We start from the raw sequence: 285,029 nt of genomic DNA, 5'->3' as shown, positions 1-285,029 counted from the left end.
AGATCTTCATCAGCACAACAGAGCCTGGGGCCTTGATTGTAGTGCCAGTTAAAAAAATAAGAAGTCTGAAGGCAAAATTGAAATATCTACTGTTTATCCATTAATAATAGCTATGCACGATTTCCGATCATTTGCGCATGTATATAATATGAGAATGCAGCCACGGTGTACGCAGCAGGTCAAAACATAGACATACTCAGATTCCAACTGCAGTGTAAACATAAGTGGCAGTCCTTGTTTTTCCTTTACCATTGACAACCGGAGGATGTTACCAAACACATATTTCACAGCTAAGGTACTTGTTATCAGTATTTTTACAACATGAGATACAGAAAACACCAAACAGGACATGAGTAAAGCAGTCAAGCAGTCCTGTGGCGCTCTTAAACCTCTCTGCTTGGGTTTCTAGCTTTTGACTTCCTTATTGTAGCACAGTGTCGTCAGAGCAAGGTCAAGGTCAAAGTCAAGGTCACACCTCAGCAGGGTGTGCCGATGGCTAAGGTTGATGAGTTGTTCCTGGCTTTGTCATAGAGGATGGAGGGGGATATTTGCGAGGCAGCGGCCTTGGGTTTGCCCCCCGCGGTGCAGCAGGTGGAGGACGGGGAGGACGAGGAGGTGGAGGCGGTGGTGGAGGAGCCCTCGTCCGACAGGCACTCCTCGCAGCAGCAACAGCAGCAGTCCATGAACGACTGGCCCAGGGACTTGCAGAGGCAGAGCAGGAGCACGGGCGTGACCGAGGACCGGAAGAAGAGGAAGAACTGGTTGACGAGGGCCAGCAGGGCTTGGGTGGGGGGCGACACCTGGACGGAGGTGTAGGCCAGGGCGATGTTGCAGACGTTCTCCGGCAGCGTGCAGACGGCGTAGACCGCGGCCAGCGCCACCATGGTGCAGTTGAGCTGCCGGCCGCGCCTCTCCTCGTGCTTCTTCTGCTGAAGCTTCTTGGGCGAGGAACAGGCGGAGGAGGACGAGGAGGAAGTTGATGATGAAGATGATGATGGAAGTGGGCGGGGCTCCAGGCCGGCGCCATCGCCGCCGACGCGGCGGGTGACCAGCTGGCAGGAGAGGGTGAAGAGCAGCGGCAGGCAGAAGTAGCAGCCGAAGTACCACCACATGCGGGCGTCGTGGTAGGTGTGCACCAGCGAGTAGATGGACTCGGGCAGGCTGGCGGACGGCCTCATGGAGCAGGACTCCACCACCACGCCCCCGGGCCCCCCGCCCGCGTCCTGGCTGAGCTGCCACAGCAGCAGCTCCGGCACGGCCAGGATCATGGAGCCGATCCACACCACCGCCAGCTTGGCCAGGATGGACTGGCACTGCTCCACCTGCTGGGTCCTGGGTTCGAGGCTGGTGGCCGCGTGGAAGCGGTCGATGCCCAGGGCACACAGGCTGAACGTGGTCACCCCCAGGGACGTCACCTGGATCATTTTTTTTTTTGGAGGGTTTGGGGGAAGAGAGTTACCCCACCTAGTGTCACATTCCCTTGAACACTGCAATCCCACAACACCGTTACAAGACATTGCTGGGCAAAAGCCTGGTTTTTGCATTTACTTGCTATGGTTCTTTCCATATCTTTGAAAGGAAAAAATGTTCTTCACACTGTGACTTAATCCAGTAGTTTCTTAATGCCATTGTGTGTCATTAAAAAACCACTGAATTAAGACTCAGTGAGCAGACCGTTTATTCTTTTCATCGATTTCTCTGTTGAGGTTCTAGCACTCGTGAAAACAAAGAACTTTTCCTTTGTTTGAGTTGAGCATGTTTTTCTGCCATTTTTCCATATCTTTCCACATCTCTCAATAATGCTGTTAATGCTTGTGTTACTATAATGTCATTAATGTATTTCCTAGCTTTAGTCATTGTACTGTAATTTATAGGCGAAATGAATTCTGGGACCTGATTTAGCCTCCAACCCCGAATTTTGAGCACAGAGCTCCTTTTTGAAAACAGAAGAGTGCAGTTGGTCACAAAGATACATGCCTCTAGGTGAAACAGTCCAAATGCATCTTTTACTGAACCAAAAATCAGATAAGCACCCTGTCTTTTGCATCCTTCTTCTGAGGCAGAGTGCTTCCGTCGTGATTACACTACTTGAAATTATTCCAGATGTTCATATATATATATTCTAATTCAGACTTCTCGTATTTCATCTGGGTTTACAACCGGACTTTTTTTTTTTTTTTTTTTTTGCATAAGCTCAGTAAGTACACACAATGTTCTCAATCTCAAATATTCTCTACACATGTCCACACCACAACTTCGTTGATATCCTCACCCTAGTTCCCCAATATGCCTACACGGAGTAAGAAAACTCACAGGCCAAGGCGAGCTTGATCAGTCAGCACTAAGCACTAAATTAAACTCGCCCAAAACTCATACTGGACAACGTACCACTATTAGAGGTTACAGTGCACTGATTATTAAATATCCAAATGATAAGTAGGCCCAGTGGTAATATATACATTTACTTGACCATGCAGAGCCAATCCGTCGATGCAGCAGGGTTAATTATAAAATTCTTGCCATAATCATTTCATTATAAATAATTTCAAAAGATTTTGATGGATACCGATTAATGGGAAACCATGGCACGACTCGTATGTTTAGCGCACTCCTCGTGCGCAAAGAAGCCCGGAAGCCATAATAGGTTAATTAGAACTCACCTCCAGGAAGGGAACGATCCGGCACGAAACATCCCCCAGAAGCCTTTTCTTGGTTATTTCGTTAAAGACGACCACGGGCAAACAGAAGAAAAGCACCAAGAAGTCCCAGAATGCAAGACCGGCCAGGATAGAGTTCCACGCGCTTTTCATGTAGTAGTTATGCCACACGATGCACATGACAGCCAGATTGCCGGTGATGCCCACGGCGAACACTATCAGGGACAGAAGCATCACAGCATAGGCGCTATAGGAGCCGTCCGTGACAGGGTACAGGGGGTTGTAGATGCCAGGTGCACCCTTCTCCGCTGATCTGTTGTTCCCTGCGCCGTCCACCCTAAGAAAAACATTAGTAGTACCACTGCCTCTGTCCAGCAAAAAGGTCGAGTTCGAGCGCTGGACAGATTTTGGTGTTGTGATGTAATCATTTGAGTCGTAAGGCCCGTGGTGCCTGTGGCCATGGTGATCACGTTGTTTGGTGCTGCCATCGCTTGCACCCCGCGGTACTCTCTTGTGTCTCCAGTCTTTGGACCCATCATCACTTTGGATTAAATTAACCTCCGCACTGAGCCCATGCATCTCCTTTAATGTGGCGCGGTCAAAAATCCTGGGTGTCGTTTCGGCAGATCTGATTTGCACATCCTGTGGCCCGTTTAATTGAAAGACGTTTTTTGGCTCCGAAGCACCTAAAAGCAGCATAAAAGTAAATAAAGAAATCATTTTCAGTGTGATAATCTAGATTTATTTTTAAGTAAATTATGCTGATCCAGTCACTATTCGATCGGTTTAAATGAAGATGTTAATCGCCTTAGAAGTGTTACCAACAGGACGGGTAAAAAAAAGAAAGATGGGAAAAACTCGATTCGCTTGCGTGAAATTAATGCCCAAGTTTTGCGCGTCCCTAAAAGCTCCAGATCTTCCCCCATTGGCTGGTAAATCAGGGCGTCACGTCAGTCAGAACGCCGTTAAATGAGTGAAGCATGGCTTGTCCTTCTAAAGAAAAAGGGGTCTGATGTTGGATTTCTGATAACTTCATCCCAGACGTATTTTGCCATCTGCTGGTCAATTAAATAACAAGCCTTCACAAACTTTTTATTGTCGGCACAAAAGTATGATCGTGGTCTTGTTTAGTATTTTTGATTTGCCATCAGCGTGTTAATGACAAATCAAATATATTAAGGAATTATTGTTGAATTATTTAGCACCATGTTGACAGTAAATCTTTAGAAAGATATAATATTTGGTCAGGTTCACTCAATGCCTTGAATAATTTTTTTATAGACCATATTTACGCACACGCATACAGTAGATCAAATACCACAAAACCACGACAACAAATGCTTGGTGCTGTATTGATAATAGCAATTCATATTCCTGGGAATCGAGTGGTTTCACGCTGCTTTATGGATTTTTAGAGTGGCAATTGCTGTCTTGCTGCGAGTCACTCCTGCCATCCCAAGCCTCAGCTGACACGTGAACATGGATGAAACTGAATGGCCTGGTCTGTACACGTTTGGCAGCGGCACTGGCCTGTGTCCTTGACAGTGCCAATTCTAACTATTTCCACCAACAATAGGTCTTCAGGCTCTATTATATTAAGCCACCATGTGGAAACTCAACAAATAGCCGTTGTTCACTGCATCTTAGAATATCCTGAGCACACTCATACCTATGGGCAATTTAGAGTCTCCGATTAGCCTAATTGCCTGTCTTTGGACTGTGGGAGGAAACCGGAGTACCTGGAGGCCCCAAGCCGAGATTCGAACGTACGACCTTTTTGCTGTGAGGCGACGGTGCTACCCACTGCACCACCGATCCACCCAGCATGAGTAAATGACATATTGGGTCTGCTCAAAAAAAGGCAAAACTAGCCTACCTATACAGCAGGTTTGTTTTATTATTTTTTATATATATGTCATGGTCTTGTGATAGATTGGTGGCCTGTCCAGGGTGTATTCCTGCCTCTCGTCCAGTGCATGCTGGGATAGGCTCCAGCACCCCCGCGACCCTGCCCAGGATAAGTAGGTATAGATAATGGATGGATGGATGGATGTCATGGTCTTGTCATTTCATTTTTGGGTTTGGCCTATGTCTCTGTTCATAAAAAATGCTGTAATTTCTACATGGTGAAACCAAAATATATTTTTAAAATACTCTTAAATAAAAGCTGAGAATGCACTTTAACCACATGCAAATTGTTTGATTGCAAATCTAAAATTGTGGAGTACAGAGCCAAATCGATAAAAAAATATATGTCTTTGTCCGAAAAGTTATGCCAATCACTATAGATTATGAGCCAAAAACTGCTCTCTGTGCTCCTGCTTGTTTTCATTGGTGTAAAATGCTGTGACACTATGAGGACAACCTGGTGCGAAACAACGTTCATTATATGACTTCAGACATGTTGAGTAATTTCCTGTTTATATTCCGGGTAAGTCCACATTCTAAATATAGCTTGAGTGTAAGTCTGTGTGTGTGGGGGTGTGTGTGTGTGTGTGTGCGGGGGATGGGGCGGGGAGCCGGAATGCTTCGGACATATTGGACTTTCCAAATACTTTCCAAAGCGTGTTACTTGCAATGTCACAGTGGTTTCCATTTTTGAAGAGGCAGAGACGCACAATGTCCCCATAACAGCGAGTATTTTAGGCCCTTCTTTTGTAAATTAATTTTAAGGTGCTGCTGGGTGTCTTTAAAGTTGGGATGAGCATCCTGGGGACCGAAAGCTTGTTGTTTGATACTCGGTGAGCGATGTGTAGTCATTCAACATGAAAGTTACTCTGCTGCCATTACGAGGAAGTGTCAGGCGAGGACATTTTACGGTCTGTTGAGCAGCTGGTCTGAATAATGCCCTAGTTTTCAGCATACAGACACGCCCCCAAGATCAGGTAGCAGATCCTACATTACTGATTGTGGCTGGCTGGCAGCCCTGTATTAATTTTCTGCAGTGTGTTTGACTGACCAGGAGGTTTTAGTTGCTGCCTGGTAGCAAACACTTTGGAGGAGACGGCATACCTGTCTGTCTTCAAATTGGATGGATAGAAATAAATGCATAATGTTAAATGTTTATTTTTACCCTGTGGTAATTTATCCCGTTGCTTCACAATGGAATAATGCTTTCAGAATGCCCATCATAAATATGTTCAAAAACCAAAAAGCAAGAAATGAAATGAGTTATTTAAATAGTGTTCATCATCTCGCCCATACGGTCAGCCTTTCAAATTCCACTTTTGTTCGTGGTCCTTACAAATGATTAATTGTGTGGAAAAAATACAAATAAATTTAAAAATGCAAGAGAAATTCGCCTGAGCCCATGGGGTGTTTCATGAAGCCGGATTACAGAGTTAGCTGTGAGTGAGTGAACCCTCGAACCCTCCCAAATCGGGACCATGAACTGAAGTAAAAAGTGCTGTTCCGAGTTTTACTCAGAGTAGTTATCCAGCTAAGTCCGTGATCATGATTGTGAAACACCCGTCTACACTGCAGTCTTCAGATTCAGATATGCAACATCCATGCAGTGCACTGTTCTGTCAGTTTCAAGCACTGACCACAAGAGGGCAACAAAGGGCAATAATGTCCAGTCTGTAACATTGGTTCATCATCAGAACAAAATTAGCTCCAAGCCTATTGGTGAAACCCAAACACGTGTGTGTACTGTACATAAAACAACCTCTCATAATTATCACCATTTACACTGATGTTTTGTGAGGGCAGCTATCAAAAGGGCCACTGGCAAGTGTATCATACACAGCTACTGTTTCACTGGGAGCAGGGTGTGTGTGTGGGCTCTCCTGTACATTTTCCCTTACTCAAAAACCTTCTCTATTAAATCAGCTCAGCTACTGAAAAATATAAAAAAAGGCTTGATGTAGAGCAGGGGTTTACGACTTTTTCTGCCTATTTTCAATTCATTAAAACCACAAGCAATTCAGACCTGAGAAATGAGCTGAGGTGAATGAAATGCTTTCAGCAATCAATTACATGCTCAGTAAGACCAAAAACCAGCACACCCTGTGGCTCTCCAGGATTAGGGCTGCAGACCCCTGTGGTAGAGGATCAACTCCAAGGTTAAATACATTCCATTTCAGTTATTTTAGTGCAAAAATATTCAAAATTATTCCACAATTCGATTTAATCCATTTTGCAATGTGAAATACCAAGGGAAGGGGAGTTCTTCCCGCCATATTTAAAACAGTGCCCCCTGCAGGATAAAAAGTTAGGATGGAGTAACTCAGTCTTTCTAATCTGTTTCTTTTTTATTATAAAAGTTGCATCCAGCGATGAAAAGCCGCAGCTTAATTAAATGATTGCATGAAGCGTAAAAACCTGACCCACAGGGAATGTGGACAGACCCACTTTGACGTGATTCGGTGCATGGAACAGGGCACTCTTTTCTTATCAGATTCCTGACATCATTGTCACGCTCGTCCAAATCTAGAACTAGCCCAACCTGATCCACTTAATCTCCTTGGACCTCTCATGCTCTCACACAGTGGCATGATCTCTGCCTAGTGTTGCATGAATAAAAAACAATGAAAACGACCTGAAAACAATAAATTAATAAAAAATTCACTGGACTGAAATCATCCACAGAGACATAAGCACCAGAAATCTAATTTGATTTCATTGCTGGTTATGCATGCTAGCATTTCAGACATATAGCTGCAGTACATCCTTTTAGCAAGTGGTCATCCAAACAAATGTGCCTAGATAACTCAGAAGTACCATCATTACAACAAGCAATGTACTATAGATCAGGCAAGTCTTTGCCATCTATTTTAATGTCACCTTAGTATGCAACCAAACACTGCTGTCATGTTGTTTCTTTATGTTCCTTTTTTATTTATTTTTATTTTAATTCCCACGGCGTCCCACTGTCATTGTGAAAGTGCCTTTCTGTTGGCATGCTAAACACTATCTTTTCTGTTTTTAGCAGTGCTGACTTGGACACCACGTAAGTCTAACACACTCAATCACCCACGCTGCTTCCGATGACATGTGATCCACAGATAGTGTACTCTGGTGTGTCGGTGTTATCTTTGTTTAATCAATGGCACCTTTATTCTGTTTGTTCATAAAAATAGCCCCATAGCATTTCAGTAATCCGTATAAAGATTCTGATGCACCATTGACATGTTACAAAAACACATTCCTCATTGATTATGAAGAAGAATTTGATCACATATACTTCAACTTCTCTGCTTCGACTGGTTTAATTATTTAACTGTTCCTACTCAACTTTAGTCCTTGGAGGCTGAAACCACAAGCTATTTGACCGTTTTGTAAACCATCAATGCTCTCAGGGTAAGGAGGTGACAAGGGTTCAGACTAGATCAGTTGAAATTACACCAGGCATCTTGCCAGAACTGTGACCTGCATTTCGCCCTGTGTGCCATTCTACAGGCAGCAGTTTGCGGGAAAGATATTTTACGGTCATTTGAGAAGCAATGCTGCATCATGCTCACGCTCCATGGTCACAGCCCTGTTGGCAAGCAAGCCTGTTTTAAGCCGGTTTTACCAGAAACATTTTTTTATTTTTATTTTTTTACCATAAACAGACTGGACGAGAAAAGATTATCACGTCGTTCTTCCAGAGCCCTAAAGCCACTATGGGCTAATGAAATGATTATCATCTCTCCTGTCAGGCCGAACCGGATCGCTAACATTTGCCGTAAACATCTGGACGCTTCATTCTCTGAATATCTAAGACTTGCTAGCAGAAGTTACTGGAGTGGTTTACCAGAATAACCCGAAGGAACCCATTGTTTTGGAGGGGGAAGGGGGGGGGGGGTGCAAAGTGGTGCGCCTCCTCTGCCGTCTTTACCTGCAAAAATTCATGCCTACCGCCTGGAACAGGATATCGGGCCCTGTTGTCAGGCTCTGCGTGGAAAATGGACGCATTATACAGGAATATACTAAACATGAAAATCATCAGAGCCTGCTTTTTTATTTTTTTTATTTTTTAAAACTCTGCAATGCAGAAATTTCAATAACGTTTTTTTATGGAGCACCCAGAGCTCCAAGGGCAGCTGTACTCAGCTGTTATATTAAGCAGCCTACATAGAGCACCCTCAAGACCACAGGGAGGGAAGGATGTACCGTAGAAGGGGCAGCATGAACCAGCACCCCCACTTGCCGTCTTCCTCTTTAAAAATAGTTGTATAGTTGTAAATAGAGTAATTTATCTGCTGCATTGCTTGTAGGACAACAATGAACTACTTATCGAGCCCTTATGTGAGCTGTCATATTGAAACTAGCGTTTTTCTGAAGGTTTTTAACCAGTTACAGTTAGTTAAGATTACAGATCGGATAAACCGTCAGTGTCATGCTCCACTCAATGACAAGCAGTGAAAGAATGGAGTTTCAAGCATAGTTTGGTATAAGTGATGCAATACAAACAGTTTTTTTATTCTTTTCATTTTTAAATATTTACAGATAGGCAACCAGGCCTGTGAATGGCAACCTCACAATCCAAATGTAAATATTGCACTTTCACATTTGCCTGACAGCCACTAGTGCATCGCATTTGGTTGTCTCAAGAACATGCACGCAAATGCCTTATTCAACAGCGGACTGTATATATATGAGCAGCTTTTTGCAGTGGTACCTAGCTTATTTGAAGCCTTATACTTGTCATTCCCTTCAACCCATAAAGTAATTTCCACCACACAGTAAGACATTCAATGCAAAATGATCTCTGACAAGTGTACATTTTGCTTTGATAGGCTATATGTCATCTTTATTAGACTCATTTAACTCTTCACACTTAACGCTGACTTTACATTGCACATTTGTACTGTGAACCCCCTTGAGTTCCACCAAATTAAATATTGTGACACTTCAAGACCACTTATTAGTAAGCCCACATGTCCCGTCTTTGGTGTCTTCTTACTCACAAATACACAGCTGACCCAGACTGTTACTGTCAAAGTGCTATTTAAATGAGAAGTAAATGCTCAAGTGTACTTAAGATGGGGACACAAATAAAATGCAAAAGTTTCCTGGATAATGTCTCAAATGAAACCGCCCCCCCCCCCCCCCCCCAAAAAAAAACACCTTATCATCAGCTTCCAAAACTCAATTTTAATCCACTTGTATATACAATAGTTGTAGTGGCGATAAAATCTAGGTCAATAGGCGGTATTTTGCTTTGTAAAGCAACCCAGTGATCACACAGTTACAGGCAAGGCAAATATGCATTCAAAAGGAATCCACTTCCTATAAGAGGTAGCGGGGTTTTCACCAGATTACCTTTTTATGGAAAACATTTCCTCTTATGCTTTTGTGTCACTGCGACTCCAACCTGGTCTTGGTGAAAATAATGGCACAACTTTACATTCCACTACAGTCATTTAAAATGATTTACAGACAGTTTATTATATTCATCTACATTTTATGACCTCGTTATATTATGCTATTCATGTTTTCTAAGAATGTCACTCTTATCCAGAGTGCAATGCATCACATCCATTTATTTACCCGGACATGTGCCTGGGCAACTAATGTCAAACTGCTTGCCCTGTGGTAAGTAACTAAGCAGTGCACAGACAGCAGTTCTGTAAACATGCGAACTTCACATTCACCAACTATTGTCCACTTGCCCCCGAAACATCAAGTTCATTTTTTTTTTTTAAACTCTGAAACAAACTGCTTGCATTTTAAAGATGCCTTTATCCATCCGATCTGTTTACTACATTTCAATGTAAACACAAGCACTCCCAAAAATTATGGCAGCTCTGCGGAATCATAAAAGCATTGACGCTTTCTTCACATTGTTGAGAGATGAGCTCAGAACAACAAAGGAAGTGGCAGATACTGCCATTGTTCTTTCCTTGCGCATGTTTGGCTTTCCGGTGCACAGGTATTGGAAGTGTTTACTGGCAGTCTTTTGAATCTGACGTTAATTAATTGTACATGCGCCACACCTTTAACTGTATAAGCTCTAGCCCCGAAACTGCTGTGGCATCTTACGCGCGATATTGATCTCACGTAGCGCATGTTTACACCATGTCTCATCTGCGTTCGGCCACCACATTCTCATCCTTTGCTGAGTTTCATGGTCTAATTTTGCAATTACCCTTGAAATCAACAGTGCCAGCTTAAAACACTGTACAGATATGTATGAAGCATTAATAGCGATTTTAATTAAGTGTTAATAGCCACATTAAACTCTTCAATTTTAATCCAACATGAACGATATTGGAAAATGTGATATTGAGAAGGATCTTTGAATGGAAATTCCAGGTTACAGCAAATACCGTGACTCGTATACTCCCTGCCCATCTGGCCACCCGCTGTTTTGTTAGATATTGTGGTTTATTAACCGGACTTTTCTAAATATACTGTATTCATTTATTGATAATGTATTAAGTCTGTACAATTATATGAGAGAGTGAGAGTGAGAGAGAGAAAAAAATCCATCCATCCATTACAGTATCTATACCCACTTATCCTGGGCAGGGTCGCGCAGGGTGCTGGAGCCTATCCCAGCATTCATTGGGCGAGAGGCAGCAACACACTCTGGACAGGCTGCTAATCTGTGGCAGACCTTTCTGGAAAAAAAACTGTACAATAAATGGCTTTCACTTTAACCTGGCATTCCTCTTTGACTGTTACTGCTGCACACCCAGCAGTTTTAAGGTCCCAACATAAACATAGAGCTCAGGATATCTGAACCCCAATTTCATATGCAGGCCACACATGCCAGAGGCACATCCGCGTCTACAAAGATGGACAGCAATCCGTATAGATCACACTGCTGGCGGATTATTTGCAGTCTCCTTCTATGTAAAACTGTTAGCACAGAGGAAAGGATAAAACATTATTTTTGAATCAGAAAACCAAGATTTCATTAAAATAATCCCGTTCCAGTAGCACTGGCTAAGACTACACAGGTTCCGTTGCCACCCAGATGCTTCCGCTGTTTGACGTATCTGAGGGCATTCTTACAGTTGCACGGACGTTAGGCTTCAGTGGACTATCCCAAGCCTGGAAGACCTTGTCCATGACAAACCTTTGCAGAAAGTGATTTTGTGATTTTGGAGAAAAGGAAGAATTAGAATCATGCACATGTACGTCTAGATATATCTAGAATCTCGCTAATGACCTCTACGGGTCAGTCCGTAGGAAATTTGGATGCACTTCTATCACTTACACTTGTATGTTTAAGCTGCTTTGTTCAGTTGCCACAGAAAGGAAGATACACCCCAGTTTAAGCAGGTTAGACAAAAAATGGCTCTCTGACAAAAGCACTGATCATTTGTTTAAAAATCTAAATGATAGCAGTTCAGAGGCTAGATACACTAGGCTTTTACTTATTTATTTATCTATTTATCATAAGCATGGGTACATTTGTCAGGAAAATCTTGTCTGTTGACTCATTGAATATTTTGACAAGCAGTGGACTTGGCATCCTGTCCAAAATAATTGCCAATAGAACTTTGTAGGAATGTCTATAACACACACCCAGCTTCCCAGTAGAGGAATCAAATTTGTTTTGAGAACAATGGCCATATGCTTGACCTAATTTATGAAGAAGAACTAGTTTCACTGGCATGCCCGGCTTTTTAATAAATAGGTTAATCCGTGGTTCAGCCATAGCACCAGTCAGTCATTCGACAGGTCTTTCATAGCATAATAGGTGCCCTGTGAGTAATTTCATAGCATTAGCTAGTGGTCTAGTTCTTTTAACGAAGGTCTTTTTTTTAAGCTAGGAAATAAGGCTGATAATAATGTAATACTGTGGTGATCTTATTTCAAGGACCAAGGGTCAGAATTAGCATTTGGCACATTATTCAGAGACAAGGCTATTCGATGCAAATGTAGATACGCCGTCTTCGCAGTTAGCAATTCAATGTATAGTAATGTCATATTAAATGAATTTTAAGATTTTACTGCGTCACACCTTTGGAACCTAATACTGTCGTCAAACAGGTCTGAGCTGTGGCTTCCCGGATAAGATGGACTTTGGCTGCCAAGCCTTTTCCCAGACGTCTGGCCTTGCTTTATGGCCACTTGTGTCCCCCCAGCACTGCATGAGCTGCCTCGCTTCTTTCAAACGTGACTGTCCTGGATCTCTCCGCAGCTCTTGAAACAATTGACCAATCAGATCCTCCAGTTTACCGTGGCTAAGCTCGGAAGCACATGCAAGTTTGCATTGATGCCTACGGATAATATTCAGCCCTGTCAAACACTATGGAGCACATCTGAAGGTTAGATTACGTACTTGAAAGGTTAGATTACGTACTTAATGTTTGCACGTGCAGTACCTCTGGTACTGGTTCGGAAGAAGGCACTTAAGACAGACAATATGGTGACCATATTTGTTATGCATTCCAACTAGTGTGAATAATTCTGGAAGGGTTCAGTAAATATCAATGTATGTAATTATCGATGTGTAATTACACAGACACATGCTGAGCATTGTTAGAGGGGGTGCCCTTCCTCCAGGTGCTGAAAGGTTTCAAAATATCAATTTTGAAGATGTCAAGGAGCCAATCTGTAAAGCTCATAAAGGGCACATTACATATATTACATTACAGGCATTTAGCAGACGCTCTTATCCAGAGTGACTTACACAACTTTTACATAGCATTTTACATTGTATCCATTTATACAGCTGGATATATACTGAAGCAATTCCGGTTAAGTACCTTGCTCAAGGGTACAACGACAGTGTCCTACCCAGGAATCAAACCGGTGACCTTTCGGTTACAAGCACAGTTCCTTACCCACTGTGCTGCACTGCCGCAATAAAGCAATCTAGATATGTTTTGTATGGGGCTGCTGGGTGACTTGCCCTGTTAAGGCACAGTTCTAGTACATGGATGGGTCCCATAATCTGATAATCAATCTGAATTTTGCCATTGTGGACTGCGAGGTGGCTGCCCTACACATTTGGCTCTAGTGTCCCCCAGAGATGTGTGGGTTAAATTCAGCTGGAATCATTACTCACCTGCATCCACTGCTAGTCGGTCGGAGGACCACAGGTCTGCATGTGGAACTGCACCAGGTGAAGTGTCTTCCTCCGACTCATGTAGCCCGATAGCCTGACTCGTGAACTATGGTGCGATAAGCTGTGGCTTCCCTGACCCCCCCCCCCCCCCCCCCAGCTCTGCAAGAGCTGCCTCCCTTCCTGACCTCAACCCCATCCAACACCTTTTGGATCATTTGGAAAGCCAACTGCGAGCCAGGCCTAGTCAACAAATCAGTGCCCGACCTCACTAATGCTTTTCTGGCTGAATGGAAGCAAAGCCCTGCAGCAATGCTCCAACGTCTAGTACAAAGCCTTCCTAGAACAGTGGAGGTTGTTTTAGCAGCAAATGGTGGACCAACTTAATGCCCATAATTTTGGATGAGATGTTGAATGTCTGGTGTCCACATACTTTTGACCATGTAGTGTACATTTAGTTTTGATGTTGGTCATTATTTTTTATAATAATAATAATAATTGTATTATATAAATATATTTTTAATGTGCATCTACTTGGTGTGTCTAAACTACTAATTGCAACCGTAATTGAGTGTTTTGGGAGTGACGTAGTTTTCCAAGGTTCTCCAGCCTGACCCTGGAGGTTTGCATGGTCCATTGGTTTTTGTTTTCACATTAAAATCAGCAACCAGTTCAGACCCAAGAAACCAGGTGAGGTGAGGTTAACTGTATAGCGTACTGCTTTAGTTGATAAATGAGCTGCTCAGTAACAATAAATAAATAAATAAATAACCACAAAAAAAAAAACTGCTGACCCTGCAACCCTTCGAGACCAGGGCTGAGAACACCCTGCATTGTATTTTCTTTAGTATGGCTTTGGGATCCGCTCTGGATCCTTTACCTCGGGCTTGCTGAGGCCAATGCACGGCAGTTTTGCAGTAAGAAAATACACTAAACAAGCGACTCTTCTCCTCATCTTGTGCGCATTTGGGGAAGAATCTGCTGGACTTTGCTCAGATTTGCATACATTTCATGGAAGGGACTTCCCCATTGTATTCCCCAGTTCTCAGGAAGGCCGGAGTGGGTGTTTCGTGCAGACAAAAATGTCTATTGAACAAACAGCACAGCAGCCGCTTCACACATATTTACTGGGTCAGATACACTATGACTCAGCGCTTTTAGAAAAATAGAACTTCATTTGTTCAATTAAGGGTATCATGAAGCATTTTCGTATTTATACTGGGTTTTTTAAATATTTTTTTCCAACATTACTGAAACCTATTTGTAAAACAGTGTTTTTGGTATGTATTACAACCATATGTGCAACAAAATAACAAAGATGAGAGAGGCTTTTTTGTTTTTAAAGTAACATTGTATGTCTTTTACCTTCTGGTAAGGTTTTACATGCAACTGAGCAGGGATGGACCTTCACAAAAACCACTAGTCAAATTTGTCTAGAATTACTAATGTTAAACATTTTTTCCCCAAGCTGTCCACTATCTAATCTAAACAGCAACATCTGATTCAGAGCGGGATTACCATTTTACTTCCTTGAGCCTTGTCTTTAATCTTGTATGGTTGGAAGAATGCACCACAATTCTGGTCACACATCCTAGTTATCCTGTCCTGGGTGATGCTGGTGTATTAATGACTTCTAATCCACATATTTGTTGCACCATGGTTTGCGATGATCACATTTGTTGCATCGTGGTTTGAAATTGTTGTAAAAAAAAAAGTGTTGTGCTTGATGCCCTGCGATAGACTGGCGACCTGTCCAGAGTGTGTTCCTGCCTCTCGCCCAATGCACACTGGGGTGGGCTCCAGCACCACCTGCCACCCTAATCAGGAATAAGCGGGTATAGATGATGGATGGATGCATGTTGTGCTTCGAGCATTAGGTGACTGTCTTTTGGCAAATTACACCCATCTTAGCCATACGTGTAGTATTAAGCTCAGATCTAAGACCAATACAAATAGCTTGACCTTTCTGACAATGGAAGTCCTTTCAGTGATGATTGTTCCACACCTTCAAGGAAAACTGTTTGAGGATCATCTCAGCAAGTACTTTTGAAAGAGCAGGACATGATATAATAACATGCTGGCTGCATGGCAAAAAATGATAAAACTATCAAAACAAATGCTTTTCATTCCAGAAAATCTGTGTGCATTTGTGTCAAAATCGACACATTATGTTTCATTTGTCAACTGCCATGGCCATTGGAGACAAACATCTGGTAGGGAGTTAGTTATGTTCTTTTAACTTTTAGACATTTGTGAGGGAGTATTTGGATGTACTGGACATGTTTTCTTTCTTTTAAATCCATGGAATCCATTTTGTATTTCGTGTTATTAGGTTACAGATATCCAGATTGCTGTTTACAGCAGCCGGGCTATTAGTCCACTCCCATCCTTGTTTAGTCGCAAGTCCACAGACACTGTTTACAGTGTACAGTAAATGTGAAACCAGCTTTCAGCGTCAGCTCATATGTAACTGATTAACGGGAAACAACAACAAGGGACTAATTATTTTAGCCACTTCCAACTGAATCCTGTTGTTTTTTTTTAATACATTTTTTAGGTTTCAGCTTTATTGGACAGGGCAGTGTAGATTGACAGGATGAATGGGGAGCAAGAGACATACGACAAGGGTCGCGCAGTCGGATTTGAACCACTGAAATCGCAGCTCACTTTGAGTATGTGGCCAGTGCTCTACAGGCTGCGCCATGAGCCGTCTTGTTGTTAAGCAGTAAAATGCTATACCTGCCAGTGCTGTGAGAGTGTTAACACTGAATGGGCATTAGAGCTAACACAAGAGCCTGCTCACTTTTCAATTCAAAAACAATGCAAAAGGCATTTTGTGAATCATGTCGTGTGTATTTTCCAAAAGTACATCCTTGGTCACCTAAAAACCGAAATAAAATTCTTGATGATTTCTTTATATGCACAAAATGTGAATTTCTATGTCTGTTTATTGGTGATTGTGATGTTAATACTGTGTCTATTATCACATTATCAAATTTTGTTCTTCATTTAAAATGATCTGGGGAACAGGCGTGGAACAAATTACACAGGGAAGGATAGACCTCATATTATTTGCGGGATTCACAAAATGACAAAATGTGAGAGAGAACATCTCCAAATTCCTCTCCTCAATGAAGACAAGAAAAATTCCTGTCATTGTACCAACATTTGTAATAATTAATAAGTATTACATACTTTAAACTCACCTTTTGGAAGTAATGGCATGTGGCCTCATTGTGTATTGATTAAATGATACATTTAATGCCAGGAATTATTGATTGTTAATTTTGTGTACATGCAATGTCTAATTTTATCAACAGAATGAAAATTCAAACTAATTTGAATGGCTACTTTGAATTTCAGTGTTGGATTACAGTATGCTTATAGTGTAGCATGGGTTGGCAACAAATATTTTAATGAAAAAATAAATAAATACAAGCGGATATTAAGCACAGAATCTCAAGAGACCCACGGACTGACTGGTTCCCGGCCACTGGTTTAAAAGCTCAGGTGTCCCGGGCGTTCAGTAACTGACAACAATGGAACCTTTAAATTATGCGGGGAATAAAGTCGCCCACTATAAACAGCGAGCGAATGTTTCAATGACAAGGTTTTGAATGGAAGGCGACGAACCCCTTTGTCAGACGCTTTGAGCTGAAATTTTGCGCCAAATATTTTCCTGAGGCATTCTCTCACTCCCGTAACTCTACTCTCACGAGCAGCGGTGGGAAACTGAAAGGGGAGACCCATTCATAAAAAAACAGGCTTAATCAACGCAGCTGTGGTCAATGGAGGCCCCGACAATACCGTCACACCGGTAACCGGATCGGGCCAAACGTGGGGATCGCCACAGGTTTCGGTGGAAGGGAGTCTTGACTTGAAGGTTACTGTGGGAATTGTTATGCAGGTCGGTTGGGGGGCGGAAGGGGTCGGAGGGAGGTGTTGGAGAAGAATGGGAAGCGCACGAGAGGGCGGCGGATTTGGCGTGTCAGGTCCATGCCACAGCGTGGTCATTGGGATCAATCCCAAGCCATGGACCGCTGAGGCAGGAACTTTCCATCCTTTACCAAAAAAAAAAGAAAAAAGACAGGTACCAGTGTAGCATAGTGGGTAAGGAACTATGGTCATTAGTAACCAAAATATCATAGGTTCGATTCCTTGGTAGGACACTGCCATTGTACCCTTGAGCAAGGTACTTAACCTGCTTTGCTTCAGTATATGTCCAGCTGTATAAATGGATGCTAATGTACATGCTACGTAAAAACGTTTTGTAAGTCGCTCAGGGTAAGAGCGTCTACTAAATGCCTGTAATGGAATGTAACACCGTAGAGAGATAACAAGAGATTGTTATCTCAGAATTTCTAGGGATATCAGTGCCATTGCATAAAGGACAATGATCCCTCTTTCTTAGTTTAGAGATCAGTTTATACATGCAGTTGGTGAAAGTAACAGATTTATCCATAATCGAGGCCCTACCTGTAGGGTTTGCCCAGAAAAAAAGCTGCGTCATTGTACATGTTGGAGTTTGAATACCCTGTAAGCATTTACAACTGATTATTGTAAAATGTAATAATGCAATAACTTCAGCAGGGACAGCAATAAGAGACAACAATTTAACCAGTCCTCATCCAAGTAAGAACCTTAAAAAAATGTTAGTGGCTTATGGGGGGGCGGGGGGGGGGGGGGGGGGTAGATGTAGCAAAGGGGTGGGGGAGGGGGGGTTAGCGAGTGGCTGGGGGGAAGAGGAGGGAGTGTTGGGTAGCTGTGTTGTCTTACATAACGTCCTCCAGTTACAGACTTTTGTTTTGCAAGTCAAAATGAAACCACATCTCATTTTATGCGGCAAAGAAATGGGTCTTTGTTTTCTGTGGCAGACCCGGTGTGACCAGCCTGTCCTCCTCTGGAAAAAAAAGAACTTGCTGGTCTGGTCTGGTCACTGCACCCATCACCGGTCTTAGCAACACATTCTCTAGGTTTAAATAAACAAATGTTGTACATTTCATAATGTTAATGGAAATATTACAAAATTACCCTGTTGTAACCAGGAATAGGAATGGTGGTGTTTTGGACAAACTTTTCTATGATATGTCTTCTGAAAATAAGTTGTTGTTGTTGTTATAAATAAATGTTTAATTGGGACTGCCTCAACCAATTCCACAAAATAGTCCGCATGATGGCTTCATACTTCATAGATTAAAGCAGAATCGTGTAGCGGCATATTTTCCAATCGTTGTTTCCTTGAGCCCGTATGGTTCCATCGAATGGAGTATGGATCCTGTATGATTCTCTTTGAAATAATTTTTTTGATGAGACTACCAGCTCTGCGGTCAGAAACCACTACCTCAAGTCCAGTAAATTTAAGAGAAGCCGCAGAACTATGGTGCTGTGTTTCCCTGCTTGCATGGATTGACGGGAGGGCTTCCAAAACAGAGCCATACCACCAAACATAACTGTATTGCCTTTTAAGATTGTCAATCTCAGTTAATAAAGATTCAAACTTCGATGACAGTGGTCATGACAGAAGTGATTTTCAGTAATCCAATTTTTATTAATGTGCCATTCAAGATAATGCTGCTTTTGGTGTTTCCTTTGTGAGTCACTCAACTAGATTACTTGGTAATTCTTTATAAAGAGCATTATTAATAAACTGTATTATGGCATCAGCTACATAGTCTTTTTGTCACAATTGATCCACATTTGTCTACATTTTCACAATAATGTTTGGATTAGACTCTGTAAAAATCTGCTAGTTTTTTAATCTCCAGTATAGTCAAATTATGTTTGTTGGGAGCAGCTTTGTGTTTATAATCAGATTATCAATATCTCTCCTACTATCTTAATAAAGGTAGCTGGAGTGGCATTAGAACCACCAGGTGGGACAAAAGTGAATCTTTTCTGTTCATGAGTAGTCTGGACAGAGGTACAAAAATAATGCCTAAAAAAACTTATAGCAGTCTGCTGTTGGTTTGAAGGCAATCACTCTATTGGTGGGACCATAATTCAGTTCAATCCCCTGTTTAATACTCCCTTAGTGTTGTGTGAGATTATAATCTGAACTGTTTATTACTACCCATTTCTACTGTAGAGATTAGTAGAGATACATTTTTGTGATTTTGCTCCTGTACTATATATTTTGATGTCATTATAATAATGTTTTTTTAACAAATGTTTTTTTTTTAAAAATGCATTGTGGAGTGCAACTGTTTAACACACTTGTTGCTTATTAACTGTGTAAATTAACCTGATGAAGCTTTGGTGAAGACTCATTGCTTGTGGTAAGCATATATTTTATGTGGAATGCTGACTGCGAATTGGAATGATGGGGAAATATTAACTACAATACTAAATACTAACTACAGGAATTATTATACCCCCTACCACACGTCACACACCACACGTCACACACCACACACACACACACACACACACACACACACACGCACACACACCTCACCTGTCCTCCGTAACGCCCCACCCATGCTACAAGAGCCACGATATGTGGCGCCTGAGCTTGAACAAAGCTTGTATTATCCTTAGAGTGCTTGTAAGCGCCTGATGCGACAATTCCCTTCATATTTTGTCTCATTTCCCAGGCGAGCGTCTGGTGTCGGATTTCATTTTGCATTGTGTGCCCTGTTTGCAGTTTGCGGTTTCTGTGAATCTTGCATAATCAAATATAATGTTGTGCGCAGCAGCATTCCGGTATGTGACTGGGTAACAGTTTTAATCCTTTCTGTTGACCATGAAGGCCTCCCTTTATTTTCTTCTTCAGAATATGAAGACAAGTGAGCAACAGCGCTATACTTTCCACTGTACTTTTTGAAGACAAACTGCTGTTGCTGTAATTACATTACTATCCCTCGTGCTTTGGAACGAGGAAGACATATAGGCGGCAGGGTAGTACAATAGGTAAGGAGTTGGTCTTGTAACCTAAAGGTCATAAGTTCAATTTCCTGGTAGGACACTGCCGTTGTACCCTTGAGCAACGTACCTAGTACCTAAGGCTTCAGTGTACACCCAGCTGTATAAATAGATGCAATGTAAACGCTATGTAGTAGGTTGTGTAAGTCACTCTGGATAAGAGCGTCTGCTAAATGCCAGTAATGTAATGTATGTTTAGAGCACTAGAGCCCCATGCGCACAGTTCTCTCTGTATTATGCTTTCACACCCAAAAGGAGAAGTCAATTCCGACAGGCTTTCGGGCCAAAAAAAAAAAAACCCAAAGACCCTCCCGTCCGTCGCAACTCAGAGCTCGTTGCCAGACGTCTGTTTATACTTGCCATTGTCCTGAACCCATTTATTTATTATTTCTTCGGAAGTTGAGCAATCGCTCAAGAGGAAGACTCGTGCCCGGTGTGTGACACGAGTGATGACACTGTAAAAAATGGGATCGTTGCTGCGCAGAATAAGGTCATGCCACACGTTCCAGTTTCATTGTGTCTGCGCGGTATGACTGTGGGGTTTGTTTGGGCGGACAAATTATCCACCGCCATGCTGAGATCCTGCTCTCCTTTTCAGCAGTGTAGCTGGAATCCAGCCAGCTGGCTGACCAGGAGCACTGCGATAGCTTCTTTTTCCCAAAGCGCCACATTCAACGCTGGCATCTGCCCAAGGCATGGCGTCGGCCTACTTTTCAACAGCCGTCCAAGGCTGTGTGGTTTTCCTGAAGGAAACAAGCTCCATTATTACTCCCGTCTACCCCTGGTTGTTTTTTTTATTTAATTATCAGCAGTGGTGACAGGCTAGTTCTCACTTTCAGGCTAATCCTCCCCCCACTTTACTGTATCATTGTGCGGTTATAGCTAGTGGGCTCAACCACCACAGGGCCCTTTAAAGCAGGCCGGCATCAACAGTGCTACTGGGCTAAGCTAACACAGGTCAGTGCTGCAAAAACAGAAGATCGAAACACCAGGAAACCGAACTGAGACAGTAAGGATCACTACCGGGAGAAAAGCGCATCGGTTTCAGAAACAGAGAATCCACAGAATGTCTTTCCTGTATGCAGAAGTTATCGTGATGCGTACACGCAATACGGGAAGATGAGGTTACTGCGGTGAAGTAACGTGTTATGAAAATTCTGTGCACACCTGTCTGCCCAGAGCTGCTGCAGAACAACTAAAAAACCTGGGAGAATGCAGCTAGGCTTGATATGAACCCCCCGCCATCACCCAAAATGCTGGAGATGTGTGTAAAATATGCGGAATTTCATTGCAAAGACACTTGAGATGCAATTTCATCTGTTCCAATATTCCAGTTCAAAAATTTCAATTCCCTACCCCCCCCCCCCCCCACCACCACCACACCCACCACCTCCCAAATCAGGGGGAAAAAAACAGATCAAGCTATGGTTGCATCTCCTTTGGCAACACAAACACTAACGGGTCATTATGTATTAGATTGGTGTAGATGAATGGGGGTGTGGCAAGTTCCATTTTGATATTGTCATGGCAGGTGCAAGGTAGGGCAATTGTTCAACACGTTATATTTCCCGCAGCTTCAGGTGTGGCCCGGGTGCGACTGCACAATGGATAATCAGAGCTTTTCTCTTATTAAACATTCAAATGTCCAGATTTGCATCAGGTGAAATACATGAAACTAGAACTGGGATTTTCGTAAATACACCCTTGTTACGTCCCTCATGCCAGTACAGTCATGTTGTTTTTAGATTGGGAAACTGGCAACTTTTGTGATGATGTGGACTGCATGGAATTACCAGCAAGCTTGTGTTGGTGACTTGGTCCAGTCGACAGCTGTGCCCAGTATCTAATACTAGAGGCTATAGTCAGAATGACATCATCTGCCAGCAGTAAACATTTTAACTGAAACTGCATTTCTCATGCACAGCAATAATGCGCGCACACACACACACACACACATATATATATACAGTATACTATAGCTACCGTAGCTACTGTAAATTTGTATCTGATTGTGTTACTTTGTTGTCTTTGATGCTACAGTGCAAATTCCCCCCCAGGGATCATTAAAGTACACTACTACTACTACTATTTATTACATTATTGGTTTTTATTACATAAACAATGTGAAATGGATTACTTGGGAGTTATTACACTATTGGTAGTTTATTACATTATTAGTTGCTACAGGGCTATAAAAAGCTAAGATATTGTTAGAGGGTGAATTATTTCCACATGATTTTAAAAACTTTCGACAGGTCAGAGCTGTTTTGGCGGCACGAGGGGTACATACATACCTACATACATTACACAATATTAGGCAGGTGGTTTTAATGTTGTGGCTGATCGGTGTGTATATATACATATGTATATATATATGTATATATATATATATATATATATATATATATATATATAGTGAGCTCCATAATGTTTGGGACAAAGACAAATTGATTTGGCTCTGTACTGTCCAACCTTAGATTATTAATCAAACAATTCACATGTGGTCAGATTCTCAACTTCTCAGCTTTCGTTAAAGGCCATTTTATGCATTATGATTAGAAAATGTAGAAAATGTACACGACCTCCCCATTGCCAAATTAAGTCTTTGTCCCGAACATTACAGAGGTCACTGTAATATACAGTATATAATATTATTTTTTTATTAATGTAATTTCTAGTTTTCAATAACAATTGTGATACTGCGTGGGCTGTATGACAAATAAGTGCATGAATTTAGGCTCCAGTGCTCCTTATGTGAGTACGGGTGACTTGAAAATCACAGGGGCAGTTCCCAACTGGGGAATAAGAAGAGAAAAAGATTCTTTGTCTAAGTCCAGTTTTTTTATTCCAAAAGGCCAGTTTTTTTTTTTTTTTTTTTTTTTTTTTTTGGAAGTCCCAAGGTTTGTTTTTCATTAATTTAAAGTGTTCATTATGCATGATGCATCGCTGGTTGATTATGTCAGCAGCATGATTGGTCTCCAGAAGATCAATACCAAATCATCATGCAGTGGACAGCATAAGAACTTCATTGCTCTCCGGATAGAAAAATCTCAACTGAATCAAGTCAGCTTAATATCATAGTATTTGGTTACTTTGGCTCTTTCTGTGTCATACAGTTGCCAAAAAGTTTTGGTTGCTGGGTCTTTAAAAAATATTGTTTCAATTTAAAGAAGTTCAGTTGCAGGAGTACTTTGCGCCTCAGAGTTCCGCGCCTTCTGTCGACCCATCCTGAGGACTTTACTCACCAGTCAACAAACATATTTATCAGTGAACCTGAATTTTCTCAATCCTGGAACTGACTCACACAATGAAACGTGTTTATTACTGTTTGGAATACCGCCTCCGATTGCTTTACTGCATTTCTGGAAACAAGGCCTCATCATGCAGAGAATATCACTGGAGGTTGATCCCTGGCAGCCTTATTGCTCCTGTATCAGTAGACAGATGACCCACTATGACCGTAAAAGTTGGTTGTTTTCGGCTCTCGTTGGCTAGTTGTTGTTTTTTTCTGTAGATGTGCTCTACTGAACTACAGATTTAGTGCACTGCAGCATATGGAGTGTAAGTGAAGATTGGGCACACTCACTGTCATGTCAAATTAATACTGCTCCAGGGTGCAGGTGTTGTTCCTGTGGTAGAATCCTCAAAAAAAGTGAGCACTATGAGTCAGATTTCTCAGTATGATACAGATATGTCCTGCTCAATGCTTAGCTCTTCACAGATCTCCTAGCATTTAGATTTCTGGCTGGCCATAAATCAAACAAACACACAAAGGAAGCCTTGCCAAAGATACAAAGCTTGTGTTTGCCCTGTTGATGCAATATACTGTAGGTGTGGGCAATTTCAGGATCACAATCCGTGTTCCTCGGAATGGCTATTTTTGGGCCGTATCATGTGAACACGATTGAGAAACCTTTTTAAAAAGAGTATTGTATGGAGGTCACCATCTTGTTTTATTTTTGTTCAGCATGTGAGGATGAAATCAGGTGTTATCGGAATGGCAGCTTGGCACCACTGCCTCTCATTCATCATGCTTTTGTTTCCAAAGGGAGGGTTGTTAAGCAATTAAGGCTCGGATGCTGGTAAGCCACATCGTCTGTACACAAAAACACAATAAGCATCCAGCCGCGAGCCGGTTCCAGCTAAAATAATGTCTGATAAGAGCCTGTGTATGCTGTGCTGATGACGTCAGTCAGCGTGTTTTTAAACTTGTTTATTGCGATGAGATAAGCACTCCCCAAAAAGATAAAGGGTTGTTTTATTTCTCACCAAAGGTTGGTATGGCAGAGTAACACAGGCTTGGTTATATGTGTGAGCACTAACCTGCTTGTTGACATAGGCGACTGCGTGGCATAGGTCGTTTAGGACACTGGATTGGGTGGCTGCAGGTTCAAATATGAGGACCAGCTCTGGCTGTGTGCACTCTTCAGCAATGTTCTCAAGGGGCTTCAGCAAATCTTGCAAAATAAGGTTGTGGTACAAGCCGCCCTAGACAAGTGTTCTGCAGCACTGCCAAGCAAATGTTGCAATGTCACTGCGCATATGCTATAAAATACTGGTTGTTGTAAAAGTATTGACAGTATTTCCTCTCCATTAATTATTTTATAAATTTATGTTACTAAGACGCTTGTCCTGTTGCCATGCAAAAATAGGCACTGCAATTAGGCATTGAAATATGTTTTTCATTTTCCCTTTATCTGTCACAGTAGCTACTAGCATTTGTAGTTCAAGTTTAGATGACGACACATACTAACTATAATGTTTTTAATAGCATAAGCTATTAAGTCTGGGTTCCAGATGAGCGCCATTTTGTTTGCTTAGTACCTTATTTCAAACTGAGTCCTTCCTCTAAGTTTCATTTTGTAGTGCTACTTAGAAAAGAGAATGGCAATGAGGTCATAACATTTGCATATAGTCATAGCACTATGAAGTACTGATTGGGCTCTATTGAATGAAAGTTATTAAATCAACAATAGGTGGTGTCTAAGCAAAAAATTATTAAACACAGGAGGTGCAGTCTCAAACTAATTATGTGAAGAATGAACACGCAAACATTATTTCAATTTTGAAATTGAATTAATGGTTTTGAATTAAATGTTTGGGTGTGTACTGACACAATTTCATTTTTAAAAATGTGAAAAGTGTTAACAGTGATGAGAATACACACGAGAATTAAAGTGAGGTTTACGAGCAGAGAACAAAAAATGCAAACACTGACGTGAAGTGACATAATGGGATGTTGGTATCGTGACATAGAGTCTACAAGTGTCTGGAATTCTTTAGAAGAAATACAACACCACTCTTCAACAAGAAATGAACTCATGGTTTGTGTAAAGAAGTGGAATTGGCTTCCTCTTGTGTCACTCCACAACATTCTAATAACGTTTGACTGGTGACTAAGAAAGCCATTACATAAGAAAAATTGAATTGCTCCCCAAGCCAATGGGCTTCTACTGGGTCTGTGAATCGGGGCAATGTCATTTTGAAGGAGCCCCCTCTCTGCAGAAAATAGCTGCTTTAAAGGGATGGTTCACTTTCTGAACTTTAAAAAATATTGTTTCAGATTTAGTGTATGTTTCAGTTGGCTGAGGATATTTTGATACTTGATTTCTGACGACCTGCAGGCTTTATAATTGGCAGTACAAGGGCAGGTTTTTGTGGTCTAAAACTAGAAAATACACTTCAAGTTACTCCAAAGCAGCGTGTCCCCAAAAATGAAAAAAAAAAATAGAAAAAACAACAGAAAGTCAACTCGTAACATGGGGGGAGGATGATCACTCCACACAGTCAGCCAATGCTTAACATTGGGCATGTCTTCTAAAGCGCAGACAAACTAGATATCCCCGATTGTGCCCATTGCGAAACCACCAGAACTGTTCACTATTGGAACCACTGAACTGCGGCTGGAACACTCCCGCTTCCCTTTCTTGTTTGCTGCCTGTGTGTAGGTTGGTTTGAATAATTAGTCTTTATTCTGTAAGCCCTGGTGATTTATAGCAGTTTGTATTCAACATGTGCACTGAGACTGAGGCTGTACTCCGGTTCGCTGTCGCAGACCGAGTCTGTTGCCGGGGAGTTTTGTACAACTGCCAACAGTTCATCCCAAGGATCTGCTGTTTCTGTAAATATTAATATAGGTTGGGTAAAGTGGAGCAGGGCTTTCAGCACGGTAGATGAATTAGTGCTTTAATAAAAAAACGGGCCATAACTGATAAAGTGGTTATATTGCAGGGGAGCTGTGTCAATGTAGGTTTACTGGAAACTTTGGCTTCTTGAGATAAGGCTGCACGTGAAGCAGAATTACACGTTTTTAAATGAGCGGTTGAATGAGCCGATGAAATTTCCAAGTGTCCCGCATGCAAAACATTTTTTTGGTAAAATAGTTGGGCAAGAGTAATGCTTCTTGCTAATGCAGAAGTTCCAGCCCAGCCCTCATGGGGGTGACCTCCTGCACTACAGTTTAACTCTCCATGCTTTCACTTTCACCCTTGGACTGCCAGTCATACCAAAGTGTACATATTAAATAAAATAGTTTATTGAGAAAAAAAACATTGATTTTCTCTTTGTGGTGAAATCTGTGAAGAAGGGTGGGGTGTTGGGGGAGCGGAGCACACTATAAATATGCCCCTCGTAGCATTTTTGCTTTACGTCACTGCACGGAGCTTACCGTCAACCATTAATGATCTACAGGTCTGCCACCGAGCTTAATGTGCATATTTGCAACATTGTGTGTGTGTGTGTGTGTGTGTGCATGGGAGAGAGAGAGAGAGAGAGATCAAGAATCTTGATTTTTATGTCCCATTTATTTGAATATCACACAAAGTATACTTGCAGAAATAAATAAGCAGTAACCTTAATTTACTGAGAGAGAGAGAGAGAGAGGGAGAGGGAGAGGGAGATGGAGAGAGAGAGAGGGGGAGGGAGAGAGAGAGAGGGAGAGAGTGTGAGAGAGAGAGAGAGAGAGGGAGAGAGAGAGAGAGAGGGAGAGAGAGAGAGAGAGAGAGAGAGAGATAGATAGATAGATAGATAGATAGATAGAAAGAGAGAAAGTGAGAGGCTTTCGGCTTGATAAACTGAAACCATTATTTCAATACAACAACCCTGCCCCTCACCCTCCTCATCTCCTCTCTGAGTTTTTTTAATCTGTGTTGTCAAGGTGAGATCATATCAATCAAAAATCTGGCCCCTCCCACAGATCCTGGATTTACTGGCAGCCTGGTTTTGAGTTTCCAGTAAGTTACGTGCAGCGTTCATTCTGGCTGCCCGCCAATTACACCTGTTAAACAGGTATGTTGTGCTGGGTCCAAAAAGGTTAAAGTATAATACTCTTTATTTGGCTCATGGTGTTTGTGTGTGTGTGTGTGTGTGTGAGAAAGAGAGAGCGAGAGAGAGAGACAGAGAGATGTTTCTGTGAACACATTTTACCTGTTGTAAAAAAAAAAGAGATTTTAAATCTCAGCGAGACTGTGAGTCAAAAATGGCGATTAAATGAAATGATGTGGAAAACAGGTTCTGCATGCGCAGCAGGCAAACCACCTCATATAAGAAAACTGCAACCGCTTCCCATCACTCCCTTCCCACGCAACGTCATTTCATAATCCCGACACGGGCAGTCGCGTGCATGTCCTTAACATTCATGCTTATAAATTATCCTATATACATTTTTTTTATTATTATGAATATCTTTTTTAGTATCTTTTTTGACCCATTGTGTCACACACAAGTTATTTACATTCATGCTTTAACACTGGAGATTAACCAATGGCAATTGTACACTTTATCCCACTCCGATTAAAGAATGTAAATGTCCTAAATTCTTAAGCATAGCGGCAGGTAAGCTTCTGTTACCAGCTAACTGGAAAGCCGTTTTTTTTGTTGTCAGACTGGTCTCTCCAGCCTTTCCCACTCAATCAAATTCCAGGTCTCAAAGGCGAGAGAAAGTAATAGAAAACTATTTGAATAGCACACACACAGGCACATTGACAGTTTGACCCTCAAGCAAGAGACCTGACCTAAATCATTTCTGCGAGCGTTCACCTGCGCAGATAAACTGCGCTGCAGGCTCAGCACATGGCACCGTTAAACTTTGCGCTCCGTGGAAAAAAAAACGTGACAAAGAAAAATGATGAAATATAGTCGACTGATTTGATAAGAATGCAAAGTATTCATCTAATTCACGTGAAAACACTACCTAATCTGAGAAAAGGGAATTCTGTTAGGGAACCACATAGGCTTTCTGATAGACAGACCATAAGGCTGAAGAGCACTAATGTGGATCAGTGTAGTTTTAAAAATCTTTCCTCGGTGAGCAAAAGCCAGAATCTAGACATCTTGAGGGGTGGAAATCTAGGTTGATGTTTTGACATAAACAGACTAGACTAACACCAATGCAGCTCAGGTTTAACCCAGATGTAGCCTGGCTTCAGCCTAGTCAGCTAGAAAGCTTTCACTTTTCCATCAAATGTAACAAAGTTTTCACCTGAACACCTAGATGGCATTTCAACGACTCAAAAAGGTGTGACTTATCACCACGATATCTTTGAATGTTCCCTTTCTCTTCCAGTTTCTTCTCTTTATTTGATACAATATTTTTCCTTTGGTACTGTATATTTCTAAAAAAAAAATTTAATTAAAAAAAAAACCTTATTTCTTCCTCCTGTACAGACGTTGTTCACTGCTTTATTCTTAATGAATGAATGAAATCTCCCTCTTCACATCACACAATATTTATTACAAAGGAAATGTGTGCCCTCTGTAAATGAGGTGCTGGTTGCAATTAAAATGAAAATGAAACAAAAATAACTGGGATAAAAGTATTTCATACTTGGTGGTTTCAGCCCAGTTTCCAGATACGAGTACAAACGAGTAAGAAAATATTGACATTTGTGGGTCTGAGGCCTAGAAGATCTACGTCGCTCAGCAAACTAACATAAATAAATACATGTAGATGCCAAAGCCGCTGAAGTGCTGTGGCCTTCTCCTGTTTGGCAATGGACAACAGTTGAGTAAATAAGTGTCCATCTTTAGTCTGTGGAACGTGCTGAATTGTCTCTTTTATATAGCGTGCAAAACATCCACCTGTCAGTCGTCCCAGGAAACTTTGTTTTACCTGGTTGATCTGAGCACAGTTTGTGTGTTTTGCGCTCTCTACTTCAGTTCATTGCTCTGGATTAGAGCACCAGCTGTGATGTGTAATGTAATAAAATGTAATGTCATAGTAGGGCCCTTTCACATTCACCATTAGCATTCAAATGGCCTTTCATTCTTATTCACTCTGAGAGAACGTTATCCTCGGGACATGTATGAACGCAGGCTGAACTGGAAGTAGTGAACCTGAAGCCCTATCATGGAGAGGTGCATTTGCATGCATGTTTTGTTAACAAATTCAGAGCAGGATTCAATGCAGATGAGGTATATTTTGTGCTTGCTTCAACTCTCTGTTAGAAGCTCTGTCAATTGGTATTTTTTTCGGTACATAAACAAAACATTTTCTTTCTCAAATAATCTTTATTAAAAACATATCTGAACAGTACAAAACAATATGGCACACATATACATAAAGATATCTTTAAAAATACAACTTTGAGGTTTAATTCTGGCATAACAAAATATTGAATAAAAAAAAATCAACAGACCAGCTGAATAATATAGTTTCAAATCATTTAAAACACAGTCCATTGATTCAAAGCATCGAACATGTCCTTCTTTTTAGTTACAGAATATTCTTATTTATCATTTATGTAGGTTTTCTCATTGAGATTAAAATCTCTTTTAAAAGAGAGACCTTGTATATTAAAAAATACACACACACACAATGCTGAATTGATCTACTTCATATCATCAAATAATTGATTGGTAGTATTAGTACATTTGACCAGTCGTGTCCTGTAAAATGTAAAAATAGAAAATGGAGTGGGTTCCACCATCTTGACAAACGTTGGTATCGCCATGTCATAGTGGTACTGTACCAGTGTGAGCCATTTGCTTTCACTGGATGTATTTTCTGCATGGGAAAGCTGATCTTTTTCCACTTCAAACACCTGACTTTCACTTCAAATCACCTGGAACCTGAGCTACTGGCATCACTGCGTACTGATATTGAAAAAATATGTGCAGACAATTTCTGTAAATCTCCGGAGTGAACAAGGACATGCCAGCATGCCTTTTTGGGCTCAGGAAGTCCTACCAGCAAGTACTAGACTTGGCAGATAAGAGTTTCACCCACACGGAGTATTGAAAAGAAATAATAATAATAATGAAACTTCATTATTGGTTCATACAACCTACTTTAGCCAAAATGGCTTACTTGTTGCTGCAAACACCACCCACCGGTGTGAGGGAATATACGCAGTCGAGTCTGAGTATCTTTGGCCCTTTTGGCTGGAGTTATTCCATCTGTAGGCCCATTTCTGAGTCCATATCTGTGCAGGAATCCTTCTCCTTATTCCACTCCTTCCTTCCTTCCACTTCACATCGCAACGCCCGCCTCTCCCAACTTCCAGCCGCTTGAGTTCTTCCCAAACTTATACACCAGCCGTCGGCCGTCCACCCGCTCCAAGATCTCCCTTTTGTAGTAGTACCTGCGGGATGGAAAAAAAAAAAACGAATTAGTGCTACTCGTCAAGCCTTTTAGAGTCTACGTTACTTGTTCAATTAATAGGTTGTCGTGACGATGCCACCCGACTGTAAGTCTCTGTTTCAGGCACACGGCAGCTCACCTCATGGCACGGCTGAGCTTCTCGTAGGTCATGCTGCTGTTCTTCTTCTTCTGCCCCCACAGCTGGGCCACGGCCTCTGACTTGAGGAATTTAAAGACGCCCTCCCGGCGGTCCTCCCATCTCATCAGACCGTTGTTCTGGTCCGGGTGGATCAGGATGTCCCGGATGAACTCCCACAGGTGTGCGCCTCTTGGGGCTGTAGGGGGGGGGGGGATAAAACGTCAACTCATGGCCAGACCCAGAAAAGGATAGGTTGGTTTTGGTGTGTGTCTCTGCTATCTCTGGTTTTGACTCAGATATACATAGTTCCACATATGATCGTATTTGGAGCAGAGTAACATATATTGCGTATTGTCGTGAGGGAAACGTGTCGAGCTTTTAAGAAGCTGAACAGGAGAGGGCAGCAGGTCCTAGTGAAGGACTGCAGTGCTATTTTGCTGCTACAGATGACATTTAGTTCTTCGGCAGATGTCATGCCGTACAAATGGAAAATGACTCAAGTATGCCGCCCCCGGGTAGAGGAGGCTTACCAGGCCAAAAGTGCAGGTGACCTTTGCGGTGCCGCGGCAGAACTTACCGTGCTTGTTTTTCTTGGCCTCGATGAAGAATTCGGAGCCCCGGCTGAGTTTCCTGGGCCTCCCCCTGCTCCTCTTGCAGGGCTTCAGGTCTTCTTCTTCCATCTTGAGCTCCTCTGTGAAAAGACGCAGCAAACAACAGGACATGACACCTCTGGATCCGGCTCGGGGCGGGGGGGGCAGTCTCAGACCTCAATAAAACCCTTTCGATTGCACCTGCCCGCCACTATCTCTGTGGGTTACGAAACCTCAGTGCGGGAATTGTGGAACCATAAAATGTCACTTTTTCAGGGAGGGGTTTTTTGGGAAAACGAGCGTGAGGTGAAGGTTTATCTTAAGTCGACGCTAACCGGGGAGTTTATTCTCGTAGTAGTCACTGGGGCTTGGTTTTTTTTGAAGGTGTGCGCACAGACGTCGGACTTTGGGTGGTAAAGTAAGGGGTTCCTAATGCATACGTGCCGGATGGAGCTAAGGCTTGAGCCGCTCTTAAGAAGCAAGCTGCACTTTGTCCAGTTCACTGCGCTGAGAAAACACAAAAAGGTGAGGTGACAGCACTCACTTGCACTGAGAGGAAATTGCAGATCTGAGAGTTCTGGGTCTGAGTCGCTTCCTCCATATTCGGGGGAACTGGGATTCAGGAAGCTCAACGTTCCTGCGGGGACAAGAATGAAGACATGAGTCTCACATGAGGTTCGAATTTCAAATTTCATTTATGGACCAAGATCTCCTCATCTTGGTGCGTACAAGACTGGGAGCTCCCTGCTGCTGTGCCGGGCCACATTTAGGGCTTCCTTTTTGACACAGTCTTGAAGTTGTACTCACTTGAGCGCGCGCTGTCCAGGCTGTCGGGCGAGGTGGACCCGGATTCATAGCCGTTATCGCTGGAGGGTGTCAAAGCGCCAACCATGTCCCCACCGACACCGGGGTCACTCTTTTGCTCCTCTATTAAAAAAATACGACAAGGCCCAGAATAAGAAAACACATCCCTGACAACTCTGATGAACACAGTGATTGTTCACAGCTTGTAAACAGTGCCACCCTTTTGTCTTTTTGCGACAGCGATAGTGTTCTTTCTTGCATCGTGACTTGTTTTCTCATCGCTCTTGCAATGTCGCCCTCCGGGTTTTACAGCCGTGGGCTAATTTATTTTTTTATTTTTTTGCGACCTGTTGTAAAAGCTGCTGTGCTTACGGGTACGGCAATAAGCCTCTCAGACACAGATAAGTGGAACTGAAGCATCTGAACGAAGTGTGTGTATCTGTACAGTGTGTGTAATAATATTGGGCCCCACCACCCAGATAACCATATGCTGTAATATTTTTTGAGGAGCACTGTCAGTCAGTGCACTTGGAATCTTCCTAGCTCTCTGACCCCCCAACCCCACGCCCCCACACCCCCACACCCCCCCCCCCCCAGCCCGTTACGGTGCCGCTGACTTTACCTCCATGCACAATGACTGTGCTCAGGAGTTTGAAGTCATCCCCTCCAGGCATGTTCAGAAATTCTGGAAAGTCATCAAGTAGGATGTTGAGCAAGTCGTATGTCGTGTTCAGGTCTTCCATGCCTGCAATCACCACACAGTCATTAGAAAAATGCAACGAAGCTGACAGCGTTTGTGATCTCAATCACCACTAAAAAAAAATGTAATTACAAAGGTCCAGTTGTAAGGCGGCAGTGGCACTGTTGGCTTTGTCTGGGTTTTAATTGATGCCTTTAAACCAGATTCTTAGAATCACCACACATGCATATTCAACCTGACCAAAGCATTTTATTTCACACAATACTGGGAAAGCATTTCTCTCCATTGTGGCTCAAGTTACGACATTTAAACACTGAGTGCAACCTTAAACCTTTAATTAACTGGGAGTAATGCTCCTGCCCTTGGGCGTCTTTTGTTCTAAGATAATCTTTACATAATTCACTAACTTTCCCTTGGTCTATTTATTTACTCCTTCATTTGCAAATCTGGCAGCTCTTTTAAGATGGCCCACTGGAATAAGGGCTGGAGTGTAAATGGCATCAAATTTTTGTTATTTTCCTCTGCCTTTTTACCCCTTTTTTTCCTGTGCTCTTCCCCCCAATGCTGAATTCTAAAAAAAAGGCCAATTTTATTTTTGACAAGCTATCGAAGGATGAGCCCATACAGGGCAATGAAGACTCAGTCCACCGTTTTTTGTGTGTTTCCTAAGGACTATCTACCAACAGACAGCACCGGTGGATCAAAAGACATCAGCCCACACCCTGGCTCTTTGTCTCACCGTATTTGGCCTTCAGCTCCTGGAGGCTCTGGTACAGCCTCTCTCCCAGGGGTCCGAACATGGACAGCAGTGTTTCGCGGGAGAGCTGGCACAGAATGGGGCCGTCCATCGAGCAACTGGACATGGTCAGCGTGCTGGCGTCAAACTTGCTCTCTTCGACGTGGTAGCTGATCCACTCCAGAACGTTCTGTTTGGTCCAGAACTGGGGGGCCGACTGGTACCATTTAAGGGGCCCTAAAAAAAAGATAGATCTGAATATCAGTAATGCACACAACTGTATTTTTTTCTTTCTTCTACAAGCATGTATGGATGTTAAAATAACGGGTTCACTAAGGGCAACTTGTGTATATTTGTGGAACTACATTTATTTATCTCAGTCCTAGTGGAAGTGCCACTTCATAGTTCAACATGGTATCTAAGGCATGATCAGATCCCCTGGCTGCCCTGTCAAAAGTTCACCAACAACGACTGCAGAGGCAAACAACAATTGATGGGCACCATTACACCGACTGTGGGTCTAGGCATTGATCCAGCGCGGAGAACAATGATGCAAGCCAGTCCCCTCCCACGGCTTGTTTGCTCAGGCATGTTGAAGTCAGGGCCTGCGGTTTATGGTTTCGGTGAAATGGAATGCGTGGCCGCACGCTTATCTCCTCTCGTGGTCAGAGGCTGTTAACCTAGTTGCAGGGCTGACACCCGGTCGGGTCTCGTCACGCCAGCGCCTTATCGGATAGGCGAGTTAAACATAGTTCGAAGGCTTTATTTTAAAAACGACAAAAAAAAAATCGCCCGCGTTCCCGGTCGTGATGGAGATGAGGGCGGTTAGATAATTTTCCGACCAGGTTAATGATTACAAAACAGACAAGATCGTTACAAAGATCAGCTGGCCACCTGAATTTTTCTGATTACATTACATTTATTATTATCTTACATGTGTGTGTGTTAGAAAACAACCGCACAGATTTGGACATTGGATAGCAAGCAGTAAACCGTCTAAAGTAGTTAACATGGTGACTGAACCTACTTGTAGTCACACCATAAGTATGCTTGCTGATTGTGTCGTGCAAATGAGTTGGGGAGTGTGAATATTGCACGGTATATTCAACGCAGCAATCTGAAGAAAATTTTGATTTTGTGAGTTCTCTTACCCAGGAAATCAGTAGCAAATTGTAAGTTGGCCATCTGTGGATCCCTCATGACTGGAAGAGCCGTGGCTGGTGGAGCCAGTGGATGCTCCATTGCACCAATCTGGTACATCGTCCAGTTGGCATCAGTCAGAATGCTGCTGAGATCATTGGATGCCGACATCAGATCTGTTTGTCAAAATACGAAACGTACGTGAGTCTTTAAAAATGTGAAATACATTTTATTCCAAGATATAGAACATATATCGTATAATGATGATGAAATTTGGGTGGTGGAACTGTTCTTGCAACTGTTGCCTGTTTTTTTTTTTTTTTTTGCGTTATTCTCAAAAAACAGTGAAACCTGCTGTCATGTTAATAAAGTACACATTTTGCATACACTACAATTGCTTTCATTGTATTTCATTGCACATTGCAAAATGTATTAGTAGTATAGTATATTCTACTTTTACACATCAACAATATATTTTACACTCACTTCCATCCAAAATGGTCCTTCTGAATGTTTTAATTTAAAGTCATTTAAAAAAATCTTATGTAACTATTCTATTTCAAAAGCCAAATGGTGAGTTTTCAATTTGTCTGTGTATTATTGTCGATATTTAGTACACAGATTTCTGCATGATTACATATACTGAGACAGACCTTAGACAACCAATGAGTGCAAAAAGTTAACAGTTCTGCTTACCTGTTTGGGCAGGCCAGTAGAGAATGGAACAGCAAAAACAAACAAACAAACAAAAAACCAATTCTAACAAAAATTAATCCACTTTGTGAAGTTTGATTCCAGAGATGTTTCTGATTCTGCTGACAGTTACTCTGCTGTAAACGTTTGAACCGAGGCTGTGAGGTGCACTTGTTGCTAGCTCTACCTGTGAGCTCTACCTGTCATATATATATTAGTCTCCGGGTGGTGGTGGGCGGGCCCAGGTGAACGTGCTCCGCGGCAAGAGGAGAAATTCCACAGAAGCACTTGGCATGAAACACGCCCCTTTTTATGGAAAGCTGAAAAAAGGAGAGAAGAAAAAAAAACAATGGTAACAACACAAACCCCTCCCCCCCCCCCCACCACCACCTATGAAAATATCTTTCCATTATGCATCCTAGGTGCCCCTGAGCTGTGTATCTGAATACACAAGGGCTCCTCTGGCAACTCTGCTACTTTGCAAACACCGACTGCTGTTAATCATTACACCAGGCTACCCTTGAATTGTCAACAGGTTCTTTGGCTGGCATATAGATTCTAGATGCAGAAACCTGCCCGAACGTTAGCGCTCAACAATCTCACGCCATTGTTTTCGCTCAGAAACGGTGAGCTCATCTGTGCCAATATTTACCTCGCACCAAATGGGGTGTTTTAACATTTTTGCCTGGTGTACGTCCACACACTTTGATATGTGGGGAAAAGAGGACCGGCTTAGCTAAGAGCTAAAACTGAACTGAGGGATGTTTACTCACTGCTGCTGTCAATCAGTGCAAGTCATACACTCAAGACTGGATGAAGAGAAAGATTTTCCAAAAAAAAAAATGTACACAGAAGTCAAGATCCAGAGAAATGAATGAGTGCATATGATAGATGTCCAACCTTCTCAGGGAAATCCTTACTGGGGGTGGGGGGGTTCCCTTATTCACCCCAATTTGGAATACTCCCATGGCAAATGTATTCAGTTCAATACCCATCAGTTCAATACACATACTAACAGTCACATATCCTAAAATGTGCTTTTTACATTTTACAACCCACCAAATGAGATGCCTAAATTCCTGTGCTTGCTATCACCCTCTATAAAAAAACAAGTGAGCTTCTCTGAGCTGTGATGTGTTGGAGATGAAATCTGACGTTTTCACAGAGGCAGTGATCTGGCTTTTTGACGCACCCGCCAATTCTGTTATATTTTCAGAACATTTTTCAGGCAAAGACCCTTGTTAACAAAGAGTGTGCACTGTGTGTCTGTAACTTATACAGTTCCTTTCTTTTCCAATGTTCCTATGCAGCCGTATTAACATTTTATAAGCTACCGGACCTTTGTATGCCAGAAGCATTGTTGTGCTTGCGTGGCAAGCTCACTGCTCACACCTTGTGGCTAAAGAGAGCACAGGAAAGACAGTCGTGGCAAGGGATCACTTCTGAGGAACAGTAAAATGAAATCTACTCTTATTGTTTATACTGCTCTTAAATTAAGCCATTATCATTTATTGCCAGTATTTGTATTGCACTTGAGCTTATTCATCATGACAACATGATTGAACTGACGTCACACATCCTTGTTTTGCTTAAGATAGTTATATCTATATAGCACCCATTTTCCTCTCCTAAACTGGGTTACTTTGAAATAATTGGCCCCAAGTTATTAAACCAAGATATTTTATAATCATGTTATTGTGGTTATTTACTCTCTTGAAGATTGGACGAAATGGAATAACATTATTGGTCCTCAAGGATCTTACAATGCATTACAATGTGTAAACAACTGGTAATCCAACTTCCTCTTGTAAAAAAAAAGACTGATAACTACAAATATTAATGTGTCAGTTATAAATCACACGATGCAATGCTTAAAGACTGCATCTTTGATGTAGTAAATAAAATATAGCGGTTTAAAAACAATAAGCTAGCCAATCATATCAAATAATAATGATTTCCAGGTTAGTCCTTATTATGGCACATGCCTTGATTCAGTCACCCCTAAACCTTTTTGTCATAAATGCCAGAGGAATACTGATAAACTGACACTTTCCTCCAATTGTGAGTGGAAGTGAGAGATAAAATGTTAAGGACTAAACACCTTATAGCTATTTTCCCATAATTTAATTTTTCCACTTTGCCATAAAAACCCCCCCACAACAAATCAATCACTGTCAATCATAGAGCAATTATTGCCTTGTCATTGCACACCCCTGAAGAACATGTTTGTCAGTATTTTTAAACAATGTTTTTTTTATTTCGTCCCTCTCAAATCTGTGTCGTTGTGCCATTCTAACCCAGATATGTAACGCTGCTTTTGTAGCGCAGTTCAGCCTGTAGTTCTGTTGTATTCACCACCGAACCGGTGGCTAAATTATTCCCCTGTGGGCCGCACTCTACATCAGCAGGACCTCTGTGTTATTGTGCCAATGCCCGAACAAATTCAGATATTCATCTCAGATAAATAAACTGCGTGTCAGCGATTGCCTATTAAATGTGTGATGACTGAAAAGTTTGAAACATAATGGCTCGCATCACTCATAATCATTCCCCATTTAAAGTTATTATTTATTAGTGCGCAACAAAAGTTGTGATAGTTAAGACCTGTCGAATGCTTCACGTACACAAACTTTCCTGTGTGTCAGCCTTCCTTTTTTCGTCCGGTGGAGTTTTGCGTGGGAGTGTATTCTTTTTCCATTTCCAGGATTTCAACACTGGTGGAAAAAAAAGACCTTTGTGTATGCAATGTGTGCTCTGAGACAGCTCCAGAAAAGGCGTCTTTATCAGCTGTCATTTTACGAACTTTTTTTTTTCAGCTTTCTCAAAAACGCGCTGCGTTACGTGGACTCGTCAGCGTCATGCGATGGCACAACACCGCGCTCCTCCTTGCGCAGTGTAAACACTCATTTCCTGAAAGTCCCGCCCCCCCGTTCCCCCCCTCATCCCCCATCACTCATACCCAAAACACAGCCCTGAACAGAAGGTGACCCTTTTGTGTCTCTGTGCCTTCAGGACCTGTTTTACAGAGGCCTATCCAGAGTTTCACAACCCCGGCTCCCCCCCCGCCCCGCCTACACCTTTCCACTGTTGCGTGGGCAGGCGAATGGAAAGCGGAGAGGCGCGGAATGTGGACGGGCAGGTTCCAGACGAGTCATGCTGCTCTCGTCCCCCTCAGCACACAAAAATGACACCTCTTTGCCTCTGCTGTTCCCCTGTACCCCTCTTCATCCTCCTCATCCTCCTCCTCCTCCTTAGCTTCATCTTCCTGGGTTTCCCCCCCCCCCTCTGGGCTGCTGATATGGCCATCTTTCAACGCCGGGGTCATAAACGCATGTGGTAAAGTGATTATGTTACATTACAGTAAAAGGGGTAGGGCTGCATGACAGGATGCACTTCCTGTACGGCTTCTTTGGGCTGTCAGATATATGATTACAGTCAAGGAGGTGAAAATCAAGTAGGTCCAGTTGATATGCAGAAAACATCTGACACTCCCACCGGCTGAGTGGAAGAATAATTTATTAAAGACTTCCAGTGAAGTGACTATGTCATATGTATCTCCGTAAACACACGAAGTAGGTCAATCACGTGACAATCACGCGTCTAAGGGTGGCAAATCCTTAGATATGACAGGTGTGACTAATCAAAAAAGGGTGACAAATGTATTGGAAACAGTGAGTGGCAATGCATGTCAGGCATCCATGTTTTTGTTGAAGAAGTCTGTCTTAATAGACTAAGAATGGAATATTGTAAGGCTGAACAAGGATTCCACGTGCAGCATTTCATATATTTTGTGGAACTCTGTTTTTCCCCTTTATTTTTTTCTTTCAGCATAAAAAGGCGTAAGGTCATTTAGACTAAACTGGAAAGAAGATTATTCAAATCCCCTTATTTCTTTTCTCCAGTATCCAAAGGACTGCCTTTGATAAGTGATGGGCGAAATGATGTGCCATAGGCCATATGATTGGTAGAGTACTGGGATCACTCAAATGACACAATGATAGGTTTAAGTCAAAGGAAATAAAAAGCAGCTCCATCCATTTTGGTTCAATCACTATTTTTAGCACTCCACAGCCAACATCAACATCAAAGGGCAACCTTACAGATAGATAAATAGAAGGTAAATATACTGTACACAATATTTGTCTCAATTCCCAAAGAGAAAAAGGGTTCTCAGAAAAGCTGCTTTGTGACAACGCCTTTTGTAAAAATCTTTTTTTTTAAAGTGCTATACAAATAGAATTGATTTGACTGAATGTCTGATGTCTTTTACTGCTAATGATTAATAGGCTGCAAAAATGGCTTCCATTGTTTCTGGTGGTGTCTTTGTCAAGGCTGGATTCCCCTGTCCTGGGCAAAGTGGTCAGTTCAGATGGCCACACCCAAAATAATAAATCGCGCGCACGAACCCTAAGCCAGGTCCGAATGCTGATTGGCTAAATCAAGGCTGTTGACTTGACTGCATTGGTCACACACACACACACACGCACACACACACACACACACACACAGACAAGGTTTATGGCTCAGATCCTGGAACCGGTCTCCCACTGAGAGTGTCCAATATCTGTTAAAAATTAAGCGGCGGTTTCAGCGGTATCTCAATCCCGCCAAGGGGGCCACGCGAGTTAACCATTTACCGATGTGTGACCGAGGGACTACCCTTATTAGTCTGTGCCGGCGTCTGGGCCCTGGGCAGCGGCAGAGGTCACGGCAGTAATACGGGGGACTGTGGAGAAAACAGATCGGGGGGGGGGGGGTTTCCCGCGTTCGTGGCTCCGAGGTCGTCCCGACTCTCGAATTCCTCCGGCCCAGCTAGTTGAGCTTCGGCCGGTGATGTAATGTGACCGAGCCTGAACCGCGACAGTTGAGGTCACAGCGGATTCGGGACCACCTTTAGTCGGGTCTTCTGTGTCACTCTTTTGAACTTTGTTAGTTGACTTATTACCTGTTTTGTGACGGAAAACAGAATAGAATGGAATAGAATCACTTAATTTTTCCCAGGGGGGAACTTGAGGTTTTTTTTTTTTTTTAAAAAGAACAGTATCGAAGAGACAGTATCAATGTTCATTTTGACAAAAAAATATTTACACTTGACTAAAACTGAAACCGAAAGATTAAAGTCATTTATCATTTCTGATTTTAAAGCCATGTGCAGCCGTTGAATAAGACCGTATACAATAGCCAGTATCATGGCATGACCATTATTAGCTGTAATTGCAATAAAAATTCCTAATACAATATGGTTTCTGTGTACTGTTATGTAATTATATATTAATACATAACATCAACATTTTCAAAGCTCTTAGTAGCATAAATATAACGTCCTTATGAGATAATGGAAATTCTTTCTCTGCTGTGTTGGTGTACTTCATGAGTTGCACTGCTGGTTTCAGCTTTTGTTCACTTGAATCATTAAACCATCATTATGAAAGCTGGAGCCATCCCCTGCCCCCTTCTTTCCCATTTTAGATTGACTAATTTCTCCTCCGTTACCACTAAACCATTCACACCCACACAGAAAAGGCCCGTTTGCAATATTGGGAAAGGTGCAGGTATGCCCCTTAGGGTAGAACTCCTGTTTCTCTTGTTCAAAACTGCAGCAGTAATTCACCGGCAACAGCCCACCTGTATTTCCACAAGCAAATGACTTTCCGCAAACAAATGGCGTTACTGCCTCCTTGTGGACAGTGAACCCTGAACATGGGAAAGGTCATGCCAGTCACCTATTTGGGCTAATAAAATGGTCAAATAAGTGAAGCAAGAGTAATCAGACTGCTCTGAAGGAAGTACCTTGCCATACACTAAATAGCTGCCAAGACAAAGAATGATACTGAACTCGGTAAAGATAAAATGTTTATAATTTAAATTCAGCCCAGCTCTTACTCACCGATAAAAACAGTGCCAGTCAAAACTAGCTCAAGCCAGTAAACCAAATAAAGCCGTTAATTTTACATGAATGGTAACTTCGTATAATTAAAACTTTTGCCAATATACGTTTTCATTTCAAGCTTCTCAAAAGCCTTCTGTACTTCATGCGGCTGAATTTTAGGACGGTACAGCTGGTGCCCTGACACTTACACGTTGCTATGAGAACATTTCAATCCCATGAGCCCCACACAGCAACGTTACAGTAAAAACACTTACAAGATCCAGCAGGAGATTAACTGGAATTAGAACAGCCAGAGTGACAGGCTCAAACGTATGCAACATGATCCAAGTCACACACTCTCACGCTCTCATACACTTAAACACACAGCCTGCCAATATCGCTGTGCATATACAGCATCAACCTTACGGCCTGTTCAGGTCATCAGGACAGTATACCATCAACCATGTGTGGAATTAACCTTTGTGTCAGTGACAGTGGTTGAACCTTTGTGTCCCACAGTGGCAGTGACAAGTGGCAAAGGAAGTCTTGACCTGCTTTTGCTCAAAAGGAGGCCCTCACACAGTATCACTTATCAATCAACTGTTTCCCCTCCCCTTGCCTTTCTCCCGGTTCTTTTAATAGCCCGGTCTGGAGCGAGTGCAGCAGCTGCCATTGGTCAGTGACACATGCTTGCTGTCCCTGCTCTCTCAGTCCGTGCCCCGCCCCCCCCCCCCCGTGTCCTGTCCGCCCTTCTATCTCCGGCGTCCCGTCTCGGCTCGATCCCCCCCCCCCCACCCGCGCCTGCCCGCCTGCCCGCCACCCGCCACCCTCCTCCCACCCCCCGCCCCCCCCCCCCACCGACAGACAGACGCAGGCAGCTTCCCAGGCCAGTCATGGCAGACAGGAAGGACAGCAAGGGCCCGGGCCGAGCACCGCTGAGGAAGAAGGAGAAGAAGGCGGAAGCCAAACCAGAGAAGGTTCCGGAGAAAGAGAAGGTTCCGGAGAAAGAGAAGGGAAAGGAGAAAGAGAAAGGAAAGGAGAAAGAGAAGGCGGAGGAGCAGCAGCAGCAGCAGCAGCAGCAGCAGCAGCCGGTGCAGCAGCCGGTGCAGGCGGAGGGGGCGAAGCCGGGGGACAAGCCGGGGGAGAATGGGGCGACCCCGGAGGGGGCAGCAGCCACTGGCGATGATGGAGAGTTCCAGTTCCAGCCCATTGAGCTGCCTCCCTGGGAGATCATTGAGGGGTAGGTGTACGCTCTCTCTCACGAAATATCCCACCCACACAAAATAACTTTAGAAGCGGAAGACAGTGCGAAGAGGTAGTAATATCGGCAGTTCTATATTAATAGAGGTACTGGTAATATTAGTGGTCATAGTGCTAGTGGTAGTTGTAGTAATGGTGGCATTATAGTGAGAGAGACATTAGAGAGCCAGAAAGATGGAATCATGGCCAATGGCTACCTTTGTCATGAGTCATGAGCTCCTCGATTTATAAGTACTTTGTCTACCACTGGGGCTCAACAGAAAAACATAGGAGAGAATTTGTGAAAGAATTATTAAGAATTGTGGCAGTACTTGCAGCAATAGTAGTGAAGTTTAAAAATAGATGAGCTATAGAGGTGTTTGTTTGCTTGACTGTAGTAGTTACGGGATAGAAGGTAGTAGCCTAAGATGTAACATGTATGGCACCACCACTGTAGGTTTATTGTCTTGGTAACTGTGTGCAGCGGACTAACTATTTGTTGTAAAATTATTTTTTAAAAACACTGCTAATTATAACTGTATGACTGTCGTTTTAATAATTATAACAGTCGTGCCAAACTGTAAATAGTTCATTTATAGCATGACAGCTGATTGGACAAAGAAAAATGGCAGTTAGTTGCAGCTAGCATCATGCTGAAGCTGCTGGTCTTGCTTTATTTCCCAAAGCTGCCATTTGCATGTACGCGCAGGCTTTTCGGACATTTTGGTCGGTCGGTCGGGGCAGTTAGGGTTTAAAAGCCAATAGGGCTTTGTGTCCAAGATTATTACTTGTATTTTTTTTCATCAAAGGGATCGTGTCTAATTAATTTATATAATTTAATTTCTTGATAATGTTTAGCATCTACTCACATTATCCAGTTATAAGATTATTTACGCTTGGAAGCTAAATGTACAGGTGAAATGGTAAACTTCAGTGTCTTACGAAAGGTTTTGGATTGTCTTTCTTATAATGTGCAACCCGTTTGTCTCCATATCAAAAGCCGCGTTTCCACCGCAGGAACTATACCCCGGAACTAGGAACCTTTTGAGGAACTCAGTGCGTTTCCACCGCAGGAACTAGGGTCTAAATTTAGTTCTGGGGGCTTTGTTTTACCCCCCAAAACGTTCCTGCTCGGGGGGTAGTACTTTCCGAAAGTACAGGAACCTTTTGGGTGGAGCTTGCAGCGCTGAACATTTCTGATTGGTCGAGTACTCGTAGCATTTGTGTTGTATTTATTTTCCGCCATTACCCGCCATGTTTGAAAATATGCAGCGGCAAACCAATTTATTTTCATAATAACTTCAAATCAAACTTGTATGTTATGCGGCGCAGTAGCCTACTTTTGGTTATAGCCTGTCAACGTCTTGGAATTATAACGTGTGCTCTTCTGTTCTTTTCTTGCTTTAGTATTCGTTTTATACAATGCTAAGCATTCGTGCTGGGACAGCATATTACGTAGGCTACCAAAACATTCAAACGGATTAATTCGGTTGCTGAATATTTTCTTCCGGATTTTCTTTGTTAGCCCGTTGTAATTGACTCAAAACGTTTGATACAGTTATGTGAGGTATGCGGTAGTTCTGCATAATTAACATTGGTGATACAGTACAAGCAAACTGGAAATCACCTTCCGCACTTTTTATTCGGGTAAAATAACAGGTTAATTCTAGTAATCTTCCCTTTAGCTTTTTCAGACTGCCGTAATTTTACTCAATTTTACTGCCATTTTTCAATTCCACGAAAAGACCAGGAAGACTATGGACTCATTTATGGTGCATGGTTCGCATCTGGAGGGCACACTTCGCTGCTCGGCTAACAGTAACTTCGAAGGAAAGCAAACGGTGGCTGTACCACTACTAATTTACATTTTCACGCAAGTCCGAGTTTTCGTTCTATTCTTGTCATTTTGCGATTAGCCTATATGGAATTGACGACGAGAAAGTAATAAAACAGCAAATTGTTTACAACGTGTGCATGTTTTCTGCTGTTAATGAATGTGTTTGAGAGGATATATGAAAATCAATAAATACAAAAGTAACCATATATAGTCATTGTTGGTAACCCGTTGGAATAAACCCCTCCGGGCTGTCCCGGTTATTAGAAAATAATGTAGGCTACTTCGGTGGTAGTATGGGATTACAGAAGAAATCATATGACAGATGGACCGACGACAACGTCAGTGGGCTAATTTGCCTAATCTTCGCGGTACTTTAGACCCCGGTGGAAACGCAGACAACCATTGGCTGAAGGAACCTTTTAGTTCCTGGTAAAGTAGTTCCTGGGACTGAAAGTTCCGGGTAATTTTGGTGGAAACGCGGCTAAAGAGGATTGTCAATCTAAATAAAAGTGTATGTCTTGCCATCATTTTTTTTCTTTTGTTGCACACCTTGCTCTGGTGCTATTGTATTGATCGCTGTGCATGAACCATTTTCATTCTCAAAAGGATGTGCCTTTGAGAATTTATTAGTTTTTTAAACAAAGGGCAAAACCTCCTTTATATTATATTTATCCAGACATTGAGCATTGCATTCTCTGTATGCTGTGTGAGCTCTGGAAGCATTGGATCCAAAGAGGAGACAAACATGACAAAAAATGAATAAACATCTTACTTAATAAACAAGAACTTGAATTTTATGCTGAATTGGAATGATAGATCTAGAGGTGAACTCTTTCATTTCAGAGAATAATTTTGTTGTTTGGATGTTCAATCAATACGTATTTGCAGCTCTGTTTTCATTGTAAATTATAAATCAAATTAAGGTTTGTGTGAAATTTATTTTATGACATTGAAAATTGAAATGATTGCTTTATTTGCTTAGATATATAATATTTAATTGTGTTTCATTTAAAATGGTTTCCTATATGTTACTATATTTTCCAATGAACACATAAGGTCCATATGTGTTTTTAATGATCCAGTTAAATGGCCTTCTCCATAATAAAGACATTTTATCAAGCCCTGCAAAATTCAAGACTCAGTATTGTTTTCTTGTTCGGGGTCAGCAGGTAGTTGCTATGTTTGTATGTTGGTGGTTTTTTTAAATCAAGTGGACGTAGGGGTCTGACCCCTTCCCCCAACCCCTGCCCCCTCCCCCTTCCCTGACATGTGTGTTTATTGTTCTTCAGATTGGGTATTTCTGTATGATAGCAAACATAGGCCATCCTGTCCTTTGGTCCTTTGATCAAAGTAATTGGTTAATTTCTTATCATTGTGTAGAATCAAAAGAGCCTAATTTAATCATCCTGGATTGGACGGTCAGTATTCCGACGGCAGAGCAGAGCACAGACAGACTGTCTCTGTCGAGAGTGGTTGATCACAGAGGCAATCCCAGAATTCCCTGAACATTCCGCCGGGAGTATTAAGGGAACGATACAATGCCCGCTGACAGCTAAATCGCAACAACGGCCAAAAAAGAAATTGGGTCGTGAAGTCAGGGTCCTAATAATAAAGATTTGACATACCAGGCAGGGCTGGATAGCAGGCCATATTTAGCCCAGAGTTGCAGTGCTGGTCATTCCCCCGCCCCCCCACTCCCCATCCCCCATCATAATGTCAAAGTGTCAGATCCAAAAACAGTGCACCCCCAACAGAGATGGATTTTTATCTCCAGGCTGAGTGCTATTTTTTGGAGTGCTATCTTTGAACATGGCATCTCGATTGTAATGCTTAAACTTTTTTTTATCACTGCAAGCTTTTATTTTGAAGCTGTTGTCACAACACATTGGAATAAGGTTGTGATGACCCTTTGTTTTGATTCACCATGGTTTCCTGTGTTAGTGTTGTGGGGCTGGATATCAAGTCACTGAAGTCAGAGACTTGATATCCAGCATCATAATGCCTGAGAGGGCATTGGGGATTGAATCAGAACCTAATTCAATATGCATAAAAAACATTCTGACTGTCTTCACAAAGGCTTAAATCCACAGCTGAAATTGAACTTTGTGAGAATGTTGTTGCTATAGCATTGACGTTGGCTGCTTTTCAAAGTTGTAGAGGCATAAAAAAAATAGTATATTAAATAGGTTTGTTTAATCCTCATGTCCTAAATTTTCTTGATTTAGAGGTGATTTGTTATCTATTTATTATTTGTGGATACATAGCATGTATGAAAGGGGCACTTTTTTTTTATAAGTATGTGGGTACAGTATAAAAATAATGTGCATTTTCAAGCGGTCGGGAAAAAATTATTAATTTTTTCCCATATTGATTCAAATTGAATTGTTCAGGGTTTTTTTATTACATCCAAGAAGCAGTCACTGTCAAGTGGCATGTGACTATCTGACTGCAAATGGCTCTACACAAAAAGATCAATCAATCAATCAATCAAACTTTATTTATAAAGTACATTTCCAACAGCGGGTGCAACTCAATGTGCTGTACATGAAAAGACAAAAAAAACAGGGTGATTGAAGGATATAAAAAAACATTTAAGACCTTTAAAATCACGATAAAAAAAATAATTTTTTTAAATCAAATGACTAACTGACTTGTTAGTTGATTTAGTTGGCCTGACATCTGTTCCCTTTGTTTTTTCAGAGAACGGATAGACCCCTTCTCCTTCAAGTTCCAGTTTAAGAACGTGGAGTATTCCTCGGGCCGAAACAAGACCTTCCTGTGCTTCCTGGTGGACTCGCAGGCGCCCGAGGGCGAGGTCAGGCGGGGCTACCTGGAGGACGAGCACTCGGGCACGCACGCCGAGGAGGCCTTCTTCCACCTGGTGCTGCCGGAGTACGACCCGGCGCAGCGATACACGGTCACCTGGTACGTCTCGTCCAGCCCCTGCCCGGCCTGCGCCGCCAAGCTGGCGGAGGTCCTGCGGGCGCGCCAGACCCTGCGCCTCACCATCTTCTCCGCCCGCATCTTCATGTGGGAGGAGCCCGAGGCGCAGGCGGGCCTGAAGGCGCTGGCCGCCGCCGGCTGCAAGCTGCGCATGATGAAGCCCACGGACTTTACCTACACCTGGGAAACCTTCGTGGACCACGAGGATCAGAAGTTTGAACCCTGGGAGGACTGCAAGGATAACTACGACTACTACCAGGAGAAGCTAGCCGACATGCTGCAGTAACAGTGAGTGACGTCACGGAGACCCAACCCCTCCCCCTCTTCCACCCTTGCCACATCAGCCACCTCCCAAACACAATAAAACTGTTGTGTTAAATATGTATAGGCTATTGGTAGGTTAATCAGTGTTCAATCAACTCTTACAGAGTACATATGGTCCCTATTGGACTCATATGTACTGTGTTAGAGTTGAATTAACTCTGAGTAACACCAGATATTTTACTGTGCATAATGTTCTGGATTTAAACAAGTGTGGTGAACATCAGAGTGCAGTATAGTTAAGCTGCACTATGCAATCTACCAATAGCCCATACACATATTGAAATATGCATAATGATTTTTATGCCTTCACGGCGGCACAGCCGTGGCAGGAGGCATTATGTTTTCGGGTTGTCCGTCCGTCCATCCGTCCGTCCCAATTCTTGTGAACGCGATATCTCAGGAACGCCTTGAGGGAATTTCTTCAAATTTGGCACAAACGTCCACTTGGACTCAGGGATGAACTGATTAGAGTTTAGTGGTCAAAGGTCAAGGTCACTATGACCGCACAAAACATGTTTTTGGCCATAACTCAAGAATTCATATGCTAATTATGAATTTGTTTCACACAAATGTCTACTACGATAAAATGATGAAGTGATGACATTTTATATCCAAAATGGCTACTGGTTGGTGGAGGCATACAACCGTGTTCTAGTTTTAAACATACGCTGATGTTTACATTACCCCTTTTTCTTCACCACACTTTAAAAATCAGCACAAAATCAGCTCTGCGTCACTGAGCACGCTGTTCATTGCTAGCCGCATGCTAAGACCGTGCCTAATTATATGAATGAGAGAGTCCGGACAATAAGCCTCATCTATCATCAGGATCAGATATATAAGGTTTCCTCTCGAGGAGCGACTGTCTGCTTTAGGGACTCAAGGAGCTGAAGGAGCCTGAAAGAGCAGCAGCAGGTGGCAGAGTGAGCAGCGTTACAGTCTCCCTGTGCCTCTGACTTGTAGTCTTGTAATAGGAAATGGCATTGGGGGAACTTGCCCTTGAGCTAATTAAGCCATACGAGACTTCAGCCTTATGGCTTTCGAGTGTGATTCACGCTTAAAGGGAAATGACACTGGTAACTAATGTGAGGGAAATGAATATGCATTATCAATTTTTTCAATTTTGATGGAGAGTGATATATAAATGCTTAAAGCAGGATGCTGTCAGAATGTAATATATTTCCTCATTCAGGAAATTAATGAATAATTTTGGCAGTACCCACATTATCACATCTGACAGTTCTTATAATGTGTTACAGGATAATTGAGGCCTTGGTGTTTTATGACAGGAGAATATGAGAATGTCCTGGGGAGCTCTGTTTCCTGAAGGGTCAACCTGAACATCTCAAGCAATTAGTGGAAACAAAATCTACCCATGGGGATATTCTCTGCTATTAGTGGTGTCCTCATTAGTGCCCTCTAAACACATTCATGAAATGCATGGGTTTTTTTTTTTTGAGGGGGGGGGGCTTACTGTGATGGCAAGGGAATATGGTGAAAGCAATAATGGAAAAATGCTGAGTTTCACTTGGGCATACTGCCCCCAGAATCACTCTTATGAATATAGTATAGGTGTTCTTCAGAGGTGCAAAATCCAGCTCCAGGACGTAAAAGTACTCCCCATGATTTTGTTGCTCTAATCACCTGGATTTGCTAATTAGCACAACTCATCTGTCAGGATGCAGAAGTAATTAGTGAAATCAGTTCATGGAGAAAGACATGGCAGGACTTTTACTTTCTTTACCCCTGGATTTCCACCGTGACACCCCTACCCCCCCCCCCCAACCCCCCTTTGCTCCTCCCTCATTTCTGTCTCTCGTCTTCCTTTCTTCATCAGGGCCTGCTGCTGGATGAAAGCGCACATACAAGCTCCTGCTTCCGGGCATTCTGCATCTGCTTTAAGACCTGAGTATATGTGTCCTTCCTGGCCCTACAAAAAGTCTCCCTCTTTCACCCTGCTATAGAAACAAAGCCTTTCGCCTTATAAAAAAAACCCACTATATTGGATGCTATGGAGCTACACTCTATTCCCTTCTCTCAAAGGCATAATTTAAAGTCCCTACAAGGGGCTGTTTTTAACCCCAGAGCTGGGCCCGAAAATTTATCTCCAAGCTGCCCTTCAGCACTCAGGGGACCCTCTGTCAAAACAATCTGAGATGTTACCATGACACCTGGTCCAAAAACTAATGCTGCGCTCACATTAAGAAATGTCCATCAACTGTTTCACCAGCTTTTCTCAAGCATGTATTCCCTTTGCTTAAGCACCAGTGCTATCCTTTTCAACACCAATCAAAAAAAAATAGTTCTGTAAATTAATTATTGGAGGACAAATCTTATCTAATCTCATGACATTGTTGTTGTTTTTTATATCTTAAAAAAAAGCCTTACCGTCTTGAAATTCATACCGAGTATGCCCTTAGGTTTAAAAATGATATTCAGATATTTAGGTTTTAGATTTTTTATATTTTGATATATTCATTAATTAAAGAATCAAACATTTTATTAGAGGAAAAAAAATCCCATTTGGTACAGTTTAAAACATGTTGGGGATGAACTGTCATGTTGTATGGGACATAATTTCAAATAATTTTCATGAAACACATCTATGTTTGTTTTCATGCAACTTTAGTATTCTGAAGAAGGTTCTCCTGAAAATGTTCGTACTGAGTATTTAGTCTACTGTTAGTGATGACTGCAGTTAGCTTTTCTTGCAGTTTATCTTTTGTTTACAACATGTTTTATTGTGCAATTAAAGTCATAATGCACTAAAGTAAACCAAGAAGCTGAGATGTTCATGTTATTCTACAAACCTGTTCTATAAATGTATACAAATATTTAATTAATAATTTTAGACATAAAGTGCAAGCAAAGATTAAAATCATGCTAATAGCAGCTTTAAAAAACTTGTACTGAATCATTTGTTAATGAAATATTGTACATTAAAAGTGTCAAATGACACAACTGTTAGGGATAGCTCCTTAGGATTGTGCCTAGGATTTCGTGGTGTAGGTTACTGGCAATAGCAATTTAATAAATGCTTTCCCAAATATAAACGAAAATGAATATGTGGACTCCACAGATTTGTTCTTGTTACATATTTATTTTATCCCAATGGCTTTTGTTCAGGTCAGTGAACTTGTATAGTGGCTGCTACCAACTCATTAGAGACATCATTAAAGTGTAATAACAATTGAGAGATACCTGTAGGGACCTTCACCTTTCTCTGAAGGTTCTGTTTGCTTTCTCTCGCTCTCTTTCTCTCTTTTTTGTTTTTGTGTGTCAACATACTCTTAGGAACTCACTTACTTATATGTTGTCTCAATAGCACTCTTTCATTCATTCATTAATTCATTCATTCATTCACCAAATGGATGGATGTTCTTCCTTTCCATTTATTGCAATAGTCAATTATGTGTTTCTTGGCTGGCATGTAACATTCAAAATAATATTTCCCATAGAGATTATGGGGAAAGGAGGAAACATTCCACAAGGGTAAATTATTTTACAATAATAAAATGAAAAGAGGATTTTTATTTGGTTTCAGATTCCACAACAACCCACATATGCATCCAGACTTTATTTGCATCCCAGGTAAGACTTTCAGCAGCCAATGAGAAAGCAGAGTGGCAAGAAAAGACTATAACCCACCTCAAAATAACCTCACAAAATGAAATGCTGCAGAGAAATGTACTTCATAATCATTTCATAAGAATTATACTCTTCAGTGACAATAAACTAAAACAATAAATAAAGATTTTTAGATTGCTGAACAGATGCCATTAATAATTATTATGCCTGCTGTGGGGTTCTAAAACAATTATATAAACAGCGTGATTTAATAAGTACTCAAAAGTAACTGTAATAAGTACTCAAAAATGTCAAAAGGCTATAACATTAAGCCATATATTACATATCTCAATATATTCACTAGCCTTTACTGCACATTGCACAGAAAGGTGGTGCAGTACACAGTTACATATCTTATTCGAAGTATAGGCTACTCTTAACTTTCATCAAATTGATTTGACTAAATTGAACTCAATATAATTTCAGTTCTCTCACCTGACATGAAGAAAGAAGACAGCACAACGTGAGACATCGAAATTTGTTCGAAGAGAAATGTAATTATGCATTAACTATGCAGACACCTGGCACACATGTTCATCAAGCCAAAAAAAAAAAAAAATTACTGAAGCAGATTGAGACTGATGATCAATTTATAGGTAAGGTCTCATCCAACTCCATCCAAGTTCACAAACCACCACTTACTTCAGGGGTATGTTAAACCCAACAATTAAGTTATACTTAATAAGTTATTCGAAATCCCCATTACAAGAAGGACGGGATGAGAGACAAAGCATTTTAATTTCAGGGGAGTGAGAACCAATACAGCACATGCTCTGCTGTACAGTTCTGATCGACGAGGAGGCGGCGACGTTTCTCCCCCGGGGCTATTTCTCGCTCGCGGGGAGGCCGGTGAGGTGGGGTTTGCGGACAGAGCACCACAGCACTTGCAGCAGGCTTCCCAGGGTGCTGCTTTTGGCCCCCCTCTCCAGCTGGGACAGGACCTCCTGTGTGGCCTGGGCCCTGCAGTCCGTGGGGGGGTCAGAATCCAGCTCGGGGGTCCTGGCCTGGGCTGTGTGCAGTCCTTCCATGGTGTTGGACAGCCACATGAGTCTCTTCAGGCTCTGCATGGCCCGACCGCGGTCGTGCATCAGCTGGTGTTCTGTCACGGCCCGCCTGCCCAATAGAAACAGGGGAAAAGTTTACATTGGAGTCGTGTACAATTACACACTGAACTCTAGTTATTGGGTTGCGGCAGACATCTGCATGCAATTTTATATATTAGTCCACTAGAGGGCGCCATACGGTCAATATTAATGAGTCGATTTCTGAGAGCCATGTTTACTGTCTTAGCAGTTACTCTCTGTTCTTGTCAGATGCATTCCTTAATATTCAGATTATCTATGAGTTGTGTCATTTTTTTTTTTTTACACAGGAAAAGAAAAAAATCAGAATTACATCTCTGAGTGTGCCTTACGATTCATGCCTATGCCACTGTGCCTCCTGCACCCAAGGACATATAGTTCCATTTGCATCAAAAACAGTGCATTAAGGGCATGTGTCCAGTAAATATACATGCATATAACACTCGGTTCCCCAGGGCAGGTAAAACCAGGTGCCAGACAAGTAAAACTGCCCGAATAGGCAACTGAAGTGACGATTCAGGGCTAAATTCCAATTTAGTTAATCAAATCACGGTTGAGCTCTGATAAGCTAGCACAGATGCCGAGTTTTTGTGAACAAAAACAGGGTTGTAAGGCAGGGGTCTAACTGAGGCCACTGACTAATTACAGAATCTAAACATTTGGCGAGTCAGAAACAATAGTTAACATCACTTAGCATTCATCTGCTCTGTCCCGTTATTATGGGACAACAATAATTGAAACAGTGCCTTAATTACAGAATTAGAACATGCTGTAAATAATGGCCCTGGTTTATCTAGAAGATGATATCAAGGCAAGTCAGAATACCCTTTTACAACAAAGGGGCAGCGAGCTGACGGTCACAGGTAGAACACCGGCGCTGTAAGAAAGATACAGGCATATTTCTGTAAAGGAATCCCCTCATTTGTCTGTATGTTTCTCTGAGTTGAGGGGAAAGATCATCCACCAGATGTTGAAATGGCACCCTGGAGCCAGTGTTTTTTCAGTCTAGGGTGAGGGATTTGGAGGCAGGTACAACAGCTTGTCGATGTTTAGAGATACTTGCCTCCGTGTGGTCCTGTACTTGATGGATTTCCTAGCTTTACTACAGAGATTGTCTTTTTTGTGGTTTTCATTTCTTAGAAATTTATCTTGTGTTCTCTAATCTTTGTTGTCTGTCATTTGTTTTATATTGTCTGTCTGTAACCATGTTGTATATGCCGCTGCCTGTTTTGGCAATCAGGTTTTTCCTGGTTATATAAAGGTTAAGGTAATAATAAAACATAATAAATCATAAATAGTTATTTCAAGTACTTCTTTAATTTTAATTACTACTTTCAAGTATGTCTTTAATATGCAGGGAAGGGGTGCGCTTACCTCTCATTCTCCTGACACCAGGCAAACGAAAATATAATGATGACCATAACAGCCATGGACTGGAGGTGTTTTTGTGACACAAGCATCGTCTGTGACTTGAAAGACAAAAACAAAGAGTCCTGTAACAATCCACTCACTTTATTGCCAGTTTTCTTTTTTTGTTTTTATTTCCACGTTCAAGCACATCCAAACAGGACTGCTGTGCGTAGGTAATGTTAAGAATGACGTTCTTTGCACTGTGGTTTGGTTTCAACATATGGTGAAGGTGAAATGGTTCCATTCGAAGTTTCATTTGACTACTATTCAGAAATTGACAAATTGCTAAATCTGTCATGTAGCCAAACTTTATCATATAATGCAATTGTTTCACATGCATTATAGTTATAAAAGATTGGTATATGAAAGTAGTTAAAACATTTGTGCCGGGATTCCATCGACATTCATCATTGACCATTACTCAGAATTACGCTAATGCATGTGTCCATCTTTGTTCAAGCCTCCTTTGAAGCTGCAAGTGTGCTCTCACATAAAAGCAACATATCTCACTTCAACAAGGAAATACTCTACAGTCCTCTCCAGCAGGGTTCGAATTACGGGGAGGATTGGGGGGGTCTGACCCCCCTAATTAAGACTTAGACCCCCCCCCCCCCCCCCAAAAAAGAGGTAAAAACAACAGGTTGGGTGGGTCGAAGCATTTATATATTCTTCTTACCTGTAATTGTAAATAATACAATATATTTCCCATCAGTGGCGTCACTAGGGTTGATGTCTAGCAATGCCACTGGTGGGAAATATATTGTAATATTTACGATTACAGGTAAGAAGGATATATAAATGTTTCGACCCCCCGACCTGTTGTTTTTACCTCTTTTGGGGGGGTCCAAGTCTTAATTGGGGGGGTCAGACCCCCCCAATCCCCCCCGTGATTCGAACCCTGCTCTCCAGTCTGTGTCATAGTTCGCAAGGCTCAAAACACTCTATAAAACCCCTCACTGACAAGCAGATCTGTTTATTTAAAAAGCATTATGAAAGATCAAACAGATTAAATGTTTCTATGCAAAATTTTTTTTTTTTTGTAACGAATAAACTCACCTTAATTGGGGACCTTCTGCAATATCATCAGATAAGTCTACTCACACTGTCCTCCTTCGGCCTGGGGTGAACAAGTAGTTGTGCTATCCCACTGCTGCTGTACGCTGAAGTGAATTCATGTTCAGTGACCAGCTGCTTTATATACCCAACCATACGATTGCACCAGCTTTTCAAACTCGAATAGGCCGTTTAGTCCAACTCAAACAAAAAAAAGGCATTGTCATTCACGGATACTTTTTTTTATCAGGCAAACTGGATTCTTCGTCAACGGAAGGCGTTAATGTTCAGTTATTTCACATCGATGCTAATTTGACCGCAAGGTCAGTAAAGCTCCCAATTTAGTTTGAAATTAATAGAGTATGCCTCATCCAAATTCTGTAGGCCTTTATTATTATTGTCTAAGAATTGTGCGTCATTCAAACATTGTCATTACGTGTCGTGCAAAGAATTAGCTGAGTCGGATTTGAGTAATAATAGCCAATTAACTTATTCAGCACAGTCTTCCAGCATCCCCAGATTGTTGTTTCATTGTTGAATTTATCTTCTAGCTTACAACCATTACAATACATCAAAAGAGTTCATGTCCACATATTTTACATTTTCTTGACAGCCATGTTAGGGGAACAGAGCATGCCATTATATGATATTCAACGAAAAATGAAATGAAAAACAAAAACCCCATGATCAACATAGAGACATTTTCACCCATTCAGAACATTAGAAACAGCTTCATTTTACATGTGGGGTATCTTAACCAAGCAAGCATTCAAACTACAAAGAAAACACACCTATTGCTACTGATTAAGCAGCTATATGTATGTACAGTATGTATGTGCGTATGTACAATATGTATATGAATAGACACACACAGATACACATATTGCCCAGTTTTACCTAGTTAAAATACTTTTCTCAGAGAGCTGCTATTGGGCATCATGACTTGATCTTTCTTATAATTACTCTGCATTGGTTCGACATGTTTCCCTGGTCCTAGGGAACATCCCTTAGAAACTGCGAGCAGGCTGTTATCTTGACAACACCTTTATGAACAGACTCCCTCAGTTAGGAATGTTGGCAGCCTTTCTGAGGACAAAAGCTTTGCTTTTCTTCAGTTGTTCTCCACTGACGCAGGATTCCGCTGCACCATATTGGCCAATGGGTAGCAACCAGCTGTCCGGTTTTCCCCCTGACTTCTCCAGGACACCAAACAGCAAACCAAGAAGGGCTCATTGTGGAGTAGCCCCTTGGTTTGATATTAAAAGTGGGTGAAATGGGTTGCAATTTCCAACCATAATTTGTTGTGTGGGCAAAAGACATAATTTGTTGTGTGTTGTAGAACAAAACAGTATACAAACCATTTTTCCATATAAATTCTTATGGAGATTAAAAATCATGATAATGTCTTACGGCACATAAAATTTGAATCACTGAATTTTTATTTTTCATAAATTTCCAAGCCAGAGTAGCACAATCAAGAATGACTTGCTCAAACTTACATCTGAGTCAAAGCAGTGAGTTATTGAGGAACTCTGTTGTCTTTAGAGAAAGCAACATTCACTGCAGTCCTACTTCGGAAAAATATCTGCATATCTTCAGAAAAGTAAATGCATTTAGCAAACTATATATGTTTTTTTGTTTATAGGATGTGGGATGATGATAGTCTGTGTGATAATTGCTTATTGCTAATCCTGATTATTCATTTGACAAAATTATTATCTTCCTGCTTCCTATACACAGTTTCAGCTGAGGCTGAATGGCAGCTTTTTAATAGCCTGTTGATTTTGTTCTGTTTTTCCAATCAGAAATGTTGTCTTGGGATTCTTGGGAAATCAGCCTAGTAAGCATAGCCCTTGGCCAAGGTGTTAAAATAACTAAAAGCTCTGTCAAATTGTTGAGATATAACTGAACATAAACTCATATTAAAAAAATCTTAGCAGCATTCATAAGTGTGGACACCATATGCTCCCAACTCTTTTCTGCTAAAGCCACAGCCTGTCATATATTCATAAAAACATAGAAACAATTGTACATATGTACAAATTTACCAAGTAGCCACTCTTCACCTACATCATTGCAAGCAAACCCCATAAGTTCCGTGAAAATTCTATTTGCTGGGTTGCCACTCAGTTTGAGGTTTTCAGGATTCTCTTTCTCTAAACATTGCTGCAGTTGGTCTAATATTATACAACAATTACCCTTTCTTTCTTGCTGAAAGTACAGGTCTTCCCCCTTTTTTCAGTTTTCCAGTAGCTGCACAAACCCTTTATGTATACTTTTGTTAAAAAATAAAGCATTGGTTAGGGACGTAATTGGATGGAGGGTGAACACCCAGTGAACAGGACAGAAATGGTTTCAAAACCATGAAACTCGGACCTGTTGATTAAAAAAAGTATATTAGATAGCCTAAACATAATGTTTTTGCATCACAACGAGGACGAAAATATACAATGGAAATGAAACAGGGTATTGCAAAAGGAAAAAATATTTTGCTGTATGATGAGCTTCAACATAAATATATAGCTATTCACATTTTGTGTGTACCGAGGGTATAGGTATCGCTTAAAAAAAATACCAACCATGAGTTTGTACACCCCTTTGACAGACCCACAGATAATGAACTTTCTCTCACAGAACATTTCCAAATACACCATTACGCTACAAATACTCTGTCCTGCCAAATGGCCTTGTCTCCCAAAGGTACCAATAACACAAGGAAAAATAGGAAAACGCTGTAGATGTAGCCTACGCTAACGTGTAGCAACGGGATTTTTTAAAAATAAAAGAACTCGCTGTTTCGATAGGTCTAAATGACGACGTAAGGAAAACTATACGTTATGTAGGAAGTACGTCTGCGTAAGGGCGGTGTTATCGAGCGAGGATTTCCGGAAAACACCATTTCGTGCTTCCTTGAGGAGGAAAATACGCACTCGAGGGCAGTCGTCGAACAGGGCCGTTTGAGTGCACGTTTACGGTAAGCAATGAAATTTAATGTGCTGTAATGTATTTTCAATGCTCAATGTGTGTTATAAATTTAGCACTGTTTCAGCAAATGTTTACGAAATAACATGAAAAAAATGTTAGTTCAACAGTTAGCCATTTTGCTGCGGGCCATTGTGTGAAGGCGGCAGCCATTTTTCAATTTTGCATACTACATTGCTACGCAGCTTGTGTTTCAGTGTAACTCCGTTTGTTTGACTGTCTCAATTGGAATAACGCACCTGTGACTTCACATTATTAAATATATTTAATATTTATTCATAATTTATGTGATTGAGGTTTTAATTGAGGCAATGACCCTATCAGTGTAGGTGCCCGGCCATACTTATTGTGCACAGACTAGCCCGTTCGCCATTTTGGTCGCATCATTGAACGAACAAAAGCGATTGGGTAACAGGCTTGATTGCAACCACTGATTGTAGCTGAGTTAGCTGGTTTTGTGATTCCACATGTTGAACTAAAGTTTGCTATTTATCTTCGCTAACTTGGCTTTGTCCTGCGTCCTGTAGCCGAACTAGCTATGGTTAGCTAGCTAGCTGGTTAATTGAGTCGTTTCCATGTGGCTTGGGAATGGTTGGTTTTACAGAAATTTCACTAGCTAGCTACCTGGACATCTAGTACTGTAATTGACGAATGTAGCGTTACGCATATTATAACCAGTCTGATGGTTGATTTTTCGTTTTCTTCAATGAAAAGATGTTCGCTGGAAGAAACAGATTCGTGTCACAACCAAGTGGTTTTTGAGACAAACTAAGATGGGCATGTACATTTGAGCAAACTTTATAACTAGCTGCAGTTGTTAACTTCATAACTAGCTGCAGTTGTTAATAAATCGGGTAATATACACATTGTTTTATTGCCGTGTCTAGCGACACTGGTTTGGACGCGCAACGTTAGGCCAACAGTAGGTTTGAAGGGCCGCCATTAGCCGGTGTTTGTCGTCATCCGTTGAACCACAGAAAGTGGGACACCGCAACCCCGAAGCACACGGTCATCCGATCTATCAGCTAGTTCTAATTGGTTTCGGTTGCACTGGCAGCGGAGAGCAGCGGACTTGCTTTGATGCATTTCCATGTGCTACCCATTTCCTCACCATACACCTGTACGTCGTCGTCCATTCGATGGCCGTTTGTAGCCGACCCAAACTCAACCAGTTTTGTCGGACATCAGCTTGCATATAAACCATTGATTGTTGTACGGATGTGGCTTTGTGTGGGAGAACTAATTGTGAAGTGCCAAACTTACACACCTTGATCATGAATGTTTGTTTGCCATAATAGTGCATTTCTTATTTCTAATGTTGCAATGTTTGTGTGATGTGTGGGAAATGTGTAATACATGAAAATCTAAATGGACAAATTCTTCTTTCAGTTTCTGGTAGACGTTTGTGGAGTAACAATTTGTTTAGAGCATTGAGGCCTGTTGCAATGGGAGGTAATTACATCTTTATTTATACCTTGCATGCCAATGTTGCTTTTCATTGCATTTATTGTATTGCTATAAAATAGTCTGTGTCCACAGCACTGACCTGGAACTGTTTGATGTAGCTTTTCCAGTCTGTCTGTGGGAAAGCAGCTTTGTCTAGGCTCGTGTGATTTAAGTCTCACATTTGTAGTGGGGGGGCCTGCATGTTATGTTTCTCTACCTCAAAGTCCCCTCCTATAATCTCTGAGATCATTTGAAGTAATCCCAACTCTAGATGACTGCTCGTGTGCTTTGAATTTTTAAACCACAAACGATCCTGCTTCCAAGTTTTGAATCTGTTCCCTGTGGGGGATTTTGCTTTGCTTTTCAGATCCGAGCATGCATAGAGATTGTCCTCTTGACTGCAAGGTCTACGTGGGGAATCTGGGGAACAATGGAAATAAAACGGAGTTGGAGAGGGCCTTTGGTTATTACGGACCTTTGCGTAGCGTTTGGGTTGCCAGGAACCCTCCCGGTTTCGCCTTTGTGGAGTTTGAAGACCCCCGGGATGCAACTGATGCCGTGAGAGAGCTGGACGGAAGGTAAATGCTTGGTAAACAGCGTCATGGGTAGTGATGATTAAAAACCAAGGACTAACTTTCTAAGGCCTAGGATTAACTCTAAGCCTGTGGCAGTGGGTGTTCTGGAAGCCGTTTGCTGAAGGCGTTCCCAGTGCAAGTAGTTCAACCGCAATCCTCTTGTGCAGTGGTATTTGTTTAAGTGGGTGGGACAACTAATGAAGAACATGCTGTACTCCTGGCAAGGCACAAATGAATCTGTGTAGCATGATGCTTGGGGACTATAAGGTAAATTTTATTCTCAGGTTTGGCACAGTTGCTGTACTTTTGAGTAAGGTGCTTTAACCTGAGTTGCTTCCCTAAAATATCCAGGTATATCAATACATTATATGTTCAAAGTAATCTGTCTATGTTGTTCTGGATGAGAGCATTTGCTAAACTCCAAAATACGCAAAATACACACAGCGTGTTGAAAATAACTTCTGTAGTCATTTTTAGGGCCGAAGGAGTGAGTGTGTGCTGTCTCTGTAAATGGTGTGTGGCTATGAAGTGAAATCTATACCCTTGTATGAAATCCTGCTGCTGTTTCACCCTAAAGTTCTCAAAAAAAATTGCTGACTTAATTTTTGCGTATGCTGCTAGTCCTGTAGTAGCTAGGCCTGTTAAATCTGGGCTGGCTGGTTTGGCTGCTTTGCTCTTTCCAGCTCCTTCGCGACTCATTCCAAGTGCATTTTCACTTGTTTTTTTAGGCGTTTGTAGAAAGGCAGGAAATGACTGCTCGAGCCTGAAAGGAAAGAGCTGCTTGTGATTTTGCTGATGGGTCTGCCTTTGTCAGTGTACATCTTATTATAAAAGGGCAAGAGGATCGTATAGAACACTTGTCACAAGTAGTCTCTTCTGGAACAACTGATGCATGCAAAAAAAAACGTTCTTGTGCAGCCTATTACAGTTTGCAGTTAATGGGCTGTAGGATAATCATAAACCTGAAGGTTTCGGGAAGCGTGATAGACCCTGCAAGACCGTACTTGGATGTCGGAAGGCTGTGTGCGTTGTAACCCCTGTCTGCTGATTGGTTGATTAAAATCCTTTGCTGTTGCTTGTCAGGACGCTGTGCGGGTGCAGGGTGCGGGTGGAGCTTTCCAACGGAGAGAAGCGCTCGCGGAGTCGGGGGGGCCCACCCCCCTCGTGGAGCCGACGCCCCCGGGATGACTACCGGCGCCGCAGCAGCCCCCCGGCCAGGCGCAGGTAACCCCCCGAACTGCCTCCGCCGGTCTCTGGCTCCTCAGAACCGCCATCACTGTCTCTGCCCATAGCACCATCAACATTTTAAAACTGGCTTTTAAAAAAAACCAAAAAAAAAAAAACCTTGATGCTTGTTACTATGTGCAACCCCCCCCCCCCCCCTTCCCTCCCCCCACCCTCAACCCCTACTCTCAAAATATTATTCCTTCCGAGTTGCCTGTCCTGTTGTTCTGTACTTTGTACTGATTGGCCTTTGTCCTTAAGTCAAATTGGCAGTAGGGATAACCTAGTGCCCTGTGTGTGCTAATCTGAAAGGCATGCGGTTTAAAAATGCAGTTTTCATCTTCATTGTCATTTTTTAGCCATTTAACATTAAACTCAATAGGGGGGGCTGTTGAGTCTTCAAGGTGTAGTGAAATAAGACTGGGCTCATTCATGCGCGGAACAAGGTGTGGTGTCAGTGGCTGTGGACCCATTGGGTGATTTTGTATGCTGTGGGAAATGCTGCTTGGAACAGTTGTACGTGAAACCTGTACATTTTCGTGAAAATGTTTTGCCAGAAATTACCCCCTGTTAAGGCTGAGAAGGGCAAACACAGGAGAGCCCTGCTTGCTGTTTTACAACAAACAATAAGTGGGTAACAAGAATTGGAGTCCCAAAAAACTGCTCTAATTGTAAATTTTGAAGAATTGAGCCCAGTCCTATTGCCGTACAGCAGTTTCTCTCAAAAAGGAGCAGACTTGATAATGTATAGATTGGTTGTGATGCTAGCTTTTGTTTTTTTTTGTTTTTTGTTTTGTTTTTTTGTAGGTTGCTTTATTTATTTACCATCTATATTAATAAAAATGAACCCCGTTTCAGAGTCACCACCATGCCTCTTCTCACCACCCTCTGAGTCAGTCAACTAGCCCTCTTTCAGCATCATGTGACCAGCGTGCCCCAATCAGCTTGGCTGGTGTCGTATCACATGACCCAGGCATGGCCAGTCGTCAGGTTGCACCGCCCATTGGTTCCTGAGCATGCTGTTCTCAGCCTCCTCTCCAACCTTAATCCAATCGGCAGCGGCCTACCTCACATTCCCGACCAATCAGCGTTTTACTTTTCCAAATGTCTACACATCAACCTACAAGCAGCAGCCCTCGGCTAACCGATAAAAGCAGGAAAAATCCACAGCCAGCCCCCATCCGCCAGCCAACTAATCAGCTCGCAGCATCTTGGCAAAACCTTTTCAGCAAATTCTACCTTCCTGGCTGCCAGTCTGGCCTCCCCTTCGTCATTTCTAGCTTGTTGAAAACCAAAAGACTAGTAAGTTTTACCTGCTTTGTACAGTTTACTGCTGATTACAGTTATTAGTGAAGAGAAAGCTGCTACATAAGAAGATTCATTTTTATTTCAAGGCAAAGGGTTTGCTTTTTCTTTTGACCAAACGTTTAAAGGTGAGTGGCCCTTCATCCAGGGAATTTGGACCATGTTGCCTTCTAAATTTTGCCCCACAAAATTTCTGGCTTCCCCTGGATTGTCTACGGAGAGCCGTCACCTTTAAACCCAGTTTAGAAGAGGTTGCTTTAAGATGGTGTAAGAATTTCTTAATCAGTGTTCATTTATTTCTCCTTTTGAAAGATTTGGCCATTGGCTTGGTTGTGTGTGCGGTTGTGTAAAAGTGTTTTTCCTAGATTGTTCTGCTGTGACCATGCCGTTTTCTCAGAATTTGGATTTTCGTTGCAATCCACTCTAAGGTTAAGTTTTAATTGGTGTTGAAGCACACCGCTTTTCTTTCTCCCTTGCTCCATTGTTTCTCTCGGCCACTGAGGTTAAGTATGAGAGGCTCCCGGCCCGAATTTTAGATTTCACCTTGCTGTGATCTCGGAGCTGAAATGTTTTACCAGCCAAACCAGAACTCAAGGGAGATGAATCTCTGAAATTGAAAAAGTCACGCCCTCAGCCCTTTGGGGAAACCTTGTTTTCCAGAATCTTCCTTTCCCTCCCCCCCCCCCACCCTTTAGCAGAGGTGACGGGAGTAGTGGTGACTGAGGGGCTTGTCCTTGCTGAAAGGGAACAGTAACGGAAGGGCAGTGTTGGGTGGGGGAGGGGAGGGGAGGGGGTGTTCAGGATCAAGGCATGCTGGGTAACTGAGGGCCGCCACTGTGCTTCCACCACGTTGTGACATTCGGCCTTCTCGCCCCTCCCCCTCCAGATCCCCACGTAGGAGGAGCTTCAGCCGTAGCAGGAGCAGGTAAAGCCCATTTCATTCGCTGCTTCCCCCCCCCCCCTCTTGGCTCTTGTATTTGTTTGTTTATTTTTGTGATGTTATAGAATGGAAGTCTACATATTAACATCTTAAAATAACCCCACCCCCAAATTCATTTGAGTTTAACATTTTAAGTTTTCTTTGTTTGTTTATCTCTAAAATTTAGATGAGAATTTGTGGTTTGCATGATCAGGAACCAGTTATTTTTGTCATTGGCCACATGGCCCTGGAAGCAGTTTACATAATCAAGTGATGAGCAGTTTTCCATCAAGGGATTATATGTAAAATGTTTGAAATCATGATGGTAGTAGATCACCATCTACTCTGCATGACCTCATCTTTTGGCATGTGTGCCATGCTGAATGTAGGCGTTTTGCTATCCAAGCAAATGCAGTCAGTTTGTTCGAAAGTGATATTGGGGCATTCTCTTTAGTGGTACAGAATATTACTCCAGCATTGAAAGCTTCTCAGAATGGCACTGCTGGTGTTAGGAAACCGTTGTATCGTGTGATATGTATTGTAATTGTATTGTGTTGTGTTGAACAGTTGATTATCGGAGGGTAAATTTTACTTTTTTCTTTTGCAGATCTCTCTCCAGAGACCGTAGGAGGGAAAGATCTCTGTCTCGGGACAGGAACCACAAACCATCACGCTCCTTCTCTAGGTCGCGAAGGTGAGCGTTTTCTCACGCAGGCGTACACCTCTTTCCACACTGCTGCGAATCTGAATCTTTATGAGAAATCATTTGAAATGTGGCTCGATGTGTACTCGATACGGTAGTCTACACGTGCATGTTATCTTCTGTTGTCTTGCTGAAATACGTGGCCACAAAAATCATCGTGTTTACCTCTCGTTATTGTCTAATGTTGACTTTTTTTTTTTTTTTGCAGCCGTTCTAGGTCCACCGACAGGAAGTAAAAGAAAGGAAGTCGTGCTGGTGGCAAAGAGGTGGTGGCCCCATTAGCTAGATCGATGTCATGGACTTTGAGCCCTGGAGTTTGTTTTATTTTTAAACGTCTTTTAGCGGTTTAGTTTTTGCTTTTCCGGTGACATACAAGGTACCTAGTTCCTTCATATTTTGTATATAAGTGGGTATATGCAGGTGAAATGCTTTCCACACAAAAGTACTGTTTTAGTCTGTAATAAGTGTCCCCCCAGCAGCATTCCATACCCACTTGCACAGACATTTAAAATTTCTCTTCCAAAGCTGTTCTGTGTCTGTTTGTGTATACTGAGGACTGAATGTATCAAGTTGTGAAAAGCATGTGGGGTTAAGCCCAGTCTCGTCCAACGGACAAACCCCACACGCAGGAGATTGTGGGGTAAAGGGTTTGGATGTTCAGGCAACATTTTTTTCCTCCTTTTTTATTTTAAATTGCTTTCGTCAGAAACTTATCAAGGCAGTCCCAAGATGTAATGTGATCAGTTTTCCCTGTGCTTATGATATTCTTTGTAAATGTTGCATTTAAGGAGCTTGTTGTTTCACACCAGTGATACCCAGAGTTGTAGGGTTGCCCCCCCCCCCCCCCCATGGGATGATGACCGCGAGCTTGAGGAAGCAAAGCTTGTGGTGTAATGAAGAAATGCCCTTCAACAATCTTTTTTTTTTTTTTTCTTATTTTCTTTTTTTTTTTGCTGTTTGTACTGTTTGTTAATGTTCTCTGAATTAAAGCTGGATACAGAACATTTGTCTTGGCTCTGGTGTAGTATTGTGCTGGTCAGTGTCTGGTAAGTACTAAGAATGCATTTTGAACCTTGATAGATGGTAAAATCTTCAGAATAGGTGAACTGCATAAATCTGACAGCTGAGCAAACTCTGCTTGTTCTAGACTTGTGTAAGGAATGCTTCCTACTATGTGCAGGTTGAGCATGTAAAATCTTTTGGCTTTTTGGTTCAGCCTTTGTGTGCACAGTCGCACTGACATTACAGACTGGTTGTAATTACTCACTTGTTACACTAGAGGGCAGGTTTACTTGAGAAATCTGCAAATCAAAATAGGTGCCACGATTGGAAGAAAGTAGTGTATATTTGCATAAGTTTAGTGTAAACCAAATTTAGAACTTGTGACATTACTGAAAACCCTTCCTTTTAAGTTGGTCACAAACTTTGATGGTAAACTGGTTTAAAAAACTAAACATGTAGGGGTAGTACTTTAACAATTGCTTAGATGCATTTTCTTATGTCTTCTGTTTCGTACTTCAGCCTAATTAAGGTATTGTTTGCCAGGTTTTATCACAACGGCCTACAAACATTTGACGTGAGTCTCGTTGACAGTGAATGCCTTGTTCCTAGTCACCATTTCCCTTTCTATAGGGTATTTGTGACGTACTGGGGTCTTATAGAGAGGGTTGAACTTGAACCGAATGCTGATCTATCAATGGTAGTGAAGAAAGTTTTCCGTGTCTGGGCATGTTATATGCTCAGCCAAGAGGGCCCACAAGTCTCTTGACTGTGCTGTACCAAAGCATTTAAAGTATTGTGTGGATGGAATTTATCATTCATTCCTTGTAGTTGTACAGCTCAAGGGCACTGCTTTTGTTGCGGCTTAAATTTACGACTAGGTGTATGGATGTGTAGTGGGACGCTGTGGACTGCACTCAAGGTCTCGGATTGAATATTAACCATGATTCGCTCCAGTGAACAAATGGTCGTGTGAGTGATTGCAAAACATCAGATTAAAGGGTTGCGGTCTTTGCAAGCCGATTTATTCTGTGCCAAGTTAGCGCACCTCAGCCGGAATTTACCAGGGAGGAGTCTGGGATGTGACTGCCGGATCTTCAGGGACTCTGCCGTTAATCTACAAGGAACAGAATACTACAGCGTGTTATGCCATTGAGTCATTTTCAATGGCTTCAACAGCGATTGGCTAGTTCTTGGCATGCACAGGCAAATCAATCACCGGTTTGAAATGCAACATTGTAAAAACAACTGGCCATGAGGTACTCAGGCATCTCATTGGCTTGCCAGTCCAACGTCAGTCTAGGTTAATATGCTCATGACTTCTGTCTTGTGACTTGCGTTTTTGGCCACTCGGGTATCTGTAAACCATTTGTAAGTTTGACATCTTGCATGTTTTGGGACTGTAGTAAAATTCTGTGTTTAAGAGGGGTAGCACAACATGTAAAATGACGTTTTAGTTTGACACTCGCATGAAATGAAGTCAAAACCTTTGAATAATGTATAAAGGTGTCTTGCTTTGTCCCCGAGCACGACACCTGACCCCTAATGGCTCCCAATGAGTTGATTGGTACCTTGCATGGCAGCCTTTCACCATTGGCATGTGTGTGTGTGTGAATGGGTGAATGAGAGTCATCAATTGTAAAGTGCTTTTGATAAAAGCGCTATATAAATGCAGTCCATTTATCATTTAAAGGATAGGCTGTGGCAAGGTGTTACCTGCTGCTTGGATGCTCTATGAAAACAGTTTGTGTGAAATGAAATCCTACAGTGAACTAAGGTTCCACCCTTAAAAATCACGTCTTTTTGGGAAAATGTATAGCTGGAGTACTTCATGTGGATGTGCGCACTTTCCCTTGGCCACCCTTTAGCGTGTGCTATTCTCTGCTGTGGTGGAAACCCCAGTATTCCCTTAAACCTTAAACGTATTGGCGATAAAAGCTTTTCTTTTCATCATCAATCGAAGGGCTCCGTGGATTCCACCATTAAATAAAAACAAATTTAATGATTTTATTTTTGTAGAGAGAAATGGAAAGGTTACAAAGAGCAGGTCTTGGGGAAGTTATGCTGCTTTACCTCTTATTTACAGGGTGCAGCTGTGCTAGTTTTGACTTGAGAGAGTTTAAGGTCATGGGTTTTGTTTTTTGTTTTTTTGTTTTTTTCACATTTTAAGAATTGCTCAATAAAATCACAATAGATGTATGAATCATTAGCCTGTTTGTACTGTTTGGTACAACCTCAGCATAACTACACTTAGTCATGTGACTCACATGACGCCTGACAAGTCCGAGGCTGCGTCCCAACATTCAAAAAATGGATCCTCCTTTCCTCTACTACCACCTTGTGTCCTCCGGTTCCCCTGGAAACCGATCTTTGTGTGCTCCCTCCCTCTAGTGTTCCAATATTGGAGCACAGAACGGTATGGGTGGCAAAGTGGCTTCAAATTCGTCGCCTCTCCAAATACTTCCTGGGTAGGAGACAAGGGGTAGTGGGGGAGTGGAGGAAAGGAGGATTTAAAAGTAATGGGACATGCCCCTACTCAGCCCCCATGAGTTTAGTCGGAGAGGAAAGTGAGAACTAAATTGTTCTTTGATTTTTACATTTAAAAATGTAATCTTTAGACCATTTCCCAAGGTGTGCATAGGTTTGATTTATAAAAAATAAAATAAAAACTGAGACCAAAAAACCTTGCCTGTGTTGTTTAAAGTGGTGTATCTGATTCTTACACAACTCATATATAAATCTCAAATGATTTAAATAAGCCTGTGGCTTATTTTACCTATCCTATTAGCCCACATTTTATATTTAGGCTTTTTTTTTGAGGGCACTAGTATAGCATCATGTGGAGTTTTGAATACATACAGTACATTGGGATGCAACATGGCACCCCCTCTCCTTGATCAAATTATTAAAAAGTGATTGAATGTGGTATTTAAACATGGTTTTGTTGGATATTTTCTGTAATGTTTAAATACAAACGATTACAGTTATGACAATGTGCTGTAGGTCTGAACAGATTTCTCATCAAGGCAAAATACATCATTAAATCATATCATTAGATTTTTTTGCTCAAGACTCACCTGATTTAAAAAGGAATGATTTAACTAAAGATAGTGAGGATCTATTTCAGACACGTCTGCTTAAAGTTTCTGCTTTCTGCTTCCAGATGCCTATTAAATCTAATACATAATGTTAGTAATAATGTCCATAGCATGGGCCCAATATAATTAAGCCAATAATTCATTACAAGTTTAATGTTTTATCTTGTGTCTAGAAGAGTATGTAATTCAGTTGTGGGTATTTTATTGTATGCTTCCAAATCAGTTCATCTACATATTTACGTAATTAATTTTTTTAAAGAGGCCTTTCATGATTCAGCTTATTACTTCTATTTCAGTTTTACATTATACATTAAGTAATCTTAAATATTGGAAACACAGTAAGCAGTTACACAATTCAGACACACCTTTGGTTCGAGGTTATAAGAGGTCCCTCACAAATTCCCTCCATTTTCTGTTATGTTTGCTAGATTGCTAGTGTCTGTGCCACTATTAAGTAACTGATGGAGCAAGTGGAGTGTGAATTTAACCCTTTCATGAATGATTCATAATTAACCTTTGACAGCGGTCAGAGCACATCACTGTTAGCACTGATAGTCACTTCCCTTTAATTATATACATATATATATATATATATATATATATTTAATGGTACTATACTTTTGGCACAGTGTACGTACAAACCACAGAAAAAAACACTTTAGAAGCGGACCTCGTCTATTAACAGGGAGAACTATTTAAACTGACTTAGTTATATCGTAAAATGGTGGGATAAGTAGATATTGAGACAAAGACGAAAATGGGATTTATTTAACATTTTAGAAGGTGAAAGACATCTGCATCAACATCCTCTTATCTCATGCCACATGTTTTTGTTCTGTACAAGTCTGAAGGTACACTAAAGGGTTAAATTCCTTTACTCTCCCACTGTGGAGAAATCCCGCTCAGCCTTTCACCGAATTACCCATAATTCACTCCTGCCAGCTCAACTAAAGGACATCTTCACGGTACTTTCCTTTTTTTTTTGAGGACTAAATTCTCAGGCTTGCCAGACTTTTTAATGCTGGCTCAACTTCCAGCATAAATTTAGGTATTGTGCTTGTTTTTAATTTAGGAATTTATATAAATGCTTCTCGTTGGTGGCTAGCACAGAATTATATTATTTACAAATATATATTATTTGGTTGAAGTATTTTATAGTGTGTAATTGTATAGGCATAACTCAGTAATAACTCACAGAATCCTCAAAGAAATTACGGACATTTTTACAAGTACACAATTGCATTTGTAAAACATTGTTTATAATATATTTTGAAGAATCACAAAAGCATTCTTGTCCTACTCATCAGAGAGATATACTACTCTATCAGTACAAATATGATAGGCAATCGGGGAAGGGGGGTTTGGGGCCACTATTCACTAAGAAGAGAAGAAAGCTGTGAATCCACCCCTAAATCAAGCCTGGAATGCTATTCATCCTCCTCCCCCCTCCACACACACACACACACACACACACACAAGACTGGGAGACAATGTCCTCTGCACACTGAACCCCACCCTTTCTGAGTCACCAGCTCCCCTGGCCTGTCCAATTGCGTGGAAGCTGTCCCACCCCCCTCCCCACCCCCCTCCTTGCTCGGCTCACGCACGCACGTTCCACTGGGTGCACGTGCTCCACGTGAAACACCGGTCTGGGAGTCCGAGGCAGACTCAAAATCCCGCGCGCTTCTCTTCACGTTGCTCAACGCCCTCTGACGTCAGCGTGTCAGCGTGACTCAGGGCTGTCCAGGACAACGAGAAGTTCTCGCAGGGAACTCTCAGAAATGTACTCGGACAAACTAGCCGCCACTCCCAGGGTTTTTTTTAATCAAGCTCCACCACGTTCATGGCCTGAACTGAACTAGCAAGAGTTGAAAAGTCAGTGCCAGTTAACTCTGAAAAGTCAGTGTCAGTGTTTTTTATCAAGCTCCCACGTTCATAGCCTGAACTGAACTAGCCAGAGTTGAAAAGTCAGTGCCAGTTAACTCTGAAAAGTCAGCGTCAGTGTTTTACTGGAAGTGGTGTAGCACAGTTGCATACAGCACCTATAGTGGCTACATAAAGCTATATAGCTAAAGACAGTGCATACATTCCTTGAAAAAAAAAAAAACATAAAATGTTTCAGAATGAAAAAAGTGGTTATGATACTTTGGATTGTTTCCCCCTCGAAAATCCAAAGAATCATAACCATAACCTGCTCCACCCGGCAAATGGGCGAGACCTTAGTAGTATTTGGACAACTGCTGATGTCCTCCTGGCTGGATGACCCAACCACACCAAACTTAACTGAATTCTGCTGATCATTTAGTCATCTATTCCCCTGCTGTTCCTGCATCTCCTCTCCTCTCATTTCCCTATATTTATTTCATTTGTAGCAAACACTCAATGGCCCAGGTATAATGACCTCCCGACTATATTGAGTTAGGAGACACGCACACTTGCTGTTTAATAAATACTAGGAGTGTCAGCAGCCAAAAATACGATCACATAATGCCCATATGCTTCTGTTGGTTTCTTAAAATAAAATAAAACTCCTTGTTTACATGCAAACAAAGAATAGGACAATGTACCCAAAGGAACCTTGTCGGGATGCCCTAAAACATTTCCTCTGTGACTGAAGTGTCTTCCTGTTCCGTCTTTGGTCTTTCAATGGGACATTTAACAAGGTGCTAGTTAATTGGGAAACAATGTGAAAGAAGAAATATCCTCCAAGAAATATTTTATTCATTTACAAAAAACATTACATTTCAGCTCACAAGTGGCTTAATTTCAGGACATTTTCCTTCATACGGATGAGTGCACTGTGGTAAAATTTTGTTTAAAAATGTTTACCTGTGTAGATTAGTCTATGCTGATGGTCAGTCCGCCCCTGTATTATGGCATCATCCAAACAGAAGAATTCTTGTACTGAAATAAGATATTTCCACAACCACCGCCCCCTCCCCCCCCCCCCATCCCACAGGATTCTCACCATCTCAGAAGAGTAGATATGCAAGAAATGCAGCCAACCAAAACAATCTGAGATAACTGTAACTGTGGGAATTTTCATTTAATTGGGGGACGCAAACAAAAGAAATTAAATATCTGGCAACGGAACAAAACTGGCATTCACGACTGATCAAAAAACAAAGTTCACGCTCCTATTAAGCTTTGTTCATAATTTAACAAAAACATCAGTGTGGTTAATGAGGAGCCCCTAATCATTAATCAGCCATCAACGCAGCAACGGGGCAGTCTCCCATTCTGGCTGAAAGAATGACTTCTTTTATCGTAGGCAAATGTGCGAAGAGCTGGGCATTCTGCCAAGGACAGTTCAGAATGTACTCTCCTACACTGCGGTTGCTTGGATTAAACTGCTGATACCGTGGCTACTAAACTCCCTTGGTGACATAAACAAACCCCCATTGAAAACATATTGACTGGGTGGAGCTCACTTAAATTACGGTGCAATTTTGACAGCTGGTGGGAGACTGGGACAACAGTAAGTATCATTTTGGATGCTGGATATTTGACAGACATTAAATTTCACGGCTTTCCGTGGATTGCAATGGAATGTAATAAAACTGCACAGTGCAATAGTTTCTAATAAACATCACAACAAATATTTGTCAATAACGTCCCATCCAGATGATTGGCACATCTCAAGTAAAGTTTTTTTAAATATCTGAAATGAAGTTTATTGTAAAGGGCCTCCAAGGTCTTGCTACAACAATTGTATTTTGGGAAAAACTGTTCTGTAGATTGTTTTGTCAATTTTCAATAGCATTCCATCAAAATGAGAATGGGCTTTTAGAAATTGGGATTCTTTTAAAGATGCTGAGATGTTTTTTGTTTTTTGTTTTGTTTTTTTAAAGTTTTTTTAAAAAATGTAGACAACATGTCTGTGCCACGATGCATTTTGGACATAAATCTATTTTCATTTAGTTATATCACTATATATAGTCTTATATATTTTTCTTATTTTACACTGAAACAGACTTTTCATCACAAGTGTCTCAAAGACATTTGCATTCATTTATTTCCCCATAGTTGTTGAATAAACAAGATGTTTCATCCACCTTAATATTACATATTTAGAACTTTTGCATTTTTTCCTTATCAGACATAAGAATATATTCTTTTTTTAAATTTTTTTCCTTTTAATCATATATACCTTCGAACACGTTTTTATTCATTTATTTCACTGTGGAGTTTGAATAAACATGATTTCATATCTATCTGAATGAAAAATATACTGGTATTTTCCCCTTTTCAGACAAGGCTTTAGACTTTTGTATTTTGCATTGTTTTAATTTCTTTATAACGAGACCAAACATGATTACATTAGGACGTAATCCTGCTCTGTTATTCAGTACCTCTATAAACATGGACATTTTACTTCTTCTCACAACAGAGGTGATATTTGTAGACAAATCGTTGTTCGATCCAGCTGTAATCTCCACCTTCAGGCAAAATATTTTCAAAATAATGTGACAAAACCAAATTGCACCACGTTTGTTTCTGCTTGAAACTGGAACTTCTTCTAAACATGTAGATTTCAACTATAAGGCCTCAACGACCATTATCTATATAGACATTAAGATTTTCAATGAGTGATTTCAATTAAATGTCACAGATTTGCATTCAAACTTATAATAAAAAGGAACCATGGTCATTGTGGCATTCTCTGGTCATGCTGATCTTTGGCCCTCAGTAGGTTGGCTGTTCTGTATTCCCTCCAGAAGGTAATAAAATAAATAAAACTTTGAAATGAGAGAAAACTCCAGGAAACCCCAGGGTTGTATATATTTGGAAGACCCTCACTTTGAATAACTGCCCCAAGGATGTCTCTTTTGACATTTGTGGATGGGGAGAGCAGGGATTGAGAGCATTCCTAAGATCAATCAGAGGCAAGTTTGCCAGAGTCCATCTCTCAAAGAGGATAAACTGAAAACTAGATGTCCGAAATTATCATAAATCTCATTTCCATCCATTGATTTCACTGTGGTTGATGATTAAACACCATTTCCCATTCGCCTGAATGGGGAAAATAAATACATTTAGAGGTTCTTTACTTTTTGGACATTCAATTATGGTCTTATGTAGTTTGGCTACTGATTTTCCACTGAAATAGACTTCTGATAGTGAGTGCCTTCAAGCACATTTGTATTGATTTATTTTACTGTAGCTGTTGCACAAACATGATTTTGCATTCATCTGAATTTGAAAAAGAGATTTTTAGAATACTATGGTCTTATGTGTTTCACTCATTTTCCACTGAAACAGACTTTTCATCCTAAATGTTTTCAAACACATTTTTTTTTGTTTATTTCACCATGGCCATTGAATGAACATGCTTTCAGATCCATCTGAATGAAAAATGGCACATTTAGACTTTTTTTTCTTTTTTTTTTACTTTTTGGACATCAGACTAGTATATAGTCTCATGTATTTTGTTATTTTGCACTGAAACAGTTTCTATCATAAATATTTTCAAACAAGTTTGTTAATTTATCATTTGTATGCTAAATAAGCAAATATTAGATAAGGATATTTAGACTTTAAATTTTTTCACTTGCATCTTGCTTTTTTCTGCAAAAACAAAATTATTATAATAAAAAATTCTAGCCCAATACTTAATTGGCTTTATAGTATTTTTATTATTATTATTTTATTTTTTATTTTTTACCGTGAATAGCTTCCCATTCGCATGGTGCAGCAGTCAAGATAACTGTGTGGACAGATGTTGGTATGGCCAATTTGATTTTCAAAAAGGAAACTACTTTTGTATACATTTTTTCTCTATGAAACCATCAGTAGCTTCCCATCTACATGCTGTAGGAGTTTAAAATCACAGTTGATAATAAAAAGTTGGCACGACAATGTTATTCCCATAAAGCTACTACTTTATTCATTCTATGAATCCTGTCCATCCACATGCAGACTAAAACCAGTTGTGCTTATTTAGGCAAGCAGACGTTGGTACACCAGTTAGATTTTTCAAAACGATGTGCTATTTCTTTGATTTCATATAGCCTATGTTGTTTTGTTCTATGAAACCATGAATAGCTTTAGATGCTCATCATGCCACACTAAAACCAACTGCAGTTAGTAACATTAAACAGACAATTGGATTTCCCAAAGGATATTTCGTGATTTTACAAGACATTTTGCTTTGGGAAATTATCAATAGCTTCCCATCCACAACAGTCTAAAATCAACTCTATGATATAGGCCAGCCTAAACAGACAGTAAGGCTAAATCTTTGTTGGATTTCCAAAATAGGCTACTTCGTTGAATTCAGCTGATTTTTTTTTCCTAACCTACTACAAAAACGTCAATAGGCAAACTTCCAAACCAACCCCACAGGCATCAAAAACTGCTATTGCAGCGTTCGAAAAAAAATAAAATACAATTCACGGCTGTAGGCTAGCTGCCACATTCCGTTTCCTTGAGCCGAAAACCAAGTATAGAAAGTAAAACTAGCGTCACATCAGAAAAAGCTTGGTCTTAAAATAGTCTGTACTGCTTCTCTGGGACAATCCGAATGCGTGGGAGAGCTCTGGAGTTTCAGGAATGAACTCCACAGGGAGGGCATGGAAACGACGCCAACCGGTATTTCCTGAAACCGGGAAAAAGAATCTTGAGGAATGAATTCACGTGTGTTTACGAGGATAGTAGCACGTGCTTGCGTATAGACTCCGCCTGTACACAAGTTGGATGGGCTCCACGCCCACCGAAGTAATATAAACTTAACTGCCTGGGTGGAATATAGGTCATATGCAATAGCCAGACATAATACGAAGGTCCCCTCGACAGAGCAGAATTGGTTTACTGTAGTCGAAAGTCAGATTCTATAAAGAAGTACCAAATTACAGTTATTTAGCATTCCAGATCTCGAGAACTGCTCGCGACTATCTACAACTTTTCAGCCTCCATTCATTCATTTTAGACGGCCTTCAAGCAAAAGAGACTTCACGGACGTCATTCTACACCTCGTAGTTCAAAGACTGTAAGCAATTTTCCATTTATTTTAAAACATGTAGCATTACGCGTGATTATATTTTATCGTTTGCGATTGGCGTCAATGTCGGTCAAGTAGTTAGCCTACTTATAGTAATGCTTTAATTGTCAGAATTCATCTTTTTTAACGTGAATAGCTTTAATTACGTGTAACATAACAATATCTTATTTAAGGTATGTCGAGTTAGTTCAAGAGCCTGTAAGTACTTAAACTGTGACACTTCACATTTTATACAGGATAATATTGGCATTTTCTCCCCATAGTATGTATTTGGGTCTTCTACAGTGGGGAGTAGCCCATAGTACTAGTAGTATAGTAGTACCTAAAGTAACCTATTTAGCCTAGAATATTTAAGGCCAACAATAATTAGCTGTCTTAAGTTACATATCATTATATTATACATATTATTCAGTTATTGTTTTGTTGCTATCTGTGTTTTATACCAAAACCGTGCAGTGGAAATACAGAAAAGGTGTTGAATTTATTTTTACCTACGATCTCATTAAACTATATGGTCCTGTTCGTTTTGTACCAGTGCGGAGTTTTTTTGGTTGTTTTTTTTCTCGAGATTCCCGTCTAGCTGTGGGGAAAGTTCTGGCCCCTGTCTGAACTTAGCCGGTTCGCTACCACGTTTTCCGAGTTCACGTGTAGAAGAGAAAATGGGCGGGGGCAAATTTTCGTCTCTGTGCGGTGTCACCAATCACGCAGATTCTCGCCTTCCCGCCGCACTGTTGAATCTGTCCCCAGTTGACCCGCCCAGTTTCTTGACGTCAGAGACGTATGACTTTTCAAGAGGTCTGAAGGGGACAGCACTTCAGTCCTGATTGGTTCTTTTTTTACAGTTCATTACTACTCGCAAGACAACGACCACTGTTACTTACACCAATACAACTATTCTATTTTCGCTCGTCTTAGAGGTAATGTTGAAAATGGTAGGCGTGAGAAAAATAACGAAATAAAATTTCTGTCAGTCATGTTTTCCGCATGTTTTCAGTTTTATAAAAGTATATAGCAATCTTCTTGAAATTGACGATTATTTGAAACGAGTCAAAAGTATACATAACATAAGAGATTAAGCACTCTAATAAATTAGGGTACTAAGAATTTAGTGGAACTAAACTCTTAAATGTTTGTGAAATATTAATACTCTGTGACCCTGAAACTTTATGACCTCACATGTGACTGATATATGATGTATTTCTCAAGCCAGCTTGGCTGGTTGTTAAACACAGAATACAAAACCAGCAACACAGCATATCACTTGGGTTCCTTTTGCTATGTTGATTACCTGGGTGGATTGTTTGCCACAGTATCTGACACAGTAGACATGCCTACTGGTCCTTAAGGACATGTCCCAAGCTGCTATCTCAGACTGTTCTGCCCCTCCCTGATCTGTTGACGGGATTCAAAAAAGGAGAGCTTCCTTAAAAGAGGCAGCAGTTTGGTTATTTGATTAAGTGGGAGTTCATCCAATGTTGCTTCTAAGCAGACATCATATCACTTGGGTTCCTTTTGCTATGTTGATTACCTGGGTGGATTGTTTGCCACAGTATCTGACACAGTAGACATGCCTACCGGTCCTTAAGGACATGTCCCAAACTGCTATCTCAGACTGTTCTGCCCCTCCCTGATCTGTTGACGGGATTCAAAAAAGGAGAGCTTCCTTAAAAGAGGCAGCAGTTTGGTTATTTGATTAAGTGGGAGTTCATCCAATGTTGCTTCTAAGCAGACATACTATTCTGATTAATTGTGTGGTGAGTCTGATGGTGTGAATGACATGCTTGACCAAACGTAGTGTAGACGTAGTGTGTCCCTGACCACATCCTGCCAGTTAACTGAGTTTCCTCTCACTTCCTTATATGCATACACAGACAGGTTGGGTAACCCCCCACCTACCCCGAGATCATGAGACTGTTTCATTCTTCATTTTGTGATGGCTTCAGACAGAGTAAAGCCGGGCACCCACCGCACGCGTCGCGTATGCGTCGCGTAAACAGCAGGGCGAAGCAGCACGGCGCGACGCGTAGGGTGTCTCCACTGGTTCCGTTTGTGTCGCGCAAAGGCTTGCGTAAAAGCTATATATTCCTAGTAGCTCTCGCAGTCTGCAGTGGGCTTTTACATCGTGTATTTCACGTTTGTTCACGACTGTTGATTATGGGTTAAGTGAATACTTTGGTGAGAGACCTTTTTCAGTTTGTTAATTTGGTAATATTTCGTTAACTCGTAAATAGCCTACGTGAGAAAGTAAACGCTTTCAAGAAGTACCATAAACTTAAATCGCAACGTAGCCTGCATAACAATCAATCTCAAACTGTATTAATTTATTTGCTTGGTTAACAAGCGTGCCAATTTCATGAAGAATATGTAATGATCATAATAATAATAAATAATCCGTAATCAACCATTGGGAATTCCCGTGTTGTCTTGCCATTCACGTCAAAACATTTATAGGATCAGATTTAGTAAAATCAGCTAATCATGAAAAAGTCAGTAACAGTTTTAATCTTGAAAGGATATGAACACCACAACGCCATGAACACCGGAAGCTTTGAAGTACAAGTGCAATAAAGGCTTGCTTACAACTTCATTTATAAAATAGGTGCATTTTCATCGGCAAGACCACTAAATAATCTGATTTTTTTAAAGCTCTGTGGATTATCTGATTTTTATTAACAAGCCCTTTTTGAAAGCACGGCGAACGAAGACATCGGAGAAGTCAAATAGGCTGAGCAATGGTTGGTTAAAAACTATCTTCCAATACTCGAGCTAACAAACCGCTGCTCGGTGCATTCCCTTTTACGTCACTCAATAGCCTACGTCTTTCTGTGGTGTATTTTCAAATTTACCCCACCCCCTCCGCAAAATAAGACAGCGAAACTAAGTTTGCCTTTCCCCCAGGTTCCAGTTATTTATTTATTTTTACAAAACGAAAAGGCTTGTATTTTTTTTAGCTGCTTAAAAAATATCTGGGAGGTAACTAGGGACACACCCCCAGTAATATAAGAATGAAATATAAATCAGAGCATGTATACCTAGCATTTTAGAGCATATTTCTGTGTATAAACAGGCCAACGTGACGCGCGACAAGCCGAAAAAATAGAACAGAAGCGAAAAACTACGCTTCAGTTCGCTTGTGTCGCGCGAGCTTCGCAGCCGGTACGCGACGCGTTCGCATCTGGTGGAGACGACGTCGCCCGCTGCCGTTGTAATAACAGTACTTCAACTACGCTTCAGTTACGCGCGTAATACGCGCGTAGTGCGCTCGCGGCCGATACGCGTGCGGTGGGTGCCCGGCTTAACTTAGATAAGTGATTATCCAAGGCTACACGAAAGGATCGTAAGGACTTTGACGGTGACCCCACAGGATTTAATTTGCCACCACCTAGACACATCACAGGTAATGTGAGGGAATTTTGTGGAATGTAAATGAAATCTTTCTGAATTTTATCCTTCTCTGATGAGTATCGCCAGATAAGACAGAAAAAAACAGGTCTTAGCAAACTTGGAAGATTATAATTCCACGATTTGTTCATTTAATGTTTAATTTGAAAACTTTTTAAAACTTAAAAAATGTTAAACTTTTTTGGGGAACAGCAATGGTAAATTCCACAACATAGCAGTTAACACATTAATTCTTAGTTCAATACCTACTGTATTTAAGAGAAGTGTTAGTTTGATATCAGTTAAAGGGACTGTAATATTTTAAAAACCTAATTCCTTCATATATGTGCCCTGCTCAAAACAAACCGTTATTGAGAAGTAATTTTTTAAAACTTATTCCGTCATGTCTTTATCTGAAATTGGTTATCTGTTAGTGTGTATGTGTCAGGCACTTGTAAAGCTGCCTCTAAACCCATACACAAAGCTCCATTCTCACAATGCCACTTTGAATGGTGACCTCTAGAGGGCATAGTGAGATATCACAGGTCTGTGCTAATTGTAGGATGATGATAAAGCTGTTTCTCAGGACTTGCCCCTACATGTTGCTGAAGGGAATTTGCTCAGGCATGTAAAGTCACACTAGGCTGTCATTGCAGGCGGGGCTAACTTGACCCAACCCCTTAGCTTTAAGTAGGAATTCCTCCTAAGCCAGATCATTTAAATGCTGCACCATTCAAAAGGAATAACCTAACAGTGCCTGAAGTGCATTTGGGTACAGAGCGTGAGACCATTAGCTATGGTGAGTTGATAAATTAAATTGTATCCTTCTGGTTATATTTTTATGACATGAATGCAAGTTGGTTAATGGTTCTTTGATATTGTACTATGTTATTGGCTAATTTTATTGTTTGTACATTAAGCATTACTCACAAAATATAACCTATTCCTCTGATACTGAAATAATGCAGTTTTGTAGAATGTGTTGGACAGTTATTCACAGTGAACGCTAAAATATGTTGCTTATGTGCCTTGGTAGTATTGGAAAGAGGTAGAACTTTCATCACTTTCATTTTTGGGGAAACAGACTGAATGTTCAATCAGGAACTATTTTTACCATTTTTGTATTTTTCTGTCACTCTGGAGATGAACATATGATTAGTTTGTCACGGCTCCCGTGTAAGACGGCAGCTGTGAGTCCCTTCTGACCTAGTGACACGTCCGCTGGGCAGTGTGGTGTGAGGATGCGGCGTGAAGTGTGTGCGCAGTGGCGTGTGCGCAGTGTGAGAGGAACAACGCGTACCCTCTCGTAAAAAATGACTTTTGGAAGCGGCTGGGTGTTACTGAGATGTTAACCCTCTGGTTGTCCTCTCACCCCTTCCAGTGCAGAACCATGTCCACCATCAACAAGCGGATCCTGACGGCGCTGGGGAACGGACCCACCCGCCGGAGACTCTTCGGCCCGGTGGACCGGGAGCAGCTGCGGGAGGAGTGCCGGAACCTGCTGCGGAAGGACCTGGAGGACGCCTCCCGCCGCTGGAGCTTCGACTTCGCCACGGAAACGCCGATGGAGGGCGGAGACTTCCAGTGGGAAGGCGTGGTGGGGGCCCGGGTGCCGGCGCTGTACCGCTCCCGCCTGGTCGGCTCGGCCGACGCACGGAGGCCCGGAGCGTCTGCGTCGCGGGCGGCGTTGGGACCGACCGACAAGGAGAACGTCCCGTGCACCCCCACCAGGTGCCAGACGCAGCCCCAAAACCTGGAGATGACACCGGAGAAGAACCACAGCCAAAGACTGAAGAGGAAACAGACCAACATCACAGGTGTGTGTGTGGGCAACCATGAAATATCAGCATGCATTTTCTCCCGGTTTTTCAACATTTTGTAATAAAAAAGTGTGTAATCATACAACTGCTTACATCGGTGGAGTGAAAAGATAAGACTACCGAAAGACAAGTTAATAGACTACTGACAGATATGTAGGTATCTACTGATAAAGTGTGGAACAATCACCTCAACTGCTCTCCATGAACTGACTTTGAGACTACTGGCACAGACGAGATTTGGGGTGGTACATATATGGTTAAAAAATTGGGAAATATGCAGTATATCTTAATCTGAACGCTCTGTAGTATCTTCAGTGGGGCACAATCAGAGGCAAGGAGGGCATGTTCGGTCTTGTCCTCTGCTGTTCACTTTGTAGCCAGTAGGGGGAGGCTGTTAAACAGTAAGTCATGACTCACGCGTTTCTCAATAGAAGGAAACTGCGCTTATGCATACAGGGTGTGGTGACATATATATTTGTGTCTGTCTGTGTGATGTAATGATGTACTGGGTTGACTCACTTCTTCCTTGCCCCCCCCATACAGATTTCTACCAGGCGAAACGCAGAGTAGTAGCCACGCCACGGAAATCGGGGCAGTGAAGACGGGGGGCCCCCCAACAGTCCCCAAAATACCACAGCAATACTACTGCCTCTCTCAAGAACTCAGTCCCACAGACTTATACACTTTCACCAGAAGAACTTGAACATGTCTATCTTTGTGTGTATATATATATATATATATAAAGGTTAAATTCACTACTTTTTATTTCCATCGACATCGTGACTGTCTGTGCTTCGTTCCCGTAACGTTGTGCAGCCATACGAGGGACACTGCCTCCTTTCATAGCGGCACAAGCCGCTAGTCCTCGTAAAAAGAGTCAGTTAAAGAAGGTAGTCAGTGACGTTCTGTTTGATTCTCTGGAAGTGCCTCATGCAAAGACCATCTGTGCCCCCAACACTGAATACATTTTCGGCTCTGAAACTGTATTCCTGGAAACAGAAGAGCATGGAGGACACCCAGAATCCAGCACCCCTTCATCGTGATGATGTTTTGAAGAAGTAGTAGTCAACTGGTCTTTGCATGGCTCTGTGCGCATGTCTGTATGCGCGTGCGTGAACGTAATTATTGGTGAGGGGTTTGTTTTAATTTAATACCTTCTTCCTGGTTCTGTCGTCGTCTGTCAGAATGATTCTCCCTCTCTTGCTGGCATTTCCTCATCATAGTGCTTTTTTAAATACAAATCTAGAGGCTGTGCACTAGGATCCAAAAGAACATGCATAACAGTGCTCACATGACTATCGAATTTACATTAAATTTCCTGTTTTCTTGTGTGCCACACTCCTATGGGTGCTAGTATGAAGTCTCACAGATCTGAGGAGTTGGCAACTAGACGTGGAAGGTGACACAGTGTTGAGGGTGTCTAAAGGAGTCTTTACCAACAGACACTCAAGGCTGGCGTTAGCTAGTGTATGAGGGTGGAGTGCAGTCGCAGGAAAGTGAGACATTGCCTATAAACTGCTAAACTTCTTAAAAGATAAGAGGCTTGGTTATGAGATGTAATAAGCTTTTTATCCACTAGAGTCCACGAGGAACACTATGTGTGCAGTGCAAGATATTAAGAACATTGAGTACATGCAGGAGTGCACACAACCGAAATGTAGCCACCTACAAGTACATACAATCCAGTCAATCACAGCCTCAACCTGGGTATTCGAAGCAGTGAATCTTTTTTTAGTCTCCAAAAGTATGTACGAGTAGAAATAAGAAATAAAAAAATATGGAAGAGTACTGTGCAATTAGATACACCTCAAAGTATTTCACGGTTTTTTAGTATTGGTCCAGTAATGGTTATTTATTTGGTATGGTGGAACATTCCTGATTGGGGGAGAATTGGCGTCAAAGCTCGGCGCTATGCAGTTTTTTTGTCAGATATAGATAGCCTTGTATTGTCCCTCATATCCCTATTAAGGAAATATCTGCCAGCTTTATCTCTTATTTTCCCTAAATTGCACTTGTATTTGTTTATGCATAAAATTGTAGATTATGCACATATATACGTTGTCGAAAGCTATATATAAAGTTGTATTTATTGTTATGTAAGACTGTAGATGTTGTGTGTCTGTCAATTGAGATTAATAAATATTTGTATTCTCTATGTTTTTGCTTAAGGTATTTTTGTTCATACGAATGTTAATACATATGGATGATGAACTCCATTTCACTGAATATATCAAGTGTTTTGTTAATATTCAATAATTAAGATAATTTAAATGAATATGTTATGATTATATAATAACCATGCTTTATTTCCAACTGAAACCCACCAAAAATACATTGAAAAGAGGACACCACCACTTAATGCTTTAACTGAGCCATCTTTTTTAAAGTGGGCTTGTTCAAAATCTAATACAATTTAATAATTTTAAGATTACAGTTTTAGGATCAAATGACTTGGTATTTGCCTTAGACTACTCTATTAGTACTTGCACATAATACAGATGTACTAAAGTACTAACACATGCCAAAAGAAATTTGCCTCAGACTAAATAATATTCTTTAAAAAAAAAGAAAAGAAAAAAGGTTGTGTTTACCAGTTAATGAGACGTAAACTATTCTCGGTTTCTGCAATTTGTCCTGTGAATAACAAAAAAAGAAAAGCGTTGAAAATCTGGCAGAGAATCAGATATTAACTAGAGCAATTATTTAGCATCATGCTGAGGATCTCTAGGATTTAAAAAATGTAACCATAAGAAAATCACACCTTCCTGTAAAAGGCACATATTTGTCAAAACATTAGTCAACACCAATTTCTCGGGCCAGTTTAGCCAGTTAGACAATATGTCTCCTGAGCCTCAGGGCTCCTCACCACTCCACTAAAAATGACAGTAGTCTGCCCTTATAATAGAAGTGTGAATTATGTGTTGAATAGCAGCACTGCTTCACACCCACTTGTGTTGAAAGGAATGGCAAACATATCACCTAATCTCTCTAAAACAGTCCTGGGCTATATTACCTGTCTGAGTATAAATGTGTAATTCTGTAGTGGATTCTGTAGTTATTTTTCAGGCGTTTAGCTTGGTTGTATTTATGGAGGTTAGGGTATAATTTTTCATAATAGTAATCCCCCCCCCCCCCCACCACCCCACCACACCCCACATAGTTAATGTAAAGATTGTGGGTCAAGATGTAGCTCTTGAAATGAATTATTTGTTACTGAAAAAAACATTTAAAATTAATCCAAGGTAAAACACTGTTTACATAGTGCACACTCAAATACAAGACTGGCCTATAATTTCTTTCTGTCAAACAAATATTTTTTTGTCTTCTTATTTGAATAATATAATACAATATAATTTTACTATCTTACACTCAGTGGTGTTTGAACAGTGACGCACAGCCAGCATCTTGGATCAGGACTAGTGCTCCAAAACTGACCAGAATTTTCCAAAAAATCTTCCTGTCTCCGTATTATGTTAAATTATTTACACTCTCCCAGTCTTCCTTGCTCCTCCCCTTCCTTCAATTTGCATCTATTTTCTTCCGTTTGTTTGATCTCTACCCTTCTCAACTCCCCTGCCTCCACCCCCCACCCAAACCCCCCCCGCCACACGAGCGGTAGCTAAGGGAAAATTTGACAACATCCCCTCCCCCAGATGCACTAGCACAGCACGCCGAGGACAGCCGTTCACCAGGGGCAGGAGAGCAAGCAGACAGGGCTTGTGCATAATACATCCGTGAAAAAAGAAATGAATGGGAGCATTTAACTGGAGTCATTTTTAAAAAATGAGCATCAAAGTGTTCAGCCCAACGTGTCTGTGTGCTTGAATGAGGTCATCGTTATGATGATGTTGCGAAGCCAATATAGGCAAAAACCCCTAGCACTACCACAGGATTAATTCCCTTATCCCTGTGTTAACTCTCTCTGACACGCACGCACACACACACAAACAACACACACACAGACACAGACACAAACACACACACACGCACACACACAGACACACACACATGTGCACACGCACACACACAAACACACACACACACACACAGCCTCAAATCTTTTGTGTGGCTGCTCTCTGCTCCAGGACCTTATGGATGAGAGAGCCTGCTGTTGAACCCCTGCTGTGTCCCCCCCCCCTGCCCCCCCCCCTCCCCATTTGTCCTCCCAGCTCTCACAAAAGCACCTGCACGCGTGCGCAAGTGGCTCTTCCGCCAACAAACCCCCCCCAGCCAAAACCCCCTGCCCCCCCCCCCCAACCCCCTCCGCCATGCTTCGAGACACAGCACTGATGCGGATGAGCAGACCAGTTTTTTTCCCATCTGTTGGAGATAGAGCGAGTGAGAACGAGTAAGCTAGACAGAGAGAGAGAAAGAGAGAGAGAGCAAGACGGAGGAAGAGAGGGAGGGAGGGAGGACGAGCTAGCGGTGCTCAGAGACACTGCAACCATGTTAGCTGTAAACAATGGCACATGAGGTGCTAACAGACACAGTGGAAGACAGAAGAAGAGGTGTGCTTTTTTTCGGGGAGGGGAGTCTCGTGTGATTATGGGGGACAGAGGGAGAAGGATGCGCCCCACGGACAGACCTCCTCGACCCGCGGCAGTCCGGGATTCAACGGCATGGTAACGCTTCCAGAACGATCTATCGAAAGCCTGTGTGTCTCACCCTCCGTGTCTGTGCGTCACTCATCTCTGAGAATCGCTCCTATTTTAATTCCACCATGCATGTCACAGCAAAAATGTCCAGCCTTCTGCCCCAGCCATCCTTCAACATATCTCTCTCTCTCTCTTTCTCTCTCTCCCCCCATCTCTCTCCAGCCCTTTCTACAGCTGTTTTCTTATCCCCTCTCCGAATGTGCGTTTTAGGATTGATTCCTGATTATACCTGTATTGCACCGTTTGCATTCTCTGCAGTTTTTTTTTTTTTTTGTTTGTTTGGTTTTTTTTTTGCGGGGATGCCAGCGAGCATTACTTCCCCTCCAGCAGATCTCTTAATACCATTTGTCACTGCTGAAAATTCTTTGTTTTGATGGAGTGGACCGGGGGGAAATGCCTTAATGAAAAGCTCTTCGTGCACGCGGACTGGAATGCTCAGTTTATTAATGGGTTAGCATATCAATCAGTCTCCACGGTACAATTTGTTACCATCAATTTCCTTCCGACACTATTTCTGGTCACCGTATGGTTTCCGTTCATAGCACACATTGTGCCCTCAACATCTCTCAGATTTGAACAAAATACACGAGGGAACAACAATGAAAAAAATTTTTACTCGACGTTGGCCTAGTGAAAAAAATGAGGACACGTCTGTAAGGGTTTAACTGCCGTCCTGGGCTGCCTGTGCCCCCGTCCTGCACAGCTCTCCATGGCTTATCGGTCAGGAAATGTTTACATTTTGGGACAGCCTGGAACAGCTTTCGAAATTACCCAGTCACATTCTGCCTTGGTTTTCTTGGACTACGTGCATTAATAAGAGTTGTATTCTGAGTCTTTAGGATTCTGTTCTTTTTTTTCAGGTTAATTTTCATGTTTTCAAACTCGCAGGAAAATTTCAGTTATAAATGTTTGAGGGGTGGATATGTTGAGATTTGTTTGGCTGACTGGAAAGCACAGGCATCTATTTCTTAATATGCTTATTTAGAGGACAAAGAATTGAACACAAAGCTGTATAAATATTATTGGTTTATTGATATTTTTAAAAAACTATTCTTTCAGTTGGCGAGATTCAGATTAATTTACTTAATGATACTCATCTATTTTGTGGGGAAACGTTCACCTGACCAGGCACATTTACAGTAGTATCTGTTTGCCCTGTTATCATAATAAATATTTTAGAAAAGGACCTGTAAAGAACTGAATCTTTATAGGCGCACTTTGTTATCATTATAAATATTTATTTTATTTTAAAGAGCCAATAAAGAATAATAATCGTTACTCCAGTTGTACCAGGGGCCCCAAGGAGTTAATTTGATTTTCTCAGAGACAAAAACCAGGAAGAGAAATAATAATTATACTGCACTGCAAATTAATTTTTTCATGATAAATAAAAAGGGAAGAGCAAATATTATACTATGCTGCAGGTCAATTCAAATGTGTGAATTGACCTGCAGCAAAAAAATTTACATATATTATCAGCAACATATAGTAAAAAACTAATAGAAGGCAACTCGTTATTTGTCTGATTCTGATCTACTACATGACCGGAAAAGAGAACTGTCATTCCTACCAGCTCTGTCTTTAAGCTCAGCAATGTTTCCAGTCAGCAGGTTCAAAGACAGGGGAAAATGACTACATTATTCAAACCTGGAATCTCCCTCTTTAAAAAAAATGCCATGAGACAGCAGTTTATGACTCTCAAGGCATTCGTTCACATGCCTGCTGCAAGAGAAACGTATTGCAGTAATGCATTCGACGAACATAAATATCAACTGTGCTGCGCGGGGCAGAACTGGCAGCTTTTTTATTTTTAGATGTCAAATTTGAAGTGGCCTGATTTAGGCACTGCCTGTAACCCACTTCCTGTGACTATAAATACCGTTTTTTAAAATATCAACAGCGCATGAGAGTTTGGACTAGCCGGCCTTCCCGAACTCCGCCCGATGGGACTCCACGGGACCTGAAGAGGGACGGTTCGAGACGATCCAGCGGCGGCGATGGCCACTGACCCCCCGCGCCCCGCCTCTCTGTCCTCCCCGCACCAGCCGCCGGACAAGGGCGAGGCGGCGACCCTGGGGCTGCCCCCCCCCGCCGCCGGCGGCCATGGCGGCTCGGACGGCAACGTCAGCCTGGAGGCGGGCGAGGCGCCCGCCGACCCGCAGCGCACGCGGGCCGCCATCGACCACCTGCAGCAGAAGGTGCTGAAGGTGACGGAGCAGGTGCGCGTGGAGCAGGAGGCGCGCGACGAGAACGTGGCCGAGTACCTGAAGCTGGCGCACAACGCCGACAAGCAGCAGGCCGCCCGCATCAAGCAGGTCTTCGAGAAGAAGAACCAGAAGTCGGCGCAGACCATCGCCCACCTGCACAAGAAGCTGGAGCACTACCACAAGAAGCTGAAGGAGATCGAGCAGGTGAACCCATCCCTTACCAACCCCCATTCCCCAACACACAGGACCCTTCGCACTCTTTGTGTTAAAAGTGTCAGCTTGGCTCAAATGAACAGGAGGCTTTTTAAAATCCATTATGTAACAGTAGGACGTTTACACACACTGACTGCTGGACAGTTTGTTTGGTAATGGAGCGCGTCTAATGATTTTTTCATGCAGTTAAAAATCAATAGATGTGGTTTGGTTTGGCAGGGCATTTTCCCACATTGTGACGTTTAATATGTTACTGACGGAGCTGCTGCATCTCTCTCTCTCTCTCTCTCTCTCTCTCTCTCTCTCTCTTCCATCCTCAACCACGTCCCCACACCATATTTTCCTACCTCGCCCCTCTCCTGGTCCCCCCTCTGCAGAACGGTCCCGCGCGGCAGCCCAAGGACGTTCTGAGGGACATGCAGCAGGGCCTGAAGGACGTGCGGGCCAACGTGCGGGCGGGGATCAGCGGCTTCGGGGGCGGGGTGGTGGAGGGGGTGAAGGGAGGGGTGTCGGCCCTGTCCCACACGGCCGTGGTGTCCAAGCCGCGCGAGATCGCCAGCTTGATCCGCAACAAGTTCGGCAGCGCCGACAACATCTCCCAGCTGAAGGACACGCTGGAGGACCCGCTCCCCGAGGACACGCCCCGGGCGCTCAGCGGCAGCGCCACGCTGGTCTCCAGCCCCAAGTACGGCAGCGACGACGAGTGCTCCAGCGCCACCTCTGGCTCCGCCGCCGGCAGCAACTCCGGGGCGGGGGCCGGCCTGGGCCTGGGCCCGCCCATGGGCAGCCCCAAGGCGGCCGCGCTGGATGCCCATCACCCCGGCTCCTGGGACCCCCTGCTGGAGGCCCTGCGGGAAGTCAAGGCCAGCCAGGGGCACCTGGAGGACGCCATCGAGGACATGAAGGCCCAGCTGCAGAGCGACTACTCCTACATGACCCAGTGTCTGCAGGAGGAGAGATACAGGTGCGGCACTGGGCTGGGGAAGCTTGTGTTAGCCTGCGTGACGGGCTGGCTCTCGCCTGTGTTAGCCTGTGCGACAGGCCTGCGTTAGCCTGTGTTAGCCTGTGCTCTGGCCTGCGTTAGCCTGTGCGACAGGCCTGCGTTAGCCTTCGCGTCAGGCCTGCGTTAGCCTGTGTTAGCCTGTGCGACAGGCCTGCTCTGGCCTGCGTTACCCTGCGCGACAGGCCTGCTCTCACCTGCGTTAGCCTGCGTGACAGAACTGCTAACTGGCACGTGCGCGCGCTCTCTGTGTGACCGCTTGCCTTCGTTCTGCTTTTCTGCACAGGTACGAGCGTCTGGAGGAGCAGCTCAATGACCTGACGGAGCTACACCAGAATGAAATGACCAACCTCAAACAGGAGCTCGCCAGCATGGAGGAAAAGGTGGCCTACCAGTCCTACGAGAGAGCGAGGGACATACAGGTGAGAGCCTGCCACTTGTGTGGTGGAGGTAGCGGTGATGGAGCTTTCCACTCGATACCACAGGGTTTTACACTTTCATTTGTCACAGGATCCAAGTTGATCCCGCTGGCAGGGCTGCTGGCACTTTAGTTATATATTATGTGTAGATTTTATTATGCGATTTGAGTGTTTTAGGCCTCACTACCATTCTTGCAAGCATGTACTGTATTATTTTTTCTGGAAATACGGCTTCTTATCATAATAATTTTGCCTTAATAAAGATAAAAAGGTCAAATGCTCCAGGGCCATCTGCTTAACAACTGAAATTGTTCGTAGGAGAGAAAATGAATTGAAATATTAATTAATTTATCAATTACACTGTAAGGTAAGGCATAAAATCTTACACGCAAATCATAGTCATGTACTTCTTCGGTCGGTTACATTTGAATGTAACAGACAGACAGACAGACAGAATGCACAACAGAGTTTTTCACAACATCATTTCAGATAATTAGTATATTATGTTGGATAATTGATGTCATTGGTTAACATATTTAATCACATGATTTGCTGAATGATTTCACCACACGCCCCACCCTCTCGCTCTAAATATGTGCAAACAATCCAGTTTGCAGCACTGCCCCCTCGACTGCTGCCCTCTTCCTTTACTGACCCCAGTGTGGGTGTGTGGTTCAGACCCCTGACCCCCGATAACGTTGCCCCCCCCCCCGTCTCCGCCCGCAGGAAGCGGTGGAGTCCTGCCTGACGCGCATCACCAAGCTGGAGCTGCAGCAGCAGCAGCAGCAGGTGGTGCAGCTGGAGGGGGTGGAGAACGCCAACGCCCGGGCGCTGCTGGGAAAGTTCATCAACGTCATCCTCACCCTGATGGCCGTGCTGCTGGTGTTCGTGTCCACGCTCGCCAGCTTCATCACGCCGCTGATGAAGACGCGGGCCCGGGTCGGGGCCACCCTGCTCCTCGTCTTCCTGCTGGTCTCGCTCTGGAAGCACTGGCCCTACCTGGAGCAGTGGCTGGGGTACAGCTGAGCGCCTGGCTGCTCTGCGGAGAGGCACACCTTCACTCACGGGAGGGGTAGGGGGGTTTGGGGGCTTGTCTGTGGATCCTCTCGCGTCCTACCTGTGGGTTTACAGTTTTCGTTCCTTGGGCTCTTTTACCAGGAAGGCCAGTGACACGTTTGTGAGAACAAAAAAATGTGGCCTTCAAAGAATATACACGACAAACGACTCCTTTAAACTTCATCTGTGAACATGCCCTAGGTGGGGGGCAGAAAGGTCACAAAACATGGCAGAACAAAGGATTGGTGTGCCAGACCAATGGGCATTTGGTATCAAGGCTGAGACTGAGATGAAGCAAGCGGCTGTCCGTACGGTTACTTGGCAACCTTCAGTACTTCTCATAGCACCGCGAAGAAAAAAAAAAAAGCCTGTGATTGCAGAACAATGGTACTTACCACAAAAACATTTTTGGTAATGATATTTTTTTTTCCCGATCAGCTAGTTTTTCCAATTTTGTTTATTGACAGCATGAGCACTGTGTCACTGAAAAGGTACTTTCATATAATTACAGATTCTGTTAGTTACAATGAACAAAGAAACTGTAGTTTTTGTGATAGCACTGGGCATTCAGCTCTCTGAGATCAACGCCTACATTTTCCTCATTTACACCTAATCTGCTGACTTAGTAATGCCTGCAAAACACACACACACACACACAGCAATTAAGGTCTGCCACAAAACTCTGACTAATGCCCCATGAGAACTGTAGTGCTGTATCTTCAGATTGTTGTTCTGGCAAAATGGCTTCCACTTCAAAGGAGCAGACTGTTTTCAGAGGTTTCCGGTACTACGGATCACGCTGACGCCAATAAGCAAAATGCATACATACGCATGAGATGTAATTTTACCTGAATAAGCAGGAAAACCGTAATAAAATCTAGTGAACTTACTGCTTTTTTGGCCAGCAAGCTGAAACTCAGTTGCCTGCAGAGAAAGACACAGTTTAAGCCTGAATGCTTTATTTTAAATCTCAAACATATTGCCTTGCTTTGTTTCTACAGCTAAACAGCAAGATTATTTTTTAAATAATAAAATTGGATTAATTTTTTCACAGGAGAAAGCAAAAATAATCGGCATGTTGATGTTTTCTAATAACTGTATATTAAAGAGCTTTTTTTGACCAGACAATAATTCACTACCGCAATTTAAAATTGCAAAAAAACAATAATCATTCAGTTTGACACAACTGTATTTGTTTACGACAAAGGTAGTGTAGTGTAGAATTTAGATGACTTGAATTTTTTCTGATACTTCGATAGATTAACCACCAATGCAGCCTCACTTCTCATCTGTCTGACTGTGTCATAGTCTCTATGCTCCAAATCACTACCATTGTGATGTTTCATTGATCCTTTGCAGTGGGTTATTTCAATACCCTCAACAGAGCTAATATCTGTAATAGTCGTCTATGTCGTTTGCCTGGGTCTGACGTTCTATTCAGTGACTGCTGCTGTGTACTTCAGACAGAAAACCTCGGAGAGTGCTTTTGTGCTGTTGTCAACTGGAATTCGACAGAGCTTTAAACAAGTTATCTCTTTTTGTTGTTTTTAAAAACTATTTTATTTCTGTGTGTTGTGCATTTGCCTTTAATTTTTTAAAAATTCAATTTACCTGTTTTTGTAAATTAATTTTCCCATTCAAATGCAAATGAAAAAAATTGCCCATGCTATTACCTTAACGAACAATGCCTGGCTGAATTTAATATTTAAAAAACACTTCAGGAGAATCTAGCAATGCTAATGAAAAATAACGCAATAATAAAATTAATCAAGCGCAACTTTGCAGACAAAATGCGTTTCAACAGCAACAGTAAATATCTTATAACAAAGAACAACTTATTGTAGACATGAAGTATTCTTTTGTTAAATGATTTTATACAATTGACTCACACCGATAACTTGAAACAGTTAACCGTTTCTCTGTAGATACTTCTGTTTTATAAATATTATAAAAGCATAAAGAAATACACCTCTATGAAATGAAAGTTGGAGAGACGCGGGAGTAAGAGATGCCAGTATGGGACTTCGGACATCAAAAGCAATTTCCAAACAAAGGTTTTTGGCTGGAGATATATATGATTCATGCATGGGTTCAATACTCATAGTTTACTGTGCCATTCCAATCCCAGCTTTGGCTCAACATCAACAGCACAGAGCTACGGGCAAATTCTTCGGAACAGCAGACCAGGGGTATATATGTACCAGTGGCATTCTGATAAATTCTGATACAATTCACAGACGGCATATGCACTTTAGGATATTTATTCGACAAGATTTACATCTGCCAAGATGAAATCCACGTGTGCTGGGGTCAAATTTAAGGCACTAGAACTATGGCAAGGATTTGATTGTGTTTAGTCCAAACCGAATTGTTTTAACCAGTTGAAAAGGCCACATGGAGACTTCTCTTCTGTAGTACTGACTGATGTCATTCGGGTATACATAACATAAAACAGTGACGAGAACAGGCCATTAAGTCCAACAATGTTCGCCATTTTCCCACCACCAATGGGTACATAGTGATCACAGTACACTGACTCACTAGATAGTATTTATCTAGTTTGCAAATGCATAAATGCACTTCAGTCTCCATGGATGCAAAACCTGATTGGGCAAATGAGCAAGGGAAGGTTGTGTTTATTCATGAAACTTTTAAGGTAACAAAACTGAAGAGTTCTTTGTTTTAGCACAGTATTTTCATGAGGTACTCTCAAATGGCATTTTAATAGCATTTTTTCTTTGCTCCACTGTTGGTATACTAAACTGGACTCATGTGGACTCAGTTTGCATTACGTTGTAATTTTCTTTCTATTTGAGCTGTCTTGTCCATCATCTTTCTGATAAGTGAATTAACTGGCAAAGAATGTTTGTTCTAGGGTGCAGGCGGACAGGGAAACAGAATTTGTATGGCTAAAATGTGAATACGACAGATTATGGATGCTGGTGCTTTGCTGTGGAGCAGAAAGGTTGTCTGTACTCGTTGATATCGGAAACCTTCAATATTCGGGGGGAAAAGGCGGTTTCTTACCTGCTGTGGTCTAATGTATAATAGCAGGCCATAACACTGACCTTGGATTGTCCTCTAAAAAAAATGCTAAAAAACAATCTCTTTTGTATATGCTTAAGCGCATCCAACTAAATGCTTAAGTTAGAGGTTAGAGGTTCAATTTCTCCACAGAGAGCTTGACATTAATTTGAAGCTGTAAAGGGAAGTACAAGTAAACCCAATGTTAACTGTTGATGCATATTTTGCACAGTATCTCATATGTATACCCACACACACACACACACACTCACGCACGCCCATACACACACACGCGCACACACACTGTAACAAGAAGCAAGCATGAATAGATAATGAAAAGACTGAATGTAGCCAAAAAGAACAGATTTTTTTTTTTTTTTTAAAGCCTGGTTGATGAATGGCGGTTGAACTACTCATGCAGAAGCCTGGTAAACAGATTGCTTTTAATTGCACGTGGGACCGAGCAATGTGAACATAGGAATGTGTTAATGTGTGTCTTACCTGGGATTACCTGAAAAGAAGCAGGGCATTTTGCTGTATTTCTTACACAAAAGCACCCCCTAGTGGTTAATTTACACAAGTGTTTTGTGTCAAGTGCTTGGTTAAAAGATTTTTGTCTGGATCACAGAATTCTGTTAAAACCATACATTTCAAAAAAATGTCATTTTCAAGCTGTAGTTGAGGCAATAAAAAAATGCAAGTTTACTCTTTAATGTTGTGTCAAATCATCAAATGCTTTCCCCGATGAGCATTAGAGTTGAACGGCAGGAATGTATGGAAGAAACCACATGAAACGCCGTTACGGATCATTTTCTGACCCTTTTGAAAGAGGTGCCACGGTCACAGGACACAGAAAATTTTGGTCTAAATAACAAATATTCTGATCGCCATTTTCTGAGCGGGCACAGACAAAAGGTCTCAGGGAAAAAAATCTTAATCTTATCACGAGATGAGCCCTTACAGTAGAATCCGGCAACATCACTGCCAATTTAAAATAACTAATTTAGTACACTGGCTTTATCTCCACATGCTACACTGACATTTGGAATAACAGATTCATCTGCAACACGTATGCATTCCGTTGGAAAGAACTTGCATTGTTCTCGTGCGTAACAACGACTTCACAGGAAGTGATGACACAGACCGGACAGAACAGGGAATTTCAGGAAAGGGCAGAGCAGAGCAGGAGAAAATGTACAAGGAAAGCTCTTCACAAAGCGGACCGCGTCTTCTACAGCCATTAAAGCAGCGTTTCAATAGCGATAGAACAGGACAGCAAAAGCTCTCTCCGCTCCTGTCGTAATTAAAAGGGGCACAGAGAATAGTGCAAACTCCCAGAAAAATTCCTCTGCAACCAGAAGGTCCCTCTATTCACCCCACACAAGGATACCATTCTCTCTCCTCAAGCCCCTTGTGAAACAATTATCCTGTTGAGGTAAATTACTCATTTCAGTTAATCTAATTTAGCCCAAGTGAAGCTAACAAGCATGTGGAAGTCACTTAAAATTGTGCCAACACCAAGTAATTTTACATCCAAAAAAACGGGTCAAAATTATTGGCACCCTTTTTTTTTTTTTTTTTTTTACCTTTGTGCACCCTCCCATCCCTTGTATAAGAGAACAGAGCCGTACCTTGCTCAAGGGTACAACAGCAGTGTCCTATCCAGGAATCGAACCTGGGACCTTTAGGTTATAGGACATTAAACTACACTGTCGCACCATCTTTGACCATTCCTCCATACAGAACTTTTCAGTATAATTCAGATTCAGATGCACGACCCTCTTAAATTCAAACCACAAATTTTCAATTGGACTCAAGTCTGGAGAGACTGAGATGACCATTGCAAAACAGTAATTCTGCGTTCAGTTAATTCAGTGTTAAGTAATGCTCGGGAAAATGAACTTATCAGGGAAAAATAAATAAATTTAAAAAAAACAAAAATGCCTTTTTGGGCAAAACGCCTTGGCCCTGGCTGGAGCTCATGATCTCACTGTCCGAAACAAGAACCCCAGCTCCAGTACATAAACGCATGACATGGAAAATCCAACGACCACCACGCGTGTGCGTGGCCACAACGGCCAAATTTCTCCTCTCATCGGAGTCAGTCTCAGTTAACCTCAGCACCAGGAGGAGTCCCTTCATACCGCGTAATATTTTACTTTGTGCCGGCAAGCTGTGGGTAATGAATCCATTGTGCTGCAATCACTCGAGCACCGGCGCCATTCATCTCCTCATGTGTGAGATTAGAGGGCCTACAGGGAGGCACTGGGGCTGAGGGCTCGAACACAAATCACACGACCCTCGCATCACACAGCGGGGAATCCATACGGGGCCCGGTGATGGCCGCAGGGTATGTAAATAACCCATTCCACCTGTCAGGAAACGGCAGCCATTTTACGCATTCTGGAGAAGAGTTTTTCTTTCAGACGAAGCCTTGCAGATGCATCACCCACAGAAAGGGCGGGCTTCAGCCAGCCGGGCAGCGACTGCCACTCTGTCTGACAGTGACAACTCCCCAATCAGCAGAGGTCAGGTGTAAAATTGCCATGGAAATGTCTAAAATGGGGGGGATTATTTTGCCATTTCCTTTCCTTTTATATTTATTTTTTTGAATATTTCTGGATGGATTTATCATTTTTGCTTTACTGGCGGAAAACCGTATCGTAGCTACAATCATAATTGTGCATGAAAATATTACAGGTGCCTGACAGTCACCAAACGTACCATCCTAATTTGATGGCAATTCATCACCTCAGTCTAAGAATTGTCCAATACACACTTAACCTACTTACCCTCCCACACTAGCAAGTATGTAAAAGCATTGAAACTATCAAGTTTGAAATATTTCCGTCTGAGCATTGACAACTTATTTGACTGGGAAGGAAAAGACAGTTGTTGTTGGAATACATTATATGCTGTTTTTATACAAAACTATGATTCAGCTAGGCTGCCTGTTTGCACGCTATGTGCATTGAGCATATTTCTGATCATATCGGATTTCCTTTGCGTGGTCTCACACACGCAAAGGAAAGTCCCTAATATAATGACAAACCATTACTCACTTTAAATGAACATTTAGTTTCAGTTAGAGTTTGTCATTGTCTAATACTGATTTCTTCCCCCCTCAACATAGAACAGCTTGCAAATGATTAAATGCATACTGATATACAAGTGCACATACGGTTTTCCACATACATCCCATCATCCCATTACCAACCTGAAACTAAAAGATGCAATCATTTTATGGATTCGAAAACAAATTATGAAATTGCATTTTCTCAGCGCTCATCTGCATGAGGGGGTAGGTCACCATGTCCCCATCCTGCTCGTGTGTGGCACCATTTCCTAGATTGCAACTGAAGGAAGAAATGTTGAGTCACAAAAATCACAAGAGAAAAGCTCAGTTGTTTTTCTTTTTTTAATTGCCTTTTCTAGGCAGCCCCATGGGCCTCCTGAATCTGATGCCTGGTGCTTTTACAATACAGGACAGAGGTTAGAAGCCAACAGCCAGCCACTAAACAAGTCTGTCTGGATTTCAATGCAGGACAGAGGCCAAGCTGCATCTCCATCAGACAAGCAGGACATTCACTGCCATGGGGACCTTTCTGTAATTTACAGTGCATGAAGCCACTTTCTTTTCCATATCAAGGACAGCAATATTACATCTCTTGTCTACAAGACAATGATAAGAACTCCAATAAAAAAAACAGCAGAGTAGAAAACAATCCAGTAAAAAGTTTGAAGAATAATTCCTGAATTTCCTTTCCGTCATGATGTCATTAATATATTGCTCCAATGCCCACTTCGGTGTGATGTCACCCCTGGACAACCTCCCCCACCCCCACCGAATTAAAAAAAGGCCACACTGTCTCCCTGTTCAGCCCATACAAGAGCTTTTTTTTACCTTGGACAGTGAGGAATGTTGACTGGCTTCTTCCAGACACTAAAATTACCTAGAAATCCCTGGGCTTTCACATGATTCATAAGCAGTCATAGCCCAAGATCTGCTGGCTTTGGGCGTGTTCTCGATTCAACGTGTTCTCCTCAAAATGTCTGTTAAAATTGGGGGGGGGCAAACATTGCCAGGGGGGGTCCATTCAGGTGGAGGGACCTGCAGAGAAACCGTACTACTCACTGCTCAGTCACAGCGCCACCGTGTGGAGGGGAGGGGGAGGAGGGCGGGGCTGAGGGCGTGAAGTGGGCGGAGTCAGGCCACGCTGGCCTCGGCGGATCTCTGAGTGTAGAACAGGATGTAGGCCTGAGTGCTGCACACCTCCTCCACGCTGCACACGTTCAGCTCCGAGTCATTACAGTGAACCCAGAAACCTGCAAGAGCCACACGGGAGGTTTCAAATACAGCCTGCTTCAGCTGCATCTGCCTCCATCGCCTTCAGCATAACCTTCAGGATAACGGGCACTGTCATCCTCAATAACTGTCATCTCTGGAATGTACATTTAACAATTAAGAATGAATGACAGATAGACACACATGAACCACCTGATCTTTGTCCTATATAATAAACCGGAGAAGTACACAGTCCTCAGCTGCAGTGCACCTGACCTGGGTGTGCAAGAGCCATAGCGATTACATTACAGTGCAGAGGTCACCGAGCAACTGAACATTCCAAAAGGGAACACATAAACAAGGGGGAAAAAATAATACTGTTTTTTTATTTATTTTTTAAACGCAGTTGTTTCCAAGAGGGCCACAAATATTCCAGGGGCTACCAGCCAATCATAACCCTCTCATGCAATTCCACTTTATCCTGCCCCCCCCTTCCTACTTCTCCTCCCCCAATCCCTGCACGCACAGGCCCCCCCGGCGCCCCCGGCCGCTCACCGCCCTCGGTGTTGTAGCAGTAGGCGGTGTAGTGCCCTGAGCCGAACCCCTTGCCGTGGTGCATGACCACGGCGGACAGGTCGTAGGTGGAGCCCTCTCGCTGCAGGGAGGACAGGGAGTCCGCGCAGCAGTAGGGCTCTATGTGCAGCACCTGGTCGAAGGCCACGTGGACCCCGATCTTCTCCCTGTGGTTCCGCCCTGACCACCTGCGCGAGAAACAGCGCAGGGTTACAGCACGGCAGCGTAAGGCACAGGGACCAAAACACGGACGACCCGGCTCAGCACACGGACCGGTCCTGCGCAGCAAAAACACCCAACATGGAAACGAGCGTCATCGGGTACAAAACTACGAGGCGCCGCTGTGGACAAAAGTCGTTTGGTAAAACACGAGAGGAAACGAACCAAAGAACCAACGACGTGAAAGATCTAGTTGCCTCATGAGAAAGGTACAATTAGCCCACGAGGGCAATTGAAACCCCTGCGGGAGAGGACCAATGGACAGGGTGCAAATGCAACATAGCAGTTAGCCAAGTAACTTCACATTAGTAAGCATTTTTTCCAAATGACTTTTGTCCACAATGGCGCCTCATACAAAACTTAGCCAACACCAATATTAGAAGACTCAAGAAAACGGGCCTCCTAAGTGGATCACAAGCACAACCGACAGTGGCACAGAGACTGGTCTGAAAGACATTTATTTGAACAGAAGCAGTAAGAACAAGTGTATGCACATACAAGCCTACTGTGGTACATGGAGGACAGGCAAGGGAGCTTTAAACTATAGCATTTAGAAAACGCTCTTAAGCACAGCGAGTTCCACAGATTAGCCTTTACATACGATCCATTTATACAGCTGGATGTCACACTAAAGCAGTTCAGGTGAAGTACCTTGCTCAAACGAAGAGCAGCCACCCAGCCAGCTGGAAACTGAACCCACCAGCTCACACTCACTCCCCTAACTGCTAGACCACTAGGCTGCCCTGTACAAATTACATACATACACGCACCTCTAGAATTTAATGCCATGTAGCTGACACCATCATACAGGTTGTAAATCAACGCACAGGTTACAAATGTAATCAAATGGTCAGGAGTCTGAGGTCTCGTTACCACAGAGACAACAGAACCCTCCCTGCAGGCCTCTGTCAAAGTATAAACGGCAAACGTTGTGTGACACTTCCACTCTTGTCACTCCACGCCTGTCGAAAAGCATCATGAGGGATGAGCCTAATTTGGGCTGGGGGGGGGGGGGGGGGGGGGCAGGGGCGCAGGAGGCGGGACTGACCGGAACCGTTTGAGGTGCAGCCGCAGGACCTGAGGTAGCCGATAGATGAGCAGCTGCTTCCGCGCCTCCGTCAGAACCAGAGGCTTGTGGGACGTCTTCCGCCTTTTCCCTGAGGACGACAGCACACGCGTCAGGCCATTAAAGCACACCCCCTGAAGCCGAGCGTTTACACAGCAGGGCCACCTGCATCTCAGCACCGTCGCTGCACTGATCTCTAGGACTGAGCACCATAAAACAGGCAGGGGGCGCAAGGGCCGTGCTCTCTAGTCATGGCCGAATGGTTTTGTTCCCTGCTGTTCAGAACCTGCCCAATAAAAGGCAGCCCTGTTGATTGCCCAAACAGAACTTAAAGACGTTGTTTAAGTATATCAGTAAAATAGTGTCATTTATTTAACATGTCTACCAAGCTGTACCTTAAAATAAAAAAAAATTTCTTTGCCGCAGTCATTACAAAACAGTAAACAGAAAAAAATCAACCCGGAGAGAGTGATTGGCCAAATTGTACAAGCACATGCACTAATAAGGCTGTACGTATGGCAAGTCCAGCCAAACACTTTTGATACTCCATATTGCTCTTTACAGCACCTGGGGGTGTCAGGCCTTTGGTTATTAGTTTTTTTGGGGGGAGGGGGCAGGTGGGGAGGTAACACTACGAACTGTTGCAGTGGGAGCATGCGTGTCAAGGTCTTTGGCTATTAGTTTCATTTGGGCGGGGGGCAGGGTGAGGGGACGGGGGGGGTAACACTACGGACTGTTGCAGTGGTTGCAGGCGTAGATCCTCCCCTCCAGGGCCTCGGTCTCGGTGAACTTGGCCAGCATCTCGGTCAGCGAGCAGCTGCGCTGGGAGGCCGGGGAGCCGGCCCCCTTGTCCATGCTGTGGTAGCGCTCGGGGAACTCCAGCGAGAGGTCCCAGAACGGCTCCACCGTGTTCGACTTGAAGTCGCAGGACAGACAGGTGACCTGCAGGGGCCGGAGAGAGGCGCGCGGCCGGTTAGCACCGCGCTAATCCACACGTCTGAAGGGTCAGAACAGAAGGGCACAGCGGCGCGTTTTCGCGTGGGCGCAGCGCACAGCTGTTACTCCCTCTTAGACACACTGTGGGTCGGCTTTTTACAAGACTCCTGACAGAGGGCAGATAACACGGCGCGCTGCCTGAGAGGAGCAGCAGAGTGGAGCGCTCGCCCTCTCATTCAGCCCACTCTTACTCCAGACACATGGGGAGAATGAAATGTGGAGTCATCCGCTGCACAGAGGCTATTTCACAGCACCTGAAATCCTGAGCGAACAACACGACAGCAGCGACTGAGGAGACTCATTTCACTTTGAGTGCATTTCAACATTCGGCTCTCAGGCACAAGTTGCATTAGAAATGCTGCTTTTATGGGCTTTTCTTGTTGCCGCGATTCTTCTAACATAGGAAATGTACCTTTGTCTTAAAGTTTTATATTGCAGTCAGTTTCATAAGGAATGAGATATGACCCGTTACTGCAGTTATATCAATAACTGTGGGTCACAGGGTTCAGCATTATCCATTAATGCAGAACACTGGTGATACTGATCATGCTGTAAATAGAATGCATGCGTGCATTATACTGTAGGACTTTATCAGAGCTCTAGATTGGATTTTTTTTTTAAAGAAAGTTTATATGTCAGATTTCTAAGAGGGCAGATCATATCTTTTAAAAAATATTAGCTCAACTCAAAATTGAGCATTAACTGAGTTACAGCACAACACACATAAACTTAAGTAATAACTTCTTATCAAACTGGCGCCACATCTTTCTCAATAAAACAGTTTACATGCGCTAGCGAGCTGTTCTCCGTAAGCTGCCAAGTCCGGCACTCAGCCAATCTCTTGGTAAGGTCAACTCTCCCCGGCACTCTGTCACGCACACGCGTGCACTTCACACACCTGGCTGAGCAGCTGCCCGTGGAAGATGGTGTTGAGGACCTTGAGCACCTGCTTGGAGAGCTTCCTCTGGGAGATGGGGATGACGATCTTGCGCTTGGAGCCCTCGGACTCCAGCTCCTGCTGCACCTTGTCCAGCAGCTCGCAGAGGAACTCCTGCGCGTCCTGCTGGTCGTAGCCGCGGAAGGCCGGGATCAGGTTCCACACCGAGTGCAGCATGGCGAAGGGCGAGACCAGCGACCAGCGCCCCGACCACATGACCCTGAAGAGCGTGTGCAGCTCGTGGCACAGCGACATCTGCTGGCGGGTGGAGGACCGCGGCTCCTTGGGCTGCACCAGCTCGGCGGCGCTCAGACAGGGCAGGGGGCTCTGCTTGCTGCCCGCGGACAAACCGCCGCCTCCCCCGCCGCCGCCGCCGCCGCCCAGCTTCTCCACGCGGCCCGGACCCGCCGCCTGCGCCGCCGTGTGGTTGACCACGCCCCCGGACACGCCCCCGGCGCCCTGAGAGCGGTTGGTCTTGGCCAGGAGCTCCTCGGTCTCGCACAGGTCCAGCGTGAGGAAGCACTCCCGGAACTTCTGCAGGTGGCTGAGCACCTGCAGGATGGAGTTCATGTAGCAGGTGTTGCCCAGGTTACGCAGCCCCGTCACGCCCGGCGTCACTTTCCGCCGCGACACGGCGTGGGAGGAGTAGTACCGGCGGAACGTCCTGCCGCTGCCGCCCGCTTTCCCCAGAGGCCTGCGGGTCAGGCCCAGGAGGGGGGCGGGGGTGGTGCGGGAGGGCGGGGGCGGGCGCTCCGGAGGGTCCCGGAACTTGCGGGGGATGAGGGCGGTGCGGCGGGGCAGCTGCGTGAGCAGGCGGGCGCTCTTCCTCGGCGGGACGCTGGCCAGCTCCTCCAGGAGGCGCCGTTTCACCTCCTGCCGCCGCCGCCGCAGCTCCTCCTTCTGCCGCTCCGCCTCCTGCTCCCGCCGGCTCTGCTCGGCCCGCAGCCGGCCCCGCCAGGTGCGCAGCGCCCGCCCCAGCAGCGCCTGCCGCCGGTGCCACAGCGCCGTCTGCATGGAGGGCCGCGCCCCCCCGCCGCCGCCGCCGCAGTCCCTCCCGCCCTCCGCCCCCCGCAGCGGGGAGTCGCCGGCGGAGGTCAGCGAGCGCATGGAGCGCCGGCCGGGGCTGCGCACGGTGGACAGCGCCCCCCGCAGGAGCTTGAGGTCCCCCTCGGCGTTGTCGTTCAGCACGTAGTCCCCGCAGGCGTAGCAGAAGACGTCCAGCTCGCGCACCTCCATGGCCAGCGGGTGGCGGGACTCCTGGAAGTGCTTGAGGGTGTGCTCCTCCATGTAGCGGCCGCAGGCCACGTGCGAGCACTTGAGGCAGGCCCACACCGACTCGGTGGTGGAGCAGTCCACGCAGCGCCACTTCTGCGGGTTGAGGATGGAGTGATCCTGGGCCAGGCGGAGGCGTACCACATGCTTACATCGATCCATCTCGCGGCATGCACATGTGCTCCCAATCACGACGTGTGCCCAAGCACAGGGCAAAGGCTCATGCTGTTTGGGGGTGTGCGGGGAGGAAGGGGTTAATTAGTATCTGAACAGCAGACACAACATTTGGAATTAACAGCACAATGTGAAAAGATGATAAAAGATGATGTTAAGTAGAATAACATTGCTTTATATTAGTGATGACAGTCAATCCTACTTTCGTGCTTTTATGGAATCAGTAAATAACAATACTTTCAACTGACAATAAATGTCTGTGGCATTTTACACAAAGATAATCAAGCACTTTACCATAATGGTGGTATCATACCTCATCCACATTCAAAGTGTGGTTTAATACAGTATAATGGATTATATGGCCTTTTGCAATCTATAGGACCAGCCAAAATTAGATGTCACAAATTAAAAATCAGTGTTCAAGAGTTTAAAAGTGTATTTATGTACTGTGATCATGACAAAAAACAAATAAGTATGCAAATCAAGTCTATTTTGATCGTCTAATAACAAAGGACGTGCTGCACTTACAGTGAAAACAGCCTTGTGGACGCTTTGACACCAGTGAGCAGCGTCAACATCGCAACCTCAGTATGCCTATGGACACACTGCTGCGCCACTCACACCCATGCAACCGTTCCAGCAAAATGTTGATACTGCCACACAAAGGGAGAGACAAAGAGCAAACGCTGAGGGCTGTTGGATTAACAATGTTATAAAACGAGTACAGCTTGCGAGAGAAACTTCCAGACGTTGTAAATAAAAAAGAATGACCTGTCCCAAACTCACCCCTGAAATGAAAATCACGTGTCCAGATCTAAGCCAGCTTAAGGCACGAATTTTAAATACGAGTGGAAAAAGGTCACCTGTATAACATGAAATGGTTATTAGATATAGTTACCTAGTAAAGCAAACAAAGAGAGAACTCCCTATTAACGATAATGATCTAACGTTCGACTTCCAAGGCAATGGTCACTCCAAATTCTGCAGTGGCCGCGCAACTTCTAAAGAAAGCCAAACGAGCAGTCAAAATAACATTCAGGAGCTCACAATTCACGATCTAGCGAGCTATCGATCCACTTTCGGTTTAGAATAAATGTACTTGTAATCAATTTTTAAAACATATTTAACATGTTATGTAATGTTTAAACGAGCATACATACCTTAGCTTAGAGATAACTAGCCAACTTAGCTGGCTGCATCTAACAAAATGCTCGTGCAAATACGTAGCCTGTAGCAAGTTAGCTTACAAGCTACCACACATCCTTAATTACACGGTAAAAATAAATACAGTCTTCACCACAGCATAGGCTATTGTAAGGTGCAAAAGTTTCTTACCTGGCGCTAGTTAACTGGCAAACAAGCACGCTAGCTCTAGAAACAAGAGCAACAGGGATAGCTAGCTTGTAACGTTATGTAGCTAGTAAAAACCTTAGCTAGTAAAGCTAGCTAGCGAGGTAGTTTGCCATCTCTTAAGCAAATGGTTATCGGATTTTAAATAAGCCATTGTGGCCAACTGATTAGATTAAGATGCTAATGCAGAGATAACGTTAGCTAGTTTGCTAGCAAGCACTTATCAGGCAAAAACTTTTAAATCACTGTGGTGACTGCGGGAACGTTCGTGAGCCTGGTAGCCATCTGGATTGCCAGCAAGATAGTAATCGGACAAGCATGCACTCGCTAGGTAGCTAGTTTACTCAGTTAGCTAGATAGCTAGGCAGCTAACCTAGCCCTAGCTAACTACTAAACAGTTTCTTCAATAGACTTCCGTTTCATGGCCTGTCGACTTATAAAAAGGCGTTTGTGATGTTGGTAAAACTATATTCGGCATTTGACAGTCACGTCCTTTCTTATGGAAGTGTTCAGCTATTTATCAGACAATGCAGACAGTATCAATAGCTAGCTGGCTAGCTACTTACCAGAACAAAGACCACTCTCTCAGACCGTAGCTAAAGTCTTCCCCGACACTCACTCAACTTAAAGTAGGCGACAACACTCTGGTAGAGAACGTACCCCAGCAATGGCCAAAAAACAACGACCTTACTATAAAAATATTATTTAAAAAATCAACTTTCATGATAATCTCTGAACAAAACAACAGGAGGTCAACCCAGATTAAAGTCACTGATTCTTAAAGAAAAAAAAAACCTCAACTTTAAGAGGTTATAGCCTCATCACTATGACAGCAAAATACGCTGACCAAACCTAGACAATTACTACATGCTATTTCTTTTGCGAAACATATTAGCCTTTTTATTTATTTTTATAGTGTGAAGCTTTTATTTACCGCCATCATCTACACGCGCGAGCTGTCACCGACCTCGAGACAACCGAACTATTCGAGGATCGAACCCAAGTCGCTGTGATTGGAGTGAAAGTGATCAATCTTTCTGCAAGCTTTGGCTCCCATTGGTACGTGCAGTGTCGATCATTCCGTCGAGTATTGGAAGGGCTTATAAACGAACTCTGAGCACTTAATTAGCACCGGTTTCGGTGGGGACATTTTTTTATTCTAACGGTGCGTCTTAAGATAATGTGTTTACAGATGCTCCATCTTGAACGATCTCAGGATAATGAATTTGGAACTATTTAAATAAAATGTGATTCTATTTGTGTTAATGCGTTTTAAGTGAAAGCGCCTTTGGAAAACATATTCTCAGTTAGGGCAAAGATGCTAGCTACACGGAAACGCAAAATTGTTATTACATACCCAACTCAGTACGCAGGCCAGCAGGCCAAGCCGGAGCCGGAGACGGACCATACCCGGCGGAGAACAAATACCTCGCTTGCGATTGGTTGCGTCTTTAATGACGACTTTGAGGTGTTCCGCCCACAAATCTGTTTCATCTTTTGCGGGCAATCAGAGGAGTTCATGTGTTGCGATGCATTGTGATTTTTTTATTGTTAGAAGGATCTAGCGGCAACTAGATTAATGAACGAAACCCTTCGTTCATTAATCAATTTGGCAGACGCCATTATCCGGTGCAACATTCAGAGGTTCTGAACACAGATGAAGAACATGGACGGGACGAATCAAGTGGGCTACAAGCTACAGTACAGATCATCCAGGCGCGCAACCCACAACTGTATGCGCAGAGGCGACACGGCACAATAGAATAACATATTTATAAAATTTTAAACAAAAATGTAACAAATCCAGTACATTTAATTAATAACCAAGGGCTGCTTGGGTTACATGTACGCATAGTAGTAAACTGCCCAACCAGCAGGTTTAGTGCTGGTCCAGGTAGGGCGGTCTGAAGTACCATCTGAAAATCTGGCTGCTGTCGTGAGCTCACTTCACCTATTGGAGATGGGATGGGCAAACTGACGACTAGCTAGCACAGGCGCACAGGGTAAAATGCAGGCTGCGAGGAAAGAGGAGAGGCTGATTTAAATCTACAGCATTTTGTTTTAATTGTTGCAATCAAGGTATTAACCCCAGATGATTTCTTGCTTTATCCTCCAAAATTTGAAATTTATTTAACTATTCATTTCAAATTATTCTTCTACAGATCTGCCTCCAGTCCTTTCCATATCTTCTAAGATATTGCTTTGAATTATTTGGTGCATTTCGGCCTTTTCAGGTGATTTACAAGAGGGAAACCAGTGACAAAACTGTAGCAACTGCTGCGTATTTCATTTCTTCACAAAGGATCACTGTTATACTTTACACCTGGGAAACCACAGGTACTTCAAAAATACCTTTATTAGAAATGTGTCCATTTTGGCTGACAAATTCATATATCAATTTAGTATTTTTCAATAACCATAACCCTGTATACTAATGACTGTTTAAGAAACTGAACTTTCAATAACATGCAAACTAAAACACAGTAACAATACACTAACAAAGTTCACCTTGATACGTAAAAAAAAAAAAAAAAACTGATTTAGAAAAATAAACTCTGGAACACAAAATTCCAAATTCTCTGACTCCAAACATTTAAAAAAGCATGTCATTTTGTATTTGCAAATGTCTTTGTGGAAACCGCAGACAACTCAAAATAGTTTTTGTGATAGTCCTTGAAGTAGTCATTACAGGAAAACTGACAGATGTTTCCGTAATTCAGGGTGAATGCGTGCCCAGGTTCCCCGTGGTCCTTGAGTGCCAGACATGTGATTAGCTGAGGTGGTACGAGCAGGTGCAGGCTCCTCTCCTCTGGTATCTCAGCGTACGCTGCTCCCCGGGACCACCTGCTGCTTCCGGACCTTGCCGAACAGTTCCAGGTACTGAGTCATGGTGTCGGTGGACTCCACAGGCACGTAGAGGCCCTCGGCCTTTGTGGTGTAGACGGACGGCAGCTCGGGGATGCTGGGCCCCAGGAAGCTCTGCATGAACTCTTTCATCAGGTTCCAGCAGTCACCAGGCACTACGCAGGGGCAGTACTCCACCTGCACAGACACACAATGCCACAGCCAAGCTTTTATCACCAGAAAGATCTCCCTGCCAGGCAGGAATCCTTCATCCACATTGTTAGAAACAGTGCAGTCGTCCTCTTATTCACTTCCAACTTCCTTCACACTTCTAACACATAGGCTGTGTTCAGTAACAAAGGAAATGCTGTATTATACTGTTACGTTTACTAAAGTAATATTCCGCAGTTTATCATATCATAGCCTAGTTTCAGCTAGTGCTTTTTACAGTGCCTTTAGTTTACCCCCTCATTTTTTAATGTACTTAGATCCATCTCCAATTGACTTGCTCTAATCATACTGACTCCAGGAAGGAAAGGAAAATATCTGCAGCAGGAACTTTATGCCAATGAGCCCAATTATAATCTCCCTCTCTGCAGCACTGAGAAATTAATTTTAGCACATAATGAATTTTGGGCACAGCTGATGAAGCCTGTCACCCAAGAAGTTAAAGGTCAATGAACTGTGCTAACATCAGTTTAAACCAATTTATGTCCTCGTGTATATATATATATATATATATAAATTTTTTTTTTAAAGAATCTTTTTTCAGCAATTTGGGATGCCTGACGGTGTATACACTTATTTTCACCCTCCTGTCCATTAAAGTCCTTGCCTTGGAGGACTGCATTTAATGGGCAGTTGACGCAGACAGACTGCAGCATTTGCCAATGAGAGAAGGAATGCGCTGCTCAGTAAAACTCCACTCCACCGTTGATGCTATGGACAATTGCACATCACCCTGCTGGACTCCTGGCCACAATCAGCACTAGCGTATTTCAGATTTGATTCCTGAGAGCAGGGTGCACCACGGAGCTAGGACTAGCGCTGTGGCTGGACACACCACCCAGGAGGCCAACTCACTATAATGTTTCCCTGCTTTGAAAGCACATGATCCCCCCCCCCCACCCCACAATGAGCTCCCATTCCATCGCTTACCTCCACAGAGATGCCCCGTGCACTGGAGCTCATGGTCACTGTGCCCACCTTTATTAGGAAGTCACAGTACTGGTAGCGGGATCCACGGCTCTCCACCTTGTGGCCTTTGGCGTTCTGGAAGTGACTCTTGAGTTTCACCATCAGCACATCAAAGTTGCCATCAGCGGTCAGGTACGGGCCTCCCTCGAACAGGGCTAAGCAGCTCAGCGGAGTCTCCGTGTTGTGCATGACGTATAAGAATTTGGGAGGCTGACCTGTTAGGGGCAGTGAAAAATTGAATTTTAAGCACAGGGTATATGTGATGAAGATTTCAATCTTAACATTTTAAATGCTGGCAAAAATTCCTTTGAATACATTCACGTGATAATTCGTAAAAGCAATATTTAGAAATTACTGCCTGTTTAAAAAAGGTTTAAATTTGGTGTCAAGGGCTGTGTTCTGATGTATTTACAGGTGTGGGGTTACACACACTGGTACCACAATCTGTTGCAAACGTTATATTGAAAGCTGCCAGTTTAATTTGGGGCATGACATTTTGTTGGAATTTTCAACTCTTACATTATAGAAATTCAGATAGACTTGAAATATCTGAGAGCCAGGTACTGACTAATTTAAACTTTTAACATTAATGTGTAACACTTGCCATTGCTCCAAAACAGACATTAAAAGTCCAACATATAAGGCCTTGTATTTCTCAAAAATAGTCTATGTACATTTTTTTATTCGTATAAGTTCATTTAATTTGCATAAAAACAAATACTCCCAAATTTTCAGCAACCCCCAAAGATTAGTAGTGGAACCTGCAATCTTAAATTAGGTACTGCACAAATGTCCAGTTGGGAATTGAGTTGCAAGATCAATAAAAAGCATTGTATATGTAAGTCACTTGGTAAATGGTAAATGGACTGCATTTATATAGCGCTTTTATCCAAAGCGCTTTACAATTGATGCCTCTCATTCGCCAGAGCAGTTAGGGGTTAGGGGTTAGGTGTCTTGCTCAAGGACACTTCGACATGCCCAGGGCGGGGTTTGAACCGGCAACCCTCCGACTGCCAGACAATCGGTCTTACCTCCTGAGCTATGTCGCCCCACTTCCCCAGTTGGAAATTCCCCAGCTGAATATTAGAGTTTAACTGAGAACAGGACCAAAGTTTTGTGCTGGTAGCTATCAATTTGTATCATGTGCTTTTGGATATTTTACATGTCTGGCAACGTTAATGACGCAGACAGGCATCGGTCCTCATACCACTGGTGTTGCCGGCTGCATGGTACGTCTCACAGTCCACACAGAAGTTTCCCTGCTTCACTGCACCGAGCTGTTCCAGTTTCCTGTGGAGAATGTCCACTGTCTGCTGCACACTCTTCCCCTCTGCCACGGGCACTTGACACACACTTGAGGAAGAGATGAGGGGATGGATAGAGAAACAGAAAGGGGGGATGAGTTAAAGAATTCTCAAAGTGACATGATTTGGTTAAGCCAATTTCTGCCTTTACACTGCAGTGCATTTTGAGACAAATATGCAAGATAACCTCTGGTTAAAGACTCTTTAAGCACAATTATCAGTTTCCCACATTATACTAACAATGCTTTAATTTAGCCCCGAGTTAAAAAAGCAAAAACATGAAGTAAAGAATTTGTGTCACCTCCTATAGCTCACAACATATTTTAGCTGTGATTTTTAGACCATGGATGGATCATAATAACAGTTGTTAGAACATTATCAGCCAATCCACAATCTATAAATATCAATGAGATCTGCTCCCTTGAAAGCGAAAATTGTACTGCTGGCTTGCCTACATCAGTTATGGAACTTGAGGTAACAGGCTAGTTATTCGTTTTACCAGCTAGCTTGCACAGTTGCTTTGTTCCTAAGCAAACAGATAGATCACTAGTATAATTATAGACACGCAACATTTATTGGCCTGATAATAAATTATATAAATCAATTTTAGATTTGTATGAGCGTATCTCACCAAGTCACCCCCATGTTTTCTTTGAGACGCACAATGACGTTCACCCTTTGAAGGAACGCTACTGGCTACGATTGCTTCCTGTGGGGAAGAGGAAATGACGTACTGACTTACAAATCACAAAAAACACGCTAATTTATTATTATTAGGCATTGCCGAAGGGATTCAGCTTTTTATCGCATCTTTTTATACATTATCTCAATTTCATAGATTAACGTATCAAATAAAGTGATCTGCACTCGAGCAGACCGACGAGTTGAACGTGCTCTCACACGCTGATTCAGGATCAGGTAGGTAACATTAATTTCGATCAGAGTAGTTTTGAGTAAATCTACCAAACTGACCTAGAATCAGTTTTCGACCTTCCTGTTACGCCATCTTTAATGAGGGCGAGAGGCAGCGCTTCGGGGTTCTGAACACACGTGTGTGAACTCTCCGTGTACATTAGCTTGCTGGTTAGCTATCTGCCCATGAACTGCCTTGTGTGGCTTAGTAAAAATCTCCCATATCGTACTGAATACTATCTAGAATAATAGCAAATTACCTTAAATCGGAATACAGAAATGCCGAAAGTGAAGAAGTCCAAAGGTGGAGGTGGGGAGAAAAGAGGAGTCACGGTGGCTCTTGCTGACCAGATACTACAGGGGGACGCGGTGAAGGCAAGTGGCCGGGTGAAGAGCAGGGATCGCCGGGAAGAGGATGAAGACGAGTACGTGGATGAGCGGTTGTCGCGAAAGATCCTGGAGCAAGCACGAATACAACAAGAGGAGCTTCAGACAGAGTATGGGCTGGGAAAGCCTGATATCAAGAAACAACCCTCCACTGTTTTGGGTGAGTTAACTGTTTCTTTTCTGATTTCATTAGCTAGCTGGATATATGCATAGCTTGCGTTCTACACGGACCCAAATACGAAAGCCTGTTGCATATACAAACATTCGTTATGAATACGACTAACTGCAGTATGTCCACAGGTTCTGGCTCTCAGGATTTGGACTCCGATGAAGAGTGGCCAGCACTCGGCCAAGCAGGTGGTGACGATGACGGGGAGTGTGGGACAGAAGTGGAGGTGGATCCAGATGATGAGAAAGCCATACAGATGTTCATGAACAAGAACCCCCCACTCAGGTACAGTACTAATTCGACCCGAAATTACCTGGCTTCTCTAGGTATTTGTTTGAGTAATTCCCTCCCTGTCTGGCCCACATAAAAATATGAAAAAGAAAAACTGAACAGGGATTCAATTAAATAAATACTATATATTAAATGGTTTGAAGAGTCCATAGTACACCTGGAAGCTTTAGGTGGTGGAAGGTTTAAAGTTAAATGTTTTACAACTTCATACTTTGTACCTTTATTGTAACAAAATTAAAATAATGCTTCTTTATTTTGTATTGGCTCAATATCCCATTTTAGAGTGTGGAAATGATGCAGTACTAGTATTGCATTGGTGACTAAATATATGGTCAAGACCGAACTGGATCAATTGATATTAGGTGTATCCCCACTCTGCACATAGAACTGCTGTACCAGAATGAGCAGATGCAGAATAAGGGGCAGTAGTTATTTGCCACACTGATCTTTTCTAAAGTGAAGGACTCTTGATGTGCTGGCAGGCGAACCCTCGCTGACATCATCATGGAGAAGATAACCGAGAAGCAAACAGAGGTGGGAACAGTGATGTCGGAGGTTTCGGGGTGCCCCCTTCCCCAGCTGGACCCCAGAATCACTGAGGTGTACAAAGGCGTGAATAAGGTACAATGAGGCGTAATGGTTATCTTGTTCCACTGAACAAGCACAGAACCCCTTACAGCTTGTCTTTCGTTATCAAGAAAGTCAAGTAAGTGGTGACTGAACATCGAATGAATCTCTCTGTCCAGGTTCTGTCAAAATACCGCAGTGGGAAACTACCAAAGGCTTTCAAGATCATCCCAGCGCTGTCAAACTGGGAACAGATCCTGTACTTAACTGAGCCAGAGACCTGGACTGCTGCAGCCATGTACCAGGCCACGAGGTGTGTGTGCGCGTGTGCACCAGTGTATGTGAGAGAGAGAGGGAGAGAGAAAAGATACAAACAAGTAATGCTGAAAAGGTGTCAGTAGTTCAGCAATTTCACTTTATTAAGGCTGATTAATTTGTCCATCAGGAGTTCTAAATGAATTCCAGAGTATTTGCATAATTACATAATGCATCTTTCAGTTACTGCACAGTACCAGTCATGTCATGCCAATTCAGACTGAAGCAGATGTACACATTTACCCTGGGCCCCCTGTACTCCCACATACACACTCAAGCAGTGTTACATATTTTCCATTCTTAAAACTGAAATTATAATTGTCAGCAGCTAATGGGCAGATCAAGCCTTTGATCTGTGAAGTCCCAAGATTATGCCAGTTTTACATTCCTACACAGTTAAATTTACTTTACTTGGGTGAGTTAGTAAGAATGTAATAAACGGGTTACTGAAGGGCTGTCTGCACTTCTCTCCTGCGTAGGATCTTCTCCTCCAACCTGAAGGAGCGCATGGCCCAGCGCTTCTACAACCTGGTCCTGCTCCCACGCGTGCGGGACGACATCGCAGAATACAAACGGCTCAACTTCCACCTCTACAGCGCGCTGAAGAAAGCGCTTTTCAAACCGGGAGCGTGGTTCAAAGGTGAGAGAAGGCAGGCCGTTTGGCAGGGATGTGAATCTCTCTCTCTCTCTGTCTCTCCCCCTCACCCTCAGTCAGCATGAATGGCTCTGGCATTAACACGGTCTCTCTTGTGCCCAGGAATCCTGATCCCACTGTGTGAGTCTGGGACTTGCACTCTGAGAGAGGCCATCATCATCGGCAGCATACTCACCAAGTGCTCCATCCCTGTGCTCCACTCCAGGTACTGTCGAGAGCCAGGCCTCCTATTGCAAACATTCATAAAGAGATCCACGTGCAGAAAAATTCTGATTTTGTGTAGGCCAGCACCTAGGCAAATGGTAAAAGGTACTCAACAGCCCATATGTGTAAAATTTTAAAACTGGGCCTAGAAAAGGTATCCTTATATGGTAAACATATATGCCTGAAGTTTTAAATAATTACTGCCTTTATAGTATACAGTGGGGGGAAAAAAAACATTTCTATTCACATAAGCATGACGTGACATTTCATTCACTCTCATGTATATTTGAAAGGGATATGCCAGTTTACACAATCCATGTTTCCACAGCGCTGCCATGCTCAAGCTGGCTGAAATGGAGTACAACGGCGCCAACAGCATATTCCTGCGCCTGCTGTTGGACAAGAAGTACGCCCTGCCTTTCCGAGTGCTGGACGCCCTGGTCGCCCACTTCCTGCGCTTCCGCACCGAGAAGCGCGCCCTGCCCGTGCTGTGGCACCAGAGCCTGCTCACCTTGGCGCAGCGCTACAAGGCCGATCTGGCCTCCGAACAGAAGGTGGCGCTGCTGGAGCTCATTAAAATCCAGACGCACCCGCAGATCTCTCCCGAGGTCCGGCGGGAGCTGGTGAACTCGGAGGCACGTGACCAGGAGACCGCCACCCCCGTGATGGCCATGGACTGAGCGTGGGCGTGGCTCGCACACTCTCACCAGCAGAGTCCTACAGCGCTCTGTCGAGTTGAGAGACGGAAGCTCCAAGGCATGCTTTTAAGTGCCTTGCCATGTTACAGCCAGAACATTTTCTGAAATATTTGTTCCAGCCTAGTCTTTTGTGGGCATTGCTGGGTCCGAACAGAATGAGGCAAATCACGAAAAAAGTGATGTCATACTTGATATTTAATAAAATATCACAAGCTTTTCCAGAACATTAAAATATAAAGACGGGTGCAGATGCCTTTGGTAAGAGAACCATTTCGGGAAACTGTTGGGGACCCAGCAGACAGTAGGCATCACATCAGGCAAATATATATATGGTCTGTTTTTTTTTCCTGTGATGCAAGAGACGGGTATTGAGGTCATTTTGGTAGACACAGCAACCACACACCCAAATATTAAATAATGGCCATAATATACATTTTATCTCAAAAATATGCCGTGTGGATATAGTATGTTGACATTTCTGCTAGGCTATAAGTTGAGTGTGCAGTCCTTATCTCAGTATAGTAAGGGAAATGGTGGAATTGATCACAATGCAGTTCCCTGAAATCCTAAAATACAGTAATAACCAAATCACACATATCAACACACAGACAAACAGAACATTGGCAGGAGACAGTGAGTGACTGGATGTGAGTGAAGATGTTAAATAAAATTGTACACCTTGAAATGACAACTGTTCATGTCTCCAGTTTCAGCTGCTTTGCAGGTTTATGCTTTCAATATAACAGCGCATTTGCAGGAGTTACACTTTCCCTGTGGAATACCATTTGAAAATTGAGTAAATTCATTCAATAATACTTTTGAATTAGAAAAGTACATTTATGTAACACTGTGCTATCTTCAATTAAGCAGTATTACATCACAGATCAAATTAATTTAAGGAGACAACGGTTGTTATGTGTGGCATTATTACTGTGAACAAGATTTGAATGCCAAATGTACTACTGGATGAACGATGTCCGAGACACACAGACAATTTGGTCAGATGAGCTCATTGCTACCACTTCTAAAGACTTCTGTAAGAATTATCAGACAATACAGGATTTCCAAGTACCTTGCCGTTCGAGTATATTCCCAATTTCCCCAGCAGAGGGTGAGCTGTTGGTACTCAACCAGTGCTCAACACTGCACTGGTTGTGCACAACTGTCTTGGTGCACAATTCGCCAATAGATGGCGGTGGTCTCAAAGATCTCGTACTACGACGATGAAACTTGAAAATTCCACGAGTGATGAAAATGACAAAAATGAACTGGGAAGTAATCGAATATACTTACATAGAATTAATCGACTAATGATTTCATAGAGTCAACCTCCAGTTTAATACAGTGGTGCAGATTAAATAAGATAGTTTACTACCAGGCCAACATCACAAACGTGCAATCAATAAAGATACTTCACACTCTTTTGTTGGTTAGATAAATTCTCTAGACTAATATATGACATCTGATACACGAAAAACTTCTATTACATAGACCATCATGTTCTCTTGGGTGCAATATCCAACATAGTAGACAGGCAGGTGCTGGGGACAGGTGATAGTGTGAGCTCGATGTTACAGGTAACAGAAAAGATTGAAAAGCCACATAAACTTGAGGAGGAGCACTCCTGCAGTATTATGTTCAACAAAGGTTAAGTATGCATGATTTATTATAACCTAAACGATAGCGTTTACAGCCCGATTCGGTCCTCAAACGTGTGCAAAGTTACACACTTACCTTGACTTCGTTACTTGAAATAACGCACGAACCAACTTTCTCTGATTTTTCTCAGAAAAATCATTGGACATTTAAATAGCTGTGTTTGTTTATAGTTTGCACACAACACAACTTTACCATTGCAAATGGAGAGAGCGGAAGTCGGGGAAAACCATGTAGCCAAAAACCGGATATAGCACTCAGGAAACGAGAGGAAGGCCTATCGACGCTACTTTCATCAATTTGATAAATATCGCCAGTGAATAAATACGTTAGTCTAGTTATCATACATATATAACCAGGCAAATATCTGTAAATTGCAGTTGTTTATTTATTTACCATACTCACAGCAACAATAAGCGCTTGGTAAATTGCAGTTTAGCAAAGAAGTCGATCCACCCTATTCGCCGTAGATTTTTCCTGCGAGTGACATATCGGTTACAGAGCGTATCGTATTGGTATTGGGTGAAGATTGACTGTATTTAGTTATTGGCACCGGTAAAGTCGTCTCGGTTTGTTGGCCAGTATTAGCTAACGAATGGAGCTAATGTGCCTTGAAGATTGTAGGTTCAAATCAACCCCAGTAAACTGCCCAACTCCTAGTTTCTCCGCTGTAATTAGGGCCCGTTGCGACCCTAGTCTCATCGAGGACAGCCGGACTCTGCATAACCTGTTGGCTCTAGAGAAGAGACACTGGGCCCCACAGTCTTACTTTGGCACAATTCAGACAGACATTCAGCCTTACATGAGGAGGATACTAGCAGTATGGATGTTACAGGTATGAAACAGTTACAAGATGGCAAGTTATTCATGCTGTCAAAATGGAGTATAACGTTTTCGGTGGACTAGCTACTGCGGCTAGCGAAGTGGTTTTACAGGGCAGTAGTTTCAACATCCTGCCAATCGATTGGCAAAATTTTAATTTGAGAAATCACTGATTTGCAAGTAAAATTGTTTCTACTGTGTCTGACAGGTGTGTGAAGAGCAGAAATGTGAAGAGGAGGTGTTTCCATTGGCTATTCACTATCTGGATCGTTTCTTGGGCCATTTCCCTATGCCTAGGACTCATTTGCAACTGCTAGGCACTGTCTGCATGCTCCTAGCCTCAAAATTACGTGAGACGGTTCATCTGAGCGCCAGTAAACTCTGCATCTACACAGACAATGCCATCTCCGTCTCCGAGCTGCTGGTGATTTCTGTTATATTTTTTGTATCAACATGGTTTGAAACCTTTGTTTAAAAGTAAAGGTCAGGTCAGGATCACAGGGGTGCTGAGCCTATCCCAGCGTACATTGGGTGAGAGACAGGAATACACCCTGGACAGGTCGCCAGTCTATCACAGGGCACACACACACCATTCACTCACCATTCACTCACACACTCTTACCTATTGGCAATTTAGAGTCTCCAATTAGCCTACGTGCATGTCTTTGGACTGCGGGAGGAAACCGGAGTACCCAGAGGAAATCCACACGGACACGGGGAGAACATGCAAACTCTAAGACCCCGGCTGGGATTCGAACCAAAGACCTTGCTATGAGGTGACAGTGCTACCCACTGTCGCCCAGTCTATTTTATAAACGGCAATAAATATGAATTAAATCATGCTAAAACAGGTCGTTGTTGGGTGGCTCATTCGGTTAAGGAGCTGTTTTAGTGTGTGGATGGTGCTTTGTCCAGTCCATGCCAGTGCCAGCCATGATAAGAAGCTACCCAGGACAGCATGCAGGGAGGGGCTTCAGTGTGTCCGACTCTGAGTGGTTTAATATTGTTTGTTTCGTAGGGGTCTGTGTGCTTTTTTGCGCTATCCCAAATTGACAAGATTGAGACAATGAACATGACAAAATTAGTAATTCCAAATGGGAAGAAACTTGCTACAAGGAATATAACAAACAAATACAAAATATTTCAAAGTTACAGATTTTTGTGAGTATAATCCAAGCTAAGAATAAATAAAAAGAAGAAAACCAGATATATGTACGGTTACTTTATGTGTACAATGTCTGTGTTGTACATCAGAGAGCTGGGCTGGAAGTGACAGTTTGCTCAGGACACACAGAATTTAAAGGGGGGCTCTGTACACCTGGAGAGAGAAACAGTTCCTGAAGCCCATGTAATGGCTCTGCAATATGTGTGTGTGTGTGTTTTACAGCAGTGGGAGCTGGTGGTGGTATCCCGGCTGGACTGGGATCTGGCATCAGTGCTGCCCTCTGACTTCCTGGAGCATATTTTGAAATGCCTTCCCATCATGCCTTGCAGCCTCCACTTATTGCGCAAACACACCCACTCTTATGTTGCACTGGCAGCCACAGGTAGGCTTGGCAGCTACATTTTTTCTCACATTGAATTTAAAGGGAACCTCTTATAAGATTGTTTTTGTTGTTCTAATTCAATATTTACACTTTTTGTAATAATCAGTTTCAGTCTGTAAATTAAACATGAGGAAAAACATAAGGAACACTTGTGAAATATCTGGAAACGATTAGATTCTGCTTATCTAGAATACATTTCACAAGTAGTGCCATATGTGATTAAATAAATATGAATGAATAACGTATGAATGAAATAATTTCTCTTGGATTCAGGTCGGAGCAGACTGCTGAGATGTGACACTTGCACTTTCTGTTTTCAGAGTCTAGGTTTTCGGTGTTCCTGCCTTCCACGATCGCCAGTGCCTGTGTGGCGGCTGCTGTTCGCCGTCTCAAGATCCTGGACGCTCCGCTGTCCTGCAGTTCACTAATGGAGCTACTTGCTGACTTCTTGGATTCCGATGCGGTGAGACCAGGGTTGCTGACGTTCATTCCCTTTCAGCGCTGCTATCTGAAACCACCTTGTCAGGGTGGGGTGTTCTGCTAATAGTCGTTGTTCTCCGTGCTGTGGTCTGGAATTTAATCCTGACCCTGCCAGTGGCGAATGTGGCGGACAGCCACACAGGGTGGCATATAAAGGGGGGGAGCTGAAACCTTCCCAGGGTGGGTGGGTTTCAGTTGGCAGGGCTGTCAGGGTCTTGTCTAATAGGGGCAATTTCTCTGGTCAGTAGGGCACACCACTGCTCGACTGCGCAGTGAGAATGCGCGTGCTTGTCTGCATCCTCCTAAACTCACAGAGGACATTGCAGTGATGGAATGGCTTTTTTCACTCACTGACTGGCTTCTTAATAAAGTTCCAGCTGTGACCTGTGTACATTACAGGCCCAGTTCCACAGTTGGTCTGTTAAAATCGGGTGAGAAAAATCATATCACAAAAGTGACCTGAAATAGCATTCAGCTGCAATGCAGTGACGTAACTTTGATGTTGTTTTTGATGGAAGTGGCAGTGTGCTGTCAGCATGATGGGTATTTGGATAATGAAGTTGCAATTAAGAGATTAAATGCAGCGTTACGTAATATAATCGTCACGCCCCGTCCGCAGGGCACTCTCCACTCCTGTTTAGATCAGCTGGAGGTGATGCTGGAGCACAGCCTCCCGCCCTGCGCCACGGCCGTGGGGGCCAGCCCCCCAGAGACCCCGGTGCCCCACATCCAGGGCATGCACCGGTGGGCCTGCACCCCCACCGACATCCAGGACGTCCAGTTCTCCCCACGGGGAAGGTCGCCCTCTAGGTCGTCCGATCGGTCCCCATCTAAATAAAGACAGGCTGGTAAGAGGTGGAGGGGCTGTCCAGAGGGCAAGCCAGGAAGAGAAAGAGGATGACGGGAGAGGACAATGGCGGAAGGAGTCACGCTTTCCCGCCTCTTAAAGCAGGTTTCACACAGTCCTAGTTGGGGCACTCCGTTTGCTGTACAACTTGCGCTAAAACATGGGAGGAGGGAAAGAAAAGGGGAAAAATGAAGAAAAAGGCCCTTTGTTAGTTTTATTGTGTAGACCAAATACAGTAATTGATTGAATTTGAGAAAAGATGCTCACAGTTTCTGTTCTGTTACATTGTCAAGTTCTTCCTGGACAGCGGTAGTGTTATATAATTCTTGGCGGGTTTTTACGTGAACATTGTCCATGCAAAATAAATCAGTTGCTCTGTGCGTTTCAAGTTTAATTATATGGGTGCAATAGAAAGTGGCTTTGGATGATAACTATTAACTTGAATGTAATTTCTATGCTTGATATGGTTTATGATGTTTTTGCACAGGTGCAGATATTTGCAATGCATCAAATACATTGCTCTCTGAATGCTTGCTCTTTTGTTCTGTTTGTTAAATGAATTGTATGGTTAAAATGCTGCTTTTCATTTTACCTTCAAATGTCATTTTGAAAAAAGCAACCAAAAAAACTGCAGTCATAAGAATTGTATACAGAATGAAAACAAAATATTGCAGAAGTAAAATTAATTCACTGTTTTACCTACTAGTTAGAATTTTATAGTTAAGCAATAAAGTCTATAAAGCAACAAAGTGTCTCATGTTAACAACTGAAATATCATGACCTGGCATTGTGCCCTAAGGATAGAGATGAAAGGGGCATTGTGTTTTGGAGGAACGGTGGGTTGAAACCATCCCTGGCTCATGCTCAAGTGATTGGCAGGTAAAACTAACAGTCACAGGGGGAGCCGAGGGCCCCACCTCGGATTTTGGGTCGCACGAAATGATCTCGCATTGGGCCCCACCGTCCCAGGCCAGCCCATTCCTGCACAATTGCAGCACAATTTTTTGAGGGCCCCAGTCAGTCAGGGCCCTTGGAGTCTTCCTGACTCCCACCCCCCACCCCCCCCAGAGCACCACTGGGGGGGTGCCAGAACCGGGTTTGAGAACCCCTGAATTAGGCAGCCTTCTTTACACAACCAGAGACTATGCACACTGCCGGATACTTCAGTTCTGGTAAACGTGACTGCCCTACTTGCAACTTCCCTTTCTCTGTATTGCATTAATTGGGTAAGTATACAACATAAAATGTCTTTTTTTTTTTTGTAAGTTTCACAAACAAGTTCCCATTCTCTACTTTCGATGCAGATGGACACGTGCCCATCCACCAAGGACTGGGTCCTGTTGAATATTTACCATTTTTTGGGCTGGACATAACGATTTATTTCCTATCAGCAAACTTGAGCAAACAGACTCTTCTGTTGTTAATAAATGTTCAAAAGCTAGTGGGTGCCATTTGAAAGGATAAACATGAAAGGAAATCTAGGGCCAGAGCAAACGATAGCATTGGCCACACCAAGGCCATACTGTAGGAACTCAGTGCAGCATGTCATAAAATAGCCCAATAACTGCCTAAAACAACCAGAGAAAGTAATGCAGTACTCACTGGCACCTAGGCCTGGTGTGACCGCTGGACTGGCATTTTCCTGCCAAGTTGCTGCTACTATCTCCAGCTCATAAAGTTGTATTCAGTATAATTAAGGCCATAAATGTTTCAGTGTAGGTCAGGAAACACAGCATGACCCTATTTTGGAATTTTTCATTTTATGATTATTGTACTGACCCATGCTGGATCAGTAAAAGTAGACAAAACCACACTGAGCATTTTGGGAAATTGGAAAAACATATAAAAAGTGGTCACATTTAGATTCTTCTTCCCAACTATTTGCTTTTATCCTGGGTTACCAGTCCCAAATCTGAATTTATGAGGGCGACAGATATGGTATGTTCATTTTATCATTTATTGTAGAAAATGTTGACCATTTTGATTCCTACTGATGGGGAGGACTTAATTTGATGTATATTGCAGTAATACATACAAGTTTGGAATGGGGGAGGGGGGGGGCATACAAGTAGAATGGCAATTAATGATCATCATCTCTAAGACTCTTTCTTGGCATTTTATTTTACCATTAGAAGCTTAATGATTGGAGGTTGTTTTTATCCTAGCTTCCCTTCCTTAAAATGCCAATTTATACATAATGAGGCATTTCAGTGGGTCTGTAGGATACTTCTCCTGCTCTTGTCAAGAAACGAATAAGACTTGTTTAAGAATTGCATTCTGTTTTATTGATGGAATATCCACAGGCCAGACAGACGATCACAAACGTCTGTGGCTGTGTGCACAGAATAAAATGCAACATGCAGTAATTGGTGTAAAACACTGTTAAACAAATTTCTCAACAATTGCATAAAAATCTGTTTAATAGTATTGACTAAATTCTTAAGAAGGCACAACCGAAATCTGGATTGCAATTCAAGGCCCTTTAAGGCACAAGAGTGTATAACCAAACCTTTCCCATCGGTACCTATTATCAGATCTACGTGCAACCGAAACAAACCTTTACCCTCTGTCCTTGTTATGCAATAAAGAGATAAAGCCACATTGGTATTTGGCTAGACTGTTCTACAGTTGCTATAAAGGCAAAACATTAACCCTGTCCCACATATGGTATATGGATCCCATATGTGGGACTTGTATTCCCTTTCCTTCAAAGATTCACATCCTTGGTACACACTGCCTACTTCACTCATCTCTTAATTACACACAGGACATCTGCTTTCCCAACCTTCTGCAAATGCAAGCTTTTTTTAAAAATCGCTCACTGTCTGAGATTCCTGTTCAGGTGAGCGTGTCACAACCCCCCTGATCTTTGTGTATGCATACACACTCGCATCCTGAGCCCAGTTGTAGCAGAGCTTTCAGTGGTCAGACTAATCAACCGCACACTTGGGTGAAGGTCACGTTTTGTTTAAAACAGTACGGATGATGTTAAAAAGGTTACCCTTTGCGTTCAAACAAGGTCTTTGGTAAAGATAACGGTTAAAGTAACTCCCCCTTTGAAGACTAATGGATGGTTTCACTTGCGAGTCAAATTTTAAAATAAAATTCAATATTAAAAAAAGGTACAGGTAAATTACAGCATGACAAATGGACACAAAATTCAGTTCAAGTGACACTCCAGACAAGCATCAAATAGACACCCTCTCATTGAGATCCAATAGTGATTAATCATTTTGCTTTTCTTTTCCAAAAAGGGGCTTTTTCCACGAAAGGTTGGAAGGGAGCAGAAGTTGTGATGGGTGTACCTAAACACATAGTAAAGGCTACATAAAGTCAATTTGAGTATAGAAATACTGAGAATTAAATGCAAGCAGATTCAATCTGCCTGCTTGTTTTACAGTTTGAATAAATCCACGAATGTTTCAAACTCACCCAATTTTACTTCTGCATAAAAATAACTTGATTTATTTTCCTGAGATTCATTGACTTCTCACACTGCTACAACATTTTAAGAATGAAAAGGTACATTCTGAAAAAAAAACTACTGGATATCAATAGGAAGGTGAAAGCATTTTCCATGTCTTCGAAGTGATAATGGTAGACCCTTCTGTCATGAGCCTAGTTTTTGGTACCGTTTGTGCATGACAGAAGTAAACTGACAGAATACTACGCCATCCTCAAAAAGATCTCCCCGCTATTGGCTAACCCCAAACCACCATCCAATTCCAGTCATCACGGCCCCAAAATACCTCAGTTCAACAAGTCTCTTCGGGCATTGCGGCCCTCAATGTGCAGTTAGTGATGCCGCCCTCCCTCCTGTTTGTCTCACTGTAAGTGTCACAGTGTCTTTAAGTAAAGGCAGATTGGCCCGGGGTTCTCTCTAGTGTCCACAGGCCTCCACAGCCCGCCTGTACGTCTCGGTCACGTTTTCACAGTCGGTGATGGAGAAGGCGCTCTCTGCCGTCCTGCTCTGGTAGCAGCGCATGTCCCACAGGTTCTGCTGCCGGTCCCCCTCCCCCTCGCTGTCCCTCAGCCCCAGCAGGTCGTCGGCGGAAACGCAGCCGCGCATGCCGACGCCGCCCCCGACCCCCCGGCTCCGCTCGACGGGGGGGGCCAGCCCCCGGCGCTCGGGCAGGTCCAGCATGTCGAAGGACTCGGAGGAGAGTATGCTGTCCTCGCTGGCGGCCCCGCCCGGCCGCGCCCGCACCCCCCGCTGGGCGTCGGACGCCAGCTGGTCCAGGGAGCCGAACTCCTGGGGGCGGCCGGTGGAGAACTTGCCGTGCCGCTTGAGGATGCCCTTGCGGCGCGGCGGGCTGGCGGGCGAGGCGGGGGCCTGGGGCGTCTGGGCCGAGTCGCTGCTCTCCGGCGAGGAGGAGTAGTAACCCGACTCCCGCTCGATCGGCTTCTTCAGGATGCCCTTCCGGGGGAGCGAGACGGAGGAGGGGGGCGAGGGAGAGGGAGAGGGGGCGGACGAGGGGGGCGAGGGGGAGGGGGCGGAGGAGGGGGGCGAGGGGGAGGGGGCGGGGACGGGGGCGGGTTTCGTGTTCTCGCTGCTCAGCGGCTCGTTGAGGTTCTTCTGCTTCAGGCTGCCCCGCTTCTTCAGGATGCCCTTAAACGGGCGCGCGGAGGTGCCGTCCTGCATCGTCTGGGAGACGTTGTTCTCCTTCCGCGACCTCCGCAGGGAGCGCTGCCGGACCACGTCGCCGCCCCCTTGAGGCCGCAGCAGGCAGCGCACCTTGGAGCCGTTCTCCAGCAGCGGCCGCGAGTTCCTGCGCAGCCAGCTGGCGATGCTGGACAGGCCGCCCGCCTGGGGCGCCACGGCGACCGGCTGGTCCGCCGCGGGGTCGCCGTCGCCGGTCAGGGGCCCGCGGTAGCCCCAGTTCAGCCACCAGTGCCTGGAGATCTCCTCCAGCGTGGCCCGCCGGTCCGGGTTCACCATCAGCATCCAGCGGATGAGGCCACAGGCGTCTGCGAAGGGGGCGGGGAGGAGGGGGTCAGAGCGCTCAGGGAACAGGCCTACACCTCACTGCTGCCCCATTCCGTATAAAGTGCTCCAGCCTAAACCTCACAGCTGCCCTGTTCTACCTACAGTACATCACAGTGACTTAGCAGACGCTCTTATCCAAGAATAAAAAAAGGCAATATCACCAAGGCACAAGGCTGATTAATAATCAATATGTGTAAATGTTAGCTTAACAAACAACAATTCGTATTGTAACTAAAGAAAGTACAACTGGTCAGATAACCTGGCTTTACACAGCTATCATTTTAACGTTATCCAGGAGGAGATCCAAAGAAAGCAAGAGAATAAGAAGAGTTATCTACCTAAAGGGGATCTGGGGAGCCATGGTGCAGTTTAATCTACAGTATTCAAAATTACAACTGCCGATTCAGCCATTGGCGAGCACTCAGTTTGCCTGATATCCCCTTACCAACGGCACACATAAGTTTCGGTGCTGGACAGAAAGGGGGGAGTTGGGCCGCTGTTTTGCGGCTGCACTGCTCACCGGAAGGCTTGGCAGGCTTGCGGTAGTTGCCGGCGCTGATCTGCCGGATCAGGTTGCGGTAGTCCTGGCCGTCGAAGGGCATGGCGCCGTGCACCAGGGTGTAGAGCAGCACCCCCAGGGACCAGCTGTCCACCTCGGGGCCCTTGTACGGCCGGCCGTTGACGATCTCCGGCGAGGCGTACAGCGGGCTGCCGCAGAAGGTCTGCAGGTACTCGTCGCCCCGGTACAGGTTCGAGAGCCCGAAGTCCGCGATCTGAGGGTCAGAACGGGCGGGCGGTTACGGGCCGCGCTGCGTACGACGGGCGCAACTTAACGCGGGACACCCGAACGCCGCTCCATCTGAGAATGACCCTACTGCCATGGCAAAACAAGGTGAATGTTCGGCAATTTACTAAAGCAGAAGTTTTTACAAGTACAGCAATTTAAGTACCTTCCTCAAAGGCACAACGGCAGCTCCCCGGCTGGGAATCGAGTCCACAGCCTCATTTCCCAAACAAATGCACCATTTTGCTCCCCTGGGCCCATCTACTGATATTTTTTAGTCAACAGGAAGCAGTGTTGCTGAAGGGAAAATGTATTTGCGTAAAGAGAGAAAAGCTAGAGTGGTGGTGTGGGAAAGCTTCAGGTGTGTAGAGTGAGAGATGAGCTTCAGATGTGCAGAGTCAGAAATGAGCTTCAGGTGTGCAGAGTGAGATGTAAGCTTCAGGTGTGCAGTGTCAGAGACGAGCTTCAGGTGTGCAGAGTGAGAGATGAGCTTCAGGTGTGCAGAGTGAGAGGTGAGCTTCAGGTGTGCAGAGTGAGAGGTGAGTTTCAGGTGTGCAGTTGTAGGGAGATGGGCTTCAGGTGTGCAGAGTGACCGGTGAGACTCCCTCACCTTCACATTCCCTTGTCCATCCAGAAGAATATTCTCCAGCTTCAGGTCTCTGTGCACGATTCCGTTCTGCAGAGAGAGGGGAGAGGCAATGAGCTGCAGAGGCCTTTCCTCTCCCACCACACTGCCCTCTGGGCCTTCAGGCAAACAGCCCAGCAGGTTTTACACCTCAGCATGGGACAATTACAGCTGCTCGCTCAGTCCTGAACAGAGGTGCTCCAGAGGGAGTAAAAACCAGATAAGTTCCTGCTTTGGGACAATTAAACAAATGAGGGTAGCAGACACTACTGTGGAGTGAAACCAAGCCCAAAGTCCTAGGGAGGCTTTCTGTTGGTTTTAGCAAATATGCATAGATATGTATAAATATGCCCATTGTTCAGATTTGGTGTGTTTGGTAAGTTTATTTCCTATAAACCAGAAAAAATTGCAACATGAATGTCCATGCTGAGTAACTAATAATACTTAATAACTCTTTCCTGTGTGCCCTCCTAGACTAAACAGAAGAGAGGCACATCTCCAAGTAGGCTGCAGTTTTATCTTTATATATCAGTTAGGTCCCATTGAAGATGTTTGTCCACTATGTACACTTCATTTCTGCCTGCTACTAAAAAAACAGCAGTTTGGACATTTTAGGGTGAGAACGGAATCCTCGGAGCAGAGGGGAGCTGTGCATTCCAACCCGGGCCCATTATCCCGCACGCTAGGGGGGCATACCTCACCAGCCAGAGGAGCTTAAATTTAGCCGTCCCTCCGGCCCGACAGACAAAAATGCAGGTCAGTTCCATTGTCTGTCCCCTCTTCAGCTTTAATCATCCAGGACATTAACCGCAGAGCCAATAAGGACAGACAGTGCTAGCGCTAGAGAGGGTACAAACAGGTCTGCCAAAAAAACCTCACCTAAAACCGAGCCACTAAACAACAGAAAAAAACACATCCCTTTATACTTTTATATTAAGTCTCTGTGCTAATACATTTAAATACTCTAGATGGAAGTGTATTTGCTGATAATACATAATTTAAATTAAAGTGAATCTAGAATTATTTGCAACTATTATTACTATTGTTTTTTTTTTTTTTTACATACTCTAACCGCACCATCATACTGTAAATGTCTTGCATTGTCATCCCAAATGTCTCACGCTGGTGCCAAATTAGTGTAAATGGAAAATGGAATTCACGTGGCCTAATTAACATCTTCCCAAACTCGCGTGGTGCTTCACTTCTGACAACGATTAGGAGGGGGTGTGAAATGGCTTTACGCTCTCACAGATCAGCCCAACTTGGATCACACTCACAAGCAACGTGAAGAATCGGCACTGGATAACAGACAATGGAACTGACGGTCACCGCGGAGACGGGGGGCTTGTTACGCAAGCGGATGGTTGGGAGCCCCCCCCCCCCCTCCCCGGAGAACAGAGCTCAGATTAAGCGAAGATGGCGTGTGAGGGTCCACAGAGCGCGTCCCGTTCCCACAGTTGCTCATTAGTGTCGCTGTAACCGGCGCTGGCATTCAGCGTCCAGAATGTAACCCTGAACCAAGTGATTTGATTCGCCGCGGGACATTGTTGTCGCCAGCCATTCAAGAGGGCCTGATTGACGGTGAATAATTCCGGTTACATAACAGAGGGGGGCGGGGTTTTGGGCCTGTGTGCGCTGTGGGGGGGGGGGGGGGGCGGGGGGATGGGGGTGGGGGGTGGGGGGGACAGGAAAGCGTGGCTGTCTGGATCGGGTCAGGGCATGCCCGTACGGCGCTGCTGCAGGGCAGCGTGGGATACCCTGTGGCAGTAGTGCACGGCGGACGCGCCCGGGCCCTTACCCTGTGGCAGTAGTGCACGGCGGAGACGATCTGGCGGAAGAAGTGTCGCGCCTCCTGCTCGCTCAGCCTCTGCTGCTCGCAGATGTAGTCGTACAGGTCCCCCCGGCTGGCGTACTCCATCACGATCACGATCTTGTGCTTGTTCTCAAACACTGCGGCAAACACACACACACACAGCACCAAAGGCAATAAGTGAAAGGCACACACAAACACAAAAACACACAAACACTGGGAGTGCTCGGGGGGTGGGGGTGGGACAGGCGGTGGTATTAGAGTGGGGTGGGGTGGGGGTGAGGGTGACGTTGGGGAACAAGGGGCACATGTACCATGCATTGTCAGAGGAGGCAGGGTGCAACGTGTCCTCTGCGTGGCTTGTAAATTCCCCACAGTGCAGCATTTACAGGGTCCCATTCCGGCTGCTTACGTAAGGGCGAATGGATGGCTAAATTACATAAACTGGCGTGAGCATAAAGCTGCATTGTGCCGCAGGTCCACAGAGCTGCAGTACGGCAGTTATTTTTCACTGCGTTGCATTACTTATTTAGCTGACGTGCTCACATAGGGCGATGGAGTTTACATATTGCTTTTTATCCATTGACACGACAAGATATCGAAGAAGTAAACTTGATCCAGGAGACAAGTTAACTTCTTAGGTATCAGGATTGTTTTTTTTTAAATACACCAAAACTGCCGTCAAAGACGAAACCACCACCGATAACTTCAGCTTCCACAACCTTAAACCTTAGACCTCACAACCAGAAGGACCATAAAAAAATAAAAATACCCTTTGTCTGAGGTAATGACGCACTCAGCTAAACAAGGCAAACAAGGTAACAAATACAATCAGTGAAGGTGGACAGACAACTATGAACCACATTTGCCACGCAATCTGGGTACACAGCTGCCACTGAAATATAGCCCACGGCTGATAATGTCCCTATTGGTTGTTTTGAGGCTATTCGCCAACAATGGGAATCTGACTTGAAGTAAGACATGTAATAATGTCTAGCGCTGCATCCATTGTACAGTTAAAACTTCAAACAAGCTCTATTCAAAAAGTACCTGCCATAGTTCTAGGAAATACCAAAGGAGAAAACAGAGGGAGGTGTAGCAGCGTAGCACAGTCGTTGGCTTTTTTGCCCATACATGGAGCAGACTATGAACAATGGGCGAATGCCTTTTAAAAACATTTTGTCATTTGTTGGCACAACAATCTAGGATTTCACACTTGGCTAGCTTGCTAGCTTTCTAGTGTAAGAGCACCTCAGTATGAGCCACACAGAAAGGCAAGAAAACAAGTCGGTATCTGTTAAGTATCTGCTATACGTTTAACTAAAAAACTGACTAAAATTGTGGTTTCCAGTCCGTTATACAGTATTTGTATTTGAATCTTTCTGTCGTGGGCTAGCAAGAAGACAATGACACTAATTAACACGGGATGGCAGGAGCCAGTACTGCATAGACTATGGTTAATTTGAATTTTGAATTCAAACAAATACTGAAGAACATTGGCAGTCACAATGAAGTCACAAGGACTTGTGAATTTTCTGAACTTACTGTTCAGCTTACTGAAACTACATTTCCCATAATACAATTCTTTCACTTGTACCTGCCACTGTGCAGTCTGGAAAATCCAGGATGCAGGGAAAGGATCGGTCTATGTGATTTTTTTTTAAAACAATTCAGAAGCTTGCTGATATCTTGGAAAGGTATATTTTACATTAATTTCATTTTCCACAAGCAATTTTAAAATCGCATTTGACACGAGCCACATTTCATATCCTTCCAGTCATCTGATGACCACAAAAGTGTGAAAAGGTGTGTCAACATTTACTAAAAACAACCCCGTTAAAATGGAGCTAGCGCTTCCCGGAATCTCGGCAATCTGTCAGAGATCTACCACAGCAAGCCCAGACCGGCCCCTTCTGAGCAGCGCGCTGCAAGGCAGGAAAGCCCGGGGCAGAAACCCGCATTCCTTCTCCTCAGCGCCGATGTGCTGATACACGCTCTTCTTCAGAACCGCAGAATGCTGTTCCATTCTATTCCATGCTATTTTTGGAACAGATGTTTTGACGGCACAGTATTGCAGTCTATTCCCAGTTCACCAGCTTCGTCACTAATGCCCAGGAGGCATTTTCACTGTCACTCATACTTTGCGTTACTCAATGAAATAAGTAAATAAGTAAATAAATAAATCAATAAATATTAATGTAACGTAGGAGACAAGTAAGCACGGACGTTCCGTTCATTCCAAAGAAAAAAGAAAAAACAGTAAATTACCTTAGAGACAAGTAAGCTCGAAACACTGGAGACAAGTAAGAACGAAAGTTCCATTCATACCATAGAAAAAATGAAATACGGTAAATCACCTTGGCACAAAGCAAAATGAACTCTGTACTTGTTTTAAAAAAAAACCATTGCCCAACTGCAGAAAGTCAAGGAATAAATGTTTGGAATGTGCTTATGAACATGTTCTATGGGGAATTACAGAGCTCCTCAGAAGGATAACAAGACATTCAGGGCACCACAGAATTAAAAAAAACATGAAACACACATACAACTGACATAAAATACATGGGATAACATTGACTGAAGGGTAATATCAGGGAAGAATAGGCTACAGCATAAGAGGACAGCAGTGGTCACTGAACCAGGACTGGTAGCTATACGACCTGTTTAAACTCTACCCACTCGGCTCCCTGGTGTACAAAGCCAGAACGCAGACAGCTCCCACTCAAACCCAGTGTAACGCGTGGGACCCCAGCATGTGACAGATGGGACACGTACCTTCGTAAATGGTGATGATGTGGGGGTGATTGAGAGAAGACATGATCTCGATCTCTCTGCGGATGTGTACCAGGTCCTGTTCATCCTTTATCTTCTCCTTTCTTATTGACTTGATGGCAACCTTGCAGATGGAAAATAAGAATTAAGTAAATATGTATTCAATTTCCTTGTGATTTGGTTTACTAATTGTTTGGCTTATGATAAAATGCATATACAGCAACCTGTTTCAAGATGGGATACCTGTTTTTGGGATGCAAAATTTCCATATACTGACTCTGTATACACTGATCCAAATATGTTTAAAATGCTGGAACCTGGATGATTGTCATCATGCTTGGTCACTAACAGAAATAAACTAGAAGAGTGCACTCAGTAGAGTGCAGATCTCTGCCAGGTGTGTTAGCTTTGCTGATGCAACAATAGAGGCTACACAATCAATGCAACCAGACAAATGCAATACTACAAGTTTTTACCATGCGCCACTGAAAATCCCAAAAACGCAGATGCAGTGAAGTAACGCTAAAGGTGGTGACATGTTAGCTAATTTCATTCATATCAGCCACGATGCGTTAGACAGAGCTAACGTTGACGTTATAGTTTGGCACTTTCGTTTCAAATCCGAGGTCCCTTTGGGGTGCCCAGATTCCTGGGATTCCAGACAGGCGTGTGAGTGCGTCAGTGGCTGAGGGGGTCAGCAGATGGGCTGGAGGGGCTGGTCACTAACAAACAGAGGCCTCAGGCTACACACACCAGACCTGACACACACAAGCACACAGCCACGCTCACCTACCCCTGCCCACACTCACAGAGCCCCTTCAGAGGCCTGAGCTCTGACTGGCCTTTATCCATCATGGCAAAGGCATGCTTCAGTCTCATCCGACGTCCAAAAAGGTTTCATGTCCCAGACGATGAGGTGAAAAGATCCTCTGCCAAATTCACCCTTTTGCACAGCTGGTCTCTCTGAATTTATTTTCTTTGTAATTCTGATACAAACATTTAAATGTGATTTTTCCTAATGAACTGATTGTGATCAATATTCACCACATTCAACTCTTCGATTCTTCTATACTACTCTTTTTTGCAGTGTAAACTGGGGCAATCCGGTAGAGTAAGGAGTTCAAGAGATTGTGTAGCTGATCAGGCACCAGGTCATAATCAGAATAATATACAGCTGGTTATTACTTTCTGGCTACCTTTCCATCACCTACAGCAAATATGTGCCCCTTGATAAACTGCTTGCAATCTACTGCTGGGACATATTTTTTATTGCGGTGTTTGGTGCCAAAGGCCATAAACCCTGGTTGGGTTACGTAAAAGCGTAAGCACCTCGAGAGCCTTTGACAACTGATCTGAACTTTGCAAAGACAAAACTCTTAAACCTGAACAATCCTCTGAGTTTTAGGACTAGGCTTTCTAAAACAAGAGCTCCTGCATGCTACTTCAACTTCAGTGAAAACTCACAGAGGGCTTCTAAGAGAAGCTCTTCTCTGAAGCCTCAGCTGCAGTAGCAAGAGATCAGCCCCCACACAGACAGACAAGCACCTGGTGGCAAACACTGAGCCTGTTATCTTTGCGCAAGTCTTATTCATAAATACCAGACCGCGGCTGCAGCTGTTCCCAGAAACGGGGATGTCACTTTCCAACGGCCTGCAGCACAGGTTTCAACTGTTTGCTCAAGCTTGGGAAGGGGGGGGGGGGGGGGGTTGGGATCAAGGTTAAAAAAATAAAATAACCGCTGCTATTATTAGGATTCTCCACGTGACCGGCAGGCAGGCAGGCAGGCAGTTTGTTTGAGTTTCAGGTGGATCTTGTTCTGCTTTCTTTGCACGAGCCAGCTTTCCAAACCCTCTTACTCAGCATCTGCACTTCAGAAGACGGGGGGGGGGGGGGGGGGGGAGCCAAAAAATTTGCCGTACACACACAACCAGGGCCATACCTATCCCTTCTCCTGCAACTGCTTCCACAGAACTGCCATTAGGAGAAACCTTACGCAAACAGCTAAATGGCTACTTGTAAAGACAGGCTGCCTGGTGCCCATTCCTGCAGGCCATATTCAAGTGTATGTCATGTGAACTGATTTTTATGGTGGTGGTTTTTTTTCCCCCTGAACTTCTGTAGGCATTCAACATGAGCCCAGCCTGATTTCTGCAGAAGTCAGACTGTCCACCCCCCCCCCCCCCACCTCCCCCAATTATTTCCAACATTCAATGAGGCAAGATGGTGTCATCATTGTCGTCATGCTCTTTATAGTACAAAGCCTGGAAGATAACTTGAAGTGTTCAAATTTGAAGACAAAACGATTATCAGTTTTGAAAAAGTGCTGTTCACATAGTGTAATTGGCTTAACTGATTACGTTATTTTGAATACATAGTATTAGGTTATCTGACCAAAATAATATTTTTCGTGATTCTAGCTAGTGAAGCCAGCAGCAATCACATCATAATCAGTCCGAATTCAAGCGCAGTTTTATATAAACATGTTCGCTTGAAGTGCTTCTTCTGAGGAAATCGCACTGTTACAGTATTAGTTGCTATAGCAACATTAAAACATGCTGCTCATCCACACGGTCGCCCAAGAAGCCACAAACAACTCGGTACCACGGCCCTCTCTATGAATCTCTATGACTATGAATCACCTGGAGAGAATCCATCCCGTGCTTTGATACAGAGGCACACCCCAACAAGCCTCTGGCGGTTCAATTCAAGTTATCACAAAAACATATTTTAAGCAGGCATTATGAAAGAACTTGTTTTTACATGTGACAGCATAACTCTTAACACCCACAGGGCCACGGTCACATCCAATCGCTCAAATCAGAATGAAAACTATATCTACTGAAGCTGGCAGGTTTGTAAATAACTACCATCGAAACTTATGAATAGACTGCCCCAGAAGGATCTCAAGCAAGCATCACTGACCAATCGGCTGCCTTCTTATCAAGCTGGCCAGCTGACAAAACATGTTTTCCTCCTCCCCCAGTCAAGAATCGACCGTGAAGCGGCTAAATAGGCTAATCTCTGTAAAAACGAGTTCGACTTTCACCCATCAACCCCACGTAACTATAGAACTCAATATACTTCCTTGTCATTTGCTACTTCCTTGACTGGTTTTTCCCAAAAAATAATGGAAAAGATTTAGAACAATCAGCACCAGTCACTGGATAATGCTGTGGGCTCACAATAATGCCACTCGTCACTACCATCAGGTGACAAGATAAAATGACTCATCGCTTTTTTTCATGGAAAAACTGAGAAGACCTTAGGCAGTGAGTATGTGTTTAGCACTTAATGCCTCAGACAAAGGCATTAAGCTCTATAAAAAGACTTTAAAAGTAACGATGGCGTTGCTATTGTTCTTTTTAATGTATTTCAGTCCACAGAGTGAAAATAGGAGCTTTAACGCTGACAAACCACCCCCCCAACCCCCAAACTCCCAGCTAGACCACACTGGCATTGTCAGATAGCCCCCTATTGTGTTCTGTAATGCAGACAGGGGCTACATGCTAAATCCCACCACATGAGTATCACAATGGCCATTTGGTCCTTTATTACGCAAATGAAAGTTAACTGTGACATATCCGTCCATGGCACGAAGGTGTGCACTTTCAGGAAATGGATCCCGCACTGAATTCCAAGGGAAATCCCCATGCCTAGACAATGTTTTGCTTTTTACACACTTGGCATCAATTGTGGAGGTTTCGTGTTTCTATTTTGCTGCAAAAATGATGCTTTACCAAACATTAATATATATGTATATATATATTTTTTTATTTCCACAAAAGCATACCTGTGATATTTACACACAGAAACCTGTTCTGCACGTTACCAGGCGGGTTGCCATTTAAATAAGCGCTCGTTTTGAAACCGCGGTCACAAATCCTCTCTCTCTCTCTCTCTCTCTCTCTCTCTCTCTCTCTCTCTCTCTCTCTCTCTCTGTCTCTCTGTGGTAAGGGTGAGGTTTGAAATGTCACCTGCACAGCGACACGCAAACATCAGGCGGGAGCCAGGCAAGGAAAAACAAAACCGTAAGAGCCACCTTCACCCAAAGACAACAAACACCGAAGCACAACCAATTCCCAGTCAGGTCCAACATGTCAAACCTACTTCATTTTGACACAGCACTGCCAGATTTTCTTTGAAATGCCACCTTTGTCCTGTGAAGGTCATTAACTTAACCCCACAATACCTTACATTAAATGTATTTAGGCACTTTTGGGCTCATCAAAACTTCCTTGAAGCAATTACTGTACACATTAGACAGCATCACCTATTCATGTCACTATTTGACATGGTATATTTGTGGTATATTCATATTATTAAAAAATGACATTTTCATGTGTTTATTTTATTCAAAAATGCAGTTCTGATGGTAGTCACCTATATAATGTATTTTAGATTGTGATCTATTGCAGGTTTTAATGTAGACATCTTTGTAATGTAGGTCCTGGTGTGTGGTAGGCCTATGTCCTGGGGAGAACAACCAGTCATCAATTTAAACACTTACAAAAATACCAGTTTGTCACCAATAGAGCTCACTGTTTTATTTTGATTTCCTCACATCCAATACTGATGAAGCTCATCTAAAATCGTCAAAATAAATGACTTGTGCCCGTGTCTGCCTCAGACAACAAAAACCTGTCTCACTTTCAGTGACTCACACAGCTCAGTGAAGCCCAGTCAGATTCACCTGTATCTATTTACACACTATGAGGTGTTACTGCGAGTCATCTAAGATAAGGTGTCTGGCACACGGTGTGAAGTTAGCTCCCTAGCATTGCTGAAAAGTGCCTGAGAGTTCAGAGCTTCTCCAAAGTGCAGGACATTAGCATCGGGTATAATCTAGGCTTGTTGATTTTTTTCCCCCCCAACTGCTGCTGGATCCTTGAGCAAATTCCATAGAGCATCCGAGATACGACACCTAGTTACCAGACATTCCTAAAATCCAAGCAGAGACAGGAGAGAGGGCCCTTTCCAAAACACAGGGACAAACAAAACCTTGAGGGTATATATCAGTGTCAAGTAATTTAACCTCAAAACAACAGAAGATGAACACTAACTCAGAGAAAATTGCAACCCTTTTGTCTAGCCTCTATCTGCTTATGTGTAATGGCTACATTCACATCTCAAGCTTTAACAGCCAGTTCTTTAACATCAAGTTCAACAGCACCAGAAGGCACTGCTAATTTTCCCCATTTTAAAAAGGCATTCATTTGCTTTTGGGAAAGTTAAGTTAACCTTTCTCAGATTCCTCCAATATGACATTTGAGCTTTAATGACTCCCTAAAAGGCCAGGTCCCCCTCCAGGGATAATAAAACTATTTACCAGAAAAGCAGGGTGTCACCTGTCCCTCTCATCAAAAGGGTTCCTTCCCCCAATATAATGGGCTTTTTCCTGGCTGGCTCTTGCTGGAGGCTTATCAGCATTCTCTGGCACATTCCAAGCCCGTGTGAAGCAGTTTAGATATTGTTTTGGGGCATTGTCCCTTTGTTTTGAGGAATTTTAACTCAGCGTCTGGCCAGGAAGGACAATTCAATTACGTCTCCGCCCCCAGTTTGAAAGCAAGAAATTCCCTAAATTTCCCTGGCCAGGCCCTACATCATGATTTGCTCTGATAGTGGTCCCAAATCATTATTAAACGCCTCCAATCAAACAGAATTTTACCAAGACATATTCAACACTAAGACGATCACATTATCCCCAGTCTACAGCAACGTGTCAAAGACAATAAATGCAGAATCTTTACAATAATTAAAACCTCAAAAAGTAAGTAGTTACTACTTTACTGTCCATGAAAGGAAGGCTCGTCAAAATGAATGTCAGGTGGCGGTTGTTGATGCAAATAATGTAACTTGTGCATCGTCATAAGTTTAAAACTTGCCCAAATTAAATGACTGCATGACGGATTTGTTGATTTAAAAATAAAGTTACCAGTTGTGGCTAATTATCATAACAACTATACTAGGCAAACCTTGTAACACTACCTTGTAGCAATCCTAAAATTAGTTGCCGGTTATGTCGTACAAATCCAAAGACAAAACTTACAAAAATACTCGCATGCAGTCGGGTGTTAGCTGCAGGGAACAGGTACTGTAATAATAACACCTTAAACAGAAACTGAACTTTAGCATTTTGGGTTTCATTACATACCTCAGTGTGCAGAACCAAAATGTACAGGCCTATTGTTAGTTCCATAACAGTATTGTGCAATACAATTAGTGTTTGTTAATACTGTTTTTATAGAAATGTAATTGTTCTTACCATTCTGCCGGATCTTTCAACAGCTTTCTTTACTTTTCCGTAAGTTCCTTTTCCCAGAGTTTCAAGAAATTCATATCTGTGTTTGAGGTTGTGTTTGTGATGATGTCTCTTCACGGCAAGGCGTTTCGGGGAAGAGTTACCGACTGAAAGCTCGCTTTTCGGTAAAGTTCCCAGGTATTTAGAGACAGCTACAGACTGTTCTTTACCTTTGAAATCGATGCGCTCCATAGTAAAATATGTTTTTTTTATAGTTAGCAGAAAATAAATCTAAAAGCAGTAGATCTTATGGGGCTAACGTAATGCTAACTTTCGCTACTCTTCGCCACATCGTTCACCTCGTATTGAAAAATGCATCAGGAACAGAACACCAGGCACCAGCACACACCAGGTAACGCGTCCTATTAGAATATCGGCTCTGTTCTCAACAGTGATTTGCTGTTGTTCTTGCAGGGGCGTGTTTTGTGGCTGATTGACAGGGATGCCAGTTGCCTTCGGCACTGAAGCCTGATGCGCTGGCACGCCATTTGGCTTTAGGTTCATTCTCATAAAAAACTGTTAGGCTAATTTATTGGCTAATTTATTGCGTTCATTTCTGAAGAAAAATACCGGCAGCCTTGCGAGGGTTTTCGAGTATTTAGAGATATTCCAACTGTATGCATAGTTTGTTATTGTCCAATGCTTAAACATTATGCCCCGATGTCACGGTGTTCCCAAAGGCTCAATGTCAACAGACAACATAGCATGAAAAGAAGTACAAGGTACGGAGTGCAAAGTACAGTGGCGGGTATATGTAACATTGTTTCTGGCCTACAAGTGTCTACAAGGAAACACAACAAGAAAAAAATCCCCTCAAAAAAAAAACCTCTATGGGTTTTTGAGGGGAATTCAAATAAAGGTTTTCATTTTTATAGTGTAGTATCGTATTTACCCAGCTCTTTCTGATATCACCGAATGCACCTTGCACACACTTCACCCTTAAACCACACCATTTACAAAATGAAATGTTGGCTTTCGAAAATTAAATGAATTTATCTCCAGGAAGTCACATTTAAAACCAGTATCAACCAAAAGACTTATTGAAACGCTAAAGAAATTTCTTATAGATAAATACACAGATTAATAAAGATCCTGGAAACGGACAACCATAGTGCAACGGTAGTGCACAGTTCCTCTATGGAAACAATGTGAAGAAAGCTCTGAATTTGCCTTAAATGATTTGCTGCACATTTTAAATGATAAAAACCAGTTACTACATTTCATTGAATAATCATTGAATTTTTACCCCCACACACATTTGCTGCTGCGAATTGCTGTGGTCACGTTTTGTCCCAGACTGCTGCTTTTAATTCCCTTTTAGTATTGTATAAACAATACAGCTTCAGACCAATGACAGGAAATGTTTGTACTCACATTCTGCATGCTGTCATGCACATTCCTTCATTTTGGTAAAAACCTAATTAATTGATCTGGTTGGCAACTACACGAAATCTGGCAACAAACAATGTAGGGACAGTTAACAGATATTGTACAACTTATTACCATGTACCATGTAATTTAATCTTACTCTTGTTGACAAAATTGTCTGCAATCATTTGCACGCTTGATCAAACCTCTATAATCTCATAAAAACAACCAATTTTTGAACCAATTTCTTAATTAGACTTGATTATTGGCTGTTCCTTTCGACTGAGAGAACTGAATGTTCCTTTCATCGGACTCAATTCATTAATTTTACACCCTCCTGTGGTCATTTTGAGTACTACAGCTCCCTATTTGGGTCTCTTCGTTTTCAGCCCACATCACTCTGTAGAATCTAAATTCTGAACCTGGTCCATGTCAATTTTTAAATGGTAATTTATTTTCTTTTATAAACTTAAAATGAATTACATTACGAAAACAAATTCAGTACAAAGAAAGTGCAAAGGAAATATAAACTCCCACTGACCAACGTACTTCTGAATGGCTGCAGTCACAAGCCATCAATTTCATTCAAAGCATGTATTTGTATACTTTGTGATTTTTTTTCCTTCTGTGACCAGCAATTTTAAAATTTTTGAGTGATTTTATCAACATAAAATTACTTTTATGGTTTAGACTTCTGTATGTTTTTGTAATGGTTGGAGCATGAAGCTTTGGGTCTCCTGAACTCAGTGAGATGCACACATATGATATGCTATAAAAGTACACAAAACAATGCCTAACAAGATAAAAACAAAAATAAATAAAATAAAAAATAAAAAGCACACATACACACACAAAATCTAAAGAGAATGGAAAATAGCAGTTGAAGTCAGAGAAGTACAGGGCGACATAGCTCAGGAGGTAAGACCGATTGTCTGGCAGTCGGAGGGTTGCTGGTTCAAACCCCGCCCTGGGCGTGTCGAAGTGTCCTTGAGCAAGACACCTAACCCCTAAATGCTCTGGCGAATGAGAGGCATCAATTGTAAAGCGCTTTGGATAAAAGCGCTATATAAATGCAGTCCATCCATTTACCATTACAGTCAAGAAAAGAATGATAAGTATTTTTCTTTCTTTTTTCTTAATCAGCATCCATAAATCCCACTCTAAACAATAACAAAATACTCTGAATCCCCAAAATGACTTTTATCCATTACCACATGTTTAACCTCTGAATCAATTTTCCACAGGCTGCTGTTTGGTTTGCGTATGCAAGGTTTTGCATCTTCTGCACTAAGGAATCTGGCATCATTTCTTATGTTAATAAATTAACCAGCCAATAATTCAAGCAAGCAACAAAGGCCCATTAAGTCTCCAAATAAATAAATAAATAAATAAACAAATAACAATACTGAGTATTATTTCCTCACGGCAGACAAAATTATTCCTGACAGACCTTGGGGCGAAGATCACAGTAGATAACCAATCCGGATAGAGATCTGCTGTCAGCTGATCAAACGTGTCGGCCGAAATTTTCACACGAGCTGAAGAGCAGCAGCCGCACCCACAGGCTGCGCCCGGAGCTGAATCTGCGAAGCACCGAATGTCACTCCGTTTTCACTCACAGTATGAGACCCAAGAACGCCCATGGGCCCCTTTTCTCACTGTCAGCCCAAACAGACAGTTGACTCATGAAAGTATTTGCCATTATGTATGTAAGGGTCTGAAGTGATATTGTGGTTTGCGTTTGGTCATCTGCCAGGGCCCTCTAGGACACCAACTCTCATTGCATTGCATCAAACCAGCAATACAAACTATTAAACCAGGGCCAGTGCCGTAAATTTACCTACATATATACCACAGTTGGCATTCACACATTGATCCAACGGCTCTCCAAGTTACTTATATCTACTCTCTGTGGCTATTGGTGTCAGCACTTTATCATTTACTTCACCTCCGCACTCTCATCTAAACATGCAGATTAATGTTAATCCAAATGTGATTTCATTCCCCGGACAAGCAAATCTGAACAAGCTTGTTACATGCATAAAGCACATTACTGAATAAAAAACACCAACTTGGCTTGTTGTAGAGAATTCTGTGTTGTCAAAGCAGTTAGATTATTACAATTCGGCAGACCCAGCAGAAAACGCTCTCATTGGCAGATAGCCCAGCCAATCAGACCGGAGTCAGTGGCCGAAGAGTTGTGGGCAGGTAACCTGTGATGCTGCAAATCGCCATTATTGAAATAGCAGAAATAATCCTGAGTCATTTCACAGCTTTTAAATGCAATGCTATTCCTACAGCGCTATTTGAACGGTTTCTATTGGCAGCCTATATCAATCAGATCCCTGCATATTACGTTTCTTATTTTTTCTTTCACTTTTAGTCATTTCCTATTCTCGCGCGGATGCAAACAGAAAATATCAGACGGAGCACGATACTTTTTTATGTGAAAGCAGTGACCTTTCCCTTTTACTAGGACTAGCATTCTGCAACAGATTATGGTTTTAGTAGAATCACAACTGGCCAGTGCTGTTAGCGCAGTTCAACATACAAAGCTATTCATTCTGAAATGAACTAACATAGCACTGAACATTTCAGACAGACAACTCACGATTTGAATTGAGCAATGTTTATCGAGATTAATGTAAACGCAACTTTGGCGTCAAGGGTCTGCCTATTATCTGCCTGTTTGCACAAGCCAGCCAAAATGATAACAAGCAGTGACCCTACAAACGAAAAACTGTTCAAATTTACAACAGAAAATAAACATTGTTTCACAATATTTCGTGTTTCGCGGGAGATGGTAAAGTACAGTGGTGAAGGATTGTTTGCACAATAACGTTTGACCTACATATGCCTGCCCTGACGTGCAACACAATCATTTCTTGTTTTCACCTGAGCTGGGATTCAGCATAGCTGTGCAACACATCATAAAGATTTTATTTTCCCCACAGAATTTCACAAGGTATCCAACTTTCTTTGCTTCCTTACATTTCTTTTCTTAATGTAAAAATTACATTACAAGAAGGTCCTGGGTTCGAATCCCGGCCTGGGCCTTTCTGTGTGGAGTTTGCATGCTCTCGCCGTGTCTGTGTGGATTTCCTCCAGGTACTCTGGTTTCCTCCCACAGTCCAAAGCCAAGCCAAGGCTAATTGGAGACTCTAAATTGCCCATAGGTATGACTGTGTGAGTGAATGGTGTGTGTGTGCCCTGCGATAGATCGGCGGCCTGTCCAGAGTGTATTTCTGCCTCTCGCCAAATGCATGCTGGAATAGGCTCCAGCACCCCCTGCGACCCTGCCCAGGATAAGCGGGTATAATGGATGGATGGATAAAAGAATGTGAATGTACAACAATGTGAATTAAATGTGCTAAGATTTATATTTCAATTGAACAAATTTGCATTATAATGTTGTCTGATATTATTTATTGGGTATACAGTAGGCAGAATTTTGCAGGCAACATATTAAAAATTATTGCTATTATGAAAAATCCCCTGAAAATATGTATGTACCTCATAAATACTGAAAACTAACAATTATTAGACAAGCACTGATCAGAGGCTGCCCCTGATTACCCCGCTGTAATACTGGGAGAAAGATTTCTTGAACCATATAATGGGCGTTTATACCATTGTTGTCAGTCACTGACTTTCCATACGGCCCGTGAAGCCTTTCTTCCCGTAACTTTTGTCGCCATCTAGTGGTAAAATACGGTAGTTTGAGTGAATAATACAGCATAATCCAGTAACACTCTAAATATTGTGCTGTCATCTTTGTAAACTCTGCCAAAACTGTTGAAAATGATCAGAGTTGCCGTGAAAAATCTATAAATATTCTATAAACGCACATTTATATCAATATTCAAAGACAGCTGAGGTACAACAATGCTTTATAATTTTCCTCCGAAATTCAAAACAAATCATACTAAAGGTACAGTTTAAGTACACATAGCAATAAATACCGATTCTCAGAAGAAGCCCCATTAATTTTCAGGTTAAAATGTCTTTCTTGCTGTCAGAAAAAAATATATTGTAATTATTGCACACTTCCATATGCATTACCACACAGCCATCCATGTGCATGGGCAGTGTAGAATAATGGTCATGGATCAGGGCTTGTAAAGGTTGCAGGTTTGAGTCCCAGGTAAGAAACCGCTGTTGTTCCCTTGAGCAAGGTAAAAAATAAAAAATAAATAAATAAACTTTTTAAAAAAAGTTGCACCTGGATACAAGAGTCTGCTAAAAGCCTGTTGCCTGTGCTCCTTCTTCTAAAACTGTAGCTGCTAAAAGGTGATAGTAAGTGATGTAGCTAACTTCTTTTGTGTGGGTGGAGCTTGATAACTGCTTCTTGCTTGGCTGAAACTTGGTTGAAAGCATTGTGCTTGGGCTGAATTATCTTCCAACATGGCTAAGTTCATCAACTGTTAGCAACAGTGATACTTATAATGTTTCAAAGTATCTAAATATTTGGATTACTCTTCAAAAGCACACATATGTTTATGCAACTTTATCCTTTTAGAAATACTTATGTTTGAGACATCTATTGCCGAAGATGCTCTTCATAAATCAAAATCACAAAAAGCATGTTTGAGACATTATGTTATGATTTATGAAGTGTATCTTTGGGAAAACGCGAGAACGGCAGTATTGTAAGATAAGACAAATTTCCAATCACAGGGAAGAGCTGTTTCATATCAGTTCAAAACTCCCAACACCCAGCAATTAAATTTATTATAAGCTTTAAATTGCCGCCTACATTCCCCATAAAGCAATTGGTGCGCTGCGGCCTCCTATGAAATATCCCCTCCCAAACTGTGTTTGTTCATGTCTGGAAGAGCTTAGCTTTAGCATGTTCATTCGCTGTATTTGCTGTGGAGACACCAGGACGGACAGAGGAAAGTTTCCGTCAGGATCGGAATGAAGGTGTAAAATGATGATTTGAGAAACTGTACACCATCTGAACAATTAGAATTTTTAGATTTCCGAGATTGGTTGCTTGCTCCTTGGCAAACTGTGGGTGCATTATAACGGTAGACTAGCTATTTCGTTAACTAGCTGGGTAGCTATCGTTGCCTGTCTGGATTTCTGTTTCGGATTTCGCACATCTAGCTAGCTAGCTAGCCATGTAGCTAGCTAGCTAGCTAGCTAGTTTATCTAGCTAATTAAAATCAAGTCTTTTCCTTTACAGTATTGGATATGCCTGCGGATCTGATTTGGATTAAGATGCGGAATACTTCATCAATTTGGCTTTATTGTTTTCTGACTGACTAGTTGGTTAGCTAGTTAATCGCATCTCTCTTTTGGAAGATCGGGGTTCTAGCTGGCTCGCTAAATAATAAAGAAGAGAGAAAGTAACAGCTATTCGGCTCTATTTTGTTCCATCGCCGATAGTTACCGCTTTAATAGTATGTGAATCCGTTTAATTTTTCTGCGTTCCTTTGCAATGGTACCCAGTACGCTGGCGCTGTATGGAATTGAATCAAGGCGAGGGAGCGGTGATAAATCAGGGCCTGGAAATTAGTTTCTTTAACTAGCAATTTGTTAGCCAAGTTGGGACACTTGACAGTTGTGTGCGAGAAATCTGGTCTGCAGTTATGTCATCAAGGCGCTTTTAAAATGTCAAGCGAGTAGTTATTCAGATCGTTTGCTTGGTAGTCAGTAGCCAGTAAGCTGCACTTTTTGTTGAGACCCGTTGCTTATACGCGGAGCGTTTACAATGGGATTGCTTGCTTGCTAATTAGCGAGGTCGCTTTAAAAGTACTCGAAAGCAATACCTTACACGGGTTGACATCTCTTCATAGCCTGAATTAATCTCCTTTTGCATCGAAGTTCAGGCTTGGGCACTCACTGTAAATTGGCGTTTCACACCCACTTTGGGTTTTCACAAGGTCCAACCAACTGAAGAACACCTCCTATTTAATTTGTCTTTGTAATAGGCTCATTGCTTTGCCATGGAGGGTGTTGGTGGCGGTAACCCACAGAAAGTCACCCCGCTTGCTCGTGAATTGACAAGGATCTTTAACAGTTACAATAAACACTCCATACTGCTGAAAAAGAACTTGAAAGAGACCAACGCATTTTTCCGCGAGATCAGACAGAACTACAGCAATGCATGTGCATCTGCCGCCAGCTCGGAGGCCGCTGCATTGGAAGCAGGTAAGATGAGAAACTCCCAGTTCCCCGTACTGTTCTCTCTCATCCCTGCAGTTACTGTCGTTATAATTCAACATAATGTAGGCCAAGTGCTCATCATATTAACACCACCACCATTTTTAGGGAGTGCATCATTCTTACTGTTGCACCCAAGGAATATCGTTTGAACGGAGCACAATGCTTTCGTCCTTCCATTGCTGGTAGCTATTTCTGTCAAAAATGCTCCTCGGGTTTTTTACGTTCAGTCGCCTCAAAGTTGTTTGGCTGTCTGACAGCATTTAAAAAGGAGCATGCGCTTAGAAAGACACAATGGTTCTTTTATCCACGGAGGAGAGGAGAAAAGAACAAGCCGCATAATGTACAACTCTGTACTGTGTTAGCTTTAGTAGAATAGCCTGTTTTTGTTTGGAAAAAGACGACGGCCACAATTTGTCGCGTACAGTGACCAACTGCATTAGTTCCTCGTTGAGTCGCAGCGAATACAGTTGTTCCCATTTTGGACATTTTAATGACTAGAGCGCTATATTTAAATTTAGTCTGCTATTGGGTTAATTTAAAAAAAATGTGATTCCCAAACCTTTGAACGACTTATTTTCTTTTAATTTAACACCTAACCTTTCGCGGTAGACATATTTTCCAGCCATTACCTCAACTGTAGAAATTGTTTTAAATAGGATTTAGTCAAGGAGATTATGGGTAGTGAAAGGGACTTTTCTTAAGGGGGGGGGGGGGGGGGAGTCAAGTGAAAATTCAGTGTTCGTTGAGGAATTCAATGGTTGTTCTAAGAACCCATGCAGTACCGAGTTTATGGTTTTCAAAATAAGAAATTTAATCCTTTGAATTGTGAGAATCAACATTTTTCTCAGCTTCCAAAGGGGTTGCTGTGTCTGTAATTCTGTCCAAAAAGTCATGTGCTGAAGAGCCTGTAGTGTAATTACTTTTGTTTAAGCAAAATGGTTCGACCTGTAAACATGATCGATGTTACATTTTGTATCCGCAACAATGAAACGCATATTTATATGAGCTGGCACCACTATATTTAAGTATTAGCTTCTCATGTTTGTTTGTTTAAAATTTTTTTTTTTAAAACTCGCATCAGTGAGAACACGACATTGCAAGTACATTACAGTGCAGCAAGCACCTGCTTAGAAAAAAATCATTTTATAAAAACCGCATTGGCTTTCTTTTTTTAATTCCGGTATACTAATGTGTCACTGTGCTGTCTTGGCACAAGAGGAAAGCATCAAGTGAATATCCTTGCCTGCATGCTGTGTTCTAATGCGACTGTGTGACAACTTGGGTTTTAAAAAGGGCCACGCTGATTTAAGGAGCTCTGTCTAACATATTTGGCACGTTTATGCAAAAAAGGGAGAAATTCTCCGGAGATTTAAGAAGGCTTTAAGCAGCTCATGAGCACTCGCACCATACTATGCAGTCTTGTGAGGCAGGCATACTTTCCTCATGTAACGAGCATAGTTCTCACCTTTGGTGCTGTGCTGTCATTTGAACACACATACAATCAATAGAATGTGTTAGTCTGTTGAATTATGACATTTAACCGAATTGCAATAGCATTTTGCACCTTATTTATGTACCAGCACGGTACATAATATTAATTATTATTATTATTATATTTATTATATTTCTTTTTTGTCCCTCATTTTATGTGAAGCACTTAGAGCTGCATTTTATGTATGAAAGGTTCTATATAAATAAAGTATTGTTATTATTATTTCACCTGGAATGCATGAGTTCAAGTCCCTATTGGTCGACATCCGTGCCAGAGTCGCCCCCACCACTGAACTTTCAAGTCCTCTTTTTCAACAAACCACTAATACTCTGCTACCTTTAAGACAGCCTACAATTTGCTGGACAGCGTAAACCAAATCTCAGTGAGGAAGTCATACTTCTTGGTGTTATGCTCAAAGTAGGTCATTAGCATACTGATATCTGGGTGGTCAACATTCAGTCCACTACAGGCAGAGAGACCCGAATAGCACAAAGGTTGTTGTGATACTTCAGCCTATTAAAGCCACAGTTGCAAAATGTGCACACTTACTGTGTGTTATTAATGCTCTGCTGCTGAGTGCTGCTGTTGTTTTTAAATATAACTCTGTGCTGCGTTGCCCAATGTTTTGTATGCATTTGTTTGTCTACCTATATCTCTGGGTTTCGACATTCATTTGTTGCCTAAACCTTGATCCTATATGTCTTCCTGGGGAAAAAATGGTTCAATATTCATTGGCCGGAACATTAGTTAATGAACAATAATTAGGTGCATTGGTTTTGGAATTGATGGAGACTTTTTACACTTATCTGAGGTAGTTTAGCTTCTACTGCTGTCTAAATGTTAGCAAGAACTAGTTAAATTAGGCTTCATTAAATTTCATGTGCATAAATTCATGGAAAACATCTTCTTTTATCATGGTCTGAATACCTGTTAAAAAATCTGGGTGAAATCATACTGTCCTTAAACTCATTTCCACTCAATAGCATATTTCATTTTTACAATGGTAATATAATGAATACTCCACCTGTTTAAAATAATAGTTTAACTACAATGTAGTGTCACTTTCTACTAGTATTAGGCAACAGTTTTGCCTAGGCCCTTGAGTTAAATACAGAAAGTTCAGGCGATATGCATGCTCTAACTGAATTTTGAAAAGGCCTTTCCTTATTAATGTAAAGTGGAGTAATGCATTGCTGGATATTTTGTATATTGATATTTTGTGTAGGAGTATATTACCTTCACATGTTACAAAAATGGAGGTTCACAAATTAAGTGCAAGGTTCACAAGTTCACAAAGTTACAGGACTGTGACCAAACAAAGTTTGTTGTTGCATGTTTCATCAAAAAATGCCATGGCTAATTTCACTTGCTAAGGCAGGCAAACTTCTTATGTAGCTGGACAGTTTGTGGGAAACACAAAGTGGCTGTTTTCATGTGGAAACGGTACTTCAGGTCATTGTTACATTGTTGTCAATAATTGTTTCCCCCCAAAAGGACATGTAGTCGCAGTAGGCGGTTTTTCTTTGTTTAATGTCTCCCCATCCGCTGATTAGTTAAGTTATTGTGTCATTTGGACAATATTTTGGTATTTTGTGGATGAATCGGGCAGTATGAAAACTGCACTTCCGCGGTTTAAAAAAAACACTTCTCACCAAGCCCATGGAAAGTCAATGGGTGACATCACAGTAACTTTGTCCGTGTTTTTTGCTTAAGCTCGAAGCATCTTCCTCTGACACGTCGCTCCTGATTAGCCAACTGTGACGGGAGGGGAGGAGGCGGCAGCCTTTCAGTGCTTCGGAGGAAAGCGCAAGCTTGTCTGCGCTCTCCCAAATTGACAGCGGAGTTTGCGAGGTGCTATGCAGTATGGGAATGATTCAGCATTAAACAAGCTGCGGAGAGAAAGGCGAAAAGCATTCAGAAAAATAAATTTAGACGTTTAATGAGACTTTTTAAGTAGAGAGTCATTTTCCAGAATGCATAGAGGTGAATGAAAGGGGGGGGGAAGGCCTTTTAAAGATTTTTGAAATGAAAGTAAAAATACCTTGTCATGCTATATGAGATTTAAAAAATACACTTTGTGAAAAATCCTTCTGGAAGTAGCTTAAATGCACACGAAAATCATGCAAAAAATGTTGTGCTTAGCTTCCAAAGGGCTTTACAAAACCTATAGGTGTATGTGATATCTGCTGTGGTATATTAGTGATAGCCACATTGGTGAGGCTATGCACCACACAGTATATTTACCGGGTCTTAAAGTGACAGTTCACGCAAAAATGAAATTAAGGTATGTATCCACTTGGCCAGTGGTGACAAATTTTCTAGATTTGATGAGTTTGATGAGTTTTTTTAGATGCAGTTCACCTTCATACATCGGACCTCTATAGACCAGCGATGGTGATTTTCAGTTATTTCACAGATGGAGTGATCGCATAGCGTGCTTGATTCCAAATGGAATCCTAGCATTGGGAAGAATCTATTTTTAGAACACATTTTGGCCAGGCGGCACCTCCTCTTGTATAGAAAATGCATGCACACATAACGCATATCAGTAGTAATAAATAAATCATAATAAAGTCTTAATGCCTACCCTGTTGTGTCAATATGCACTGTCAGTGTGAGATACAAAGAATTTTATTGTCAACTCACGAATGTTGCGCACCCACAAAACTAATATACAACAACTTGAATCTGAATATTCAATTCTGATTGGCTGGGTATCTCATAACAAACATGCTGTGAGGCCACTTTGACTTAACAAAATTTAATTTTAATATTGGGTAATCCGGTTGAGGTAGCAGAAAGACGTGTTCATTGCTATTGCCATTAAGTGATGCTGGATATTGGTAGGGACAGTCAATTGCAATTATAAATAAAACCTGCTAGAGAGAGGTGGTATCAGTCCCACTTTTATAGTGTAATGTCTTGTGGCTGTTACTATGACCTGGATATTTATGTGACCCAGAAAAGTGTAAGCAGCTTTTCAGGAGGTCAAACATGCATGCTGTTTTCTAGAACTGGGAGATTGTGTTTCATCTTGGCTGGATGTGTGGTCCCTGTTGTAGTACTGAAGTTGCTCCTAAGTGCACTTACATTTCAATCTGGTATCTATAATTGCACCTGACTGCATTGAAATCTAACGCTGCATCACTGATCTTAATTCAGTATGACAGATGGGGGTTATGACTTGCATTGGCGAGATGGTCTGCCTGAGATTCAGTCACATATTTAAAAAATATTAATAAAGTAGTTCAGTTGCTGTAGCAACAGTTCATAAGCCATAACCTTGCAGCCAAGACTAGCGAGGGAGCGATTTGAGGAGATGGGGTGGGGGGTGGAGAACAAGAAAGAGAAAGAAAGCTCAGACTGCCCTCTGTTCTTTGTCTCTGTTATTCTGTTATATAACAGCCTGCACTGTGACTCAGCAGTGGAGAGGATTATGACCACTTCCTGTTATTAACTTGAGATGAATCAAAACTACTGTTGTCAGGACCAGAACACAGATGGACCTTAAGATACACATGATCAGACTAATTCTCTATAGCATGTCAGTGAAATGCAGGTCATGTTACAAATAGGCCAGCGCTCAAAGGACGGGTATCGGTAAAAAAAAAAAAAAAATCTCAAGGGGTCCAAAAGTCCTACACCTTATTGCAGAAGAAAACTGATTAGGCTGCCCTCTCCTTGTCAGCTATAGATGGTGAAATTATGCAAGAGGTCAGAACTGTTAATGTCGTGAAGGTTTATCATTTACCAAACCAATTTTCAGAAGCAACAATTTTTGCAGTAATGGTCTCTGTTACAGACACACCTTTACGCTATGGAGGATAATATACTCCTATAAGAATTTCTATGTGATTATAAGTATTGTATTGGTATACAATATTTGTATACACAAGTATTGGTCCCATACACCTGTACAGCTGCAGTGTTTATCTAGGTTTTTATTGGCCTCTGTTTTGACTGAGTGGAGTGACGCGTTTTTTCCCTTTTGCACGTGGGTCAGTCGCTCTGCTCTCCCTCTCTCCCTCCCCAGGCCAGCTGAGCTGCATCGCCTTCCCCCGGCACGAGGAGGAGTTCCTGCAGGCCAGCGTGGGCAGCACCCCGTACATCCTGGTGCTGGGGCAGGACTGCGCCGCCCGCTACCAGCTGCTCAACTGCCTGCTGGCGGAGAGGCTGCTGCCCGTGTGCGAGGGCGGCGGGGGCTGCGGCCAGGGCGGCGGGTGCAAGCGGCGCAAGCTCTGCTTCACGCACGGGCGGCAGACCCGGCTCAGCCTGGCGCTGCCCGGCCAGTACGAGCTGGTGCACCAGCTGGCGGCGCACTGCGGCCGCTGGGACACCGTGCCCAGGGAGGACCTGGAGATCCACGAGGACTGCCAGGACCCCGCCCACCGCCTGGCCGAGCTGGAGGTCACGCTGCATCACCCCCTGCTGCAGGTGCGTGGCCCGGGCGCCGGCCGATCGCTGAATTTCGGGCGATAAGCGGGCGATTGCTGTCCGAGACGCAAGGTGCGAGGGGGAGGTTTTTGGTGCGAGGGGGAGGTTTTTGGTGCGAGGGGGAGGTTTTTGGTGCGAGGGGGAGGTTTTTGGTGCGAGGGGGAGGTTTTTGGCGCGAACCGGAGCAGATGCTGTTTCGTGACGGTTGCGTGGAGTAAGCGCTGAACTCGGCAGTTGCTTATTGTTGCTAGACAGGTTTTCAGAACGATAAGGGAAAGTGAAATTTGTTCAGATGCAGGCTTTAACTTCAGACTTTTAAATTTCATGAATTTCATGTCTTATTTCTTTTATTTAAAAAAAAAAAAAAAAAGTCGTTTTAAACGTGCGTTTGTGTGCGGGCCATTCAAAAAGTAGTGTGCTTTTCACAGAATTTCACAGATAGCGCGTGTTTGTGCACGGTGCGCGCTGCAGTGGTACTTCCACGCGCTGCTAGCAGTGACACTGTGCTAGAACTGAGTCACAGGGCCCTGCAGGTACATGTCGAAAACTGGGCGGGAGCACCTTTCCTCCGGCCCTCTGTGACTGCGGAAGGCAAGTCACAGCAAGGGCGGGACGTCAGAACTGGCTTTTAATTTATTCTGCTGCCCGTGAAAGTGGTTCAGCAGGTGAGACACTGCTGTGGGTTAGACGGACTGGGCCACAGTAAAGAACAAGGTGAAGAAAAAAGTTCCAGAATGGAAGGGACTTAATTTTTTTTTTACCGTGTGGTCAGTTTTGTAGAGCTAAAACATAGGGCCATCCTCTTGCTTCACATATGTTTAAGGCCAGCATCAGCCAAAAATAAATGTGTTGCGTTTTTGTATTTTTGTCAGTTTGTCCATGACATAACATCACTAGACACAATTTCAAGGAACGATATAATTTCACAAAGTAACTTTGTGAGAGCATGTTTGTGAGTGCAGATCAGGGGGTAGATGCTATAATGCATGGAGGCGTTTGTGCTCTATTTTAAGGATTTGTATTTAAATATTTGCAATGTGAGGTGTTGGATCACTCAATGGCTGTGCACTGTGTCAACAACATGTAATTACATTTCACAAACGTTGTTTCTTCGTGCCAGCAAAGAGATGGAGATCGATTATTTCCTTTTCCCACTGCCTCATTATTCTCCCAGACTGCAGTGTGTGGTATTTACACTGTTGTGGGCACAAGAGAAAGCACTTTGGGCTATTGTAGTTTCCTGGGTAACAGGGAGTTGTGGAGGAAATAGATTTTTGTTTACTTTAGCTTGAATAATTCTTAGACTCTGTCTGCAGAAATATGTAGCGTACACACCATCGCATTTGTACTACAGAAAAGACAAAGGACAACATATGGGGGTAACTCTTATGACGTGATAAGAGTTTATTGTGCAGAATATTGGGCCAAAGGCTAATTTAGGTTATATTATATTAATTTATTTATTTGATGGGGACAATGCACATTATTGAACATTTCAGGTTCCATGTGCCGGAGTTGGCTAATGAGCTAACTGTCATCCGTAGTCCCTGGACAAATGAATGCCCTGATGAGCCAATGGCTTCAGGGAAAGCAGCTGTTACTGGTTATTAATTGAATTCATGTCATTTTTTTTTTTGCAATGAATGAAAAAATAAGTCGCTGTTTTTTTGCTCTGTGGGACATGTTACTATGAACCTGTCTAAAATGAAGTACATAAAATGTGATTATAATTCTGGGTAACTGCTATTATTACTACTTATAATGTAGAACTAAGGATCTTCTGAACAATCTGTCCCAGTTGTTTGTAGAGAACATTCCCACATGGACTATTGGAAAAGTGACAGTTAAGTGACTCTGAAACTAATGGCAAACTAGTATATCAGGTTCCCTTCACAGTTTTGACATCAGTTAATATTACCTTTACATATGAAATGATTAATAGTTGTGAAGAATTTGAAATGTCACAAATTGTGCTGAAAATGGCAACGGCTTTCTTTTGGTCGTGTGTGTGCTTGTTCTCTCTGAGCATCACACATTTGATGTACATATATGACTATGACTACATGCAACAGTGAATGGGAGAAAAAGATTTCGGTCTATAGAACTGTGCAGAAAACATTTAGGGAACTGATGCGCTCCTGTTTTTCTGCTCTGTGGATTCTTTGAGAAATATCCCATATAAGGGCCCCCCATCCGTAGTACCTGAGACCCTGGTACTCTTCCTGGCTGCCATGCATGCCCCTCGTATGACAGCAGAACTGTGGAATTCATCGTACCCGTGCGAGAGCTGAAACTTCCTCATTTCAGTTTCTGTAGATTTGTGTGTGGAATAGCGGGGATGGCGGGAAGGTCTGACTCAAAGCGCAGGCAGAGCTGCGCAAACAATCTGCAGTGAAAACCCGACCCCTCCTCCCTCCGTAATGCCCAAAACAGTGGCACAGCGCAGCCCAGCGGAGTGTGTCCCTAACAGCGCAGAACAGCACAGCCCAGCCCAGCAGAGTGTGTCCCTAACAGCACAGAACAGCACAGCCCAGCGGAGTGTGTCCCTAACAGCGCAGAACAGCACAGCGGCGTGTGTAATAAACAGCACAGCACAGCACAGCCCAGCGGAGTGTGTCCCTAACAGCACAGAACAGCACAGCCCAGCGGAGTGTGTAATAAACAGCACAGCACAGCACAGCCCTCCGGAGTGTGTTCCACACAGCACAGCACAGCCCAGCGGAGTGTGTACCACACAGCACAGCACAGCCCAGCGGAGTGTGTACCACACAGCACAGCCCAGCGGTGTGTCCCGCACAGCACAGAACAGCACAGCCCAGCGGCGTATGTACCGCAGAGCTCAGCACAGCCCAGCGGTGTGTGTCCCACACAGCACAGCCCCCCCGGAGTGTGTACCGCACAGCACAGCCCCACGCTGCTTTACAGGCCCCTCTGCCTCTTGCGTAACGCGACCTGGTCTGGTGCGTTTCACATGACCGCGGTTCAGATGGGTGGAAAAATGAATTGCTGTGATCCGGTTGCTATGGTTACATCAAAATCCTGATCCGAGGGTACTGGTAACAAAATCTGTTGCTCGTTGTTTTCAGCTCTACAGTCTATCAGCTGCTCTGCTCTGCTGAATACCCTTAGGGTGGCTGGAACAGAACAGAACAGAATGGAATAGATAATTGACCCTTAACCCTTTGAAGAGTAGGTTTGTTGGAATGTTTTCTCAATTTTAAGTCAGTGTTCCAGAACTCAAATGCTTTCAGTTACCAGTAGTGATTGTTGCATCAGCATAAGAGATTTCTCTCAGAAGTTCAGAATATTTTACTTGTATATTTGTGATCTCACACTGAAAAGGGGTTAAATGTGCTTCACTGATCTACCGCATCCCAGTAAGCCTATGAAAGTGGTTTGTGTGCCATCACTGTCTATTGCATTCTTACAGCCGGTAATGCTCACATTCGACTCCAGCTCAGAATTACTTTGAACGAGTAAGAGTCCTGACAGGGATGCATCAGTGCTGTTTCAATCCTACCCAATGTTTCCTTCTGAAGAATTAGTCCGGTGACATTGGGCATCATGCATTGCTTTGCTTTTTATTCATAAAAATATGCTGCACAACATAGTACAATAGGTTCCAGTGACATTTATGTTGTGGGAATTATTGTGCCACCGCCATATTGAAAGACGGATGCAATCTAATTGAATTTACAATTTACAATTGAGATTGGCCCACAGCCTGCAGGTTAATACACAGAAAATCTGCATGTTGTTAAACTGAAGTTTTCCACTTTTAAAAACTGAGCGGTGGCAAATTTGATGAGCAACACTTGTGCAGAGCCTGTAGAATCTGTACCTGGTGTGTTTGGGCCTGTAGGAGCTTAATAGGCATTTGCTGCCGGACTGGTTTGTGGATCATTCCGTTTCACTTGGTTTTTAGTGGGTGAAGGACAGATGTCTATTCTGTCCCAGTCAAAATGAAAAGTTTGTCACAAATCCTGTGTTGGGTTTGAAATGATAATTGCCACTCTATATTTAACAAAAAAAGGTCTTTAAATGTGCTGTAAGCTATATTATATATAACATAGCGAATACATTCTAAATTATTCATACTACATACAGCCCCCTGTTTAATACTACGTTTTGTGAAGATAGACCTGAACGAAATGTGTGACAGAATATATATGTATGTGTGTGCATGTTTGTAAAAAAACCTAATGCACGTTTGCACTGTAACTTCCAATAGCCTGGCCGTGTGCTTTTCTAACATAGGGTGCTCATCTAAGGGCTGTTTGGTGCCAAGGACACCCCCCCTCCCCCCCCCAAAAAAAGCAGTCCTGTAATGAGTTTGAAGTTGGGGTTTAAAAGTTTAAATGCGGCGAGTCGGATGCTGTCCTGTTTACCCGATGCTAAACGGCACTTCAGAGGCCCTGGCGGCTCTTCGCTAAATTCGCACCGCTCTGCCAGATCAACACCAGTCCTTTTTTTGGACACTGGGGGGGGGGGGGGGGGGGTGCAGAAACAGGAACTTGTTAATTACGTTTGTGCGTGAACGACACGGCCCTCGCCCATCTGCGTGTGCAGGGCCTGGAGGAGGGGAAAAATGCTTTCCCCGCACGGGACGGGCGCATCACCCCCCCCAGCACCGAAAATCAGCAAGCGCTCGCCCGCCGCTTGTCCGAAAGAAGATTCACACGGCAGACGGTCCGAGGATGTGAAACAGCCAGCAGATGAATATGAAGTTGTGTCTATACACAGTTGATAGAGGACATCTATGCACTGTAAATAGGGGTACATGGATGGATAAATTACAGAATTAATCGGTACACATGAAAGTATGTACAGTCATTTAAAAATGTAAATGCTAAGCATTTAGCATTTCTGTGTATTTTACAGACCCTTAAGTTTGTTCATTTCTGCATCAAAATAACGCAAAAAACATTTGGACTTGGGTGTCGTGACATTTATGCTACTCTGAAATATTATTTTGTTTTAAGATTGGAAGCAGTGGCCATACTTGTCCTAATGAAATGTCTCCACTATCCCACAGCTCTTGTTTCTTGGAGATGGCACTGTCTGTCTCCTTTGTGAGTTTGTGAGTCATGTCTCTCTCTCTCTCTCTGTCCCATCTCCTCCCTTGTTCCCTCCCTCCCACTCCTTCTTGTCCTCCCTTCCACTTTCTTTTTCTCTCTCCCTCTCTTTCAACAACTTCCCCTCCCTTATTTTTCACAACCTATTTGTCGCTGTCAGTTTCTCTATGTCCTTACTCTTTCAGTTTCTCTTCTGTTCGGAGTGGTCTGGTCACAAGTAAACAAGAAAGAAAGAAAGAGAATCTGGTATTCTTATTTACTCTCATCTGATGGGTCCTACCTCTGATTATTTAGACAGTGGGGTGTTTTTTTCTGGCAAGGACAGCCTCTCTCTGCATTGGCTGTTTACCCTGTTTGTGCAGTAGTGACCGTTGTCTCATTCCACCCCCTTGGCATTCGATGTGTGCTGTAGACAAACGGCTAAATGCTAACATGCTAAGTGGAGCAGCGCTTGGTGGCTTGCAGTTGGTAGCGCTGTGTGGAGCTATCGAGAGCCAAAACACACAAGCGGCAGCCGTGCAGAAAATATGATACGACTGCAATTTTGCCACTCCCCTGAAGTGATGCGTACAATCTATTGTGTTGAGGTCAGGCCCTGTGGCAACCGAAACTCATGCAGGAAGTTTTCTGGCACAAACCCCCATCCCCTCCCCCCTTCCCCCTTCCCCCTTCCCCCTACCCCTTCCCCCTACACACACAGCTTGCACGCAACAGCACAAATCACTCAAGAGACAGGATATGGATCTGAGTGTCATCAAGCTGGCACACTACACAGTGTCCCGACAGCCGAGGCAGAATTTCGTCATTGTTGTTTTTTTAAAAATCGCACGTTGGTGTATTTGGCCGTGTTTTTGCATCATGATCACAACGCTGAGGTCAAGGGAGATGGTGATCTCTTGCTCTTGACGACAATTGTGTGGCGCTTTTTGGTTTTATGTGTTTGTGGTGTTTCTTGTCTGTCTGAATTGATTCCTGCACACTTCTGAATTGCACCAGTGCATTGATACCCTTACTTGTATGGTTGCCAGGGTCAGTTGCTTTATATAGACCTATTCCACCAGAGTGGATCAGAGGGTGTCACTGTTGACAAAAAAATATAATGCGCAAACTGCATTTAAAAAAAACTGTGAGCTTTCTTTCTAGTGCTTTTCAATGAAATTGGCCCAGCAATTTGGCTGCTAATGTTATATGAACATCTCCCTTCATTGGTGTCTTGCAGTTTAGTTTTTTCATTTCATGTTTGGGCGATTGTGCAAGCCAAAGAACAGACCGATGGCTCAACATTTGTTCTGCTAAAATTTGTTGAGTAAAAATGCAGGATGAATTAATGAATTTAATCATTTAAAATTTTAACTTTTAAATTTTCTAGGGAGGCACGTTGCTTTCTTGGGCAGTGCTTGGGGGGACACTTTGTCCCCACACAGTTTATCTGTGGCAGCAGTTCAGTCGCCAGAAGCTATTGGGGATTGTGAATTTTGATGTGCACCAAGTGGAAAAAATAATTTCAGAGCACATCTACTAATTGGGATGCATTAGTGTGTTCCTAACTCTTTTAACTTAGGGGCCACATGTGCTCCTTGGGAAAAAAATGTGATCACAGAGGCCTGTGCTGGGTGTCCGGTACCCCAGTCATGTGCATCACTGCCCTTCCCCTGTCTGTCCCTGCCTAGGAGGCTAAGATCATGGTGGTGCCCTGCCCCAGCGTGCAGCCCATAGAGCAGGCCCTGGAGGACTGCCTTCGCAACGTGGTGCCCATCCTGCTCTACGCCGCCAACCAGGACCAGCTGACGCCCGCGCAGGTGTCCGAGCTCCAGAAGGTGCGGGAGGCCCTGCCCTTCCCCATCTGCTTCGTGCGGGTGCCCAGCGAGCCGGGCCCCGAGGGCGGGCGGGGCACGGAGCGGGACCGGGGCGCCCTCCAGAAACAGCTCCTCACCCTGGGGTTCCTCAGCAGCCCGGCGGGGAACTGCGCCTGCGGAGCCCCCCCGCAGTCGCCCCACCCGGCCGCCAAGCCGCAGAGCGCCCTGGGGGACAGCCTGGAGCGGCTGCACCGGCTGCTGGTGCCCTTCGCCCGGCAGGTGCTGCACAACCAGCAGGTGGAGGCCGCCAACCTGCTCAACGGCCTGCACTGCCGCTGCCTGGACCTCTTCATCAACCAGGTACCCCGCCCTTCATACTGAGTTTCACCCAGTGGGGTTAGGTCTAAGCCCCAGTGGGTCATATGTGCATACGTATTGGGTCTAAGCCCACGTGTGTATAGGGTTCAGTTGGATCTTTTCACCCAGTAGGTCATATGTGCATACGTGTTGGGTCTAAGCCCACGTGTGTATAGGGTTTCAGTAGGACGTTTCACCCAGTAGGTCATATGTACATACGTATTGGGTCTAAGCCCATGTGTTTATGGGATTTCGGTAGGAAGTTTCCCCCTGGGGGTCATATGTACGTACATGTTGGGTCTAAGCCCACGTGTGTATAGGGTTTCAGTAGGAACTTTCACCCAGTAGGTCATATGTGGGTACGTGTTTGGTCTAAGCCCACGTGTGTATCGGGTTCAGTAGAAAGTTTCAAATATTTAAACCGTGTCGTCGATACGTAGCTGATGTCATACCCGGGTAGATTACATCACGGCGTGTGGGGGGCGGGGTTTCAGGCCTTCGACATGCAGCGGGACCTGCAGATCACGCCGCGGCGGCTGGAGTACACCCGCGAGAAGGAGGGCGAGCTCTTCTCCTCCCTCATGGCCATCGCCAACCGCAAGCAGGAGGAGATGAAGGAGATGATCGTGGAGACGCTGGGCAGCATGAAGGAGCAGCTCCTGGAGGATGCCGCCAACCTGGAGTTTACAGGTATCGGAAAGGCGAGGGGGCGCGGGGGGGAATACCAGCTGGCACTAAGGGTGCTGGAAAGGGGGGGGGTGATGGATATCAGCAGACAGCAAGGATGCTGGAAGGGGGGGGTGGGGTGGGGGGGTTTAATATCCAAATGTTTTTGGATATTATGTCTCCAATCCTGTGAACTCCATTTGCATAATTTCCTTCTGGGAGCAGACCCAGTGTAATTACCCCACGAGAGGGGACGGTAATTTCCAATTTATGCACTCAGTGACTTTGTTAGGAGTGCGATTGGCAAACTCGTGGCCAGATGAGCATGAGCTTGTTCACCCGGTCGCCATGGCAGCTTATCCTATTTACACTGGCTGTTGGAGCCGCTGCATAGTTGTGGAGCTGGAGGGGAGGGGAGGGGGGGGTGGGGTGAGAGAGTGCAGGTTCCTCCAGCGGTCCAGCGCAGAAACTGCACCTTGTGCGACCGCTGGGAAATGAAAGAGCCTCAACTGTCCATCATGCTTCACATTTGCTCTACATTTGTAGAGTAATATTTTGTCTCTCTCCTTCTCTCACTTTTCCATCCTTCCGCCCCTCATTCTCCCGCTCTTTCCGTCTCCGTCCGTCTCTCTCTAACGTCCCAATAAGATATTATCGTTACGCCCAACGGGGAGCCCGTGACCTCCAAGGACATCAAGTCGTGCATCCACCAGATCCAGGAGCTGATCGTGGTGCGGCTGAACCAGGCCGTGGCCAACAAGCTGATCAGCTCGGTGGACTACCTGCGCGAGAGCTTCGTGGGCACGCTGGAGCGCTGCCTGAGCAGCCTGGAGAAGTCCACCACGGACTCCTCCGTGCACAACGTCACCTCTAACCACCTGAAGCAGGTAGAGGGGAAAACGCATCGCCGTAGAGAGGGAACGATCTGCGTTTCGGCAGCTCGTAAGAATTACCGCATCGCGCTGAACGGTGTGTGTGGTAAAGCCTTCCGGGTGCCGAAGTTTCCTGTGGTTGTTCTGCATGGTGCATACCAGACTAGTCCTGTATCTTATTATATTATAGTTTAGGGTCTCTACACAGGCAAAGCTCAAAACATTTACCGAACGTGTTAGTATTAGGAAAACACGCCTTTTCGGATCATTACATGGCATTTTGATGTACAGTACACGGATGATGTTATTCAATAACAGTAATCTGTTAGTAAGGCACTATTCAATCCCTTTTGCAGTGTGTCCTTAGCTCTGACTGGTGAATTAGCCATTTGTTTTTGTGTGCTACGCTTTCTGTTTATCTGAATGATGGCCAAACTCATCTAAGCCAACATGATTGAGCCAAGGAAAAAAAAAACTGCTGCACTTTAAGTCCTGAAGTCAACTAAGTGCAAACTGCAAAGCTTGAGGATTGAACAGCTCTTTGCATGTCATATTTGGCGAATTTCCCAAATGACTTGCTGTGTTTCCGCTTCAGTTCCCTTTTCAGCGGTTCCCTCTGTCTCTCTCAGATTCTGAACGCTGCCTATCACGTCGAAGTTACATTCCATTCTGGATCCTCGGTTACGCGGGTAGTGTGGGAGCAGATCAAACAGGTGAGAACCTCGAGAGCTGAAGAGGCCTCTGCCTACATGTAATGTAAAAGTGCACGTGTCCGTTAGAACGCAGAGAACTACTGGAATTTTGGTAACCTACCGATGGGGGTGTGTCCTGCCACAGTGCTGGCCTTCAGTGTAGGGGTGTGCCCTGTGGTTTGGCAGCAGAGTCCCCCCCCCCCCCCTCCGGCTGGTGCCTGGTTGTGCTCTAGCGTCACTCAGGAAGGGGGCAGGTCAGTTAGCAAGGATTTTCCTCCTCATCCGGTTTAGCCAGAGAGCAGCTGCCCTGGTTGACGGGGTGGCAGTGGAACGCTAGCACAGGCTACACGGGCTCTGCAGCGCTGCAGCCAGGCCGCGCACCGACGCCGCTAGCGGAACTCGTTGCCATGGAAACACGCTTTGGCAACCCTCCCAAACTGACGGGGTGTTTGAGTGACAGGCCGGGCCCGCGTGTACAACTGGACTTTCCAAAATGAATGGGGGGGGGGGGGGGATTCAAGACCGAAAAACATCCTAAAAAAAAAAGAGGACGATTCCAAAACATTTAAGAACGAAGTAGTAATGCGTGAATGTAGATTATGTAGATGACTAATTCACTTGTTGGACTGGTGAATATTTGTAACATTTTATGAACACTTAGTGTGCTGGCTTTCATTTTTCTTGGGAGCCAGCCATGCATAGGTATCACACCCCTGTTGTGGTTGTAAGTGTCTGATCCATGTTATATGGAAAGAAATTAGAATTGTACAACAAATATTTAGCCTGGCAGTGTTAGCATAATGGTCAGAGTACTGGGCTCGTAACTCTTGAGGTTGTAGTTCTGATTAAACAAAATGGTGGGAAACTGTCCAGCGCAGTTTCTTCATGTAGCCTGCGCCATAATGAAACGCCACTGCTTTGACAAAACAAGCCGAGCTCAAAGAGTTAACGGGTGTGCCTCCCGGAATGAAGAATGAAGATATGCGACTTTAATAAGTGACACGTCACTGTAGTATTCGCGTGTACACAACACCTGTTTGTCAGCCATTAAACCTGTTGTCTATATTAAACATTATGCTGCTGAAGGATGCTCTAAAAGGACTCTTGTATTTTAAAATGGCTTCTTGGCCCCCGTGGCCTAAAAATCAGTTAAAGCAACCGTCCTGACTATAAATTTGTCTGCTGCTGTAATCACATAATGCAAGCATCCTTTGGTGTTGTCATTTCGTGAAGCAATTAGAGGGCTGTCACACGTTGCAACAGTGTGATTGATACAAGCTACATGTGCACTGCATGTGGTGGCTATTTTTACTTTAGGGTGAGGGTGTCAAAACAAATCTGTGTGTCTGTGTCTGTCCACACGTCTACTGGTAATTTCCTTATTTCCCTAATCCTTTACACTGCAGCTTTAAATTAAATTATTTGATATTACATTTGTGCCAATGTGGTCAAATATGTTTGCCAAAGTGTATTTTATCAGTGTAAATTAACTTGTGTAAATGTAATTTTGGAAAATGTACTGTAGGTGTTGTATTTTCAGTTTAGGGATGAGCATTTCAAAGGAATTTTTGTGCACTTTGAGCAAAGTTGTTGGGTCGGCGGTTTATGTGTCACGAAACTCCACATGTATTTGAATGGCATTTGTATCAGCATCTGTGATATAAAACGGGCTGACACCAGAGCTTGGTTCTGCTGGGGAAGGACGCAGAATGTGAATGCACTACAGTGCAGCCCCTCTCCTCATCCTGTCTCCCCTCTCTCTCCCGGTCCTGTCTCCCCTCTCTCTCCTCATCCTCTCTCCCCTCTCTCTCCCGGCCCTGTCTCCCCTCTCTCTCCCGGCCCTGTCTCCCCTCTCTCTCCCGGCCCTGTCTCCCCTCTCTCTCCTCATCCTGTCTCCCCTCTCTCTCCTCGCCCTGTCTCCCCTCTCTCTCCTCATCCTGTCTCCCCTCTCTCTCCCGGTCCTGTCTCCCCTCTCTCTCCTCATCCTGTCTCCCCTCTCTCTCCTCATCCTGTCTCCCCTCTCTCTCCTCATCCTGTCTCCCCTCTCTCTCCTCATCCTGTCTCCCCTCTCTCTCCTCATCCTGTCTCCCCTCTCTCTCCTCATCCTGTCTCCCCTCTCTCTCCTCACCCTGTCTCCCCTCTCTCTCCCGGCCCTGTCCTGCCCGGTTGGTGCCGTGTGCAGATCCTCCAGCGGCTGACGTGGGTGAACCCGCCGGCCATCACGGCCGAGTGGAAGAGGAAGGTGGCGCAGGACGCGATCGAGAGCCTCAGCGCCGCCAAACTGGCCAAGAGCATCTGCTCTCAGTTCCGCACGCGCCTCAACAGCTCCCACGATGCCTTCGCTGCTTCCCTGCGCCAGGTACCCTCACTATGCCAGTCACCAGCTCCATATGCCAGTCACTAGCTCCCCATGCTAGTCACTAGCTCCCCATGCCAGTCACCAGCTCCCTATGCCAGTCACCAGCTCCCTATGCCAGTCACTAGCTCCCTGTGCCAGTCACCAGCTCCCTATGCCAGTCACCAGATCCCTATGCCAGTCACTAGCTTGCTATGCCAGTCACTAAATCTCTGTGCCTGTCACTAGCTCCCTGTGCCAGTCACCAGCTCCCTATGCCAGTCACCAGATCCCTATGCCAGTCACTAGGTCCCTATGCCAGTCATCATCTCTCTATGCCAGCCACTAGCTCCCTATGCCAGTCACTAGCTCCCTATACCATTCACTAGCTCTCCATGCCAGTCACCGGCTCCCTATGCCAGTCACTAGCTTGCTATGCCAGTCACTAAATCTCTGTGCCTGTCACTATCTCCCTATGCCAGTCATTAGCTCCCTATGCCAGTCACTAGCTCCCTATGCCAGTCACCAGCTCCCTATGTCAGTCACTATCTCCCTGTGCCAGTCACTAGCTTCCTATGCCAGTCACTACCTCCCTATGCCAGTCACAAGCTCCCTATGACAGTCACTATCACCCAATGCCAGTCAATAACTCCCCTTGCCAGACTTAACCACATTGACCGGTCACTACTCCACTGGAGGTCACTTACGCGCGCACCATTCTTTACCCCACGACCCAAGCCACACTGCGGGTTACGCTTCAGTACTACAGACAGACAAAGGAAACTCTGGCTTAGTGCTGACATTTCAGCCCAGTGCAGTTCATGTGAAAGTGCAAAGCAAGCACAGCCAAGCGCACCACCGAAACCACACCTCACGGGTGTTCACCCGTGAGCAGTGGAGGGGGGGGAAAAACAGGAATATTTTCTTTCTTGAAAAACAGAATTCTGTAATGGAATTACTGAAACCCTTTGGAAAATAAGTGTCAACATCTTAAAAGGAAGGCGATGTGAGGTGCTGGTGTTATTTTCTGCACAGAAGTGCTCGATGTCGGTCGCTGTTGCATGTCCTGGATTTTTTTGATCTGGTTATGAGGTGCGTTTTCTATGTCGGCTGTAAATGTTAGACTCCATTCACCTGAGCAAAACCAGTTTTAACCTAATGTTGTGAACCATTGCAAATGCCCAAAAAAATGACATTTTACTCAAGACAGACGGAAGTCATTTGACCAGTGGCCAAGTCTTAAGAAGTAAAAAAAAAAAAAAAAAATTCTTAATCCCTTTCTTGTAAAAAGAAAAAAACATACTGGTTGTTTATAGTGCAGAGGGTACACCTTTTTTTGACTTCATAAAGGCATTGATGTGAGAAAACAACATTGTAATAATAGTAATAATAAACACTAACAAAACAATTTTGTGATTATTACACCTTGTCTGTATTCCAATTCAGTAGTTGTCCCCGTATCTCCACTCATTTCTCCGCTATATGTGCAACTCGGCATTTGCCAGACACTGATGACATCGTTGAGAAGCACAGGTTTGAGAAGCCTGCTGGTGAAAGCTGTGCGGTCGGTCTCTTAGCATTGGCCTGTGGCGTAACTGGGCGTGTCTCTGTGCCCAGCTGGTTCTGTGCTGTGGTTGGCTGTCGGTCTCTAAGCGTTCGCCTGTGGTGTAACCGGGCGTGTCTCTGTGCCCAGCTGGTTCTGTGCTGTGGTTGGCTGTCGGTCTCTAAGCGTTCGCCTGTGGCGTAACCGGGCGTGTCTCTGTGCCCAGCTGGTTCTGTGCTGTGGTTGGCTGTCGGTCTCTAAGCGTTCGCCTGTGGCGTAACCGGGCGTGTCTCTGTGCCCAGCTGGTTCTGTGCTGTGGTTGGCTGTCGGTCTCTAAGCGTTCGCCTGTGGCGTAACCGGGCGTGTCTCTGTGCCCAGCTGGTTCTGTGCTGTGGTTGGCTGTCGGTCTCTAAGCGTTCGCCTGTGGCGTAACCGGGCGTGTCTCTGTGCCCAGCTGGTTCTGTGCTGTGGTTGGCTGTCGGTCTCTAAGCGTTCGCCTGTGGCGTAACCGGGCGTGTCTCTGTGCCCAGCTGGAGGAGGGTCACACGGGCCGGCTGGAGCGGACGGAGGACCTCTGGTTACGCGTGCGAAAGGACCACGCCCCTCGACTGGCACGCCTCTCTTTGGAAAGCCGATCGCTCAGAGACGTTCTGTTGAACGGTAAGGGCAGCACCTTCTTTCTAAGACTTCCCCTGTCTTGGCAGGGCTCTATGCTAACCTTTTTCCCCCCAAAAAGTTTAAGTTTAAATATTCAGGAGTGCACTAATGCATCCCAGTTAGTAGATGTACTCAATTACTAAATAATTTTTCCAGTTAACACATGTAGATTTTCAGGAGCAAATACTCATAAAATGGGAGACCTGCCTAGCAAACTAAATAAGTGAATGAACAAACAAGTGAATGAATGAATCCAATGAAGGCTGCATGTCATGGAATAAAAACTTGCTCAGGTTTGTGGTATGTATGGAAACCCCAGTCAGCAGCGTTTGGTTCCGCGTTTTTGCTTCCCGCAGGAAAGCCTAAACTGGGCCGGGAGCTCGGGCGGGGCCAGTACGGGGTGGTGTACCTGTGTGACAGCTGGGGAGGCCACTTCCCCTGCGCTCTCAAATCCGTCGTACCCCCCGACGACAAGCACTGGAACGACCTGGCGCTGGAGTTCCACTACACCAGGTGAGTCTGTCTGTCCAGTGGAGAGGGAGGAGCAACTGTGGGAATGAGAAAATGTCACCTGTGACACAGGTGTAACCTCACATAGTCCTAATAAAAGTCATACGTTGAGGGGTTCACCAATTATCACTGGTGAATCATAAGATGAAAAATGATTATAATGAGTATAGAGGAATAGGGTAATCCGTAATTGGGCAATATCATTATTCTTATTATGCTTGGCAAACTGGGTGACGTCTTCCAGTGACCTGCATGGCTAAAATTTTTCATCAAACATCAACAGCTGTAAAATGAATTGATGAAAGTCATTCAAGTAAAGGTCCAACATGTTCTGGGTTAGAAGGACAGTCCACCTGGGAATCAAACTTAAAATCTTTTCTTTACAAGCAGCATTGGAGCCCTTTTAAAAACAACAAATCACTAAGGTGTGACACGCATAAAGGCCATATGGCCATATAAAGGGAATTATTGATTTTGTGCTAAATAATACACAGCACAATATTTCTTTAGTGTAAATGATCTGCAAACATCTTCAGCTCGTTGCTTTAAGGAGCACATCTTGTATTAGCAACCTTTTGCATGACATCAGAACCTTATGATCGCCAGTGCATAGCGTTCAGTAGTCAAACACAGGGGGCTTTGTTCAGCTGTATTACACCGTGTGAACCACCTTGTGTGCTTCGATTTAAATAAGTTTTGACATCTCTAAAAATGAGAGAAGCTTAAACGGAAGGCATGCATATGTATCTGCATGCAGCTCTTGGATGGGGTTCCTTAAAGCCAGCGTTTACACTGGAGACCAGATCCAGGGGGGAAAGACTTTGCATCAATGTGAGCCTCTCTCTCTCTCCCTCTCTCTCTCTCTGTCCCTCCCTCTCCCTCTCTCTCTGTCCCTCCCTCCCTCTCTCGCTCTCTCTCTCTCTCTCTGTCCCTCCCTCTCCCTCTCTCTCTGTCCCTCCCTCCCTCTCCCTCTCTCTCTCCTCTTTCTCTCTCTCTCCCCCCCACCCTCCCCAGATCCCTGCCGAAGCACGAGCGGCTGGTGGACCTGCACGGCTCTGTCATCGACCACACGTACGGCGGCGGCTCCAGCATCGCCGTGCTGCTCATCATGGAGAGGCTGCACCGCGACCTCTACACTGGACTCAAGGTAGAGCGCGCGGCTTTACCGCCGCGGGGCAAGGAGGGGAGACCGTCACGCCGACCGCGCACATCCGCATCTCAACTTCGGAACCTCTAGGTTCAGTGCCTAGTACCTCCGTTTCCGTGGAGCTCGTCCCACTGATTAACACAACTGTGATTTGTTATTCTGCTTATGGAGAGACAATCTACGGCCTAGAACCCTACCCCGCTGTCTTATGACCCCGCCCCACTGTCTTGTGACCCTGCCTCGCTGTCTTATGACCCCGCCTCACTGTCTTATGATCCCGCCCTGCTCTGATGACCCCACCCCCTCTCTCCCAGGCGGGGCTGTCCTTGAAAGAGCGGCTGCAGGTGGCCCTGGACGTGGTGGAAGGGATCCGGTTCCTGCACGGCCAGGGGCTCCTACACAGAGACATCAAACTGAAGAATGTTCTAGTAAGCACCACCCAGCCAAACCCATTTCCCTTCCTCCCACCATTCCGATCCCACTGATCTTAAACCCTGTTAGAAGGGGGGGGTGGTCTTTGGGCAAGTCCCTCTGGAAGAATTTTTTTTTAAATAACAGTTGTGAAAGCATTTATGGTGTGTTTTGAGGGGAAAGTGTCAGGTCTTGGAAATGTGCCTTTGTGGACATTTAGTGACATTTTATTAGTTTAATTTTTGTGTCTGAGTGTTATTGCCAATAGGTGGCCGACCCACAATACCTGCTAGTCTCCATTTCTCTGGCTTCTGGTGTAAATAGTATGTGGCTGAATGACCTCCTCTTTGGTGGCTCTTAGTGATGTTGCTGACAGGTCTGTTATTCCGTATTCAGGCACATATCAGCCCGAGTGGCCTGCCTGTTAAAATGAGCACTCAGACTTTCTGTCGTCAGCTCATTGCTAGCGAGGGATCTGTTCACAGTGTGCCACTGATTTAAATGCCCCTCTTCTGAGGTGAATCGAATCAGTCTAAATATGAGAAGGGACGTCTGCAGTTAGTCCTGCAAGCCCCACCGGATTCCTCTCGTGTGTCTGGAGGCTTTAGACATGTGATGCAAACGCCGGGACCCTTTGTGATGTCACGCTCTGACTAAATTACTTTTCGCCTCAAATTCAAGTGCACAGTACATTTTGTGGACAGCGGTATATATAGAGCATGGAGAAATATACCCTGTGTAAGTCACTCTGGGTGAGTGTCTGCTGCATAGTGAAATGAAAGGAAGCACAATGTGCTGTACATAACTGTGATTTCCCTTAAGAAAAAATGCTATTTTAAATGCTGAATTTTGTATCCAGTGTGTGCAGATCAGTTCAGAATCTCCTGAAATGTGCTCCATAGCACCTGAGAATTTAAGTTTAAGAGTAGAAAAAAAAAATATGGGGAACACGATGATTCTTTAAGAGCGATTAATATGCCCATATGCAGTTCAGTGTTTTGAGGCCTTTTTTTTCTCCTTCCCACAGAATTCCCTTTTGTCCACATGATCCTTTTTATTTCCTCACATGGCTCTTTGATTCCGTTTCATGCACATAATTAGCATTTCCACAAAAATGCAATGCTGTCGTCAAGACTGTGTACTCATACATACAGTTTGCCTTTTTATTTTTTACCGTGAAAGGATTGGGGGAAATTAGTCTCGTTATTTGGCCGAAATCCATTTCTGGCCTATCTGTATCTGTGCTTTGAATTTCCCAGAAATTGAGAGACACATTTTGTCCTTTGGTACAGCCATCATAGTTGGCTATTTATATATGGGAGGGTATCACGAGCTGCGCATAAACGGGCATCTAAATAAATACATTTTTTTTAGAAATGGCACAGCTTCTTGCTCCTACACTAACTCTCTCTCCCCCCTCCCCCCTCCCTCCCCCGACTTCTGTTCCACAGCTGGACAAACAGAACCGTGCGAAGATCACGGATTTGGGGTTCTGCAAGCCGGAGGCCATGATGTCGGGCAGCATTGTGGGAACGCCCATCCACATGGCGCCGGAGCTGTTCACAGGTCAGAACCGCCCTGCTGGAGAGACCCGACACCGGGCCGTGGAACATGGAGGGCGTTTCTGTTTGGATCGCGACAATCCGTTTAAAATCAGGGGAGGGGCACAGGATGAGCTCTGTCTGGGGAGAAATGCTCACGTGGAGTAGTTCACCAGGAACCATTTTGGAAGCCGAGTTCCTTGGGGGGTGCCCCAAGTCCAGGGTTGACAGTGCTAGAAAACGTGTATGAGCAAACCGATGAACAAACGATTGACCAAACGGCCTGGTCTCATCATCTAACACTAGGGGCTAACTGCCAAGTACTAACTGCGAACAGTCAGACACAAACGGCTTCTTACGGTGGTAACTGGGGAGCAGAGTTACAGGTTAGATATTAGGGCTATAACTTGTCTTATGCCTTATACATTGCTTACTTTAAGGGGGGAAAAAAAGTTAAATACCTGTTTTGTTGCATATATTGTGGTAGTAATATATTCCAAACATAGCTCGGATCATTATAAGATTAAAAAAAGAATTTTCTCACAGCCGTTTGAGGCTTGTCAGAACCAATATTCCGATTTCACACCGTGATACAATTTCCATGAAGTGCTTCACCAACTCACCATCTGTTAAACATCACAGACGAAGGCTCTGCAATTAACTACGGGAGCTTAAAGGGAAACATTTTCATTTCTTTCATTTCTTTCAGTATTGTTAACATATCTTATGAAAATACCAAAAAACCGAAAATGTTTCTGTCCAACCCCCAGTACCGGTTGGCATTTTACAACCCCATCTAGCGTACAACCAGGAAAGCCATTAATTTCAGTTGTGCAGTGAAGTCATTAAATGCAGTACTAAATCATTAAATATAGCTTACCAGCGTTGTCGTTTAAAGCAAAGCAAACTTGGCTGCATTCACTATCTTTCGTAAAAAATTAGAACAAGAGGAAACATTGTATTGACACACTGACTCGCTCGATTTACTGACGCTTATTAATATGGAAATTGGAAATGTAACGAAGTGTCAACAGCATGAATGCAGTTCTGCATATAAATTTCGTATTACAGGCGTGGAGTTCTACCCAACTATGTAATTGGGAGTCATCTGTCATTAGGAGTCATTTTCATGGACACTATTGATGCAGAGGCATTCCTTGTGCCATGTTCAGGCTGTTTGCATCATCTTCTGCAGATTGCAAAAACTAAATTACTTAGTTTTTCCATTTATCCTTCAGATACTTTTCTGTCAGTTGTATCATCTTTTTGCTCTATATTACTGGCATGGCAAAACTTATATGATATACAATCTTTCAGCATCAGGCTTTCTACCAGTTGCAGTAATGTTTGTAACAATAGATGATTGTATAATCCAGAGGGTGGATCCAGTGATGTCATCACCACACACCCTTCTCCCACTGCATGTTTGTGGGAAACGAGGTGAGCTGGCAACTGGCCTAACGTCCATCTGTTTTTTTCCAGGGAAGTATGACAACTCTGTGGACGTGTACGCCTTCGGAATCCTCTTCTGGTACTTGTGCACGGGCTCCGTCAAGCTCCCAGAAGCCTTTGAGAAATGCGCCAGCAAGGATCAGCTGTGGACCAACGTGAAGAAAGGTAATCCAAAATCCTCTTATTGGAAGGAGGGGGATTCTGCCTTGATGTTTCAGGACAATCTATGTGACTCTGTCATTATCACAATAGGACCCAAGTCCAGCTGTAGCCATTTGATGTAAATCCTGTTTCTTGTTTATTTCTTGCAATTCACCACACTTTTCCCTCTCAATTTATAATGTCCAGTGTTATATAGGCTACTATGAACCCATTTGTGCAAGGTCTTCCATACACACGGGAACTGCAATAATAACTCGGCCTAATCATTGTTGAACTTTTTTAAAAATATGAGACTAACTAGGTCAACGGCGTGTAGCGTTCCGGCAATCTCGCTGTATATATTAATGTAGGTCTTATGCGACGACTAGCGCGTAAACTCATGAGAGAGGATCCATTGTTAACATTGGGGACCAAAATTTGTGAGTACGATACTTATGAACAACTGTATAGTCGGTAAACGCTGTACATTTTCGATAGCGTCGAAGTATTTCTGTTATTGAAGGAGTACGGGAGAAATACTCATTTTAAAGTCGTAAAAATAGTTCGTATATCATATTAAAACACGACTTAAGGACAGTGTTTGTCCACAGTACGTTTATTGTAGGTTAACCTAATATTTATGCTATACTGAATTTCGGAATAAAATAGAAAGTTAATGATAGCAACACGAGCAATTGAATAAACCAAGACTGACTGGATTAGCAATGTTATGGGTTTCCACTGTAGCGCGTTAGCTGGTTTGGCTAACTTAAAATAATTTAGCTTACCTCTCAGAATGCGTGTAGACCCAGACACCTTTGATGTCGTTCCACGTTTCTCCTTGACGCTTGGAGGTGGAACATTGTTCCGACGTTTTGTGTCTTGGACTGTAAGTATAATTTGCAAACGGAAATTGTATTACCTTTGGTACAGACATTTCGTATTGACCAAAATGAATTCCAGACAAACAATTTAGTGTTATCGATCAAACGTACTACGTCACTGACGCGGCTGCGTAGTAAAAGGTTGATAGTGGAAAATGCCATTGAAAATGATCTATTGAGAGGTCCGTTTCTTTTTCTTAAATAACATAAATTTATATAATTAGATACTTTAACTATCAACAAAGGGTAATTGTGTCTTATAGTGCAAGTCTAAGTCGCTTAACATCAAGTTAAAACTATAACGCTGGCATATATAAGACTAGCACACATGACTAAGTTGGTGTATCAGAGGCTGGGAAATATGTCCGCTGAAACGTCCATGCCTGGGTGATAGTATGAAGGGTCATTATGTGTCACTGAAGGGCAGCTAACACAGTCAGGATTTCCTTTCTGGCTGAGGCATGTCACTGAACTCAGAATAAGTGTTTTATCTGGGGGGAAAACACACAACTAAACAGCCCTGAACCCCCTGACCCCCTCCCCCCCTTTTTTTTTAATTTTTTTTTTAAAATTATTTTATTTTATTTTGGGAAGGCTGTGTAGTTGTGTGAGTCCCCCTCACCCCTTCCTTCCTGCTGATTTCTTGTGTATTCGGATCTCACTGACTCAAATTTTTCCCGTGTCACTCTTCCACGGCAGGTGCCAGGCCGGAGCGTTTGCCCAGTTTCGACGAGGAGTGCTGGCAGCTGATGGAAGCCTGCTGGAACGGAGACCCATCCCAGAGGCCTCTGCTGGGCATCGTGGAACCCAGCTTGCAAAGCATCATGGTCCGTTTGTGCACTACAGGGTCTGACCGGAAGAGCGCCAGTTTGGAGGACTCTACGTGAATGGAGGGAGGGAGGGAGGGAGGGAGGGAAGACGACTGCGCGTGTGGCAGATAAATGTGGATTTATGTCTGAATTTGAAAACCCGGGCGAGCTTGAGTTCTGTTGGTCAAGGAAGCACCATGAATTAAACGCCAAGTCAGATATTTCTTCCATCGCAAGTAAGTTAATGTAAACGTGGTTTGAGACAGACCGGAACAAAATGCAACACTTATGCAAGTACTTGTGTATATATGTTTTTGTGTCTTGTATTTATATATAAATTCAGGCATACACTATGCTTCTTTCATAGCATGCATGCTAATGCCTGCTTCTCATTAGATTATTAGCTACTAGGGATAAAACATTGTTTTAAAAATAGTAAGATTCCCAGTATTATGAAAAAAGACATTAATTTTAGTCTGTATTTAAAATTGATATTGGAGTATTACATGCATTATAAAATGACTTTTTTAATAAAATGACTTTGACAAATGACTTGAATATGTTTTGATTGTTATATTCTAGTCTGTTCTTAACACTCAACTCACATGTTCACATGCAAGTTCTCTTTAAAGTAACAAACAACGTTTGTGCTTGGGAGCACTTCTTAGGTTGAGGATGAGCATGAAAGCGGTTTTGGCACAGGCCTAGTTTTGTTAAAGGAATGAATGATTTTGAAACTGAGGCAATTTCCTTTTTATTGAGATGGCCATTTTGAAAGCGTTGTTTCTGTTTTGTTCCACAACAGATGTTTTTGCATCCAACTGTGGTAAACTTATAACAGGATCAAGCTGGCCCTATGTAAATACAAATACAAAACTAGTCAACAGTTTATGTTGGCCTGAAATTGGACTCTTCAAATAGTCCAGCAGTTAGTCACATTTAGCAGAGGAAAAGGCTACATTAAGGATGAAGTTGGATCACTTTTGTTTCCCATTCCATTGGTGGCCTGTGTGGGACCGTTATAGTTGTGCTGATGGCTTGGCTTTTCAAACCATTGGATGGGTCACAGAGCAACATGCCATAAGGCCAATATTTGACCAGTGGAGTCTTGTTTACTGGGTATCTACTAAATAAAGATTGCATATAGAAGAAAACACACACAAGCAGCAAGCCTCATACAGAGCTGTAGTGTAGTCACCAAGCCACTTTCAAACTGGCCTAAGATATATCAGATTAGCATGTTTGCGAGTATAATGTATTCTGTCCCAAAATGTCTGTTAAAAAGAAACCGGTCAACATTTATTCAGAACTGCTCCTGTCAGAAGCGATCCTCAATTTGTAGGACAGGCTGACACTTTGATGGGAGGCTGAAAGGGAGGTGTTGAACATGCATACTGACTATAATGGAATGTGACTGTTGAAGCCAGCCCAAATCACCCAGTGGTGTGGAAAGCATGTTAATCTGGCACCCAAAGGGGGGGGGGGGGGGACCAGTACCACCCTCAGAGATGGGAGAGGGGGACCAGTACCCCCTCTGAGATGGGAGGCTCCCAAGCCAAACTGATAAAAACGCACCTGTTCCCGCCACTCAACAGGAATACTCCTTCCCACAGAACACTGTCATGGAAGACAGCATAGTGTTCAAAGCGAGGACGTTTTGTGTAAATTTAGTTACCGAAGAAGAGTCACTTGGAAAATCCAGATACAGCCCCTCCTCTTTAGCCTTTGCACATGTGGAGAAAATTATATAAGGACAGTACGGGCTGGGCAATATACCACAAGGATAATTATCGAATGCAGTAATGGTCTTTGCACACCGTATGGTGCATTATCGGTGGTGACGACCGTTTATTGAATTTGATAATTATCCTGGCGGTATATCGTCCAGGCCTAAAGGAAGGAAAACCATTCACTTCTCAAGTGCCTGCAGCAACAGTGCACACGTACGTGAAGTCCCTGGCCCGCCCCCACTCCAAATCTTCTCTCTGTGAACCAGGGAAATGTCCCTTATTGGAGCTTTTGGGGGAGCGAGGGACAGAGGTGGAAAATCCAGGTTCAGAAAGCAACAGCATTTGGTTCACATCACCTGGATTAACTAATCAGCACAATTCTTTAGCCAGGAGGTGGAACTAATTGGTGAAACTCGGCTGGCTGTGTTCATGGGTGGAAGAAACACATGGCAGGACTTTTACTTTCTGACCCCTGGACTCTTCTCCTCTGGAAAGGGAGGGTAGACAAAAAAATAACAATCGCGCCATTTTGGTTTGGGCTCCAAAGTCACTTTAATTTTCCAACTGAAGTTGTAAGGTTTTTTTTTTGCATGGCGACAAACAACAGGGAGAAAAAAGTGGACCCATGTTTATGTAGTTAAGACGCATTGTAGCAGTTGAAAAGGACTCTAAAGCAATCGGTTTTAGGTTTCCACTAAAACGTAAAGCTAACTAATTAGACGGAGTCTAGAACAATTTGAAGATCAGTCTTGAGAACATTTTGGGCCATATGCTGAGATGTCATTGCAGTCCAGAGCACAGGAATAAGTCATATTAAATGAGTAAATGGAAATGGTCTTTGGTAAATGACAAACAACAATAAACTTTGCCAAAAAATATTAATAGTTGTCACCTGTCAAAATCTAGTTGGAAAAAACCCTTGCAGATATGAACGGGTGGGGATATTAATTCGGCACACACATTGTAACTGTAAACTGTACAGTGATGCAACTGATAAAAATATTGACTGAAAATGAAAATTATAAACAGATTGTGAATTTTTATGAAAACCTTTTCAAAGCAGAGTTTAACACAGAAAATGCAAGCAATGGCTAGTCTACTACTTGGAAACATGAGCTTATTCAGTTTTTTTGTGTGTGTTACTAAACTGAGGAAGACGACATAAGCAATGGTACAAGTAGATAACCGAACAGTATTTGCAGCAAAACATTCCCAAAAAACCATTAAACGAGTCATTTCCAGAGTTGAAACTTCACAGATTGCTATAGCCTATGAATGTACAGTGCTTGATTGCTATATACCCTGTAGGCCATGAATAGACGTGAGAAATGCCCCGAGCAGGAAACTGGTTTCTGTGCAGAAACACTCGCGGACCTCTACGGGCTGCATCGGTAGGTAAAGGTGTGTCACTATCTCCATGGCAAACGCTTGCGCTCGGCGACTCGCGCGGAATGCCCGGCAGAAGTGCTCGATCGACATTGTAGCCATTTGACCTGTTGAGACGTAAGAAAATACTATTTCCATTAGAAAATGACACTTGGAAACAAGTGATCGAGGAAATTGTCCACACAAACGACTGGAAGAAGGGAGAGGTCTGTACACTTAGCGCTATTTCTTCACAACACACAAAGTCGTTTCTCCATGATTATGCCGCTCAGTATAGTAGCCCTGAATATGAGGCTTGTTTATATCAGCCAGCCGCAGCATATAGAGTGTAAAAATGGGGAGGGGGTGCAGAGGTATTAAAGGTGTTGTTCTGTAAATTTGCAGTAGTGATACAATATTAGCATAATTTTTTACAGTAATGCGTGAACACTTGACCTGCTGATGTTTCTCAAGGCAAGGGTTTCGCAGCATACATTTAAAAAGTCATACAGCAAATATTCTTTTTACAAAAAAAAAGCCCCAGATCTGTACAACATAAACAAACTACAAAGAGTTTTCTTCACAGGATTAAATAATAAAAACAAATCCTTTTGACAAATTTTTCAAAAAAAGGGAAGCCTCTTAATCATATAAAATTAGCTCCCAGCAATTGATGTGGCAAAAAATATACAAAAGTCTTCCTTGCTATGCAGTGTTGTCGCACTCAGTAGATTTATTTTGTCTTGTACCACTGGCATCACTAAAGGAAGGCCGAACCGTGGAAAAGGCAGGGTCCTGTATATGGAGGGCTTAGTAATGACAAGTGGCCCCCCGCCCCTCCATCCCCCACCCTATCCCACCCCCAAATCACAAAATCAAACAGGCAAGGGATTTGGGTTTGATGGGGGAGGGGACGGCAATAGTGAATTTTCATGCCGATATCCCTCCAAGCTCTCCCATCGTGTCCCGACAGAAATGGGGCGGGACGGACGATCCTTCCAACGCAGTGCGATCCTTCGATCCGTGCCTCCACGTTATGTTAGAAAAAACACAGGCAGGGCTTTTTCATCAGACAGAAAGTCCCTTGTCTTCTGCCGTTACTAGTGTTGAGTAGACGGCAGCGTGTGGTCAGGAAGAGGGACGTGTCCCTAAATGGCAGTTTTGCTCCTGTGAGAGGTGTTAATTGGACAGAGAACGATTAGGGGCCCAGTCCTCCACTGTGGCCCTCCAGAGCAGCATCTCCTCTCTCGTTTTAGAAAGCAGTCTGCCACAGTTCATTTAATCACACTGAAGCCAATTCTCTATCATGGAAAACTGCACCACTAGAGGAAGTAAATTCCCTGAATGTTAAGTATTTTTAGGCTAAGTACTCCAGCCAATCAGTTCAGTTCAGTGTTTTTGTTTTTTTTTTGTTGTTTTTTTTTTTTTGTTTTTTCTTAGTGAACAAATCTTTTTATTTAAAAAAAATGAAACAAAATTTCAGCCGTCCTCCCTGCACGTCCATTCGGGCGCAGTACATTGAAAAAAAGTGCATCCATTCAAGTATGTAAACAAAAATCAATTTTACCCAAAAAAAAAAACCAGAACTTTAAAATTAGAGAAAACTCGCAGTCTCTGTGTATCTGCATGCAGTGGCGGTGTGAGGTTTTTCAATGTCCTTCAGGAACAAGAACAGAGAAGCAGGAACGGGGAAATCCAGGAAGGGAGGAAGGCGGGAAAGTTCTGCCCTCCCTCGCAAAAAAGAGTCCAGTTAGCTTCTTCCGGTTCCTGACAGGAAGTGGGTGTGGCGGGGGGGGGAGGCGGAGGGGGGGGGCGGAGGGATCTGGAACGACGCGCTTCCCTGTCGGCCAGGCTCCGCTCCTCAAGTCGACGTCTTTCGGCTCCTGTGGAGGGAAAAGCGAGTGGGGCGGGGCGCAAGAAACAACAAAAGACGAGAGGAAGAAAACAGAAACAGAAAAGGAAAAAAAAAATGCATGGTCATGAATCGAATGCCATCATGTGTGGGAGATGAAAACGCCTAAATGCGCAGTGACAGCTGTTCTTTTTTTTCTCTGATCGAAAGAGTGAAGAATGCTTAACAAATGCTTGGCTTGGTCTGACGATTGGGGCCCCAGGGTTTGGATGTGACCCGAATGCTTTAATGGGTAAAATTAAAAAATAGGAATCTGTGGTTTTATTTTTGGAGACAGAAAGAAGGACAGGGGAGGAAAAAAAAAGAGTTAGATTTGTTTTCAAAACCAGGCAAAGCTCGTACCGCCAGCAGTACAACCTGCTAAATCTTCCTGTGTGAAAGTAGGCTATTTTTAATGCATTTTTAAAAGGGTAAATGCATTTGACATCAAAAGCAATTTGTGCACTGGCATGGCCCAAATAAATAATTCATGTGATGATAATATGCAGAAGATATGTAGCTCCTTTTGACTGCACAATACCCAGGGGAACCACCAAGCGAAAAAGTTTAAAAAAAAATAAAATAAAGATTGTTTTCTTTGCTCATCCCTCTTCATGAGTTGCACACTGTAACTATGTAATGTGTCCATAAATAGAAAAACAATGCTTACAATGAATCATCTGTCTCCGGTTTATTTCTTAAAAAATGTAGAACACCAAATTTATATTTGCATAAAAATAGTCTAATTGTGTAAAACCACGAAAACCAATAATAATGTGACGATATACTGATGTATACGTGTCTGATCTGCTAAAGAACATGTCCGTCCTTTCTGATGCCAGCTGCCCTCAGCCGCGTTCGGGCAGACCTCACACTCACTCCGAGCCTGACGAATCGTCATCCACGGTCCCCGCTTTGATGCTCAAGGCGATGGGAGCCATGGAGACCGGCGTCACCCCGTTGGCCTGCTCCTGCAGGCCGGTCTTGGCCCCGCCCCCGCAACCCTCGCTGGAGGAGGAGCACCGGGAGGAGGCGGGGCCGGCAGCGCTCATCGAGAGCTCGTTGTGGACGCGCTTGACGCCGTTTCTCTCCGCGATGGGGGACAGGGGCTTCTTCTTCAGGATTCCTGTGAAAAGACGAGTGTGTGTGTGTTTATACTCCACTTGGAAAATCGCCTGGTCTAATCTGAAGATACCCACCTCCCCACCACACCCCCAACAAAAAAAAAGTAATACCAAGGCCACTGCTTGAAAATAATTGCCTTGTACAAAAGGTATTTGTAACAAATCGGTGAATCCCTGCTGACTGGGTCACTGCGTGGTATAGAAACGGGTGAGCATTTGGGGCGGGGCACCACGCCCGCGCTCCTCCCTCACCTTTCTGGGGATACACGCTGGGGTTGGGAAGACTGGACAGGAAGAGCAGGGCGCTCTCCTTGGCGTGCCCCTCCCCCGTCGCGTCGGGCCTCTGCTCCAGCAGGTCTCGGCCGTCCTGGGACGGGCACAGGTCCGGGTTGGCGACCGTCTCCACCTTCAGCCTCTCGGTTCCGCAGGGACCCTCGCTGTCGCTCGCCGTGGTCACAAACTCCCCCGGCCATAGCAGCTTGCTCAGGGTATTGTCTGGGAGGGGAGAGGAGGCCCAATTCGGTTTCCCACTGCTGCGTCAGTAGCCCTTCATTTCTAACCTATTGTGCTCATCCGAGTCAAACAAAGATAATGGCGGAACTATCTACGGCACTGTCATAGATACCTTTATATAGTTACCCCCGCCCGTATAATGTTACAAATAGGAAGTGGGGGATGTTTTCATAACTGCAGCGTGGAAAAGTTACGGGAGTTACCACAGTATTATTTCTGTATCCTGAGCTGCAGAAGTACAAGTGGAGTAGCTGTCCTACCTGTCATGTGTGTGTGTGTGTGTGTGTGCGCTTGCGTGTAATTATAATTACTGTTATAATTAAAAATTACAAGCATTTTCCCCAGTAATTTGCGCATACCTTTGTGGGCGAGGTGAGGCTGCTTGCCGATCTGGGCCGCCAGACTCTCCCAGCATGCTTCGGGAGGGTAGGGTCCCTCCTCGTCCTCGCTGTCCGAGGAGTGGGAGGACGCGAACGAGGCGCTCTGGTCGTCCTCCAGGGACAGGTCGCTGTCGGAGTCGGAGTCCTGGTCTGGGGTTCGAGGCGCAGACACGCACATATCAGACTCCCGTGAGTTCTCAGCAACACAGAGAAGGTTGATATTTATGGGCGTGGTGCCGCAGCAGTGCGTTTCCACATTTCCAGAATAAATATACTGCTTCTGCTCTACTTTCATATTTTTTGGGGTCTGCAACAAGGCTGTGCAGAGACCTTTTGAGGGGCAGGTGCTCAAAGTGAGAAAAGGAAACCCCAACCTGAAAAAACTGTTTTAGGACACCCAGTTATTGTACAGAACATATTTTGATAAAAATTAATGAATGAAAATGAATGACAGCAGCAATACTAATATAAACGTATAATTTTTTAAGATACAACCTTTTTAAAATTGAATTAAAATTTCTACGAGAGTATGATGTAATACATTCTTAATTTATCAAAACATAGCCCCAAAAACCAAGTCCTAGATCGAAGCCCGTTTTAAGCTTCTTAAAATTGAAAGTCACTGAACCATTTTTATGTTGCTGGCTTTTTCAACAGGCTTTTAAAAAACACCCAGATGGCCCTATGGGAACATCTCCAGAGAAAGTGTTTGATAGATGTAGCAAGCAATGCAACACTGTTACACCACCACTGAGAAAATCTTATTTACGGAAAGAATGAATTACTGTTAAGCTACACTGATGTGCAAAAGACCACTGATGTCTGTAAGGTGTTGACAGTTTTTCACAAAATGGGAAAACTTCAAACCAACTCTAAAACCCCTCTGAATCAAATGACTCAACTTAATAGGGAAGCCACGCTCTTCATGAAAACCACTGCTGAGCGCAACGGTTGTCACAGAGAGGATGTGGGAAGCACGAAGGCTTTGCTTTCTATACGAAAGCAAACTGAACGAGGTCATTAAATATAGAATGAAGCACTCACTTTCAATTTGAGTTAAAGTAGATGTGTGTGCTTCCACCAAAAGTGAGCACCTCTGTTCCGTAGCATTACCAAGCCCTGTCCTTGTATTACTAAGCCCTGTCCTGGTATTACCAAGACCTGTCTTTATATTACCCAGGCCTGTCCTTGTATTACCAAGGCCTGTCTTTATATTACCCAGGCCTGTCTTTATATTTCCCAGGCCTGTCTTTATATTACCCAGGCCTGTCCTTGTATTACCAAGGCCTGTCTTTATATTACCCAGGCCTGTCCTTGTATTACCAAGGCCTGTCTTTATATTACCCAGGCCTTTCCTTGTATTACGCAGGCCTGTCCTTGTATTACCAAGGCCTGTCTTTATATTACCCAGGCCAGTCCTTGTATTACGCAGGCCTGTCCTTGTATTACCAAGGCCTGTCTTTATATTACCCAGGCCTGTCCTTGTATTACGCAGGCCTGTCCTTGCATTACCAAGCCCTGTCCTTTTGAACGTTTTGGTTTCCCAGGCGATATTCCGCACTGCAGTAATATGAAAGCAGCGTTAGCTCGTTATGAGAGCGGTAGCTACGCGCCCGAGCGGGTGCTGTCGCAGGCTGTGTGGGGGAGCGGCGGAATGGACTCGTACCGCCCACGTGCTCCTTCGTTTCGTGGAAGAGGGAGCCGAGACCGTCGTTCAGGCTGAGGTGCGCCTGGCTGTTGTTCAGGCCAGCGTCCTCCCTGGAAACAAACGGAGAGGCGTCAGCACCGAAACACAAGATACACCGATACTGAGCAGCTCTTTGTGCTCACCAGGACAATAGAGCTGTTCCTCTCTTACACGGGACGGAGGGATTACCTGCGCCTGGATCCCTTTTTCTAACAATAACATAAGGGTAATTAACCATTTAAAATGGTGCAAGATCAGAGATGTAAGTGTAAGAAGGATTAAGATCACTAATATGTTTTTAGAATGTTCAGCTGAGAACATTCTAATGCTGATGTAACAATCGCTAATGGAGTTCTAGATCACCACTCTTCAAAGCATAAAATGGGTCTGCGTAGGTGTTTTGCACCATGTATGGCATATCTGAAGGTTGCAGACCACGTCCGCAGAGATGTCGCATACCTCCCCTAAAATTCAGAATACTACTCTTCAAAAGGTTAAAGCATAGTCCCTCGGGTGTGTAAAATACAGGACAACGAGCATTGTTGGTTCCCCAATAAAATAACCATTTCCTTAAAAATGACATGAAAGTAAAAATCATTTTTTTTCTCATAAAAATTTTCTTAATACGCATTAGCACTACGCATTAGAAGTATCTGTTGGTTATAGTCAGGGTTTTAACACTGTACCTCAGGACAAAGGGCACATAGCTCTGCTGACTCTTCCCTGACTGCAGTGTGCCGTTGAGGGAGACGCTGGAGTCCCCAAATGGCGGCTGGTACAGGCGTCCACCCATGTAGATGCTATTACAGTTATAAGCCTGCGGGGGTGGGATGAACAGCAGAGAGGAGGGAGAGTGAGAGAGCATGAGAAAACCACAGTGAGGAGAGGATAGAAGAGGAGAGAGAGAGAGAGAGAGCATGAGAAAACCACAGTGAGGAGAGGATAGAAGAGGAGAGAGAGAGAGAGAGAGCATGAGAAAACCACAGTGAGGAGAGGAGAGAAGAGGAGAGAGAGAGCATGAGAAAACCACAGTGAGGAGAGGAGAGGAGAGAGAGAGAGAGAGAGAGAGCATGAGAAAACCACAGTGAGGAGAGGAATGGAGAGAACGAGAGAGAGAGGGTATGAGAAAACCAAAGCCACAGTAAGCACCTCCCAGCCCACGCTAACCTGCACTCTGCGGCAGCGCTCAGACTAAGCTGATGAGCGATGAGGTAAAGTGTGAGACAGAATGAGGAGTCTGAACAGAGGAATAACGTCTCAGTTCCTAAACAGAGGAATAACGTCTCAGTTCCTAAACAATGTTCTGGCCTGTTACAGTACAGGAGGGTCTGCAGCTCAGAGAACAATGCCGATTAAACTCCTTGCACTGCAGACTGCTGTTCCATGTTAGTTTGTTTGACGTGTTTTATGATCTATTCAGATTTTGTGCTTCTCGTGCACTGCACCACAAAAATGGTGGCTGGTTGATTTAAAGTGCTCTGGGTGGAACACAAATGGCTTGAAACACAGTCATCCAGGGGCCACAGCTGAACTGCCAGTCCCTGTGTCTCCACACTGCCCCCTGCTGGCTGTAGCAGTGAATGAGTCATGCAGGATGACACAGCTCTGGAGCATTTTCGGGATCGCCCCAGCGGTTGTGAAAGCTCTGCGGTGGCTCAGCCTACTGGGGCGGGGGGGGCTCACCGAGGTCAGGGGCTTGGAGCCCATCATGTTGTCGGGCCGCTTGCGGCTGCAGCAGTAGCGCATGGCGTTCCTCGCCTCCTTGTTGAAGACGATCCGGAAGAAGAAGATGAAGGGGCCCTGGGGGGGGGGGGGACAGATGCAGACGTGTCAGCAAAGCTCCCAACTGAGGGCCCCTTACAGGTACCCTAGCGTACCTGTGAATGGCCAGATCAGCAGCAGCCAAGCTACAGATTCTTTCACACTGAATCATATGATGTGGCGAGACTGCCCACAGAGTAATAGACTCACAAACCCATTTACAAGCGCCACCCCTCTGTGGAACTTTCTGTACTGTGATCCCATCGCTATCTGACTAACTGTCTTTTCATCCCCCCTTCGGACTAACAGTCCACTTTTGTAAAAAAGTGAAATAAAACAAGTGAAACGTGGCGGTGACTGAATTCCTAAGTGATTTTCTCACCCTCATTAATACAAGAGGGCGGTGCCCCTAACAGTGAATACCATCATTACCTGAAGACAGTTAAATCCAGCAAACATGTAGTGAAAGATGACCGAGTCGCTGTTCACTGACAGCACAGCCAACAGGCACGTCACTGTAATCAGCAGGAGAACTCCACAGGCCGTCCTGAGCCCTGAGCTGTGGGGAATGAAGAGAGAGTTATTACACACATAGGCATGCACACACACATACACACACACACACACACACGCCCATGCACACAGCACACATACATACAAAGTACATGCATACACACAAGAGAGTTCCTAAACCAAAGAGGATACATATAAAAGGCAAGTTGCACAGTACAGGCATGTCCAAATTAGTACTGACAGCAAGTGTTCCATAGAAACCTGTGGAAATATGTGTTTACGTGTTTTTAATAGGTCCCCGTGGAAGACCACAAAATGCCACGATGCTGTACTGGAGCAAGGTTTTATATGTCTCTTCGCAATGGGGACAGAAAACATTGTTTTAAAAAAACAAAAAAACATTTGTAGTCAGGCAGTAGCAGAGGAACTCACACGGGGCTTTCTTTCTTCTCAAATCCATGGTGACGCAGAGAGCAGGAGGCCTTGGAGGTTATTATGTACAGGAAAATGTTCATCTAGGGGGAGATCACAGCGCACGTGTCAATCAACAGTCAGCGTAGGGCTATCACTGAGCAACAGTCATTTTAATTGCGTAATCTTTCCGAAGAATGGCACGGACACAAGAAAAAAAATGTAGTCAAATTATAAAATAAGCATGTAACACTCATGTAATCACGTAACAACATGTAACACAATACATCTTGCCCAGTAGGATTGATTCTCTAACATTCAGTGAAACAAAGCTGTTTTGGTCAGTTTTCACAACTGTCTTTTGTAGTTTTTGAATTATGACAAAAAACTGAAAGACAGGGATATTATGTCCAGATAATATGTCTTCATTCTATGGTCATCATAAAGGATTTAAGCGATGGGCTCTGCTGTTCTAAAAGTTCTGAAATAATGGTACAAATATTTGGGGGTAAACAACAACCATGACATTCTCTTAGTTTATCAGGTTTACAGTAATCACGTTTTTCTTTATCTATGATCTTCTCTCCGTGTGTCCCTAATGACAGGATTAAACCTCCCTGGCAGAACTTCTGGAATGTAATGAACATGATCACATTACTCTCCACAAACACTGCCGGTCAAAACTACAAACAGAGCACCGTGAAACGTGACCATCACTCTACCGTTTCTTCACCATTTCTTACGGTGCCAAACTGGCACTGGGGAGAAAATGTCACCCAAAAGAAACGTTTTTTTGGCTGCTAAAAGATGATCCAAGCAAGCAGCTAACACAAATAAATTACATTATAGGCATTTATAGGCATTTTTATTAATATATTTATATATAATATATTTATTAATATATATATAAATATAAATAATTTATAAATACTGCCATGCACAGATAAAATGAAAATTTCAAGGATGAAGAGAGAAAAACAGCTTGAAGTTGAACCTGCTGATAATTCTGAATGAAAGATAAGAGTCTGGTGTTATAAGCTCTTCTGGTTCTCAGAGAGAACAGTTCTCTTTGGCATAGTCTGAGAATCACAAACTGTCACTTTAGCTTCAGACTCAGAACCCCAGAGAAAGGCTAAATTTGTCACCTGTCCACTCGACCGGATAACCCAGTCCATTTCTCAAAATGTTCCTACGACCCCCATCAGCGCCGGGATTAACAAATAAATCCTTGCAGTCTGGTTCTGTGCCCCTTGACCTTCAGACAGCTGTTATAACCCGAGTTCTAAAATAAACTTGGCTGACTTAAAGCACGATGGAGCCATTTCCAATCTTCCTTTTTCATGCCAAGGTCTCAGGCCGTGTTTCCACGCAGCTGAATGACTTCCAGCTCAGAAACTGACATCCAACAGCCAGGACCAGGTAAAGAGACTGTGCTGATAACTTCATAACTTTAATTAAAATAAGTGAAACAAATAAGTAAAAATAGAATATTAACCACAGTAAGAAGAGGAACAAGAATCATATTTTGCTCTTAATTGGTGCGCAAATAAGAAACTTCTCAGTACTGGTTCCAGCAATGCCCAAGGAACATGTTAAATTTAACATTTACAGTAAAAACAGCTTGTCTTCTCAGATTTAAGAGCGCTACTCTTTTCATGCGTCCTTACTGCTGGTTCATATTTAATGATGCAGAGGAAGAGGCGAACGTGGCCTAAATTCACTTCATCAAGCATCCGCTCCACATGGGGGGGGGAAGGCGGGGGGAGGGGGGGGGGTTACTCACGGATACAACCAGCGCTATGGGGCCAGCGAAGCTCCAGATCAGCGTGTCGTAAATGGAGAGCCAGCAGAAGTCAGGGTTCCCATAACCCTCTGGGTCCAGCCCCACCGCCAACCCTGGGGGAACACAAACCGCCATGCGGAGAATGACATCACACCCGTCAAGCAACGAGAACGCAGCCGCCTGTAACAAGCTCGTAAAGCAAGCGCTACTTTTTTTTAAATACAGATTTTCCCACTTCGCTATTTTAATTGCCAGTTTAGTGTAGCTTCTCCGTGCCTTGGTTGAGATAACAAGCTGATATTATAATGTGAGAAATACAGCAAGTTCATTATACATGCAGCTAAAATTAATTCCAGTCCAATCATCGCTGGGTGACTTGTAATAAATGGTAGAGCAAATATAATAAATATCAGTAAAGGATGGTTTGGATTATTTCAGACGCTGTAAGTCAATACAAGCGTTTATTTAACGTAACTGAGCAAATGTTGAAGGATTTAGAGAAACCTGGGAAATCTGCAATATAACAGGATCTGACTAAGAGACAGGGCTGTTTAATAGCCTTGCCTGATGTAACCTGTTAAGTTAATTACGCAGGATTTGTGGTAATCCTTAGCACATCAGCCAGGCAGCAAGGCGGCAAGCCAGAAAGAGAGGTGGTACAAAATGGTACAGCTTAAAATGGCTCATCAAGTAAAAGCTCACTGGAATAGATATCCGGGCTGAAGATGAAGTCTGTAAAACAGTGGATTTTGACAGAGCTGTGTTTCAGAAACACGTTTTCTAACTTTAATTAACGTCTTAATGTTAGCAACGGAAGATAAATTACCGTGTCTTAAGAACAAAAGGTAACCGTATAAGTCCATACATTTGTTTGGTAGCATGTTATTTTCTTTATAAATGTAAATCTAGCCTCACAAGCAGAAGACAAGTGTAAAAGTGCAAGGAACAGGCATTCTAACCCACCACAATCATAATCAACATACTATTGATTTTGGCGTACGTGCCTAAAGAAAACGATTTTTTTAACGGTCTTTCAACAGGCACCTTGAAGTCCCTCTGATGACAAAGCATCGGACTCATTTTCAAATACACTGAATCAAATACGCCTCCCCGCTCAGTGTACCCAATCATCAGCCATTTTCTCCACCGCGGCCCTGTCAGCTCCTGACCGGCCAGCAGGGGGCGCCGGCGGCACTGACCTGTGATGAAGGCCGGGACGCCCCAGCCGATGGTGTAGTAGAAGCGCATGGGCCCGTAGTTGACGTCGCGCACCTCGCTCAGCATGCGGTACACGTGGAGGCCCTCCAGGAAGAGCCAGGCGAAGGTGCACAGGTAGAAGAAGTGCAGGAGGATGGCGATGACCGTACACAAGAACTGAGAGAGAGAGAGACAGAGAGATAGAGAGAGACAGAAACAGAGACAGAGAGAGAGAGACAGAGACATAAAGAGAAATAGAGAGGAGAGAGAGAGATGAAAGAGGGAGAGAGGAAAACGGAGAGGGAAAAAATACCATTTTCAATCAATTTGTTTACAAAAAGGCCTTCAAATGATAGAAAAAACAAAACCTGCTTTGTGGGGTAAAGCACAAGGAAGTTTGGAGCTAAGAAACTAGTCATCATTAATATTACCACACAGATTTGTGATTAAGCTATATGTTTTATTTAGATAAGTTGTGATGACTTATCTAACTAAAACATCGGAGATTAAAGGAATCCCAGTGTGAGTTTGTGGGACATAGAGGGCAGAAGACCGTACCGGATTGTCGGCCTGGTTAATGCCGAGGATGAAGATGAGCTCGGCGAGGAAGAGGGCAGCGGACCCGTTGTTAATGATGCTCGTCTTGTTGCAGTGCATGGCACGGAGGCAAACGAGGAAGAGCGTGGTGAGGAAGAGGAAGCCTAGGGTCACCCCAACCGTGCTCCACGTCACCAGCTTGACCGGCAAGATCTCACCATTCTGCTCGACAAAAGGAAGGAAAGACGAGTGTGGGGAAGAGAGGGAGAAGGAAGTTTCCATTTTTAACATTAACCAAAAAAAATAATAACAAGAGAATTGCATACTGCAGCACACAATCAAACACCACGCCCTGTAATCGAATATCAAAACTCAACCCTACTGTTCCCCCTTTTCAATATAAAAGAGAAGTAGAAAAGGCCATCTATCACAATGCACAGAGGCTAAACATTAAATCAACTATAAAGGTTCAACCTATTTTCCCCACGGAAACACTCACTCAACCACTGATTTAAATAAACCTGGGAAGATCTTTCAATAATCTGTAATAATTGTAAATTTTGATTCCCATACACCAGCTATTATTTACGTCATCTTGCTTGTGTAATCAGACACTCTTTTCCTCACATAGCAACACTTTGATCACTATGACAGAGAGAAAGGGAGTCGAGCCTGGGGGAGGGGTGTGGAGAACGGAGAGAGAAGGGTGGGGAGAGAAAACGAGGGAACGACCAAGGGGTGCGTGTCCCACTTTCAAACAGGCAGGGAGAGAGGGAGATCACAGCAGTGAGTTATGAGGTGACACAGTTCAGGCGACAGGGAGGGGAAAAAACTAGGAGAGACAGGAGATAAATTATTTACGGGAAAGGAAAAGAGAGACGGACTTTGGGAAACGAAGAAAGGGAGAGGTGGAGAGGACGATAAACAGAGAAAAATCAGAGGTGTACAAACAGGAGGAGAGACGGAGGGAAAAGACGCACAAAGGTGACACCAAATTTTGGATCGTCTGTCTCACCTCTCTACGAGAGACGTCCATGAGAACGGCGAAGCTGGTCATGTGATAGCACTGGCAGCTGATGTGGGTGTGGTTTCGGAACACCACCTCGCACCCCTTCGCTGACCATCCACCGGTGCCCCCGAGACTGCAGAAGGGAAGGGGGGGGGGTATTGAATTTACACATATGACAACACCGTCCCCACTTCAGTTCTAGTGACCACCATCATCCTCAAAACCCCTGAGGTTTATCAGCCATGAAGTGAATGCTACTCCTCCACCCAAGTGTATGACCCACACTGGGTTAGACAACATGGCTGGTGCGTCTGTCTTATTTAACAGATTAGGGGAAGAAAATGTGAGCAAAGGCTTATGGGTATTCCCTGAGGGGGGCGGGGTCTCACGGGATGGAGTGGTTCCAGAAGACGCAGATGGGCTTGGAGCGGTCCTCGGAGTGCACCAGGCGGAACTGGACGATGATGGGCTTCTCCAGGGCGTGCTGGAGCAGCTCCTCGTTGTCGTGGACCGCGATGCTGACCACCGGCGTGTTGATGACCGGGCGCTTGGGCACCCTGAGGAACGTGCACAAGAGCCGGTGGTGAGGGAAGGGGATACCCGACCGGAACATCACAGGCTCAAATCCCGGCTAAGACACGCCTGAGGCGCGCTTAGCCCTGAATAGCTTTACTGCAAAAAGCCCGTCTTAAAGGGTTTTAGTCTTGTAATTAGATTTAAAATCTTATTTTTTCACTCAGGTAGAAAATGCTAGCTTGTTTTACATTAAGTTTACTTAACAAGTCTAAATAAACGACCAAAATACTGACATATTCTTTTGGTTTTGTAGGGTTCAGTGAGTACTAGGCTATGTAAATGGATAATACGAATACACTGTATGATATGAATGTATTTATGATTTTTCCCTCATCTTCCCTGTCCCTGAGTTCCCCCCTCCCTCCCTCCCTCCCCCCCCCCCCCCTCCCGAGTCCCGCCCCCACCTCAGGCTCCTCTTGTCGGGGTCGTAGCGCTCGGGCAGCAGGGGGGCCAGGCTGTGGAAGATGATGACGCTGGCCACCGCCTCCCGGTCTGTCTGGTCGGGGTGCCGGCGCCTCCTGTTCACCGTGTGGTTCCCGGGGGCCTGGGAGGGGCTGGCGGGGTCCGGGGCGGGGGCCGGGGCCGGGGCAGGGGCAGGGGCGGGCATCGGGGGTTGGGTCCTGGGACCCTTGCCCTCCCGCGCGGACTCGAACACGGAGTCCGGCAGGGTGACGGCCGTCTCCAGGTCCGCGGGACGGGCCCCTCTCAGGGCCTGGTAGCGGGGGAGCTTGGCCCCCGCGAAGTTCATCTTGTCCAGGCGATCCACCGAGATGACTGCGGGACAGGCCGGGTCATGAGAAAGGGGCGACAGTGACGCCTTTTCCAAACAAACCCATCGCAACGCTACGCCGCTCTACAGAGAACTCCCCGTAAGAGCCAGGGCTCCCACGTCTCTGACTCTACCAGGCGCACAGGGCGATTCCCTGGGAAAACGAAACTCAGGAAGGGCGCAAGGCTGGACCTACGACCTTCATAAGACTGCAAGGGCAAAGGCCATTGGATAAAGACATGGGGTGCACTTGGTTTATTCAGTAGCAGATATTCCCTAAGGTGCACTTTCAGATACTTCTTTCATTTTTACCAGAAACCTTCAAATTAAAAGCTCCAAGAAGATACATACATATAAAGTAGTATTATATTTATATTTACTTAACCAGAAGGGTCAACTGACAACAGGATCACATTTACAAAAGAAAAAGAGAGCAAGAAATAACTGTAAAATGGTTTTGACTGCACACACCCACCAGAGCACATTGAGCAACTATCTTCAGATGGATTACTTCACTAAATAAGCTTAAGTCTCAAAATATTATAAAAACACTCTGGCATTTATAGTACAGTGAGTGAAGCTCCCTGTGTAGGAGGGCTGGTTGGCTGAGGAATCAAACCCTTATGACATCAGTAAAAAATGAGCGCAATGTGCGGTTATGTTTTCGGGGGGGGGGGGTGTGGAGTCCCTGCACTGGATAACAGGGGCTTTGTGTCTGTTTTTCGTACAGCGCGAGGGCGTTCGCGTCAGCCGGTGATGTCACGGCGTCCCACTCACCGATGTTGGGCGTGACGATGGTGAAGGGGCTGAGGTAGGTCTTCCTCATGTTCTGCGCCAGGGTGCTGGCGTACTCCTCGTACTGCTGCAGCAGCTGGGCGGTGCCCCCCTCCGTCTGCTGGATCAGCTCCCAGTGCGCCCGCGTCTCCGGCGCCAGGATGGCACTGCCCACGTGCAGCAGATTCTGAAAGAGCGAGGCGGCGCCCCCCCCGGGCAGCAATTTAACGGCTCGTTTTAACAGAGGGGGGGAAAAAATACATCTTTTTCCATTTCCGTTTGTTTTTAAATGGACACAGTTACGCTAATGACTGCAGTAGTGCAGTTTGAAGAGGTACTGCTGGCTGTGTTTAGTGTGTGTGTGTGTGTGTGTGCATATGTGTGTGTGTGTGTGCGTGTGTGTGTGTGCATGTGTGTGTATGTGTGTGTGTAAATGCCTCTGGGTGTGCAAATGTGTGTGAGTTTGTTTGTGTGTTTGTGTGTGTGTATCTGTGTGTTTAGTGTGCGTGTGTGCATGTATATGTGTTTGAGTATGTGTCTGTATAAATCTTGTGGGTGTGTGTATGTGAGTGCGTGTGTGGTGTGCAAGCGTGTGTATGTGTGTTCGTATAAATGTTTGTGTGTGTGTGGTGTGTAGTGTGTGTGCATACATAGGGGGTGTGTGAGTGTGTGTGTAGCGTGTGTGCATGCGTATGTGCGTGTGAGCATGTGTATGTGTGTGTGTGGTGTGAATTGCGTGCATGTGTGTGTATGTTTTATCACGGTGCCGTGCGTATGTCTTCACTGCTGAATGTGTGTTTAATTTGCGCGCGCCCCCCTGGGCGGGGGTCAGCAGGCCCCCCTCACCTCAGTGAAGTGGACGTCCTGCGTGGCGGACAGGCCGAAGCCGTGCTGCCCGCTCTCGTGCTGCAGCAGGCCCTGGGTCAGGCGGTAGGCCACCTTCACGTCGCTGCCGTACAGGGAGGCCGTGTGCTGGCTGGCGTTGGACAACATGGCCGCCGTCTGCCGCACGCGCGCGGAGTCCAGGCGCGAGGCGTTCCGGGCCAGCTCTTCAGCCTGCGTGCGTGAGGGAGGGAGGGAGGGAGGGAGAGAGAGAGAGAGAGAATAACATCTCCATCCCCACACATGAAAATTATCAAATATTCATATAATCATACCATAACAATTACGTATACAATCGGGCCATGTTGGATGTGTTATATGAAGGGGTAAGCGGACCTATACTGTGAACATGCAAAAAACACACACGCACACACACATGCACACACACACACGCGCGCACACACACAAACACACACACACAAGCACACATGCACACACACACACACACACGCACAAGCATGCACGCACGCGCACACACAGACAAGCGCACACACACAAACACACAAACACAAGCATGCACGCACGCGCACACACACACACAAGTACATACAATGGTCTTGAGCTTAGCGAAGGAGACGGAGGTGCAGTTGAACAGGTTGGGGGGCAGCCATCCCTTGTGTTCGTCACAGTGACGGATGGCCGTGCCTGAGAGAGAGAGAGAGAGAGAGAGAGAGAGAGAGACGCAGTGAGATGCCCTTACGGACGAGCGAGCTCTGACAGGCTGACACAGTCACAGTCCAGCGCACACCAGTGAGCAACAAAGTCCGGAACACTGAGGCAGCCAATCACATGCGGTCTTTATCGTCTCATTATCATAATGCAGTCCTGGGTGGACATCCCTATCCAAGACTACAAAACCATCTGGGCTGGACGCCAGTCAATTATCATCACTGTTAACTTCATTATTCTTGGTGCCAAACACCCAAATGGGGACCCATGCACCATTGCTGAGCTCCTCTCTCTGTGTTTAACTACTGTCCAAAATATCAACATTATGACAACGTCTGCACATTTCTCACTAGTGCCACAATTACTAGTGCTACGTTTACAATGCTTCTTTTATGTTCCGTATTTCCAAAAGAGCGCAGGTGTCACTAGTAATGAAGAGGTCATGAGCAATTTTTAACCCTGATTCTGAGCTGCTTATCCACATTATCAATACACACCATTTATCTGCTGGGCAGACAGCCTTAACCAGCATGAGTCATGCATAATTTATGCTTTACACTTTTATCATTTATCTAATTGCCATCCATTATCCTGGCTGGAGCTGTGTAGTTACAGAAGCAATCCTGCATAAGTGGCCTGCTGCAGCAGCAAAGCTACTGTCTTATCTGGGAATCAAACCAGTAACCCTGTGGTTGCCAGATTGGTCTCAAACTCACTTCTCTTGGTAACACTAAATACACATCAGACCTGCTTCAAATACATATTTGTTTTGGCTTCAAATCTTTTCCACACTTTACAGAGCTCGTCTGGTGTACTGGAACCACCTATGACATACTCTCAAAAGGTGAAAACCCCACCTTTTGGTCCTATTGGCAGGTTCAGCTGTACCAGGCAAGATCAACAGAGCACAGAAAAGTATTTGAATCCAAAACGAATATGTATTTGACCCAGGTCTGATACATGCGTATGAAGAGGAGCGTAAGAGGCGCTCGTACCGATGGAGCCCCTGGGGCAGGGCACTGCGGCTGGAAGGCCAAATTTAGTCCTCGGCCACCAGATGGCGTCCTCTTTCGCCTGAGGACAGCTGTCATAGATCACTGCGGGTAAAGACAGAGAGGTCGGTTAGGAGCTCATCCCACCTCAGGGAAGAACCATCAGGCTAGGATGCGTGCTTGAATAGAGGACCTTAAGGCAAAAAATACACAGGGCCCACCATTGGGGGCAGTGCCTAAATCAGAGACTTTGAGTCACACGAACAACACAACACCAGTAATGAGACTTTGAACAATGCACTGCGGTTGTTCCAGAATTTTAATAAAAAAAGATGAAATGCACAGTGATTTAAAAAAAAAATGCGCATATTAAATTACTCCTTGAGGCTCATTAGACTTCTGAAAGGAAACCAGGAACGGCTGTAGACAGTGACTACTCCAGTGTAAAGTCACGTCACTATCTGCAACCAAAATCCTAATGCTGTAATGATCTTCACATCAAACGCAGGGGTGTAAAAGTAGAGGCGGGAACGGGAGCGGGAACAGGAACTGGAATGGGAGCGGGAGCAGGAACAGGAACGGGAACGAGGGCGGAGGCGGGAACAAGGCCGGGAACGGGAGCTGGAACGGGAACGAGGGTGGGACCGGGAGCGGGAATGGGAAGGAGAGCGGAGTGGGAATGGAAACTGGGGCAGGGGCGCACCTTCGCAGCCGCTGGGCGTGACCTCGGCGAAGGGGTTGTCGCAGCGGTCGCACTGCCGGCCGATGACCCCCGGCTTGCACTGGCACTGGCCCGACTCCTGCTCGCACGCCCGGGAGAGCGAGCCCAGCGGGTAGCAGTCACACAGCAGGCAGGCCTCGCTGCCCGCCGGCCGGTAGTGGTTATCCTGTACGGGGGGAGAAGGGAACGAGAGAACAAAGGAGTGAGAGAGAGGAGGGAAGGAACAAGAGCAGGAGAGCAAAGGGGCGAGAGAAAGGTAGAAGGAACGAGAGCCAGAGAACAAAGGAGTGAGAGAAAGGAAGAAGGAAGGAGAGCCAGAGAACAAAGGAGCGAGAGAAAAGAAGAAGGAAAGAGGTGAATGGGAGAGAGAGAGAGAGAGAGAGAGAGGAAAAAAGACATGCTGTTTTTATTATTCAGCGTGGCAAAGCTGTCGCTTAGCAGTAAGGCGTAAAAGTGGCATTAAAGTGGCAGTAATGGGTGCTTTTAAGCGGTAGTCACGGTGCCCGGTCACGGATTAAACTGTCACAACATCTCAGAGGGAATTCAGGGGAGGCACGCTGCAGTTATTTCACGTTCGGGCTTCGCTGCACCTGATCTCAGTGCGTTTCCTCAGTGTCATCACGCAACACCTGTGACAAACTTAGAATTCCACATTGGTACATTTGTCCAGCGCTATATTTAGCTCTGACCACACCGTAGACTGTCAAAGCAAGTTTTTTTTTCTTTTCTCACTCTTGCACCACCACAGAGAAATACGAGAGCACTGGTAATATTCTTGTGTCGCGAACGGTAATAAAACCTCAAATCTCAACACAGAGGCACGTCGGATTGCCCGCTTGAGAGGAACATTTCGATTATAAGAGCCCTTGCCATGTATGAAAACATCCATCAGACATGCTCTGTAACAGTCCGGGGCTGAGTAGGGAGGAGCCAGGGTTGGGTTGGGGTGGGGTGGGATGTGTTGGGGCGGGGCTGAGCAGGGCAGGGGCAGGGATGGGGCGGGGCAGCGGTGACCTACCTTGCAGTGACACTCCCCGGTGGTCTTGTTGCAGTCCGCGTCGAAGCCCTTGTCCGTCTGGCACGAGCAGGGCCCGCAGGTTTTGTGGCCCCACCAGCCCCTGGGGCACGGCTGGTCGCTCCTGGATTTAACAGCACAGTCGCTCTTTACCACACGCTACTTACTGATATGAGGAGTGGGAGAATAAGGGGACGTTTATAGGCAGGTAATTATATTTATGAGCCAGGGAGACGGTGTCATGCAATAGGTAGGAATCTGGTAGAGCTTGTAACCAAAAGGTTGCCGGTTTGGTCCCCAGGTAATGCCTAGCAGGTTGACACTGTTGCTTGAGCAAGGTACGTAACCTGAATTACTTCAATGTATATCCAGCTGTATAAATGGATGTGTTGTAAATGTTTAACGTTGTAAAAGAAGGAAGAAATGCTAAAGTTGCGTAAGTCGCCCTGAATAAAAGCATCTGCTAGACGTCAGTAATGTGATGTAGTAGGCCTACTGGGTTGTGATTTACTTCTTCTGTGATTCTTCTAATTAGGGAAACATCTGATGATAATTTAGACTGTAGGAGCAACGGGCTCAATTCAGAGGAGGGGCTAATACACACTGATCTGCGCTCTGATTGGGTGATGATGACCTCACCTTTTCTCGCAGTACTGGCCGAAGTAGTTGCCGGGACAGTCACAGGTGTAGCCGTGCGAGGAGCTTGGCGTCCTCGTGCAGACCGATTCGTGCTGGCAAGGGTTCAGCGAGCACACGTCCGTACAGACATCGCCATAGTAACCTGCCAAACAGATCACAAGTCACAAGTTAGGCTAATCATAATCACAGAGCTTGCATTCAAGCTACTATTTGGACCTGTTTTGGTTACGATTGCATTATAAATGGTAAACTGTCACACTAATGCATGGGACACCGATGAAATTGTTGATGTGACGGTGATGGTGATGGTGATGATGATAATCATGGTGATTGTGAAGGTGATGGTAATGATGATGATGATGATGATGATGGTGGTGGTAACGGTAATGATGATGATGGTGTTCCAGTGGAAGACTCTTACCTGGGTGGCAGGTGCAGGAGTAGCTGTCCCAGTCGTTGCTGCAGTAGCTGTTGGCGGGACAGGGGCTGAAGTCGCACGGGTCAGACAGGCTGCAGCCGCGCTCCACGTTCAGCTTCTTGGCCTGAGACAGACTCAGGGACACCGCGCTGGCCTCCGTCTCCCCCAGGTGCACACCCTGCAGGAGGGGGGGGACACGGCCAGGACAGTCAGAGACAGGACAGACCAGTGTGTGTGTGTGAGAGACAGCGTGTGTGTGTGTGTGTGTGTATGTGTGAGAGAGAGAGAGGGAGAGTGTGTGTGTGTGTGAGAGAGAGGGAGAGTGTGTGTGTGTGTGTGTGTGTGTGTGTGAGAGAGAGAGAGGGAGTGTGTGTGTGTGTGTGTGTGTGTGTGTGTGTGTGAGAGAGAGAGGGAGAGTGTATGTGTGTGTGTGTGTGTGTGTGTGAGAGAGAGAGGGAGAGTGTGTGTGTGTGTGTGTGTGTGTGTGTGTGAGAGAGAGAGGGAGAGTGTGTGTGTGTGTGTGTGTGTGTGTGAGAGAGAGAGTGTGTGTGTGTGTGTGTGTGTGTGTGAGAGAGAGGGAGAGTGTGTGTGTGTGTGTGTGTGTGAGAGAGAGAGGGAGAGTGTGTGTGTGAGAGAGAGAGGGAGAGTGTGTGTGTGTGTGTGTGTGTGTGTGTGTGTGTGTGTGTGTGTGAGACGCCACTGACCTGCACACAGCCACGGAATCCTTGCATTACTTTCCCATCACGTCCTGAAACGCCCCCAACGCTCACGGTCCTGAGCTTCAGTCCCTTCAGCTTACTGTCCACCTCCACACTGGCCTGTCCAGGAGCAGGGCCACACCCACTACTCAGCCACGCCCATTACCCACAAAGCATTACATACACCAATCACAACCCTGCCCACCCCAACCCAGGCTTACCTGTCCATTACAATTACTATTTAGCACAATAATAATAATAAAATGAAACAACTCTCTAGAATAATATACCCTCTCAACATTTCCATAGTACAGCTTTGAATATTAACAACATTTTTTTAAACTTAAAAGTCTATGGAAAATAAATCATAATCTGCGAGCCCCTCTCCGGTGGAGTCAGCCTCACCATGTGCAGGCCGTAGTCCAGGGACAGGATGGCCTGGTGGCGCGCGGCCACGCCCGCCCAGCCGCCGCGCAGCTCCAGCTGCAGGTGGTGCCAGTCGCCGTCGTCGGCCCGCGCCGCCTCCAGCCGCGACACGGTGGAGTCCTCCGCCCGCTGCAGCGACATCACCACGCTGCCGTTCCGCAGCTGCGCGCGCACACAGAGAGAGAGGGGCGAGCGACGCATCGTCACCGGCGACCAAACTCAGCCCGAAAAACCGCCCGCGAAAAGCTCACGCCACATTACATTACATTACATTACAGGCAGGGGCGTCGTAGTGGGGGGGAAAAGTGGAACTGGCTACCCAGGGCCCGGATGAGGGGAGGGCCCTCGAAAAGCCTGGAATGATGATCAAGAGAGGAAGGGGGCCCACAGAGACTGCTTATGTATGGGGCCCAGAATTTTGCGCTACACCCCTGATTACAGGCATTTAGCAGCCTGACACACCTTTTACGTAGCATTTACATTGCATCCATTTATACAGCTGGATACACTCAAAAAATGTAGGTTAAGTACCTTGCTCAAGGGTACGACGGCCTGGGAATCGAACCTGTGACCTCTGGGTTACAAGACCTGCTCCTTACCCATAATACTACACTACCGCCACAAACTGCGTTGGGGGAGGGGGCGGTTAATCTGGCTCAGCCAAGATAACGGAGGCACTGAATCAAACAGTTAAGCAAAAAAAGTGCACACATTGTAGCCCGGCTGGATGCTCAAGAGTGAGAGGCCCTCCTCCACACACACACACACACACACACAACCAGCGTGAGTCACCAACAATAGACTACATTTTAGTCTGCGATTACACATACAACCAACAGGTGGAGCTCTTACACTAAAAAGCAGGCCAATTCACAAAGCACTGAAGAAGGCATATCTAATAGAGCAATTTCAGCATGATGTGTCAGTGGTTTTGTTTACTGCGCTGGATCCAGAAATAAAAAGTGGATAAGACAGTGATGGACACCATTAAACATAATGCATAGCCAGCAGAAAAAGGACAAAAACTAAAAACATCAATTATTCATAAATTATTGAAAACATTATGACATTTAGGGCAGTGTTCCATACAGCTTTGGAGCAAATCCATTAAAATATTGGCAAACAATAGTGAAATACAAGAGATGCAAAGACTACATATAGTTTCTGTGATGACTCAGCAACAGCCCAACTGAAGACATTTTTTTTCTTAGTTTTCTTTCCCTGCAAAGCAGCAGATTAAAATAAGCATAAATACCGATTTGAACAAGTGAACTGATTATATAAAAGTTTTCCCTTTGATCTGTCTATGTGAAAAACTAGACGGCAATCTGAAAAGGAGATTACACACGGCTGATCCAGCACAAATCTAAATCTGTTGAATAAGCACAATGCAGGGTTATGCTCAACCTGAAGTGTGACAGCTTGTACCTGTGCTGTGGTTTAGTGACAGTGTGACTGCGTGTACCTGTGCTGTGGTTTAGTGAAAGTGTGACTGCATGTACCTGTGCTGTGATTTAGTGACAGTGTGACTGCATGTACCTGTGCTGTGGTTTAGTGACAGTGTGACTGTGTGTACCTGTGCTGTGATTTAGTGACAGTGTGACTGTGTGTACCTGTGCTGTGATTTAGTGACAGTGTGACTGTGTGTACCTGTGCTGTGATTTAGTGACAGTGTGACTGTGTGTACCTGTGCTGTGATTTAGTGACAGTGTGACTGCATGTACCTGTGCTGTGGTTTAGTGATGGTGTGACAGTGTGATTGCATGTACCTGTGCTGTGGTTTAGTGACAGCGTGTACCTGTGCTGGTTTAGTGACAGCGTGTACCTGTGCTGGTTTAGTGACAGCGTGTACCTGTGCTGGTTTAGTGACAGTGTGACAGTGTGACTGCATGTACCTGTGCTGTGGTTTAGTGATGGTGTGACAGTGTGATTGCATGTACCTGTGCTGTGGTTTAGTGACAGCGTGTACCTGTGCTGGTTTAGTGACAGCGTGTACCTGTGCTGGTTTAGTGACAGCGTGTACCTGTGCTGGTTTAGTGACAGTGTGACTGTGTGACTGCATGTACCTGTGCTGTGGTTTAATGAGTGTGACAGTGTGACTGCATGTACCTGTGCTGGTTTAGTGACAGCGTGTACCTGTGCTGTGGTTTAGTGACAGCGTGTACCTGTGCTGGTGATTTACCTGCAGCGTGATGCTGTGCTGCTGCCCGGCTGTGACTCGGAGCAGCACCGAGCTGGGCTGCCTCGTGCGGAACATCATCTCCACGTGCCAGGGCACCGTGACAACCGCCGCCGGGTTGGTCCACTGTACGAGGCTGTTGCCCTGGAAACGCTGCGGACTGGACATCGCTGCAACACACCGGGGACAGCACACAAGAGAAATGTGTTTTGAGCCACATACGTGAGTTCAAGACAGCCGTGACATGTGACACGTGACAGGTGGGGGGGGGGGGGGCGTTTAAAAATTTTTTTCTTTTACTAAAACCACATACATACTGGTATGAAGATAGTTGAGCAGGAAACTATCTGTGTTCAATGCAATCTTATCTCATGAGTAACACAGGCCACCTCTGCCTGCGCACTCTCCCTCCCAGTTTGTACACACTGCACAGGCCTCAGCAGGCTGTGATGTTCCCAGCAGCCAGTAGGGTTGTTTGTCCTTCCCTGGCAGAGATAGGCTTGTCAAAATCTCACTAAGCAACATAAATGCGTTCTCTTGTCGAACAACGTTCGTTTTGTACCTCTCTGGCCTCACACAACCACCCCCACCCCCCCACCACTGCCTCCCTCCCAACTCCCCTGGAAACTGTGATGATAAATAATAATAAGCGGCAGGTCAACCAGGAGCCACGAGATTGGACGGAAAAAGAGAGGGAACCCCCCGGGGAGAGCTGTGATTGGGCATCCGCCCGCAGTTGTTCCAACGCTGCTGGATGCAGCGGCAGGAGGATAAAACGGCTCTGTGTCTAAAGAGAAACACCGGTGGTTTAAAAAAAAAAAAAAACATTTTTACTACACAAAACGGCAGCCACTGAGACTCTAAAGACCGCGTTTAAGAGAAGATGGCAGAAGTTTACGGCCTCGGCTGCAGCAGGCCGGGGCGGCTGCAAGAAGATGAAAGCAGGCTGGAAACGTCAATTATTTTTGTTTTTGTGGCGAGCCCCCGCCCCCCCCACCCCCACCCCCACTTCTTCTGCTAAGGCATAAGCTCCCGGGGCCCTGGAGACCGCATTAGCCGGAGAGCCCGGCTCCCTCGTCTTCAGTCACGTCTGCTTAGCGGCCTCCCGTCATCCCCCCTCCGCAGACGGAGGTAACGAGGGATGGCTGTCTTCCCTGCCTCCCTCTCCTCCCTCTCCTGCCTCTCATCCTTCCATCTTTCCCCCCCGTCTTACTCCTCTCTCCCGCGCCTCTCCTGTCGGTTTCTGCCTGCGTCCGCCCCCTTGCTGCAGGAACAGCAGCTGTTTTTTTACGCACCTCTGTCCCATTCTCATACTCAGCATTAACTTTATTTCTACTGTTCATCCTTCAGTCTGGCAGATGCCATTCTCCAAGGAGTCTTAGAGGAGTTTTGGTAAATACGATGTTGTTATGCTTCATTAGCCTGACATGCAACAACTTGCTAAAGCTTTGAGAATAGAAACCCCACACCCCCCCCTCCCCATCCACACTCACCCCCCACAGTCAGTCTTGATTACATACATCATCAAACCAAACAGCTATGAAGCTCCAGGACCAGACACAGCCACTTATTTATATGCAAAGATGATGAGATGCAAAACACAAACACACACACACAGGTACATGCACAGATGTACATGCACACACACACACACACACTCAAACACATACACACACACACAGGTACATGCACAGATGTACATGCACATACACACACACACACACACAAAGACACACACGCTCATACACACACAAACAGGCACATGCACAGACATACATGCGCACAAACACACACAACTGTTAAGCAGTTGTTATACAGTGGGATAAAAACCTTGTTACCCACTGAATTTAATACATCTGCATTTGTTTCTTGCTTTGACTAGCGTCTTCACCAGCAAACGCAAAGTCAGACACTGAAAGTCAGACCATGTGGGTAATCTGGTCAATCCCCTTTCACTGCAATCCTTGGTTTTACCCCTCTCCATTACCCAGCCCCAATTCTGACCCCCCCCCATTTCTCCACACTTACCCTTCTCGCAGTTCCGGCCTCCGAAACCTAGGGGGCAGTCACAGCTGAAAGAGCCCCAGCGATTCACGCAGGTTCCTCCATTCATACATGGGTTGGCGCTGCAGAAGTTCCTCTTTGACGAGCACCCTGGTGAGCACAGCACAAAATGAGGGACTGGCTGTGGTGTGAAACCTGCAGTCCTGAACAAGGACTGCCTTTAAGTTCATACATTAATCCAATATCAACTGAATGGCATATATAAACATGGCAATGCAAATAAAGAACAGATTAATTTAGAAGTTTCTGCGATCATTTAAATTCCATTTGGTGCTCATTTTATCATACAACAGGGCAGTTATTCCCCAGCACATTATGGTATTATAAACCTGGCTAGGTTGACGCTCTCACTCAGAGAGATAAGTCAAACTTTCGGGAATGTGTTTCACAAAATGATCTTGTGTAGGTTTGGCCTCAATTATAAGCCTGGCATCAAGACTATGCGATTTTTAACCAAAATCTATTTGAAACAAAAAATACATCCCTGTATATTGTAAGGTGTTACACACGGAAGTATGTAGCTGTCACAAACAATTTAGAATTATGACGAAGATGGGTGACACAGACATTAAATGACACACCCTGTGATCTCTATTCAGCCTTGACTCTACTACTAGAAGCAAGCAAGTGTTTCTAGTTCCCCAAGTCCTGAGGGTCCTGTGCTAACTCACATGCAATGGGTCCCCACCTTCAGTCAGCAGGGGTGTGGTGCTGTTCGTTAGCCTTCGGGCTCTGATACCCCAACATGAACTCCTCTCCCGCTAGCATACGCTACCCTAACATGGACTCCTCTCCCGCTAGCATACGCTACCCTAACATGGACTCCTCTCTCGCCGGCGTACTGATACCCTAACATGAACTCCTCTCCCACTAGCATATGCTACCCTAACATGGACTCCTCTCCCACCAGCGTACGGTACCCTAACATGAACTACTCTCCCACCAGCGTACTGATATCCTAACATGAACTACTCTCCCACCAGCGTACGGTACCCTAACATGGATTCCTGTCCTGCTAGCATACGGACGGTACTCTAACATGGACTCCTCTCTCACCAGCGTACGGTACTCTAACATGGACTCCTCTCCCACCAGCGTACGGTACCCTAACATGGACTCCTCTCCCACCAGCGTACGGTACCCTAACATGAACTCCTCTCCCACCAGTGTACTGATACCCTAACATGAACTACTCTCCCACCAGCGTACGGTACCCTAACATGGATTCCTGTCCTGCTAGCATACGGACGGTACCCTAACATGGACTCCTCTCCCACCAGCGTACGGTACCCTAACATGGACTCCTCTCCCACCAGCGTACGGTACCCTAACATGGACTCCTCTCCCACCAGCATACGGTACCCTAATATGGACTCCTCTCCTGCGAGCGTACGGTACCCTAATATGGACTCCTCTCCTGCGAGCGTACGGTACCCTAACATGGACTCCTGTCCTGCTAGCATACGGACGGTACCCTAACATGGACTCCTCTCCCACCAGTGTACGGTGCTCTAACATGGACTCCTCTCCCACCAGCGTTCGGTACCTGGCACGGTGCCGTTGTTGGCGATGTGGCTGGCCATGTCGATGTGGCGGTTGTCGATCTGCAGGTTCTTCATGCAGCCCACAAACTGGCGGGTCTGCACGGGAAAGTCCTCCGGGAGTCTGGGGACCCCGCCCAAGAGCAGGGGGCCGGTCAGGTCCAGAGACCTGAGGAGACAGTAGGGGAAGACCCATAACTGATCATGATCCTTAATTATTAGTTCTAGTACCAGCAGTAGTACTTGTAGTTGCAGTACATTTAAATAATTCATCATCAATTATTCATCTAAAAGAATTCATTATTCATAATGTTTCAGAACAAAATCTCATGGCGGATGAGTAGCAGCACAAGAATTTCTAGTGAACAAGTAATATCTTGTGAACGATAATATTTAACAAGTAGTATATTACCAGTCTTTTCAAAGCATGGATGTATTTTTGAATGCTGACTTGAACTAAAAGCAATTTTCCATGTGAACTAATGTTGTTATGCGAGTCCAATAAAAGTAACATTCAACACATTAAAGGTAGGAGCTTCAGTACAGTTTCTCTCAATGGATTCAGCTGTAACCAGACCTTAAAACATTTAGAGTGGTTTGTGTTTTTTTAATGAGTCCAGTAGACGGCCAATTAAAATCAGAAAAAAGGGCGCAAAGAAGCTTTTTAACCTGATCTGAGGGTATTTAACCTGATCTGAGAGTATTCGAATCACCGTGTTTCCAGTAAACCAGAAAACACAGGCTTGTACATCCCCGAAGATGGAAGACATGCCAGATCTGACCCGCCAGTGAAATATTAATGAACACGCAAGTTACACGCACGAGCAGGTAGCGTGTCACGATCTTTCCCTGAGTTTTTACAGTGCTCGTGGGATCAGAGAGAATGCCATGAGGTTGTCGAAAACATTCTTAATTGGGGTGAAGGGCTGTGCTGCTACCTACTGTACTCATCAAAACACTCGTTCAATACTGTTCACCTTCCCTTTTCATTCTGTCTAAATCCGCTTGTTTTATATTTTTGGTTTCACAGTAAAAAAAAATGCCATAATTTTATGTTCAATATCTTCTATACTTCTGTTTATTTTAGTCAATGCAAAGGCATTTAATTCTCTGTAAACACTGATATTGCTGCATCTGCGTTGCCCCTAGGAAAGCGGACAGTGTTCACTCTCGACACAAAAAAACAGAGGCCCGGTTTTCCTTTGGCTCCTTCCTGCCTTACTTCTTGGATCCTGATTGGCTGCCCTGGGCAGAGCAGGAATAGTTTCCGATTTCGTGACCGAATTCCAGCGCCACAGATGTGTCACAGTCGTCCACGGTCACCACGACAACCTTCTGGTCAGAGGGACCCTGGGGAAGTCCGGCCTGATTCAGGACAGGCTAGGAAAAGAGGTGAGGGTCGGGTGAGAGAGAGAGAGAGAGAAGAGAAGAGGTTAACTCAACAATCAGTCAACTGTCCATTCAATTGTGCACTTTTTGAGAAAAATAACACCTTTAAAAAAAGTCACCTTTAACATCTGTAAAACCAATTTACAATCAAAAAATGAACCCAAAGAAGGTATGTAGAGAAACTTATCCTGCTGCTATTTGGAATTCTTGTAAAGTGGAACGCCTTTTAGTGAACGTTTGCAAAACTGCTGCTTTTTACACAATCCAATGAGGGATCAACAAACGTGGCAGCCGCTCGGAGATAGCAGAACTCCTGCTGCAATTTCCAAAGCCGCCCTAACTCTCTTTTATTCCAGCTGTTAAAAAAAGGCCCAACACACAGAGCGCCCGACCGAAAGGAAGACGTATCGCTAAGAGACAAGCGGCCGGCCTGCGTTCACGTGTGCGTCAGTGAGCGTCAGTGATCCAGGAGGGGAGCGGTTCAGGAAGAACGAGCCGACGATGCAAACGAAAGGACTGCGGCTTAAAAGAGTGCTAATGCTAGAAAGTGGCCGTTTGTACGAGAGCTGAACCCCAATACGCTTTACTGATCTTGTCAGGTGTATTGGAACCAATTAAATACTCTCAAGAAGTGCAGGCCCCGCCTTCCGGTCATATTGGCAGGCGCAATTACACCAGGCAAGATCAACAGAGAACAGAAAAGTATTTGAATCCAAAACAAACACGTATTTGACCCAGGTCAGATACGTACAGCATCATCAAACCATTATCTTCTGGGTTAAGCAGCTGAGAATGGCTCGGGTCAGACTGGGGGGGAGGGGGCAGTAGGGTCAGGGCTCTGTGCTCAGACTGCACATGAGGCTCATTACGAAGCTAACCGCTCGCTGCGGCGCGTCCTGAGCTCACGGGGGGCCGCTGACCAATCACGGAGAGGACAGTAATCGCCAGCGACTCACAGCAGGCACGACTCCCTCCCTCCCTCTTTCTTTCCCAGTCAGACAACCGAAGATCTGCAAATAAAGTAATGAAATTCACACAGGGCATCCGCGGAAATCGGTATTTCGCAGCTCATCGTTTCGCTGGTTTTTTTTTCTTTTCCTTTTTTCCCCCCCCCACTCCTCCATCCGTTTCCTGAATGTTCACTTCATCTCCATCAGTGCGCCGGGGGGAAGGAGTGCCAGCGGGTGACCGGCACCATCAGTCACTGCACTGAGGCGCCTTATTCACAGCCACAAAGCCTCCACTGAGCGGCCCGGGCCTGCGCTGCGCAAGACCGGCACCAGCGCGTCAGCCGTATGCGCAGCGAATGCACCGCCTCAAAACAACAGCCCCTTCCCTGCAGGCAGGGAGCGGAGCGTGCACTGGTTTGCTCTGACCTTTGCTCATAATGACATAATTGGCCTAATTGTTTACTCACTCTGCCATATTTCACTTTTTTTTCCCCCGCAAGTGATAAATCACAAGTGAAAACTGTACTCTGCACTCAAGACAAATTCAGTGGCAGTAAATCCTGGTGAAAACACAGAGGTGTACATGACACAGCCAATTAACCGACAGGACCAGGCGTACCAGGGGGACGGACAGCCAAGCGAACAGGCCCTCCCCCCCGGAAAAGAGTTTGTCGCACCGGTGTAAATGCTGTTTCCATGGGGATGTTGTTCGATGGAACACCACGTCATCCCCCCCCCCCTTTCCCTTCCCCCTGCGCGAGTCCCTGCCATGGTTTCCACGCACCCCCCCCCCCCTCCTCGCACCCCCCCCCCCCCGGAACAGTCGGATCGATGGAGAAGTCTTTGTCAGCACGCCCACGCCGCTAACCGCGTCTCTCTCTCGGAAATCGCGCGGCCCGACCGATTGGCGGGTCCCGGGGCCCCCCCCAGAGAGTTCCATTACCGGCGCTCACCGCGGCACTCGGCAGAGGGCCGACACCCCGGCGGATCGGATTAGGAGGGCATTACCGGCACTCTCGCACCCCGAGCTCCATTATCCGACAGCCACACCGGGCCGGCGCCCCTCGCCGGAGAACGTTCCGGAGCGGGGAGCGGGAGGGCAGCACCGAGGGGGAGGCTCGATATAGACACACGCCACACAGCGAGGGGGGCTGTTTTTCCACTCCCTACCAGCCCCCCCCCATCCCCCTCACCCCCCCACGGCCCCTGGGAGCAGCGAGAGACCGAGCCACGTAGGCGACGTTCGCGTTTCGCTTTTGTCTTTCCGCTACAAAGTTTGTCGAGCGACGCGTTTCATTTTGCTCACGCCCGTTCGCGCTGCCGCAGGTTGGAGCTGTCACCGTCGTCTGCGCTGCGTGGGCACGGTGCTGGCTTTTACAGCAGGAAGGCTATAAATAGACCTCTTATCTGAGGATAGGCTATTATTGGCCGTATTTAATAAATGGAAAAAAAAAATATTCCAATGCTTCGTATCTGTCAAGCCATATGTTCAGAAAAAAAAAACATATTTTAAAACGTACTGAGCTTTGCAAAATGTACTTTTAAAATGAGTTTTTTTTTTCAACTGCAAAAGAACAGAAAATGCATGACTAAAATAGCTACTAACTTCAAGCAACATTATGAAGTTGCCACAAGGCTGTTCTTCACCAAAAAAAATCCTTGGTTTGAGAAATGTGGCTTGGTAAATGTGATCCTTCAGTCTGATATAGAGCTAAAGTAGATGTTATTCGATTACACAGAATTTATTCAAAGATAAACGTTACTTTAGACCTATACTCAGTGTCCGGTTATTTGGTCCTGATTTCAGTGGGTTAAAGCTTGCAGCTCAGCCAACTCTGGTGAGCACAGCAATCTAAGATTTGTGTAATTTCCTCTAGATTAAAAAATAATCTGTATTTACATCACGCTGGATGTGTCAGTATCTCACCTTGCACTCAGTAACATCAGCACAGACTGCAGTAGGTGCGTTCACCTACAGTACAGACCTGCTGCACAGTCGGGATGAAGCGTTTAAAGCCTACAGGCTTCCATACTTTTACACTCTAATGTAAAACTGGCTCAATGGAGACAATGAGGAGCCTCATCATGTGACTACCTGGGACAGAAGCCTACAGACACTTCAGCCCTCTGGGACCAGGGCTGTATAGCGCGGATACACACACACACACACACACACTCACGCACTCACTCACACACACACACACGTATACATACACACACACACACTCACTCACAGACACTTACAGACACACACACACACACACACATACACACTCACACACACACACACACACATACACACCCACGCACAAGCACACTCACACACACACACACACACACACACACTCTCTCTGTGGGAGGCTTCACATCCCGCCATCACAAAAAGAGAATCCCTTCCCCTCTAGGCCAGTATCGGTGCCAAACAAAAGACCCCCTTTTTTATTGTTGCTGAAATCAATGGCAGGACGGCCGGCTGTGGGGGTTGAGCGGGACAGATGATGACGATCAATAGGGTCAACAGCCCCTTTTAAACCCAGCCTCATTCGCAGGTCGCGACCCCGTATATTTCCACTGCAGGTTTAAAAAACTTATTCCATTACCTACGTGCGTTAAGGGGGGCGGGAGGGGGGGGTCATCCTGGTGTCTAAAATACGCCGCGAGCACTCACCGGTGACACAGCGTCACGCCGGCCAGGTCCAATGGGGACGGGCAGCGGTGGGAAGCACCGCGGAGGAAATCGGGTTTATCGGTTTACAGATTTAATGAAGTGAGGCGCAGCCTCCTGCGCGCAAGCAAATTATCTGTGCACAGTCTGGGAAGCAGCGCACAGCAGGGTGAGAAACTGCCTGCGTCTTCCGAGGGGCTCGGTGTGTGTACAACACATCCCCTGCATCCCCGGTCCTGCAGGCACACTACCTATCAATAAAAACAGGGCTGCCATGGTTACGGCTTCAGAGCATGATTTACCACAGCTGATCACTGGCTGTTCACTGGTCTCTGGCATACACTGAAGTGGCCTAACCGCACGGCCGCAAATCATATTGCGGGTCAGGTGATATTACACGAGCACGTCGAAAACCACCCCCCCCCCCGCCCTGAACCACAAAGCAACAGAAAAGTCCATCAGAAATTCAGGGGTGTCCTGGGGCATTTTGCCACAGTACAACCACAACAGGATGGAAGCATAATAAAGACTGAAGACTGACTGGATCAGAAGACAGCTACCCCCCCCCCCCCCCACCCCCACCCCAAACCCCGGTTATATTGTAGTCAACACCACAAAAAAACCCCAAAATAAATGTGTGTCTACGGTGGGAAAGCCTTTAAAACGGCCCGAGCCGATCCAAGTCACGGCCCCCGCTAATGACACCACCTCATACACCCGTCTCCCCTTCCATTATCACAGTGAGGGGCTCGGGGTGACGGGCGCTGGCTCTCCCTCTCTCTGGGCCCCGAAACGTCCGCCGTCCATCCTGGCAGCGGGTCACCGGCGGGGCAACCGTGCCATCCGTCCTGCCCGCTAAAGCAACCCCCCCCCCCCCCACCCCCGCCTCCTCAGCCGCTCCTGGCGCCCCCACAAAAGGAGGCGCTGCCAGTCGTGATTGAGGATTACATATTTGCCGAGGGCCCCCCCCCCCTGCATTCAAAGCCCCCCACCTCCCCCCCTCCACTACTTGTCACCGGAGGAAATGTTAATCCAAACCAGCAAGCGCAAGGAGCCGCCTCAATGAGGCTCTAACTTCCAGCCACCGTGACAGGCGGCAAGAAAGCACACAAGGGGGCTGAGGAAAAGAACGGGGGGGAGAAAAATAGACAATTAAACGATATTTGTTATTTTGCCGCTGGCCGGGAACCATGGGAACCTGGACCGCTGAGCCGTGGGACGAGCGTCCCCCCGACCTGGCGGGGCCGAGTCGCCGCTCTCTCTCTCTCGCTCGCTCCTCTCTTCCCACGCACGGCCCGCCTTGTTTACCGGGGTTGGCGGGGTTTACGGGAGAGGAGACTCCCGACGCTGCGGCCATCGCTGCTCTGAGCGCAGTTCTACATCTTAAAGAAGCAGCTCACCCCAGAAAAGGAAATGAAGCTGTGCTTCCGGTTACTCACTCGGAGTGCTGTCTATCCATCCAGATTGTCTCACAGAGATTTGACGGGTTTTCTTAAATACCAGCCTCAGTTAACCCTGATACAACGGACCTCAACGGGACCAAGTTTTTTTTTTAATCCAACCAGTGGGTCATTGTGGGCATGTCATGCTCCGTGAACCACTTCACTGGTGGAGCCAATGCAGGGCCACTCAAATATCCCATAATCATTTGCAGTATGCGCAAATTAGATGGCATCAGGTAAACAACTTATTTGGAAAGCAGACATTGGGGATAGAAGAGTTGAGATAAACAGTTTGCTAAAAAAAGAAATGAAGAACTATAATCATGTAGACACCCTATTCAAACTTCCTAAAGCATTCACTTCATGTCCCAATATATCCCATACAATTATGACACGTGTTTTGTGGTTGCCTGGAAGTTCAGTCTCAAACTGCCACAAAAATACAATAAAAATGAACAAATGTAACATAGCAAATGTGGCAAACTTGGTATATGGGAGGAAAACAACATTTTACCCTTCAAAAACTACTCAAACTAAGCCAGATAAATCAGAAAAGGTCACGACAGATCAGCAGAACAATTGCTCTCAATTAAATCACATGAGCCACAGCAAGTTATCTGTTACAAAGCTGCATTCTCTGAGTTCACAACAATTCCTCATGGCCTCCTTTGAAGACTTATAATCCTATAATATTTTCACCTTCTATAACCTTGTGTCATGTTCACTGCTGTTGGCTGGAATCTGTCATGCCTATGTTATTATGGTCATGCTGGATGGAATCCCAAGCCTCAGGAGGTTGCCTGGAAACAGCTTTATGATGCAAAGCAACTTCCTCAATGGACTGAAATGTCACATCCTGTTTACAAGCGTGGGGGGAATGGGGGAAAGCGAGTGGGGGGGGGGGGCATATAAAAGGGTGTATGAGAGGGCAGGATCCCATGAATTCTTTACAGATTTAAATGGAAATAAAGAATTCAATGGTTCACATCATGTAAAAAAAGATTTTGCAAGTGAAGCAAGTTTTTTTCCCCCCTTTTTCAAATGTGGGCCTATCTGCAAAAACAATCCCCTGCCCTCACCCTCACCCCCCCCCACCACCCATTCTTCCATCCTGCCTCTGGCTCTTCTCCCAACCCACTGTCCTGGAAGTGGCGAATCGTCGGGACCGTACAGCCCCGAGCTGAAACACGCTTCCCAGGGAGCGGGACAGACGGCTCTGTGTGCGCTCTGCCCCATTTTCATCCGAGGCCAGTAGAACAAAACAGCTACGATTCATCCAAGGCTATTCCAAACCAACAGAAACAGCATCAATGCAGCCCGCACTGGACATATCGACACAGCCAATCTTATGTCAGCACAACAAAAAATACATGATTCAAAAGCCCAATACACTGTACAGCAATTGGTGAAAAAAATGGATTTAAAAAATTTTAAAAGAATCAAAGGTACTGTATATCTTAAAACTGCATCGTGAGTCATGATAAAATAAGAACACACAAGATTTTAAAAAGCCAACTGTCACCTTGAATTCAGCCGGTCCAGAACACATAGGCTGGAGGCGCAAGCTTTAACAAGTCACCTCCACTGCTCTTCCTCATTAACTTAACGCAAAGCTCATCAATATCAGACCAGTGGGTGTAACTGAACGATGTATAGCATCTCATATATAATGATTAATCCTCTGGTCACACATGCCCTCTGTATTGTCATGTGAACGATTTCAAACCCCCCCCGTCAAGACCAGGTCTCCCCTCACCTTGTTGTAGTAGTGCACCTGGATCACATGCCACTGGCCGTCACTCACACCTCCCAGGACGAAAGGGGACACTGTCGTCTTCGTCTCTCCTGCACACAAACGCACGTCAGCAGTGAGAACACGGGCAGCAGTGTAGTATAATGGGTAAGGAACTGGTCTTGTAGCCTAAAGGTCACCGGTTCGACTCCCGGGCAGGACACTGCCGTTGTACCGTTTGAGCAAAGTACTTAACCTGCATTGCTTCAGTATATGTCCAGCTGTATAAATGGATGCAATGTAAAAGTTGTGTAAGTTTTGAGCATCTGCTAAATGCCTGTAATGTATCACAGCCTCAGGCACCGGCCACCCAAGTCACGCGTAATTTCAACCTGTTCATCAAAGAAGCCCTTCACTCGAATGTGAAGCTCCACTCAAGAGTGCTTCAACTGCATCTGAAGTGTGGCCACCCACCAGTTACAGTGCAAGAAAGTTCAGGGTGGGGGTCCTGCTTTTCTGGTGGTGGAACAACGAGGCTTCCCGAACCCAACAATGGGTGGCGCTACCATGCGTAGTCAATTACAGGCTTGTACAAATCAATCCGAATCTTTCCGTTCACATGCTGGCTCCACCCACTTTGGGGTTCGCGAACACTTTCCCACACCATTTTCCGCAAGAGTGGGAAAAGTGTAACGTGAGGACGTGTACCCAAGTCCCCGCATGCCCCACCCCCTACCCCATCCCAGCCCCCCCCCCCCCCCCCAAAAAATCCCTGCCCCCTCCCCGTCCCGCACCTGCAGAGAAGGTGAGCTGGATCTGCTCGCTGATGATCTCCACGGCGATGAAGTCGTGCTTCTCGTTGAAGCGTCCGTTGTAGAGCAGCAGCCCGTTGGGCTCCATGGTGGCGAAGCTGAAACACAAAAAGGATTCATTTTATTCTTTGTACAAAGCGCTCATCAAGAAAGGAGAGACCGGCCTGCTGTTCTGTGTTAGCAACACGCAGCGCGCTTGCTTTTAGTGTAGGCAGAAGCCATCTTCTTCATTTGATTTGATGATTTGGATTGTGAACTGTTCTGCAGCTGGTATTAGTATGGCCTGGAATCAATATGGATTACAGCACACATCAATGCAATACAGAGACCAGTCTTAACCAGATTTACCACTCCAGAGTCCCAGGAAAGGCCGTTTTTTGCACTAACCATTCGATGGACCTCTAACGACTGCAGAGAAAATTAACCTCCGAGCTGCAGTGAATCTAATTAAATATTGACCTTTCGCAGGCAAGAGGCAACCGGTCCTGCTTTGAAAATCTCATAATTTACTGAATATTTTTTTTGGAGTAGCAAAGGTGAACGGAGGAATGTAACTGCTATACAATGTTATGAATACGGTGTGAAATAATTAAAAAAATAAGCACATTTTATACATGTCATATATGTTATGTGTAAAATGTGTAATACGACAATAAAAAACACATTCAGTATACACTCCACAGCATAATTCTGTAGTAACTAATATAATTATGAATCCATTTAATTGAACTCCAGTCGTTTAGGCGCTGCAAGTATTCATATAAGGGTCATATTACAGTGCGCTTCACGTCTCCTTCATGTTTCGCATCTAAATCATGTCTCACTTACTTGCCAGTAACGATGGAATGCGAATTGAGCCACTACCGCTATTTATAGTTCGGCCATGAGAGAAATAGCCACTGCAACGGCATTTCCTTACGGGCAAGCATGGCAACACCGATTATTAACGCATCGCGTAAAAAGCTTCTGTATCTGCGAGCTGCAGCATACTGAGGAAGCGAATAGCGACGCGCTCATGCGGAGCACGAAACAAGGTTAGCAAACCGCGGATCTCGGCCGCACGCCAGCGGACGACGTCTAACGGGGTTAAAAATAAGCACACAGCTCTGTCAGCGAGATGGAGACAAATTGCCGAAAAAGAATGTCATGTTGACTTTGTCAGTGCGCTGGATAAACTGTAGAGCACGACTTCCATTCCGGAATAACAAACGAGGGGGTTATTTCTGCGAGGCGGAAACTGAACCAGGCTGGGGATCATTTCTCAAAAACAGGGCACAGAACAGAGGCAAGATATATAATATATGTGTGCGTGTGTAGAAAATACAATTGGGTGAATAACAAGAGACAAATATTGCACAGGGAAATCAGCTCAAAATTAGAATGTTGCCGTTCTGGGCCATGAATGCAGCCTTACTGCCATACACGTGGATACTTTAATCTAAGCAATTTTAACTAATATGTAAAATATAAAATGTAATTTGTAAGTGATTTCACCAGTGCTGGGATATTTTGCGGAAGAAATAATCTGGCCGAGAACATCATCTTTATCCAGAAAGTGTGAAGAGCTGAGCAGTGGAATGCGCTGAAAATAGTTTGTTAATAAAAAGCGTCATCAACATATTGTTAAACACTTCGCAAGATATTTGCAAACAAATTTATTCAGATTTTCTGAATCTGAAAAAAAAGTTTTTTAATTCACTGCTGTGATATATACTACATTATTTAGTCTTATAATTAAAAACATTAAATTATTCCACTTGAATACGGGCAAAGAGCCACATAAAAACAGTTACAGAGGGGAATGCTCATGCGCGTTTATTCACAGGATTCATCTTGCAGACAGCGAGGCCACCGTTTCAGGCTCCCCCTGAATGCACGTGGGCAAAGTCAATCTGGGAATCTGCAGAACCGCAACCTGTCCACACGGACAGAGCGTGACTGTTGTTGTCCCATAACGCACAGTCGGACACATTTTAACACATCGGCGCACGCTTTCACAAACGCCTCTCACTTCTGCCATCAGAAACGCTCCGGTCCTCTGGGTATTTTACAGGCCACAGTCCACGGCCACTTTGTTCATTGCGCCATGTAGCCGGAAAGCGTAAAAACAACACTGATTACGGCTTATTGACTCCTGTTTGCAATTCCCTGGTCTAGATATTTGCCTGCGTAATTCAAGCCTTTCTTTGTTTTACATTATCCACCGCCCACCTATTCTTCCTTAGTCTTTAATGCTTGCCAGGGGGGAAAAAAAGCAACTTTCTTTTTTTCTGATTGAAGACTACTGTTTTATTTTGTGACTCTGACAGAAAATTGGGTGCTAAGCACATCCTCCATGTTTCTAAGCAACCCACAGTGAACGCGGCAGGGATTTATAAAAATACCCAGAGGTCTGGCCCACTCAAAACGCTGCTTCCGTTGTCAGCCCCGGTAACGTGAGGATTGGCGGATGGCGGTATGGCCTGCACAGGTCTGCCCCCCCCCCCCCCCCCCCACTCCCCCTCAGGGGGGGTCACAGCGCTCCTGAAAACACACTTCCGTTCCAAAAGACATATTGCCCTTCAATTTCTCAAAGGTTTCCAACTTCACAAAAAACCCCAGAGGAACCCGACGCCATTTGGAAAAAAGAACAAAAAAAACGTTTGCATTCAGAGGACGGCTTCTTGGAGTTCACTGAATGTGATATTACGAATGGCTTCGGCGTGCTTGTACACAGGCCATTTTGATGATTTGTGCTTCTGCCTGACCCACAGTCCCGGTCAGATTTCTGACCCGGCTCTCTCAATCTGGCCAGCCCATCATTCCCCCCGTAACTGCTGACATAAATCCTGTCCTCTCAGCATCAACTGATGAGCAGTGATACTGGCACAAACATGGCTGCCGTATTTCATTTCATTTGGTGGTGGGAGACAAATCTCTGCAAAACAGCGGATGGAAGCATTATGTAAATCCAGCTCATTAACAATCAGATACTCAAGTTAAAATAATCACCCTTGATTACTTGCCTGACTTTTAAATTTAAAATAACGACAGTATTTACATATTCAGAATAGGGAAGTCTTGAATACACACAGCGTGCAGTTCGGCAACTGATCACTAATGTTTTTTTTTGCAGCCCACGGGCTCTGTCATTGGAAAGAAAGGCCAACCGACACATTGAGCGAAATTTCCCATGATCTGGAAGCCTCTGAGAACAAAGCAGGAGAAACACGATCACCTGGTTCTCCTCCGATTACAGGGGGATTGTGACGACCTCGCCAGTTTTCCCTTAAAAGAGACGGGACAAACACGGTCCTGGTTGAGCAATCCATCAAAGTATCAGGAGACGCTGAAAGGAAACTGGTCTGTGCGGGTCTCACGAACGACAGGAAGGACACATACCCCTTAAGACTCGTTACCGTCAGCCATCTTCTCCGCGCTGAACAAATGCACGTAACCTGAGCCCGCACAAAGCAAGGGCGAAACAGAAAATATGAAAAACTCTGGTGGCTGTGATAAACGCCCTGTGTAATCTGGAGTTATGTAAGCAAAGGAAAATACAATAACAAACAAGCATAATCCTAAAATGTAACTGCTTCAAAACGCAGGTGAGTATGGCTGAAGAAAGAAATTCATCCTCGCACTTTGTTTCCAACTAAAGAAACCGTTTGCGAAAAAGGGGAACACCCGTGTGCTCTACACATGCCTGCGAGCGTCTGCGGGCGCATTAATGCGAGTCCTTATTGCAACAGATCTCAGGGCCGCGAGAATGAAAGCGAAAGACGGCATTAATATTTAACTTCTGAGGATCCTGATTTTCATCGGGGAAGAGTGGCCAGATTCAGATCCATTTGCCCACAGCTTTGTTACCTCGTTAGCCATTCGTTTGATTTATTCCCTGCGAGGTGGGTCCACCTGTGGCTAAGCCTACACTGCATGCACTGCAGTCCAGCATCTCACATCCTCAGCACAGTTAGCAACAAATCCTCCTTCACTTCCCCCACACAGCCTGTGAACTGCCTTCCGGTTTTCCTTCAGGATCCATTACAAAGTCCTCCAGAAGGCACATAATCCGGGCTACATGGTATGGACGAGCTACCTTCCTCTTCACCTTTACCGCTTTAACAGTTTACACCAGTGGTCCGCAGAGGTCCTGGAGGGCCACAGGGTCTGCTGGCTTTCATTGTTACTCAGCACTTGAGTAGCACAGCAATTGCTCAGTTAAAGCAGCTGCTTACACAGCGAACTCAGGCCACCGAGGGTATTTGGGTCTGAATCGGTAGCTGATTTTAAGGCGAAAAAACAAAACCCAGCAGACTGTGGCTCTGCAGGACCAGGACTGAAGATCACCGGCTTACACACTCTGGTGCTCTGGTGCCATCTGCCTCTTCTGTGCCCCCCACGGCTCACATGAATACAACGAACAACACGTCCATTATTGCCCTGCGATAGATTGGCGGCCTGTCCAGGGTGTATCCCTGCCTCTCGCCCAATGCACGCTGGGATAGGCTCCAGTTCCCCCTGCGACCCTGCTCAGGATAAGCGGGTATAGATAATGGATGAATGGATGGACATGTCCATTATTGGGCTCACAGGGCACTGGTTCTTAAAGCGCTGGTTTCTGAGGTGCTGTGCTACACTGAACCCTGGCAATGTCACCGCTGTACCATGCAGCGATGTGTAATTGGCCATAACTCTGCTCATGAAGTGTGCAACAGTGACCCCTTTGGACAGTAAGATACCTGCGGTCTGCCTGTCTTGCTGTTCAAGACTGTACATGGATCCTCAATGTGTTTCCTATCATAACAATGTTAGTCTATTCTGTATGCTGTGAATTGGTTGTTACATGTTCTCATGTGTATTTTATCCATTATATGTGTTGATGAGCTCTGCACTTTTTTAATTCCAACGTGGTGGTCGCAAATGGCAAATAGACTCTTGACTCTTATAAATACCAGCTACTTACACATTGGATAGGTTGATATGAAGCAAACTGCACAGCTTCCATCTGAACAAACTGAAATTACACGATTTGTTTACGCACCTGCATAGTTGCTAGTTGAACAGTTTGGACCAGACACAACATGGATTTGAATACATAACGCCCCTCCCTTTCATTCTGAGACTCAGAGACTGCAGCACAGCGCCAACCCCCCCCCCCCCCCCAACTTATGTGCTTCCCTGCACCACGGAAACCAAATGTTCTTCAGCGACACGGAGACCAGATGCTCCTCAGTGCCGTAGTCCTCCAGTGGACGGCTGAAGGTCGAAGCGAAACGTTTCGCCGTGACTCGCCGCCGTCCTGTAGACGAGGCCGAGGATCCGCGGCTCCAGCAGAGCCCCGCCCTCCCCCCTCAGGACACTCAGTTTCACTCACGAGGGAGACGGGGGGGGGAGACGGGGGGGGGTGCCCGGGGGCAGACTAGGCAGAGGCCTCGCCTCAAACGGGCTCGCCCGTCACTCACGCGCAGCCCGCCCTCAGGCGCCTGACTGCGGTCGCGAGACGGAGACGAGGAGCCCGAGCTATGCAGGCCCCGCGGAATCCCAAGCAGCAGCTCCCCGGGCTCCTGTCCACCATCTCAACCACCCACCCCCCCCGTGACGCTCTCGGTCACCCAGCCCAAAAATCCCCAGTGACCTCTCTTTCACGTGGCACAGGGCCGCTGCACCCCCAGGCAGCCGTAAATCACACGGCACGTAGATAAGCGGAAGAGACCGACGGACCCCCCGAGCGATTTTCAGGAAAACCCTGTCAAAACGCCGTTACTGACACAACAAACAAGCGGATCAAACAGGCCGCTTTGGGGCCTGCAGGGGCCCGTTCACTGTGTCAAGGCTTCGCGCCGCGGCGCGCGGATGAGCTCCGCGGGCTCGGATCGAATCCGGACCGTGTCGGTGACGGACCTGTGGCCGATAGGCTCAACGAAATGTCGGCCCCTGACTCCGCTCTGCGTGCGCTGGGCTGTGGGGGCTGTGGTGGCAAGAGAAGCAGGCAGGTGACACCGCTTGTTTTGGGAGGACAACTGCAGATGCCTTCACTCTCCCGAATCGGGGGAACGCAGCGACGAACAGTCAACTGGATATTCCAAAATTAGGGTGAGAACTGGACTTATTTAGCACCATGCCATATACAAATAAATCATCTTTTGACCATATTTATTTTGCAGAGGTTAAACTTCACTGGGATGAAGTTAAATGAAATATGGTATTGGAATGACCTTGGATGCAAGAGAGAGTGACAACAACTGAAAATAAATCTTTAATTTCCTGTGATTTTACTTCGATTGCCTTGTAAAAAAAAAAAAAAAAAAAAAACATCACACAGAAATTTCTCTAAACCGAGAAATTCTTGAGGAGTAAAACCAGCAGGAATTTTCTGTAATTGTATTCTTAGTGAAGACAAAAATAGACAATGATATTACATTACATTACATTACATTTGAGATATATATAAAGGCCTGAAGAGATTCTTATGCATGGCAGGTCAAGACTGTCTTGACAGAGCTTTAAAGGTTTTTTAGATTTGAGCAGTAGATATTATGAGTCCGTTGTTAAAAATAAAAAAATAAATAAAATCCTGAAAGAGACCACTTGTGTGTTTAATTAAAAATCTTTCATTGCTAGCCAAGCCTCTACGTAAAACCACACACTCAACCATAAAAGGAAAATAGATTCTGTTATGACTTCAAGTGTCTTTGTTTTGATGTTATCAGTGACGACTGATATCTATTCAAGCATTACCTTTGAAGGTAAAACCACCAGCTGTTCTGTGCTTTTGTAATGTTTTAATGGAGTAACTTGCCTGGACAGCGACCTCTCAGCCATTAAGTTTAATTCACTAAAGGCTTCTCCATAAAGATGGGAAAAGAAAACGGTTATTACTCCTGAGAAAGTGAGAAAATATCAGATTCTTTTGTTAATTTGTCATGATGTATGAGGATACCAATACCCTACACATTTTAAACATAATTTAACTTTGTGTTCCCGATCTCCACAGAGTGGGGAGTTTAAGTGGGGCATTTCTTTTCCGAAATTACTCCATCAATCAAAATGCTTCAGTTTGATGTTAACAGCATGGTGCTTAATCAAACGTGAGGACTGCTTTAAGTGTGTGCTCAATGTTCTTTTCTATTATTTCACAATGGCACCTTAATAACCAGCATGCACGGCAAACTAGCATAACATTGCTGATGAGATTGCTAATGGGCTGTAATGGAAATCTATGGCAACTTAGACGGCCAATTTGTGCTGTGCGTCCCTGAGTGCATGCATGTGTGTCTGTGTGCATGTATGTGTGCCTGTGTGCTTATGCGTGTGTGTGCGTGTGTGTCTGTGTGCTCATGCATGTGTGTGCGTGTGTACATGTGTGATGCGTGTGTGTGCGTGTGCCTGTGTGTGTGTGTGTGTGTGCATGTGTGCATATGTGTGTGCCTATGTGCTTGTGCGCACATGGGTGTGCCTGCGTGTGAGTGTGTCTGTCTGCGTGCCTGTGAGTGTGTGTGTGTGAGTGTGAGTGTGTATGTGTGTGTGTGTGTGTGTGTGTGTGTGAGTGTGTGTGTGTGTGAGTGTGTGTGTGTGTGTGTGTGTGTGTGTGTGTGTGAGTGTGTGTGTGTGTGTGTGTGTGTGTGTGTGTGTGTGTGTGTGAGTGTGTGTGTGTGTGTGTGTGTGAGTGTGTGTGCGTGTGTGTGTGTGTGTGTTTCAGGGACACTCACGTGAGCGCGAGGGTGAAGTGGAACCGCTGGCGGAGCCCTCTGAAGGTGAGGAAGGACTGGGGGGGGAAGCCGCGGGTGCTCATCTGGCAGTACGGCTTCTCGTAGGCCCCCGCCGGGCACTCGCACCGGAACCCCCCCACCAGCAGGTTCACGCACGTGCCCCCGTTTCGGCAGACCCCCGAGGAACAGCGGCCGGACCGGGACGAGAGCTCACACCGCTCACCTGCACATGAAAACAAAAAACAAACAAAAAACAAAACAAAGATCAGAGACCAGCCGCGTGCTCTCAGTCCCTCCGTTCAGCCTGATCAGAACGCACTGATGGCCTTAACTCTGAGAGGCGTGTCTGAGGAAGTCTTACTTTACGGTTTCTTACACATTCGGTTCATTTCTATGACGGCCTAACTCACTCTTCTGGGAAAAATGAAAACATGCATACGTTCGTGTACGTAGTTTTGTTGCTTAAATGTTGCAAACAATAAGAACTGCAGTTCGTTTTAATAAACAAAGTCCTTCTCTTTTTATTCCTCTAACACCATCCATTCCACCGTGGTTCTAAACCATCGTTTCGCGTTGCCTGCAAAGCCTCCGTGCCACACGTGACAGAGTGTTACATTCACAGCACTTAACACATTAAATTATAACGGAGAGAGCTAGCGAGAGAGAGAGAGAGAGAGAGAGAGAAAGCGAGAGCAAGGGTAAGAGAGACAGAGAGAGCGAGAAAAAGGTGGTGCCAGTCAGTACACTTCAGGCCCCTGACGACGGTGCGGTTGCCATGGTGAGCTCGCACGCCTCTCGCACGAGAAAGAATCTGTGTCAAGGTGATGCACCAGCGTCGAACGCCTCAGTTAGTTGTGCACTCGGGCCATTTTCTTTTTTTTTTATTTGTGCCCATCAGGCAGACAAAGGCCTACAAGCCCAGCTATTGGAAAAATATTCAGAGTTAGTGTCTGGTTGGATAAGCATCGGAAATTCCAACCATTGACAGCCATTAGCATTTCCATATTATACAGATATAGACATTATTTCACGGTTATATCATTCCCATATTTTCTCATACGTACGTAAGTACAAATGTTCACAGAAATATAAAATGTATATAGTGATTATTTATGCACCTTTGATCTACGATATCCAAAGCTGGGTAAAGACAGCAATCATTAAGACTGAAGAAGAGATGACATCATTACTATAAGGCAGCTATGGGTGAAAGCGGGAATGTCAAGGTGCACAGTCATGCTTGTTTTGCAGATATACTGGAGACTAATGAATTTGTTGCATAATGCCTGTGTATGTGTGTGTGTGTGCGTGTGTGTGCATGTCCATGCGAGTGTGTGCGTGCGTGCGTGTGTCTGCCTGCCTGCCTGCCTGTCTGTCTGTCTGTCTGTCTGTCTGTCTGTCTGTCTGTCTGTAATGGTTGTTTCAAATGTGGTTTCAATTGGTGAGTTTTTAATATTGTAATATTTTTATTTCATTTTACTGCGAGATATCACAGACAGAACCACATATAGCACGTATAGCCATTATATAACGCTCTTAATTGTGTATGTACCACACCAGTGCAGGCCTCTGAACTAGCCCAAGGACACGGCACTGTGCAGTCATCAGGAAACTACACAGAGAGAAGCTGAGTCCGTAACTTTACAGTAAGGCAGAGTGTATTCACGATGCAGATCATTTGGCCCAGTGTACAATGAAAAGTAAACAGAGTTCTGCCATATTCAGCATGCAGACAGAATTATGGGTATGGAAGTGCTGCATTGTCATGAACAGAGAACCAATCGATTGATCATCTGGCATCATAAAGAACAATTAAATCACTCCGTATCAGTTCAATATGAAAATTGCGTATGTAAGACAAATGGCGAAAGACAAATGTGTTTATCACAAAATAGTTATCTATGGTCAGACAATAGTCTTCACCCCTTAGACAGCAAGACTAATAAAGCATTAAAAAAAATAAAAATGCGTGATATACTGTCCCAAGCCAAATGGAAATTCCATTATCAACAATCACGAGGATCAGCAATACAAATGTAAAACTAAAAAATATGAGACCCTAACAAAGGTGGAAACAGTAATTTAATAGCAATCCTAGAAGAAAATGACAGTACAATGGTATATTGCCCCAGTTAATTCTTGGGGCAGTTACTAACTGTCCATTGTCCCTTTCGAATAAATAAATAAATGAATAAATATGAAGCAGAATATCCACTTCTGTGCAGCAGCCTCCGCTTTTCAGCTTTTCAGCTTTTCAGCTTTTCAGTTTTTCAGTTTTTCAGCTTTTCAGTTTTTCAGTTTTTCAGCTTTTCAGTTTTTCAGGTCGACGGCGTTCATCTGGCACGGCCACATTTCCCGTGACAATACGGGGGCCACAGCCTCTCAATAAATCAAACTTTATTAGACGCGAGACGCTCGGACAAAAAAGGGGGAGCCGCCTCAGAGTGGCGGCTAAAGCCGAGGCAAAACCGGTAAAAAGCAGGCCGATCCGGTCGAACCGAAAGAGGAACCGAAAGAGGAGCCGCTACGCGCCGCCGAGCTGGGGGGAGAACCCCCCCCCCCCCCCCGAGGACGGCGGTATCGGAGGCCGCAGCGCGCCTCTCTGTGCGCGCTACCTGGGAAGCAGGCAGCGGCCGAGCGGCGATTCCGGGGGGAGGGGGGGTCAGGGGGGCTGACGTAACCCCCCCCTGGGTGAACCTTTGGGACACAGGTGGTGACGTGACCACGTGACGACGAGGGCCGGGCGCGGTGTCCCCCCCCCTCCCCGCTCCAGCCCGGGCGAAACAGCGCGTGAATTATTCAAGCAGCCCCTCCCTCCGCTCTGCCCGCGACCCCCCAAGACCTCCCTCTCTCTCCCTTTGTTTACTTCCGACATTAATCATTAAGGCTGCCGAAATGAGACTCGCCCCCGGGAGAAATCTCTTTCTGAAGTCAAGGGGAGATGCTCCTTCCCTGAAAACACACCCAGACACGCACACGCGCACACACATGCACACGCACACACGCCCGCACACACACACACACACACACACACATACATACACATACACACACAAAACACACTTTCAGGGCTCCATGAAGAGAGGGCAGTTTTACACAGGTTCTGCCTGAACGCAGAGCAGCTCAGAATCCATAAGAGCGCACAATGACTCAAAAGATTACTGCAGAACTGCCATTTCACGTTAAGCAGAATGGTGTCATTATGGAGAACGGAGTGTCTCTCAATAGTTCACACTCAGCTGGACCTCGATAATTAACATTCGAAGGATTTGCAAGGCTGAGAATTCGCGTGGAATCGAGCCTATGGGAATATTATTTACCGAGTGAAACTTAACTCTTCATTGAACACCAAATCCCCACCTCAGCAAGCACACATAATTAGACCTTACTATCTTTCAGCCCTCCTTCACCTCAGCCCCAACCCCCCCACCCACCCACCCCCCTCAACTCCCTCCACCACCCACCCCCCTCCTCCTCCCCCCACCCCCAGCACACTCCTTCAAACAGAACCAGTTTGTCTGGAGTTCTCAGGGAGAGGGCACTGTCTGGCATGACTACCTCCCCTTGAAGCATACCCTTCCTGCCAAGAGCCGAGAACTCTCTAACCCCATCCCTCACTCCGAGGCGACGTCCACAAAGCGGGTCAGACGAACGGGAAGCGAGGGCCGCAAGGCCTGGGCCAACACGCTCAGCCGAGCGGAGACGCCGTTTCCAAGCGCTAAAACTGGGGGGGGGGGGGGCGTGAGTACACCATGCGCTCGGGGGGTGTGCTAGTGAACAGACCCACGCCGCCTCTTTGCCGGAGCGCAAGGCCAGCGGGAGTCAGCTCTGGCCCCCGGCCGTCGGAGCTCCGGGATACCACTCCGGGCCCCCGCTGGAACTGCTACCCCCGGCGTAACTCAGCGGAACAAGGCCACCGCCGGCGGCTCGGAGAGCTCGCCGACAGATTTACGGTCGGGTTTCTGTGAGCGGAGCGAGCCGTCCACTCAAAGGCCCTTTGAATCGTCGTTAACGAGCGCACGCGGCCGGCAGCACAGGTAGATTAAGGGCGAAGTAATTATGCGCTCTGAGCTGCAAAGCGGTCTTTGATACGGCCGATGTGAAAAAGGGAGAATAGAAAAGAATTTCAAACACCGCAGGAGGCCGCATTTAAAATGCAAATCTGTTATGAGTCCAGCACTTCACTCACCCCTATTCCCTGAACGCACTGAACACTTCAACCCTCAGACTCTGTGCTTTTAGCATTCGTCAACATCGGTGTAAAACTACAGCACCTTCCCACGCAGAATGTAATGAGCTCTGATAAGCTTAAACATTCATAACAGTGCTGGAAAGCGACCATTTTACACTCAAGTGCAAGACCCGCCACCCCCCCCCCCCCCCACCTCCCACTCCCTCCCTCCTCAACCGAACAGTTGGTGAGCTCGGACCCAAACGTGCCCCCTATTCAAAGAGCGGGGGTGGCTAGCGCGGGGCTGGAGGGACAGAGCGGCGCATCAAAACGAAGAGCACAGATGGAGGCACTGCCTGGTGTAGGTGTAACCGAACACACCGCCTCGACAAGTGGATCTGACCCTTCGACCTGCCGGTGTTTCTGTCGGGAGGCACAGACGGTCCTTGTTCAATCCTCCCCCAAATTTCCCCCGAGACTCCAGGGGAAATTCACAGGAATGCAGGTGACCACCCCAGTCAAATTCTCGGCTCTACAACTCGAAACCACCCCTCCTCCTCCATCCGTGAAACTCATACACAAGAACATAATTAATCCACCGCCAACTTGCGTCACAATGGCCTTCTCCAAGGGAAGGACACCGAGTCTCAAACTAAGCCTTATAGACTCAAAAAAAAAAAGTTCACTTACAATGAGAACATTTTTCCCAAAAGTAGTACATCACTCTTAGTTCTCCCTTTACAGTTGGCTGTTACACACACCAAAAGACACATAGCTCAGACAGCAGTAAAGGGGCACTATCATGTTCCGCGTTTTTACAGAAAGGATTTTTTAAGAATCTCGTCAGTTGAACGCTCGATGGCGGGAAGGACGATCTCGCCGAATGTCGCTGCGGCGGCTGGCCCCGGACCAGCCGGAATTCTGCGCGACTTCCCATCTTCTGCCAACGCAATTATAAATAATTGGTCTTCTCGATGATTCCTCCCACTCTCCATCTGCTCTCATCCGCGGTCCTCTCACACTCCAGCGCCCACGTGCCCACAGAGAGAGGCCCCGCCCTCCGCACACATCGGCTCACGCCCCAGAAAACCACCGCGGCGGCACCGAGCGGCTCTGAGGGTCACCTGACCTCGCACCCGAGGGGTCGGAAGGCAAGCGGCCGGCTGCCGCTTACATCACCGGGCGAGGCACGTGACCAGAAACGCCGCCACTGAAACTGCACGCCGTGCGTACAGAGACGCGAACGTCCTGAAAACCTTCTGAGCGCTGTGAAGCCCAAACACAACCCCGCGCTCCTGCCCGCACCCTCACCCTCACTCTCCCCCCGACGCGTTAGGCCCTCCACAAAGCAAATCATAATAATTTAATAGGAAAAATAATGGCTGTTTATTTTCCCCTCTGTCAACCCCCCCCCCCAGCACGTTTGCCTCTGAAAACGACTGAGCCTGAGGAGCGAGCCCAGTCAGTGACGTAGCAGAGCGGGGGGGGGACGTTCTGACACGCTGCGCGAGGCGGAACCCTCGCGCTCGAATTCCCAAATTCCCCAAAAAACGGCGAGAGCGCACAGATGGCCCCGTGCGCGACGGGAGCAGCAGACCGAAGGCATCGGACTGGATGCTCATTTGGCCCGAACTGTGAAGTGTGAAGCGGGAATGAACAAAAAAAAAAAAACAATGGCGTAGCGAACGGCTTAAAAAGCACCGCGGCCTGAACCTTACATTAAGCCATCCACAGAAAAAAAGGGTCTGCTTTTTTTGTTTTCACCTGCTACAGAATCGCAAGGGATCGTTTTCACGTAACTGGAGTAACAAGGAAACGTGGCTATAGCAGCCCGATTCTCTCTACCCGCTCGCTGGTTTATATCCAATCGTCTTACGGCATTTCCCTCCAATACATACTGGCTTATTACAAACACTGCCACACACAGCCATATCTGCTTTCAGCAATAAACAATCATTCAACAATGAGCAAGAAGAAAATCTAATTATACGGTAATTTAAAACACACATGCCCTGTGTATTAAACAACACTTGTGGCTCTTTTTCGAATAACTGCAGGGTGTTTTGTTACAGTGATCATGTGATATTTATATTTAATTATATTTAATTGGAGTTTGAAATTAATTTTAAATGCACTGGAATCTAAGAATCTTAAGGGGTATCTCAAAGAAAGATTAGCTGGACATAAAAAGCATGCAGAAAATCGATGGAGCTCACAGCTCACACTGCTCATATATAAATGACTGGAATGTCCAACTATCCCTGGCCATTTAACATAAAACTACAGTGAGTGGCCTTTGAATCTACAGACTACCTCGCTACCAAATAGCATGCTTTACTACCAACTGTGTGGCCTGCACATATGTATAACCTCATCAGTAAACTAATTATGGAGTTCGTTACAGCTACAGTAATCACAAATTATTTTATTAGTCATCCGCTATGTTTTGAAGTAGGAAATGGCTATGCCTCTGGCGTGTGTGTGTGTGTGTGCGTGCTAAATCTAGGCAACAAGAAAGTGAATGATTGATTCTTGCAAATGTGGATGTAGTAAAGACGAGTGGAATAAATTAGACATAGCTGCTTAGTTTATTTCGTACTTTAACAGTCCATGCAGACACTGCAGTATATCTGAGATATAACAAACCTTTTATAAGCGGCTTCAGCATAATACTTTATTTCATCTTTTACTGTTGGAATACACATGATGCTTGGACAACAAGGGCCTAAGAAGCCTTTAATCTTCTTGTGGAAATATGATGTGGAAATACTGAAATAATCTATATCTTCAGAGGAAAGTGATACTTTAATTAACTGAGCTATGGCACTTATGAGAGCTCTGACTGCATATTATGTGCATTTTAAAATCTTCATTTTTTTTGTCCAGGGGGAAATTCATTGGCTGGAAACAGGATTTGCGCTGGCTCTGAAATTCATACATAATTGAGAAGCATCTTCCATTGTATTTCTGATCCTCCTAGTTTTCCGATCCTCGCGCTCTCTGGCTTCACAACAGCGCCACAATATCAGGCTTTAAGTTCAGGCTGGACAGTCCAGTAGCCCTTCTGTTTCTCCCAAGCTGGCACCATTAAAGTCATGTACCATTAGCGAAACCAGCGGAACTACATTTACAGGATATAGAGTCTAAGTGGTACACTGCATCTTTAGAGCACCATCATTTCTCATGCTGCCATTTTACCTGGCACTCCATCTGTAACAAGCTTAGTCTTTTAAATTTTATACAGCGCACCATTTTTTTCCTGTATGCACAGTGGCATGTAGGGACTGGGGGAGGGACCGGGTCATGTAAAATGGTAAGATGGACTGCATTTATATAGCGCTTTCATCCAAAGCGCTTTACAATTGATGCCTCTCATTCACCCATTCACACACACACTCACACACACACACCAACGGTGAAAGGCTGCCATGCAAGGTACCAATCAGCTCGTTGGGAGCAATTAGGCATTAGGTGTCTGGCTCAGGGACACTTCGAACACTGGGGCAGGGCGGGGGATCGAACCGGCAACCCTCCAACCGCCAGACAACCGCTCTTACCTCCTGAGCTATGTCGCTATGTATTATGTGATAAGAATCATAAGAGGAGAAATTACTTTATTCGGCACATTCTGGGATTATTGTACCCAACTAGCTGTAAACCAAGAAAGCCAAGGCTGCCTGCTATTCATAAAGACACTAATCTTCCAAAGCAGTGTAGAATAGGCTGGGGAAGATCTGGGAACATTTGTCGGTTTTGAAATCTTGTCAAAAGAACAGAAAAGCACTCTAATGCTAAGTGCCCTTGATGCACAAAGAGTTCAGTCAGCACACATACACTATGAGTAGCATATGTATAACTTCTCCAGTTTCTGAGAAAACAAGAAACCAAGGTTTTTTAAAAAACTATAATGTGCATTTCTATATCACTGAAACCATTTTAAATGTGTACAGCACAGATAAAGGTAATATAAGCAATAGGATACATTCAATCCAAGTTCTTTCTGGAAGTTCCTCATCACAACTAAATGAAGGTCAAAAGGTACCATTAGTTCTGAATATTCATATTGAGCCAATTGCATTTCCAACGCTTATATACGATTAAGCGAATAATCTGAATATAGGCAAAGGCCCTCGCCCTGGCCATGCACATCTCAGGGCGGCAGTGTAGTATAATGGGTAAGGACATGGTCTTGAAACCTAAAGGTCACAGGTTCGATTCCCAGGTAGGACGCTGCCGTTGTACCCTTGAGCAAGGTCCTTAACCTGCATAGCTTCAGTATATATCCAGCTGTATAAATGGATTCAATGTAAATGCTGTGTTAAAAGTTGTGTAAGTCGCTCTGGATAAGAGCATCTGCTAAATGCCTGTAATGTGATGTAATGTAATGTGATGTGATGTGATGTAATGTGATGTAATGTGATGTAATGTAACACAATCTCAGGCTTTATCTGCAGTTCACAGGAGCAGACAACCCAAAGGGGACACAACAGGGACTGGGTGAGAGAAATATGTGTTCATGTCCAGGTAGGCAGCAGCGCTACTGATCATATAAAAGCCGCCTTTTTTACCATGTTCATCCATAACCCAGTTCACTCTGCTTCCAAACACTAGCATGCCGTCCGCGCCGCGGCGACGGTTTTCAATGGAGGTTGGGCCTTCCATTCAACTCAATGGTGTCTTCCGCACCACCCACACTGTTGCCGCGCAACTTTCTCCCCGCTATGCGATGGGCCGAATTGTTTCGATTTCTGTCCCGTTGCTAGGTAACCTCAACCCTTCTAAGGGTTGAAACCCATTCAGGGCTCCTGGGCCAGCCCACTGACCCTGCACAAAGTCACATGAGTGGGGCGATTCTCGCCTGGACAGATAAAGTGACAATCGCAGCGATCATAAATTAATTTGAGTTTGAGAGATATGGAAGTTAGCTATGAAATGAGAAAAATCATTTTTCTAGTTTTAATTATATGCTTGTGTAACTTAGGCTAACTGATTGCTACTGCACACACTGAGTGTTCCTGCAACAGTTTCACTTGCAACATAAAATTTTCAAATATATTTATTTAAGGAGTTAGTTAAAACTCTGGATCAATACTGGAATAAGTAAGACTGCTGTAATTACTCGCTTGGCTGAAAATTTCATTCATAACAAAAATTATAGCTAAAGATGGCTTTACTGTCCATAGACATGTCTTACAAAGAATATTCAAATAGATGCTTAAGTTTGCATGGGAGACAAACTCTGGTTAAGTCTATTTGAATCAGGAATTTTAATGACCGGGCTTAATAAAGATAGCCATTCAGCCCGTTATGGTCCACTCTACAGAGATGCTGGAACATATGATCATTTTTATCTTAACGTGACAGATAGCATATGCAACCATTTCCATGTTTCCCTTCACTCAAGCTCCAGTTCATAGCAAAGTGTTTGTCTGAGATGCCTATGACAAATTTGCAAAATGCCTTACGAGAATTGTATTACAATGCCAAATTGGTAGACTGGTTTTGCTAAGCACGATGCATGGTAAAAATAACTTTTTGTTTAAAGCCCATCAAAAAAACAAATCAAGCTATATTTCATATCTATGACAACCATGACAGTCACAAGTAAGAACGAGCCTTTAAGGAAAGACTAAATCAATGACATATGTAAAAAGGCTACCTGCACACCTGCAACGTGCAAACTCACCGGTGTAGTCCTCGAAGCACTCGCAGGTGTAACCCCCCCCCCCCCCGACCCGCGATACGCGCACACACACTCACCGGTGTAGTCCTCGAAGCACTCGCAGGTGTAACCCCCCCCCCCCCGACCCGCGATACGCGCACACACACTCACCGGTGTAGTCCTCGAAGCACTCGCAGGTGTAACCCCCCCCCCCCCGACCCGCGATACGCGCACACACACTCACCGGTGTAGTCCTCGAAGCACTCGCAGGTGTACCCCCCCTCGCGGCTGCGGCAGACGCCGTGGGCGCCGCAGGGCTTGGAGTAGCACAGGTCGATCTCCGTCTCGCAGAAGTCGCCGGTGAAGCCGGCGGGGCAGCGGCAGCGCAGGCCGTTGATGGGGTGGATGGGCCGGAAGAGGATGGTGTCGGAGGCGACGAAGGGCGCCAGGCTGTCGAACTTGAGCACGGAGACGCACTTCATGTAGTTCTCGCAGGGCTCGCGCAGGCAGATGTTGTCGTCGAAGGGCAGCACGCGCTGCGCGGAGAAGCGCGCCAGCAGGCTGCGGTTGAGGTAGAGCCGCTCCTGCAGCTCCTCCGAGCCGAAGTAGGACGCCCCGCCCCGCCCGCCCCCCCGCCCGCCGCCGCCGCCGCCACCCGCCACCGACAGGCTGACGTTGAGGATGCCGGCGGCAGCGCTCACGTCCGTGTCGTCCTGGACGTTGAAGATGACGACGTCCTCGCGGGCGGCCGACAGCACGCGGGCCACGCCCTCCAGGAACTGCGACAGCAGGAGGGACAGGAAGCGCTCCTGCGACGTGTCGGCCAGACGCAGCGTGATGCTGTTGGACAGCATCTCGTCCGTGACGATGGTGACCTGCAGGAGGCACTGCGCCGCCACCGTGTGGATTCCATCTGCGGGCACACGGGAGGAAACCCACAGGGGGCGCTGGTGAGCCAATGCGACATTTAAATTTAAGCACGTCTAAGTCAAATGCAGCCGTGGGCCTATATATTTACAATATATTTCAAAATGAGTTTCACACATTTAAAAATGTTTAGTGCTTGAAAAAACAATATGCCTGTTCACATAACAAAATATGGACAACACTATATTTTAGATTTAGAATATGGAATAAACTAGAGCAGGAAAACAGCACTATACACAAGCCAAAGAACCACTATACACAAGGCTTTTTTTCCCAGTTGCACTCATGTAATTCACCACCACCATCTACGCAGACAGCAGAGCATCTGAAGCACATGACCTCCGATATATTCCCCAACAAACCAGTGACCTTTTTTCCACACCACAAGCTACACAGAATGCTACAGGAGAGCCAGTGCTAATCGAAGGAGAGGACCTTTCACCGAAGGCAGCTGCTGACTATCAGGGGGTGATGCTGCAGTTTTAAATCAGGGAAGCTTAAGGTCAACCTACCCAAGTTGGACAAAGCAAATTATATCCCTATGCTTACTGCGTGAACTGGACTTAATGTGTTCGTGGTTAAGAATAGGCTAACTGTTACATAATGAGTATTGTACCTTATCGGAACTGTGCTTTGCAGTTGTTCCCATGACCTTCGGTATGCACTAGCTTTCACTTTGCTTTGGATAAAAGCGTCTGCCAAATAAATGTAAGGTAATGTAACACAATGCTATGATGAAGCCCACGCTCAAAATAGCATCTAGCCGCGATGTCTAGCCTACAGGGGTCATTCAGTGCACATGGAAAACACCTTTATAAACTTTCATTAACAACAGGAATGATTTAGGAGTTTTTTTTGTTGGCTCTCTCAAATATGTATTCCTATAAGATAAAAAAAATGTATATATGATGTTTAGGACTGACAGTAACAATGCATTAACATTTGTCACTGACAGATCTTTTGCTGCTGGACAGCAGATTACCAATTGCTTTTCAGGCACCCGAAGGAAGAGAGCCAAACACGTAATCAAATCAAACCGAGAGCGAAAACAAGCTTTCGCCTTTCCCTAAATAATCATCAATGGGCGCCTTTGTTTCAGGGGCCTGGAGCGGAGCCAGAGAGCGCGAGAGAGAGAGAGAAACCCCGGAGCTTTTTCATAGACAGGAACCCACACAAGCAAACAGCGCTGTCCAGGCCAGCAGCTCCCAGGCCGGGCCCATTGTGGGCAGCCAGGGCCAGAAAAGGAGAGAGGGCTCTGTGTTTAACAAGGCTTTAATCCGGACCTCTTCAGCCCAGACACTCCAGGTCCCCAGCCACTGAGGTCCCCAATTAGAAAGGGCTCAGGAAATTAGAGGAGTGTAGCATACACACACACGCACGCGCATGCCAAAACACATAAACACACACGCGCGCGCGCACGCACGCACGCACACACGCACGAACACATGCACACGCACGAACACATAAACATACACACGCGCGCCAGATGCACGCACAAACACATAAACACACACACACGTACACACAGACACACAGAAACACGCACACATGGACGGACACTTGCAAATACGCACACACACACACACACACATTCACACACGCATGCACACACACACACACACAGTAGGCTCCCAAAAGCAGGCATATGCGCATGTGCTTATATGTACATTTGCAGGATACGCAATGCATACCAATCACTTCAAAAGTAGGACAGTTACAGCAATGTTCAACTCAGTGAGAGAATAACGTTTTCTGCATTTATTCCCACAAGACACTTAGAGGGCGCAAACACTGCAAGAGCTTCAGCTTAAATTGTGAGGATTTCGATGTTACATTTGCAGTTACTGAACAGAACAAATTATGTATTTTTGCGTTTGAGCATTTGCTCTATTTAGCCATGTTGAAGAAATGCTCTCTTGAAACGAGATAGGGAGGGAGGGGGCATGGCCCCTAGTATCTGCTGATTTTACAGACAAAAAGATGCATTTGTCAATAATTCGTAAATCTTTCCCCTCCCCCCATTAAAAAAAATCAATCAACGGCAAACTGTTCCAGATTCAGTAGTACAAAACTGCCAGTGTCCAGATTTCGTGTCTTCCATGGAACATGTGACGGAGGCATTAAACTCAGTGGGCTGATATATTAATACAGCAGCAGTGCACGAAGGTCAAGGAACTGGGCCTGCTGGTTCAATTCCCAGGTGGGGCATTGCCGTTGAAGAGTAAGGTACTTAACCCAAATTGCTTCAGTACAATACGCAGCCGAATAAAGGCACTGTATGTAAAGAATGTAGCCTAAGCTGTGTAAATCGTCCTGGATAACACCAGCCAACAGCCTGCAATGCAAATCTTCTTTACCTCTACATGCGGATATGGTTTAATGCAATGCACATGTGACCAGTCATCTTATCTAAGGATTGTGTAGCGCTGACCTTTCCTGACCTATTCACAGATCATATACCCTCATTGGGTCTGACAGCGTTGCGCTCACCCTCTCCAACACAGCCTCTTTATCAGCGGGAATACTCTCACCCTCCGACGACACACCCTTCCCGTACTCTCATCTGCGTGTCTGTGCACTATAAATACAACTGCATTGGGTTAAACCCTGTTCATCCACGTTCAGCACTCTAACCGAGGTTCCTATCCACAGGTAAGCATTCACATGGGCAATACGGACTGAAAAAAGAAAGGTACAGCAAACAGATTAGATATGCAAGGTAATGTAGCCCCCCCCCTTTCAATAACATGTGAATTGGGGGCGGCAGTGTAGTATAATGGTTACGGAACTGGTCCCGTGACCTAAAGGTCCCCGGGACACTGCCATTGTACCCTTGAGCAAGGCACTTAACCTGCACTGCTTCAGTATACAGTATATCCAAGCTGTATATATGGACGCAATGTGTAAGTCGCTTTGGATATGTAATGTACTGTAACGTGGAATTTTCTAATACAGACATAAACGTGGGTATTCACATAGGCTCAGATTGTGTTCCCACAGTCTACTCCAGGCCGTTTCGGAAGTCATGTGAGCAGAAAAAACCGACCAAATACCCGAGTGGCTTATTGCTAAAGCCATTCGCCACAAACACGGACCGAGCCCTACAGCTCATAAATATGCAGATTCAAGCCTTAATTCTGCCATTTCCTGACCAATCATGGCTCTGGCGAGTCAGTTTGCTCGACCCCCATCGGAGGAAGGGCGGGCCCAAATCATCCGGGATACGTTCCTGAGGACACAGCTAACAACATGCCGGGCAGCCACAGCCGCCATCGACGGGACAACACGACACACACCCTCCAACTGCCGCTAGATAGGCTACCTCCAGTAGAACTGGCCTCAGATAGGACAGTGAAAAGCGCATGTGTCCACTTTATCCACTTTCACTGCGTACATGCCTGTGCACCCAAAGACCAAATATTTACACCTTCTCCTGGAGAATCATTACAGGAAGCACCACAGCATGACATATTATTACAGTCTGGATAGAAGAGATACACTACTGCAATTATTGTCAAAAATTATGACTCATTTGCTGCTGAATCTAAATAATATGAATAATATAATAATATGAAGAAGACAGAAATTTACCATATATATTGTATATATGAATAGAACTGTCTATAGCGTGAACAAACGAGCCCACTGGATAATTGAAATGAACAAAACCATTTATAATATGGTCTTCTAATACACATCCAATGAATGGCAAATTCTGACTGAATCTTAGGGGGGAAAATGTAACAAAGCCAGCTAGGCTGTATGATGTACCATTACGTCCATTTATACATTATAAACATTTGCTTAAATAAAGAGAAATAGAACGGGACAGAATCCATGGCCTCATAACACAACAGTAACTGAAAGCAGACATGCGTCACTGAACACTCTTCTGGACACGATTCTCAGTATTCATCCCAACCTGGGGCAGTGAACAAAGCATTGCCAAGGTCAGTTACAAGCATATATTCAGCCCATATATCCATACATAGCATATATTCACCCGTACTCTATATACATACATAGCATATATTCTGCCCATAGTCTACATTAACAAATGGCACATTTAAATTAAGGTTGTGTACGCGTGCACACACATTCCCATACATTTTTGGATACATTCCACTGACATTTGTGGGAAATGTCCGTTTGTTTTATTGGTGGGTTTGCACCATTCTATTACCCAAAGAAATGTGAAGTACGGAGACGGAGTGTAGCACAGTGGGTAAGGAACTGGGCTTGTAACCGAAAGGTCGTAGGTTCGATTCCCGGGTAAGGACACTGCCGTTGTACCCTTGAGCAAGGTACTTAACCTGCATTGCTTCAGTATATATCCAGCTGTATAAATGGATACAATGTAAAATGCTGTGTAAAAAATTGTGTAAGTCGCTCTGGATAAGAGCGTCTGCTAAATGCCTGTAATGTAATGTAATGTAATACGTACTGTATGAAAGCTCAGCTCCCTGTGTTTCCCTGCTGGATGTGTGACGCGTGCAGCATCACGTCTCCAGGGTAGCGAGAGCAGGAGAAGGATCGTAAGAGAAAGGGCCGCGCGGGGGCACGGCGCGGACGACGCTCGGCCCGCCGACGCGTACGATCCGGACGGCGAGTCCGACGCGTCCCGCTTCTCACAGCCGACCCGGGGCTTCCCCGGCGCGTCCTGGCGGACGCGTTTCCAAAGCACGGCGTTTGAACGTAACCGTCGCCTGCGCGCTGCAGCGTCCCGCGCGCGTATTCGCAGGTTTCATGGCGTACCCGCCAGCCTGGAGCGACGGGGACGGACTGAGACGGTGACGGGAATCGCAGCTCGCCGCGTGCGGATCACCTGACTCCGAAAAACCTGTCAGCAGAACCATTTAACACGCTTTGACTGACAGACATGCTTTGACTGACAGACGCCAGCTTATCTCTGACGCCCCCGCATCCCTGGGCACGCTCACTCAGTTTGTCGGCTCCCGGCTAAATTTAATTGCGCCACAGCGGTCGAGGCGCGCAGTTCTGCATTAATGCATGCATGCATTTTAAACACGCGTGGAAAAAAGAGTGATTTGTGTCGGTACGTCCACTAATAAACTGCATGACATCTTTCTCTGGTCCAATTACGCGGACAATTTCTCACGCTGAAGCACAGATCAGCGAGGAAGATTCGACTCGCCCCCCATCACCCCCCCCCCCCCCCCCCAACCTCACTCCCCCGTGAGCTCGTTCTGATGAGTCACCCCCGGGAGGAAAATGAGGTTTCTGCTTAAACATTGCGCTTGGGTACAAGAACGACCGCCAGTTTTTACCACTTTCACATTTGTATCTCTTCACATCTTGTATCAACACCCGTAAGGTAAACAGCTCAGAGCAATTCCGCTTGTTCGTGTCCAAGTGACATTTCGTACGAGCAATCAAACACTTTGGAGAAACGCGGCCAGCGAGTTGCTATGGTTTTTGGCAAACCCACAGCGATGACAAATAGAGAGCTGTCAATAGATCCTGCACAGCTGAAACGTGTTGGAAGTTATTTTCCCGGGCTCACATCAAGCAAGGAAATTAAGTCTGTTGGTCAAAAGGAAGACAGGATTGCGCAGAACTGTCTTCACTGCGCAGTGCGTTAGTGACCCCGGCATCACAGGCCTAGAGTGATGAGGGTTTTCGGCTTTGGAGGACACTGCCACACTGTGCATACCGGCAGTGTGTATTCATTGATGATAAGCTACAGTTTCAGCCAGGGGCAGAGGATTTTTTCGCCTCGCACATTAATTAACACAGACTCTGAGACCCGGCGGATTCCGTCCACTGTTGCCGTTTGATGATGTAACCGTTTCCCGCAGAGTTCCACGGTGACATCACCTGAGACGGTAACTTGAACCGTCTTGGGTCACTGAAGTCCCCTTAAAAACGCGCTCCAAAAAAATAAATAAATAAATATTACCCCTTCAATGTCCCGGGGGTTTCCTCTTGCCGACATGCGAGCCGCGATTATAGCCAACAAGGCTTGCCAGCATTTTTATACAAGCTGGGGTGCAAAGCTGGCTCTAGGATTTTTAGTGGCCCCAAACAAGAATGTCTGGGAACGAACAGATCGTGGACCAGGGAACCGATCTCCCCTGACACATAAATAACAATACTGTAACAATTAAAATGTCTTACAAGAAAACTTTCATTCTGTAGCCCAGGGATAATTGTGGCCCTAAATAACTGCATAAAGTGCTCTGCTGGGATGTTACTGCCCTAATTTATGGCTGAGCACCACCTATGCAGTAGCCTCTTTGTACTATGCACACAGTTCTTCTCCCTAATTTATCCAGGATTTTTCTTTTTGTATTCGTTCCCAGTATTTACACACAGTGCCTGATGTACCTCAATGGCAGCCAGCATCTCTAGTTAGTTACTCAAGATGCAATTAATCTGCCGCTGAATGAATGAACGAATGAATGGATGAATGAATGAACGAACGCCAGACTCACATTAGCCGATTACAAGGCTGCTTTATCGCGATCCATAAGCTGCGCGATTATCCCGGCTGGCTCACGGCTAGCCACAGCCTTCGTCAAATGACTGGAATTACGGAGGCTCACACCAGACTGATAGCGCATGGAGCAGATTAATGCCGATTATGAAGCACCTGCTGAGGAAGGGCTGACGGCTGTGAAAGAGCCAAGCGACAGGTCAGAGAGCGAGACGAGCAACAGGTCTGAGTCCGAGTGATGGATAAAACCAGGGCCAAGTGGCAAGGCAGAGCTCGGACCATGCGACAGGTCAGAGAGCGAGCCAAGCGACAGGTCAGAATCTGAGCCAAGCGACAGGTCAGAGCTTGAGCCAAGCGACAGGACAGAGCCAAGCGACAGGTTCGAGCCCAAGCTCAGTGACAGGTAGGAGTCCAAGCCAAGTGACAGGTCAGAATCTGAGCCAAGTGACAGGTCAGAGTCCGAGCAACAGGTAAAACTTGGGCCAAGCGACAAAACAGCCTGCGCCAAGCAACAGGTTAGAGCCAGAGCCAAGCGATAGGTCAGAGTCTGAGCCAAGCGATAGGTCAGAGCGCAAGACAAGCAACAAGTCTGAGTCCAAGCGAGGGGTAAAACCAGGGCCAAGCGACAGGTCAGAGTCTGGGCCAAGCTACAGGTCAGATCCAGAGCCATGTGACAGGTCAGAGTCCAAGCCAAGCGACAGGTCAGAGTCTGAGCCAAGCGACAGGTCAGAGTCTGAGCCAAGCTACAGGTCAGATCCAGAGCCAAGCGACAGGGTACAGCCGGGGCTAGGAGACAGAGCAAAGGCCAGCTGATACAACAGCGCCGGACCACGGCTCTGCCAGCCCTGTGTTACAGCCCTCCATCAGCCTCCATGTGCCAAGAACTCCACACCCCCCCTCCCCACCCATCCGTGGCGCCAGGAAGAGATCAAGCCTCTCCACGTCTGCCAGCGCGTTCATCAGCGCATCGTTTTGCTGCAGCGAGCGTCTGCCAGCGAGGTGAGGGAGGAGCAGGCCCTCAGGAGGAGGCTGAGACCTCACAGCAAGCTGCTACACTCTCAGAGCTGTGCTTCTGTTCCCTTCGAACGCACATCTCCACGTGAGGCCCTTCCACCCAGGGAGGCTAACTGCGAGGCACGCCCAGCTCAACTGCCACGACCAGAAGACATATGGAGAACCGTCACGTGATCAACACAGGCGCAAAATAAGAAGCACAGGGAACCCAACGTGGGGAAATGAATTATACCAACAAGAGACTGCTCAGATTAAATCACAAATAGTATGCAGGTAAAGCACAGCAGTGACCTGAGAGGCTCACTGGATATTCTGAATTTGAGGGGGAAATTTTCAGAAAACACATTATATATATTTTTTTTTTAAATAAGGAAGGAACAAAATGAGAATGACCATATGGAAGGTTCCCCTAAGAAAACATAACAGGCAGAGCAATTTTCACCAAAAGTCGTCATAAAAATAATGCAGCGCTTAACGTGATTTTTCTGACGTGTAATTCATTTTGAGTCATCAGACGTGCACTTTCTAGAAAAATAAGAGTACAACCAGCACAAACTGCACAAACCCATCGTTGGATATTCAGTGGGCCAAACAGTGTACAAACAGCAGAAGTCCAGTGCTAATTATAGGTCCCAAGTGTAATTTTGGCTATTTCCTGCAAGGATAGATAAAAGACAAAAAGAAGAGGCCTAAGAGGTAAGAGATAGATGGCGGGAGAGAGAAACAAACAATGAGAGAATGAGCACCTCATAGAGGGCAAGTGGGAGAGACTCGAAGGAGAGATTTTGGTCAGGTGGACAGTGTGTATTCCATCTCTCATGCAGTGAGATCAAGGAAATGACAACACGGCCAGCGCAAATTTACAAACTGTCCAAAGTTCCAGCAGTCACATTGTGAAAAATGTGCGCAAATCAGAGTCAACCGTTCACAATGAATGTTTGCAGGATTCTCAACCTTTCTGAGTGCTGCCTACATACTTGCTACATGTAGGAACGTCTCAGATCTAAGCTACTCTTTGAGGTGTAAAACAACCACAAAGTTGAAATAATGGCAGTTAACATTTAATTGAAAATTAAATGCTAAGAAAATTAAGCCAAATATATGGGCCACAGTCGCACCACAGAGACCAGCACGGACGAGTTCCGCGACCTTCAAACACTGAGGCAAACGGCAACGACGGGGGGAGAGACAGTTCAATGGAATTAATTTGACAGCGTTTACCCTTGGACTCTGGGATAATTAAATACATAAATTACTCCATCTAAGACTATCTGCCTTGTCCTGGCTAATGTGTGACTGCTGCTACCGCAGCTATCCAGGCGTATGTTCTCTGTGCAAAGGAGCAGCTTTGCGTTAAGGGTCACCTTGAAAGGCTCCAAAAAGCCTGCACAGTCCACGCTGTAATTTTACTTTAACCACTAAACACTGATCCAAAGGAAAAAATGTGCCGTGTTCTTCAAAACAACAAAAGGGCAGCAAAAATGTTTGAAAAGCTTGGTCAACCAGGTGGAACTAAGTAATGCGATCATCGTTTCGGACGCGTGAGCACTGCCCCACTTTAGGGACCCGCGCCCGAGCCCGCCTGCACCCAGAGAACAGAGTCGTGCGTCGGACATGTTTACATGTTGCCCGCGATCACCAACAAGGCGGCACATAACAAGACACGACATCCTGTGGGCCACAGAATGTCACGCTACAGTTTAAGGTCCAAGATGCTTCATTTCTTATGCCGTTCGCTCGCTAATTGGGGAGGGGGGGGGGGGGTAGAGAGAGAGAGAGAGAGGGATGGAGAGGGGGGTAGAGAGAAAGAGGGAGAGAGGGGGGGAGAGCAAGAGCGAGTGAGAGAGATGGAAAGTGGAATGTAAAAAGCGAGAGAGATTTACACATGCATATTCTGTTCATATATATATATATATATACAGGCTGCCCATTTCACTGCACTCATCACGGGCTAAAAGACTTTAATGCAGCCCCATTTATGGTAGAGTTCCAAGGATGTCATGGGAACCAAATTAAAGTTCTCTTCCATTAACACTGACATGAACAGGGGCCAGCTCAGCAGGAGGGCGGGCATAATCCACCTCGCCGGCCAATCGGCAGCCAGAAAACGAGGGGGCCCCAGCGGTGATTAATGCCCCAGAAAGAGGTGAGGAAGTCAGCGTCTTCGGTGGATGGAGGCTAACACGGACAGATGGTGGCAACTGCAATGGAACTGGAAGAGAGAGAGGGGAGGAAGGAGAGAAAGGGAGGGAGGGAGGGAGGGAGGGAGGCTAAAGGGCCCAAAGTATTAACCCCTACTTGCTCCCGACAGAGACCTTTATCAGGACAGCAGGAGGACGGTAAGCAGGCACAGCCCATCGCTCAGATCTCCACTTGACCAAAAAACTCACCCAGACCAGAAACCCCCCCCCCCCCCCCCAAACCCCCACCGACGCCCCCACCACCCCCCAGATAAAACTCCCTGCACCTGATTCGCACCGAGCCACAAACCCCATTCAGCAAAACGCACCTGGAAGCCTGAACTGTCCCCATTTACAGCCACTCCCCCATTTCACACCGATGTGACATCACAGTTGACCCGCAGGGAAAGTTCTGCGTACAGAGGGGTTGTTTTTTTTTTTTTTTTACAGATTTTTAATTTGACACAAAGCCAAAACTAACAGACATCATTGAAAAAAAAAATACAGGATGGAAAAAATAAGAATCCTAAGTGAAATGCTGCTTAAAATATGCTAATGTGAATATCTGATGCACTTCAGCTCACAAAAGAAATGGTAATTACTCCGCTACGGTCATCAACATCAGTGTCCTTTAACTGCATTTGCACAAATGCAGCGGTGTAAAAACACAGATTGGACGAGCACAGTAATGCTTTTTATGGAGATTTCACTGCGCAGACCCAGAGGCTAGGATACATAAAGCACTATCGGTAAGATAATGGGAAGATAAGGACGATAATGGAGAAGCAAGCCTGAGCAGGAATAGCAGAGTGAGCGCCTCTGATCTCCAGTTTGTAAGCCAGGCAGTCAAAAAATAATAATTATACAAACTTCTACATTACGTGCTAATATGTACCAAGCACCAAACTGCACACCATTTCAGAACGCTGAAACAGCCCGGCCCGAAAAACTCCAGAAGAAGTTATCAGTCTACAACCGAGTATTCTCTGGGAGGGGTGATCCGAGAGCAGATGGATGTTCAGCTCTAAATTCCACATGACGGTGGGGATATTTCTTTTTTTTTTTCTTTTTTTTTTGATAAAATAATTATTATGTGGTGGTCCAAAACTCAAGCTGAAACACTCCCTGGGGAACACACAGTGGGCCCCTGTAGCATTTGCCAGTTGGAAGACATGCAACTGTCTGTCTCAGCTGGCACCCACACAAAGAAAGAACACGGGGGGGGTGGGGGGGGGGGGGTGGGTTGGGGGTGTAATTGAGAGATGTCATAAACATCGCGGTAATTGTCAGACCTTGTGATGTAAAAATCTGAGTTGATATCACAGACACGAGAACAGAAATAACAGACAAGAGATGTACTAAGCCGTACTAACCCAGCAGTCTGTATTAATTCTGCGTGTGAATGGATGTCACACAGTTAACCGTCATTAGCTCGTTTAATTAAAGCCAATAGGCTGGGAGTCAATGGGAGTGGGCTGTAAACCCCTAATTCTCTGTGAGCAAACACAATTAAAGGTGGTGCGATTTCCATATTTAGACACGCCTGATTAAAATGAGCGTGTTCCAGTGACAAAAAATGAACGATGAACGATTTTCAGTCTCGTCCACTGAATCGAGTGAGAACTGCTCTTTTTTTATTATTAATTACTGTTCAAATTGGCTCAAGATTGGCTATGGTCTCCATTAGTTTCAGTTGTGACCTTCTTTAAAATTAATGCAACGTTGTCACATTATCCAAAAATAAAGACAAAAATGTCAAATTCTGAAAATGAAATGAGAACAAATGAATAAAAAAGGAAGGAAATTGCATATCAAAAATATTATGCCATTTTGGTTATTTAAAATGAATTTATTTATGTTTTAATCCAATTGGAAATACTTAAGAAGTCCATCTTGAACAAAGTGTGGCTGTTCCAGTGGGTTCAAAGGGTGCGTCCTGCTAGGAGATGGTTCCAAGACTACTTGTACAGATAAATAAATTTCATGCTGTAATTAATAAATAACAAAGAATTCAGGGTCACCGTTTGGAGGATAGCCTTACTGTGTCACTCTTCTTATTACGAAGTAGGTTGTGGTGTTTTTTAAATTGTAATTGAGCTACTTAAATTTCCTGAAGTAGTCCTTGTTTCTACCTGCAATGAATCCGCTAGGAATGTTGTTTTGAAGCTACGGATCAATACGTATTGATTCATGCGCCGTGTGCGTGTCAGCCTGTTTGAAGGCTTGTCTGAGAGCTTTATGAGCTGTTATTATTATTGTGCCATTTGAGCACAAGCGTAATTATGAGCACTTTTTTTCCCCCACTTCTGCCAATCATGTGAACCTTGTTTGATGTGTTAAAATGACTGTAGAACAACAAAGGTGGGAACTGAGCTTTCAATCTCTGTTCAGGGAGCTATTGCCAGGGCTTTTTATGCTATGCTGTGCTATTCTATGGCCACGGCTTTTTATGCTATGCTGTGACCAGGGCTTTTTATGGTATGCTATGCTATGCTATGCTATCCTATGACCAGGGATTTTTATGCTATGCTATGCTATGACCAGGGATTTTCATGCCATGCTATGACCAGGGCTTTTTATGCTATGCTATGACCAGGGATTTTTATGCCATGCTATGACCAGGGCTTTTTATGGTATGCTATGCTATACTATGACCAGGGCTTTTTATGCTATGCCATGCTATGACCAGGGCTTTTTATGCTATGCTATGCTATACTATGACCAGGGCTTTTTCCAAAATCTCTACCCGTTATGACTACTGTCACTGCAGCATCTGACAGTTTGATAACCTTGACAATTAAAAGAACCACCTCGCGGCAAGGTCGCCAACACACCAAGCACAGGTAATCTGTTGTCTCACGCCCGTTCCCCAGACTTTAGAAAGACAGCACACGCGACTGGAACATGTAACGCACAAACAGCATGCACAAAAATCAATGGCATTCTAAACCATGCCAACCTGTTGCTCATAAGCACCGTATGGAATGTAGCGTGTCGTTCGTAAGAGGCTAATAAAACAGCTGAAACGCTGGATATAAAGCCAGAGAAATCTGTTCTAGCACATTAAAACATCTTTGAGGACCATAAACAACCATAAAGATTTGAGTAGCTGGAAGCCATTCTGTTTAACAGATCCCCCCCTGGCATTTAAATCCTTCAAACAAACGGGGAAACAGGCTACACTGGCGCTTAGTGCCTGAATGGATTATGCGCAATTTCAATTTGGGCCCAGAATTTCCTTTGATGGCGCATTCGAAGGAATCGGTAACAGTTAAGAAAAAGCCACGGAAACCATAGCAACTGTTATCGGGGAGACCGTCCCCGAATGACAGGTGGACCACAGCGGCGGCGGCTGGCGCGCGGGAGAAGATTCCGGGTGCGCGCCAGTCTACCCCCCCCCCCCCCCGCTGTGAAACGGTGCGGAAGACCGCGGCCATTACGCCGAGGGCTTTCGGAAACCCGACCCAGACAAAGGAGCGCAAGCCAAGGAGAGGCACGGAGGTTCCATTCTCCCTCTGTTTACAAACACAGGGGCGATTATGAGGGGCTATCAATGTACACTAGCGCCGCTGGGCCTAACCTTTCTATGCCCCCTGGCCTAGTCCCAGTGCTTTGACCCCCCCCCCCCCCCCCGCACGCCCCCCCCCCCCCCCTCTCAGAGTACAGAGATGATGTCATCCCGCATACATCCAGACCATTGGAGCGACAAAGCAGATCGAGGCCCGCTTTGGACAAAAGGGCACGTCCCATTGTGCAGCGAGCGGAGGGCAGGAAATCAAACGCTCTCTGCAGCATCTACGTGTCACAATTCAAAAGGCCTCCGACACGCAACGCTCTTCTTCTGTGGTGTCCCGAGGTCGGAATTTGCTCAGAGGAAACAAACAAAAAAAAGAAAATGAACACAATTTCTGATGGGCTTTACTTCCAATAAAGGAATTCCACCTTGAACACGAGTTAAACAAAGACCAGCGCCTGGACTCATCCTTCAAGACTTCAAGATATGCCACACTGCCAATGGAAAATATGCTGCAAAAATAAATCTTTGTTTAAAAAAAAAAAAAAAAAAAAAAAAACATTCCTGGTGCTTATCTTGTGACTCCTCAGTATTATTTAACAAATATTTATGTGTAAGACAAATTAATCCTATTGTTTGGTTGCACAGTGGTGCAAGTATCTGTAATATTATTAAAACTTACATTTTTTTTTTTTTTTAATGCAAACACTGTTAGAAATGTGCTGAGTGATTTATATGTTTAAAAAAAGTATTTTGCATAGTAAGTGGTATACATACATACAAAGAACACACTAGTTATGCTGGCTAACGGTTGCCAGCAGATTCCACGGAAGCAGCAGCAATGCCTGGGAACAAGGGGGGGGGGGGGGGGTAGCCGGTTGCAAAGTGGCTGTTTTTGCACTTTACGCTCTACCCCTCCCCCCCATGTCCCACTGCTCCACAAAGGAGCGTCCCCCTGTCCCCACCCACCAGGGATTTCTAAGGCATCGCTGGGGTCACCATGGCGACGCTCACCCAACAAAGCACGTCTCTTGGCCTTTTCTCGCTTTCAAAAGAAGAGGGAACAGTCAGGGCGGGAGAAAAGAGGGATAAAAGAATGGGTGGAAGGACTTAAAAAAAGAGGAGAGGGGAGGGGAGGGACCGAGGGACGGTAAGAGAAAAGAGGTGGAGGAGAGAGAGAGAGAGCGAGAGAGAGGGGTTGAGCGGGAGGCGCCCTGACAGGAAGAGGGACACCGAGATGATTAACAGAAAGAGAGAGGGAAGGACAGACAGAAACGAGGGGGGATAATGGAGGCCGAGAAAGAGAAAAGAAAGGAGGGAAAAGCTTTCAGTGGGCCAGGAAAGACTATGACGAATGCTCTTTTTAATAAAGCACAGAGATGCAGGGATATGGGACTGGCTCCTCCAGCCTTACACTTTGGCCATGGAGCTCCACACGTCTGCAACTCTGTGTTACCGTGAAGGCCGACTGACCACAACAGTGGCATACTGAAGCGTAAGTTTAAAAGGCGGCATGCAGGTCTACTTTAATTCACTTTTCAGGGACTCTGCTAAGCATGTGCACGATGATGAAATAAAACCCAGAGAAGCTAACATGACGAAAATGTACAGTGAGGACATATGCAGTCCCTAAAAGTGCTTCTCGCCCCCCTCTCGCCCCAAGACTGAGCCACAAAATGCTACCCTTGTGCAGTCTGAACTGGGCACATTTTTTAAACCATTCTGAAATTCGTATGAAACGCTCCATCACCTATTTTTATGGCACTAAAATGAATTGGCATGTTTTCACTTGGTGTGGCATTACTTCACAGTTTTCCTTAAAAAAAAATTTTTTTTTGACCCTCCAACAGATAAACCCTCAAGCTAAAAATAAGACCTTATCCCTCTCCAAGAAAACTGTGAGTGAGGAGATTCAGATGCCTTCAAGAAAGAGACATGAGTTATGAGTTATGAGTTATGAGTCAGTGGTCATGAGTGGAAGGGTAGGCTGACCCCTGATGGTACAATTCCTTTAATAAAAGCCGTTTTCTTGTCAAGATGCCAAGCACCAGCACAAGCAGGACCAAAAATGTCTCTGAAACCGGTAGGCTACATTATGAAAGTGGGGCACTGGGACACTAGAACAAGAAACTGCTCTGATTTATCTGTTTCAAGACTTCTCCCGCCCCCCCCCCCCCCCCCAAAAAAAAAATGTTTCTTTATAATAATGAACCATTTTTCTCTACAGTAAAAAAAATTGCTAGCGACAACAAGCTCTGGTGACCGTGTTTTTAAAAAAACTGTTATTCTGTGTACAGCTTGCTTGTCTGCATGGAAATGAAAGTGGGATACGGGTTGGCATTTTCAAAGGCTCAAAGCTGTTTTTTTTTTTAATTTAGTTTTTTTAACAAGTTTCAGTGGGAAATGTAAAACATGCCCTCCTGCCACAAAAAAATTTAAACAGATGCAAATTAGACTTTGACTCCAGCTATAATTACTCAGTAATTTCAAAAGACATCACAGACGTCATCTGCTGTAGGCCTAACCTTCCAAATGTGAGGTTAACTGCCCCTTAAACAAGTCGTTGGACCACCTGAACTCTGTTTTGTACATAGAACAACCAATGCCTGGCAGCATATATGTATGAAGATTCAAACCAGTTTTCTGGATTAGAGATAATCTTTATCATAAATACCACCAAAGGGGTCACAAACACATTTCTAACATCGAGGCCAGACGTCAGTGGGAAAATTGAGGTTATATTACACAAGTGTAAAACCAGTCATTTTAAAAACATAATTAAACCTCATCCAGCTGAATGAATATCAGAGCAAAGTTTGGATTCGATTACAAAGCATAGGAACAAAAGAATCCGCCACACGTGAGCGATCGTTCGCTAGAAGCGTAGAGCTCTCTCTCTCTGCTCCTGCTCAGCAGCGTGACGCACAGACTGCTCTCACTACAGAAGAAAAGGATTAAACCCGCCGGTTATCGGGCCACTTACAGCGCGCGATTAAACCGCACGCCGTTGTACGCTACAAACCTCCAGGTGCTTGAAATAAGCTTCCCGCTGAGAACGGCATTCACTGGACGCAGGATAACATTCACATGGTTATAATTCAACAACAAAAACGGACGCAGATCTAAAGCGCAAAGCCCTTGTTCTGAATCCTACCGCAGGTATGATAACATTGACACACAGAGCCCCCTGGAAGTCTATCTCCAGCAGTATCATCCAGCGATGTTACAGCATCGTTTCAGATGAAATTAAAAAACGGCAATCTACTCTCACGGCCATTCCCCGTAAGATAACCACGAGTCCCTTTTAACATGTACAGCAACGCTTACGCCTTGGCGCCACATCAGTGCATCTGGTTTATTTTCTGCCTGCACTGCAGATTAGGCGCAGAGTAGATTATTATGGTAATTACAGCACATTATTACAGTGCATAATGGGGAATGCTTACAGCAGAGCTGCTAAATGGGTGACAAGTGGCTATCATGACAATTCAGGAAAATCAATTGATCTATTATGTCCATCATTCCGAGGCAAACCCTCAGCACCCGTGAAATGGATGTGCCTACTGACCTGATGGTCAGGGTATGCACAACACATTTACTGTGATATCTGTACTTTCTAACATGTTTTCTTTGCCTTTAGTTATTCTATAAGGATGTCAATCTTTGTAATTTTAGTATTTGCATTTTCATCTTAAATATTACTTAAATTAATGCTGAGCATCGATCATAACTGGACAATGAACAGTAGTCTAAATGTCTAAAGGTGGTAAACGACAAAATTCATAATGTTTAAGACATCTGATGATGCAATTGATTTTACCTAATTCATTTAAAGAAGAATGAGGGTGAATACCAATGGCCTCATCTTGTTGCTCCTGGACTGTGCAGCAGAGCATTGTTCTCACCCATAATTCCCCCATCACACCAGCCTCATCGCTAACCCCGCCTCTTCACACACTGTCTCCACGGACACGGACACACACACAAGCCACACCCCAGCCCTATGGAACTGTATATCCTTAAAGGCCCCCACTGCCTCTCTGAAATGCGCTCCTCCTGTTGCGAGCTCCACCGTGACGCATGCAGGTGCAAATGGGATTCCTGTTAACCAATCAGGACGAGGACACTCTGTCGTCCCTCCACCTGCCTTCTTCCAAACAGCACCCACCGTGAGTCACATCTGTGAGTAAAGTACAGTCACTCACAGCACACCCTTCATGTTAAAAATGAAGGCCCAGAATGGTGTACGTTTACAGCAGTGGTTCTTAACCTGGGTTCGGTCGAACCCTAGGGGTTCGGTGAGTCGGTCTCAGGGGTTCGGTGGAGCCTCCGCCGCAGAGGTCCACCCCTCAGTCTAGTCTGCATTATTACACTATTTTTTACTAAAGAAGGGTTCGGTGAATGAGCATATGAAACTGGTGGGGTTCGGTGCCTCCAACAAGGTTAAGAACCACTGGTTTACAGGGTGTGTAAATCCAGGACGGGATGAGTAGCCGGGCAGTTGGGAGGGGGGGGGGCGGCGGCTCTGTTTGCGCCATTGGGACAATGGAAAGCTCAAGTTTACATCTGTCGTGTCAAGACGGTCTCTTTCTAGTTCACTGGCTCCAGAAGACAGCCATTGTGTCAGTTACTGTATGGGGCAACATGACGTCACCTTCGCCGACCTCATTGTTTCCCTGCCAGGACCGGGAGCCTCCGTCGCCGGGGGCTTCAGTAGGCTAGTGACTAATTGCATAAACGCCGGTCAGCCATCCGTCCAATCAAGTCACACCCTCAGCTCCGCTGTCTGGTAACGGCATCAGAGAGGCGGACTAAATAAGATCAGTACCGCTGAAACCCAGACATGAACTCTCTCACTCTCTCCCAATCTCTCACGTGTTTCACTCACACCTTCTCAAACTCTCACACTCTTTCTCTCTCACCGTCTGTCTCTCTCTCTCACCCTCTCTCTGTCTCTCAGGCTGTTTAAATGTAGATGCGCTCCTTGTTTTAACTTGTCTCCTTCCTGTTCACGTGTTAATGCTGCGTTTCTCACACACAGGTCCGTATCTGTAGGCTCCCTTTGTTTGCTTTTCTCTGCTGTCACCCCCCCCCCCCCCCCCCCCCCCCCCCCCCCACATCCCTACCCCTCCCCTCCTCATCTCATGAAATTCTCTCCATCTTTCAAACCGCGCCTGGTTTCCCTGCTCCGTACTCCCCTCCGTGGGGGGGTGGGGGGGGGGGGGGGGCACGACGCTGACACACATATCCCAGCAGGTGCAGGCCCAGCGGACAGGCCGGGCTCCTAATTGGTCGGGCTGAGCCACAGCTGTTCCCACCCAGGGCCCCGGCGAGATCGTTGGCCCTTCCCGAGTCGATCGGCCGCCATTGTCCGCTTTGAGCCACGCGGCTTTCGCGTCTGTCGTCGGGGCGACCCCCCGCGCGCTCTCTGAGCACTCAGAAGGGGGCGAGGCCCCCCGAAACACCCCGCAGCTATTCCTGGCCAATTATCTCTCAGCACTCAGCCACCACGGGACAGCAGAGCGGTTACTGTACTCTCCAGACCCAGTGCGGAGAAGAAGAAGAACAGGGTCAGAAACAAGTTAATTTGAGCCACAACAACTTTAATCTGAGTGGAACGTCAAGGTTTTTTGTTTTGTTTGTTTTGGCGATACCTTGATGTCTACAAACATCTCAGCTCATTAAATGATGGTGCTGGGGTGCCTTTCTCGGTTTCAAGGTCTTAAAAGGACAAGTGCACAAAAGTCCTAAAGAGGAGTCAGAAAACTGACAAATATTCCTGGCGGTCGTTCTGGTTCTCATTTGCTTTTTTGTTCAAATACAATTCTCTTCTGCTCATCTATACTGAGAGATGGGATGCCAATGTAGCGTTTACTAAACCTGTTATGTTCCTGTACCTGTAGAGTACTAAATAACCTACTGTTTTGGGGAAACTACATCAAAAATATTTTTGGTGAGACTGCGTAACAAACACGATATAGCTATTGTGGGAAACGCAACATTTATATATAATAACAAGGGGAGGAGATTTGACAGTTCTAAGTGCAATTGTAACAATTTGTTTATCGTTTCAGTTTGGTAAACTGCAGTTAAGTACAAAACGTCATGCCAACGGAAGGAAAACTGAAAGCAATTTCAGTCAGTCAGACTCAGTTATTCACTTCAAGATACTACAGGCTATTCATTCAGTCAGCCTCGCTCACTCTTTCATTCATTCATTCATTAGGCACTATTTATGCAGTCAATCACAGATCATAAGAACAAAATGGATGCACTCTGCATGCTAAATTCTCAGTCTGCATTCAGTTTAGACAAAACCTGAAGAAATATTGTTTTGCAACAGAGGGCATTAACATATAAAGTACTACACATGCTGCACTTTCATATTGTGTCAGTTAGCCTATGTAATATAAATCTAATTTAAACCAAAAGTTTCATAAATATATTCCTAAAGCACATAAAACAGCAATTATTCTGTGCATGGTTCATTGCAGTGGCTCATATTGCTTCCATTTATATTACTTCTTATTTATCTTGCTTTTATCATCCACATTTGCAATAAAACAGGAAGCCAGAAAGTAATAACAAATCTGGGCCTAAATAAAAGCCAGAAAATTGATCTGATTTAGGTAGGCCTAAATGATAATCATTTCACTAAAAATACACAGGCCAAGCACAATTTCTATTATAAAACATTAACTATATATGATTAAGTAAAATTATTATGGAGTTCATAAAGTATTGTTAATGGTTTTTTTATTTTTTTACATTAAATGTGACCGTATCAAGCAGCGCGCAAACACATAAAATAAGAATGGCTTTTATTATTCTTACCGGACACAGAGATCCTCATGGTGGCCTCCAAAGGACGATTGTTGTCCAGGGCCTTGCTCAGCCGGATCTCGCCCGTGCTCTGGTTCAGCATGACCAGGTTCAGCTCGTTGCCGGCCTCGAAGCTGTAGTGCAGCTTGTCGGACACGTCCGGGTCGTGGGCGGGAATGCGGCCGATCACGCCCATGGGGAAGCTGCTGGACTTGTTGGTGACGTAGTTGTTGAAGATGATCTGGAAGTTCTTCAGCACGGGGAGGTTGTCGTTCTGGTCGATCAGCCTGATGTGCACGGTGGCCCGGCTGACTAAAGGGGCCGAGGTGGCCTGCACCACGATGACGTACTCCGACCGCGCCTCGTAGTCCAGGTCCGTCAGGGCCGTCAGCTCCCCGGAGAAGATGTCCAGCTGGAAGACCTCGGGGATGTTGCCCTCCACGATCTGGTACATGATCTGCGCGTTGCTCCCCTCGTCCGGGTCAGAGGCGGTGACGTGAGCCACCACCAGGCCGATGGGGCTGTTCTCCTCCACGAAGATGTCGAACTCGTCTTTCTCGAACACGGGGGGGTTGTCGTTGACGTCCAGGACCGCCACCTGGATGTCCACGGACGTCTTGAGCGGAGGGACGCCCTTGTCCACGGCGAAGGCCCGCAGGTTGTAGAGCGGCACGTTTTCACGGTCCAAGCGGCGCAGGGTGCGCACGATCCCGGAGGTGGACTCGATGATGAAGTCGCCGTCGCCGTCCTCTCCCCCCTGGAAGGTGTAGAAGACGCGCCCGTTCAGGCCGGAGTCGCGGTCGGTGGCGGAGACCTGCACCACGCTGGTGAAGACCGGCACGTCCTCCATCACGGAGCCCGCGTACTGGTCCCGCAGGAACTGCGGGGAGTTGTCGTTCACGTCGTTCACCAAAATCTCCAGGTACGTGGTGTCGGACTTTTGAGGGATGCCGTTGTCCCTAGCCGTGATGGCCAGTGTGTAGGAGACCTGGTCCTCGTAGTCGAGCTCCATCTTGGTGGTGACCGCACCGGTGTCCAGGTCAATGCTGAACTGGGGGATGCTGTCCTCCATGAAGTAGGAGATACGGGCGTTCTCCCCCGTGTCCTCGTCGGTGGCGCTGATGACCACGACCGTGGTTCCCACGGGCCGGTCCTCGTTGATGTTGACCGTGTAGTGGGAGCTCTGGAAGACGGGGCGGTGGGTGTTGGTGTCGGTGACGTTGACGAACACCTTGGCCGTGTCGAAGCGCGTGCCGTCGGAGGCCGTGATGCTGAGCACGTACTGCCGCTCCAGCTTGTAGTCGAGCGGCAGCGCCAGGGTGATGAGCCCGCCGCCGCTCTGGCTGGTGATGGAGAAGCGGTTGCGCGTGTTCCCGCTGGCGATCTGGTACGTCACCACGCTGTTAATGTCCCGGTCCACCGCGGACACGGTCATCACGCTGGTGCCCACGGTGGCGTCTTCGTTCAGGCGCGTGTTGTAGGACTTCTGGGTGAACTGCGGGTTGTTGTCGTTCACGTCCAGGATGGTCATGCTGACGCTGGCGGAGGAGGACATCTGAGGGTAACCGTGGTCGCGAGCCTCGACGCCAAAGTTGTAGAAGTCCACGGTCTCCCGGTCGAGCTCTTCCGCCACCATGATCCACCCGGTGCTGTTGTTGACGGCGAAGGGGAAGTTGGGCGTGGTCTCGATGAGCCGGTACTCCAGCCGCGAGTTGTCGCCCGAGTCCGCGTCGATGGCCTGGATGTGGATGATGGAGTAGCCCACCGGCACGTTCTCCAGCACCGTGGCCTGGAAGGGGGTGCTGACGAAAATGGGGGCGTTGTCGTTAACGTCCAGAACCTGCACCGTCACGAGGCCGCTGATGTTGGAGAGGGGCGGGCGGCCGCCGTCCTGCGCCCTGATCCGCAGCGTGTACTCTTTGTTCACCTCGTAGTCTAAATGGCTGACCAGGTCCATCTTGCCGGTCTGCGCGTCAATGTAGAACTGGCCCCTGGTGTTACCGCTCATGATGCTGAAGTGCACCACGGCGTTGCTGCCGCGATCCTGGTCAGTGGCGGTCACCTGGAGGATCTCAGAGTTGGGCGGCAGGTCCTCGGGCACCTGCACAATGTATCGCTTCTCGCTGAACTGAGGGACGTTGTCATTGTCGTCCTCCACCGAAATATAGACCGTCGCTGTGGAACTGCGTGGGCCCGGGTCCCGGCCTTGGTCGTTAGCCTCCACAAGAAGCATGTAGGCCTCCACCATCTCACGGTCCACAGGGCCCCTGGTGCGGATTACCCCGGACCTGGCGTCAATTTCGAACACGTCGTTGGAGCCATTGCTGTTGAGCACGTGGTAGATGATATTTCCGTTGATCGGGGCATCCCCGTCCGTGGCTCGAACGGTGAGCACTTCGTACCCGATCTCGAGGTTCTCCCGCACGCTCTCCTTGTAGTCCTGCTGTTCGAAAACTGGGTCGTGGTCGTTGGTGTCGCTCACAGTGATGGTGAGCGTGGCCATCGCAGTACGGCGGGGCGTGCCGTGGTCCACCGCCGTTACCCGGAACACGTGGGTGTCCTTAGTTTCGCGGTCCAGTACCTCCACAGTGGTGACCGCGCCACTGGCCGGGTCCACAGCAAACAGACTATTTGAGCGACTGTCAAAGAGAGCCTCAATAACATACTCCAGCCTGCCAGCCTCACCTTCATCAGCATCCACTGCTTTCAAAAGGACGACTGGCGTCCCCGCTGGCTTGTTCTCTGGCACGGACACCTGGTACATTGGAGGCTGGAACTGGGGGCTCGTGTTGACGTTTCTCTTCCTCCTGCTCACAATCCCTACCTCTGACTGCGCAGCCACCTGCAGCAGCTCCTCTAAGCGCTCCTGCTTGAAGGAGCCCACACCTATACGCAAATGCACGGAGATGCCCTTCGCCCCCAAATCCCTCTGTTGCCCAGCACCCTGACATAGCTCCCCGTTTACACACCTGTTACAGTGGAGATCCAGTTCCAACAGCGTGCTGTGCTTCAAACAGAGCCGCTCGGAAACAAATAATCCTCCCGCCGAAAAGTAGAATAGTGAATCTCCATTCACGCTGCAGTGCAGTTCGCTACCGGTCGGTGAGCCAGGCAATATATCCCTCACACGGAAAAGCGGAGCATCAGCGTTGTAACAGGCAGACTGGTGACTGCGAACTTGTAGCAAACTGATTACATCGACGTCTAATTTCGTTTTCCTTTTGTGCTTATTGAAACAGTTCCTGCCGTGCACATGCACATCGTACCGGCTAGTGAGAAGGTGGCTGAAGCCGGTCACATTTGTTTTGCAGTCCGCGGCGATGTACACCGTGAAGGGGTTAGAAGGAAGGGCAGCGCAATCCAATACCCCCGAAATGAACACAACCCCAGCCGCAGCATCCGTCTCAACAAATGCCTTGGTGAATTTGGGGGCGATTACCTGGTCCAGGGTACAAGTACCGCTCTGCCCCAGGTTAGCAATAACAGTCCCCGGTTCCGCATCCGCACTGAGGTGCACGCTGTAGCAATCCGACAAAGAGGCAAGTTTTAACCACCCGGTGATAACAAACAGCAAATCCCACTTAATGACGGGCATTTCTCGTTGATATTATTCACCTTGTCTCACTATAATATGCAAAAGCCGTCCTTCAAACTTTCAGTCGAGTCAGTTTCTTTTGTTGCGGCATTTCCATAATTCCAGCAAACGGTAGGCTAGGTAATCCAATCGGAAAGATAAGGTAACCGCACTCCCCTCTCCACAGCTTCTCACAGCCAGTCCCAGAGACGTTGTCACCTCGCTGAGTTCGCGTAAATGATTAAAATGGCTCCGGCTAGCAACTCCAGCGCCTTGTGGGCTTCTCATTACCATAAACCTGTTTCAAAACAACAGGAGAGAGAGTATGTGTGTGTGTGTGTGTGTGTATGAAAGAGAGCGAGAGTGAGAGAGAGAGAGAATTCAGCAAAAGCATGGATTGCTATTAGGGGCAAATCTTAAAAGGGCAACAGTACTGGAGGCAAGACCACCGCCTGTCCGGTAATTCAAGTAGAGACATATGTTCTGCTTTTATAAATAATGGCAACTCAGGGGAAACAAATGCATTACGGTTCTTGTAGCATAATAGGCTGAAATCGATATTAATGCAAGTGATATCACAAAGTGCATCCCGAGTAGTATTCCATTGTTTTTCTCTTCTTAAAAGGGTAATGACTTAAGTGCTGAACCATGCACTGGTAAATAGCATAATATAACAAATTCCAAATTCACATTTCTCTGTAATTTGTCTTTGCATTTTTTTTTATTCTTCTAGGCTATGCACCACACACCATATGTTTCATTAGTAAAAAAAAAAAAAAAAAGAAAAAAGAAAAGGTTTAAAATACTATTTTACATTAAATTAATTTTAATTAATTTCCCCCAGTGCTAGCATATATGTTTACGCATGTTCTACAGTTTTTATGCGCTTAATTGAAAAAAAAAAGGTGTTTCAATCCTTTTGGAACTGGGCCAAGCATAAGTCAAAGCCTACGACTCGTTTCGGATAGCAGAGTACACCGTTCAGATTAACTCTCCCAGTGAGTTGAAGTGGAGATTAATTCATCTAAACCCCTACCCCCCACGACGTCACAAATATAATTAAATATAACATTTACCATTGTTGAACTGAAACCCAGTTGCAGTATGGAAAGTGTTTAACTCGCCGAGAGCATATTAGAGCGCACTGATTACGTCTACGATAGTAAGCTTATAGCTTCATTCACGCCTACATACGTTATAAAATTGTGTAAATAGGGATCTGAGAGGTAAACAGGTACAAACAGTCACGGTGCATGGACATAAACTGTCTTTCCGAACTTAATGTTTAATTTCATTGGCAGTTCCCTGTTAGGATTTAGGCCATGCAGCCTATAGCCTATTTAATTCTGAAACAGGGATTTTAAAAACATGAATAAATTGCTATCAGACAATAGGTCAACTCGGACCTGTCGCGATGGGGCCGGCGACTGCACCGGCTGTCGTTATAATTTTATTTTTACGTAGCCAAATCCGAAATTCAGTATAAAAGAAATTTTCTGATACATGAGCCCCGCAGTAAGGAGTTCTATTTTTCCTTCACGTTGGCCAAACCTATATGTAGACCTAGCTGCAGCAACCAAACGATGTAACTGCGGTCAGTCGTCGGCCAAACGGGATAATAGACTACTGATTGACGATCACTCAGTTCAAACCTGGCAGCATTAGTTTTCATTTGAATATTCGCACTTAAAATAAAATCGCGCTTTGTATGCAACTTTATATTCATTGTAGACTTTCGATTTGCACAACTGAAAATGTTCTGCAAGTATTAAAAATAAAGACACCGTTAACTCCAGACGCTGCTTTGTCAGAATTCAGTCCCATTGTTTTTTCCGAGTTCGGCTACTTTTGTGTAAATTGCGACATCTAGCGGAGAAACTCATTTTTACGCAAACGAGAAACCGTATGGATTAACGGTGACAGTCTTCAGAACATGTATGGTTATTCAGCGAGAAGAATGATCGGGGCTATGAGGCTTTATAAATTATTTGGCAGGGGGAGCTATCACTTGTTACTTACTGATTGTATGTAAATATAGCAAAATATTATCATCAGTTCATTTTGATCAATCATTGATTACACAGTATAGCTGCACCCATTATGGGTCTTCCCAAATCTTCTCTCTCCAATCAGACTTGTGGTGTGCCATCTTTTTAATGGTTATTGATTCAGCTTATTGTGGTCATGACCACTAGAGCTCCTGAATTACTTGTTAAAGTCTCTTTGAATCATCATGGCTGGACCTAGTCAGCATGTATAAGCGGGGAGAACACAATATACAACGTTAATTTCAGCTGATATTCCACATAGGAATGTGATCGCACGACTCATACCAATAAAAAGTCTTTATCATGAAGAGTATAAAATATAGTTTATGAAATGCCAATTATGTGCTGTACATAATCACACGTTTGTTAGGTACAGCGAGGATACACATACAAGAACTTAACACAAATAAAAAGAATAAGTGTCGTCATGAAACAAAGAGATAGATAACAAGTTGCTTACTTGTTTGCATATAGCACATTTTGACACATTACAGCAATTTCCATAAGGTCACAGATGTTGAAATAATGATGAAAGTTTGAAGCACCAAATAGCGTCGCACTTCAACTTCACCAATAAAACATTATGGTCTTGCTGCAAAGTCGCAGATCTTTTCATTATTAATCCTTACCTGTCGTTTGAGTTCCAGCTTTGCTCATTTCAGTGCAGCAGCAATGTAACTGGATAAATTTTCAATTTTATGCAGAACAAGTATTCTACAAAAAAACATTTGAAATTTACCATATTATTCCAACTCAAGCCAGATGATAAAAAAAGAAAAGCGCATTTTTAAACCTATGAAAATTACCTTTGAGTAGTTCCTAGTGGTCTATGCATAATTCAAAAGACATATTAACATCACTGAATTATAATTGGAGATAGTTTAAAAGCCACATTCTCCACCAAAATTTTGCAAGTCATTAACTGTGACATAAGCGTTGTCTTGGAGATAAGGTACTTGGAGGCCCACTATATAACCATTTGCATCTAAATCCAATACAACTGCATTTTGTGGCATTTGCAATTTGTGTACTATTTTACACACACACACACAATACTTCATGTAATTCTTTACCCACAACAGTATCACTTCCATGCATTCATTTGGCATTCCACTGACTCATGTTACCATTATGTCACTATATATACGTGTGTGTGTGTGTTTGTTTTTAATGTATAACATTCTTTTCCAGGCGTACAGACTACTTTTGAATCAACTTAAAGTACAATATATAATTATAGTTCCAAATAACCAGGATTCAGACACAATGGTAATTGATCATACAGTTAAATGTGAAAGTATTGTGACAGGGACATTTTTTGTTGTTTTGGCTCTGTACTCCAGCGCATTGGATTTGAAATATAACAGTGCATATGAACTTAAACTGCAGACTGTCAGCTTTAATTGGACAGTATTTACATCCATATCAGGTGATTGATATAGGAATTGCAGCTCTTTTTATACATAGTCTCCTCCCCCCCCCCCCTTTTTTTAAGGGAGCAAAAGTAATTGGACAATTGGCTGCTCAACTGTTTCTTGATCAGCTGTGTCTTTGCATCATTAGTTCATGCACAAGAAAGTTATCAAAAAGTCTAGAGATGATTCTAGGTATGAATTTTGCATTTGGAGTTTCTGTTCTCATCTTGAGCACCAAATAAGTGACAATGCCAGTAAAGCAGGCCATCAGAGACATAGCCAAAACATTGGGTGTGTCACAATCAACCATTTATTACATTGTTATGAAACAAGAACGCATTGGTGAGTTCAGAAATGTCAGACAGTGTGGTAGAGCACGAAAAACCACTATAGTGGTTAACCGAAGAATAATTTCAATAGTGAAAGTTTTTTTAACTATCGAACAGATGAAGAACACTCTCCAGGATGTAGACATAGATGAGTCAAAGTCTACCATAAAGAGAAGACTACACCAGCATAACCTCTGCGGGTTCACTGCAAGATGCAAACCACAGGTAAGCCTCAAGAACAGAACGGCCAGGTTAGAGGACATTCAAAAACCCAGAGGTGGAAAATCCAGGTTAAGAAAGTAAAAGTCCTCCCCAGTATTTTGTTCCAATCACCTGGATTTACTAATTAGCACAATTCTTCAGCCAGGAGTAATTAGTGAAATAAACAGGCTGAGATAATTGGTGGGAGAAACACTTGGCAGGACTTTTGCTTTCTGACCCTTGGATTTTCCACCTCTATAAAAGTCTATGGAATTCTGGAAGAAAGTCTTATGGGCAGATGAGGCCAGCTGTAACCGGTACCAAATTGATGGAAAGAGTGAAGTGCAGAGAAACAGAGGAACTGCTCATGACCCAAAGCACCCCCCCCCCCCCATTTGTGAAAGATGGTGGAGGTAGTGTTATGGCTTGGTCATGTATTGCTACCTCTGGATCTGGCTCATTTGTCTTCATTGATGATGTGACTGCTGACGGCAGCAGCAAGATGATTTCTGAAGTGTAGAGAAACATTTTACCTGCGCAGATCCAACCAGATGCCTCAAATCTCATTGGATGATGCTTCACCTTGCAGCAGAACAACGACCCCAAACATACTGCTAAAGCGCACAAGATTTTTAGAGCCAAAAAGTGTTATGTTCTTGACTGGCCAGAAGTCAGAATTCCAATTGAAGATGGTTTTCACATGACTGAAGGCAAAAAGCCCCCAAAAACAAACAAGAGCTGAAGATGGCAGCAGTACGGGTCTGGCAGAGCGTGACCAGGGAAGATACCCAGGTCTGGTGACATCATCAAATGCAAAGGATTTGCAACCAAGTACTAAATATGATGACTATTTCAGATTAATCCAATTACTTTCGCTCCCCTAAAATGGGAGGGCCATGTATAAATAAAGGCTATAATTCTTACACAGATTACCAGATATGGATGTGAAAACAGCCTCAAATTAAAGCTGACAATCTGCACTTTCACCTCATATTGTTTTATTTCAAGTAGCCAATCTGCTGGAGTACAGAGCCAAAACAACAAAGATTGCATCACTCCTCCAATACTTTTGCACTTAACTGTATATACACTGGTCTTTCCTTGGAAGCTCGCTATATTTAGAATACACAACAACATTTATACATGCTTTATATATGCATTGCCATATAGAAAAATAACATTATTTACCATTTTAAATTTTATTGGTGTTGGAGGCTCTAATACAACATGAATCAAGCTTTACAAAAAAAGGCAAACTGACAACAAAAAACCTCAAAAACAAAAAAAAACTTCCTGCAGGACAGAGGAACGGAAACCACCCCCCCTTCCACGCACCCAGCCAAATAAACACTGGGGGGGGGGGGGGGGGTGCGGAGGGGGGGGTCAGGGGAGGTGTCAGGGGAGCGGAGAGATGAAAATGGCATTGCGAAACACAGTACATTTGTTCAATTTTTCCTCACATCCTCTACGCGTCCACACAGATACGTCTGTCCATCTCCCACCTACCGCTGAGCTGACAGACTAACAGACAGGAGATCAGACAGAACCAGACGGTGCGCCAACCACTGACAGACAGCAGTAAGAAAAAGCTGCAGACGCCCAGGACTACATCACCCAGAAGAGTAACAGTTAGAATCGGCACAGGGAGATGGGGGTTGCAGAGACAATACCAATAACAATATACATATAATCTAAAATTATAACGGGAATAGAAAAAACAATGACTATTCAATAGCCTGACCCCCCCCATCTGATCCCCTGGCTTAAATCAGTCTGCATCACACAGATGCCCAACAGTATGCCCAAAACATAGGCAGGGATCATTATTAAAGTTACTGTCATACTGTTACACCGTCATAATAATAATAGTACTAATACTTATAACAACAAGGTGGTTAGCAAATGGCTTTGATGACAATGAGATGCTCTGGAAAATTCTTAAAAATAATAACGAATGAATGAATGAATGAATGAATGAATGGATGAATGAATGAAAAACGTTTTTTCTTTTTCTAGCCTAAAAAACTAGAGCGCGGCACTGAGAGATGGAGACAGAGGGGAACAGAGGAGAGACGGGAAAAACTAAATGACAAATATGCTGAGAGTGATGTGGAGAGGACAAAGGTAAAGACAGTGACAAAAAGAACTGAAGAGTGAGAGAGACAGAGAGAGAGAGAGAGAGAACAGCATCTCTAACTTTGTTGTTTGCCTTTGAGCGCCTTAATAAGGTCATTCTTCAGAGCCTCCTGCTTTGACTTGTCACCCATGGTCTGAACGCTCCTGAGAGAGAGACACAGAGAGAGGGGGGGAGAGAGAGAGTGTCAGTGATTCACATTATTTCAGATGTAGTGTTTGGCCATGGTGTGTAAAGGCCACGCTGCAGGACAGATTTGGTTAGATTTTGTCACACGGCACTCCCCAGTAGATCCATGTTAAGGTCGGTTAGGCTCATCGGTGCTCTTGAGTGCTGTCAGTAAGCCCACATGTACACACAATGGCAGGCTTTGGTTCTGTTAACTGCACAACACAAGACCTGCCAGGCACACGAGGTTAGGGATTAAGGTCAAACAGGTGGGCACACACACCCTCACGCAGACAAACACACACACACTCACACACACCCACACGCAGACAAACACACACACACTCACACACAGACAGACACACACCCACACACACACCCTCACGCAGACAAACACACACACACTCACACACAGACAGACACACACCCACACACACACCCTCACGCAGACAAACACACACACACTCACACACAGACAGACACACACCCACACACACACCCACACGCAGACAAACACACACACTCACACACACACCCACACGCAGACAAACACACACACTCACACACACACCCTCACGCAGACAAACACACACACACTCACACAGACAAACACACACCCACACACACACCCACACGCAGACAAACACACACACTCACTCACACAAAGACAGACACACACCCTCACACACACCCACACGCAGACAAACACACACTCACACACACACCCTCATGCAGACAAACACACACACACTCACACACAGACACACACCCACACGCAGACAAACACACACACACACACACACACACACCCTCACGCAGACAAACAAACACACACTCACACACAGACAGACACACACCCACACACACACCCTCAAGTAGACAAACACACACACACTCACAGACAAACACACACCCACACACACACCCACACGCAGACAAACACACACACTCACACACACACAGACAGACACACACCCACACACACACCCACACGCAGACAAACACACACACTCACACACACACCCTCACGCAGACAAACACACACACTCACACACAGACAGACACACACCCACACACACACCCTCACGCAGACAAACACACACACACTCACACACACCCACACACACACCCACACGCAGACAAACGCACACACACCCTCACGCAGACAAACACACACACACTCACACCCACACACACACCCTCACATAGACAAACACACACACACTCACACAAAGACAAACACACACCCACACACACACCCACACGCAGACAAACACACACACACACACACACACACACACCCTCACGCAGACAAATACACACACACACACACACACACACAGACAAACAAACAAACAAACAAACACACACACACACACACACACACCCACACGCAGACACACTTACACATTCGCACACACAGGACTCAAACGCAAAACAAACACAAACGGGAACACAACCAGGGACAAGGCTGTTCTCTACTTCCGGTCGTTTGTGTGGAAATCCCATTCCAAATAACCGTTTAGCTTTCTTATGAGTACCAGCCCATGCGATTTCTGTGCAGGTCGTCTCTCCCGTGTCGCTCAGCTTGGTTAACACCGCTAGGCTAACTGACCACCCTGCGTGCGGTTAAGGCTCCTGCTGCTGCAACTCATTCCTCAGCAGCTGCGTGACAAGCTAACACGCGGTGGCTCTGGATCAAAAAACCGCACACACGCAGTCAGCCGCACCCCCACGCCAGCACGCCCCCGCACACAGGCCACAGGCAGAGAGCGCACACTCAGCCCCCTCGCCCCCCTGCGCCCCCCTGCGTCCCCCCCAAAAGCTCCCTCCGGCTGTACCTCCAGCCCTAGTCATCGGGCTGAATGTAGATCTGGCGCTGGGTGAGGACCTGAGACAGCTCTTTCTGGAGCTGCCGGTACTTTTGATTATCGGGCAAAGAGTCAATAGATCTGAAGGAGAAAGAGGAGATTCGGAGGAGGGGGTGGGGGGGTGACAGAGGGAAAGAGAGAGAGAAAAAGAGAGAGAGAGAGGGACAGTGCAGAGAGAGAGAGAGAAAGAGAGAGCAAGAGAGCAAAAGAAAGTGAAGGAGGAGATGAAAGAGAGGAAGGCAATGAACAGGAAAGAAAAAGGAAGGAAAAAAGATGAAACCAAGAGTAAGCCAAGAGCCAAGTAACTGTAGGATGAGAGGGGAAATATGATCGTGGGGTGGGTGGGGGGTGGATGGGAGGGGGTCAGGGAATTGTTCAGGGAGATGGGAGGGATCATGACTTTAAAAAAACAGACGATGTGTAAGGAGAGACTTCCTGGTGTTTCTCTCCATACAGGCTGATACAGTCCAACACATACACACGAGATCCAATAAAGATAAGCAGTGTTCCACAGTATAAACTAACAGAGACACGCTAACAGAGCGTTCAGTGTCCCTGCTGCGCCCGGCACTCTTCCCTGTGAGTAATGGACTGAAACTCACTTTCAGACCCAGCCCATTCTTACATGATATTTAAAGAGTTGTGATGAATAAACACAGAGAAAGAAAAGCATAAATTCAGTCCTGAACAGCTGGGACCATGTGCCCCACCCCAGCTGTTATACGATGCCCCTGTCATGGTGTTTCCAGAGAAAGGACATGTCACAATCGACATTTTATGTAATGTCTTATTAGGTTTCCCAGAAACTGGATCGTACCTCAGGCCATTAACAATGTCCTTGGTCTTCCCAAAGTAGATCTCATTCAGGGTGGAGCGAATCTTGTTCTCCATGTCCTGAAAGGGAAGCGGGCATGAAAATACTGTCAAATCGAGAGAAAGCTCGCTGCATTCGCGAGCAGAGAGAGCACAGATCACCGCTGTACGTTAAACGGAAGTGCGTTTGAGTCTGGGAGGAAAAAGCGGCGACAAGGGTGCTGTTCCGCTCACCTCCACTAGGCGGCCGATGTTGGCGATGTGAGGGGACGACTCCCCCACGGTCTCATCTTTCTCCATCTAAAGCGATGAGATATAACGGGAAAAAGTGTGAAAAGGACTCATAAAAAAACTGTAACTGATTTATGGTTTATCTGTTGTCCTGTGCAGACATCCTCTTGCGTCAAACTAAGATGAGATTCTTGAAGATAAAATTCTTACAAAGTTACATCTCTTCACAGGTAGGTCAGGTAAATTAGCTTACAACCTTACTTGATACACAGATATAATTACACATCCTTTTTGGATTATGACCGGTTAGGTGTGCTTTATTATACATTATGTGTACACATCTGCACTTATGTGCGCCAACCTTGTAGGTCGCTCTGCTAAATGAATGCTATATGTGATGCTCACATTTCAACATTCTTTGTCCAGTGTAAATTATTAGCATGCTATCTGTCCTGTGAAGTACTGCTCTCAGGACAAGGTGACGCCACCTGTCCTGTGAAGCACTGCTCTCGGGACAAGGTGACGCCACCTGTCCTGTGAAGCACTGCTCTTGGGACAAGGTGAGGCTACCTGTCCTGTGAAGCACTGCTCTTGGGACAAGGTGAGGCTACCTGTCCGGTGAAGCACTGCTCTTGGGACAAGGTGAGGCTACCTGTCCGGTGAAGTACTGCTCTTGGGACAAGGTGAGGCTACCTGTCCTGTGAAGCACTGCTCTTGGGACAAGGTGAGGCTACCTGTCCTGTGAAGCACTGCTCTTGGGACAAGGTGAGGCTACCTGTCCGGTGAAGCACTGCTCTTGGAACAAGGTGAGGCTACCTGTCCGGTGAAGCACTGCTCTTGGGACAAGGTGAGGCTACCTGTCCGGTGAAGCACTGCACTCGGGACAAGGTGAGGCTACCTGTCCGGTGAAGCACTGCTCTTGGGACAAGGTGAGGCTACCTGTCCGGTGAAGCGCTGCTCTCCTACCTGTCTGGTGAGGCTGCCCCCCAGGTTCATGGTGCCAGAGCCCGTCTTGGTTGTTTGCAGCCACAGCATCACGGTGGAGGTCAGTTTGTAGTGAGCGGTACGACCGCTCGACTTCTCCTGCGAAAGTGTGTGTGTGTGTGTGTGTGTGTGTGAGGGGGGAGAAATAGAGACAGAAAGAAAGAGATGGAAGGGGGACAGGAGGAAAAACAGATATAGACTATCAGCCATGTTGTACAACAGTAAAGAGTCTGGAGTTCTGCCACTCTCACTGCTACTCTCTCTCCCTCGCTCTCTGCCACTCCCTCTCTCTGCCCCCCTCTCTCTCTCTCTTTCTCTCTCTCTTTTCCATCGTCCTCACCTGAACCTCCACCACGTGGATGGAGTCCCAGCAGCCCTTGATCTTCTTGGAGCCGTCTCCAGCCTTCTTAATGAGGATGACGCCCGCGAAGCCGTGGTCCAGGTCCCACAGGTACACTGATGACACGCCCCCCTCAAAGTACCTGACCAGAGACGGGGGGGAGAAGGTCAGCACAGGCCTCCAGAATCAATAATACTGACAGGCAAAGGTAAAAGGTTCAAGTGTCAGTGTAGACGGATGAACAGGATGATATTTGAAGTATGTCAAGGTATATTAACAGTTATATGTAATGATACACTCACAATTATGTTTACTGGTATACTCACAGTTACATGTACTCGTTTACTCACAGGTACATGTAATGTTATACTCAGTTATATGTACTGGTATACTCACAGATCTCTGTACTGGTCGAAGGCGTTGTTGGCCTCCACCTCCAGTTTGCGCAGGCGTGCGGATGGCATGGCACCATCATCGATTGGGGGCTCATACTTATTGCTCCAGGGAGACCTGAAGAGGGTAATGACAGGAGTTCCATGCAATTATCTCTCATTATTTTGGACAAATTTGGCCTTTTCTTGCCCAAACTGCTTTTCGAGTAACCACTGTACCACCTGTAGCCCTGCAGTCTCCTGTGAGATGGTGCTTATTTCGTATGCTAAAGGCCACCCAGTCCCACATGATAGCCAGTGCCAATTAAAGCAGAGGTACCCAGAAGGCACCAGTGGTCATCTCATATCTGACTGATTACAACTGGTACCCTGTGGGCACCACCACATCACCATGAGCAACATATGAAGCCACTACCCCAGGATCTATAGCCAATTTAAACCCACCAATCCGACTGTGGACAACTGTGCGGCAAGTGCCAGCGCCTTTACTAACTGAGCCACTTGACAGTCCTTTAACTTTACTTTCCCGTTGTTGTGCACATACGTAATTGACATGTAAGCAAGGCAGAGAGGGGAGGGCGAAGACGGGAGCAGAGTTGCAGTGACCTGTAGGAGTCCCCATCGCGGTTGTAGTCACACAGCAGGTAGTCCTTGCCCACCACCTTGTCACGGGCGATCTTCAGGGGCTGGTCCACAGAGGACAGCAGATCCTCACACAGACTGGGAACCTGGGGGCACAAAGGACAGAGTAGATTAAAGGACACCTGGAGCTGACAACTCAAAAAACCAGTAGTTTACCCTATACCTCTGTACCATGTAAAGGAGGTACCCTAAGGAAGGCACTTAGCTAGCCACAACATACATGTGAGTACATACACACAAAATATACATAAAAGTATGTTTACCAAGCTGTTTTAGTATTTTATACATTTAGCCAAACAAAATCTCAATGTTTTATTCTGTCAGAGAACTATACCAGGGTGTCTTCGAACAATCCTACAGAAAACAATAAAGAATGCATACAACCTTAAAGCTTCTACTTTTCACAGTGAGAAAGGGGAAACGAGTCAAGGGGAAACAAGAGTCAAGGAGCGCCAGCATTTTGTCGTAGGTTCTTGCCTGAACAGTTCAGGAGACAAGCAGGGAAAATGGCAGATGCATTCCAGGGTGAGGGGAAAAAAAACATTTCTATTTGTCTCTCTCTCTCTCTTTTCTCATTCTTTCTTTCCCACTCTCTCCATCTCTCTATCACTCTCTCTCTCCCCCCTTTCCCTTCTAGTCCCTCCCTTTCTCCCGCCTCAACAATTTGTCTCTCTTTGTCTGGACGCAACAGGGCGTCACAAACCCTCTTTTACCACTCCTGACCCCCAAACACATTAGGAGACGGAAGGGGAACAAGTGGGACGGAGAATGAACAAGAGAAAACAAAACTATAATCAGCGTAAAAAGGGGAAAAATGTAAAAGCTGAGAATGTTCAGACATTTTTTGTTTATTGCCTCTTTCCAAAAACTAAAATCAAATGTCAATAAATCACTGTCTTTAACTAAACTGAAACTAAAATGATAATAAATCACGGTCTTCATTCAGCATTTAAAAGTAAAGAGACAAAAAGAAGAGGGGTTGGAGAGGTGGAAAAACAGGAAAAGAAAATTTGAGAAGCTTTCAGAGAGAGAGAGAGAGATACATCGCCTGAGACAAAGAGCTACAAATTGCCTCTCACAGACAGACACAGAATCCACCATCCAACCACCCCCCCTCCGTGTCCCCAAACAGACAGACAGACACAATGCTGGTCTTGTTCCCATCACCATGGAAACACTGCCCCACACCTGACAACCACCTTCTTTCAGGCGTACCCGGGGAGAGACAGGGGGGAGAAAAGGAACAGAAAAAAAGGCAAGGGGGCCAGAGCATCGGGCCGGTCGGTTGGCCGCCGTTTCTACGGAGACGGAGTGACGGGCAGGAGGGACGGAGCGAGACGGGACGTACAGTCCCGCAGTGCTGTGGGGTGCAGAAGGGCCGGCACTATGACTGACAGCTCTGATAATGAATGCTAACAACCACACACACAGATGGAGATCTGCAGTAACTATGTGCGGGACAGAGGCACGAGAGAGAGAGAGAGACAGAGAGAGAGAGAGGGAGGGAGGGAGGGAGGGAGGGAGGGAGAGAGAGAGAGAGAGAGAGAGGGAGAGAGAGAGAGAGGAGTGAGTGGACGTACAGAACACGCAGGGGAAATTAAAACAGATCAGGACGTAAGGTAGAAACCGTGAAGGAGAAGAGAAAGCATGCGTGTCTTTGTTAGGAGTCTGTAAACACGAGCGGATAATCCGTTACGCCTTAGTGAATGCAGCCCATGAAGTCGCGAAGTGAAGATACGAGAAGCGTTTTCAGCCGTCTGGCCAGCGTTCGCCAGCCATGACAGGAGAGAAGCGGGCAGCGTGAAATACTGCCAGTCATGTGTGTCGGGCTGCTCAGCCGAGCGTGCTGAACGGAGAGCAGTGTTCAGCGCTGAGCCTGCTGGGTATCACTCATTTACCAGGTCAATAAGGTCACTGAGGTTCTTCTCTATCTGCTGCGGGGGCAGACGCCTCATCAGGTCCAGCGCACAATCCAACTGCTGGTCGTTCTGGAAGACACAAACAAAGTAATTATACCGACTGACACAGATGCACACAACCACGCCCATGCCCACGTTCTCTCTCTCTCACTCACTCACTCACTCACTCACTCACTCACTCACTCACTCACTCACACACTCACACACTCACACACACTACATTCATTACATTACAGCAGACAGACATTAGCAGACATTCTTATCCAGAGCGATTTACCCTAATTTGTGCAGCTTAAATGCTGATTTATACAGCTAAATAGATAGGGAAGTAATTCTGCAGAAGTACCACGCTCATGGGTACACCAGCAGTGTCCTACCTTGGATTTGAAGCAGCAACCTTCAGGTTACCAAGTTCCCTAACCATTATAATACACCTCCAGGCGCAAACACACATGTATTCAAGAAAGCACACAAATAAGCACAAACTTTCAAAGCTTATATACTTAGGCCTACTGTATGTCAAACCCAGTCTGAGCGCCTGTAATATCAAAATGCACTGATAAATAAAAACGCAATGGAAAAAACAGGCTTAACAATATGAAGCATTCGGAGAGAACTACAGTTAACTTCCGCTAACCTCACAAACAGTAGGCCAACATTTTGCTACCGTTTCGTTACATATGCACATGAACAACATGCTTCCCTGCTGACGTACAACACGCCTAGGGCCATGGCGTACAGGGGATAACAGAGGTACAAGCATCGCACACAAGAGAAACACACAATCACATCTTTTTTTTTTTTAACAAGCAATCAGCAAGGCCGACGTACAGCCATTTCCCTTTTTCCGGTTTAATCTCTTTGCTGTGTGTGTTCTGTTCTGTTCTGGTCCGATCCCTGCCTGCTATTTACCCTGTATCAACTCTACTCGCTGGGAAACCCCATTAAGTTCAGCTGACACCTGCTCTCCGAGACACTTGGTTTACAAGCACCCCTCTCCTGAGGTAAACACTCGCAGCTGACCGCTGCCCTGCGGCAGCCTGGAGGTGGAGGTTTGGGGGGGCGGGGGTGGTCGGTGACAGGATGAGATGAAGGAAAAAGGAGGTATAGAGAAAGGCAGCCACAGAGATAAAACATCTGCTTTCTCCATTAGGAGTCCGTGGGCCGGGTTAAGCATTTGAAGGGTTAGTGATGTTTACAGCGTTGTGTAGACTAAACACTTCTGCACATCTCGCATCCTCCAGTGCCCTGTGTGATTCATTCGTGTGTCTTCATAGCTTTCCAATCCAATAAAAAAAAGAATGCCTGGGGTCAACAAAATGCAAAGGGTAAGCAGGTTCACGCAATGAAGAGTCCTTAAGTCTCCAACGATATACTTACAAAACTGAAAGTGAAAATAGTTCATCTTAAATTAGACTGGTTCAGACAAACCATTAGCCAATACAGACAGCTGTTGTTTTGTTGTTGTAAATGTTAGGTAGCGGTATCTTTGAAAAGTTATGTGTGTATGCATGCACGTACATACGTGTGTCTATGCTTTAACGGTCAGAGTTCCGTTAACTCTTCCATAACCTTCAAGGAGTTAAGCAGTCCAAGCAACAGTACTTGTGATTTTGTATTAAGACTACAGTCACACTCTGAGCAATGCAGTCAATCGGTCACAACCAGCCTGCTAACGTTAGTTGTGTTTAGATCCGACAGAAACATGTCTTTTCTTTTGCACCGGCGTAGTTTACCAGTTGACCATTTATCAGTAGTCAGTGTAACCGATACAAAGTGAGGCCAGCCTGTCAACGAACTCGCAACAGTGGAAGACTGGCAATGTTTCATACGAGGTGGCTTCATCTACAGCAATGGGCATTACGAACTGTTAGAAAGAGTTAAACAGCTGTACACGTTGCACTATATGGGTTGGATCTGGTGGAGGGGGTGGTAGTAGGCGAAACCAGGCCGACAGTCGGGCGCTACTACTATTTTAGCCCTGGGGCAGGGGAAGGAAGGAAGGAAGAGGGGTGATCAGTCTGCCATCATTCAAATTACAAAAATTGGCAGCAAGCAATCCTGAACATTCTGCAACTTTGCTGTGCAGTTGGCAAGCTTAATAGGTAGCTAGCTATTCGCGTAAGTACAAGCTAATCGATAACTAACTGGCTAACTATTTGCTATTGTTTCAATGAACTCTGGGCACGACCGAATTTTTAGCTTACTGCGTAGAGTTGCTACTTCCTATAAAGGGCACTAGTACTAATATCGTTTCTCAGCACCCCCCTCTCCTAAAACTACCACCCCGTCCCTGCTGTACCTCTCCACGGCCTTACCATGTCGGCGGCTCTCGGTGTCGGGTCTCAGCAGTGAAATATGCTTTAGCGGATTTCTTTATACTTTCGTTCGCTTATTTTTCTTTTCTTGTTGTTATTTCAATTCCTTCCGAGTTCCTGCTGTTTCTGTTCGCCTCTCTCTCTCTCTCAGGACCCAGCCCCGTCAGCGAATTCACTTCCTCAACCGGGGAGCGATGGGGAGGTGGTGGGGGGGAGTGCGGGGGGGGGCATGGAGTATGCAAACAGTGCATGCATATCCGGGTCACCCCACTCCTTCTCTCTAACAACCAATCAGAGAGATGCAACTAAGGCATGGCCAAGTATGGAAGCAGAGGGGGCGTGGTAAAGGGATAGGACAGGGCGGTCTTGAGGAGAGTGGTCGAGGGTGAGACTTTTCGGTGGGTGTGTCATTTGCCATTTGAGGGAGGAGAGAGCCAGGGAATTTCTGAAGTCGCTACGAATTCTCCCACTCCCCTGTTTTAGCTATTGGCCCTGCCAGTGTCTCTGTACGAATTGGACGTGCTTTATAAGTACTCCTTAGTTATTTTGTTTTCCTTGCCAATTACCGCATACCCAAATATGCACGCAGATCAATTTGAAACTGTATGTGAATTATATGACGTGTCTGTATTTGCAAAGTTGGAGTCATTTATTAGGAACTTCATTCGAGCTATTTTTTTCTATGTAATTTTAAAAGATTTTCTCTGTGCACATTGTGTGGTTGTGGTCAAAGCCTAGACTGGACTGTTCAATTCTGGGAAATGGCCTTCATTTATACACCAAATGTCCTTTGTTTCACCTGTATGAACAGACAGCCTGGTCTCAGATTCTGTTTGATTTAGTGCAAATATTTGACTAAGGACAAGATAATAAGCTAAGCTACTTTAATAAACACACCTACTATGTGAAATGCAGGTGTTTTGGGGGTTTAGAACCAAGCTGTCTTAGAGTCAGACTTGAGTACTGGATGCATACGCTAATTTCAATTGACCTAGTTCAACAAAAATAAAAAATTATCAAAAGAACTTTGTGCCCATGAGCACTGAATTTGCATGAATGTGTGCTGAGCGTAATACAGTGTGTCACTAAAGGGGTGATCAGGAGGCAACCTGGGCCTGAAATAGCCCTCCCCTGTAAGGCATTTCAGAGAGTCACTGGGACGTATATGCGGGGAGCGGGCAGCATCGCAGTGCTGTGGCAAAAGTGACAGATCTGCAGCCTCCAGTGGAAAGAAAGCGGGAGGGGAGTTTAAACCAGGAAAACAGTGAAGAGACCCACAACCCTGTCTAATTTCACAACAGGCACGTTATCATTTTGCTGATATTTGACAAGCATGGTTCACCGTTAATACAGAACGACTGGTAACTTTACGAGCTGTGGGCTTGGCTCAGTCCAGGGGCTGGTTTAGAAACTGCCCGAAATGTTGATTTTTATAAGTCCATTTACTACGCTGTCTAGGTTTTAATTGGTTAAACGTGTGTTTCCCAGGATTGCAAAGTTAGACCTTTTAAATAAATGGGGACCATTAAGGAATATGGCACGAATTAAATGTATTAACTTAGAAGCTACATAAAACACAAGATTGTGGGTGGTTTTCTTCAAAATTAGTGTGACGTAAAGGAAAAATGCAATTATACTAAATAAGGGTTGGTCCAGCAACTTGATATGGACACAACAATGATCTTCTAAATCACATTATTGTTGTTTTAATTTGGAAATAGCTTAATAGCTATTTCCAAATAGCTTAATACTATTGAATAACATCTGGTAACTTTTTTGAGAACCTCTGCAGTGTTTATCAATTTACCTCTTTATGCTTTTTTATGTGAATTTTTGTTGGCAATATATCCCCACCTCACCCCTTCCCCCTGCCATCTTGTGGTCACATATGTCTTAGGCACAGTCTGCTGTTACTTCCTGATAAGCTCATTTAACAGGGAAAATGAAAAAAGACATGTACAAGCAATATCTCAGACAGGTGCCAAACAGAAAATCAGACTGGGGAAGTAGGATGAGTCGTGATGTTGTGTTTGCTCCCTAGTGCAATTAATTAATTAGCATAAGTGACATCTGCTGCCACTGTGGCTGAAAATGGATTGAAAAGTCGTGTGTATTTGATGCTAACACATTAATTGTATTAGTGAGCAAACACAGTGTGTAGATTTACCCTTCTTATTGAGACTCGCTTAACTGTGCGTATGTGCACCAGTCTTATATAAATCTATCTGCGTAATCCCTGCTTCTTAATTGTTCTTTTAGATTACAGGTTCCCAGACCTCTAAAGCCAAGACCAACTTTTATGTTCAAATACATTTTCTGTTATCCACTCTTTATTAAAATTAGCCAAACCCATGTTTATATGTGGAAAGTGAGTCTTTGTTTTTCGTTTTGTTTTTTTGCATATTCTGCTGTACCTGCATATTAATGTTATGTTTCGTTTACTTGGTGTCACTACCTTTGATGGATTTGGTACACCATTAATTTTCGCCCACAACCCCGGTCATGATTCACCAATGGTTTTCTATTAGCTTTTCAACTGAACAGTGATCACACATTTTATTTCTTAGATTGCATTAACTCATCCTAAGTCATTCTAAGTCTGGTTTTAGTATACATTTTCAGAAGCACACTGTTACCATTGTTGTCCCCTCCCTTTCTTTTTATAGTAAAAGCATACATGCACAAACTGGATAATTATGGGTGTCAGTAATAGCCTTTGCTGCTTGCCTTATGTTATAAATTCCATCCATGACTGTACTACGTAATAGACAGAACATATTTAATCCAACTTGTAAGGTCCTGCAATATATGATTTGTGTTTGAATGGGATATTCATATGTCACCCACTGGAAAACACTGACTTCGTGTCAATAGAGCTTTGAAATTGAATGGAGATTTTTAAAAGAAAATCAAGGCAAACAACAGATTGTCCAAACATTAAATATACCGTTTTCTATTTTGTTTTCTATTTTGTGAAAAACAAAGAGCTCTCTAATACTCAACAAACGCTAAAGGTGCGTTTTAGTATGTAATTAATGAACAGTTATCTTGTTATTTCCGGAAGTGTTGTAACATACTACTGGGCTGGACAGCGACGTCCAGGTGAACATTCAACAGGCAACTTTTATCTTTAAAAAAAAAAAAAAAAAGGTTTTATTAAGAGCTACCCTGCGTAACAGTGGAAACGAGAATAAAACAGCAAATGACTTTCCAAATGCAGTTATTTTTGCTTAATGCTCTGCATAAACTTTCAAACACGCTGCACGCTTTCGTGTTTATTGTTTTATTTTTATTCGCTTATATGCATGGTGCTCATTGGTTTATGTACATGAGCAACACCCACCCATCGTCGCATCGTAACCAATGATAAGACAGATATCTATGTGGTTTGACCAGTTAAATTTTTGCTTTTTAGGTGGCCCGTAGTCGTTCGTCCAAATCGTACCTTCTAAACTGCTTCTACATGATAGCAACTACGTAAAATCAACTGATCTTATTCAAGAGTCTTAGAAGTGTTTCTGCAGCTATCTTCCGTAAGATAATAACAAGCTACTAGTGATTTCTCAGGTAGCATAAACATGTCTGAAGGAAAGCTGGGCCAGAAGTGGGATCGATGCCTAGCTGACAGCGCCTTCAAACTGGGTAAATAGCATACGAGTTGTTCGCTTTCTCTGTAAATGGTTCTTAAATAGATAATTTAGCAATTCAGCAGACCGAGATCACGCAAAAAAGGATTCGTCAACACCGTGTGTCAAGCCAGGAGCTTGCAATCTATCTGTCAGTGTCCCGTCCATTACTGGAGCGCTTTGTGTCGGTCACAGCTGCATTGCAGATTGAGGTTTTTTTTTTTTTCCAAATAATTTTACTATCTAATACACGTGTTCCTCGTTAACCAGATATGTTAGAGTATAGTGAATTATATTATAATTTATAGAATGGTTAATTTAGCCAAGTTGTCATTATCAGCACTAACATTGTCTGCACGTTATGACATTGGTGAAGCTAACTTGAATTGCTTCCTTAAATATTTATCAGTGATGTGTGCACTTTGACTTTGACACTTCGAGATGGCCAGCGCCAGAATAGTTACACAGTCAGATCTGGAATAGTAAATTACACAGGTACATAACACGTGGTTGTGAATAGCTTGCTTGCTAGCTAGAGGGGCTACTTAGTTCATACAGAATAGTTAGCCGCCGAGCTAACTGTTTAGACGTGATGTTTCTGTTAGCTGTTAGAAATTAGGCCTACTTCGCTAAACCAGTTGCCTGTCGCCCAAATATCACGCGTCCTTAATCCATACATTCCTGGAATTTAAACTGCACTGGAAGGGAAAGCATGACAGGGGTTCGTAAAATGGAATATAAGATCAGCACAAATCCCGTCAAAGGATCCACGACCTCTATCACCTGTTTGACGTTCTTCCGCCGGACAGCTCTTTGAGGACGTGAAATAAATGATTACACCGTGAAATACCGCCTTAATGGTGACGTAGATACAATAGAAAAGCATATAAAATACACCATACAATACCATCGTCACCGATTCAGTAATTACAAATGTCCACACCATTCAATATCTTCTGACGAGATACCCAACAAGGAAACATAATATAGCTTCATACACAGCAGGGGCAATTTAACTATCTTGATTTGTGGTTAAAGCTGTTCAACTGTTTTGCCTACTTAACTCACATGAACGTAACATTGATAGTCCCTGACAAATAATGAACAAGTTTATTATTTATATGGTTACATTAAAGATAAAGTGTCACTTGACCCCACTTGTGTTCACCTTTTTTATTGGTGGGCGAAGGGGGAATCGCTTTGTGACCTGAATTAATGAGACCGAGCAGAGGAAGGAGAGGGGTGAGGGGCATTATTTTCATTTTAATCTTCGTACTTGTAAACTGTACGATCGTGAATAATGTCCGACTGGAGGTCCCGGCGCATAGCCGGCTGAACTGAGTTATGAGAGTGGGAGGGAGGACAGGCGTTTGTCCCTGTGTGCTGTTCCTCGTGCCCTGGCCATGACTGTGGCTGGGTGGGGCTGGACTGGAGGGAGGTGAAGATAAGAGCATTCCTCCCTTCATAGGCTTTACATGTCCCGTCTGGATCGTAGCCCTCCACCCACCCTATCCCTCCATCTCATCTCTCTCTCTTTTCTCTTCCCTCTCACTTTCTCCCTTTTCCTCTAGCTCTCTATCTCTTTTATTCTGTCTCCAATCCATGTTCCAAATTCTTTTATCCTTTCTCGCCACTCCCTCAGTCTTACATTCTCTCTCCATCACAGTCTCTCTCGCGCACACACACACATGCACACACTCTTTTTCTCTCTCTGTCTCTCTCTCTTTCGGTCTAATGAGCTGTCTGGCTGACAGGTGCTGTTTACCAGCTCTGGGGTCAGAGGTCACACCCCCCCTCCCCCCCATGCCTTGTTAAGACTGATTTACTTCCGCACACAAAGGGGGGGGGGGGGTAGCAGGAAACGAGGGGTGGTGGTGTAAAAGGGCTGTCTGAACCTGTAAGCATCAGTCTGGTTGCAGTTACATTTTCAGTGTTTCTGTGCGTCAGCATTTCTGTTTTATGGTCTCCCCCCCCCCCCCCCCTTTTCTCCCCCTCTCTCAGTGGCTGGCCTTGGGATTGGCGTCGTGCTCTCAGCTGTCTTCTTCAAACGTGAGTTTCCCCCTCGGTGGCTGGAGAGAGACCGTTGTTAGTGCACCCAGTGTGGCCCAGACAGTTCAGCGGACAGCAAGCGCTTGGGCATGCCAGCCTCCAGAGGGTCAGAAAAATCCAGGTTCAGAAAGTCAAAGTCCGCCCCTCAGTATTTTGTTCACCATTTGCTAATTTAGCGCAGTTCTTCAGCCGGGTGGTAGAACCAATTGGTTAAATCAGCCGGCTGTGTTCGTGAGTGGAAGTAACACACGACAGGACGTTTGCTTTCTGACCCCTGGACTTTAAACCACCTCTGCTGGCCCTCAGGGCTCACTGGGGGTCAGTCTGGGTGCCGTTTGCCAGGATGGCGGGCTGGCTGTTTGTGTGTGGCTGTGCGGGAGGGAGTGTGGCGCGGAGTCTCGGTGCCGCTCTGTACGCAGACGATGTCAGCGCGGTACGTGAGCCAGGTGCGTGAGCCAGGTGCGTTCTCTCCTCTCACCTGCAGGCCGCACGTGGCCGGTGGCTTTTGGGTCCGGGATGGGGCTGGGCGTGGCCTATGCCAACTGCCAGCATGACTTCAGATCGCCTTCCCTGCTGCACGGGCGTATGGTCAAGGTGAGTGACAGCACTGCGCATACGTTACCCATGAAGCCAAGCTCTGTGATCACACACAGTTCAAGACACTTTATATAGACAAAACAGTGGTCAAGTGGTATTGTAACCTAAAGGTCATAGGTTTGATTCCTAGGTAGGACACTGCCGTTGTACCGTTGAGCAAGGGGCTTAACCTGCATTGCTTTAGTATATATCCAGCTGTATAAATGGATGCAATGTAAGTCACTCTGGATAAGAGCGTCTGCTAAATGCCTGTATGTAATGTAATGCAAATGCTCCTAAAACACAGAGAACACAGGTAGAACAGTGACAGTAGATTGCATTAAATCCAAATTAAAATGATTACATCTCTTGGTCCTTTAGATTTTTACAGCCAAAAATACATTAATCCTACATCTTTGCATCATTTTTTAAAGCAATCTTAACCATCAAATTAATTAGTCCAGCTCTGGGAAGACAACGTACCGGTTAACTTTATAGTAGAGAATTTGTCTATATACACGATCAGGGAAAACGCAAGAGTACCTGAATGTAGGTTTTGCTGACTGACATTATTTTGAGAAATGAGGTGGAAGGGGAAATGACATACGAGCGTGATGTATTCACAGAGTTGAGCGTGTTGATGAAAGGGAACGAGGGGGTTGAGTGATTGATGGTGATGGTTTTAAACTCCCCTCTCCTCCCTCTGCAGGAGCAGTAGTCCACCGAGGGTCTCCAGGAGCCGCTGAGTGTCCCGTTGTGTTTTGTGTTCATTTTGCACAGTTCCCAAGTCCGTTCTCTCCAGTTCTAATCTGTTTTCCCACCTGACAACCCGTATCTACACTATAGGTCTGAACAGGGATGGCTGGTGTTTGTTTAATAAAGAATTTAAAAAATGAAATGGACTTACAAGTAAGCATTGTCCTTTTTACTTCAGTATGTGTGTGTGCGTGTTCGCGTGTGTGCGCACATCTGCATTGCAGCATATGCTTGTGTGTAAAAGGGAGAAAGGTGTTTAATTTATGAATGCAGTCAGTGGCGAAATGCATTTGGGGGATTTTGGGTTAGTGGGATCCTTGGTGGGACGTTCCAGGGTAACGGCACCCTTGAGGAACACATTTTATCCCAGCTGTCAGTTGGAATCCTGCGGTAAAAATGGATGGCAGAGTGTGTAGCTGTACATTTCCCCGTATCTGGCCGTACAACGTAATCAATGTGAATAAATAATGTAGGCTACTAAGCTGCTAGCCACAGCAGCCCTACATGTGTGACTGAAACATGAACTTCCAAGAACATGCGGTGTGTTGGAATGACATATTTGTGGTGAATTGTACACCAGAGAAAGTGCTAGTGTTTATGTTCATATTTCCAGTCTTCGTTGTTTTGGGATAGTAACTGCATTCAGCTGGTAACTGCACTGAGTAAAACCTGGAACCCTCCCAAATCTGGAACATGGACAAGAGCTCTTCTGGGTTTTATTAAGTCCAGTTATCCAGCTAACTCTGTAATCTTGCTTTGTGAAATACCCAGAGGATTACCGAGTTAGTTGGATAAGCGCACTGAGCAAAACCCAGAACCCTCCCAAATCTGAAACATGGACTGATGTAAAATGAGCTGTTCCAGGCTGTAGTGCAGTTATCCAGCTAACTCTGTAACCCTGCCTGGTGAGACAGGCCCCTGTGCGTATGAACCTGTTCCAGTTTTGGTGGGTAAACTATAATGGCTTCTGCTGTTGCCAGTCCTCAGCTTTAATGAGTGAGAATACCGTTGGGAAGCATACTGCATGGAAACATGAACCCCAAAATAAATACAGGCAGCTAAACGCAACCTTAAAGAATTTTAATTACTTTTAAATGAAAATTCAAATAAAACACAGATTCTCTGCGGTTAACCCTGGACAGGCATTGATACGCTACAGCTGTGGGAATTCCAGATGAACAACAACAAAACAGAAAAAGAGTATACAACCTTTCACAAACACACATCCTTCTAGAAAGAAATAACAGATCATTTTTTTAAAAATAGTTGTTGAAAATGTGTTTTGGATGGAGCTGGCGGGGTCAACAATGTCTACCAAAAACATGGAATGCTCTTGATAAAATATTTTTGTAGGAGACGGAGCGAAAAACTTTTATGTGCATTAGTGAGTCAAAAGCAACTGTTTCCGTCCTTCGAATGGAAGCCAGGAATCAGCACCTGCAACCCCAGAGGACAGAAAGAGAGAGCGTGCGAGCGAGAGAGAGAGAGAGAGATGCGTTAAGAGCAGAAGCTCTTAAAGGGCTGGGGTGAAACCGGGGGTCTCCTAAGTTGACGCGCCGCGTCGATCGTATATTCCGCGGCCTCCCGCGTCCGCCGTGGCGTGTTCCGCCTCGATCACGCTCTTTCACGGCCGTATATTCACCGAGAGGCGGGCCGAGATCAGAGAGCGCTGAGCACGCCAGCCCGAGCCGCGCAGGAATGAGAGAACGGGAGACTCACGCAGAGAACACAGCGAGGGCCTTGGCTCCGGCACTCTGACACACAGGACCTGTAATTACTGACATGCTTCCTCACTGCACGCACGCACACACACACTCACACACACACATGCACGCACACACACACTCACACACACACACATGCACGCACACACACACTCATACACACGCACACACACACTCACACACACACATATGCACGCACACACACTCACACACACACACACACGCACACACACACTCACACACACACGGACACACACATACACACACGCACGCACACACACACACGGACACACGCATGCACTCACACACACACACTCACACTTGCACACACACGCACACACATGAACACACACTCACGCACACACACACCACACACGTGTGCACACACACAGCACACACGCGCACACTTACACACACACGCACACACATGAACACTCACGCACACACACACCACACACGTGTGCGCACACACGCACACTCAGAGAAAAGGTACACTGACTTTAACTGGGCACTAGAGGCACACACCCACACACAGTTGAAACAATTGGACGATAAATTGTTCTTCAACTCCAGCTGACTGCCTGCTGCCTGGACAGGGGTCGAAGGTCACAGGTCAGGTACTCTGACTGCTAGCAGAGTCATGGAATATGTAAGTCACGGTGTGCATGTGTATGTGTGTTTATGTTGTCTGACAGTACACTTTGTGTATAACAAACATTTTGTAGTGTGTGCGTGTGCGTGTGTATTCAGTTGTGTGTGTAGAGAGTGCATTGTGCAAGAGTGTGTTTCATCAACAGCTGTGTATGTGTGCACTGAGAATATGCAGCCTGTGTGGCCTTTAAGTGTCTGCAGTAAATTAGTAGTGTGCGTGTGTGGAGTCAGAGTGAGTGTGTGTGTGTATGTGTGTATGTGTGTGTGTGTGTGTGTGTGTGTGTGTGTGCCCTGAGTATTCTGAGTGTGTAGTGTATGTGTCTGTGTAATCAGAGTGTGCAGTGTGTATGTGCGTATGTATTCAGTGTGTAGTGAGTGTCTGTGTAATCAGTGTAGTATGTGTGTGTGTGTGTCCTGTCTATTCTGAGTGTGTACTGTACTGTATGTGTGTGTGTAATCAGAGTGCACAGTGTATATGTGCATATGTATTCAGTGTTTCGTGTGTGTGTCTGTGTAATCAGTGTGTAGTGTATGTGTTTGTGTAATCAGAGTATGTAGTGTATGTATGTGTAGTCAGTGTGCAGTGTGTGTGTACATGTGTATGTATGTGTGTGTGTATGCGTGTGCATGTGTGTGTATGCGTGTGTGTGTGTGTGTGTGTACGTGTGTGCATGTGTGTGTGTATGCGTGTGTGTGTGTGTGTGTTTGTCCAGGCCCCTGGCGCTGCAGTATGTCAGGAATGCGTTGGAATGCCAGCTCTGGGCTGGAGTTCAGCACTTATTACTAACAGGTGAGCACTACATCACGCGCTATAACACACACATACATACACACACACGCATTCACGCACACACACGCACATTCTCTCACAACACAATCACTCACAAGCTTATGGACACTCACGTGAACACCTTGACAAAATAAAACCAGTTTTCCCAAACCGCTATTTCCCCAAGTCCCTCAAAATTATTTGTCTTCCAGTGAAGCGAGAGAAGAGGGGAGGAGAAGAAGGAGAAGGAAGAGGAGGAGGAGAGAGGGTGGAAAGAAGCCAAGGTGCACACCTGCAGAGAGAACGAGGTGAGACTTCCGTGCAGCCAGGATACCTGCCTGTGCCTGTCTGATAGATTCTACAGCACTTAATCATAATTGGAATAATGACACTCTTACGAATAATAATTAAAGTTTTAATATTGTCAATAGCACAATTGTTGCCAAAGAAACAACAAATACCCCGATAAACTTTAGCTCTAATCTCTCTCCTGAGCACCTGTTGAATGTTAGGGGACAGAGGTGATCACCCCACTGAAGCACAAAAGACTGCAGCCATGTTTTTTTTGGGCTATGAACACAGCGGGAAAAGGGCTGTTTTGCACAAGTCTGCGCACCACGTTGCTCTGCTTATGATTGGCTGTAATCAGTGCGAATCTTGCCCTTGTGATCTTGTCCCCATCGTGAAAGCACAGCCCTGAACAGACATCACCAATCACAGACCAATAAAGTACAGCCCGGAGATGGAGGTGGATTGACTCCAAGGGGAAGGCTGTTCAAGCAGAGACAATTCCAGGACCCATACTTATAGCACCTCACAGACAGGACAGCATGCATCTATCCAGTCCAGCATGACTTCAGCAAGCTGGACTGAACAGATGTGCTTTCAGAGGTAGGACAGTCGTCCACATAGCACCAATCACTCAGAATGTCACCAACTGGAGAGACGAGCCACATAGGGTCAGGGGCCATGGGCTACTTTCTTAGCCGCACGAAGATCATTTCTGGTTTCTGTCAAAAAATAATGAAAATAATTTCTAAAAAAATAAAAATAAAAAGAGGTAGGTTTTGAAATTGAGGAGGTGCGAGAGAAAGAGACAGAAACACTAAGTGCTCTGTGTTAGCAGATTGATCTATCGATAGAGTTGTAAGCCTGCTCCGTTGTGCTGCGCGGCAGTGTCCAAGGGGGAAAAAAAGAGGCCCGGCATTAGCAATAATCTCGATCTGCCAGAAACAACTGACATTTTTTTCTCTTTACAAAGCGTCCAGAAACTCAGTGGGACTCCAGTCTAGCGTCGCCGGCGCCTACAGAGACAGTGAGGAGCACCAGGTAAAAACGGGATGAAACAGACCGTCCGGGAAACAAGAGTTACTGAAGAGAAACTAGTTTAAAGGGGGGGAAATATCTTCCCCGGGAATTTACGAAGAGGAAAAGTACTTTTCAGAAAGGAGAGAGAGAGAGAGAGAGAGAGAGAGAGAGAGAGAGAGAAAGAGAGAGAGAGAAGGGGAGGGACTGAGTTTGTGAAAAGAAAGAGATAGAGCTTGGGAGCGCTATCACTTCACCCTCCCCTCATCTGTCTGCCCTTCTTTTTGGACGATGCAAATGTTTTCACTTAAAACACTGCCTTTCTCGGGCGATCCGTCGTCGCTCCGCTGTCGGCTTTTGTAATATCAAATTTTGTTATTGTCTAATTGTTCTCTTCTCGGTGGGGATCTCTCCCCAGCCTCTCCTGTCTCCTGCGGGGCGGGTGGGGTGAGAGCGAGGGGAGACGGTGTGTTGGGACTGGGTGAAAGGGTTTCAGGGTGAAGTAGTCTAGGTGGCCCGGCTCGCCTGCTTTTCCTGCTCTTCTTAACAGTAAGTGAACGTTTTTACGAGATTACGTCTTTCACAATCTCCATATTCCTTTTGCACTATGTCTCTCTCCCCAGCTGTCTTTTCCCGATCTGTCATAGAACCATTTAAAATTTGCGCTTAAAATGGCATCTTAGGAACTTAATTTATCATCATAGTTATTTGTCAATGTTCCTCCTAGAGTTCACATGTTTACGATAAAGTATCAGTCTTAAAATCTGGAGTACAACTGACAACTACATAAAAAACAGTCATAATTACTTTACATTCACAAACCTATTTGCCAATGTTCTTTAGTGCGTCACCGATATGCCGAACACCCAGGCTAGGCTAACTCATACAGGAAACTAATTAACCAATTATTTAAGTTAAGAAGTTGTTCCGGCAGTGCTTAATTACTCCGTATAGGTGTGAGATGGACAACAATAGTATAATGGTCACTTTTTCGCAGAAAATTTGTTTGGCTGAGACGGATTTTCCAGTACATTTCCTACATTAATTTCCGAACATGAATTTGCGAAATAAAAGTGACAAGTTAAAGCATCGGATAACGTGATAACAAGAATCAGTTATTTACTCACTAGCACTGCAGTTTTCAATTTCTCACGCACTTCCCTCCTTTTACTGCCGCAGGGTGTTTGGGAGGTGGAAAGGAAGAGCGTTATTGTATACCTGGGGAATGTTATTACTGCGAGGGCACAGTGTTATGTAAAATGTAGCTTGGCTTACTTAGAAGAAAACATAATACGGATATGTAGCCAACAATAACGGCGAATAGTGGCCGCAGTCTCAAGAATGCGAGAGAGGTTTTGTTCAGGCATCGTTACGCAGTTTTCCAGTTTATTGGAGTCAGGTGGTTTCAGGCAGACAGTACGACTCCCTCAGTAACCGTAAACTTCCTGTCTTGTTTTGTGGGCGTTCGGAGTTAAGTTGGATCATGTGAACATGTTAACTGACATGTTCTCATTTCATCAACGCGTGGATGGAATGTTGACGACTTTGTCCATACAACAGAAACACCACTTTAGAAGCGCGGACGAGACCGATGAAAAATAAAGATGCGAATCAGATTTCTTTTTTGTTAACTCCCCTGTAAATCCAAAAGAAGCTGATACTGTGTAAGTAGCGTAGGCTACATCGATACTGTCAAATCTACAACCAGCCGCCACAGTTTGCGAGCCATCTGCCAAGATGCCTGTGTGCACTCTGAGTTTTACTCTGGCTGTTCTGTTGTGTGTCATTCTGGAAAGTTAGAAAATTTATTATGGAGAAGAAAAATAATGGTTTATAGAGAGAGCATATGCATATTGACCCAGCAACTGCTTTAAATGCTGTAACTCTACTGCTTGTAATTCTTCTAGGGTGGTATTGTATTAGTGTGTGTGTGCGTGTGCGTGTATATACACACACACACACAAATACACACTATAGGACTAATGTAGAGCACATGCTCTCACATACTCTGGATAAATAAAAGACCACCAAAGGAGATGTAAACTTCAAGAATTAGAGTATAAATATTAATAATAAGATTAATCAATATGAGTTTTTCCTAATAAAAATGATATTACAAAAGCCCTTTTCAGGTGCAGTCATGTGGCAGTGCGCTGTGATTGGCTACACGCTTCTGGCGCTCTGCGTGGCGGCTCCGCCCCCCCACATTAACCGCCTGGCACTGTTCCCTGACAAGAGCGCTTGGTGTGAGGCCAAGAACATCACCCAGATCGTTGGGCACACCGGTTGCCAGCCCCAGTCCATACAAAACAGGTCAGAGCAACGCTGAGTTCCCATCTGCTGCACTGTCATGCCATTCATACTGACACACACACACTTGTGCATACACACACACACACACACTTGTGCATACACAGACATGCACACACAAAGGAAGTGTCCACTTACAAGAGTTGCACATATCAGACTGTACTGAGGGATCCCGTACACTGTTATGGAGTACACACACACACACAAACATGCATACACAAGCATGCACACACAAAGGCAGCTCCCACTTAAAAAGAGTTGCACAGATCAGACTGTAGGAATCCTGTACACTGTTACGGAGGACTCTGCTGTACAGCTGCAGTGGTGAAGGCTGTAAGAGTAAATGCATTGATGTGACTTCCTCCTCCTCCTCCTCCTCCTCCTCCCTGTCTCCCAGGGCATGCCTGGGGCAGTGCTTCAGCTACAGCGTGCCCAACACCTTCCCGCAGTCCACAGAGTCCCTGGTGCACTGCGACTCCTGCATGCCTGCGCAGACGCAGTGGGAGGTGGTGAGTACTGTCCCTGCACTCCGCCCGCGGCTGCGCAGACCGTGGAGGCACGGTGCTGCTCTTGTGCAATGCAGCCCCCCCCCCCCTCATCCGCCCTGCACCCACACCCACTCTCCCTCCCCCCTTACCCCCCTGCACCCACACCCACTCCTGCTCCCAGCCCCTCCTTGAAGCATTTACAGACTGTGACCGTGACCCACGCGATGCGTGTCTGCATCTCGTCAAAGTCTGTGCGTGTGCGGCGGCGCGCGCGTGTGTGTGTGCGGCGGCGCGTGTGTGTGCGCGTGCGCATGCGTGTGTTGATGAGCTTTGTGTCTGCGTCTTGTTGAAGTCAGACATATGTGTGTGTGAGTGTGCGTGTGTGTGTGTGCATGTGTGTTTGTATATGTATGTTGATGAGTTTTCTGTCTGTATCATGCTGAAATCAGACGTGTGTGTGTGTGTGTGTGTGTGTGCGCATGTTCGCAAGTGCATGCATGTGCGTTCTGTTCTTTTCTGTGTCTGGTTCCTCCGTGCAGGAGTTCCATTCAGCTCCAGATTCCAGGAGTTTAGTGTTTCCCTCTCATGCATAGCTGGCCCTGGACAGCGTGACCAAAAGGGAAATCAGTAGAGAGAAATTAATTAAGAGCTATTAAAGTGATTTAAGGGTGACAATGTGCCAGTGAAGGTCTACATACCCAGAGGAGGGCAACTCCCTCCTGGGGTTACATCAGTTTTGCTGTGAACACAGTCTGCAGCCCCTCACACACACAAACACACACTTGCTTTCTCTCACACACGTACACACACACACACATACACTCTCTCTCTTTCTCTCTCTCTTTCTCTCTCACACACACACACACACACACACACACACTCTCTCTTTCTCTCTCTCACACACACACACACACACACTCTCTCTTTCTCTCTCTCTCTCACACACACACACACACTCTCTCTTTCTCTCTCTCTCTCACACACACACACACACACACACTCTCTCTTTCTCTCTCTCTCTCACACACACACACACACACACACTCTCTCTTTCTCTCTCTCACACACACACACACACACACACTCTCTCTTTCTCTCTCTCTCTCACACACACACACACACACACACTCTCTCTTTCTCTCTCTCTCTCACACACACACACACACACACACACTCTCTCGTTCTCTCTCTCACACACACACACACACATCACAGGTCCGTGCTCTTTCTGCAGGTCACCCTGGAGTGCCCGGGCAGTGACGAGGCGCCCCGCGTGGACAAGCTGGTGGAGCGCATCCTGCACTGCAGCTGCCAGTCCTGCAGTAAGGACGCGGGCCCAGAGGGGGCGCTGCTGCAGCTCTACCCCTCCGAAACCGGCCCCGAGGTCCCGCCCCTGCCCGCGGGCGACCACGCCCACCAGAACGCCCATGGCGAGCTGAAGGAGCAGCACCTGCAGCGCGGGCACACGCACACAGACCTCCACGCCCACGCCCACACTCCCGCAGGGGGGTGAGGGGGCAGAGAAAGGGGGGGGGGGGGCGCCCGTCCTCCTACCCTGGCTACTCCTGCCCCTCTGTCCCCTGTCGTCCTTTTCTCTGCCCTCCCTCGATCCTGAACCCCTTTTGTGCTCTTCTCTTCTGTTTCAAATCTTCCCCTCCCTTGAATGACCTCATCCCTCGCTATCCTCTTACCTGTCCTTATATGACGCAACTAAAGCACTTTTTGAGCACCACTACTTTATAAAAACTGCACAGAGATGCACATAAACATACACACAGGCACTCTCACACACCCGCCAGGAGATTCTTACTTCCATAGCTTCAAAGATTAGATTAAAAGTACACACACACAACAGAATACTCACACACACACACACACAACAGAATACTTACATACTCACACACACACACACACACACAACAGAATACTCACACACACACACACACACACACACACACACACACACAACAGAATACTCACATACACACACACACACACACACAACAGAATACTCACATACACACACACACACAACAGAATACTTACATGTACACACACACACACACAACAGAATACTCGCATATACACACACACATACTCCCACGCATCCAGATACAGAAAAACTCAATCACTATGCTGTCCACTCTTATCTGATACACTCCTGACTTCCCAGCCTTACTTGTTATATGCTGTACAATATTTATCCTCTATGTCCGTGTGTTAAGGGCTTGGGGGATCGCAGTCACTTTTCTCAACACTCGGCTTTAGACTATAAAAACCTGTAATCAGATCTGTGTAAACGTGAGCCTATGAACATAATAAACTTGAGATACAGTCTACTCTGGTTTTCACCTCTTTTATTAAAATGCCTTTATTGTTTGTATTGGCGTGTGGGAAAAATGTGGGACAGCATTTAATCTCTCCAATAAATAAATACACTGCGGCACTAAATTTGAGAGACATATCTTAAATACATAATCTCATAATCTCACAGTAACTTGTTTAACTGGTTACTTGGAAAGAATAAATGCTGGAACATTTCATTTCAACAGTTGGCAGGATTGTGTTAGGGTGTAGCACTGAATTGATTAGATGAATTAAACATTAAAATCATTGGAAACCTGAAAACATTTTTATTTTTTTTCTAAATAGCAGAAATATTGTATAGAAAGTACAGATTCTTTAATTTTCGATTCAGTGGGTTCAAGACCGTACCTACAATTACCTCTATGTCAAGGACAGCATATGTTGGACAGAGAAAGGATTTCAAAAAGGATTTGGATCTTTAATTTGGTATGTTGACTTGATAGCAGGATAATTAGAACGTGGATATATTATTATAGAATTAGTGTGTATGTTAGTGTTACAAACCTCTGTTGGGCCATAATTTCAACTGTTACGTTGTTATTTAACAGAATATTAAAATATAATATCTGAATATTTACATATCTCAGACTTTAATCAGATTTTAGCATTAAAGATTCTGATTTA

The 285,029-nt window shown here is 44.9% G+C and overlaps 17 protein-coding genes across 29 annotated transcripts in view; 9 read left to right on the top strand and 8 right to left on the bottom strand.

Moving 5' to 3' along the window:
- The window catches only part of gpr37l1a (G protein-coupled receptor 37 like 1a), a 5,175-nt gene extending 1,559 nt beyond the window's left edge, over positions 1-3,616 (bottom strand). Inside the window, exons 1-2 of the mRNA XM_035387170.1 lie at positions 2,661-3,616; positions 1-1,415 (exon numbers count right to left, since the gene is read on the bottom strand). The exon at positions 1-1,415 is cut by the window's left edge and continues 1,559 nt beyond it. Of these exons, the coding sequence (XP_035243061.1) occupies positions 477-1,415; positions 2,661-3,377 (1,656 nt within the window). The 5' untranslated portion in view covers positions 3,378-3,616 and the 3' untranslated portion in view covers positions 1-476. The remainder of the gene's footprint in view (positions 1,416-2,660) is intronic.
- Positions 3,617-30,083: 26,467 nt separating this feature from the next.
- On the bottom strand, positions 30,084-36,101 carry elf3 (E74-like factor 3 (ets domain transcription factor, epithelial-specific)). Its single transcript, XM_035387101.1, has 9 exons — positions 35,911-36,101; positions 35,226-35,390; positions 34,078-34,311; positions 33,261-33,383; positions 32,642-32,761; positions 32,379-32,471; positions 31,822-31,935; positions 31,245-31,440; positions 30,084-31,106 (listed from the first exon to the last, which is right to left on the bottom strand). The coding sequence occupies exons 2-9, from the start codon at positions 35,383-35,385 to the stop codon at positions 30,995-30,997; spliced, it is 1,152 nt and encodes a 383-aa protein (XP_035242992.1). The 5' UTR covers positions 35,386-35,390; positions 35,911-36,101; the 3' UTR covers positions 30,084-30,994.
- Positions 36,102-42,631: 6,530 nt separating this feature from the next.
- On the top strand, positions 42,632-51,182 carry apobec2a (apolipoprotein B mRNA editing enzyme, catalytic polypeptide-like 2a). Its single transcript, XM_035387146.1, has 3 exons — positions 42,632-43,016; positions 47,553-48,083; positions 49,957-51,182. The coding sequence occupies exons 1-2, from the start codon at positions 42,670-42,672 to the stop codon at positions 48,079-48,081; spliced, it is 876 nt and encodes a 291-aa protein (XP_035243037.1). The 5' UTR covers positions 42,632-42,669; the 3' UTR covers positions 48,082-48,083; positions 49,957-51,182.
- Positions 51,183-51,619: 437 nt separating this feature from the next.
- Positions 51,620-55,854, bottom strand: pth4 (parathyroid hormone 4). The gene is made up of 3 exons (XM_035387147.1): positions 55,295-55,854; positions 54,203-54,297; positions 51,620-52,859 (listed from the first exon to the last, which is right to left on the bottom strand). The coding sequence occupies exons 2-3, from the start codon at positions 54,286-54,288 to the stop codon at positions 52,571-52,573; spliced, it is 375 nt and encodes a 124-aa protein (XP_035243038.1). The 5' UTR covers positions 54,289-54,297; positions 55,295-55,854; the 3' UTR covers positions 51,620-52,570.
- A 2,263-nt stretch (positions 55,855-58,117) lies between these two features.
- srsf3b (serine and arginine rich splicing factor 3b) lies at positions 58,118-65,451 on the top strand. The gene is made up of 7 exons (XM_035388446.1): positions 58,118-58,265; positions 59,663-59,725; positions 60,087-60,297; positions 61,378-61,518; positions 63,710-63,748; positions 64,350-64,436; positions 64,654-65,451. Exons 2-7 carry the CDS (start codon positions 59,719-59,721, stop codon positions 64,679-64,681), a joined length of 513 nt encoding a protein of 170 aa, XP_035244337.1. The 5' UTR covers positions 58,118-58,265; positions 59,663-59,718; the 3' UTR covers positions 64,682-65,451.
- A 9,785-nt stretch (positions 65,452-75,236) lies between these two features.
- cdkn1a (cyclin-dependent kinase inhibitor 1A) lies at positions 75,237-82,900 on the top strand. Of its 3 annotated transcripts, none has more exons than XM_035386956.1 (3): positions 75,237-75,530; positions 80,305-80,740; positions 81,287-82,900. In XM_035386956.1, exons 2-3 carry the CDS (start codon positions 80,314-80,316, stop codon positions 81,340-81,342), a joined length of 483 nt encoding a protein of 160 aa, XP_035242847.1. In that variant the 5' UTR covers positions 75,237-75,530; positions 80,305-80,313; the 3' UTR covers positions 81,343-82,900. The 3 variants fall into 3 exon arrangements, with proteins under 3 accessions (XP_035242847.1, XP_035242848.1, XP_035242846.1); XM_035386957.1 differs by lacking the exon at positions 75,237-75,530 and adding an exon at positions 78,839-78,939; XM_035386955.1 differs by lacking the exon at positions 75,237-75,530 and adding an exon at positions 79,620-79,722.
- A 2,097-nt stretch (positions 82,901-84,997) lies between these two features.
- Positions 84,998-94,030, top strand: tmcc2 (transmembrane and coiled-coil domain family 2). The gene is made up of 5 exons (XM_035386870.1): positions 84,998-85,365; positions 87,299-87,809; positions 88,196-88,782; positions 89,105-89,240; positions 89,964-94,030. Exons 2-5 carry the CDS (start codon positions 87,396-87,398, stop codon positions 90,261-90,263), a joined length of 1,437 nt encoding a protein of 478 aa, XP_035242761.1. The 5' UTR covers positions 84,998-85,365; positions 87,299-87,395; the 3' UTR covers positions 90,264-94,030.
- Positions 94,031-96,724: 2,694 nt separating this feature from the next.
- usp49 (ubiquitin specific peptidase 49) lies at positions 96,725-105,571 on the bottom strand. Of its 6 annotated transcripts, none has more exons than XM_035388207.1 (8): positions 105,547-105,571; positions 103,626-103,702; positions 103,368-103,492; positions 101,355-102,890; positions 100,195-100,402; positions 99,443-99,551; positions 98,158-98,363; positions 96,725-97,643 (listed from the first exon to the last, which is right to left on the bottom strand). In XM_035388207.1, exons 4-8 carry the CDS (start codon positions 102,825-102,827, stop codon positions 97,525-97,527), a joined length of 2,115 nt encoding a protein of 704 aa, XP_035244098.1. In that variant the 5' UTR covers positions 102,828-102,890; positions 103,368-103,492; positions 103,626-103,702; positions 105,547-105,571; the 3' UTR covers positions 96,725-97,524. The 6 variants fall into 6 exon arrangements, with proteins under 6 accessions (XP_035244098.1, XP_035244094.1, XP_035244097.1 ...); XM_035388203.1 differs by lacking the exon at positions 105,547-105,571 and adding an exon at positions 104,756-105,491; XM_035388206.1 differs by lacking the exon at positions 105,547-105,571 and adding an exon at positions 105,124-105,491.
- A 665-nt stretch (positions 105,572-106,236) lies between these two features.
- On the bottom strand, positions 106,237-110,245 carry med20 (mediator complex subunit 20). The gene is made up of 4 exons (XM_035388211.1): positions 110,166-110,245; positions 109,438-109,583; positions 108,192-108,445; positions 106,237-107,231 (listed from the first exon to the last, which is right to left on the bottom strand). The coding sequence occupies exons 1-4, from the start codon at positions 110,177-110,179 to the stop codon at positions 107,007-107,009; spliced, it is 639 nt and encodes a 212-aa protein (XP_035244102.1). The 5' UTR covers positions 110,180-110,245; the 3' UTR covers positions 106,237-107,006.
- Positions 110,246-110,554: 309 nt separating this feature from the next.
- bysl (bystin-like) lies at positions 110,555-114,423 on the top strand. The gene is made up of 7 exons (XM_035388210.1): positions 110,555-110,993; positions 111,134-111,287; positions 111,776-111,914; positions 112,040-112,173; positions 112,655-112,815; positions 112,933-113,035; positions 113,363-114,423. Exons 1-7 carry the CDS (start codon positions 110,726-110,728, stop codon positions 113,712-113,714), a joined length of 1,311 nt encoding a protein of 436 aa, XP_035244101.1. The 5' UTR covers positions 110,555-110,725; the 3' UTR covers positions 113,715-114,423.
- Positions 114,424-115,189: 766 nt separating this feature from the next.
- On the top strand, positions 115,190-119,833 carry ccnd3 (cyclin D3). 2 transcript variants are annotated; one of them, XM_035387295.1, is made up of 5 exons: positions 115,190-115,379; positions 116,419-116,634; positions 117,598-117,757; positions 118,078-118,220; positions 118,857-119,833. In XM_035387295.1, the coding sequence occupies exons 2-5, from the start codon at positions 116,500-116,502 to the stop codon at positions 119,073-119,075; spliced, it is 657 nt and encodes a 218-aa protein (XP_035243186.1). In that variant the 5' UTR covers positions 115,190-115,379; positions 116,419-116,499; the 3' UTR covers positions 119,076-119,833. The 2 variants fall into 2 exon arrangements, with proteins under 2 accessions (XP_035243186.1, XP_035243185.1); XM_035387294.1 differs by lacking the exon at positions 115,190-115,379 and adding an exon at positions 115,602-116,223.
- Positions 119,834-121,346: 1,513 nt separating this feature from the next.
- Positions 121,347-136,730, bottom strand: nuak2 (NUAK family, SNF1-like kinase, 2). The gene is made up of 6 exons (XM_035389605.1): positions 136,325-136,730; positions 130,066-130,186; positions 127,279-127,430; positions 125,466-125,531; positions 124,592-124,844; positions 121,347-124,052 (listed from the first exon to the last, which is right to left on the bottom strand). The coding sequence occupies exons 1-6, from the start codon at positions 136,550-136,552 to the stop codon at positions 122,965-122,967; spliced, it is 1,908 nt and encodes a 635-aa protein (XP_035245496.1). The 5' UTR covers positions 136,553-136,730; the 3' UTR covers positions 121,347-122,964.
- A 5,811-nt stretch (positions 136,731-142,541) lies between these two features.
- Positions 142,542-171,265, top strand: dstyk (dual serine/threonine and tyrosine protein kinase). Of its 2 annotated transcripts, none has more exons than XM_035388447.1 (15): positions 142,542-142,651; positions 143,665-143,884; positions 149,395-149,825; positions 156,571-157,056; positions 157,548-157,743; positions 158,368-158,606; positions 159,221-159,304; positions 161,466-161,642; positions 163,692-163,821; positions 164,175-164,331; positions 165,343-165,475; positions 165,790-165,903; positions 167,338-167,452; positions 168,910-169,044; positions 170,604-171,265. In XM_035388447.1, the coding sequence occupies exons 1-15, from the start codon at positions 142,646-142,648 to the stop codon at positions 170,789-170,791; spliced, it is 2,811 nt and encodes a 936-aa protein (XP_035244338.1). In that variant the 5' UTR covers positions 142,542-142,645; the 3' UTR covers positions 170,792-171,265. The 2 variants fall into 2 exon arrangements, with proteins under 2 accessions (XP_035244338.1, XP_035244339.1); XM_035388448.1 differs by having other exon boundaries at positions 142,543-142,651; positions 149,425-149,825.
- Positions 171,266-174,175: 2,910 nt separating this feature from the next.
- On the bottom strand, positions 174,176-252,363 carry celsr2 (cadherin, EGF LAG seven-pass G-type receptor 2). 2 transcript variants are annotated; one of them, XM_035388091.1, is made up of 34 exons: positions 248,418-252,363; positions 227,736-228,404; positions 217,659-217,881; positions 209,950-210,065; positions 209,180-209,268; positions 202,200-202,357; positions 200,983-201,146; positions 199,401-199,526; positions 197,376-197,542; positions 195,173-195,355; positions 194,774-194,887; positions 194,073-194,247; positions 193,652-193,793; positions 193,016-193,136; positions 191,980-192,163; positions 191,280-191,381; positions 190,166-190,260; positions 189,580-189,789; positions 188,737-188,920; positions 187,595-187,964; positions 187,004-187,171; positions 186,621-186,747; positions 185,627-185,827; positions 185,071-185,245; positions 183,872-183,984; positions 182,110-182,192; positions 181,597-181,723; positions 181,087-181,203; positions 180,090-180,220; positions 179,383-179,474; positions 177,696-177,866; positions 177,076-177,318; positions 176,579-176,825; positions 174,176-175,691 (listed from the first exon to the last, which is right to left on the bottom strand). In XM_035388091.1, exons 1-34 carry the CDS (start codon positions 251,998-252,000, stop codon positions 175,670-175,672), a joined length of 9,192 nt encoding a protein of 3,063 aa, XP_035243982.1. In that variant the 5' UTR covers positions 252,001-252,363; the 3' UTR covers positions 174,176-175,669. The 2 variants fall into 2 exon arrangements, with proteins under 2 accessions (XP_035243982.1, XP_035243981.1); XM_035388090.1 differs by lacking the exon at positions 174,176-175,691 and adding an exon at positions 175,702-175,973.
- A 4,585-nt stretch (positions 252,364-256,948) lies between these two features.
- capzb (capping actin protein of muscle Z-line subunit beta) lies at positions 256,949-268,000 on the bottom strand. Of its 2 annotated transcripts, XM_035388709.1 has the most exons (10): positions 267,785-268,000; positions 265,446-265,535; positions 263,512-263,633; positions 262,910-263,023; positions 262,514-262,655; positions 262,156-262,272; positions 261,193-261,258; positions 260,963-261,039; positions 260,116-260,226; positions 256,949-258,252 (listed from the first exon to the last, which is right to left on the bottom strand). In XM_035388709.1, the coding sequence occupies exons 1-9, from the start codon at positions 267,785-267,787 to the stop codon at positions 260,124-260,126; spliced, it is 834 nt and encodes a 277-aa protein (XP_035244600.1). In that variant the 5' UTR covers positions 267,788-268,000; the 3' UTR covers positions 256,949-258,252; positions 260,116-260,123. The 2 variants fall into 2 exon arrangements, with proteins under 2 accessions (XP_035244600.1, XP_035244601.1); XM_035388710.1 differs by lacking the exon at positions 260,116-260,226 and having other exon boundaries at positions 267,785-267,998.
- A 3,183-nt stretch (positions 268,001-271,183) lies between these two features.
- Positions 271,184-274,937, top strand: LOC118210768 (MICOS complex subunit MIC10-like). Its single transcript, XM_035387181.1, has 4 exons — positions 271,184-271,426; positions 273,412-273,459; positions 273,944-274,053; positions 274,745-274,937. Exons 1-4 carry the CDS (start codon positions 271,363-271,365, stop codon positions 274,751-274,753), a joined length of 231 nt encoding a protein of 76 aa, XP_035243072.1. The 5' UTR covers positions 271,184-271,362; the 3' UTR covers positions 274,754-274,937.
- A 4,206-nt stretch (positions 274,938-279,143) lies between these two features.
- On the top strand, positions 279,144-283,958 carry nbl1 (NBL1, DAN family BMP antagonist). 2 transcript variants are annotated; one of them, XM_035386931.1, is made up of 4 exons: positions 279,144-279,789; positions 281,373-281,553; positions 281,948-282,059; positions 283,273-283,958. In XM_035386931.1, the coding sequence occupies exons 2-4, from the start codon at positions 281,381-281,383 to the stop codon at positions 283,549-283,551; spliced, it is 564 nt and encodes a 187-aa protein (XP_035242822.1). In that variant the 5' UTR covers positions 279,144-279,789; positions 281,373-281,380; the 3' UTR covers positions 283,552-283,958. The 2 variants fall into 2 exon arrangements, with proteins under 2 accessions (XP_035242822.1, XP_035242821.1); XM_035386930.1 differs by having other exon boundaries at positions 279,437-279,789; positions 281,363-281,553.
- The last annotated feature ends 1,071 nt before the right edge of the window (positions 283,959-285,029 follow it).

This window comes from Anguilla anguilla, chromosome 13 (genome assembly GCF_013347855.1).
Source record: "Anguilla anguilla isolate fAngAng1 chromosome 13, fAngAng1.pri, whole genome shotgun sequence".
In the NCBI taxonomy this organism is placed as follows: domain Eukaryota; kingdom Metazoa; phylum Chordata; class Actinopteri; order Anguilliformes; family Anguillidae; genus Anguilla; species Anguilla anguilla.
This window is presented reverse-complemented; position numbering and strand designations above follow the sequence as displayed.

Excerpts from the sequence above, each read along its gene's own strand:
- elf3 (XM_035387101.1), bottom strand. The coding sequence starts at position 35,385 with ATGTCGGCATCCAATGATCTCAGCAGCATTCTGACTGATGCCAACTGG. Across the intron at positions 31,936-32,378 it reads GCAATTTCCTCTCAGTGCAA|AGGAGCTCAAGATGGAAGAA; the intron begins GTGAGTGCTGTC and ends GTCTTTTCACAG. Across the intron at positions 31,441-31,821 it reads GGCCAAGAAAAACAAGCACG|CCCCAAGAGGCGCACACCTG; the intron begins GTAAGTTCTGCC and ends CCCCCCCTACAG.
- apobec2a (XM_035387146.1), top strand. The coding sequence starts at position 42,670 with ATGGCAGACAGGAAGGACAGCAAGGGCCCGGGCCGAGCACCGCTGAGG. Across the intron at positions 43,017-47,552 it reads CCCTGGGAGATCATTGAGGG|AGAACGGATAGACCCCTTCT; the intron begins GTAGGTGTACGC and ends TTGTTTTTTCAG.
- pth4 (XM_035387147.1), bottom strand. The coding sequence starts at position 54,288 with ATGCTTGTGTCACAAAAACACCTCCAGTCCATGGCTGTTATGGTCATC. Across the intron at positions 52,860-54,202 it reads TGGTGTCAGGAGAATGAGAG|GCGGGCCGTGACAGAACACC; the intron begins GTAAGCGCACCC and ends TCTATTGGGCAG.
- srsf3b (XM_035388446.1), top strand. Across the intron at positions 61,519-63,709 it reads AGCCCCCCGGCCAGGCGCAG|ATCCCCACGTAGGAGGAGCT; the intron begins GTAACCCCCCGA and ends CTCCCCCTCCAG. Across the intron at positions 63,749-64,349 it reads TTCAGCCGTAGCAGGAGCAG|ATCTCTCTCCAGAGACCGTA; the intron begins GTAAAGCCCATT and ends TTTCTTTTGCAG.
- cdkn1a (XM_035386955.1), top strand. Across the intron at positions 80,741-81,286 it reads GAAACAGACCAACATCACAG|ATTTCTACCAGGCGAAACGC; the intron begins GTGTGTGTGTGG and ends CCCCCCATACAG.
- tmcc2 (XM_035386870.1), top strand. The coding sequence starts at position 87,396 with ATGGCCACTGACCCCCCGCGCCCCGCCTCTCTGTCCTCCCCGCACCAG. Across the intron at positions 88,783-89,104 it reads CTGCAGGAGGAGAGATACAG|GTACGAGCGTCTGGAGGAGC; the intron begins GTGCGGCACTGG and ends TTTTCTGCACAG. Across the intron at positions 89,241-89,963 it reads AGAGAGCGAGGGACATACAG|GAAGCGGTGGAGTCCTGCCT; the intron begins GTGAGAGCCTGC and ends CTCCGCCCGCAG.
- usp49 (XM_035388207.1), bottom strand. The coding sequence starts at position 102,827 with ATGGATCGATGTAAGCATGTGGTACGCCTCCGCCTGGCCCAGGATCAC. Across the intron at positions 100,403-101,354 it reads ACGGGCAGCTGCTCAGCCAG|GTCACCTGTCTGTCCTGCGA; the intron begins GTGTGTGAAGTG and ends CGGCCCCTGCAG. Across the intron at positions 98,364-99,442 it reads CTGCACCTCAAACGGTTCCG|GTGGTCAGGGCGGAACCACA; the intron begins GTCAGTCCCGCC and ends TTTCTCGCGCAG.
- med20 (XM_035388211.1), bottom strand. Across the intron at positions 108,446-109,437 it reads TGCAGCCGGCAACACCAGTG|GTCAGCCTCCCAAATTCTTA; the intron begins GTATGAGGACCG and ends TGCCCCTAACAG. Across the intron at positions 107,232-108,191 it reads CACGGGGCATCTCTGTGGAG|GTGGAGTACTGCCCCTGCGT; the intron begins GTAAGCGATGGA and ends GTGTCTGTGCAG.
- bysl (XM_035388210.1), top strand. The coding sequence starts at position 110,726 with ATGCCGAAAGTGAAGAAGTCCAAAGGTGGAGGTGGGGAGAAAAGAGGA. Across the intron at positions 111,288-111,775 it reads AACAAGAACCCCCCACTCAG|GCGAACCCTCGCTGACATCA; the intron begins GTACAGTACTAA and ends ATGTGCTGGCAG. Across the intron at positions 112,174-112,654 it reads GCCATGTACCAGGCCACGAG|GATCTTCTCCTCCAACCTGA; the intron begins GTGTGTGTGCGC and ends TCTCCTGCGTAG.
- ccnd3 (XM_035387294.1), top strand. The coding sequence starts at position 115,984 with ATGGAGCTAATGTGCCTTGAAGATTGTAGGTTCAAATCAACCCCAGTA. Across the intron at positions 116,224-116,418 it reads TAGCAGTATGGATGTTACAG|GTGTGTGAAGAGCAGAAATG; the intron begins GTATGAAACAGT and ends TGTGTCTGACAG. Across the intron at positions 118,221-118,856 it reads ACTTCTTGGATTCCGATGCG|GGCACTCTCCACTCCTGTTT; the intron begins GTGAGACCAGGG and ends CCCCGTCCGCAG.
- nuak2 (XM_035389605.1), bottom strand. The coding sequence starts at position 136,552 with ATGGAGCGCATCGATTTCAAAGGTAAAGAACAGTCTGTAGCTGTCTCT. Across the intron at positions 125,532-127,278 it reads CCGTGCACTACTGCCACAGG|AACGGAATCGTGCACAGAGA; the intron begins GTAAGGGCCCGG and ends CTCTCTCTGCAG. Across the intron at positions 124,845-125,465 it reads ATGGACAAGGGAATGTGAAG|ATCGCGGACTTCGGGCTCTC; the intron begins GTGAGGGAGTCT and ends TCTGACCCTCAG.
- dstyk (XM_035388447.1), top strand. Across the intron at positions 143,885-149,394 it reads GGCCGCTGCATTGGAAGCAG|TCGCTCTGCTCTCCCTCTCT; the intron begins GTAAGATGAGAA and ends CACGTGGGTCAG. Across the intron at positions 149,826-156,570 it reads TGCATCACCCCCTGCTGCAG|GAGGCTAAGATCATGGTGGT; the intron begins GTGCGTGGCCCG and ends GTCCCTGCCTAG.
- celsr2 (XM_035388090.1), bottom strand. The coding sequence starts at position 252,000 with ATGCCCGTCATTAAGTGGGATTTGCTGTTTGTTATCACCGGGTGGTTA. Across the intron at positions 189,790-190,165 it reads TCGCTAAGCTCAAGACCATT|GCTGAAGAGCTGGCCCGGAA; the intron begins GTATGTACTTGT and ends TCACGCACGCAG. Across the intron at positions 181,204-181,596 it reads CTGGATTTAACTGTCTTCAG|GGCCCCTTCATCTTCTTCTT; the intron begins GTAATGATGGTA and ends CCCCCCCCCCAG.
- capzb (XM_035388709.1), bottom strand. Across the intron at positions 263,024-263,511 it reads CGCGATGGGGACTCCTACAG|GTCTCCCTGGAGCAATAAGT; the intron begins GTCACTGCAACT and ends TACCCTCTTCAG. Across the intron at positions 262,273-262,513 it reads TCCACGTGGTGGAGGTTCAG|GAGAAGTCGAGCGGTCGTAC; the intron begins GTGAGGACGATG and ends ACACTTTCGCAG.
- LOC118210768 (XM_035387181.1), top strand. The coding sequence starts at position 271,363 with ATGTCTGAAGGAAAGCTGGGCCAGAAGTGGGATCGATGCCTAGCTGAC. Across the intron at positions 271,427-273,411 it reads TGACAGCGCCTTCAAACTGG|TGGCTGGCCTTGGGATTGGC; the intron begins GTAAATAGCATA and ends CCCCTCTCTCAG. Across the intron at positions 273,460-273,943 it reads CTCAGCTGTCTTCTTCAAAC|GCCGCACGTGGCCGGTGGCT; the intron begins GTGAGTTTCCCC and ends TCTCACCTGCAG.
- nbl1 (XM_035386931.1), top strand. The coding sequence starts at position 281,381 with ATGTGGCAGTGCGCTGTGATTGGCTACACGCTTCTGGCGCTCTGCGTG. Across the intron at positions 281,554-281,947 it reads CCCCAGTCCATACAAAACAG|GGCATGCCTGGGGCAGTGCT; the intron begins GTCAGAGCAACG and ends CCTGTCTCCCAG. Across the intron at positions 282,060-283,272 it reads CGCAGACGCAGTGGGAGGTG|GTCACCCTGGAGTGCCCGGG; the intron begins GTGAGTACTGTC and ends CTCTTTCTGCAG.